We start from the raw sequence: 288,358 nt of genomic DNA, 5'->3' as shown, positions 1-288,358 counted from the left end.
ATGAAGCTAAAGGCTCTGCCAAGTGTCTTCAGGCTATCTTCAGCATATTTTTAAAAGCAGTTTCTGAAGTAATGTATGTGGAAGAAATGCTCTTGAGATACAAAAGCATAAAGAAAGAGAAAGGCCCCTCTTTACCCCAGCTCAACACTGAGGCAGAACACTCAGACCTTTGGGCTCAGCATGCTCTCAGAAGCCAGGAGGTGCTGATTTGAGAACCTTTTCTGGGTACAAGAGCCAAGGGCCCCTCACTCTGGAACACAGCTTTAATCCCAAATGCGCTCCTCTTCCTCTATCCATGTCTTCTTCAAAAGCAAGGTTCAACACCACCTACTTTGGAAGAAAGGAGATGAGCCTTCAAGTAAGGGAGTCTTGCCAGAGGTGGGGGTTATTTTCTTGCTGCTGGGGTGGAGGTGAAACCTCAGCGGGGCTCTGACTTCCAAACCCCTCTGAACCCTCACAGAGGGAGCTCCTTGGGGCAGGAACCTGACCCTAGGGATCCTATCCTGGGGTGCTGTGCTCTCCACTGGCACTATGCAAGAAATGGGTGGAAGGGACAGTGTTAAGGAGACTTCTTACTCATCCCATTTCATTAAGGTCACTTTTGTACACTGAAAAATTATCATTCTGTAATTTAGATGCATTAACTTTTGGCTCTAGCTTCAATGTGTCTGAGATGGAATAGCTACTGTGCTATATAGGAAGGGGTTATTAACTCAGATTAAAGAGTGAACTTGGCAGGTACAGCACACATACACAGGATGAATTTTTATTTTGAGGCTTGAGCAACAGAGCAAATTCTCACTTGGCCAAAGGTGATCCTGTCGGATGACATCATGTCAGATAGCACTAAACAGCAATTGAGCATTCTGTGACAATGTTTAGCCACACTTGCAAAGCAGCAAAAAATCATCACACAAATGGGAAGGTGCAGAAGTTGTCTGAGTGTGAGCAGGTGTCCTGGAGTGTAATTAGCACTTCACAGCCCTTTTGTACCTTCAGACTAATCTGCCTGGAATTAGCAACTTGTACTGACACACTGCAGCTGATGGGTCCCCCTGCATCTGCCACGCCTATCAACCTCGGATCATTCTCAGCTTTGGGAACCAGCTTCCCTTCTGTCTAACAGACTAGCTGACAAGTTAGGCTGAATTTTCTAATGGTTTCTGCTTTTCACATTTTAAAATAATTTGCAACACACATCACATCCCATTTCCCCCAACATTCTTTTTAACCTATTTTGAAAGAGAGCAATCAAAGACTCTTGTAGCAAATGCAGTTGAACATTCAAGATCTTGAACAGAGGGAGAGGAACAAAAAATAAATCTGAATTTACGGTCTAAATCAAGTTTTCCATCTAGACTCAATTCTTTTTCCATTTCACCCTTTATGTGAAAAGAAATAGGACTCATTTTGACACATTTAAAGAGAGAGACATGGACCTCTAGATATTTTTTTCCTGGATTCAACTCTGATAACCCTATTACATATTGCCAAGATGAGAGTCAAAGCACAATTTCAATACACCTTTTAAAGCTACAGACTATGTGCTTTGATTTAAATCTGCAGGTTAAAGTGCCTTTAGAGATAGTTAAGCTTTTGTTAACATCCTGCTAACCAAACTCCCGAGAAAAAAAATAAGACACAGACCAAAGAAGAATAGATTTGTAAATTTGCTTTAATAAACATCAATCTATTTTTCAAGAAGAAAAAAGATGTCTAAGTTCTACTACAAGAGATCTGTCAAGGAAGAAAGTTTTTCTCTATCACAGGAGGAGTTAGCAATGAGATTAAATTTAGAAATACAGGGCCACATTTTACAACTAATATTACATAGGAAAATAAAAGATTCAAAGTGTTACACAGAAGAGATACCAGAATTACCAAAAATAAACATGACAACAAAAATCACCAAGAACACCTGGCAAATGAGTTCATCAGATTTCTGTCAATAAGACTAGCACTCAAAATAGAAATATTGTTTCAATTTTTTCCTGCCAAAATGTCTTGGTGTGATTTTCTAACTTCTGAAGCAACTGAAATCCATCTCATAAAAGAGAAAGCGAATAATCTACTATCAAGCAGCTATAAACCAGTGTGTATTAGCAACTCAGTAAGCCATTAAATAAACTTGTTCCCAGGCCTGAATTCCTCAAGGCTCCATTTAAAAGAAATTAGAAGCTTTTTATATGCAGAAAACTCTAAAGTGCATACTGAAATAACGTCTCAAAAATGATATAAATTCAGAAGCAGTTGGTTGACTAAAACAGCTTTGCCAACAATGTGTTTATAAATGTATTGGTTGTTATTAGAAAATAATAGAACTATTACAAAAGTACACAAATGCATTAATAAATCATAGCAATTACACAGCATTTTACATCTTTACAGTGCCGTGCAGAAATGTGGCACATAAATACATTTCATTATTAGACTTGGATTGTTTAGTTAAATGCTTTTCCTCCCACTTTTGTGGCAAGCCTCACAACTGGATAGTCCCTCAGACTCGTCCTCCTTTTTCCAGTTCACATTAAGCCACTAAATTAAATAAAATTAAATAAGACACATTTTCAGGCCAGGGCAGAAGTTTCTTTGTGATATAGGGGTCTTCAAAAAAATACTAAAAACTAGAAATCAATTTCAAGTTGAAAGTTATTAGGTTTCCATTTGAGAAACAAACAAACAAACAGTCTCCCAAACCTTTTCTACTAATGCCTAGACTGAATTCCTTCAAAATTTTTTTCAAGTAAATCTTTGCACTCATGACACGAAGAGCAGGTTTTTTTACTATAACTCTCCTGAAGTATTCCATTTAACACAAAGGATTGAAAAATATGAGAAGGTGTCTATTGACAAGAAAGAAAAAATTGCACTGTTTAGCCTTTATTTACAATACCTATTCTCCCAGAGAGATGAATAATAGGGGTTACATTCACTCAAGAAATATTTTTTCTGTGCATGGAATTTTCAAAGACTCTTAGGTCTATAAAATCACATCCTGGAAAAGATGAGCATTGTCTTGTCCATGTTCTTAACCACATAAACAAAACTTCTTTTGAAATCATTTTACATGAAAAATCATCAGTTTTCAGAAACTATATAGGAATCAAGGAACCCTTGACTCCGACTACACGAGACGTTTGGGTCAGACTCCACATAGGATTGTTCAATGGCATCAAAGAAGAGACAGCACAAACCTGGAGGAAAGCTCACTGAAGTTCTCAACCAGCTCGAGACAGAACAGGGTCAGTGCAGAGACCTCTGACGAAAGGAGTCTGACTAAGAAAGTAGGAAACCTCCTAAGGGATCAGCAGGAATAAGCCTAACCAAATAAGGTGTTATCTTCACAACTCTTTTGCTCCTTCCAATGCAAATTCTTGGCAAACAAAACAATATAAATCCAAATGAAAAGCATTCAAGAATAGCTGTGACATGTTTCTTTACCTAGAGTCCAAGCTGAAATAGAAAGAAAGGTTCTTTAGTATAAAGAATAACCAATATAAGATGAAATGCTGACAACAGAGATTTTCATAGTCAAGGGGGAAAAAACATACATATTCTATAAGTCTCGCTGCAATTTAAGTAGTTTGACTGTAGCCCCTGGATTTGTAGCTGTGATTGTGGAAGTAGCTCCAAATTTCACAACTAGCTGCCTTGGAATCAAAGAATTAAAGCATTTGAGTTGGTGGGGTTTTTTTGTTGTTGTTTGTGTGGTGTGGTTGTGTTTTTGTTTTTTTAAACACCAGAACTTCCTTGTGCACAGCTCACACAGGCCCATCAACATATGAAATGTAAAATAACCCTCCACAAACGAACACTCTGGGATAACCTTAATTATATATCACCACCTCCCCTCTTTTTCTCAGAAAACTCTGAGAGGTACAGACATATTGGACAAAACAGCTACAAGCTTGAACTTGATACAAATTTCATCAGAACTGAGAATTCATTCTGTTCCATGAAACAGGAAGATTCTTGTCGAGTGTAACGGGATCATTGCAAAGAACATGAGAAAATAGGTTTCCATATCCCATTTATTGTAAATTACCCACATGTAAAACCACATTATATTCTCAAAGACACCTATCTAGATCAATCTTCTTTGAATTTATGAGAAGTAGACTGGAGGATTGGAGGATTCTCAGTTATACAGAACTCCCTCAAAACCTCTCCTGAGGTTCCAGACATAGACTACAGGTGCTCTCAACTTTTTTTTTTTTAATACATGTTTGATCAGTTCAGCTTTGATGACCCAAATGCTACAAAGCTTCCTGCCATGTACTGGTAACACCTGAAGTGGTTTTAGTGGTTTAGTGGAACAGAGAAAGATATCTTTGCACAGCCACAGCAGCACCCAAGGCTTTTAAAATGGTTGTAGATGATTTCCCCCTAAAGGCAGTAGGAGCTTATGGGTAATATAATTATTATTACCCATATTAATAATTATGGGCAATATAAATAATTATGATGGGTAATATTCCTTACCTTCCCCATCTCTGACCCAACAGCAAACATTTGCAGTACATCCCTGATATGAGTTCAAATATGAAGAAAACAAACCAATTCCCTTCAGTTAGTAAATGCTAATATAGTCAATCCCATCATCCTTTTATCTCATGGAAAAATGCACGGAATAAGCCTTATGCCATTATCACAAAGTGCCCGAGTTCATAATTGTCATATAACAAATTCCCTTTCCTACTTCTAGCTATGAGGTATCTACTTATTGCAATTTAAGTGAACTAACTCTGCCTGTCTGCTGCTACATCAACTTCTAACTAAGCTGTATTTTTGCCTAATTTGAAGAACGCCACTGATACCAGGAGCTAGGGTAAGGAAGGCTTATTCATCCCAGAGGGACAATACTGCCCAAGAAATTTTAAAAGACACTAGAAAAGGTTAAATGCAATCAAAAGAGTACAGTTGAGGGTGGGGTAGGAGGACACTAAAAAAAAAGTATGATAGAAAACCACATGAGGACTGAAAAAGAGACCCCAAAGTCCTTACAGCAATGCTTAGCCTGTGAGAAAGCAACTCGATGCTTCTCTAAATGTTTTGTTTCTCAGTTCCTGGCCAGGCACCTGTGCAGTGTGTTTTCTGACATTTTTCCATGCAGTCTTTCCCTTCCAAATGCCAGCTGCCCAATATTGTCACATTTCCAAGCCTCTACTTAGGTGCACACATTTGAGAAGGGTTGAGGGGAGAAGAAATCACTATCAAATAATTAAAATACAAAGCCTACATCTCTCAGGTGACAGGTCATGCTTTGCTGAACACCAGAATATGCTTAAATAGCAGATGCTTTCAGCTCATACTAGAATCTACTCGCTTTAGTTTTAGCCATACCAGACCACAGCTACTAAATACTGGAGTGCTTGGGCAGATAATGTGGATGACAAGCTGAATATTAATCTAGACAATTAAATGACAAATACAATGGGAACATGCAAGTCTGAGTTGATATGTCTCAGGCTGTATTTCTCTGGTTTTAGAATGAATGCCGCAAGCTGAATAAACAATTTATATCTGCAATATCAGAGACATCAAAACTCATTAATCTTTTTAAAGTAAAAAGAACCCTCCCCATCAATTCCTTGCTTTTGTTGGAAAGCAAATTCAGCAACAGCATTATTGAGCATCCATGCACCTGTGCAGTAGATGACAACAGGAATTCTACTGCCACTTACAAAAGGCAATGACTTACGGGACAGCTGAGGTCAAGGAAAAAGCATGCAGAGCAAAACATTAAAAGGTCATTTGGAAGATATTGGATATTTTTTCCTGCTTAGATTTTAATACAGTCTTATCTTGTTTGTATTATCTTGATAATTGATAACCTGCATACTATTCTTGATTCATACAGTAGTGCTTATTTAAACTCAAGCACACGCAACAAACATGTTTTACATGACAAACTCTATGCTGAATAATGGGACTGATGTTGGCCTCAATCCAGTGCTTTTCCTTGATTTTCCTGAATCCTGCTTATTTTATTTTTACTTTAACATAAAGTCTAGCACTGCATCTCAGCTGTCAGCAAGTAAGAAAAAGGCAAGCCCTTCATTTGCCTATGTGACAACTCCTGGTTGCCAAGCTAAAGCAGCTTTTCCAGTGCTGTCTGACAATGCAGGGAGAGCTTAGGTGGAACAAACTGTTCAGCTGTGAGCTGGCATGGGAGAGTATTGACAGCCCATACAAAACAAGGAGCAGGCTTAGTGTCTCAGTGCAGACATTAAACAGGGCTCCGTGGGTGCTGTGTCAGCACTCCTGCACAAAGCACCCACACAACCGCTCACGGCCAAATCACTTCACTTGGAATTAAAGAAGGAAGAGACTCAGGAGATCAGTAATATTTAATAATGAAAGCAATGGCTTTCAGAAGCCAGCATTTAGGGGTTTTTTTTAGCCTGAATTTCTGATTAATTTTATTTTATTCCATCACCTCCTTTGACCTCATTTTTGACCATAGCAAAGTGCAAAATATTCCAATTTATAAATTACGTAGGAAAGTAACACTGGCTAATATTTGGATGTGGATTTAATTGAACATAAAGACAACAGAATTACACATTCTTTTCACTAGAATACTATTTTATCTGAGAAAGCAGGGAAAAGAAGCTTTCCTTGATATGACAAGGGATTCCAGGAAGCCAACAGAAACAGTAGAGCTCCTTCAGCCCAAAAGAACATTTAAGAGACCTGCCAACCTGACATACAAGTGCTTTGGTTACAAGCACATCAGGAAATGAGAAAGAAATGCCAAAGGGTCAATCAATTTTACTTTGAAATTACAAGCTTTTCTACTGCTCTTTCAACTAATTTGTTTTCTGTTGCAGGAGCCCTCTTGTTAGAGGGTAGAAACGAGTGTCTTGAGACACAGACTTCTTATTTACCACAGCATGAAAAGGGCCCTGGTTTATTCCTCTTTACAGCTCAGCCATCCTGACTCCAACCATTCACTGACCCTGGCTGCAGCAAGCTCCTACTGCAGGGTTCCCAGGTAGCCTCTGACTGCTGGGTATTTCCTGCTAAACTCTGACTGCAGGGATCAGTTTGCAGCCTCTGACTGCAGGCTTTTACCCAGCTAGACTGTGGCTGCAGGTTCCAACAACAGGCTCTGACTGCACACCCAGACTGAGCCCACAGCAGCGATTCTCCCTGCCCAGGATCCTTCTTCTCCTTCTTCATGGTCCTCTCAGTCCCTCTTCCTCAAGGTTCCTCCTCCATGGTGGTTCTCCCCTCACCAGCTAACCCATTCCCTTTTCTCACACTGGTCTTTATTGGATACACCTCTGACTCATCAGGGACGAGGCTGTATTGGGTAATTAACCCAGGTGTTACTTATCAGGGACAGGGTCACCTGTATTCCTTTCTCCTACATTTTTCCATAGCAAAAACCACATCTGATGAAAGCTGTCTTGAAAAGCACATCCATGGAAACAGCGAGTAGAGCAGCACACTTGACTGCAGCAAGGCAGCCCCAGGAGCAGCAGGGATCTGTCACTGAGCAGGCTCGGTTTGCTTGCAGGGAGAGCTGAAAGCCTCTTGGTGACAGATGGTAGTGCCCAAAGAGAGCAGCACTGCTCTTGTCACCTCTGGGAGCAGCCCAAAGTGTGCCTGTGCTCGCTGCCAGCAGCTCGGCTGGCAGGTAAACTCTCCAGTTCATTTGTGGCTGTAAAATGCAGGTATTCAATCCTAAATTGAGAATAATTGGATTAAAGCTAAATTAAATTTGGAATGTATCTATAATCCTTCTATTGCCAGGAGGAATTACCAAGGCACTCACACAAACTGCTGCTCTACTAATTGCTGACATTGTCCGATAACTGAAGGTAAAAACATTAGTAATGCTGATAAGCATACAAACCTCTTGAGATTTAACTCATAGTAAAGAATGGCAGTCTAAACCATATAATTTCTTTTTGTTTAGACTTTTTCTTTCAATACAATATGCTCATTAATGTCCACAAAGTTTACAGTCAAGGTTTATAAAACTCATTTTTCTCAATTTCAACTTCTTATTTTTATTGCTTGGTTTCATTAAAAATGCTGACCTTTTTTCCATCACAAAAGATAAGAACTGGGAAATACAGGAAAATGTATAGAGAATAAAAAGGGTTATTTCAACCTGTCATGAGCAATGTCTGGTAAAAGCCTAAATTTTACTGTAAAAAATTTTTAAAGCACTCTAATGTGTTTAAGTGGCTAATGGATACAGAGGTGAACAACCAGTGCTGTGCTTCTCAAGCGAAATGAGGCACTTACACGGAAAGAATTTTTCCAATAGAAAGACAATTACTTTTTTTATATCCTCCTTGGAGCAATAAGGTTACTCTAACAATGTTGAACACAGAAACCACTTGTTTTATCCTTTATTCCCTATTGAATTTTATTTGCTACATTCTGGCTTAAAGTAACTGAAGAGGAAAGAGTTTCGCATACAAGTTTTCAAGCAAATGACTTGTTCTGTGAAAAGACATTTTCATAATGTCAATAGTAAACATCTTGGCTCATAAAAGCTTTCCGGCTTTCTACTTTTCAGTAAAAAGCAGCTAGAATTATAGGAAACTCCTGAAAATGTACGTTTTCCATAGCACTTTGCAGTGAAGTGAATGCATTACTATCCAATATGCATTTGTGCTGCATACATCTTTGATATAAAACCAAATCACATGTATATATATATATATATATATATATATGTTCCTTCTCTCCCTGCATTTATATTTTTGACAGAAGATAAATGACCTCTTTCTTTCCAGTTCCATCTTTTGTTTTTAATGTTAAAAAAATACATTAAAAAGTGTTGCATCTATTATTGGCTGTTTTTCTCCCTGCAAGATAGAAAATCATTGGCACTCACATTTGGAGTGTCAGGACAAAATGAAAGCTTCATAATGAAAAAAACTCAGGGAATGCACTTTTCCAGGCACCCAGCTGAAAAGATTTTTCAATGCAATCAGCTATTAGAAATAGAGAGTTTGGAATATGGATGATGTCTAGTCAATTTCTAGCAAGAAATAGGAAACATGAGTATAGGATATTGAGAAAAAACTGTGGCTTTAGCTAACTGATATTTAATTCTCTGAATTTTCATACGTGGTCCAACAATTGCAACAACAATTGCATTTTTCTGATATTTTGTGGACTCTGTTCCCTAAGAGCATTAGAAAATTGAGATAAAATGACAGAAGAGTTGCCAAATTCTTTGCAATATTACAGCAGAGGTTTTGTCTTGTGACATGAATGACTCTGACCAAGTGAAGGATAAAGTTAGGTATTAACAGCAGGTTTAGCAGGTTTGCAGGTATATTTCTACCTGATCCACCAGCCAGTTTTTTGGGAAAATAGCCTGTTTGTTTGCAGAACCTTGAGTTTGTGCTTGTATTCTTTTGTATTGTCAAAGAAATCTTTAAGCTTTTATTTATTTACACTTCTGTGAAGGAAACTCTGGAGAATTAAAGTTCTTTTCATTGTTCTTATTTGTTGTAGTTTTGATTTGTCTCTTTTTTTTTTTTTTTTTTTTTTTTTTTTTTTTTTTTTTTTTTTTTTTTTTTTTTTTTTGAGAAGAGAAGAGAAGAGAAATACAAAGGAACATCAAAAGGTATTTCTCACCCACATCTGATATGAGCTCAGATCAGTGCAAGTGATTGAGGTTTGGCTTTAGAAGCCTGGAACTAAATAGGAGCAGCTGAATCATAGCTGAGAATCGTTATTTGCAAGGTATTAAAAGGTCTGACCAGTTTCTGCAGCTGGGCTGACCACAACACTTTACCCCTTTTGCTCAAGCCCTAAAATATTCAGCAGTGTCCCAAGGTAATTTTCATGGCACCTATAAAAGAAGACTGGAATGAGAAGCTCCTGTTGGCTTTTAGACCATAAAGAGCTCCATGGAATAAAGTCATCTCATACTTGTGTATTTAAGAGTTCAGACTGCATGTACAAAGTCTCCAGTTTGTTATAGATTATAAGCCTGCTATAGAAACACAATGCATATATTTGTACATGGATATACAATTAAAAAATTAAAAGGGTATACTCCCTTTGGCAGTCTCTTAAAAAGGATGAAAAATTGATATTCTGTAATATTGTTGTCCTGCAGTCATACACAAAGACACAGAGAGCAACTGTAGCCCCTTTTTTAAAACTGATTTTGTTTTGCTGTTTTCCATTTTGTATTTTAGATGGTCAACTTAGAAAAAAAGCCCAAACAGATAGTTGGTGGTCGCTGCCCAGACAGCAGGGGATGGAAAAGAGCTTTTTGCTGAGTTGTTCCCCTTTTAGCGTTTCAAGTTTTCAGTATGTAAATCTGCCCCCTCCAGTTCAGCATGGAAATCTACTCACTGCAGAAAACGTTTCTTTGGGAATACAAAATCAATTCCTGTCCAAAGTAAACCAGGCAAAATGTTAGTGGAGGCCATAAGAATACTTTTGATTGAAGGAGCCCTATTAAGATTCAAGGCGAGCAATATTTTTTTTATCAGGTCTCCCAGTCTGATGGACCGTATCCACTGATTTTAGGAGGTAATGAAGGTGCCAAAGGCCGCACTGCCATGATTTGTGGAGATGGCATTCAAAACCACTGGGCATTCATGAGTAAGTCCCCTCCTGATTTTCTCATTCCTTTGAACATATAAAACTACTCAGAAGTCACTTTCACTTTTTTATTAACTCAGATTCCTTTTATGTCTTTAATTGCTGTTTAACTGACAAAAAGGGGGATTCTGCTCTTTGTGGGCTACCAAAAACTGAAACATTCTGACTTGTTTAAAGATTTCCCTGTTTAGCCAAGGTATTTTGCCCAGCTGAAATGCAGATTTCCCTCCTCAAGAATAAGAACATGGCAAGTTTTTCTGCTTTTCTGAAAAGTATAACAAAGTAAGAGCCAACAAAAGTTATTATTTTATGACAGACATTGAAAAGACATAGGAATTGACAAGGGAATTATTTCACAATCTCTGCTTTTGTTGGCAATTTTAACAATAGTATCTGCTTTCCTGAAAATCCATTTTTTGAATAAAAGCAAGTTAAATTACTAAAATTACTTTGTTAAGTTGTGTAAGTATATATAACAACTTGTTTTCTGAAACAATTTCCTAAAATTTAAAAAAAACACCACCAACCTATGGACTTATAACCTACAATAGTTCACTAATGAAAAATTGTGTTGAGTAGGGAAAAAAAATGAAATGCTCAGAAACCTTCAGGGTATTCCGGGTTTTCTGAAGTCAGTGACAGTCATAAACATCTGAAAGGAGACACATGACACCACCTCAGCAGCACTGTCTTCAATAAACCAGCATGGAAACATGAGCCTGCCTTCCAAAACAGCCACACTCGGGGTGACCATAAGACACGCTAAGGCTGCTCTGTCTGGAGATTTTAGTAATCTTTTTTACAGTTTTGAATGACAAAGAAAGTTATTCCAGGGCTATAACTGAGGACAAACCCCTGTCCTCTAAACATTTGTGCTTATAAATATGCTAATCTCGCTATCATTTTGCCTTGAAAGGCAGAAGCCATTCCTCTACAGCTCCTGACGTGCTTTGATGTGCTGCCCACTTAACTGGTTTAGATGGTATTTTAAAGCAGAATTTAAGAGCATCAGACACCACTGTCACTGTCTTCAAAAAGAAGCTGTTGTTGCTGTAACCAAAGTTTAATAACCGTGTGGGAGGGAGACAAGTTCAAAGCAGAGATGGGAAACTTGGGACCTCGGTAACATCTGGCGCCTTTTTCACAGGTTAGGAGAGTTAAATTGCACAGCGCTCAGGAGAAACGATTCTATTTGCTTCAATATCCAAAGATAATGCAAGCCACGGAAGGTGACAGGAGGGTCGGGCATCCTGATAAATCAAGTATTTAGAACAGTCTATCTCGTTCCGCAGTACCCATCAAAAACTCACCAGAGCTCTTGGGGAGAAAAAGACGAGATGTTTTTTCAAGTGCAAGGATCATTTGCACTAAATACCCCCGACAAGCAAATTTATTCCAGCATGAATATTTAAAATACCTGGCTGTCTGAAAGCTACCAGGTTAAAGAAGAGGTAAATAAATCTCCAACTTAGCAAATTATATGGCTGGGAAATTTTATATTTCCTCATTGAGAATCAAATCTGATCCAGGGACTGATGGGGAGAATGAGATCCCTTCCTTTGACTCCAGAGAATTTTGGATTATGTTCTTGGTTTAAGTTATTATTTTTTTATTTTTAAATAATATCTAGTACTTAGAATTTTCTGTGATGCTTAGGAAGTATGATTCAAATGTATCACAGGAAAAACGTCCCTTTCCTTCAGAGATAATGGCTAAAAATCTCCAAACACTTTTTTTCAAGCTACACCTCTATTGCCAAAAACAATGGAAAATACAGTTTACTCAAACCCATCTTTGCACCTTTATCTTCGTTTCTAAAGAGAGAAAATTAATAACACTTTCTGCTTTCTCTTTCTCCTATTGTGCCTACTCTCCCACTAAAGCAAGTCAGAGTTGATAAGAAAAACAGATAATACAAAGAAAAGCGAGAAGTTTTCTGTATTCCTCTCACTCTCAGGCTGAAGGGTTTATTATTTTCATACAGCCTCTTCCCCCATTTATGGGCCTCTCATACAGGAACAAACATTCAGCCACAGGCTCTCAACAGGCCTGAGAAGGAGTGTGGGTGAGTCTCAGATTTGTTCCCTTCTCCCAACAGACAAAAGCCTTTTTAGTTTTCTGATCATTCTTTACAGTACTTACATAACATTGCATTTTTGTCTCACTGACTGTCAGCTAGCACAAAGAAGCATCCTTCTTTCTCCTGGCCACTTCTAAAGCCAAAGGGATTATGCTCAGCCGCTCCAAATTAGCCGTTCAATTCTTATTGGTTGATTGCTTTGTGTCTAAGCTGTCATCTACAGAGAAAATTCACTTTTGGGAATTTATTGTAGCTGACTGAGCCATGACTCTTTGTCATTAATTTACATTTCTGTTTCTGATTATTAAACCACCACAGAAATCAGGTTTTCATAGGATGAATCCTCCCTTAAGCCCCGGACCACTGAATGCCATGTGTTTTTATCACATCCTGACATTAACAGTCCTTTGAGGTGCATTTTACTGGGGAACTAAAACCTGGTGAATTGCCTAGGTCTGGTCACAACTCTGGACTGAGACCTTCACTTATGAAAGACTTGTCTAGAGGGAAACCCTTTTAGAATTGAAAATCTGGTGAAAAAAAAAAGAATTTTAACAATTTTCTAAAAACCTTAAAACTACATTTTCATAAATAATGTTGTTACAATATATGAGCTACAGCATGAAGAGCTTGAGAAATAGATCCTTCCCAATTCCTCTTTTCTTTTTTTTTTTTTTTCCCTTCATTTTCAGTCACCTGGAACTCCCAAACTGTTTGAAAATAAATTTCATAATTTCTTTATTGCCCAAAATGCTATCTGAAATTAGAAAAAAAAAATTTTTGCCACATAAGAATAAATCTAGATCTGATTTCTCCCATTTCATAAACATTTAATAGCAAAAGCTCATGGAGAAGAAAACCTTCTGTGGCTTCCCTACATGAGGGAGGTTCAGGCTGGTTATTGGAAAAGTTTCTTCACCCGGAGGGTGGTTGGGCACTGGACAGGCTGACCAGGGAAGTGGTCACCAAGAATGCCAGAGTTCCACAAAATTTTGGGCAGTACTATCAGGCACAGGGTGTCGTCCCTGGGATGTCCTGTGCAGGGCCAGCAGTTGGACCCCATGACCCTTGTGGGTTCCTTCTAACCCCGGATGTTCCATGATACACAATAAATAAATTTTAAACAAAACAAAATAAAATGAAACCATCACATTAAATTTTTCAGGATGCTATCGTGGTTTCAAATACCCAGAAGTTTTGAAAAAAACAACAGCATTTTTCTCATTATAATAGCACCAATACCACATAAAAGTTTATATTAGTCCTCCGGTGCAGGTTTGGGAATGCAAGCACTTTATTATAGACCTGGTTCTTACTGCTCCCAAAGCCCACATTCCATGCCAGGGCTGGGAACTGCATGGCATGGCAGTCAAGGATTTATTCTCACACATATAACAGTTTGCACACAACATGGATAATAAGGTACAAGGAGGACTGTTGTAGATCCAAATGGGTATTTATTTTATGGTTCTTCTTATTTTCACAAACTAAAAAAGTACCACATGTTTAAAGTAATTTTAATCATTGAAGACTTTTGTTCATTAAAAAGTGAAATGAATTAGAATTCAGGTTTCTTTCACTTTTCTTTACAGTTCCGGTTCACGAGCAGCATTGCCACTTGGAATTCCTGCAGTAATCCATGAAGACTGTAGCAGAAAGGGCAAAATAGGAGCTAAGAGAAATTGGCTGTAACCCTAATTGAATCAATGGCTCATTCAATGAAACACCACCAAGACACATCCAGCTCAGTTGGAAAAAATGTTCACAAAACAGAGCTAGCCTGGGGAATTCCTCACTACAGAAAAAGGGTTATAGAAATATGTGGTGAGCTAGATACATTTTTTAATGAAAAGCCTGAAACACAGTTTTCAGACTAAGCCAGGTTTTATTCATATATTTTAAGTATGGGACTGTAGAAGAACAGCTGCAGCTTTTCTGTCCTTATTGTGTTCCTGTTATTATCCTTAAATTTGTTGTTGCATTGATCAATGTAAGGCATGACAGTGACCAAAGGCATCTGGATGCTTCAAGGACAGACTTTATGGAAATGCAGGGAGATAACTTTTAATAAATTTCATTCACATCATGGTATATGCTTTACATCTTTTTCAGTCAACAATTTCCAGTCAGACACACCCCTGGCTGTAGGGAGAAGCAGAATCCTGTGACCCCAACTCCTTCTTTTCTAAATATGATTGGCACTTTGTCATGGACTTGTAAAATCACAACTCTGACTAGTTTCTCTACTTTCTTTTGCTTATTGTGCAGAAATACATTTGATTCCTGACACATAAGAATGTCACATTTTATCCATTTTGTGTCACATCCCATGAGCCAACTCCTTCAAGGATGAATCACCGTGTTCACTGCAGTTCAAACCCTGCACAGCACTTTTATCAAAACTGTTCAAAGCGTGGCAGTTTTCCTTTTACGTTAACCAGAAGCAAACATGCTCAGGGTAGGTATGTATCGGACTTCCTTTAGGCCATGAGTTTTAATCCTTTGAAAATGTATTCACTGTCTTTTGCAAGCATTCACAGCCAGCTGATGTTACGCTGGCATTTTGCCTTCTCGTGATGCCATGTGCCAGTTTCTGGAGATGATCATGCAAACAAAAGGGATTTAAATTATTTGTTACATCCTAAATGCTGTAAGTCCCTTCTCTATGGCACTGTTATACAACTGCATGGCTTCCAGCTCGTTCTTGTTGATTTAGGAAGTTAGAAAAAGAAGGAAACTGTAGAAGCTAAAGGATCAGAATGATAGCAAGTAAAATGAGATTATTACCATGAGTGAAATTGAAAGGTAATACAACTTTTTGTCCATCACAGGCAGAGAGGGATTTAACCTTGAAAAATAAGCAAACACTTGAAGAGAAAGCAAAGGTTTCAATATTTACAAAGGCTGAAACCCTACCACAGGCAAATAAAAGACAAAATTAATTTTCACAAAATCTCACAAGCCCATCCACTATCTTATTCTGACAGTCCAAACTATTACCAAAACTTTTAAGAAAGCACAGTTTCAGGAGTTTCTCTCCCCTACCTCTTTCCAATATTAGAAAACTAAGGGGTTTTTTTTGTTTGGTGCTTAAAAAAAAAAAAAAAAAAAAAAAAAAAAAAAAAAAAAAAAAAGTAAATTAAATATCTATGTAACTAAACACTAAAATTAAGATCCATTCACAGTTCTTGTCCTGACTGTCAAATAGCTACACATGAGGAAAAAATTTGTGTAGCTACACAAATTTAGCTACACATGAGGAAAAAAAATCCAGCTTGTATGTCAATGAATATCATAAGAGAAATCATTTATAGAACAAAAGAAGGGGGAAAGAAAAAAAAAAGTCATGAAATAAAGAAAATCCAAATCTCAGCACAGCCAATCCTGCAATGAACAGCAACAGAGGAAACCATCAGGAATTTTATGCTAGAGCAGCAAGCAAAGCATGGCATATATCAGTTGATCATAACTAGAGCAGCAAACTCAGAGTAGCGGCTCTGCCCTATTCTCCACACCAGTATCTCCTGCAGAATGCATATTATCCACTTTTAAAATAGTAACAGTATGAATATATCAAATCATTCACCAAAGGCCTCTTTGAACACTCTGGGACCATTTCCTAGGGGAAAAAACCAAAACCCTCTAAGCAGCCTAAGCCACAGTTCACTGCTCCCATGCATCCAGCACAAAGGTGAAATGGATTGCATGCATTTGTTAAGTAATATCCCAAGCACACAAGGCAGGAATGTCAGGGAGGTAAGATTATTTCTTAAAGAAAGTTTCATAGTGAGCCCAAGACCTTTATAAAATGGAGTTTTAAGCTCCTTCTGAAAATGTGTCTGCCATCCGAAAACCAAGACAACATAAATGGAGAAATTCCTGTGGGCTGTTTACTGATCCCAGATTTGTTCTGACAGTAAATCTCCCTGAAAGGCTCTTAGAGCAGCAGTAAGGACAAAGCAGCTCTTCCTACATATTAACTCTGGGATAATGATACGAATTCAGCTGATAAATGGTAACACTTAACTTGCTATTGTCTGCATCCACGGGAGACTCAGTTACATCTCTGAATATCTGCAGTAAATCACCATTTTAACTGGGGCATTGCTTCAGATTCATGTTGGTGGTTACTTTTGGGTTTTCATTTCTCAATAAGCCCCTCATTTTGTAGCTAAACAGACAAATTGTTCACTGATACCAAGAAGCAGGTCACTGTAACTGATCTGACATGAAAATAGGAGTGAAATACCCTGACTTCATTTGAAATTACACCGTTGATCCTGAGATGCTGTTCACTCCCTGTCCTTGTGAAGTTCATGTCACGCATTCTTGAGAGCAGCCAGCATTATTTCTTAGTTAATTACTTTATTAGGTGCTTTCAAGCATCAGTTGGTGAAGACATAGGTACAACCACACAATTCTGCCAACTCTTTAAAAATCATTTTCTTAATAAATAAGAAAAATCAGGAGTGTGTGACCTCACCCTTTTCAAAGCACGTAAGCAGAAAGAGACTAATAAGAAACACTTGAGTTATATGGCAATAGGGATAGGATGCCCTGTGGCATTGATTGGCTAGAAAGCTAATCAAAGTTTGCAGCCATGTGTATAAGCATTAAACTCAGTTATCTTGATGCTCTGATATCAGCACTTATCAAAGAACTCAGATTACTCACCCTGCTGAATTCTGTAAGGGTTACTTCTTGTCTGGCTAACACGTATCAGCAAAATAGATAAAGCAAGATTTGTATCAGACTCAAATATTTCTAAATTCTAATCGTTCTAATCATTGAGGTGTTAAGGACAACTCCAATGAGTCAGTGTCTTTTCATTCCATAAGTGTCATTGTATAGACTGCATGGCAACCGTTCAATCCTAAATTGCCACTGAAGCAATGACAGTATAAAATTCATTTATGACTGAACAATAGTAGAGATGCCAAGTGCCCATTTAGCACATTTATTATCTAAAAAATCTGTGGTGTCAGTTCCATGATTGAATACATTTCCTTAAGTGGCCTGACTATTTGAGGGAATTGAATTTTAATTACTTTCTGATAGGAGATTATGAAATATATTTAGGCACAGAACTTAAGTTATATGGTTTAATATTTCCCTTTCACTGAGTAAATCACTAAAAGAGTACTGAACGAATACTCTCCAAACTGTTCACCAACTCCAGGAATCCCAATTTGAGTTACCAGAATAGTGTATCCTGAGGGAACTTGAACATTTGTACCAAAATCCAGCAAACATAACCTGAAGCATAAATAGCTTTTGCCTAGATTAGATTAACCAAGGCTAAAGTGAAAAAAGAGCTGTTAGGCACCAACTGATGAGACTTTCTATGATGAAAGGTGCCAGCTGAATTCAGTGTAACTAAACACGGCTGGAAACTATTGCTTAGTTAGGTAAAATAACTCTGCAGCTCATAGGACAGGAGCCCAGTGTGATTCATTAGTCACATTGAAAAATAATTGGTTCCACACAACCCCATTTCTAACAAGGGAACAGTCTGAGGATGAGGCTGTTCACCTTTTGGATCAAACAGAAAACAGTCTGTGATCCAGCATACTAAAAGAGGTTAGAGAGTGAATAATGATTACAGAGAACTGAAAGAGCCTGAAAATATTTTCTCCAAACTGTTTTAGGTGTAAACAGAAAACCAGGGTTGGGTTTCTAAGATGATCAGCAAGGGTAGCAGGTACTTGTTTTTCCCCATTAGCTGAGTAGTTTAAGAGCTCTTTTTGAGATGCAAACCTGTGCAGAGCTCTGCCCCTAGTCCAAGAGAATCAGAGCTGAAATCCTTCATTTGATAGTGTTTTCCTAAACAGTAACTTACAGGACTCAGTACTGAGCACCAGTCCCCACCACTGAGGGCTCTCCATTCCTCATCACAGGCGTGAAATCAAGAAAGAAAATCACTCCACGTGCACCCCCCCTAGCAAAGACATACCCAAGGGATAAAAATCCTGAGTAAAGTGGAATCCTTCAGCAAGAGAATTCACATAACCAGCCAGTCACTTGTCACGTCACACTGAAATTTCACTTAGTAGGGAAAACATCCAATTCTATGAAGCAGCACCAAAATCTTTATTGACTGCCAATTATGAATTCCTGGAGCCATTCATGCTTTATTTCTCTCCACCACACTTACTTCAAAAAATACCTGCTTTTGGAACAAAGTCAATCTGGAAATAAAAACATTTTTGCAGACTGTTAAAGGTGCAATCCTTTATGAGTTCCTGTTGGGTTTTCTTGTGGAATCTAAACTGCAGTGAACAGAATTACCTTGGGAATTATGGTTTAATATGTGTGGTTTGCTTCTGACACCTTTATTAAACATGGTAACAGCAGCACATGCTAACATTTCATTTCAACACCTTGTTACAGTAATTCTCCTGATTTATTTTGCTGTGTCTTCAGATGTTGACTCAGAGCATTTTCTCTTTTCATTATCAAATACAACAAGGAAAGACAAATAATTCAAAAATAGGATACCATTCTGTTAAGATATTTCCATCATAGGAAACATTCCTGATGAATTCTTTTCTACCTCACTTCTGTAATCAAAACATAACCAACAACGTAGCTTAATTTCAAAGCTTAGTTTCAAAGGACCAAACCTGATTTCTAGAGTTTCAAAGGCTGAGGGGCTCTTTGCCTCCATGTTTTGCTCTTTGCATTACACAGAGAACAGGAAGTCCTGACCCTGAAGTGCTCAGCTGGACCTACTTACAGATACACTGCAGAATGCAGTATACATTGCAAAATTTAATCACGTATCAGAAAAAGCCAGCCCTATTTCTCATATGGAAATATCTCATTATCTTTGGGCAATGACATCTTCCATATGTGAATTGTGTCTATCCTACAAGACTGAGCTGCCTCAGTGTCAGCATTACACAGAGGCAGAAGTGGATAAAATTCTGGTCCTGCTAAAATAGTCAGTGGAACAGTCGTGCCTCTAGTCTGGCTGCAGCAAAAGCAGGAAAATGCCAAGGGAATATGTCCAGCAGATAAAATTCTATGTGTTTATCAGTGCTTCAAAATGCATAGAATTATTATGTAAACAGATGCATTTCTGGCAAGTTGAAACAGCTGTCACTGAAAAAAACAGTTTTCATCATGTGTACATAACAGAGGGAAAGTAGAAAGTACAAAGTTAAAAACTCACTGTTCAGGTAGGTAAAGTTCATTATGGGTGCGCTGCAGTCATGCAATTACACTTCAGGTGTGTCAGACAAAAAACATTAATTCTGCATGCTAAAGTAAAAAAAAGGTGTGGAGAAAAATTCCTAATGCTCACAGTTTTCCATGGTATTAAAAACGAAAACAATATCAAAAGTTTATTTATGAAAACTAAACCAAATTATTTTTATTGGGTAAAAATACTGAATTCTAAACTTATTCTTAAAAGGTTGTGGGTTTAGAATACAAAGAGAAATGTTGATAGAAGTAAAATCTACCCTAGACAAAGACACTTTTATGGGGGAGGCTGGGGAGAGCTTTCATTCGCAGAATGCCAGGGAGACGTTTGGGAAGGAGTCCACCCTGTGCCCCCCTGTCCTGTGAGCAGCTTTGTGCCCCGAGACAAAGCAATGTGAACTGGACGGGTTTATACAAAACCTGCCACCACCTAAAACAGACATCTGGGTGCTTGGTTATTAAAGAATATAGTTATATTGCTGTCCTGCACCAGGACAGCAGCAGTTCCTGTGGGAACAAGGTCACCATGTAGTTAAATGCCAGATTAAACACCTATCTTTAAATTGGTTCAGTTAAGAATTTTTTATAGTTAACTCCTTGCTGACATTCATAAGAATTCTAAGGACTCAGGAAAGATAAAAATGCGCAGACATACATAAGAGAGTGGGTGTATTTGTTGCAGATGGGAATTTATCATGGCACACTAGGATCATTTCATCTGCAAAGAATATCGACAGAGGCTTCCACAGAATTAATATTTCAAATAATTTCCTTGTTCCATCAGCACTTCTCTGCATTTGCCACTCTTCCACTATTTAATGTAGTAGTGGCAGTCTGTAGGAAAAGCTGCAGCTAATTTGTCTAGTGACCCTAATGAATGAAACAAATTATTCTATTTACTTGAGCAGCATTCTGATTCAACAGCAATTTTCTCAGCACAGCGATTTCACTGCAGTTCCAGTGCAGAGAAGTATTTTCAGCCAATGTTTAGTCATTCTCACAAGTGTTATTAAACACTGTTAGTCATACACCAGCCATCCGTATCTTGAAATGCTCCAATCTTGTATTAAGAAATGAGTATGTTGCAGGGAAAGTCAGGGAAAAAAATAGCAGAAAATATTACTAAAAATTCCAAGTCAGTCTATAAACTGAATAAGATTCCATAGGGTGAGCTTGGATATTATTTGAAATAAAATATTAAGACTATTCATTGCACATTGTTTGTATTTGACATTTGAGTATTTTCTGCAGTCATGTGCAGATAACACTCATCTGTCCAAAATCATATCATTACAAAACAAGATGAAGAATTAATAAATAAAAGCCTTAATATTTCACTCACTTTATCATCATGAAGGCAAAAACAGCATTGCTAGATCAGAAATGATCTATAGGGCAACACGTTTGTGAGATAGATTTAATTTTATAATCACATTAAAGGATAAATTCAAGGTTAACTGCTTGAAAGTCCTCATTAGAAAGAGTTTGTGGTAAATAGGGATCATAGAATCATTGTTTGAATTTTTAGTTGTTGTTTCTGTGCTGAACTAAATTCCTGATATTGTTGGGTACTTCTCATAATTCAGTATTTGATTGTTTTCTCTGTGATCTGATTAAGGGTTAAAAATTTAGGAATGGTTAATGATTTGGATGTAAAATTTATACTCAACAAACCCCATCTCTCAAAAATTGGTTATTTGTATAAAACCTTTATATACATAACTTTGTTCCAATTTTAATGTACAGGCGCTTTTTTTTTTTTTTTTTTTTCCTTTTTTTTTTTTTTTTTTTTTCCCAAAACATTTTCTAAACAAATAATCATTGGCTGAAATAAACATAGCTTAAATGGTGCTTTAAATTCACCTGCGCTTAGGATGAAATAAAATTATCCCCAAATTAAATCAAAACAAAATTCATGTGCAAGTATAGTCATGTGCATGCAACATGAATAAAAACAGAAAAAAAGCCTTTTTCCAAGACATCACTGCTGCTAAGATACAAATCTGATATGAAATCGTGTTCTCTCCCATGCTTCAGCCCTGGTTCTCCCCATCCCTTCAGGCTACACAAAAACACCACCCTAATACAGAGAGATGACACTCTGAAAAACATTGTTGTGATCCCTACTGTTAGTTTGTCACTTTAATCATCTGACACCAAATTCCAGTGCCAACCTAGACACTGAGCACGCATGAATAGCTGAGAATTATTTGTAGGATGGGGAAATATGAGCAATACGTTAGGGGGAAATTCCAATTTCATCTACTTCCAAAGGACAGGTACTTGCAAGGTTGCCCTTGAGGGTATATTCATCTCCTCTTAGACATACTGGCTAGCATCACAGACCTCTGCCAGCATTTGTTACTGAACCAAAAACTATCATCTGAAGCTTTACATACTGCTGAAATCATAGTTTCTGCCTTATCATTGTTTGACAACTCTGACAGAGGTTTTACAGACGGCTTTGAAATCAAGCTTCCAATGGATTGGTCGTGTCATCTGTATAGATGGATCCCTGAGAGGTGGCAAACACACAGCAGTCCCCTAACACATGAACATATCTAAACTCAGAAGCCTCAAAGCATTAGCAGTTGTTTAATACAATCCTCACATTAATTATGAAGCAGTCACAATGGCAAACCAATGCTTTTCTACTAAAATAGCTGTAACAATTACTCTGGACACGCTTGCACAAGCAGAAATCGTTTGTACACACCAATATACTCTTCAGGGTAGTACCTGGATGTGGGAACTGAAAAAGCAGGGGATTTTCACAGCATGCAATAAGCTTACATGGATGGGGTTTGAAACAGTTGAATTTTAGGCCTTGAAATATTTGGAGCATAGAAAGTTTCTGAGCTGCAAAAAATATAGAACATGCAACTATTTATGCTGTAAGGTCTACATGCAGTGCTTAGTGGTTGGCTTAAGTAGATGTTTGTAAGCTTTTAGCATCAGCCTATTGGCCAAAAAATCTTCTAAAAAAGCCTTGTAACAAAGAGAACTTTGGCTTCTGTTGTTATGGCATCAAGATGGTAAAAGTTCTACCATCTTTTATGTCTCTACCTTCCCTGTGACTGATAATGAAATAAACTTGTGGAATGCCCCTTGGTCACCCCATCCCATTATTGGCGATTAAATCCAACACGTGGAGTAACCATAAATTTGCAAGGTGTTTTTAGAGATCACTTTGCTGCTGCTAAGGTCCAGCTTCAGACTCCCTCAGGGTTCGTGACCACTTCAGGGCATCTGGTCACAAGGAGAGATAAGAGGCTCAACATGCAGCTTCTGCAAATCCTTTTGATGCAAAAGACATGCAACAGAAGCCTCCAGACAGATTAACACCCTTTAAACAGCTTTACCCCACTAAGTTGTGGGGCTAGAGACAGATAATGGCATTTTGGGCATTGGGCAGTGAAGACCTCCTTTAGGAGTCTCTGTTTAAGGCAGACATTTGGAGCAAGATCTATTTCTTTTTTCTTGCCATTGTCAAATGGCACTTTGACAAATGGCACAATGACAAAACACTTGCATTTAGGAATTCTGAAAGTTTCTCTTGTTCTACTAATATGCTAGTCTTAAGTCCTTCTAATGAAAGATAATTGAAAATCTATCAACTCACTAACCAATTTCTTCTTACTACTTGGAATCGATGTTAGTTTCGTATTTCTTCAAAGATTTAAGAGTGTGACTAAGTCTGGGGAATAATGCAGCAACACTAATGAAATTCTTCAGTTTGAAAGAGTTATGGAAACTCCATCCAATATTATTGATAGTAATATGGCAATTAATTTGAACAGCAGAGAGTAATCTAATTTGTGCTCTAAAGGAAAACTATTTGCATGATACAGAAATACACGTGCTTAAAAGAACTGATGCCAGGAGAATTTAAAATTAAACTATCCTAACGTATTACTGGTATATCACACCATTTAATGAGATTTAATATCAGATTTTCCTCCCAGAATACGAAGTCAAATATTGGAATAGGCACCTTACTCATATCTTATTTATACATACTATTTGACAATAAGTATTTAATTTCACTTTCTTCACTCAGATACAAACTTCTGAAGATCCTTTGCCAGGAACTTCAGTTATTGCCATTCTCAACAGAGGTGGCTAATATAAGCAAAATTAAATACTTATTTGCATTTTATTTCATTTATTCTATATTTCTATTTTTTTTTGGTAGGTTGTAGTACATAAATAAATATGTCAGACTACGTGAAAAATACAAGAGGTTGATTCATGACAGCTACTGGAAAACACTTTATTGTTTTTTTCCCTTTCTTATTAAAGTATGTTTTATGTAGCACATATCACTAAGCTTCTTATTGGCTTTAGCAAACCTTCAAACACAAAAAAAATTAGAAAATAACATATAAATGGAAAGGTGAAATTGATTACCTTATATATTTGAGACTAAAGTATTGCAACCCTGGTGCAACTCTACAGTACACAAGAAGTCATGCAAGCTCCTCGTCTAGAAAGCACAGGACAAAATGACAAAAATAAATAAGATTTTAAATAAGATTTTGTAGTTCCATTTTACAGTTTTAGCTTAAGTCGCTACATTTAAATAGTTCCAAAGTCCTGTCACGGCATTGCTGTCTGCTGTGCCTCAATCATAAAGAGCTGTGACCCACATTAGGGCCCCAAGTGAAGGAAATGTTGGAGAGTTTCTTTTAAAAACACCTTAGAGACTAAGGACTGTTATCAGATGCAACAGCCAACATCACTACCTGCTATCAACTATTCATAGGAAAGAATAAAAATCAGATCTTTTCAATCAAGTGCCTGTTAACCATTTTAGAAAACGTTTCTGTGGTAATCATGGCAAATACTCAGATTTTTTTCTCTTAGTCTGATATCAATTTCTCTACCAGAATGTTCAGGACAGGAACAGGTGTGAACTTCCTGCTATGCTATATATTAAAAAGTCAGCAAACCTGGTAAAAAGAACACAATGCACTGAAAGGCGTGGTTTTGGTCCATGGGCAATCATTTCCTTCACCTGTTGACTCACAATTAAAGGAAATAATTTTGAGGGGTTTTCCCCCTAAAGGGAGAACCATTTTATTGCAATTACTCACATAGATAGAGGGGGAAAATATTTTTTTCAACCAAAGAACCTATTTTTAGTTCAAGGGCTTGCAGAGCTGACTCACAATATACTTTTAAGTTGCCCATGTGACATTTTCCACTTTGGACATTTAGATCTAGTGAAACTTTCATATTTTTTCTTTTTAATCATACCCATCATAGACTGTGTCTGTAGCTTTTAATTATTTTAAGAATTATGGAAAAAACTTTGCTTTTCTAATTTATTTCTATTACCTAAAACAGTCTAATTGGAGAATTTTTTCATTTGGTATCCAGTTTGCCCCAGATGGAGTCTCTCATTTTACCCATCGTTGTTTCCTCATCATGTTCTCCTCTGCATCAGTGGGCTGCTCAGGCTGACCACCGACTCTGTGAAAGCTGCTGACTGCAAACTCCTGAAGGTCCCTGACACTTAGAAAAGGGTCCAGGCTTCCAACCCTGTAAAAGTTTCTTAGGTAATCACAAGAAGACATGCCAGCAATGTACTTCCCCACTTTGCAGATGCAAAAACTGAAACAAAATTTGAAATGCTTGATCTAGTCACAACAAGAGACTTTAAAAATTATTGACATCCAAACTTGCTTTTTAGATCTAGTCAACTGACTGGATTTCATAATGTCAAACGTTGAATTTATAGGTAGCAAATATGTTCTGTCTTTCAAGCAAGATGAGAAATAATGGGCACTGAGTCCTTGGGAGTTTCCCCCCTGATTCGTCCAGTTCTTCACAATCCAGCAGCTGAAGATTCTAATGTATATCTGACTGTTTTTTCATTATTTCATCTCCCCTCTTTATGATCCCAATCTGGAGCCCACTGAAATCAAAAAGAACCAGATCAATGGCTTCCCAGGGCTCTCAGTCAGCTGCAGAACTGAGATAAGGCTCGTTTCACAGTGCAGGCAAATGCCGGAGCAGGGATGAGGCAGCAGCACCCCAGCCCTGGCACTCCTGCAGGGGAGGAGCTGAGGATGGGCTGTCTGAGGGGTCCTGCTGCCCTCAGCCCTTCCCAAGCTGAGCCAAATGCAATTGCTCTCCTGCCCATCCCTAAGTGTCCTCCAGCAGGGCTTTTCCAGGCCCTGTCCGGCTCCAGAGGAAGAAACATTGCTCTGTATTCTCTACACAGCCCTACCCTCAGCAGAGGATTTTGCACCATTTAATACTCCTCACTGCACTTTTCAGAACTGCTCTTCAGTGCCTACTATAATCTTACTCGTAAGAGTACCACATATCAAATAGTGTCCTTTGCACAGCAGCCTTATATCATAGCTCAGAAAAAATATAGCTAGACAGTGATATTAATAACCCTAAACCCAAAATATTAGATTGAAAGAGCTGTTTCATTCACCCAGGAATAACATGAGTATCAAATGAGTATTTTATCTAATCTATTTAATCATCAAAGTGCAGATTTTACATATAAAGCAAAATCACAGCTCGATACCTTCTCCCCAAGAGTGCTAAGCAAAAGAGCAGTTGTTACATATATTCATGCAGTTGAGAATAGGCAATTCTTCCAGTTCAAAATTGGAAACTTCCCTTTCTCACACATTGTGCTTGCAGCTGAGATAAATAATCGGCATGGAAACAGAAATAACCGTTTCCAGTCTTGAAAGATCTATCCATTTCAAAAAGGAAATGTTGGTGGCAAAACAGCAAAGAAACACAATCACCCCCTAATGCTGTTCCTTAGGATAAAGCACAGATTTTGAAAAGGATTTTGATAGTTAAGGTTAAAATCTCAGGCTTGATTCCAAAAATATAGACATTTATTGAATAGATTTATAAATAGCACTAGAATTTATAACCCTAAAGAAAATGAGCTTTTTGAATTATCAAAAGAAATATAATTCAGTATGTGTTTGACAGAGCTAGTCTTTCAATAGAAATCACTGGGGTTCAGTTTGGAAGCATACATGCTAACTGCACAATATTCATGTTTGAAACTCCTTTTAAAAATGGGGAATCTTGTACATTTTCATGCTTTACAGCATGATTTAAATTCGATTTTATCTTAACACTGTTCTTTATTGGTTTAAAATGTTTCCTGGAGAAGTCTGACTGTTGCTATTAATTAAACATTTAAAGAAATGTAAACTCTTATTAAAATTTAGTCAAAATTGAAGCCTCAATTCACATTTCTTTCACAGTCACTTAGCTGATCTCAGTGGAGCTCCCTAAATTTACACTGTTTAATTAAGATTAATTCTGGACTCCAACTGGTGCAAAACATACAGTCTGGAGAGAAGTAAAAAGTTTCTATTTGTCTAACAGAGAGAGCATAGAAAACCACTCACTCTGCTTGATCTTGGATTTGATCCTTGCTCCTCACTCCCACCAAAGAGAGACTTCCTCTAAAGGCAGGGGATAAAACTCCTTCCTCACTGAGGTCACTGAAGCCAGGGTTTTCCATAAAATGCTTTGCTCTCAACTCACGAAGTCCCCAGGCAGCGCAAAGCTACAAAGAAATAATCAGTTTAACTGCATCCTTACTACTTTTGGTGCACAACTAAATACAAAAGCATTTTGCAAAAGCAGTAGGTTACGCTGTAAAATTAAGCAGTAACGTTATTCCGCCCTAAGTGAAAAGCAGAATAAGTTGCTCAGTGTGGACAGGCCTGTAACACTGTTTATTCTGGAACCTTCAGAACATCCACAGCCTTCAACATGAGCCGGTGCTTTTCACTGATCACACACAACTGGGTTAATTTTTTTTTTTTCAATTCCCCTTGACAAAAAGCCTCTGGTGACATAAGAGTTATCCCATAGTCTCTTTGGATTTAATTGAAGGCATTTCTTGGAGTAATCTAGCACGTTCCATCTCTTAGCAACTGAATTAACAATTACTTAAGTAACATAAGAGACTGTCCCATACAGCTATAACTGGGCCAGGGGGAAGCATTGGTATTCTGCAGTGCCACCCAGGAACTCTTGGTCCTTTCCCTGCTGGTGACACTCCTGCAAAGGCAGGAATGACTTCCTGGCACACTTGCAGTGCCGGAAATAACGTGACAGGATTGCTCTGCACTCGCTCCTTTACTGCAGCTATGACAAAGGCGCTGCCACTGTGGATGCAAATGAGGCCACAAGGACAAACAGCACTACTTAACCTCGCTGAAAAACTTCTCATGCTCCCCTGCATAATGTCCTGTTTGCCTCAGCGGTGAATCAGGCTGTTTGGGAAGCACAGCAGCACTGAGTACCGCTGAACGATTTGTTGACTTGGGAAGGAACAGCTGTGGTTGTGACTGCACAGATACACCCAGGCAAACAGAACAAGAGAACCAAAGGCTGGAAAATCTCAAAGTGTAGCCTGTGCTACACTGATAGTGTCATTGAAACAGCAGTACAGGAAACTGAGGGACAAACTGCGTGAGTCCCGTGAACGGCCTGTCACATTAGATACTCCAGAGAAGAAACTTGATAAAGCTCAAGGACATAAAAGAGTATATTCTACAAAGACCCCCTAAACCTCATGGACAGAATATCCCATTACATGTACTGCACGAAGAAACAAAGCATCAATAATCTCTAATCCACATAAAGGACTTGGTGAGAGAACACTTCTGGGCAGACTCGTTTGACAAAACTAGGCTGCATAGTCACCTTTTTACAAGCCATGCAGGATTTATGGATTTTCAGATAAATGTACTGTAGTCGTTAAAGTTTTGCTTAGCTGGAAAAAAATAATTATCACATCCACCTGCTACAAGATGGAACATAATGTGGTCAGACAACAGAAGGGCAATAAAAAGGAGGAGACAGACAAGATCCGGGTGACAAAACACCATTTACACAGTATTTCTTCCCTCAGACCATGCTATAACTACTCTATACATCCTAAATCAGGCAATAAGATGTTTGACCTTGACAAGAATTAGCTGGAGCATAAAGCAACGTTTCATGGAATAAAAATTTACAGCAACAGCCCGAGACATGGTTCAGGAAGGAGACTCTGGCAGGCAGTCCCAAGGAACAGCACTGCTCAGGGCCAGTAGGAAAGTGATGTGGCAGAGACCGGGAAATATCACAGCAGAAAACGTAAAAGTTAACAGGTTGGATTACTCTGCCAATACACCAAATCCATGCCTGGTCTCATGAAGTAGTCTTTATAGTGAACTCCAGCCTGGGCCGGAAGATCTGGTAGATATCAGGCTCTCTGTGCAAGAAGCAACAAATAGTGCTGCAAAATGAGATAACGGTAGTGCAAAGAGATGAAAACCCAGCTTCCCAGCCTACCCCTCAGGGCTACCAAAATTCAGCAGCTTCATAGGCCCATCACTCAGAGTTACTCTCCCCTGAAACTCCAAAATCAGTAGGGGCCAAGATAAGACTTGGAGTGATGCAAACTCCACAACCAGACTATTTAGAGCCCAAATGAAATAGGCTCAGGGAGCTCTTGGAGGAAGCCCTTCTGCACTGAAGATTTTAAAGGGATGAACAAATAGTACTCTCAGGCTGCCTCTGCTTTGGATGCTGAGCGAAGAGAGGCATGCATAAATTTGTGATGTATTTGCCCTGGCTTTGCCCTTGTTTCTTATTGAAGTTGCTTAATGATCACAGTATATTTCAGTCTTCATCTGATAGAAAAATGCTGATCATTTCTGTATTTATTTCCTAAATTGAATCCAGAATTTGTGAAAGATGCAAGATTGATTTCACTGTGTTTGCCAGCTGCTGAGAAGACAGCAGGACTTCAGCCAACCCAGAGTACTAATTCCACTGCTTATTACTGCAGATAAACACCCAGAGCAGAGCCCTCTGCTCTCCCAGCCATAAGTCAATCACAAGAATCAGAAGGCAGTTTGCTCTTTGCTGGACTAATAGCCTGGCAATTATAAGCATACTTCATTTCTTGCTAGCAATCCCATTTTTTCCATGAATGCACCTTGTACAGAGTGCAGCCCAGCAGCTTTCATGTCTTCATTTCCATTCCTAGGAAGGCAAAGAGGAATCCTTGGAGAGGTCTTTTATTTCAAAGTGTTTTTTCCACAGGGACAACCTGCCCATCACTGCCTGTGTGCACACCTTTTTATCTTCATTTTAATGGGCTGCATCCACTCTACCTGCTTCTCTGCACCGGATTAACTGCTTTACAGGCTATGAAACCTTAATAGCAACCACAGACAAAGAAATGCAACCAGTGCATAGCCATGATGGAATGTACAGCTTGAAATTTTAGGGACATGGATGTTCTCCGTGCGAAATTTTTAAAAATGCAAAGACTTTAGGATAGTGTCTCCCAGATACATTCACCTAAGAAGGTAGAAAAGAGCAATTTTGTCTCACCAAGGGCTTTCCAGGGCATCACTGGTATCTATGGGGCAGTCCATGACCCGAACAGGTTGTTCCTGAATAAGTCACATCAAAACTATAATGAATTTAGATGGTAAAATCTGGCAACCAGGCAAGATTTCTTCAAAAATCTTATTGGTGTCTTTAAACCTCAGCTGCCTGCAAAGTTCAGCTGTATTTCAATGGAGTCTGTGAAAAACCTTTGCAGATTCAACAAAGCTGGAAATAAAATATACTTTAGATGAGTGGGAGATATAGAATGACCAAAGAGACATAAAAGTCAAATAAATCACTATAAAAAACATGTTATAAGAAATGTAGACATAATAATCTGAAATTATATAAATAATGCAAAGGTATTTCTATATTTTAAGCATATAGATGGTATAAATAGGATGTAATGAACAGTCCAAAAAAACACCAATAGATTGTTTTGACAGATAAAAACTTAAATTGCTCTACTTACACTTTGAGGGTGGGGGGTGTTTTTATGTGTTTAATATTCAAACTTTTGTTAATTTGAGCTTTGTAGCCAGACTTCTCCGTTTTTTCTTTCTTCAAGACTTTTTCATTTCAGTGAACCAGCTAACCTGATATTTCATGCACTGTGGGCTGTCTGGCAAGAACATATTTGTCTACTTCAGTCACATAATCTAGGTCAGTGGCTCAAAATCCAAAGAAATGTTACAGGTGCTCTATTATTTCCATCTCACTCCACTATATAAAACCGAAAACACAGTAAATTCTGGTTTCTGAGCTCAGAAATGGCACGTACCAATTATCAATCCAAACACAGAGAGCAAAAGACCAATGGTCCTAAATAAGATCTCAGCCATCCATGAGAGGTGAAAAGCACAAAGCATAGCTTTGGCAGGTGACAGGAGGCACTAGAAACGCAGCCTAACAGCCACAATTAACAAACTTTATTTGGTTCTGCCACCCTGAAAACGCTTGTTTCCAAGGGGTTTCTTCTCTCTGTTAACTAGCAGGGCTTCACACACCTGCAGATACATATCCATTGATGCTCTCCCCCAGCCAATTTATTTCTGCATTTCAGTGAACAAAACAAGCTGAACTCTTTTACTCCTATGGTAGCAAAGAGATTTAATACTTCAACCAGAAGTTCAACATTGTGAAGGAAAAAATTGTCAAAGCAGATTCTGATGTCATTTGAGAGCGTCAACTGAACTATTGACTTTACAGTTGTAAAAATTATGCCATCTAGTTTTGTTCCACCCAGAGTGCTCCCAAAAGCATTGTGAGAACTCAGCCTTGCAGAACGAATGAAGAGAAGGAAACTCCAGGTCTCAGCCCTTTAGGATACTGCAATCACTAAGAGACAAACTCAGTGCTCAGGTCTGACAGCTCAAAGGTTCAGATGACTTCTGTAAAGGACAGGTGGGGTATTACAGGTAAGTATTTTGGCTAAAATGAGGCTAAGCTAAGCAGGTTTGCTCCTGGTGTAATGCCTCCCAACACCGACCATAACTGGCACTGCACTCATGAATCCTGGATGCAAAGAGCCTTGAAATAACAGAACACAGAGGAACTCCCTAACACAGAAACTTAAATAGCTCAGGAACAACAAAAAAGCTAATAAAGCTATGCTAGCAGTGTGAAATGTTATAAATAACTTCTGCTCTTTAGACAGGAATACTGCTTGCCTACAGCAGTAGCCCAAGGAACTGCTGCAGTTTCAGCTGCAGACGTCTTTATAGTCTTTTATTGATTTTAAAATTGCCTGCCACATGCCGTAGAAAAAAACAATTTGTAGACTACAGTACCATGGATAAACAAGTATGAGTAGTCCTATGGATAAAAAAATGCATTTGTACCCAACCTCTCTCCTTCCCTTTGCCTCCTGTTTTCCTGCTTGGCAGTAATGTGATAATGATGGTGCCACACAGCACCTGGATATCTTGTTCAGACACTGCTTTAATCTGTCTCCCTGGCTAAATTCAAAACCAAGTGAAGTAATTTGCTCCTTCATTTTGCTGAGCAACAGGGAAAGGGCGAACCTTCTCCAAGCAGAAATTAAACTTTGCAATTCATAATTAAATTGCTGCAGAGAGAGTAACACAAAGATTCAGTTTATAAAAAAGCTTTATGTTTGTAGGTATCACAAGAGTCTGGTTGGAAAGATTATACTCCTTTCTCTTTATTCTAAAGTAGTAAGTTTTAATTAACAATTATTTCTTGGCTTAGAGCAGCCTGTACAAGCTGTGGCAAAATATCATTCTCCCATTTTGTTTTACAAACCTTTCCTTACCCTTCAAATAACACCTGTCTGAAAGTGCATCTTCAAAACTGAACTTTATTTTCCAATACTGAAAGGGAACACAGTTCTATTAAAGAAAATTAACAAGCAAGCATGCTGTTACTGTGTGAATGCCAACAGGTCTTCGTTTGAATTCCTGCCTCAACTTTAATTACTTATATGTGCATTGAGTATTTATATATACATAAACACAAGATTTTCCTGGTATCCCATTCCCCACTCCAGCTGGGTTTCAACTGAAAATTCATCTCTCAGATCAACTTGAAGTTAGTAAAATATTTAAGCTAACCAAATCTGCTAGAAATCTCATTAATCCCACAGAAATGAAAAGCATCCTCCTGAATTAGCACCCAGCTCTCCAGTCTACAAGCACAATCTAATGCAAGGCTGATTTTCAAAGGATGGATGTTTACCAAGACATCTTTGCAGTGGGTTACTAACTAGGTTTTTGCCACCTTTCATATAAAAATGTTATTTTAACTATGAATTATCTTCTGATTTAACATTTTCCTTTAATGGGCAAATATTTGTAGCAATTAACTCCTCCAGATTGACTCAGACAGCATGAGTCACGCCTTCCCCTGGGGATTTAACAATTACATAACTCTGCTCATCCATACCACCACATATAACACCTGGATGCCAAGTTGCTGGGAGTGTTTCTATCCTTATAAATAATGCAAGACCCTGAAGCTGCTAATTATGGCATGTACATAATTTGCTGCTCCCTAGAGGCAACAGAGATTTCTCACTCCTACCGAATGCATAGTATGAGATTTTCTAGTGATAATTTTGAGGAAAATGATATCAGAGCGGGAAGGTGGCTGGAATTCTGCTCGTCCTGCTTATGTTACACTTCCACATATAGAGTGGGATTTTTCAGTAAGTGGGCAATGTCTGATGTAGAACAATACTCAAAACCCCCACTCCTTTGTAAGTATGCATTTGCACTTTCCAGTGCATCAGTTTGCAAAGAATTTCCAAGGTTATGTTTTGCAGTCTCTGTGTTTGACATCCCAAATTCGCCAAGAGAATTTTAGTAAAATAAAACACAATGGTTATATTCAGGTTTTTTGACACAAAAAAGACAAAAGACTTCAAGTCCTTACTCCCTCCTGTAAATCCTGACTGTATATGGACTATGTGCTCCTTATGAAGAGGACTCATCTTGTTTCCTTTGTTTACTGGGGGTGTGAGAGGTTTCATGGGTAATCAGTGTGACTGCAAAGCTGAATTGCTATTTCCACTTTAAAACTGAGCTGTGGAAAACCACACTGCATCAGAAAATCTGCTCTCACAAGATTCATCACAGCCTATTTGTTGGGCTTTTCTCCTTCCAGCATCAAATCACATTTGGGCATGTGGACAGCATTTACCTCATCTGATGTTTTGGGGGGAATTTAGCATTCACTAGGAAAAAATTCCATGCAGAAGTGTCTGAACTCAGTATCAAGTGACCAGCAGAGTCCTCAAGCATGAAGCTGGGTTTGCTTCTTCTGCTTCATCCTGCTGAACACAGAGTTCTTGTTTAATTTGAGCAATGCGTGTACAAGTTGTTTCAAAAACTTGACCTTTACCCTCTTATTATAGCATGATATAATATTTAGTGTTGGCAGTTAAATCCTAAAATAATCTCTAAATTTTTTAATTTTATAGTAATGTATAAATGATAATATAATGTTTTTCTAGACTCCAAGTAGGCGCATTTCCAGTAAGCAAACATGACAATCTAGCACTTCCTTGGTAAGAAGATCCACTGCAGTAAAAAATTCTGAACGTGTTACACACCAGCTTTTCTTCACAGAAAGGTGAGAAACCATGACAAAGAACTGTTTTTAATTAAATTATTTTTATAAAAAAATCAAGGTTTACAAAATAGTCATTTTTTTTCCCCAGCAAATTTCTGTGACCTTCTCTGAACCCTGAGAAGCTCTTTGAATATATGCTTCATTTCAGAAAATGTCACTGCTATTGAATTTCTGCTGCAGCTAAATGGTAATATTTTCAACAACTAAGAATAATTTTCTCATTTTTACCAGAAAAATCTGCCTTTCCCCCTTTATTTCCTGAGAATGTAATCAATTTAGTCTTTTAGGTGTGGGGTTGGGGAGGTAAGACAGGTAGAGTGATGATGAGACAAAGATAGTCACCAAAGCTTTTTAAACAAAGCTTCAGTCCTTATAAAATTTACTGAAAAAGAAATGGCTTTAAAAAAGCTTTCATAGCATGACTCTCACAATATTGGCATCCAAACATCCAAAAAAAGATGGTGTTTCATCATAGCTAAGCTGTTTTATATGTGCAATTACGTTTTTTCTGAAGGTTGATGGGCATAGCAGCCTGTTGTTTCTCATCAACAATTATTAGAAAATATTTGTTTGCTGTTTTCAGGGCATATGAAGCTTTCTTCCAAGCTCAATTTTGAAAGAAATCTCAGAAATCTCAGTTTTACCCAAATTTTCTGTATAAAAAAATAGTGAAAGCACTCTTACCACACCCTGTCCATATTTAAGCTTTCTGTATTTCCCAAACCACAGAGTAGGGGTTTATAAGACCCAAAGATGGTGTGTTTCTCCTGTGTGAAATCCACAGGTGGATCCTCACTCTTCGGCCAGTTTTTGCTACTGATTTCTACAAGAGAATTACATTTCAAACACCAAGTAAGCTCTTCAGGCAGCATTCAAACTGAAAGTATATAAAGGGCTTAAACATATATAAAAATTCCTTCTGCCTTTTGCTCACAAGATCTATAGGACACTCAGCTTATTTCTGACAGTATCATTGTAATGTCACTAGGCACAAAATACAGCAAAAATGGGAGGGAGCTCACCTACGGTCGAACAAAATTGTCTCACAATGTTTAAAATCAAAATTATTCCACCAATAATTATTGGCTCATAGGTATAAAGACCTGGAAATAACCTAAAAAAATAAATGTTTCAGGATGAAATGCATCAAGAAGAAATTTTAGGAGCAATAAGAAAGGTCAAGACAATTGATTTTATTGGATTTTTCCCACTGATTAATATTAGATAGAAATAAAGCGATTGAGCGCATCAATATTGCTGTTTATACATCCTTTCATACACCAAGAGATCAAAAGTTGCTCGCAAAAAGGAATCTTTAGAGCCCTTCATTTAGAATTATCATCTACCACAACATAACTGTCCTCCTGGACAGGTTTTACCATTGCTTCAATTAAATTTCTTTTCCCACTGCGAAACGCAGTCGCCAATCAATTCTCATGTCAGCAGAGTCAGGAGACCGAGGGCAGAGCTGGCCCGGGCTAAGGGGGCTGCTTCTGCATTTCTGGGATTTGTACAGCACCACTCCAAGTCCTCTCCTGACAGATCACTTCTAAGTATTTCTCTTTGCAATTATATTCCCAGCTTGCTCAGTGAAATTGATTTTAGGCTAAATAATTACTTTAGACAAAGTCACGGATTTCTCTGCTATGACTGATACAGAGAGGCAGCTGAACAGGAGGCATCAATAAATTTGTGAGCTGCTTCGAACAAATTACACATATTGTTACAAGGAAGATTTACAGCAATAGCAGATCTAATTAAGTGCTTCATAAAGCAAAACACGGGGCAGATGTCAAACTGATAAATCAGGTTTTACATTGTTATTCTGATGAGTTTTTACTACTGTTAAGAGGTATTTTCACCCTACACGACAATATTGAGCTATCCAATGGTTTCTAACATTTGAGCAAGACGAAACCTGTAAATTGGTCATTTTGTAATTTTGTGTTGAGTGAAGCTCAGTTCAGTTAAATGTAATTCTTAACTCGAAACTAATGTCAGATAATGGTGTTGTTTATGTTTCTGTGCCATTATAGCTGTCTTTTTTAAAAGTAGAATAGCATCTATGGAATATAATTACAGGCAAAATTTTTTTTTACCTAGAAGTACAGAGAAAAGTTAGAGAATGCATCAATGGCTAGAAATGCATTTTTATAATGATTTTATGAGTGAGCAGGTCAGCATTTTCACGTCTCTGGGATTTACTATATTCTAAGAGTGTATAATCTTATATATTTATAAAACATTCCTATGTGCATTCATGTACCGTGGAGAGGATCAAAAAGGAATCTCAAACTTATTTTCAAAGCTGAATGTCTCTTTGCCATTTGAGCAAACCTCAGGACACAGATCAGACCCAGTCAAAATAAATGAAGGAAAGCATCTGCAGCTAGTGTGAGCCTTCAGCTCTTAGGCTGCTTTGTAATCTTTGCACACCACTGAAAGGATAGAGGCAGACTGGACTTGGATAATAAAACAAAGAAAATTATGGAAAGGCTAATTAAGGTCTTCACTGAAGTAAGATTGTTCATTTACGTGACAGCAAAACTGTGACTTGATAGCCATTCATAAAAGCCTGCAGCATGTAAATATATATTAGGAGAAGATTACAAAAAGTGCCTTAGGAGGGAATAAATTAATGAAGCAAGAAAATAGAAAATATATGTTATCAGAATAAGAAAAAATATGACTACAAATCCTACAGAATAACTTTCTCACCTGGAAATACTAAATTTGTCAGTGCTGGAGAGCTAATACTATTCCTTTCTAGCTCAATGGCAAACCTAAGGAATATATTTTTCTGAGGTTTCTTACTGGTAAAGTCACCATTACACTTGCTTTGGTATTACCTTTAAAATGTGCCTCCCAGTGAGAGCCTGTGACTTTCCATTCAGGAAAACCTTCAAAGAGAGTACCTGAGAAAACGACAGCTGGCTCAAAGACAAGAAAAAAATTAAAAGGATTTCATGATCCAAATTATATTGTAGGAACAAAAATTTGTATTCAGAGTAAAGGTATCTTGTAAAAGAACATAGCCTATAGGACTATAAATAGGAGTATAAACCCATTTCAGCACTGATTTGGTGCAGCCACAGAGAGAAAAGGAAGATTCTGAAAGCATCACAAAAGCAGAAGTCAGCAGATCTTACAAAGGCAAATATAAGTTTTAAGTAGAACACCGCTGAACTGTATCATTGATTTTTCTGCCAGCATTTGCATATCCCAAAGGGCAGTCCAAGACATGAAAGGAAAAATTCTGCTAAATAAAGGAAGGGATGAGTTGGGTGTTGAACCTCTGCCTTGTAATGGGGAAATTAAGCCCAGACACCTTGTTCTATCAAACATGAGTAAGGAAAGGTAGGGTTTGAAGTTTTCATCTCTAAAATGTTCACTCATGTCCCCTGCACTCTGTAGAACAGCACAGCAGCCCCCCTGGGCTGTGGGACAACACTCCAGCCATGCTAGAAACACTTCAGCAATGTCAGTGAGGCTGGAGTCACCTTTCTGTGCCAAGAGCAACACCGAGGCTTGCCAGGCTTGTCCCGCTGGATCATCCCTCCTGCTGCTGGTTTCCCTTTCAGTGCAAAGTGCAGCTACCTGCACTGGGAGCCTGCTGCGGGCAACCGAGGGACCCTGACTTTCTACAGAGCCTGCATAATGCATGCAAACCAGTACCTGCACTAATCAAAAGTAATTACCTGGTGTCAATGAAACGCCAGGCTCTGGCAGCTGAACGGCCGCGTGGGTGACAGTCGTGTCAGGCTCTCTGTCACCTGTGCCCGTCACATTGGGCTGTGTGGGCAGAGCACCCACTCACACCTTCGAACGGGGCACAGACAGCAGATGGAAATTCAGCATCATGATTCCATTCTGCTGCCTACACTGAAGCTTTGATAATCGTTTCCCCTTATTTGCAGCCCTAAGTAAGACTTGAATCAGAAAGCGCAATAAATAAAGCCGTGTTTCATATGCCAGTTTCCTCTGGATCTCCTCTCACTGTTTTGCTTTCAGGTTGTGGTAGAGTATCTGTCTTTTCTGCCCCGTTTCATCTTTACTCTAAAGGCACTGAAGAGGAAGCAGTTCTGCATATTTCTTACCTGGGCAAACTTTGGGATTTTTCACCTTCCAGTGTGTACTCAGCTGGGCTGGAGTGGAAAAGCTGGCGCTGGATGCATCACAGCTGCAGTGGGGCCCTGTTCAGGAGGGTTTCAGCTGGGTTTTGTGTTACTCAATGGCATTTTGGGTTTTAAAAACTAAAAGGCTGTTTATCTTACGCAGTTATGCTTCCTTTTGCCTCGTGTCTGCTCCCGTCTACATGAAGGTGAATGAATGGAAGATTTTGGGGCTGGGCGTAATCTACAGGCACCCTGGAGCTCTGCCACTAGAAATCTGAAGGTCACACAAAGATCCACACATGCTCCATTATTTGTGCTTATCAAGTTATTTAATCAAGAAAAGGACATATCCCCTAATTTTAAAACAGAGAATTTTTTTTTTTTTTTAATATATATTCCAAGTTGGTTCAAGCTAAAAATATTTTTATTGAAAGTGATTTATTGGACAAAAATTATAATTCCAGCCAGATAAAGACATAAAACATGAAATTTACTGTAAAGGTAATAAGCCATTTCAGATTATTTCTCCATAGAATTCAGTTACATTCAGAAGGATTGAAAAAATTTAGGTTCATTCACTACTTTGACTTCTAGCCTACGTAATTCTGACTCCATTGTTAAACAAATTAGGTCAATGAAAAGTAATTCCAATGAGTTTTGACAAAAATCTATTAAAACAGAAGACACTAAAAGTCCTGAAAAAAACCTCCAAAATACCATATGAATGGCATAGGAATTTTAAGCAAAGAGAAGTAGTATGACCTAATATTGAAAGCCACAGCCCAGGACATGGTCCCTAAAAAAAAAAAAAAAAAAAAAAAAAATCCAACACCTTTACTCATTAAAAAAACAGAAAGAGACCACAAACTTCAAACTTCTCCTCTAAACATCAGGATATTTTGATTTTCATTTTTTACCACATATCATGAAATAAAAGGAAATAGATTTCTCTAATTTTTGACCAGGATGCAAAATAATTCTTAAAGTTATTAATTACTTTCCAACAGTCTTTTACCTCATGACCTTGCAAGATTCAGTCTTCTACAGGTAAACAACTATAAAAATAACTTATTCCTCTGATACTTCCACACCTTCTACAAACACACAGAAGGCAGCAAAAAACCCAGCTCCTTGTGCTGGCTTCTCAAAAAGCGTCCCAGGTTATTTCTGTACATTGTGCAGTTATAGTTCCTATTTTACTCTGAAGAATAAGAGAAAGTCTTTTAATTTCACCTCAGAAAGCAATAGAGCCGTTTGTTCTAAATCTGTAAGATTTTGCTGTCACTGGTAAAGAGTTATGAGGCTTCAATAGTATCACTCCTCCCCTGATTCTGAACCTGTCAGATCTGCTGTGCCTTACAAAATCAAGTGAAAGAAAATCTGGAAGTGACAGTTTGCACTGAAACCAGATGATAACTCTTGGCAGCACATATTCCCTTCTCAAAAGGCATTTTGCAGGGCTCACCATAATGATCTTCAGAAGACTTTGATGTTGTTGATGCTCATTTGGAAACCAGGACTGAATTCTAGAGAGGGACTTTATAGCACAGCACCTCCAGGTTCCCTGGAATCAAACGTTCACTGGATTCCCAGACCCTTTTGGGTTTGTGGAAGGGGCAGCTGACATTAAGTGACTTGTGAAGGGGCAAATGTTAATCTCATTTTACCCATCTTTTCACTCAGGAAATTATTTCTCTTTTGGCAGTCGGCAGTGCCAAACAGATACGGATGACTAATGATGAAGGTCATTTGCTCAACGATGTTCCTTTCTGAAGGAGACATTCATTTCTCTGCTGCCACGGACAAAATTTGGAAATTTTGTACAGCAGGCAGAATTTTAAGAAATAATAGATTTTTCTTTTTATAAAGGCAGTTTCTTATCTTTAGTCTGTAACTGCAAATGTACAGTCACAAACATTTTCACAGACTTAAATACAAGCACAGGTAATTAATTAACACTTAATAGCCTAACTGCTATTGATTTAATCCTTCAGATATATTGATTTATTTGGTGAAAACACCTCAGTCTCTTTTACTTCTTTTTTGACAAGAAATGAAGTTTTATATAAGTGTCAAATGGTCATTAATAACATTATTTTAGGGAATTTTTTACAGCTGTATCCTCATATAAAACTGCAGTTGTAGTTCAGTTCAGAACTCTAATCATTCTAATTACCTCACTTGGAAGCTGGCTGGAAAATACAATTTGCCTACAAAGAAGCAAGTATGACAATTCTAAGGCAGAATTAGTAATTCCAAGTGTTGTGGTTTATTCCCATCCAGCAACTAAGCCCCACACAGCTGCTCACTCACTGCCCTGGCAGGGTGGAGGAGAGAATCAGAAGGGTAAAAGCAAGAAAACTCATGGGTTGCGATAAGAACAGTTTAATAATTGAAACAATATTTAAGGGAAAACAAAACAAAACAAAACAAAACAAACCCAAAAAACCAAAACAAAATCACAAGACAATAAATTGTAACAAAAAGGAAAAAAAATAGAGACAGAAATAAAGTCCTAGAGAGGCAAGCGATGCAAATAAAAACATTTGCTCAGCACCAGCTGAGCAATGCCCAGGCAGGCCCCAGGCAGCAGCCCACGTTCCCACCAACCTCCCAACAGCTCCTACACTGAGATGAAGGCCCATGGTCTGGGATACCCCTCAGGTCAGCTCCCCAGCCGTGTCCCCTCCCTGCTCCTTGTGCACTTCCAGCCGTCTTGCTGGCAGCGTGGGGTGAGGAGCAGCAAGGGTCCTGACTGTGCCATCCCTGCTCGGCAATGACCAAAACATTGCTGCATTACCCAACTGTTTCCTGCAAGCCACAGCCCCACACCAGCTACTGTGAAGAAAAGTAACTCTATTTCAGCCAAAATCAGCACAGCACATCTGTTTATTCTCTACTAAGAGGTGATGCAACTTTTAAAAGGTAGCACCGTGCTTTTACACCCAGTCCCAGAGACTCAGAGGAGGAAAGGCTTAGCCATTCTATTTAATTGTAACCTTCATTTTTGTTAATGGCACGCTCTTCCGAGATGCTTAATAGGAAGTTTCTTTTGCAAATTGCAAAGTGTACAGTACACACACGAAAAGAAAAGATACTTCCACTGTAACCATGCAACAGTCTTACACACAGTTAAAACTATTTTTTTCCCAATCAGAATGCTGTGGCAGACGCTTCTAAGCAGTCTATTACAGCTGCTAGATGCAGTGTGTCACAGGCTGTCACCTCCCCAGTGTCGGGGACTCCTTTTTAGGAGCTTAAATTCCCCGGCATTCAGGTGGTTTTAGAGTCCTGGCCCTCTGCAAAGCTCTGTGCCAAACGCAGGAAAAGACGGAGTCTTCAAGGTTACATGCTTCGTTTATTAGTTCTTATCTTACAATTTTCTCAGTGTCCAAAAGATGTTTGCCGCGGCTCGGACATCTGGTGACTCCTCCTGTCTCTGGGCTGTCCTTATCTTTTATACTAATTGCTACGTATTTGTTATTTACTATTTATTACCAATGTCTATCACTATTACTAAAAAGGTCATCTTTACTCTGACCCAATCCTCACTAACTACTTTGTCACTGCAGAAATGGAGTGAGGGAACAAGAAGGAAGAAGAAAGAGACAACGCCCCAAATTCTCCATCTTGCCCCATTCACTTCAATGCCAAGAATCCCAAACCCACTGTTTTTTCACCCTGTGATATACTGAACTACTATTTTTTACACTCTTGTGGCCTGCAATGCTTCCTGCAGTGCAAGAAGCCTCTCCCATGGACTGAAATCAAATCCAGTGTCTCTCTGGGCCGGGGTCCCAGACCCCCCTGCCCAGGTCCCTGACCCTCCAGGGCAACCAAAGGAACGCCCTGGACTCCAACACCCCAGCTCAGAGCGAGAGACTGACGCAGCACTTTGGGACTCTGACCCAGCTTGGGGCTGATCCAGGCTCCACACGGCAGAGCAGCCCCAGAGCCCTGTGACCGCAGCTCTGCCGGGCACCGGGATGTGCTCACAGCCCCAGGGATTCCTTGGCCCCAGCTTCCACACACGATTCTGTTCGCCATGCACAGACACAGTGCTGGCTCTGCCTGGCTCTGTGCACACAGTTTGCACGTGGCTGGGACCTCTGTCCCAAACAGGCCACAGCTGTTTCTTCTCTGCCTCATCCAATGCAAAATGAAAAAAAAAAAAAAAAAGTCAGACTAAAGTGGTTTTGATCATAAAGCAAATGTATTTCACAGTTATGATGAAAACAATCTGGGTTTTCACTTGTTTCAGTATTTACTCAGAAAATAAAGCACAACAGAAAAGAGCTGTGGATTAATTCTCGATTTATAGTCACACACTGTCCTTTGCCCAGAATGGATTGCATTGCTATAAGCTAACCCGCAAGCACATAAAATAATCACAGAGCTCTATTTGCCATGGCTTATACTCCTGTGGAACCATTGAAGTAGCAACACATTATCCCACAGGAAAGACATTATCAAAGATTAGAAAAATGCCTCAGAAGGAAGCAGATTTCTATGTAAAGCTGCTGTGATTTACCAGGAACCATTCAGTGAGGAGATTCCTCATATTTTATCACTGTGAAACAGAAAAATGCCTTTTGAGCCTGTGTAACACCTTTAAATTTCCCTAAATACTAAAACAAAACCACCAACCACCAAAATTTTCCAAGAACTGCATGCAAAAAAAAAAAAAATTTAGAAGGATTGACTGATTTTTTTGAGAAAAACAATTTTATGTTTTCCTGACACAGTTCATTCAACCGATCATACCTAAGATGGTTAAAATTGAATATTAAATGCAATAAAGATTCAATATTATAATATTTATTATAATACATTTACATTTTTCTATAAATATACTCTTAAACATCTGTTTAACGATGTAATATCATCAATGTTCATGAAATAAGCTTCAGAGTGAAAAAGAAAGCATTTTGGATATTTGAAAAACCCCATTATTTCTGCATGTCCAGTGATTCAGAAAGAAATCCTGTGTGTGTAGATAACCATCAGCTGACTCTACAAGTGCTGGGATTTTAGGCTGAGAGAATAAAGGAAACAAAGAAAAATATGTAACATGGAGTCTCCCAACTGGTATTTGGTATCTATTTCTGGATTCCTGTTTCTTAAATACAGAACATTTACTTGGAACCTTCTAGCTTCCACCTGAATTTTAAGTATAATTTTCTCTTTCATCATCGTCTACTGGAGTTCACAAATCCTGACAACTCATCCTGTAATTAACAATTGGATCTAGCTTGCCTTGTGCTTTTTTGCTTTGCTGAATTGACAGCTTTTGAACCAGCTCCGCAAGGTAGCTCGAGGCTCTAGGGCAGAGAACACAGACAAAGAAAAAGTAACAGAATTAGCAAAAACAAGGACTGGCGTGGGAGAAATACAGTAATGGTAATAAGAGCATGGGAGAAAAAAAAATGAGCTGTTCAATCAAATCAGGTGGTTCCACCGTGTTTCACAGGAGAGAACAAAGCACTTCTTGGTGCTGATGTCCATAAGTGAATTTAAGATGAGTGATGAAACATCCTCGTCCACAGAAGTTATAAATTCTGCTCATCCCTGAAATAGCTACATTGCTATTCATGTAAATGCTCTAAGTAGTAAAGTGCAAGTTTGAAAGAAGCAGCTTGGTGAATATTTTGATGAGGCGGGGACTAGGAAAATTGAATGCTATGAACTACAGCAGCTAATTCCAATTTCAACTAGATCCTAGCTCTCATTAAAATACAAACTGACAAAATAATTCGGTGCTGCTGTGACACATTGAGATTGAGGTTGAGAGTGTAAAAATGGCTGAATACGCCAGCAGTAGGATTTACAATTAAATCTAAAGCAAGATTTTGGGGGGGAGGAGGAGGGGAAGTGCCTTTTTCTTTGAAAGAAGACAGAAAAACAGCTCAGAGGGGGAAAAGTTTCAGTGATAACTCCTCAAATGAGCAAGAAAGGAGCTGATAATGCTCTTAACTCCCCGTTTCACTCTGTGGTGACCCACCACCGTCCCTGCCTTCTACCAGGGAATTTTAATTGCCACCCAAGGCCAGTGTACTGCCTGGAGCAAGTCACCACAAAATGTCTCATTTCATAACTCTTAATATCATCTTATTAGGCAAAAATGGTTGAATTTTTTTTTGATAAATAATCACTGTTCAGACATACACTGTCTGAAAAAACATTTTATGTTTACACTTCCTTTCCTGGGTATAAACATTGGTGGAAATATTACCAATCAAAGCAGCAGAGGGGGTCACTGGTGGTGTCCAGCCAGATACTGAGGTGTGGCACAGGAGCCCCATCTGAGGCAGAGAACAAACCACTTTCAGCTCTTGCTGAAGGTCACTGGTCTATGCTCACAGCCAAATATTCTCTTTGCATTTACACTGTCTCTGTTGACAGCATACTCATATCATAACTCAGTTTTAAACCAAATCTTTCACATTACAGACAGAACAAAGCTCTTCCTCTTTAAGAAGTATTTATATTTAAAGAAAGCTCTTGCCTATTTTGTTCAAATTCTGCTTACTTGCAAGCATTCCAGTATCCCTTCTTTCATAAAACAAGACAACATCTGAAACAGACTTTTTTTTGATTGTTTGCAGAGATTTGTAGATCATAGTAGACCATATGTTAAAGCACAACTTTTATTTGGTGAAAGTATGACAAAACTGACATGTAACTCTCAACTGCAGATTTATTAAAACATTCCCTTTAGTTGTGCTCCATCCAGACTAATAATTATCTTTAGCTGAACCATTAAAGGCAGAAGATGGACATGAAGGACGCATCAGCACAGTTTTTTTGGAGGGGCTGTGAAAGCAAAGCACAGATCTTACTGTGTCAGTGTCACACAGAGCAGCTCTGTCACTGATTTATGGCCTGTGTTTAGGTCCTGGGACGGTCTCATCCACATGCCTTGAGTGATGGAGTGTCACTGCAGGTAAACTTGGAAACTTCCAAACGAACAGTAGAAAGACAGTAAGGAGTACAAAAAGGGAAACTGCAAACAGGCAAAACCTTGCTGCGATTCAGAGCAGTCTCTGAGAGTTTTTCACTTTATTTGTTAAAATATGTCTAGTTCTGTTGTTATTATACTTAATATAATACTCTACCAACTTAAATTTATCTCTGTCAGATTTTAAACAGCACCTGGAATGCAATTATATGCCTCATGATATGCTAGCAGCAAGAAGGGAATTCATTTGACATTTTTTACTTGTCCTTATGGGATATTACAAGGGCAGGGTGCTACAAGGAAAAGTGAACAAAAACAAACAAGGAGTACTCAAAATTCCAAATTCTCATGTTAAAGTTCAAGAAATTAACATAGTTCACCATTAATACATAATCATAAAGCAAGCACATCATGACATATAATAAAGAATATTGTATTGTGTAGCCTGAACTCTAGGTAAAAAAGTTTAGTTAAAAATGAATATTTTACTCTACTTGTGCCAGACATCTTGTTCATATGAGGAAAGGCATGGAAAGGAAGACAACCTACCCAGGTTCAAGAAATCAAATGGACTATCACACCCTTTGTGATCTTTGAGAGAAAAATAAAAGCATATCAACGAAAATCACTGTTTTCAAAACCCAGCATATAACCAATGAAGTTTTGGGCACTGGTTTGGTTTTTTTCATTGTTACCCCTCTCCCTCTGAGCTACAGGATATCTTTCCAATTCCAAAAATGCACAAGCAAACAAATCATCCTGGCTGCTGTAGTCAAAGCCAGACAAAGAACAGATTCAGAAAGTCTTTAGATTAGCAAGAAAAAAACTACAGAACACCTTTATTGATCAAAAGAGGGCCAGTGTAACAAAGGTGTACCCAATGTCTAGTTAATAACAGGACAACTGGTAACTATAAAAGAATGAACACTGGCCCCAAAATCCCAGCTGCTGAAAAGGCTTTGTCATGGCACAGCTCATGCCATGGAAATCAGGCTAAAAAAATGAAAACTTCTGGTCTAAATTCCAATATTATTCAGTGACAATACCAACAAAAGCTTAACTGTTCCTCTCGTGCCTGGTGGTGGTTTGAGTTCTGCAGAGACTTTGAGGAGGTGATGTAACAGCACAAGCTAAGCAAAAAGCTTTGGTGGCACATTTCAACACATGCTGAACTTCAGGCAGAATCCCAGAAATTGACCTCTTTAATGAAGAGTTCTGCAAGGTTCACAAGTGACACAAGAACCTCCAGGGCACAGACCTAGGGCTCCAATAGCCTTGAAGCTCAGTGTGGAAACATCCATTTATATCTGTTTAAAAAACCCTCCACAATACTGACGGCCTCCACTGCCAGTATGCCAGAGCCCTTAATATGCAATTACGGATGGAGGTCAAAATACAGGATAAGAACCCATCTGCTGGAATGACACATACAGAGTTTGTCATATCAGAATAATTAGGTACTGTATTTGTATCATCTCACAGTTTCAAACCATGCAAGGAGTAGGATTAATCATCTACCTTCATTTGTCTTTGAAAGGAGAGGAAAAAGGACTTTTTTCCTCCCAAAGACCACAGCGCCTGAAGGAGGACTGCAGCTGAGGCAGTCTCAGGCAAAGAGCTGGAGATGAATGATTCTGTGGGGTGCTGGGTTACCTCCACAGTTATATTAACAATGCCAAGCTGACAAACCCACACTGACACTTGCATCAGGTATTTACTGCCCGTTCAAGCGAGAGCCCAGCTCCCGCACAAAACAACCCAGAAATGTTACAAACACCGAGTGTTCAGACAAATTACATCAATTCCCCTTGTGGGGAACACAATACTTTTAGCCATCAATACCGAATGCAGCGCTGGAAGCTTTGTAAATCTTCTCTGCCCTTCCTTATCCCTCGCACTAATTAATCTCAGTGGGATTTTGTGAAATGGTGAGAACAGTAACTGTAAAATCGCATTCAACAACCATTGCTAAACTGGCACGAGTTACTCCCCCAGCCACAGCAATTTAAGAAATCCCAGTTGCATTAAGAAACCTTCAATGCAAACTGAGATGGCATCAGGATGTCACACCATGGAAACCAAGCCTCTTCAAAGCACAAAGGATGATCTAGTGGATCTAGGAGATCCAAGTAACGGGGATGGGGGTAAGGGGAATTGTTTGGGGTTTTTTTTTTTGGTTGTTGAGTTTTTTATCTTGACAGATCTCCTTTCAAGCAGGTGTTTTATGTTTCCTTTCAAAATAGGGCCAGAGGCAGAGTATTACACCCATAACTGTGGAAAACAAGAGGAAGAGTGATGATAGATGGGCACATAACTCCCAGGATTTGGGGGGTTTTAACTGACATAATTTTAAAATTATCTTCATTTTTTAAATAAAATTTGTCTCCCATTACTGTCATGAGAGGCATTAGCTCATTTTAGGGAGATTTCTCATGACCACAGCTAGAGAACGTGTTAGTTAGACAACCACTCTACAGTATTTAAGTAATAGCACAAACAGCATCAATACATAAGCAAATATATATAATTTCTATATTTGTACAGGAAAAGAAAAATAAAATTATATTCCAGCTGGTTTTTTAGAGCACACTTAAACAAATATGTTACCTTTTGATTGAAATTCCTCTTGATAAATTAAGAGACTTTTTTCAGCATCCTTATTACTTCAGAACAGGTGTTGTATCATGCAAGTTCATCACCATAAAATATGGTATAACCACATCTACAGCAGGAAAATTATGGAGAAGAAAAAATTCTAAAATTCTGAAAGAACTAAGTGCAAAACCACAGGGGGATGAATTGCAAAAAATTACCTTTTCCAGTCTCCTCACCTTAAAATTTGACATTGGAGAACACTGTACAGTTGCAAATCATACATAAAGGTAAACACAGAGACAGGAGTCTCAGGAGTCTGTAAATTAGTAGCAGTGAACAAAAAAGCAGACTACAGTGGGATTCCCCTCAGGCATAATCTCAATATTGCTAGCATTTTAAATGACAGTTTGAATTATCACTTCAGAGGTTCAGCTTTAGCTATAATAAAGGCTAATTGTGTTTTTTTCATCCTGATACACGTGCCATAACTTCAGTATCTCTGCATAGATTAACAAATAAATATTGGCAGAACCTGAACATAAAATGTATTGACAAAACCCTGCAGAGTCAGTTTTAAATAATGAAACAAAAAAAATCTTCTAATAGATTTTAAAAAGAGGTCAAAATGGGCACTGTTTGTAAATATTAACGATATATGGAATGACCTTGATTTCATTTCAATCCAAGTTGTCTCAAAGAAAATTGAGAAAACACTTTAGTCAATTGGCAAATATTTAAGTAATATCAACTATTTGCTTGCATTTCTAACTTGTAATATATTTGGGTAGAGTCAAACATATGTATATTTAAATCAGAGCTTCTGAAATACTGCAAGACTGAACTTTTTATTTAAGGTGCTTTACAAGCACTTTGCCAGCCCCAGCTCTGCCTGAGTAGTTTTGCCAGTGTTGACAAGCAGCGTGGAGGGCACCTCTCCAAAACCTAAGCACCAGTTCTGGAATTTTGTGTAATTAAAATGGCATTATTTATGAAAACATGAATACTGAACTTTACAGTTAAGTGTCTTCTCTTTCCTTCTGTTATTTACAGTGGTCCAGAAGAGTAAGGTGGTCTTTGTTTAGGAGGAATGTCAGATTTGGTATTGCAATATGGGCCTTCAAACATTTGTACCTCAATTTATACTTGCAACAGAAGCCTATCAAAGATTGTGATACCCACACACCCCTAGATCCCTATCATTATGGTTGTTGTTCTGCAAGGTTATCACATTCCTGCAGCATTTTTGTTTCCAGAGAGGCCAAGCCTCCCCTTACTCAGGTTTGTAGCGGCGTGGCAAAAAATTCTTGTAATATGGGTCTTTGCAGTAAGACAAAGATCCCCTCCTGTGCTTCATATCATAATTCTCTTACACTACATAGAGCTCTCAGTGCCTTATCTACTTCAATTAAAATGTCAGAATCCAATTTTATTAAGTCTTGTGATTATATTAGTGTAATTTAAATTAGCATCTGCTTGCAGTTACCCCAGACTGAAATTACCAAGTGACAATAGTATTTTTGCTTTCTTTGTATAAGAAACAAGAATGATTGGCGGGGCTGTTTCGCCATTACGAGTTTTACTGCTTTTCTGTGTTGCAAACATCATACCCATGATACAGTGGGCAGGATAAACCCAAACCGATTTAAATTCATGCATGGTATAAAGACACAGTTCTCTGTCCATAGAGCCTTATTCCAAGTGAAGCAGCATGAATAAAAGCCCATACAAGCAGTATTTGAATAAATAATGCAGCATGGTTTTATGGAGGGATTTCTATGGATTTTTTTCCCACCCACCTCTTCTATGTCTTCTGTGAAAGTCACAACCCTGGGTTTTGGGCAGTACAATTCAATGCAAAAGTCAGAACAATGCACAAATCTTCTCTCCATCACACAGCCTGACCCTAGCAATAAAGCCAGCTAATTGCTCCCTGGTACAGTATTTGAGGGAGAGAGCTGCACATTTATTGTCCCCTAGAACAACACTGGTAATTAGCTGAGTCACAGTGCTACGCACTATGAAAACCCATCCACTTCATCATCTAAATTTACCAGGCTACAGTCAATAGTGATGCACACGAGTTATAAAGTGTGTAATTAATTTTTTCTTCATGGGTATAAATCTTCTGGTTTTGAATAATTGATTCTTGTCAATGGGACAAATGGCAGATATGCTCATGACAAAAAACTGTAAGTTAAAGATGCAAAACCTCCACCAGCAACGCAAACATTCTTTCAAACTTGTCCAGCTTTATACATGTCCAAAAGCCATTCAAGATAATTTTGTAATCAATGGTATTTGTCCAAACTCTCCTATAGACAAAGCTACGCTGTAAAAGTATTTCTTCTGCACTTCATCTTCCCAGGCCATCGCATATCGTTTATACTGCTCTCCCGAGTCCCCTTACAGTGTCTTCACCAGTATAAAACAAATGGAAATAAGCCACATCAAAATCTATACTTAGTCCACTGAAGTAATAAATAGTCTTTACATTCTTCTGGATGTTTTTTCATTATACCTGCTGTTGGGGACAATTTTTGTCACGCAAATTTATGGGCACATTAGGTATAATAATTCTGGTTTGTATTTTATTTCTGCAGAAACACTATTAGGAGCTGTTCTAGTCACCTGAGTGCAATAAACAGTTATGCTTTTAACACATCTTATTTGCCTATAAATAGCTTTTAGCAAGATAACTGCAGGCTCCTTTTTATCAGTATATTAACATTTAATGTGTGTTTGGACTCAGGGCCCATGTGTTTGTTTTAAAGCAAGATTATGACATTAAGATTTGTGAAGAACTCCCCATTGGTGTCAGTATGGAGTAGTTGAAACATGACTGACGTGAGATTATGTCAGTCACAGCCTTACCTAAATTTCCTTTTTCTGCAAGACATTCACTGGAAGACTTAAAACAGGCGGTGCTTGCTCCCACTTGCTCTGAAGAAAGTAAATTCCAAAGTTCAAAGGGAAATAAATCCATGTGCAAGCAGCACTAATAGTATCCTAAAAGTGTTCTTTTATTTCAGTCAAGATGTAATGGGAGCTAAGACCTGCTGTTTACAACTTAAAACTAGGTTAACTTTCAGCTGGGTTCTTTTGCCTGGAGGAAGGAGGTGAAGAGCCCAAGCTGGCAGATGTAGGTTAGCAGTCTTCTGCAGGGGAGTGCCTGTTAAAACAGGAGCAGAGCGTGTTCTCCCACTGACACCACTGCTGGTAGAGTGCGTGTGCTCACAGGGGAAGCAGATTTAGCAAAAACAAGTATGCAGCAGGTTAAATACTAAAATAAATATATGCAGTAGTACCCAGCTCTAGAGAGACACCAGCAGCCAATGTATTCTCAAGACAGCAAAGCATTTACAAGCTGAGATTTACTGACAGCGCTAAGCATTTCCAGGAAATGCAAGCTGACTTCAGGCACATAGCTCAGCTCCCTTTCAGAGGGAGGCAGAACAGCTGGGAAATTGCAAGTGGTTGTCTAAATCGACTTAAATCCAAATATTTTGCAAATATGGACTGCATTTCTTTTTCAAGGGCGATCACACTTGCTACCAATGGATTGTGCAGAGTATACATACACATGGAGCTAATTTTTGCTGAGAATAGTCCTTAATCAAAATACTATATAAAATATGGGATGTATATTAGTAAATAGTATAAACTTTGGGAAGATTAAGTTAGGCCTAAGCAGTCTCCCAACAGAATTTCTGACAGGCTAGCTTTTTTTCTGTACCTGAGATAGTGCTACAACATCAGCTGAAAAGAACATTTCAGCTGTATAAACGAGACTTGAAAATAAATTCAGCCATAACCAAACTCATTTTGTCTAATGTTTCCTTTCAAAGATTTAACATGCTCTGCCTGTTCCAGTCATAAAAATTAGAAAGTTTAACTTCATTAAGGTAAAGCTACAACTGTTTGCAAACAGACAGTAATTATGGACCTGTCAAACCAAACTGATTTGAATAGAAGGGAACTACTCAGCCTTTCTAATCCTAATTTTGGTAGGCAAGTACAACATATCATTACAAAACACCACGTCAGTAAACTTATGACCACAGAACAGCTGAATACATTTGGTCAATTGAAAACAATTTCATTCAAATAAAATTTTAAGTGCAAATCTGGACCTGCAGACATAAGAATGAAAATATGTGTGACCTGCAGTCCCATTCATTTCCACAATTTTTTCTTTTATTTTCATATGTCTACACTGATTAAAATTAGTATTTTCTGAAATTTCTGTACTGGAGCAATAACCACCAGCAATGGAAGAAGCACAAAATGCCATTCTGATTTATCACATCTTTAAAAGTCAAATTTTCCTATGAAGTTACTGTAGAGAATTAAAAAACTGTAAAGGAAAGGCAGTGGAAAACATTTGTTTTCACAAGTAATGGATTTAATGTTTTTTTTCCTTCTATTTTAAAAAGACCTTTAGTTCTTCACCAATGACAGTTGCATTTAAGAAAGTGTAGTCATTCCTCAAACGTGCATTTCTAGTCTAACAGCAGAAGCTAATATCCTGATTCATATTACGTGAACACTTCCATTATCAGCTCAAGCTGACTGAAAAAAACAATGCCTTCATAATGCCTATTTTCAAGTTCAGTGTGCTCCCCTTATTTTCCTGGGACCACTTTTTCTGTAACCCAGAGAGTTCAGTGTTTACTATGCAGACATGAAGGTATTTCCCCATTCCTTCGCTTGCTGGACACCTCTGATCACCTGAAGGAACAAGACACCTGAGATTCCCAGAGCCTGAGTGCTGCAGCAGCCAGAGCTCCTCTGCATGAAGCTGGAAAAGGATATTTGCTTCAGTCTGACCCCTATGATCAGCCCTTAGTACCCTGATACTTTTTCTCCAATTTTATTAGATCTCAGATAAAGGATTCTATGGATGAATGACTCCTCTATTTATTTGACTACTAACCTCTTAGTCACACCGAGCTCAAGTTCAGAAGTGAAAACTCCCAGTTCAAGTTGTAAAGTATCTCCAAAGACATTCTATATATTGCAGAAAAACATTAAGTTTCTCATAGGAGTAAGGTCTGAATATATTTTGACTTATACAGCTGAAATGAGTAACAAAACTCCACATAGAAGTACAGATATGTGCTGCACTTCTGACATGAAAGTGTTTTCTACTGAATAGTCTACAGCAGTTATATGAATTACAACTTTTATGAATTCATCTTTTCAACTAATTTTTCATTTACATCAAAGAAATCCTGTCTTTCTCTCTTTTTTTTTTTTTTTTTTTTTTTTTTTTTAATTGTTCCCAGAAATGGGAGAAAATGTGATAATCAGTCTTGAAATAGTGGTAAAATTAATATCTTCCTTGCACATATATTTCCCAATAGCATTTTTATTCTGCCATGATGTAACGTAGTTTACTTTCACTGCACTTCTCGATTGTATTACTGATACCTTAAAAAGCTGGATTTTTTCAGTGAAAAGACAACTTCTATGCAAGTAATAAAAAAAATCTACCAATATGCCTATGCTATTTGCTGACCCCATCTTTTCTCTTTCAGCCATGCAAATTGAGCAAAATGTTTTCATTAAGTTTGTTTTAACCTGTTTCTAAAGACTCTAATTTTGCTTTTCCCATCTTTATGATGGGAAAAGTCTGATAATGCCCATTCCCAAACTATGAAGTGATGTTTTATGTGGTGAACTTGCCAAATTAACAAATTGTTATCTTAAATCAGGAAGTACAAATGTTTCAGCTTTCATGTGCCATGTGCCAGGCACTTTACATGCAGCAGATAGCAAGACACCTGACTTGTTATTATTTTTCATGTTCTTTGTTTCTTTGGAAATTGGGACAAAAATTTTGTCCATCTTTTACTTCCTCTGGTAGCTTTGGATACACCAAGGATCTGGAGAGCTTTCTGACAGTGACTGATGGAAGTGCTGAGCACCTCTGACAGTCAGACTGTGCCCCTATTACTTTTCTGTTGTTTTTCCTGCCACAGAACGCTTTTATGGCTTTCATCTTTGCACAGCTCATCTCTTCATAGCTTAATGATGCATTTCCTGCATTTCTCATGAGAGTTAAAGTTCCGCATTCAATTTCTTCCCATTTTGTCTTCAAACTTCTCTGACTAGAGGTTCTTCCTTATGGATTTTCTTACAAAACAGAGCTTCTATAGAAAATACTTTTAATGTTTAGAGCTATGAATTGCAGCAGTACCTTCCAATACAATGAGTTAAACAAGAGCTTAAAAACTCTGCCTTTGAGTATTCAAAGTTTCCTACAAAAAATAAAATCACACTTTCAGCCATTATGAACACAGATAGAGAAATCAACCCTCTTTATATGCCAAGGGCCTCATCACTAAGGGATAAAAAGAGAAAGCATTATAAAAATGGCATGAACAGTTTCAGAGATTGGGGAATCACACAGATGAAGGCTGAAATGGAGTAAAGATGACACAAAACAAGCCACTTTCAACAGGTCCATTCCAATCACATCATGTCCTGAAAACATCAAACTGAATGCAACTGAGAAGTGAGAAAATGACAGCAGCATTTTCAGAGTTTAAATCCAATTTTTCCACATGAGGTGAAATTAAACCAGGAATAAAATGAAGTCATGGCTGAAAGAGGTAATTTGTAAAGCAACATTACTGCTGGTACATTTGAAGTTGATTTTTTTCCGTAAAAAGAATAAAATACGCTAAACTGTTAAGGAACAAGTTAAATACATCTGAATACACCTGAAGTAATCTTTTCATTAGCATTTTGACAATAGGTGTTGCAACATGAAAGAATTATGACAGAGCCAGGTACCTCCTGCATCTCTGTACTTGCTGCAGGCCTCTGTTGAACACCTGCCACATGATCTTCCTGCAGTGCAGAAACCAGAAGGATTAAAAACAATGCAGCACCAATAGTAACTCTAGAGCAAATTTCCTTCAGGCTGAGGATGACAGCTTGATCACAGCAAGCTTCCCAGAGTAGTGGAAATGAGTCCAGCACTGTTACCTGCTGACTCCACACGTGCCATGCTGGCAACAAGGCACACAACTCTTAGGTTGGAGGTGTGATTTCATGAAGGTAACTGGGAAGGTGTTGGGTTACATTGAAAGAAAAGTCAATAAAATGCTTCTCAGTAGAGAGATTACAGAAATCAACAACCCCGTTATGGGTATCAATCGGGAAACAACCTGGGGATCCTACAAACAATTTCTGCTATTAACCCTTGCAGTAGCCAAACAAAACAACACATGGTGAAATTCATTGAAGCAGTGCTGACATACTTCATTTTCCGAGCCATTCCTTAATGTTTTACTTGGCTTTTTCAAATTAAAAATATGCTTATTGAGGTCAGCCAGCAGAAATTTAAAGTTACCCAGCGCACTGTCCTAATGCCATAGAGGACATATGTATGATGTAGTGTTGTGTATTAATTGGGTTTATACTTCTCCCTGCCCATCCTCCCACGCTGGAATGTAATCCAACTCTGTTCCACTCCCACCTTGTCCTTGACTGGGTAGTTGCTTGTCCCTGCCTCTAGCCCCTTCCCCCTGGGTAATAGCCATGGGACCAGGTGGAAAAATCTGTCTCACTCTTGGGTCCAGGACAATGGGGACAGGGACTGGAGTGAGCTCCGGACTCTGCAGCAGCAGGACGCCAGAATAAAGCCATGATTCCCCCTGGACCAAGGGCAGACCCTTTCCTTTTGCCATCGACGGATGCCTGCTCTCTCTAAAGAAAAAGGTTTGCAGCCTCTCTGGGATCTTTAAGGCCCTGAAGGGAAAATCCCTTCTGGCATGGTTTCTCTCTCAAGCTAGTCAAGGCAAAAACAGAGCACAGGGTCTGGAAGAGAGAGAGCCACTTCAATGTATGAGGCCTTTTTTGCCCATAATTTAAATAAAAGACCTATACCTTTAGCATCCTATTTGTGCATTTGAAGAAATTACAAGCTCCACACTTATTTGGGATGGAAAAGCCAAATAACTCAGAAGAATCAGTTTCATTTTATACTCTTGTCACGTGTTCAGTATTTTACAGCACATAATGTATTACTGACTATATCATTAAAGCTCATGGAATAATCAATATCAGAGTGATAAAGCCAAATCACCCTGTATTGTTCATGGAATAATCAATATTAGAGTGATAAAGCCAAATCACCCTGTGTTGCTAGAAAAAAATTTGTAATAAAAACGAAACACACAAAACAAATTGTTCTCTGAGGCTGAACACAAAGCTGTGTCACAGAACACAGAACCCAAAAGACTAAACAATCAAATTTTGACTATGTAACAAAAGTTATCCAAAATTTGCTAGATTCTTGCAGAAAAAAAGTACCTAGGAAATGGCCTGGAAGCTGGGAAGGACGGACAAAACTAGAACAGGAAAAAGAAAACAAAAGGACAGCAAACTTCTCACTGAAAAGTTAAAGTGCTTCCTCCTGTACCCTATTTTTGGAAGGGGCAAAGATGAGAAGATCAGCATCACATCAAAGTGAATAATCACGTATCCTACATCGAGACAAAGTGCCTGATCTTAAGAGCACTTGTGCTGATTAGCTCCTGTGTACAAGTGAAACCAAATGACAGCATTCTCCAGTCAGTGTCAATGAAATTGGGAAGGGAAAACTGCTAGCAATTGAGGTAATTAATCCTGGAGTACATCTGTTCATAGGCAATCCAAACTGAGCAACTTTCCAGCTCTATTTTACCCTGGTTCTCATGCGAGTAAATGGAAAAGTAATAGACATGAATTAAACATTTTCATTTCACAGCACTAAGCATTCACCCATCACCCATGAAGCTCATTCCTCATCCCTTGGGCATCAATTGCAGCAGTGCCTGCTTAATAAATGAGCACCAATTATTCAGAATTATTAAGAAATGTACTCAGCACATACTCCCCTCCTTCACGTACATCCAAGAGTGCAGAGCAACAGTCTGGCATACAAAATATCATGCCATAGGGCAATTACAACAAAAAATAAACTTAACAAAGAAACGATAGTGCTAAGTAACTGTCTTTAGGACTGATTACATGTTTGGGTTCTTTAAGAAAGACTGTCTCAGAGCTGGAAATATATCCTCAGAAGTTGTGTGTAAAAAAAAATAAATAAAATTATTGCTGCTCCAAAGTGTAGCTTTTCCATAAAACATGCAAATATACATACAGTATCTCTTTTTCAGGCAATTGTTATATGGAACCACAAATTCAATATTTGGAATTATTAGTTGTTATACCTTTTATACTATTTATTTGCATTGTTTAAAATGGAAACAATTTCAATACTAACACCTAACTAATAAGACAATTATACTAAACACCATCTGGTAAGTATCACAATACCCCCAACACCACTGAACACCCTCAGCATGTTCTGCACAGCAAAAAGATGTTGAAAAGATAATAAAATGCTGGCTCAGAAATGTTTTTTAGCAAGGAAAACCTCTTGGCTTCTACTAGTTTTTAATGGTGTTCAAGCTTCTCCTCCATTGTTTTATTTCTGGATAATTTCACACAATGAGCTAAAAGTGTTCATAATTTAAATATTTAATATTTGCTGATTATTTGGCTAATCTACACCAATACTGAATAAAATTTCAGTTTTCAAACAGTCTACTTTGAATCAAGTCAACTCAACCAGACATCATCTTTCTAAGCAGTAAATATAGATCACATTCATCTGCTAAGCTGTTCATCTTTCCTGTAAGGAATACTTTTGTCTAAAGGAATTCTGAAAGGAGTGTTAGTTCTGGGGACAGAAAGGTAATTCAAATTCTCTCTCCTGTTTTTCTCTCTGTGTGCCATTTTGCAAATGGAAAGGTTAATTCACACATATGCTTGTGCAGTGAGCCTTCACTGGGCAGGAATTGATCTAACAAAACCCATCTGAACCAATTTGCAGTAATTTACAAACTCAGATTCCAGAGCATCTAGTCATTACTCCCTTATAAAGCAGTGACTGACGCTAAAGCAGGAAGTTCCTGAACCACAAATCTCTGGAATCTGCCAATGTTCCCTCTAAACAGACTGGAAATTATTCCATGCTTTTCTCCTCCTGCCTGTTCTCCAAATGTCTGTTGCTGGCCCTTGTCAGAGAATGGATACTGAGTAAAACAGACCCAGTAGGACTCTTGTTGTGTTATTTATCATTCAGCTTGATTTTCTCTTCACTTCTTCAATATTAATTCTGATTTAATTTTAAATTTCTACACATAACCAAAGTTGTGAAAGACAATTTTCATTTTTACAATGAAAATATTTTTGCTTTTGATGTCTTTTTCTGCTAATGCAATATATTTGCACATGCATAGAAATCTAAGTTCAAAATAAAAACTAGTCAAAATGTCTCATTAAAGACAATATCACTTTTCAAATTTTAACGTATTTACCTCTGAAGAGACACTGATCTCACAACTAATGAAAGGTGTTGGCACAGTTTCATGAATTGAATTATATTATCTCTAGAATTTGGTCAGTCACAGAGGAATTTTAAAATTTTTAAACAGGTCTTTATTTTCAATCATTCTATCCTTCCTGAATTCATTCATCTTTTTTCTCACTATTTCATTTTTTTGTTTCTCAGCTGTCCCTGCTCCTAATAAACATTTTCTGATCAGCCTTTCCTGGGCAGAGCTCCAGAAGATTTCTGGGTATTTAAACCACACAGCCCTTACCTGAAAACCCACAGAGTGTTATACACCCGTTACTCAAAGAGCTGACAACACAGCACCATCTCTTTTGAGCTCTGAACTGTAACATTTCTATAGCATAAGAATAGTGCAGTTAGACTGCTACCAAGGCCTGCAGGGGATTGGTCAAAATTAATTTGACCATGACTATAGATGCTGACATTATTTTGTAATGCTAATTTAAGAAACCTTTTGTAGATTGGAAGAAAGGATAAAGAGTACCACTTTGTTTATTTTATTTCTGGGCACTTTTACACTTTTCCTGCTTGAGAATACACAGAAAAGGGGAAAAAAAAAAAAAAAAAAAAAAAAAAAAAAAAAGGATATCATTTAGATCAGAGTGATATTTGCTCAGGTAATAAATAAATCCATGCAGGCAGCTGACAACAATAAAAGGTGATGGCACATGAAGGGAAAGCTTTCTTCACATGTCACAGCAAACAATGCCATTAGCTGCTCTCCTGCAGCTCGCTGCTGTCTCCCATATGGTGTAATGGCACACAACTCTTCTCTTGATTTCCTTACACTCCTTTCTTACTCCCACTCCCAGGTTTTCTTACTTCTGTCTGACCTGCATTAGTGCCCTGAACACAGAGTGCCACAAGCAAACAAGGATTTCTCTAGCAGCAAGTGCCCAGATGTAAAGAAACTTACAGTTTTTAGTATTTTAAATTCAGAGAAACAGCTGGCAACATTTTTCAATGTCACGAGCTGCCAAAATACAATACTTTCTCATTTAAGCATCTCTTCATATGACTGCTGAAGAGGCTCATCAAACAACAGGCTACGCTGTAAATCCTATTGCTCTCGAGGGGACTGCAGTTCCATGACTAGTTTAGATGGCTCTTACACTGATTAAAATTAGCATTTAAAATATACACACAGGGAGTGTTTTCTGAAAACTAATAGTCAGATTAAGGCTTTGTCTTGATCTGCTTTTCCAAGTTGCACTGATGAGGCTGCACCTGTTCGATTCAAATCACATATACTGCTCAGCAGGTTTTGACTTCATCAGAATTTCTGATATAGACAATTTCCCTACAGAAGTGTTATTTTGCCTGATTAGTATTTGGGATGCTCTGATGGCATTTGCTCCATCTACACCGGAGGGATAACAGGGTTTGGTTCCAATTGCATCTCCAGCCATAGCTGCCTACATAAGATGGTCCAGCCTGTGCTCATCATTGGTCTGGCTCATAAAAGGTAATTAAATGAATCATGAGTCCTTCCCAACCCATCTAGAATTTGTGCTGAGTTCCAGACAGGTAAACACAGTGTCAGGCAATTTAAATTTAAGAAAAAAGCAGTGGGAGTGCTATGGCATCCTTCAAAACCTGCCACTGGAGCTTGCCAGCAGATATCCTGCCTTGCGTCCACATGTCTACAGCACACTGCAGCTGCACTTTCACTTTTGGGTGATTTTCTTGACTTGTGGATTTGTATTCCTGTGACAATATTGGTCTAAGTGGCAACTTAATGTTTATATTCATTTTTATCTTTCTTAATATTAGAATTACTTCCTTCTTTCCATCATGTCTCTTTTGGCCAGTGCAAAACCAGAAATTAGCAGGGGGTAGGGAGCGCAGCGGGAGGTTGAGTGAAATGCAGCAACATGAAGCATTCTGCAAAATTCTTAGAAGTGCGAATCGATTCATACAAGGCCCTGACAAGCCAGAGACATGTTATCCTGTTCTATGAGAATCTGAGATGCAGTTTAAGTGACTTGCCTAAAGCCAGAACTGTCAGGTTGGGGATTAGAGGTCCTGTCTCCCATTCACTATTCTGACTTAGAGCTGCAAAAGGGAGGCATAGCCTGACTCAAGAAACGGTATTAAAGAAAAACCCAAAGAAATTCTAGTGCCAGACTATAATATGTGTTTTGCCTTGCAGAAGATGATCAAAAACATTTAAGCACTAACTCAGATTTTGACAGTAGAAACTTTTTGTAAATTTTGAAAATTTCCTTGCAAAATGATGCAAAACAAAACTTCTGTCAAATACCTAAGTTCAGTGTAAAATACAGATGTAAATTTTTATATATTGATCTGAGACAACATAAAGGATCATTGAAAGACCAGAAAATTGTGTGTAAAATGGAAATTTGGTTAGATTTTACAAATTCTGAGAAAACAGTGTTGGATATTTCTTGAAGATGGTACTCCCTGCATCACTCAGAATTTGTTGTTTGCTACCAGCAATGTAAATCTTACCTGATATTAGGAGAGAAAGCAAACATCCAAGTACCCTGAAAAGACTGTATCTGAGTTTCTTTGAAACGTGTTCAGGAAGAGAAGTTAAAGGGAACAGGACATCTATTTTTCACCTATGCTATTTTGTAGTAACTTTTTATAAATTCTGAGTAACCTTTAAACAAGCAAATAATTCAGTCTCACAGTATAGCAGTGCTAAATAATTTTCCCAAGCTCCCATAAGACACTTTTTATGGATTTGAGAAAGCAAATCAAAGATAAAACTTCACCATCCCAGAATAAGGTACATTAGTACAGAATGCTGTATGCTGAGCTAACATTGATCTGCATCTGTTCCCATTTTACTGCCCCCTTTTTTCCACTGCCCCCAGATCCCTCTAGATTTTGTCTGACAAACTAGAGAACAACTCCTAAGAGAAGCCACAGCCTTACAGAAACCTAGAAATTTTGCTGATAGAGTTAAATGAAAACAAAGCAAATAAAATTAAATTTTTCTGCTAAGTTTACCAATATATACAAGCCCCAGAACACTCCTTATTTCCTTATTTTCACTACATCCCAAGTCTCACCTTCTGGAGGCTTCTCTTTGACTTGTTCCTAGACTCAGAACTTATTCTGGCATGGTCAGACCTCAGAAAAGAGGAGGATGTGCCCAAATTAGGAACACAAACATTCTCACAGAATTTTTACATTTACAGAGAGAAAGAAAGCAGTACACAGCTAAGAGGAAGAAGAGCCAGAAGGGAAGATAAAGAGTCACTAGGGAAGAGCAAAACTAGAAATCAAACAAATGTGTTGTTCCTTCCCAGTATCCATGTCTGGAAGCGAAAAGTATTTTCTAAATAACTTCATTAAACTAAAAGCATATGTGTTCTGCAACACTTGTCCTTAAAACCCCCGTTATTTTGTCAAGCACTTCAAACTTATCTTTGGCAGCTTTCTCGACATCTCTTTGTCCTACCCAGCACTACTACAGCTAGAGAGGTCCTTCTCCAGCTGACCAGCCAGGTGCTGGTGACCACAGCAAGGACCCACAGGGGGACTGCAGCCTGTTACAAGTGACAGGAAAGAAGTCCAAATCCCTATCATAAAGAATGGAAGATACAAAGATCCCTTTCTTCAAAATCCTGCAAGTTTTTCTTTAAATAAAGAACTAAACGAAGCTGGAGTGTTTGAGTATTTTTGTAGCTGCTGAGCCTCTAACTCAACCCTCTTCCCAAAAGAAAGGAAGAAACATAACAACTAATATAAGTTATGGGTCTTAACTGCCTCGGGAACAGTTTTATCTGCAAAGAAAATGGCCTGTAATAAACCCAGAACCCACTGGGGACAGAACAGCATTCCAAGGAGAGGAAATGAGCGATCCATTTTGCATTTACAAGGTACATCCTGAAGTAATCATTAGAAGCAATTTTTTTGCATCTTTTGAACAAACCAGTCATTGATATAAACAGCTCTGCAGGAAAAAAATGTTAAGTGCCTGCTTAAGTTCAAGAGACAGGCGAAGGAAAAGGGGATTTTCTCCATGAAATTAAATATTCCTTTGCTCCCCAAAGATGGGAGAGCTTCCAAGAGACCGGGTGTTACACAGACTATTTCCAACTGAGTTGCACTCTTGTCATAACAGCAAAATCACTTGAAATTAACTCTTCATGTAAGAACTCCTTGAAGCCGGATTCCCCTCGCTTCACAGAAAGCCAGATTCCAGTTGTTCCATGAGAACTTAAGCATTTCGCAATAAACACACAATCTGCTCCAAAAATTGGCAGGCAGTGCATTTTGTGTTTAAGGAACACCACCAAATATTATGAAAGCAGCATCTGCCAACACTTTGTGTGGTGCAGTTTGTGTTCCAATACCTACATCACTCATACACAGTGTTTAGTGTTAAGCTTCACCATCACTTGGAAAACAACTATTTCCAAATTAATTCTGTCTTTCAAGTATGGTTTTCCTGGAACTTCTAAGCGTGTTTGGTAAAAGAAAGACTTCTATTCTTTCTTCTATAAACAAAAAAAGCATTTTAAGTAGAGTCAGTGATATGAAGGCAAGTAAATACTCCACAGAGCTACAGAACACATCACACAGGAATATAGTCCTGGACTAATAAGCCTAGCACACTTTTTAACTGAAAGCAGTAAAAGAAACCAAACTATTCAATGAAAACCTCCTGAAATCATCACAGAAACTAAAATGAAAATATTTTCATCTGATTTTTTTAGTTTTATGATGTTTCTAATTCATTTTTTTTTTTACACAGAATAGAGGTTGGGAAATGTGAAATTGAATGTACTTCTTCTCATTAAAGAAAAATTGAGATACAGACCCACAAGGTCAGCTAAGCACAGAAATTAAGACAGTGAGTGTGAGGTTTTTTATACCTCACAGTAAAAACACATGGCCTAGACACATACAATATGATTAGACAGAAGTCCCCTAATGCTCAAATTAGTGTGTTCACGCTGCCTGTGTGAGTTTGCACTAACAGCACTGACTGAAAACGCTTCTGCTCTGATGAAATATTATTTCTGCCTTGTTGAGATTAAAAATATCTTAAGCAATTTTTCCACTTATCGCAACAGTTATTAGTGCTGCATTAAGGCAAAAGACAGGGCACAAAGTGAGACAGAACATCAGATCAATTCAGAGATCACTGTCCATGACAGAGCAATCAATTTACAACATGCCAAAGAAGCTGCTTTTTATTTCCATCGCATCTGACGTGTCTCCCTACAGGGAAATGTGCTCAAGCACAGACAGAAACCACCCCCTCCCTTTCGTGCATTTATATATTGCTTTGAAAGTGACAGTCAAGTCATTCCTATCGTACTTCATCATCCTCAGCTTCATCTTTAAACTGTGCGCTGCTTGTATCACAAACCACTCAGGGAATAGAATCACAAGGAATTAATTTTTTGGTGAATTAACATCTGTTCTTCCCTTCTTTAGTTTGATCCTAGCTCCAAACTACAGATTTCAGTGTCATTGCTGCAGTGGTTTTATGAGTCCTAAGTTAAAAGTCTTCACATTTCATGCTGAAAATAAAATTTATACAGGTTCTGTAATATTCCCATATATCAAGTAAAGAGTTCACAAATATTTTCAAGTGAGCAAGTTTTCAATAAATATTGTACAGGTTTTAAGCTGGAGGAATCCTCTTTATTCTCTCAAATTCTTAAACTAGGAGTTCAGGAACCCAGAAATATTCTGGAAGACTTTTTTTATTTACTGTTTTGTTAACAAAATAAACTAACAAAAAATTTTGTTAGTAAAATAAACTAAAAATTAACTGTGGCTGCAAAATTGCATCAGTCACTGTTATGAGGCATTTAAATCTCTTTGCTAAGACTGGAATAGCAAACCAGCTTCTTTTATTTCATACCAGTGCCTAGAAATACAGTTGTTGTAGGTCTACTGTGCTTGTGCCTGCAGAACAGCAGTCCAACAACGCCAAATACTTCAAACCTAGCTGGGTCAAGTCGGTGGAAAAAGGCATCAGAAAGCCAAAACAGGAGATAAACTTTTGAAAACACTGTCCAAAATTCATTTAATGCTGAGAAAGGGAAACTGATAAAAAGGAGCAGCTTGATAAGATCCACCTGCAATATAACTTTCGGGGTTTGGAGTTTTTTTAAGCTCTCACTAATCCAGTCAGTGACCCAACATCAGGTTAGGTTCCTTTAGTTTACTCATCACAGAGGTGTTATAGTTCAGCAGTCAGCAGCAATGATCACACACAGACTGAGGAGAGGAGGAAAAGGGAAAATAGAAAAAATTAAAAGTAAAAATGTAGGGTGAATATCAGCTTTCTATATCAATATTTCCCCACTAAAGAATAGGCAGTTTTAAAAATAAATGCATAAAGAGACAATATGTATTAAGCTGCTTTTTTTGACTTCAAAACGTCCACACCTATACGCTATGAAGTCTACATTTCACGGTCTGTTTCTGTAACCTAGCAAAGGCTACACTTCAAGAGACTCAAACAGCACTAATCAAGGAGGTTTCTCTAGCAGAAAACTACTAGATGCTCTTGGAGCCTAAAAGATCTAACTCAAAAGTATACGTGCCTTCTCAACACCGTTCCTCCTGTCCATTTTATCCCACAGGCCCTCTGTTCGTGTTAGTCACCTTAAAGGATGAATTGTTGAGTAAAGAATAAACTGAACACTGAGTAAGGAATTGTACAGCAAAGAGAGAAGAAACAACACAAGTATGCACAGAGCCACCCTTCACTGAGGCAGAATTACGTCCTGTGCTGACCCAGTGTGCCGGGTGCAGACGGTGTCATTAACATCAAAACAAGGACACTGCCTTGCTTTTCCAGTTATTCCAGTGGTTCTGTACTGACACGTGCTTTTTCTGTTAGGAATTCACCAATCTAACTAGCTTTCACCAAGCAGTCATATCTAATATTCATATATATATTTACTGCTAACCAGACTTACAACCATTGATCTTACATAAGGCAACTTTTGCTCAGAAAAATCAAATCTTAATGAAATTTGCAGATCACGCACCACAAGATCAACCACTCAGCACAATACTGTTACAACCAGTGCTTGTGATTTAACCATCCTGATGTACGTGTCCACAATTTCTGTCCCTTTCTATTTCTTCTAGATTTATTCACACAAGAGCCTTAAGCATCTTTATTAGTATACTCTATACGAACAGATGCATATTCATGCAAATGATTAAAATATAGGAAACTGAACTCTCTTCTTGCACTAAAGCATAAACCAGAAACTCAAACATAAATAGCGCATTCCTGTGTGAAATATTTAAGTAGAACGTCGGACATCAATGATGAAAACACTTCCAAAAAACTCCTTTGATTATTCACAGAAGACTCAAGTCTTTGATCTGAAAAAGACGCACTTGCCCTGAGAAATGATTCACACATTGAACCATGTATGCAACACAACTATTTGCTTCTCAATACAAAAACATAATCAGTACTATGCTTCCTTTAAGAGTAGCTGTTGAGAAAATCTTTGAGGGAGTTTCCTTAAAATAAAATAGGCATGGAGGTAAATGGAATTAGCAAATGGCTTTGCTTTGGGGAAGTTAAACCACAGCTGGAAGAAGTTCCCTACAAAACCTCACATGTAGAGAGGGTTGCTAGACAATGGTTTGTTCTTTAGTGTAGTCATTGTCCAAATATTTGTGAAGGTTTTGACCCCCCATGTCTCTTACTGCACATGAGGAGTACCCTATTACGATGGCACTTCCCTGCAAGTGTCAGAGATCAAAATTTCACACAGGACTGCTGGAACAGCACCTGCATATTTCCCCCTCTTTATTTAAATTTCAGGGAAATGTAGACATAAATATATCACACAGCACACAAAAAACCTATAGCATCCATTTCATAGCATCACCATTCCTGTTTCAACCACTTCAGCTGAGACTGTAATTTAGCTTTTTTAAACACCTGCAATTCTGTCCATGACCTTTTGACTACACCATATCAATCTAGTCCTAAATAATGCTTTTTATTTATCAAATATCCAAACTGACACAATATTTGAGACAGAAAGTTTGCATTTCTGATCAAGAGAAGAAAATGGTTAGGACAAAGAAAACACCATGTAACCATAACATATAAATGAAATTTTATGGCTTAGACACTGCCAAAATTGTCAAAACAAAAAAATTGAATGCTAGCTGGAGACATCTAAATTCTTCCAGATTTCACAATAGTCATCTATATTGAGAACAACTTTCTGTTAACTGTACACAGTAACAGTAAAAGCAGTATTTAAAAATGCATTCCTGATGTACAACAATTTTAGACCAAAATGAGAACTTGCTATTTTTATTGATCACCCTTATTGAAGGAAAAAGAAAAAATAAAATCTCAACAACTGTGTTATGCAGCCAGCATTATTCAATTCCTAGAAATGCTTGTGAGAATCCGAGACACTCAAGGGTCTAGTCTCTCCTAGAGCTCCAACATTCTCACAAATTTTATTTTTTACAGTGCATATTTTGACAGGATATCTGTTGGATTAAATCTTTCCATGGAGCAAAAATCAAAAATAATTTCTATTAAGCTGCTCAATTCTACAAACTGCAGAATTTAGCACAGTAGCTGCATTCCATTTTCCACCTAACATTCACAGGGGTTTATGAACACATCAGGGTCAAGTGCACTCATTAGTGCAATATAATTACTTACATTTCAATATCCACACAAAAGTCATAGGGGATTCCAAATTTTAATTGTCCTTATCAGCTAACTAAGAAAAGGAAAGAATAAGCAGTAGCTTGAGGTAACAACGGGGATATAATTGTCAAATACAAATGGAAAAATAAATGCTTATACTATTTGTCTCTCTAACCAGCGGCACTGGAAATCAGTTCCTCTGTCCACAAGTTTCAGATGTAATTTTCTTCAACGCACCCTCAAAAAAAGGACTTTCACCAGACATGCATGATGCCTCCAAAGCAGTTCAAAGATACATATACCATCCTTGCCACAGGGACACATCCAAGGTGCTGCAGGAATTTACATCCCACTGCAATCACAAGAGTTTTGTGCCACAGAGCTTGCAGGGTTTATTCCCTCCTCGTGTTTCCCAGGATGAGCACGGCTGCTCCAAGGCTATTCACCAGCACTCCAAAGCTACCTCAGGGCTGAAGACAGGCCACAGCAATCAGAAACATTATGTTTTACAATCACACACAATTTAGTGGTACTAAGCACATAGTCCCATTTTTAAATTCAAGCTGTAGATGACCTATGTTAAGTCAACTTCTCCAAAATCTAAGACTGTACTTTGGAACTGCATCTCCCCTCATCTGAACGAGAAAAATACCAAACCTGCAACAAAAATAACCTCTCAGTTAACTGATCTCTGCCCTAGGCTTTCTAAAGACCTTAATTTTTACAACGTGACATTGCCCAAAGGTGACAAGGGTCCGAATCGTACGTGGTGATAATCAGTTTTTGTTGAAGTTGTGAAGCAGAGTGTGAAACAAGGCTGGCCACGAACTACAGATTAACCCCAAAGCAATTCACACACCCTGTGCACAAAGCAGAGATGTCAGCGCTCTCTGCTAAATCCTGACCAAATTAGACCATCAGACAGCTAAAACTTTAGTTGCAGCACTATAAGCTTATTCTAAGGGTTTATTTAAATGTTCAGTTTGTGGTTGTTGTTTTTTTTTTTTGTTGGTTTTTTTTTGTGTGTTTTTTTTTTAATTCTGAAATCAGAGGCAATGACTTTAATCTGTAAAACAGGAAAATAAGCTTAAAAAAGCTCCACCTGAGTGTGCAGGAGGTTGCATTGAAAGAAATGAAAATCATCCTGTTCAAATCTGATTTAGAGATCTGCCCTTTCCAGAGCTTTTAGAGCTTTCTCATGGTTTACACAGAATAGGATCCAAATAGTGTTCATGACAATTTATCATTCACCTAGAACTGTGTCGTAGGACTTACAAAAGTTTTTTTTTGCCTAAGTCCACTTTTATTATAATCAACAATGAGAAAATCTGGAATATCAGTGCAAAATATTCAAGTTTCTACTGAGATTTAACTGGCTGAACTGTTTGCTTCAGAAGTTATTGCAGCTACAACTTCAGTTGTGACCTGCTCTTGGGGAAAATGTAAAACATGGAAAAATTTCTGCTGAGTCAGCAAGATTCTTCGACTGTCAACATCACGTTTTAATTGCTGAGCAAGACACCATGTAAGAAAGGAAAAAAAATAATGACAAATAATTGCCTTGTGTTGATTTCACAGGCAGATGGGAGGTTGGCATAATGATTTACTCAGATTTGGTCAGACTCGAGGCCCATTTTCCACCCACAGAGAACATCAGCTCTCTCTATACCACTGAACACACCTGACAGCTTGTTTTCACTTTCTCTATTAACAACAGCCTTGAAATTTGCTTCTTAAGATGGGATTATACTTCAAAAAGACTTTTCAATAATATTAAGAAGACAAGGAAAATTACTTTCAGCTAAATAAGTACTTGATAAAATACGTAGTTATGCTGAAATGAATAAGAATTAAGTCAAAGTATATTTAGACCAGCAGTGATCTCATTGAGTTCAATATTTTAATAGGTTTTTATTAGAGTAAAACATGCTGAGGTGATAAATTTGAATGGTTAATATAATTTTTCACCTTGTGGGTAGTTAGACATTTATTCTTCACTATGATGCTTTACAAGTATGTATCTTGTATTTAATGTGGCTTTTTAATGTATTTGATGCTACTACTGTAAGCAGTGATTTAAGTAGGCAAACTCAGATAAAAAACTTTTGCCACAAACAGAAAATAATTAGTATTAGACACCAAAAATGTTAAAACTCACAGGTCCTACTGGTTAGTAGCCATATGAAAGCCTGTCTAAATTAAACGAAATGTGGCCTTGTTAAACTAAAGAGTTCACTCCAATTTTTCTGTGTTATGGGGTTTTTTGTGCAGTGGTACCATGGAAATTCACATTCATAACCTTCCCTTATCTGCCTGTCCGCAAAGCTTCCAATAAATGCAACCATTAGAGACATGGTAAGATCTGAACCTGCTCCAGGCAAATTTTCAAATACTTCAGGAGGCTGTCTGATGATTATCCACCAAGTAGACTGAAAGCAACAGAAAACAGAATGGTAGTACACTCAGTGAAGTAGATTTCTAGTTTAAGAAGAAAAGCCTCCCAGAATCCATGGAAATCCATTGTTTACAGGAAGATGTAGATCTTCCCCTGTAGATAGAAGTAATTACCATCTGTACAGTGCCAGCCCCTGTCACTCAGAGATGGCTTAGATGGAAGCTGTCTGCTTGCTGTTGTGTCCCTGCAGGTCAGAGAGGAGCTGCAGGATGGCTGTGGAGGATGAGACCATCCAGGTACAAATGATTATTTCCAACCTGGATAATTCCCCACGGTGTCTCTGGTGACTGTAACCCGGGTCAGGTCACACCAATGGCCAACTCCTAACAGGGCTGTCTGTCTGCTTTTATAGACACAGCCATGACTGATGGAGACAGTGTTCTGAAATGCACTGCATTTTAGGGCATTTTCCTGTGATTCTTAAGGGAACACAATTACAAGGTTAATTATTTAAGAGTTAACAGGAGAGAACTAGCTCTGTGTCCTTATTCCTCTACACTATGATTGCCACAGTTGGCAGCATTAAAGGAATACTGTGTTTACAAGGGTACACCAGGTGGTGAATACAGACTTCAAAAAAATTTAAATATCAAACTAGAGATCAGAGGTTTATTTTAATCAGCTAACAAGACAATCTAAAGAGGAAAAAAAGCCTTTTTCTTCCCCCACAGTAACCATCACATTCCTCATTTGGAATATCTACCTCTGTAAATGTACGCGTTGTTAAGCAAAGCAGTAGTTGGTCTGAAAATTGTCAGCGAGGCAGAAGATTTGGCATTATGTGTCTGAACCAAGGCTCATTGTTATATGCTTATCTAGTAATCAGTAATTCCTTTTATCTACAGTACCAAAATATTCATAACATTAACTGTTATTTGCTGTCATTTATAGCACAGTTAGCAGTATAGAAGTATTTCCCAATCAAGCCAGCTTACTCCAATCTTACCCATATTAGTAGCCATAGGGAAAAGAAGGTGGACTTGCCGCTTAATATTGTTATTATTAAGAAAAATATACAAAAAACAAGAAATAAAATCTTATAAACATGCAAAGAAAATTAGGGCTCTTCTTTAGACAACCGCTTAATCCCTTTTAATGGCAATTGCCTAAAAATAACCCTGAGCCTTAACTCTTTCAGCCCCACATGGCATTTACAACTGGTCCAGGGAATTAGCTTAAATCTCCCACCCAGAAACTGTCTTGAAGACAGGTGTGTACAGCTTTGCCATTACGAACAAAGTCTCCTTAAGCAAGGATTGTGCCAGTGTTAATTATATAAAATCTGTACACTCATCTCTTCAGCACACAGGAGCACTTCGTGACACTACTTGACACAATCAATACTAACAGGAAAGACAGCAAAAGTCCCTGAGTTAAGTTGTTCATAGTAGTCACAAAAGCAGTGTTGACAGTTATTATTTATTTTCCCCCATCAAATTTACACCTTTTACTTGGAGCTGCATATTTGCTAGTCTAAAGACTGACCCTTGTCATCAGAACAACTTTGATTATCAGCACTGCTGTTGTTTTGTTTCAAATCTAAAAGAATTATTCAGAATCTGCAAAGGTTAAGAGGCTTGTAGCATTCTCAATGAGGCCATCACAGCTAAAAATTCCCAAGTTTGTTGGATTATTCTAACATATATAGTGTTACATGGTACTTCTGGGCACCACCAGAGGATCAAGTGCTAAGAAGGATTTTGAAGGTAAATATTGAGGAGGATTTCTGATTACACCACAAAGAAACACAAGAGAAAGAAAGGAAAACCCACAGAAATAAAAGAATCCCAAAAAAGTAGTTAAACATATGGCAAAACAAGACTGGGAAACTGGCTTTAAAGCCATCACAGAGAAGTAACATCATAAAGTAGAATAATGGTACAGAGAGGTTAGGGTGCACAAAACACCAACAAAATAAAAATACCTAACAGCGTGAAACTTTAAATTACTGGGGTTTTTAGCAATAATTCATTATGGTAATTTGATGATAAGAATATTTTTTACCATTTATTAGATTTAATTTCAACATTTAATGCAGATGAAATAGCATATCTTCAACAACCATCTTTTAGAACCCAAAATTCAGGATTATTTCTATTTATTCTGATTTATTACATATTTATGCTAAGTTTAAAAAATCAGCTTAAATACAAGTATATATTAAAAGAGGAAAAATAATAAATAAAATCATGCTCTCTTGACAAAGAACAGTTTCTTGGACCCAGTGTATAATTATTGATAGAAATTAAAGAGGTGAGTCTGAAAGAGACTTTACTAAACTTGTTAAAAACAGATTTGTTAGCTTACAAAAATATTTTCAGCTGTTCCTCACAGGAAGATATAACAGGTGTATTTAATTGGTTTCCTTTTTGAAAAAGTCTACAGGAAACACTGACTTCTACAGAACTGCCATTCTTTCTTAATTACATATTTACTTCAATTCCAGACATTTGGTTTAGCGAGGCTGAGGAAAGATTCCACTGTTTCTGCAAAGGAAATGAGCACAGATTTTGCACCTTGCAAAAATTTAACTGATGTAGTTTTACCAAGAGAAACTCCTATTTATTCATCACCAAGAAAAAGAAATTGTACCGAAGTTTAAGAAAAATAATTGGGGGATGGATGTGAGGGGTGGGCATATCAAGTAAAGGAACCCTTCACTACTCTGCTTTAGAGCACATATTTACAGATTATCAAGTGTTCAAAGTTTTTTGCATATCTTGGCTCTGCTTTCAGTCATGCCCTTTAAGAAAAATAATATCTACCTCTTTATCAGTTTTCTAGACATTCTTCACCTATTCGCATCCTTATCTGAGCATTACAGTTGGTTCCTCAAATAGAGGCAGAACACCATTAATAAGTAAGTATATACTTAAAACATCAAATAAACCAGGATTTATAGGCTCAGACCCCCATTAATCTTCACAAAATCTCTGTGGATTAAGTTTTAAACCACATTAGAATCTCGGGATAGCATCTAGGAGATTGTGTATAAGACTGCACAGTAAAGTGTCTAAATAAGAGAACTTATTTCTCAGAGAAAAACAAAACAAAACAAACAGGCAGCCCAATTTATGTTGAGATTAAAAAAAAAAAAAAAAAAAAAAAGGCTTAGTCATAATAGGAGGGGAAAGGGGACACTGCTACATCTGAAACCCTCCTCTAATTCAGCAACAATATTAACAAGTAGTTCTTAAGGGCATATAATTCATTGTAATCAGAGAGAATTACCTTCAAAAATTAAATGAGTGCTGTGTTGTGTGTGTGTGTGTGCATTTTATAAGGGGCCAATGCCAACTAGAGCCTTCATTCAGCTGGCAAAACAACCACCCCAAATTCCTTAAAGTACTTCTAAAACCATTAAACCTCTTCTTGCCACATCTGTAAAGTTACAATCACCCTCAAGTAACTTTCCAGAAGAAAAAGGAACGTCTTTGAAAACATACCAAAGTAAACTTGCCCATACTAACTGATACAATAATCCATGGATGTAGCCAATCTGCAAACCTATTAAATGCTTAGCAGCAGAAAATTATAATTTTGCACATTTTTCCATAAAAATTCTTCATTATTCCTACGAAAATTGCCAACTTTATCATCAAAATTAAATGGCTTTTATTTCATTAATAAAACAAAATTTCCTGTCAGGAAAAGACCCTTAGTTCTTGTTTACTTTAATTTTTATTATAAGTATTGAATTACTCTATCAATTGCCTACATTGATGTCTCTCTGCAGCAACTGCAATTTGAGATCTAATACGGTGCCAAAAATTTAACTCACTTATAAAATGCCTGACAGATAAATCAGGGCTTGAGCCATTTTAACTGTGATCACAGAAATTTATGATCATGAAGTCTTGAAGCAAAATATAATTTATTCAATCGGGAATAAATTCATTCAAATAATTGTCATAATGATGAGCCCCTGAAGAGAAACCGAAGCTGAGGTTCAGTATTGGCTGATATTATATGAAGACTTAAACAGAGAAAAGCTGTTAGAATATCAACACCATACAGAGTAATTTTACCTATCCCTTAGTTAAGACAGAATAGATTCACATATGAGTAATAAGGGCTTGAACTCCGGTAAAATATATCTAAATAAGTGCTAAAAATGGCAGGAGGCTTAGCTGTTCCTATCCAAGCTGCCTCTGAAAGCTCCACTTGAGACTCTGCAAAATATCCAGGGTTTAAAATCAAGGGGAAAAAAAAAAAAAAAAAAAAAAAATGTATCTTAGTTTTCCTAATATTTTCCTGCAAGAACATTCTTGCGGTAATGTAAATGCTTTACTTTGTTTTGCTAGATAAGGTGACTTGTTAAATATGGGTATTGATCTAGTATCGATACCCAACTGTGACGGACACAAACTCTCTAACAGTTTAAAGTTAGAAAGTGTATGTTTATTACGGCCGAGCAGCACGGCGGGATATTTCCCTAATTCGAACTCCGAAACTCACAGGTAATTACAAAGCCTTTTATTTACAAAAGTGTTGAATATCCAAAATACAAATGCATATTCATACCCCTGTCACCTCCCATCCCTTGCTTTGTATGCTAATTGGCAAAAAGGCTATTAAGCATGCGTAGTTTGTTTCCTAAAATGAGTTGGGGGTCTATTTTGGGGAGAGGTCACCCAAAATGAGGAAGTAAGTTGAGTCTTCCTTGTCCTGACCTTTCTACCTTTTCAATGCTTTCATGACAAATGAATCCTTGGTAGAACTTACAGTTTCCTGTGTTCAATGGGTTCTTTAAGCAGGAAATCTGCAGCTATCTTATATCTTATTTACGGCATTTTGGTTTTTTGTTACAAGCACAGCTACATAAACATAAAGCTGACAAGCAACACGTTACTAATCCAGGATATCTTATCTAAGATCCGGCTTCTGTTGACTGTGAACAAAGCTCAGCTATCTACTTCAGCTAATTCAGCAACTTATAATTATCTTAACTTTCCTAAAAATCCTTAGTTCTTCAAAATTAATGTCTCAAAGGCACAAGTGAGTCCTCCTTTCTGGAAGAAAAGTAGCATGCTGCCATGTGTGAAACAGGCTGAACATGAAGAGCAGCCTCCTCTGGCACCCAGCTGCAAAGATGCATCAGATCCATTCTAGTCCACAGTAAATCTAGGCCATGTTTCACTTTCAGTGCCACCTGGTATGGTGTTTACTTCATGGCAGACTCTTGCTACGTTTAATCCTTAAATTACCTCACCCCGGAGTGGCTGTAAATAGGGTTCAGCCTCAGGAAGTTATTTCCCATTTCTGCCACGCTCACAAAGCAATGCTGTGGGAAAAGGGATTATTGTTTGCTATTTCTGTGGGGAGGAGGAAAACAGAAAGAAAAAGAGAGAGGGAAAGCAAGTAGAGCTTAGATGAAAAACCAATTCCAGACCTCTGAGGGTCCAGCCCTGTCAGAGAAATGTCTTAAATCAGAGTAGGGAGACAACTTCTCTGGACATGCTTTGTAAAAGAAAAGGGTTTAATAAGCAAAGAAAATAATAAACAAAGAAAAGTAAGTTGAACACAGTGTAGAGAGCATTCTGGCACTGGTAAGGCAGTCCAAAAAAGCCCTTGAGTTCTTTTGTGTAGTCCCTTCAGTACTTAATGGTCTAGGTGGGCTGTTTGGCACTGAGCCCAATGAGACTGGCAACAGCTTTTGAGGTACACTCTCAGAGCCCAGTCACTGCTCCTGGGCTGGCACTGATGAAAAGGGCACAGAACATTCTAGTTAAACTTTCTAAAATGCTCAAAGGTAAACTGAAACCCTTTTCCTTATACAGAAAAGCTCACTTGGGGGTGGGGATTGCATTACAACACCAGACAGAGTAGATAATCAAGCAAATAATTTAGAGGAAAAACAGGAAATTTTTTTTTTTTTTTTTTTTTCCCTGTGTCGATGTTGGATGATTCAGGACCAAGAGAACACAAGCCTATGCCGTGCTCTTTCCTTTTCCAGTTTCAGTGCAGTCACAAATCCTCACGGGCTACCCCAGCAAGGGGAAAGAGGCATTATTTAAGCAGGTGCCAGCATGCAGCGCTGCTGGGAGGAGCACAGGAGCTTGCACATGACAGGGGTTCCCTTCACGCTGCCACAGCAGAGCAAACCCTTCTCGGATCTGCTGCATCCCCTCTGCCTTTCCCTGCCTATCCCATGCCAGCACGGCAAAGCTGTGGCTGGTGCTTCAGTCCAGGATCCTGGAGCCCCCAGCTGAGCCAGCAGAGCTGGTGCCAGGCAGCCACGTCCTTGCCAGGGACCTGAATTTGGGCAGCCCCTCCCCAGGGCATCACAGAGATGGGCACTGCTGTCACACTGGAGTATGGTCGGTCAGAAAATGAGAAGCCTGCTTCACATGCAGGACAGACACATCTTTAAAGGAGGAAAAAAAAAAAATCATGAAATGTGCATGCATACAATTAAAATTCAATTTTTTTTTTTAATTTAGCGGTAAATATTACAAAATATTAATAACAAATCAGCTATAAACAGAAAAGATATGAGGTTGCTCTAATCCTTGACATGCATCTTCTACCAGCCACCAGCAGCTATGTTCCCTTTTCTCCTATAAACATTCTAAAGGCATTTGAATTACCTTGCACCATCAAGGTTATGAAGGCACCAAAATAAACTAGTTGCTTCAATTAGTGCAGGTCTCAGCACTAGCATTACTTTGCTATCCTTTGCGTGCTTGAAAAATTAAATCCATTATTTTCCTTAACATGCCTAATGGATGAGTAAGATCCTTTCAGCAAATTTCAGTAATATTTTATAACCTTTTCGTATCTTTAAGATATTGGCTGCTGGCAAAGCTTCCAGCTGGACAGATAGGCAATTCCCAATCCTGTAAGGACATTCTTAACTACAAACACATTTTGGAAGCGTTCTTGCCGAAGGACTTACTATGCAGGGGGCCGAGCAACGGGGAGCTTTAGAAAGCAATGCTGGGTCTCAGTTCTCCAAGTGTGTATTGGTCTGGTGGACAAGCCCTGAAGTCAGTCGGGAATCAGAGCAATGCAGAGAAGTGTTTCCTGAGTCTGGAAAATGCTGGCAAGAGGAGCTACATCTTAAAGCAGGAAGCTAAAAGGTTTTTTTCTAAATTTACTTTTTATTACACGCACAAATTTTTATTTTTTTGATTTAATAAACATTAAAATCAGCCTCAGAGGAGGTTTTTGATGTGAGCAACTCATGCTGTGTATGTTTTACATGACAAATATTAAGCTAAGAAAATAACACGCTGTAGAAAAATTATTCTAGTATTCTACAAATGTCATTGCACAGCAGTAAGAAAGGTATTGTGAAACTCTAAACAGAGGCATTCTGGTAGTTTATTTAATAGCACTTATTTAAATTGTTCACAAGTGTGCCAAATTAGTTTAAAGTATTCATACATTGAGTTTGTTGAACATCACCAGCATACAGCTGCTCATGGCTCACAGGCTGCAAAATTGGAAGGGAGCTATTAATGAAGTGGAGAGATCGCATACAAGAGCCACATTAGAGGAATGTGGCTGTACAGGCAATCTTGTAACTCAATTTAATGCTTCCCAGAGAAAGTTTAGGCAGAACTGACAGAGCAGTTACTGCCGATCGTCAAACTCTTTTTCTATTATATTTTTCCATTCTAATTGGCACGGCACCCCATGGTACCGTACCACCAGTGGCACAAGAACTGCCTCTGCTGTTAAAGCCTCCCCAGCTGTGAATCACCCAGTTTTTGCTACATGCACCAAGTCTGTTATTTGAATGACACAGAAATAACATTACCATGGCAGGGATTACAGTTGGGGAGACAGGCTGGCAGTGTGTAACCAGCAGTCAGACATTTTAAGATGTTTAAGTAATTCATTGATTATTATGAATTTTTTGAAAAGTATGTTGTGATATACATCAAAAAAGGGGTTTAGGGTTAATGCCACAAGCTCTTGGGTGCCTCAAGTAAACTTTGTTGCTTGTGAGGTGCTTAATATCTGTTAGCTGTAGGAGAAATTTGTTTTTCCTACTGCCTCATGCATAATGCCAGTTTGAATATTAAGAACCCAGGAATTTTTAAGTTAATTCAGAGTAAAATAAGCTCTTGTGGCATTGATAAAATAACGAATCTATAGTGCTTTGAATGCATTGCCAAAGCTCTATCCTGTATTTGTGAATAGCTGGTATTTAAAGTGACCCACAGCCATGAGAAAACCTTCCAGTGTCCAATAGAGACACATGGGGTGTCTCATGTGTTCCCTGCTTTATGAAGGCATCAACACAGAACTCTGTAAAAAAATTACACTGTGGAATTGGAAATAATACTTGAATTTTCTCTAACAGAGGATGCTTATAATGCTGCATCACATTGATTGTCACTGAAGTACTATTTTAAAAGCTTTTAGAAAGCGTTTATGGCAAATTCTTCAGGTATGTATTCTAGCTCCAAAGTGCATTCCACACTTTTGCAAAGACAGTGTAATGTATTGAACAAAGTGTAGCACAGAGGTATAACGGGAGAAATCACAGTGAATCTCAGTCTTTGTGAGTGTCTCGGAGAAAAGGTTGATAATAAAATAAATAAAAAATAATATAGAATTTAAAATATAAAAGTCGGTGGGAAAATTAAAAAATAAAATTGTGGAAAATTTAAAAAATAACATGGTGGACAGTAGCAAAAACCTCACAACTTCTGATACTGAATATGAACCTAGTACCCCCTTTTCCTTTTTTTATTTACCCTCTCTTACAAATTTTGTTTGTTTGTTTAGAGATGCAGTTAACTTTTTTCAGGACACCAAGAACCAGTTTAAGAGCTTTAGAAGTGTATTCTCAAAAAACAAAACAAAACAAAACAACCCACAACATACAAACAAACAAACAAAAAACACCAAGTAAAAAGTAGCCAGAGAACAGCTGCTTCCCTCTTCTCCAAGATCCACATGGGAGCACATCCTGGGAATCAGGAATGTTGATATAGAAGGTACATCAAGGGTAATCAGGTCTGGCACAGTGCTGTTATTAATTATTGACTACCTCACAGTGACCTTCAAGCAGCACTTCAGAAAGATAAGACAGTATGGGCCAGACCAAATCTATGCCACCTCCTCCCAGAGAGAGTTTTCTGCTCCTGCACAGATATCTGTAGGGTATAGCTACAGTAATGAAATAAAGTGGTTACATAGAGTTTGGAGTGCACACTCAACCTGAAGACAGCAGCTCATCTTTTCTTAACATCACTCTCAAGTGAATTAAGAATTACAATTTTTGAGTAAGTCATCCCATGAGAAGCAATTTAAGAACTCTCACCTTTGAAAGTTATGAACATTTAGATAAACAAGAGTTACAGATAAAAGTGTTTCAAAATAGAAAAGAAATTGTGATTTTTTTTGAGAGTCAATTAGAGGACATTAAATGCCCAAGGAGTAGAAAATAGGAAGTCTGAAAAGTTCAAAAAGCACTGGAAATTATTCTGTAGAGTTGCAGCAAAAAGAATGCTATAGGCTATTCAATAAAAACACACAGGGAGCAATTCACCTCAGTTCCACAGTTCTTCATAAATTACCTTAGCACTCCCTTAGAAACCCTAACACAGAGCTACATGAAACAAGGACAGCATAATTCAGCAAACCTTCACCTATGCTTAAACTGGAAATATTTCATGCCTTACAAGAATAAAGTCATTCAAGCAGATTTCTCAAAGAGCTAACTTGGCTTCTCCAGCAAATTTTTTGAAAAGGAGAAAAAAACCCCACATCACCCACCCAGCCAATGCCACCTATCTTACAGGGCAGCATAACACAAAACAGGGCTCATTGAACTTTTCTGTATGCTGAGCTAATTAAAGGAATAGATGTGATATTAAAAGCTGATAATTAAGCTGATATCAAAGCCCATAAAGCTACCAGCCCTGTTCTAATCTGTTAAAGCAGCTCAAACCACAGCAAGGAAAGAAAATAAAGAACAGGTTCCTTGATACAAAAACCTGTATATTTAAATATGGCACACCATGTTGTAGAAAAGCCTCCTACACGACTGAAGTTTTTAGCTTCTAAAACTGCTTATAAATATTAATACAATATCATAATACATTTAATTCTCAACATCTTTCTAAATTTGTAACAAGGATTTTGCAAGTCAACTCTTTCGTCTTCAAACATATGTTAAGATGTGAAGACAAGAACTGTCACTTTAAACACACCTGCAGTCTTTGAAAAAAGACAGGGTGAAACCTGCTGGTGGAGTTACAGTTAATTCCTCAGAAAGGTTCTTAGCAAAACCCTAGAGAATCAAGAATCAGGTTTACTCACACTAGCCTTGAAATCACTGGTTAAATAGGGCTAATCTTGGATGGCTTTCCTTCTACGAATACAAAAATAATACCTGAACTTGGAGATCTTCAGGCAGAGTTTCCACAGCCTCGTTATTAACAAAGCTAACTTGAATACATGTCCCAGTAACAAGGGCTGCCTCCTAATTTACTGCCAGAATCTTTGTGACAGAGCAGGAACTTGCTCCGTTACTTTGAAAAGAATGCTCTCCTACTCAGAAAGGATCAGGAAACGTAGCAAGTGCTGAGAACTTCAGAAAGAAACTGCAAATTAGGACCAAGGGTTAACAGTGTTATTATCAACTAGATCTTGGTCTGCTATGTGACGTTATCATGTTAAAATAAGGCCAGTGCTAATTAGAACAATAATGAATTTCCTTGCATTTCAATGGAACAAATCAGCAGATGAACAATTAATTTAATTTATTCTTTTACTTGGCTAAGGAATGCCTCAGCAATTTAGAAGAGATATCATTCCAAGCTCTAGTCAGTAGTGTTTGCCTCCTTTAATAATTGAACAGTGAATTATTTGAATTATATACCTTTCTATATTAAAACCCAAGAGGTCTTTAACTCCCAAAGACTTGGTTAATTATCTTTAGAGCTCTGGCACTCCTATTAGAACGTGAAGTACACATTAAAATGCTGTTTTGCATGGGGATTATGGTGCTCTCTTCACACATAGAAGACCCTAGCATAATCCTATATTTAAATGTATATTAGTTAATAGGGGGAAGCAAGGGAAGTGCAGCGCAACATTTTCTTTCTTGGCAAATACCAACACAATAATTTCCACATCTTATATAGAGTCCTAACTTGCAGCACAAGTCTTCCTATGTTCTATCAGTGTAAAAGTCATGAGTAATATGGTGATAAGAACAAAGTTGTTAAAATGTTACAGATAAAATATTTATGCCCAAAGTAATTTTCTGCCATGCTACCCTAGTATTTTAGTTTGTAGGGGATTCATCTGAACAGATGCAGGTTTGGGCCAACAAGACAGCCCTGAATGTCAATGCAAATTAGCTGTATATCTTCAACGAGCATCACTGACTTTTCCATCTCAAACACAGGCTCCCCATTTCATTCTGAACAGTGACAGTATTTCTAAAATACCTGTTTAAATTCCAGAGGCTAGAAGGTTATTTTTCAAAGCTGGAAATTCACTGATCCCTCAGTGAATCCCTCAAACAATGAAAAAAAGTTCAGAATTTTTCATTGAAAACTTCATTGAAAAGTCTGTAAATATGACAATGTAATGTAATCCTGGTTTAAATTCATCAAACATTGTAAAATAACAATGTAATGGCTAATACAGAGATTAAGCACTCCAACATCTTTTGTTTGGTCTCGATGAGGGTTTTTTTATTTGTTGTTTTTCTTTTAGTTTGGTGCAGTTTTGTTCCTTTTTTTTTTTTTCCCCCCTTAAAGTGCCACCATAATATTACTGTCTGCTCTAAGGTTTCTTGACACGGGTAGGTTGTGAGTAGTTCATTGCTTTGATTTCTGTTTTTTTTTTTACTCTGGTATATCAACATTCCTCTCCAGAGGAAATTTGAGACATTTGCCTTGAACACTGAGAATTCAAATGCAGAGTAGGAAAGAGAGACACACAGGGTCCTCAGGGTAGAAAGAAAGAAATTAGAACGCAATCAATAAGGTAGAACTAAACGTCTTTGCTTACATACGTTACTAAGAACTCACACCAGTTCTTCCACTCAATGGTTTGATACCCCCAGACATTTCAATTAATCACATTGATTGAAACAAACTGCACACAGCTTTCATAAAGCATACTAACTCTGGAATCTCTATGGCTGGAAAGGCATAAACAGAAATAAGAGGAGACATGCCTCAGATAACCTAAATACAGAGCCAGATGTTTGATACCATCCATTTTGGATAACTTACCTATTTCTGTGTTACAGACACACACAGAGTACAAAGCAAAAGAAACAAATGACAAGATTAAGAAAAAAACAAAACAACCCCCAAACCTACAATTCCCTCATCCTTACAGACTGTATTTAGAGTATCACAGCAAGTCCTTCAGCCGTGCAGCTCTGTGGCTGTGGCTGGAACACATGGAGCAGAAATAGATGCAGCAGATTTCTGTTTCTCACTGAAGCACTTTGTGCTACAAACACAGCTGCACTACAGCTACCACTGCACTCCAATAAGTGCACAGCCACAGTAAATAGAGGTGATATTTCTAAAATCCTATTGACTTTCTGAGGGATGCTGTTTAGTATTGACCCCTGAGGCTTCAGCACAGAACTACACATTTCAATACTCATTATACTAAATCATCAGCATTGCTTCTGAGGAGACAGTTAAGTCCACCTAAAATCAGAGGCTCATTGTTATATATGTTGGAAAAATTATATCTTGTGCCTGTAAGACAACCAAGTATCAAAACCAAATAGGACTATTACATTAATACATCATTATATTTGAGCTATTTCTTCATATTTTGTGGGGTTTTTTTTTTTTTTTCATTTTTGTTTTTTTTTATTAACTCAGATTGCAAGACTAATGGTCACATTATTCTATTTTCTGGGGAAAAAAGAAAACAGGGAACATAGAAATGTAAGAACACTCCCTGGCATTCATCCATCCCCAAAGCATGACAGAAATTTCAGAACTTTAAGGAAATGTCTTTTGATCCACAGAGCACCAGTGAAAATCCTTTCTTTATTGGCACATTTATCAGAACAAAGTTCTGGCTCTTCACATTCCTTGCTTTGTGCATTTACCAGTAGAAAGAACAAAATCCTTTAGAATGGCTTCAGCCAGATGCTTTGTTTAGACATCTGCAGTGTCCTGTGAAATCAATCCCACCAGGAACACATCTATATTTAGACCCCTGAAGTGCACAAGTGTTTCCCTGCAGAGGTTCAGTTGCACAGGAATACAGACCAAAGTCTTGCCCAGAACATGCTCTGACAACACGGCCTCATTTCTTTTCACCACCTCTCTACCTCCACTGCCCAATCTTGCTGTAAATAAATGTATTTTGGCATTCTTGTTGCCTGCTCCCTGCAGCACCTCTAACGGGGTCGCTCTTTACCACCCTGCAGCTCATCAGATCACTGTCATTTCACTACTGCTTTAAGTGCTGCATACGTCACATTTTTCATTTGCTGGCAGGAAGTCTGAGCAATGTGTCCTCAGCAAGGATTCACTTATTTCCCCTCATTGCTTCCTGAAGAAGTTGCAAGAGATGTATAATCATTCACAGGATTTCTTGCTGAGTGCTTTGGGCAAACGTGTCACATTGAGTTATTCTGCTCTATGATAGATATTTGAGCCTTAAAAAAAAATTTAAGCCAAGATAGACAGTTTGAAAGTAATAGATCCTTGGAGGAGAGAAGCCTTGAAAAAGAATTACAGCCTGAAGAAGATACATTAAAAGCCCAGGCAAATCTTGCAGCAACACTGTCAACATACGCAGAACAGTCATGAAAGAGATATCTAGCAGTAATTTCATAGAAAAGGGCATATTTTCCCACTCAAAGTTCCTATCCAGTACCAACTACCACAGAAGATTCCATTATAATTCTTCAGAATTCTCACCACAGATGCTGTCACGTTCCTACAACTCGGGGCAGATGATGGGTTTAAGTGTGCTGCTCTTACAGGGAAGGGTGTAGTGCCTGACCATTTCTAGGGTTGGGAAAGCAATGGCTTGTCATAAAAACATCAGATAGAAGGCTCTGCTCACTTCCTTTCCACAGGATAGTCATGTTGTTGGTTCTACTTTTAATCCTTAATAATTTATTAAGGACAAAGGAAATCAGACTCAGATGATGAGTTTTGAGCCAACGTTTACACTACAGAAAGTACTAAAATATTGTGCATATTGTAATTCTTACAATCTATTAGTTCAATTCCCCATTCTGCCCTTCATAAATAAATGCTCACAACTAGTTTCTTTCTCTTTAATATAAGAAGAATTTGTAGAACATTAGAGCAATGAAAGTTAACCCTTACACACCTCTGTCAGCATAAGCCTTTTTAATCTCCCTCGATGATGTCATTTAAACATTAAGTACAAAAGGTGAAAGTATAGATTTTTTTTCAAGATTGCTTTACTAACAAAGACCAGATTCAGCGCTTTTCACTGAAGAAAGTGAGCTGAGACATCAAAGTGAGCAGGACCTCATTCACCACCAGGAGACTGTATTCACCCACAGCTAGAGAAACGCCACGAGGACACCTTGATTTAACCACTCTGTTCTAGTCACACTAACTCTATTTTGTTCACATAAATTTATAAGTAATTGCTCTGTTACAATTTCTTGCTGTTATGACTTCAGTCAGTATTGTCTTGTTTATGCTGTTGATTTCAAATTTAAGAGCCATAGTGCCCAAAGCAAACAGAAGCTTCAGAAGAGGCTGTTAAGCACATCCTTTAGTAGGTCACCTAATAATGACACCTTTATCACTAATGCAAATGCATCAAAAATGGTTTAAGACCAAAATCCTTAGAAATAGCCCCAAAAAACCCATCTGGATAGGTTATTAGTGAACAGCCATTTGAATCATAAAATATGATGATAAATGAACCAGACAGATTCTCCAGTCTCCATTGCAGAACTCCACTATTTCAAGGAGTAGTGTTCTAATAATCTAAAGTCATCTGCAAGAAATTGTCAGCCTAGAAAATGCGAATTCAGATGTAAAAGTGGAACTCAGACTGGTAAAACTGAGTGGAGTTCAAAAGTAAATTAATTAAATGAAAGTTTAGAACACATTATTTCAAAAAAGCTTTAATTCAGTCCTATATTATCTACAACTGCAACTTCATTGCTTCTCTTCCCTCTTTTTGGTATTAGCTCACATCCTTTGTGCTATATTAAGTTTGCTGCTGACATCTCAGGTGAGGACAGCTGCTCCCTAAAGGTGATGCAGCACTGAACACCCTGGGTACTTCAATGCATTTTGGGCTTTTGCCTTTATCAACACAAACTTTGCATATTTATACATGTCTGAGCATGTATTCTTTCAGATCCAAGTTTTTGCAAAAACCACCAGTATTGGGCAATTATCTCCACCCTTAATTTATTCAAGTTGACATGAAATCCATCAGGAGTCTCACACACAGGCTAAAACCATGGCTTCTAGAACTTTACGGCTGCAGAGCTCAATCCAATTCCTACAGTTTGAAACCGCTTGAATGAACTTCCAAGTTGTGCTAAGTAATAATGCCTTGGATCATTAACTTTAACACTGCCAGCTTGCCCTCATGATTGCATTTACTTTAATTAATGTAACTTAGTAATTAATGGCACACTCTACAGAAAGGACTGCTTTAGCACATTGCCAGCTTTTAACAAATAAAGCAATCTTAAAGTGCCTCAGGCAAGACTGAAAATAATCTGTTTCAGGAGGCAAGTGGAGAGACACAAAGGCTAAGCCAGAGTGGGTTTTTTCTCAATTTAGGTATAACAGGTTTACTTGCCATGCTAAACACTTGGCCCATATTTTATTACATCTCATCACATTCCTTTTGATTTTTGCAATACTAAATTTGATTCATAATAAAAAAAAACTTCAGCATGCATCCACTGATTCTGTGTAAAATTAGAAACTGTTGGAGTGAGAAGTGTTGGTTGTTCTACCATGGCAATGAGGACATCAAAACAGAACCCATTGAATAACTGCATAGCAACCTCCGACTACCCTGGTATTCAGAGCACATTCTCCCCTCACGCATCTTTTGCGAGGTTTCAACTTCTGGTGAAGCTTTCACCAAGCCAAGCTTTATTCAAGAGATGAACGTCTTCAAAACCACTTTACACAATCTTTCATAAGTCTTTGAGAGGCACAAAAAAAATCTAAAAGAGAAAATACTTGCACTAGCAGAAATAAACTTACACATAAGAACCGCAATATGATAGAAAACTCATTTCCTAAATATTTTGCTCCATAAAAATACTAATCCACATGGTGACTTCCAGCTTGAAGACTGCTTACTACGTTTTCCAAACCCAAGAGAAGTTTACTCTGTCAGCACAGCATTTAAACAAAGTATTTGAAGAGAGTAGTCCTTGACAGACCTGTATGAATTATCTGAGCTGGCAGACTGTACAACACCACATTGACATGAGACACAATGTGATGCTAGAATGAGGTATCAAGGATAGCTGGTGTACAAAATAGTAACACAAAAGGAAACTCTCAAAGGGAAAAGCTCATTTTTTTGACTTTTCCTTCTTCATCCTGAAAGAAAAAATGAGAGCATAGGCCTACTCAGGTGTGTATGACATTATCACAATAATCATTATCCCAAATGTTTTCACTGGCAGGGGATGAGACACTAAATACCTAGGAAGAAGGAAAAATAATTCCAGATATAAGATTTCTTTTGGATGATTCAGAAAGCCATCTGTCTGCCAGCATTGAGAACAATTTACTTTGAGAGCCATCTGTGGGAGACAACTGCACCTGAAATCTGGCAAAAAGCACATTTTTCTTGTAATAACTCATTAGCTCACTTTCTCCTCTGAGAAGGATAAAGCTTCCATTACTGTTTTCAGAGAGGAGGTTAAAACATTGGGAGAAAGTGAGAGAAAAATGGCAAAAACCAAAGGGACAGCAAAGAACATTAAAAAAATGTTGGAGAGGGAGGTGCACTACATGCCCCCAAACCTTTGATTTTCGTATTTCCCTCCATCACACCAATGGCGAAGGATTCATCTGGAGATGTAAAACATCATGAACAGGTGGGTGGGAGTCCTTTCAGTCACGCATAACCAGGGAGGAATCTCAGAAGCCCCTCAATAATTCCCTGTCTGCTGGTCCATGTACCATCCCCAGGTCTGCATGCAGATTCTGACAGCACACAAGAATAAAGTCTACTCTCATTTATGAGCATGATTTTTTCTTTACAGCCTCAAGTACTAACAAGGAAAGCATCTGTTTAGATTAAATGCAGAAATATAAAAATGTCAGTGTACTCCAAAGCAAAGTCTAAACATATGTTTGGGAGTTATAGAATAATTATAAAATCATAAATAACAATAGACACTTTACTGGCTTGATGTTAGAAATCAAATCACTGCAGATACTCAAGACCTCTAAATCCAAAATCCAGATCATGTAAGTACAAGCTGGAGCTGGAAAATTAGTTTAAGCAGGTACTTAAGGACAGGAGAACTCTGATAAAGTTATGAATTATAGCAGTCACCACAGGGCAGCCTGCAGAAGTGACAAACAGTTACAATATTTTGATTCAGCTATCAGTGCCAAGAGATATCACAGCAGGGGGACCCTCTATTGTCACTCTACTGTCATCATATTCTGGCCACTTTACTTGGTTATTGTCACCCTATATCCTGACTACCCAGAACAGGGTAAACTAACAAAGAGATTGCTGACCATAGCATACAAGTTATCTAGTGTCAAAATCATTCATCACTCTCACATTTGAATGCGGTATTGGATGATGCACTCCTGAAGGAACAGAGCCAAACAAGTCAGACTAAATTAAAGGACAACTGAAGATTACCTTGTTAATATGCAGACAAGATACCTAAATAAGAAAAAGCAGAATACAAATGATTATCTGTGTTCATCTATATGTATAGAATTACAAGAAAATACTTAAGAGGAAAACTAACAATATGCAATGATTTAGAATACTTTAAGCTGGACCAAAATAATACCAAGATGTAGCTTACTATCACATAAGCAGATCAGAAAGAGTCTGAGCAACTCAATTACTTAAGAGGTTTTATCTCTCTTCTAGAAATCCTGCCACAATTCCCACTTAAGAGATGCACTTTCCGAACTGTTCCTTCAGACATAATAGCAGCTGGAGTTACCAGTAAATAATGAACAATATCTGAGGTCACTCAGCCAAGGGACATGATCTGTTTGCTGCACCACTGGTATTTCTATGATGCTATTTCACCTTGGTTTCTCACGTACCTTTTACAGCTTTCATAGATCACTGTCAACCCAGCACTTTGAAAAGTGGTTTGTTTAAAACTGCATGTTGGACAGCCCCACCCATCACATTGGTGTTATTTCAGAGGATTCTTCTGGGGACAGATATGGATGCACATGGCGTCAAGCTCTGAACTGATGCTTCAGAACAGCTTTGTCAAACCTCATCAAAAATGACCAATTTTTTTCCTTTCCTTTGCACACAGACCTCCTACACAGAGCTGAAAAGCCCAGAGCTTCTGGCTAAGTCATCTGGAAATCACTTCACAGTTAGAACCACAGCATAATCCTTCCCCTTGACAAGATGTATTTCAGGCAAAGTCTGAGAATACACAAGGGCTCTCAATCCAGCAAATTCCAGGAAACTGTCCGTGATGGAGTTTCTAATTCTCTGTAGATAATGTATTTTAAAATTCAGTGTAACATAACTTAAATAGAAATTAATTAAAAAAAAAAAAAAAACAAACCAACAAATTAAACTAGCTTCGTACTTGTGCTCCGCAGACACTGGACTAGATTCGAGGATGTAGTACAATACATGATCCGTGCAGAGTGACAGGAGTCACCCAATTCCAGCACCCCCACATGTACAGCCTCCACTGATGCCCACAGAGGCTACTTCTTATGCCCAATCACACTGAACAGCAATGAACAGAGTCAGCTGTAATTAGTTCTTCACTGGCTTTGCAGCGAGGCTCGCAGAGGTTTGTGTTTGGGGCCGCACATTTGTGGGTTGAGGCTTTCAAGACTGAGCAGAATTGGAAATTGTTGGCGAGCTCACAAAAATAATAAAGATGAAGTCTGACAGGAGTCAGAGTGCTAAGCTAAGGCTTGCTGTAATTGAAACATCAGGCAACGGAGAGGCTGATTAAAATCAACATTTTCATCTGACTGTTTTGGCCCTCCAGGACATGGTCCAGAGACCAAATTGCTAAAAATTAGTCATGCCTTGCTCATTACCCCAAAGGCACAGACTTGCATACAAGAATTTGAAAACATAACTTGAAAAACTCACTGTCGTCCAAATGGGATATTTTTGAAGAAAAGGGGCATAAAACCCAAAAAACACAGAAAAACCCAAACCCACCAAAGCCTACACAAAAAACCTCAGATTTAGACAGATTCGTAGTATTTCCTTTGTCCCTTTCAAAAATGTTTTTATTGAACATCTCTTGATTTAATACATATCCTACCCACATAAGGATAAAAATGTGTGAACAATCATGTTTTACCATCGCTATACACAGAAACAGCACAGTCAGTAACTAAATTTTGGAAAGTCATGAAGAAATTCCAATTCAGATTAAAGTACTGGAAACCAGGCACACAGCTTTTATCTCCATTGCATTATTCATATATATCTTTGAGTAAATTAAGTATACACAATATACACAAGAGGTTACATCATATGCATGAAATATATATATATATATCAGAGCAGTAGTAGGAGGAAGAATAAGTCTCTAGAACCAGCCAAAGATGGCATTATTTTACTTGAACAGTTTTCTTGAATTTTTTAATTTTAAGCTCTGCATACATCAAATCCTAAATTAAGCATAACCAAAGATCCTTTTCTGATCACTAGATTATCAAGGTACAAAGTTAGAAGTATTATTAAATCCAAAAGTTTATGTTCTTAGAGAAAGAACTAAAATTCCTAAAATTTTTGGAAAAAAATAAAGGCAATAACGATTAACATAGTTTTTGAAATTCCTAACACGAGGTTATGTGTTAAATGCAATATGAAACTACCAAACAGCACTCAAGTTACACATAATGGTAGATGATTATTTAGCCTCTTTCAAAGCCAAGGAAATGTTATGTTTCCTAGACATTTTCTTCCCCCTCTTTGAGTCAGTAAAAATCTAATAAGGCCTCAAGTCTAGAGAGGCTTCACTTGTTTCCAGACTCATTATTTGTAGAGGCACTAACTTCCTGCAAGAACCTTTCCTTTAAAACAAACATTAATTTGTCAAGGGCAGACTAAAATAAACTTGCTCTGCGATGCTCACAATAAAAAATTTCCTTTGTGACTACAAACTAGTATCCTCAAAGCATGTCTCAACTGAAAACAAACACTGAGTGCTTAGATTTCCTGTCCTTCCTTATAAATATTGAAAATGGTACATTAAAAAAGGTTTATTGAGAGTGTTTTTCCTAGGCTTGCCTCTGGTATCCAAGATGTACATGCACCAAGATCAACTGAAATGCAGCAATATCACATTAACACTAAATAAACAAAGCCAGACAGTTAAAAATTAGTTTTGACACTTCCCCCCCCAATTTCTAATTACTCTAGCAAGCCCTCGAGGAAGATTGGTATTCAGTTGTTAAAGGCAGAGCTGTTGCATGACAAACAGTGCATTACTCATGACAAACAAGGCAGCCTCTACTACTCCTGTCTCATGAATAAATATCATAACCAACCTGAGAGGTGGCCTACCATCAATATAATATGTTTATTATATATAATTCAAATGAGAAAAAATTATGTTTCAATGATCCATGATATTTAAAATCATGGTGCTTGACTGCAACTATCAGCACCACAGCAGGATACATAGTATGAAGAAAGAAAGTAATTTCATTTCCAAAGGGCTCTCTTGAAACCAATTTTGAAGTGCCTAAACACAAAAAAACCCCAAAAAAACACAAACAAAAAAAAAGAACCACTAAGGACTGCTGTAATAGCATTTTGAGCCTATACTACCCATGTGCATATTATAACTTCAAATCTTATTATTCTGCAAAAGTAATACAATTATGATCCTAAATTGGGAAGGGTAGATTTTGTTGTTTGTGTTGGTGGATTTTTTTTTTTTTTTTTTTTTTTTAATTTCCTGAGCTGGGAGGGTTCCATAAGATTTTCAGAAACCTGCATCTAAACAGAGATCAGAAATTTCCTTTCTCTCATGGTTAGTTTGGACTCACCAGTTAGGAGGGACCTAGAAACAGGCTGCTGATCAGGACAGAGCATGCTGCAGTTTTTCATCTAAAACATTAAGAAAAGAGCTTTTTAGAGTGCTGGTCACTTCGTCATCACTCAGAGGGTCCACCCTGCATCACAAATTATGTTTCTGAAGAAATAAAATTTGAACAGACACGCACTCCACTTAAAAAAAAAAAAAAAAAAAAAAAAAACAAAAAAAAAAAAAAAAACCACACAAAAACAACACCACCCCACATTGTGTCTGTTGCCGAAAGAAAAAAAGCATCATGTCTATACCAAAAGTTTATTGTAAAATGTTTTTAGTATACCTAATTGCAGAGATGGGTCAACATTCCAGCTACTGATTTATATTTTATTAAGCTAGGGGACACCACCCACTCTGGTGACCTGCCATAGAGCACAGATTTAATGACTGAATTGCACCTTCTGAGAATCCTTGATTACAAGGTTCCTTCTGATCTCCAGTCAGATTGAGATGGTTTTTTGTCAAAGGTGTGATTCCATAACACACAAAAACTGCTATTAGAGAGGGTAGCAGGTTTCTGTTCAATGAAGGTACATAATTTACATTTTAATTATTGAATCTGGAAAGAACATGTCTGAAGGGGAATTTACGACACCATTTAAGACACTTTTTGCAATATCACTGAACTGCTAAGTTTATGAAACCACTCTGATTAAGTGATAAGCATTTTCTTCTTGAACAGCATGATGCCAACTGAGCAGGAAATTGTGGGTCAAATTCATTGTCTTTCTCATTCCAGTAAGGAAATCTAAACCAATCCTGATTGCAAAGATTCTACAATTAAACAGAAATTACTTCACAGAGGATTCTTTATAAACATCATGATGTATTCAAAGTCACTTATTGCAATAACTTAGGAAGCAACAAGCTCAAAATGAGGCGAGTTTGATAACTTCTAATCAGAACCAATCTAGAAAAAAAAAAAAGGAAGGCTTATTTATAGCTTATTTTTTGAAAGAGATGTGGAATTTGTAAGGACAGTGCATTTCTTATATAAAACACCAGATTCTGAGTTTTCAAGTATTCCTGTCTAACACAAAAAAAAAAAAAAAGGCACCACAAAATCCCTACAAACAAACGAAGAAATACTTAGCTAAAATTTTGATACAATCACAGAAGCTGAAGACTGAATAGGTAATGTGACACACTGAATCACGAAGCGTCTAAAAGCTCTTTTATGGATCAAGCCATTAAATCAGAGGCTAAAACAAGACCAGCCAGCAGTTTCCAAGTCTCTCAAGAACTGGGAGAATCCAAGGAAGAAGCAAGCAGGCCCCCTCCTCTCTCCAGCAGCAGGTTTATTTCCATGATGTCTCTTAATGCTAAAGAAATAAAGATAGTGCACATGTAGCTAGAGTTAAGACACTACAGCTTTTAGGAAATCAAGCAGTGTGTTTTACAGGGTGTATTTAAAGACAGAAATAATTAATCATCACTGATGACACAGGGTTTATTTCACGCTTTGGTGTTCTGTTGTTCTGAGTTGAGGCAGTCATCTGATGAACAATGGAGGGGAGGAGAGGAAAGATGTGAAAAAATATAACCTTTCTTCTTCTTTTGAAAACTGGGCACTTCTGACCTCACCTGTGCTTTGTGCCTGACTCAAGCCACTCCTTTCTCAACAACCAACAGATCAGGATTACAGCCAATGTTACTTGCCATAAATGTGGGCCAGCATCTGATGCCCAAAGACAGCTCTTCAAAATTAAAACATTTTTCCCCATACACACTGTATCGTTTTTTCTAACTTATAATATAAGTGCCATCCTGTTTTCAGCAGGATGACCATGGCGTCAATCCTAATAAAAATTTTGGTTTCATTTACAAGAGTTATTTACACTGAAAAGAAATTTCAGACTCTCTAGCCTCTAGGTTTAAAGCCAAAAGGTAACTTTCACTCAATATATTCCCTTAAAATCATGTCTTTTTTTTCCCCCAAGAGCGTTTCTTTTATACTTCTTGTTCATCTTAATGAGATTTGAACAAAGTATTTAAGAAGCTATAAATCACAATTGAAGATTGGACTGATTTTTAAGCAACCTAAAACACCTTATTGTAGAGCCTGTAGTCTTAAATAATCATTTTCTACATAGTAATAACCTGTTGCAAAATGTGATCTTTATTAGTTAAACCCCCAGAATACAGCCATAAAATTAGTTTGGGACTAACAGAACAGATAATATTACATTTCTTTCATGTTGCAAGGCTTCCTCTTTTGCACATTGAGTGATTACATCTTATTACTATATACAAGCGCACCACAAGTTAAATTTGTGTAGCACGTGTATTACAAACATTTATCTTCCACACTATTCCCTTCACTTAATGCTCTCCTGGTCTTTTCCTCAAAGATCTGACTGTAGACAGCGAGGAAAGGAAGAATTACCATCTCTGTGCAGGAAGAAAACAGGATCAGAGAAGCTTATCTACCTATTGGAATTGATACAAGAGCCAAGCCTTCCTCCAAAGCAATCTCTGCCGCCATTGCTTTTAAAGCAATCTAGGTAGTTCCTAACACACACCTTGAAATAACATTGCAATCCACACCTTGATTCAGGCTGTAATGGGTGTTTCTCCAGAAGTTAATTTATTTAATAAATCTAAACCCAATCCAAATTCATTCACTCTGGATGTTAGCCAATAGTTAGACCTGATTATGAACATTGATTGAGTATAAGGATGAAAAAGTTACCACTGAAAAGGTTCAAGTTTTATGTTTAAAACTGTTCTCTTGATTTTGGTAAAAGAAAATTAATTGGAAATCTTCTAAAACAAGTATCTTTGAGAAGTTCAAGATATCACAAATACTACAGTACAGAAGAACTCATGTTTTCACTGGTATCACAACAATGTTCCATCGCCTTCTGAATCCCAAAATAAAGAAATAAATCACACATTAAGCAATCAAAAGCTAATCTCAGTCAGTAATTAGACTATTTTTGCTTATCAGACTGTTTCCTGTTCCACAGATTAAATATGGTTTTCCTGCTTTTAGGAGTCTCAGTCTGGAAAGATGGCATGAGATCAAGGTAACAGATTGAGCAAATGCAAATTGTTTAGACAGATTATTTTCTAGATCAGATTATTAATAAATAAATAAATAAATGGGAAAAAGGCAGAAAATTGCACACCCCTGTTCTTCCATTTACCACCATGGAATTAAAAACAAAACACAACAAAAACACCCCAATCCACTCTCCCCCTACAAAAATGGGACTTTCTAATGCATACCAATTCTTTAGATGTACATGTAGATAAAGAATTAAGAACAGAACAAACCTCTCATGGCTCAGAATCAACAGCCCCACATTCCAGGTCTAACATTTATACTTGCTTTGAGTGCTCACACATAGCAGCTTCTACTTTTGCAAAACTTAGTTCCAGAGATCCTGTAACATTTTGGGATTTAAAAAACCCAAAAAAACTGCCCCCTACTGTGTAAGATTTTAACTTTCCAATTTTCACACTGAAAGAAACTGGTAAATGTTCACTGATTTACTGCACTGTTACAGAAAGCTTATTTTGAGTATATATATATATAACAATAAGCTTCACCAAAAATTTGGTGCTTGGCCTGTTTTGAAGTTATGTCATTTACTTTTGGTAAGGCTTAATTGCCTTAATACTCCACTTCTTGGAAGAGTAAATAGTGTAAAACAAGTTTACAAGCAGACTGTAAATAACTGGGGTTAATCAAGCTATTTATTATTAGCAAATTCTACATCACCTATGCCAACACATCTTGCGTAAGCGTGACATGAATTTCTCGCAGCTCTTGACACATTTTTCTTAAATATGTTAGCAAATTTTTCTGCTGGCAGGACTGGTTGTCCAAAACATCAGTCAAAACTTTCTTTAAAGAAGCAAATGAATGTGAAGGTAAAATTGAATTATACTAGATGTTTGCACCAGATCATAAAAACACCCTCTCATTTTACAGTGGAAAAATTACACATTTTGAGTGTTGGCTCTACAAATGGAATTGAAAATAGAGGGCTCTGTATGATCATTTTGCATTTTACCAACTGTGCAATAGAGATACTAATTCAGCAAAACAAAATCCTAACACACTCCACAGAATTAGCTCATAACTCAATTTGGGGAAACGCGAAATCAAACAAACTGAGCCACATTCAGATCCCATTAAGTTTTTACTAAATATCTACCTCTGCATTTACTGTAGATTCTTTAGTTCTATTGAAAATACATTACTGGGAAACCTTGTTTTATTCTCCCAGCCCCTTTTAAAAGGGAGGAAAAATTCATGGCTTAAAGTGTTGTCTCTCTTTCCAAGATGTTAAAGGTGGGCACCCATTGCACACAGCTTAACTTGGACAACTAAAATACCTACTCCAGAAGGCTGACCTGGAATTTATACTGACCTACATGCTGCTCTTCACCATCAACTCAGCTTATATTAGAAAGCACAAGATTAAATACACTCAGGTGGAAATCCCCTTCTCCAAACTCCCCAACAGAGCCTCCTTGTGCCCAAGCCACAGCCAGAGCATTTCTTTGGAAGTGCTTCAAGGTTCTCACCCTGTCAGATGCTCACCTGGCACCCAGGACACGTGAGACTGATCAAAGGTCTCTTACAAACACTTATTTGTTGAACCACTTTCATTACTTATACATTTTTTATTACTTTTCACCCATTGCTTTTAATATTCGTCCATATCTTGCATGGTATTGTTTCTTATGCCATTAAGAACAAGAGCTCTAAGAATCAGCTTCAAAACACTTGTAATAATTTCTAGTTTCAGCCTGTGGGGTTGTTTTGAGAAAGGAAAGCTTTTGGATCTATTTTATATCCTATGCAATAGTCTGAAAGTCTCTAACTTTGTAAATTGGATGCAAAATAAAAAGAATAAAATGATTTTTTTCATTTAGCAAAAGTACAAGTATGAACTCTAAAAATGTGAGCTATATCATAAACCATCCCAAAAGTCTCATTCCAAAAGAATATTATTCAGATGCATTTAATTCCAAAAACTATTTTTCCTGAATTTTCAGCATCTCTGCAGAACTTTGGTTCTTCTGCACATTTTCAAACACTAAATTCATAATACTCATCTTGACAGTGCACAAACCTTTTGTGAACCATTCATGTCATTTGGTGCAATAAATGAGCTACTAATGAGTTTCTTTAATCACATTACAAGGCAGCTTTGTTGTGTAGGGCTTTTTTTAAAGAAAAAGTGTACTTTTCCCACAACACACAGCTTGTGTTCCTTTGCAACGGCTCCAGGAAAGGAAAAGAATGAGGAGCTGAACTTATTGCAGCCAATCAAATGAGTTAAGATTGGAAAATCCTTATCAAGGAAATTTTCAGGAAGTAAACTCAAAGAACACTAAGTGGCTTACTTTCTCACTGGCACATTGGGAAGGAGAAGGAGCAGGATGCAGCAACCCCTTCTCTCACACAAGAATCATTAGCATTTACAAAGTCTAAGCTTTGAAGGGAAGAAAAGCTTCCAGACCCATTCTGCAAAGGAAACCTTTCAAACATCAGCTGAGGGCAAATAAATGATGTGCCAAGTCTGCTGCAGAGAAAAAACTAGATGCCAGAAAGTTTCTCACCCCCTTCCTTGGAGGGCAGAAAGAGACAGACAGATTGTTTATGCCTACTCCAACCCTGAAGCTCCCAGAGAGCTCTTAACTCTTGATGGACAAACTCCAGGGTGCAATTCACCCTGATCTGGACTGTTCCATCCAGCAAGCCCCAAGGCAAGGAACAGGCAAAGCCACATTACTCTGATTCCCAGTCCAAATGTAATATGAAAGAAAGCTTTTAATGCTGAAAATGACAAAACAAGGCCTTGGAAAAGGAATTTAAGCCAACACTAACCTCAGGACAATCAAGAAAGTAGGTAAATTTAGGACTCACTGAAATCCTGTAGACATATCTAAACGTACAAACACTGTAGCAGTCCATATCAAATTAGATACTACTTTTAGGTTTGATTTTACTCTGCTATGAAGATCCAATTTCAAGGACAAAGCAGTGGGTATAAGAAGGAAAACACCCTCCAAGTCTATTTAAAAAATAAGAATACAACTCTAGTTTATATTCCACTCTTCTGTTGGAAAAAAATCCACGGAAATTGGGCAGAATTACTTTGGAAGAGGTGGAATCAGTTTCAGACTAAACTGATTTTTGAGGATTCCTGAAGTTTGACAGACACACTTACGATAGAGTCATGTCTGATGTTAGTTTCCACATAATTTGCTTACTCTCTTGAAATAATAGAACCTGTTAGCAGACTTCACTTTGGAGCACATTTAACAGTTCCCAGCCCCACACTTCATTTTTTCATACTCTTGGTTCTGTTTTCTATGCCTCTGTCTGCAAAGTCCAGTAAACACAAACTTAAAAGTCAGACGACAAATAATTGTTATCTGAACCCTTTTGAGTAGAATCATGGCATTTACGAAGCACTTGGAGTCATCTCAAGGTCACATTTCAGATCTTTTATGCAGTTAACCAAGGCCACAGGAATCTGGGTCTAAATATTTGAATACCACAGTCCCACATATTCAGCATTTCACTGCTCCTATCAGTCTTAAAAATGTATCATCTAACTGAGCAAACAGCTCCATTTCAACTCATTTCTGCATTCACAGCCAACAAACTAAACTTGTTGCTATATTTGGGGCAGAATACAGGGGTAAATATTTTCTAGGCTTGCAGCCTTGAGTTTGGAGGCAAGGATATGTCTGATTGTTTTTGTGTGTGCCCAGAGAAGTTAATGACCTTGATGCATATTACTTAAAACCCAATTCTCTGTCATTAACTTTCCATTTACACAAACCTGGAATTGGCAGGAGTCTACAACCTCTAGTGAATATCTTACCCATCACTCAGCTTAATAACTAATGCAAAAGTTCAAAAGAACACTTTTGCTCATCTGTTCTACTCATAATTTGACTAGAAGATTAAGACATCCCTTAATTTGCAGCTTTACAAGAAGATATTTCTTCAAAACTGACCAGGCAGTTCACTGAAATAATTTTGAAGCATGTGGCTATATATTAAATCCAGTAATTAAGCTTTCAGATAGTCCTTACCAGTAACTTTCTTCCAGACTCTGAGCTTTCGCCTTGCATAATAATCCTTGGCTTTCTTGAAAGCATTGAACCTTTGTTGCCAGCTAGCACGAGTTACAGTAGTTAACATCACACTTAATTGAGTAATTAATTTCTTGTGACTACGTTTCCAGCTGAAAACCCTGTGAGTCACACAGACCCTGCTCCACAGGTCTTTCCTCCAATTCCAGCTGAAGCAAAACACGCATTAAGCAGATTTGGTTTCAAAGCTCAGCATAACACCAACATAGAGCTACTCTACCAGCTTCTCCAACAGCTTGTAAGCCCTTCTGTGCTATTTCTGTAGCTCAATGTGCAAGGACTGGTCTGGCACCAACTTCCAAGTTGAAATTTTTTCATGGCTTAATTTTTTGGCCCCATGTCCACAAAACAAGGGTCTTCTGTTCAAGACTGTTCAGATTGCAAGTTTTTTACCCAACAGCCTTTATTCCTCATAGTGTTTTACCATCCATTATCAGCAGTTCCCTCTTGCTCTGTAAGAGCACCAGCCCCTGCTCCCCACCTGCCTGTCCTGAGGCTCGTGATGCACTTTCAGTGTGCTCAGCTCCTGAGGTGCTTCACTCTTGCCATCACAGACCCTGCTGCACACAGCAGGTAGGACAGACTGACTGGATGTCCCTGCAGTGCTCATGTGTCACTCAGCCTTCACATGACAGCCAACTCAGCTGTCTCCAGTGAGCACAACGCAAAAGGTGTGTCTCGCTTCAGCCACACGGAAATAAGAGTCCACAAACACAGAATCTAAGGCCATTTAAACAAAGCTCTAGCTGTAAATTCTGTTTCTCTTTTGGACTAACTACTAGCAAGACAGTACCTAGTCCTCTGAGATTTTAATTGTTTAATTCAATTAATTCAGTAATTCTGCTGAAGCAAGGACCAAATCCTTCTGCTTGCACTTACTCCCCCCTCCCTGAATTAGAATACAGCAACACTGAGTATTAGCAGCCATATATACACCCCTTCACAGCTCCTTGCCCCTAAACCTTTATCCTTCACTAATCATTCAGTATTCAGTACAAAAGCAATTGTACCTGCTTTAATGAAAACAGCTCCTAGCAAAACAATTTCAAGGAAGCAAGAAAAACCACAAGAACAAAGAAAGGACTGCTGGGGTTGCTGTCTAACAGGGTTATTGATGAACTATTTTCTTCATATATGCCATACACACAATAGTCCATGGCCCTAATTTTGTCATTCAGCCATCACCCTTCCTTTACTTGTCCTCCCCAAATGGGTCAGAAATTCTGTCTCTGCTGCTGATGGCATGTTCTTTTAAACCAGCTCAGATTATTCAGCAAGATACAGAGCTAATTCTTTGGTGTTTTCTTACTTGCTATCCATAACACTCTAGAAGGAGCCTTAGCAGGTTTCTTTCTAGCCATAAGAAAAAGCAGACATTGTCTAAAGACAAACCTTATTCACATGTAAATTTAATTTCAGCAAAATTTAGTTCTGCTTTGCTTCCAGACATTATTAAATGTTCCATAACACAGCTGCAGCATCTACCCTTCCCACAACTATAGTCTCTCCATTGCTAAGGCCTTTTTTTTCAGAGCTAGACCGCAGCTTTGAATCTTTCAAAGTTTACCAAGTGCTCAGCCATAATTTTCATTGTGCTCCCTCAGAGGAAAACATTATCTACATGCACTGAACCCATGAAAGGTTAACATTAGACCAGAGGCTTATCATAATTCATTTTGACTCCCATTTGGAAAAATAAAGCATTAAACTACCTCCAAACCCTTACATGTTGGTGACGCTGCCTGTGGATTAGCAGCATGCACCAAAATGGATGTGTTTCTAATGTGTTTTAAGTGACAATTCCTGCAAAACATACAGCACCCAGTAAAACCCAAATAGAGCCTGAGAGCTTCCCCTCAAAGGGGGGCTGAACTTCTACCTGAAAATACCTAAGTCTCCTCATAAAATATTGTAAGAAGGCACACAACCATGAATATCTGAAAGCAGATATTTCCTGTAACTCAACTGATTATTCCTCCCTTAATTTTAACACCACCGATAAGCAATAGTGACTACTTTAGACACTCCAGTCAGTTGCATTTCTGACCATCTTAAACCCCAGTTTAACCTTCACTGGAGGAATTTATATGTTGAAAAAAAATTACTAGATTTTCACATTGAAATAGTAGAAAAAAGGTTTTTAAAAAAAATTTACCCAAACTACAAGATCTTTACCTACATAATTATTTACAGATTTCTTCTACAGCAGTAAAAAACATGTTCACCATGAACAGAAAAAGGATACAGCTGTACTTGCTGTACCCTTCTGTCCTGAACCAAAATTAAACAGGAATAAAAATCCCTTCCCCCTTATCAAACATATGTTCATGTGCAAGACTATTAATTTAAAGAAATAATTACCCCACAGATAAGCACAATTCCAATGAGAAACCCCTTAGCAATCAGAGTGTTGAGACATTGTTATAGATGTTTTCATCTGCAATACCAATGATTAGAAGTATTGCAAGTTCAATACTCCTCTCAAACTGTTTCCACATCACATAAGTATCATTTGTCTTTGGTGTTTTCATTAATACTTTATTCATTGTATCCGGTACAGATTAACCCCACAGATGAGTCTTTTGTATGATATTGTATAAAACTCTTAGCTATGGCTAAGCACAGTTACATCCAGTCTTCCATCAGCCCCCTTTGTTCCAGGGTTGTGACGATTCTCTTTTATGCTGACTCTTAGCTACCAAACCCTGCATCACTGCAGGAGATCCAATTTTTACTCAGTTTTACTGGCTGAGTTATACTGCTGAATCTCTTCTTCTAATTTACATAATTCATTAAGATGGGCATAAATGGATCATTTGGGATCCAAGACTCCTCATCATAGACATCTTTCATTCCTATATTTTATAACTTTAAAAAAAAACTTTTCTGCAAGTCTTTAATTTTTCACATTTCACAGCTGGACTTCCTTCCTTTATTATTGAATGCTACCTTCCTGTCAAGAGCAAGGCCTAGATCCTAGAAATATTTATACACATGCTTAGGTTACAACACTTTGCCTCTCAAGTACAATTCAGATGTACATAAACCAGAAACAATTACCTCTGAAAACAATATGAAAGCATAATACAAAATAATTCAGAGAAAACAAGACCAAATCAAGCTTTACTCATTGTATTACTCTGCATTGCCTGTGTTTGCTTTTAAAAAGTGCTTTACACCTCGGTCTTAGCTTTCATGCCCTTTTCCAATTGCTTTTCTTCAGCCAGGTCAGCCTTCGTTAACGATTCCCTTGTAAAATGAAACAAATGAAAACATCACACATCACCTAAATGGTTCAGGATTGATCAGAAGTATGCTTTTCTTGTTGTACAAGTTATTTCTTTTGCAACACAGGTTGCTCCAGGATACTTATAAACAAAATCTTGAAGTATGGTACTAACAATACTCAATTCTCCCAAAATGTTTTGTTTCTACAGTACTTTATAATACGGTGGATAGGAGAAGTAGGACACAGAGCTAAACCTGAAATATAAGACCATCCTTTCTTTCCCTACCTTAAATGTTTGTCAATAATCCACAGATCAGCAGCAACCACAGTATGGTCCAGAGAAATTCAAAAGTTCATAGGAAGCCAAAGAGGAGAGCCAATCACTCAAACTCACCTCTTCCCTGCAGGCATCCTCAGAGCAACAGCTCTGTCCTCATCAAGGCTGATACTTCAGCACTCCACAGCTACTTGATGAAAGTTATATGTACAAATAAATAATGAATAAGCAGAATTTCTCAGGTTGGGGAAGTTTAAAGCTACAAACAGATAAAGCTGACAGCTAAAACCATAATGTATTACTCATAAGTTATAATATAGATAACGTAGAGTTCAAAACTGTGTTTGGTCAGCAGCTTTAGCAGCAACCCAGAGAACAGTAATAATGGAAAGAGACCAATTTTCCAATCACAAATTCACGAGGCAAGACCTTGCATGAAGAAAGAGCAGACTAAGATTGGCAAAGGGCACTATTCCAGCCTGGTTCCCTTGAAAAGTGTAACAGCAAGGAAATGTGATTCCCCAGTGGGAATTTGAACTGTCAGCATGGAAAACAAGTATGGTTGTGGGGTTTTATTTTCTTTCTAATTTTTTGACTTTTCTCTTGCTACAAAGCCAGCAGCTGAACCTAAAAAGAAGTCAAATGAAGTTATTTAATGCAACTCTCATGAGCTCCTAGGACTTCAAGTATTCTAATTTATAATCCAAGCACAGCAAAGTTTAAGTCATCTTAGTTCAGAGATGAATAACCAAGATACACCAGCAAGCTTTTACATGGTAAGGCTGGAGAATCCTCAATTAGTTTCAAAACTCCTTAATGAAGCAAATCAATGCATGAGTCTGCTCACTGGGTCCTTATCTGCACACAACTTAAAATACTAAGCAATTCCATCACTTTATACATACAGTTTCTGAGATTTTAAACATTTAACAGCATGAAGACTTTTCTGTTCATGTGAGAGATTGTGTTCCTGACCAAAGCTTTAATTCTACTGTAATAATCAATAAAAATTATATATTGTACACTCTGTAGCTCTACTTTACCTTTTAACAAAGTAATAATACTTTATGTAGGGATAAATCCGAGGGATTTTTGGGGAAAAGACCATGCAAGTTTGGGAAAAGCCCATGAAGTTTATACAGAAAGACATGGAAAGACTATTGAATATTCTACTTGTGTTTGGGTAAGGCTAATTAAGTTGTAGAATCACTATCACAGGTAGAACCCCTCCTGCACCATATACCTTTATGATATTTATACAGTAAGAATAATTATTTGGGTAGCACAAGGAGTCTTAAAAGGTCTAAAAGTCTGTCATAAATCTAGTAATTAAATAAATCATTGTGCCTGTGGGCACGTATTTTTCTGCACCTTTTGCCTCCTTAGAAAGAAGCTGTTCACAATTGCAACTTCATTCTCAGATATTTGCTTAGGTTATATAATGCCAAGGAACGTGTTTTTCCTGAGCTAAATCTTTAATTATAAGAAGCATTTAATTTTCTTCCTTGTCAAAGACAGAAGGAACGATAGTAGTATAAAAAGGGCTCGCAGCTTTCCCGGTAAAACATAACAGCCAGACATTCACCATTTTTGTAAAGTGTAAATTTTACCTCTTTTTCACCAGTGTTTCCCATGGTTTTAACAGCATCACCTCAGCCATTCGTGAATTATTCTATCATTTGTTACTGCTATATCCAAGACCTCCAACCACCACCCCACCCTCCAGCCCTCTCAGCTGAAGTTGATGTGATCCTTTACAGCTGAGAATCATTATCTAACCTGCACATTTTAACACAGCTAGATAATGTCTTACCTGGGCACTAATTACTTTCACTGTAGCTATCACCACATTTTCTCTAGCTAGCAAGAATATAACATTTTGAAAGGTTTTCTCCAAGGGATTTTGCCAAACTCCTGAGTGGATGAACGGGGAGCGATTTGTCAGGGCAGGTGACATATTTTATGCCTTCTGCACTGATATTTCCCACTGGATTTGATAAATCCAGGTTTAGTCAGAGAAATCAGAGAACTGCTCAAAGCAAACACGATGTAGCTTAAGCTGAGAGTTTGAGAGGAACCAAGCTGTCTCCGTGTCTGTTCAGAACAAGATTAGGTTTAGGCCTGTGTAAATCACCTGAAGTACAAGGCTGCAGGACTTTGGACAGGGAATTTTGGCCAGTGCTTACACATCGCCCCATTCCTTCCCAATGGGACTCTGGTAGTGAAGCCTTTGATTCAAGTCTGTTTGATAAAACCAAAACACAAAGCCGTGTCAGACAGGTTTGTAACAATGCTCCATCCCTGATCACCACAAGGGGAACATCTGCTTTTCCCCACCGCTCTGAGAGGAGCGTGCTCCTCCAAAGAGATGCGTCTGCACAGCCAGATGAAGTGTAACTGCAGCCCATGTGAGCACATTTGCACTAGTATTCAAATAGCAGTAAAGCCCTAGACATTGCTGAAGGAATCAAGCTGCAGACCAGCGAGTCACCTGCTAAGCACTTTAGCTGCTAATCCAGCTCCAACTCCGTGGTCACAGCTGTGGGTGTAGATGTGGCTTTAATTCCCAGCAGTCAGCACAGAAATGCCAGAGCTAAACTATGCTGTTGTGTTAGTCCTTACTTGGGTGTAAAACTCTCTGCATGGGCTTGTCTCCCAGTCCTGCTCAAAGCTTTTTAGCATGTCTCCAATCTGTTTCTGAACCTTAATCAGAAACCAAGCCTGAGATCTCCATGTGATTTTACTCCCAGGGGCACAAAAGCATTAATCCTTGTCATTGCTTCTTCAACATTTTTGATAATTCAGCTTTCAAAACCATTGAAAAGAAAGAACATACTATTTGTCTAATAGAGCAGGTGAATATATTTGTTAAATAATACACACATTTTCTAGCTACAAAGTAACGTAGGCATATTACTTCAAAGGCTATATATATAGTATTATGCATGATCTGCTGGTGAATTTTTGTGATTATTTTATGAACTAAAAAATATTTCTGCTGGTTGTTTTTACTATAATCAACCGTCAACTTCCTAATGATAGCAGTAGCCTCATCAGAAGTGAAACAATATGTTCCAATGACCAAATTCCTCTAGAGAAATTAAGTGGCAAGGGAGAATTAAAAAACAACAACAACCTAAACAAATCAACCCACAAACAAGCAAACCGACACCACCAAAAAATCCAAAGGAAAAAAAAAAAAGATGAAACAAAACCCAAAAAATCCTCCCCCTAATTTTAAAAAATGTAACTTAACTTTGACTGAAAATGAGCTCAAGTGGAAAACATCAACCTTAAGTTATTCAAAATGCAGAAAGCCCTATAAAGCTAGTGAATTTTAGTTGCCAGAAAACATATTTAATACCAGGAATTTACCTTTGTCACAAGAACTAAGCAGGCACCTCATGTAGAAGCAATCAACCATACTTCAGGCACTGCAAAAAACACATTCAAAATTATACTTTTATAAGTACTTTTCACATACCCACAGAATTATGGACTAATATACTGAAAATATACTCACAATGAGAAGAGACATTACAAAAATATATTCAAAGAGAGATAGTAGATAATAAAGCAGCATGCAGACCAAAATCACCCCGTTCTAAAGCCACCCATCTCTACCAAAACATGCCTGCCTCCACACTGAAGGGGTGCAGCAGCATCTGCAGTATTATAGCAAAGTACCCACAGAAACAATGCAAAAGAACTAACTCCCAGCACCTGGGAAGGAACAGGGGCTTGGGAAAAAATTCCCAAAGTGCCTTGAGGGCCATGAGCAGCCTCACCTGTGGTTTTCAGCACCAAGGCTCCCTTTAAACCCAGGCTGGGGACAGAACGTGCTCTGCTTCTGAGGATTACCTTTGTAGGGTTATGTCTATGGGGTCATGTCCTCGAGGTGTTCCTGGCTGGGTGGTGGTCTCGGTGCTGCCTTGTTGCCCTGGGTGTCCCCCAAAGGCTGGTGAGGTCTGCTTTTCCCCCTGCCCACTGTGGGGAATGGCTGTGGTGGGTTAGGTGGATACCCATGCTTAGTTTTCTTCAGAGGTCATCTTGTGCTCTTACTGCTCATTTATGCATTACTGCTTTTTATCTTGAGGTTTCTAACTAAGTATATGTGGGGAACAGCTTTTTTTGACCCAGTATCTGAAGGTTCCATAAACCACGTGGAAAAAGCAATTGCTGCCTTTCACTAGCGGGCTGTTTTCCCCACATCAAGTCCACAGGTAACAACAGAGGTTATGGCAGCTTTCCATTGGGAAATCTAGTCTCCTGAAGGTGAGGCTTTAGATATCTCCTGGAGAGGGTGGAAAAATAATTCAGTACAGATCAGAAAAGACAGTAATATTTGATATAAAGTTAAATATAATTTGTAGAGGGTAAGTTTTACATTTTTTTGTTGTGGGTTATTAGGCACAGGGAGTGTGCCCATGAGAAGACTGGACAAGCAGTTTTAAGGAATAAACAAAACAGCCTTTTCTAGGCTGGTGGGGGACACAGGGACTCAGTGCTGCTAATACTTCCAATATATTGAAAGATGATCTTATGCTATGTAAAGCATTGAAATTAGTATAATCTTATCTGACGTACACTAAAGCTTAAATTAGTTGAATGGTAGATTACAATAAAGAACTTTGATACATGTAGTTCTTATCTAATTGTATTCCAGGGAAAAGAAGGAAAAACTGACAACTTACTTCACTGCCCCATCTTGGATCTCAAATACGTGGGTATTGTCTTATTTTCCATAGCTACTTTATCAAGCCAATTTCTCTGTAAAAGGTTCACTACTGTAGGAACTTCAAGTACTCTTCTGAATGCTAAATGATAGCAGGAGGGGAGTGGTGGGTTATTTTGGCTAGAACTCTGCATTCTGAGATACTCCAGGGTGTATTTGACATTAGAAATTAGACAAGTTCTTTGATACTTCTGTTTGTTAAAGCTTCAGGCATGTCATGCCTATCTAATCTCATAGGTGGAGCAGGGAAACCACAATGAGCCGTTCATTATTGACTGTGGAATCTAAGCTTCGTGTTTAAAGCGCTTTTGATGGTACATGAAGGAAGCCTTTTAGACTAGAGATATGCAAAGTAAATAATTTTTGTCAAATAGTGACAAATAGATAATAGCTGATGAGTTGTTGGTCACAGCTCTGCCTTCAAATTGATTTTATATGAAAATTAGCAGGTTACAGGAAATTAGTTATTTTCAAAGGGTTTGTTAAAAGAAAATAACATCCATGTTTTTTAACAGGGCTTTTTATTTTCAGTTTGGTTTTGAGTTAGGAAATTTGATCTTACCTTCTTTATTTAACTTTAAGGTCTTAATAGGCCCATCTATTTTCAGCAATGCAAAAATTAAAAGGCTGTTGTATGGCCTGGTTAAAGATGGAAAAGGATCTGTGACAAAGGATTTTGATACAGTATTTAATGATAAAATCTCCTTTGATGTGACATTCTTGTGGGTGACTCATTCTGGAAGTGCTGTGTCTTTCTACCTTGTGCCTGCTGTACCTCTCCAATCCCCCTGCAGATTGCTGCAGCAGGGAGCTCAGGAACTGCAGTCTCTGTCAGGCAAGCCCTACCTGGATTCTACTACCCCACTTTCAGTTTGGTCAGGCATCACAATATGAATGCAGATTAAGATTCCAAAGTTATTTCTTTGCCAAATGGCACCTCACACCTTTACTTTTCCAAGCTTGTATCAGCGAGGTGTTACAGCGCTTGATAACTTTTGTGGTGCTGACAGTAGCAACAATACTCCTCCTGTAGCACCCATATCCCCTCCAAGAACACCTCTAACAGTTGTCTTTACACTGTTGTGATAGAGGAAAATAGCTGTGTGTTCTCTCAGATAGGTACCAGGTAAATCCCTGGGGCAGGAGGGGTGGAAAGAGCGTTTGACTGGGGAGCTGAAGCTCAGGCAGAGGATCAGCTGCTGGGCAGGACTCTAAAAACCAGGGTGAACCTGAGGGCACTTAGCTGGTGTTTGCTGCGGCTCAGGTAATTGAAACAAAAGCTGGCAGCAAGGAGCTACACGGGAATGACAATGGCTGAAAAGGGGTTCTCTGTTAATACTTATTTCTAGCTATCTTCCATGGATCGCGAAATGTTTTTCTGCTTAGCAAGCTAATTGTTCTTGACTATACAGAACTATATAGTCCAGCCTTTCGGACATTCAAGGGGAAGTAGCCTGACCCTCACCGTGTCTGAGGCTGCAGTGTGCAAGGAATGTTACCTCAGTTAGTCTGTGGCAGTTTTATGTTATGAATATCTTTTTTTCTGATGGCTATTTTATCTGACGTGAACAAAAGGAATGAGGCAAAATGCCAGGAATGTTATGTTGAACTCACAAGAGCAAGGACTTACTCAGGACAGCTGTGTCTCACTATATATCTCAGTGGAGAGGAATATTTTGCATTTAGCAATGTTACCCCGTCATTTGGGGATCTTTGGAGATGGTCATTGTCCTTGTATAAAGTCTACTGAGGTGTTTGATTCGGGTGTTCATGGTTCAAGAGTCTGAAACTTTCTGTTTGAATTTCCTTGACTTTGTCATATGCCATTCAGAATGCTATTTAAGCACTTTTGTTTGCAAGGATTTTTCTTCTTTCAGAGGCTAGGGGTTTATGCCTTAGAAACTGAAGGTAAAATAATAAGGTGATTACATCCAAAGCTGATTTCTTAAGCTAATTTTTAAACTTAATTGCTTTGCATTCTTTGGCTTCTTTGCAATGATCTGTAGCAGTCACCAAAGCAGATTGAAGTTGAAAAGGGTTGCAGTGCAACCTTGCACTAATTAATAAAAAACCTAATTGAAAACTGAATTCTATAGAAGTTGCCATGCAGTTAATATTTTGCATTTAAAATGCTGATGATTTATATATTTTATAGAAGTATTAAAGACTATTCTGAGAATTTTGGGGGTTTTTTTAGGGTAAATTCTATGGTCTTTTAACAAGAAAGATGAAAATTCATACACTTACCCTGAAACAGAGTATGGTAACGTTTTAAGAAGGAAAAAGAACTTTTATTTCTTTAGGAACAAAAAAAATGTAGGAAAGAGCTTCGTATTCTTACTTCCATGTAAGAGCTGCACATACAGCTGAAAAATAGTGGAATAGAGGACATTGTAGTTAGGTGTTCAAGAATTGGATCGACTTGAGGTTGTGAAAAACTTTTCTTATTGCTTTGTGGAAAGACACTGCTCTATATTTCTCATGCTTTGTCTTCCTCTCAACAGTGCCAATTGCTATCCCAGCTACTATGATCATTAATTGAAATTCAGATGAAAAACACACTTTTTTTTTTTTTTTTTTTTTCCAGATTCAGCTATAGGTCTAAAGAAAAATATTTCTATAAAGAAAGATGAAAAAGTCCAAGTAGCTTGCAGATGGTTCCAATCCATAAATGTTTATACCTATTTGTCATACATCACCCTGCTGACAGAATGCAAGGTCCATTGACCTTTAGGATGGAAGTTTTTCATTTCAGCTTTCTTGATTTTGTAATATTTGCCTCCGTCTGATTGTTAATGATGAATAATAATTCTAATGCATTTGGAACTGGCAAGAAACAAGTTTAATGCAGATATCCTCTAACACCTATTGCCTAAGTGTTGTAAAGGAAAAGAATCTTCATTTTTTTCTTGGCATCAGGTGGAATCTGTAGCTGAATAATCTATGACAAAGGATTGCCATCCACCCTAACCAGGAAAGCAGTTATTTATTGGTTTGTCTTTTATGTTTCTCCAGAAGTTTCATCTCATCTGAGACATTTAGTAAAGGTATGATAGCCTACAAATAAAGTTCCTGTAACATTTTCATTTTCATAGTAAAACTAGCATACAAAAAACAACCCCCTCAATGATTTCATGGTTTAATTTTTTGGTTACTTCAAAGGTTGTGTTTTTATTCCCTAGTATAGGATATATGCAGCAGAATTAAACTTTGTAGATTTTCCAGTTTTCTAAAACAATAAAACCACTGGCCCATGGCACATACAAATTGCAAGTGCAGCCTGACAAACTAAGCTAAAAAATTTGGTTTATAGAATTCATTCTGGGGCTAATGTACTGAAATCAATATGAAATATTTGCAAAGTATTTATTTGGCAAGGAGGAGTGGATGTGACTTTTCTCCCTGTGTAAATAAAAATGTGAGTCCCATGTAATGGCAAAATGTTACAGTATTTTCATGGCAGTTTGATCAATCTTCTCAAGGCTTTACCCGACATCTTGAATGGATTCTTATCACTGTAAAATACCAATGGTTTATGCTGTACAAGATTATATTACTGCACTAGAAATAATTTCTATAGGGCTATATCATGCATGTTTCTAGAGATGCTGCTTTAAAGTGTTTACACTCCCAAACTAAATAGAAACCTTCTTTTAAAGAAGTTTTTGAGACCTTTGCCAGTGATAATGAGGAGTGGATTATAGGGAGTAGTCCAGAAGAGCAAACATGAGTGATGTTTATCATCTAGATTCTAAAGGAGAAAGAATAAGCTCTTTGAGGAGACATTTTGCTTCAGGATGGACAACACCAGTTTCCAAAATCTCCATACTTTTCTCTTGTCCTTAAAAGAAATCTGTACCATGAAGTGTCCTAGGAGGACTATGCAACCATACAACTAAACTGTCTCTTTTGAATGGAATAACTAGCATATTTCATGGCCAGAAAAATTTGGGCTAAAGTGAATTCAGAAATTTCTGAATCCATTATGATGCTGGTAGCAGATCTTTTCTCTTGAAATTGAAATTCTGTCATTTCCTTTGACCAAAGGATTATCAAAGACAGGTGTCCTTTATTTATATCATATGCATGACTTTTTTCAAGAAACAAAAGGAAAAGTGATTATTTCTGTAAGAAACATCTGCTTTAGGGAAGAGACATATTTTTCTCTGTCATTTGCAATGCTTCCTTTCTTTCCCCCAGACCATTAGGTTCTCATGATCTGATTGTTGTTTGTGATATTTTGGATGTACTCTGATACTCTGAAAAATCACAGGATTCTGTTAAAATCACAACACAATGGCAGTTTGATTAATATTTTACAATTCTTAGTACTTTCCCCTAGTCTCTTGATTCTCTTGATTGGATTATAGCTGTCAATAAAATAACCTGGAGAGCAGAGGAGAGTTTGGGGTTGTTTTTTTGTGAATTTAAAGTTAAGAAAACAATAAAAAATACTGGCATCTTCCTAGGTACTTCACATAACTCATTTAAAAACCCAAAAATAATTAATCTCATCTCATCTCTGTTTTCTTCAAGTTATAAAGAACCAATTTCAGAAATCTGAGTGGGGCTCTTGCCAGAAGAGCAAGACCCAGAAAGAATTGTCTGTATTTAGTTTGGTTTTGCACTGAAGCAGAGCTATTCCATCTCTGGTCTCCAGTAACCCCTACTTTTTAGAGTCCAATTTAGTAAAATATGCCAAAAAAAGTAGGGTTAAGGAATCAAACCACAATTTAATATATCACAGAATGCTATAGGGCATGATTTTTTTCTTGGAACTTATTAATGAAAATCAATAAATTGTGCTGCTTTTTCCAGCAGTCTTCTTTAAAGGAGACATTTCTTGTTTGCTTTCTTTTCCTGTGCTGTTGGACATTGGCTTTCTCTTTGTCCTGGGACACAGAGATTTGAACTAGCCTAATACTTATTTTAAAAGGTGCAAGTCCACAATGTTTGAGGGGAAAAATAATTTTTCTGGCTCCAAATCTTGTTTGTAACAACAGGATGCAGTATTATAAGCGACGGTTCCAGCCATGAATAACAAACATAATTTAGATTACTCCATGACAGCACAACATACATCAATTGTTAAAATGTTTAAAAATGCATAGAATCAGTCTATGTGTCTAACTACCGTGTTCTGTTTTCCCCACTTGTGGGCTGGCGGAAGGTTTTTCTCCCCATTTAGGACTTAGTGATGTAGAAAAATCACATTAGCCAGACACCAGTTACTTATTGCTGTATCATGCCTGATTGATGGGGGTTATTTTACTATCATCAGATTAGAGATGAGGGGAGATAAATTGAAGAGGCAGGGGAACTCTCTTGTTGTGGTGTCATGTGCCTAAATCTACCCCTAAGAGGATAACGAGGTTAATGCACAGCAAAGTACAAGGGTAACTTAGCAATTGCTTTAAAAAACCCTTTACTTCTTTGTTGTGAATTTGCAATGGAATTATTGTGCCAACACCCGGAGACAGGTAAGCAACTTTTAATTGATTAGCAGCTGGGAGATTGTATCTCCTCGAACAAACGTGTGAACGTGTTTCATTTGAGCAAGTGGCTATCCAGAGCAACTATCATCCTGCAGGCCTGAGGGAGACTGCCAGCACAAAAGAAAACATGAACTTTGCCTGCTGAAAGCTCATCAAACAGCTCAGGGAAGGCTGTGAAGTACATCCACAGGCAGGTTCACTGAGCACATGATCTAATTTGCTTATTTTCTGCTTGCTTTGTACCACCCCATCATCTTGTTGAACTGCTGCTGGAGTTCCTCTCAAGTTCTTCTCAAGTACATCAATGTACTTGATTTTTTCTGAGGATTTCCTGTAGTGGAAGGGTTGTAACAACTGCCTCTGGCTTCAAAACCTACTATATGGGCTTGGAAAGGGTTCTGATAAAAGAGGACTCTGTATTTTAACTCCTGATAACATTTTCTGTGTACATTTATGAAGTGACTTGCCGAAGGACTTTGATTTTTTTGGAGTTCATTTGGTTGACAGATGTTGATCTAAGGAATTATTAAGAATTATCAGACTCGTTAGGCATCATCATACTAAGATTAATGAGGGACATATTTTTCCATGATAAAAGTAGTGTGTAATTCTACATTTCTGAAAGATACTCAATTTTTTGACTGAATATTGGAATGAGCAAACTTTCCCACTCCTTCTATATTTCTTGACATTTGGAAGCTGTGCAAACACTGTGGCTGGTAAATGTAATTCAAGCTGTAGGAGAGAAGTAATCTATTTTAAGACTAGGACACTAGGAAGTAAATAATTAAAATGATAAAATATTAAGACAATTTTTGCAGCCAGTGCAACAAAGATGCATAGAGTTTTGCTTGCATGGAATTTAGGGAACAAATGAGGACATCTAAGAAATTCCTACTAGTGAATGTAGTTTATGTGTAAAATCACAGCACACAGCTCTGTTCAAGTTAAATGTGACTTTAATCAGTTTCAGCGGTGGAGGTGTAATTCAAATTAGAGTTTATATGTGGTACAATTGGCTCATAAAGAATATCCAGTCTGTTCTGCAATCATGTAATGAAAAGGGTCACAACCTCATCTGTGCTTTGGGGTTTTGATGTATTTTAAGGCGTTTTGCGCTCTGAGGTGATATAATAGATTTTAGCATGAGTAAAGGCACTGACTTTCTCCTGTTCCTGAGAGGGAGAGACCTTTTTCTGAGGACATGTTTTGCCCAGGACCAGCCCTCAGGCACGCTTTTGCCTGATTTCCATTTTGTAACGTAATTTATCTGCTCTGATAGTCAAGCCACTCAAATGCAATCACATAAAGTGAAAAGTGCAGTTTAAGAAACATTTAGTAATAAAATATCACAAAATGATCACTCATGCTGTGCAAATACTGTATTAATATTTCTTTCTGATGAGATTTTTTATTTTCACAAAAAAATTGCTTAACTAGGTAATAGTTGAATCTCCCTGTAAACAGTCAACAGTGTTTACTTGAGATTATTTTTAGTCCTAACTGTTTTTTAGAAGAGTGTTTTTTATAATCTTTACCTTTTATAGGACTGGGAAGAGCAGAGATATTTTGTTTTCAGTCTGCAGACACACATAGAATGAGGAATTAAGTCCAATCAGTATCTTTAAAATATTAATTTTAGTATTCAGTGCTGCTGCCAACAAAATTAAGGGCCAAAGTTCTTATGCATTAACCTAATCTTGCAGTATTTGAACTGGGAGTAATTTATGCAATTTTTTGAATGCTGTTTTCTTGATGGTTTTTTGAATGCCAAAAAACCCTTTTCCATTAGCATATAACGATCACCAGATTTTATTAAAAGGTAAAATTCACAATTTTGTTCCACCGATGCACTTGGTTTTTTTTTACCTTGTTTGAGATGTCACTGGGCTCTTTTAGCTGTAATCTTAAATGAAATGCAATAAAGTTACAGAGCAATTTTCCCTTAGACAACCACACACAAGTTTAGAGAGAATTTCCAGATGTTTTTAGCTTGCTATTATCTAATCTGTTATGCTTTCAATACATACAACTGAAGATCCAAAGAGCTTTACTCCTCGGTGTGCTCACATTTTATTTTCCTAAGGATTTTTCTCCCGCTTGTTCTGCTGCCCCATGGTTGGGCATTGCTCTGGACGACAGTCTCAGTACCTCAAGTTTGTTGCAGAACACGAAATCAAATTCAGAGTTGTGGTGAAAATACACATCCAGGAGTACACTTTGCACTAGCTAATAACAAATTCCTAACATAATGTGATAGAATAATATTAGTCAATTTACTGCAACCTGTACTCTTAAATCAGATTTGGTCTGAAAGGTCAACTTTCTATAGCACGGAACTCTCCCAGCTCTTGGAAGTAATTAGTGTTACACAGCAAGTTTAATTAAAAACCCAATGCAATTGAGCCTATCAACTTCCAAACACTTCAAATTATTTCAATTATATTAAAGCTGTTTTTTTTTTTTTTTTTTTTTTTTTCTTCTATCAAGTGTCTCTTACTCCCTTTTCCCATGATTTTGTAGGTATGAATTTAAGGAGAAAATAATGCCTTCTTGCCATTGAAGTTTTTCCTGATCAGGAGTATCCTTGCATAGAAGATAACACATTACTGGGTCTGTCGGTTTAACGCAAGCCAAGATATAAAGGGAAAAATAGAACAATGATAATATATTTTCATATAATAATTTAGAGATACCTATCTTATTTTCTGTTCTAAATATACACCTTACAGTTCGAGGATGGAATAGATATTTTTTCAGACTCCTGTTTTTAACACAAGTCTGAGATTTTGGGGCTTTTTTTTAGCAGAATGTTCCTGCTTTTGCTCCTATCACATTCCTTCAATAGAGCTGGCTGAAAGATCGGCTTTGATAGAACAAGGTACAAAGTAGTTTGGAAAGGTCTTATCCATCCATGGGTATCAATACAAGCTACTTATTTCCTTCTAGATATTTTTATTAATGTTTCCTAACCAAGGACATCAAAGTAATTGTAATTTAAACTGCTGACTTGCAACTGTGATCTTTTTTATTCTGGAATTTTTCCTTTTCTAAAACAACAATATTTTTGTAGCCACGTAAATCTCCTTTTTCTGAAAACAGCTGTTTAAACTTGTGATTCTGGACAGTTTGTGACTGCTTTGCTATTCTTCAGTTAAACGTGAAAAGTTTTTTTTGGAAATGAATACACAGATTTAAGCAGTATTTTTTGACTGCTGTTGATTTTACTTTGTTCAAACTTGAAACTTTAAAGCCGCTCTGATTCTCATGTTCCCTTTTTCACTTATTATTGTTTTTATAATGCTTTTTTCTCTTTGCCACATAAGAAAAATAAATAGAAACCAGAACCACTGTGTTCTACTCAAATTCAGAACACATACAATCTTTATGCATTGCAAGTAGGACACGAAACCCAGCTGGTGTTGATTTCAAAAAGATGCTCATCAACCATCCTCTTTAATAAAATGGCACAAGAACCCTCCCAGTTTTATTGACACTGAAGATGTCCCCAAAACAATAAAACTGCAATAAGATGGCAAAAATAGCTGTGCCTTTATGAATGAGTACTTTAAATACATAATCTTTGAACAATTGCATCTTCTTTGGCATTGTGTAATATAGCAAGATCCATGATGAAGCAACAGATGCGGTGATATGTGATGTTAGTGCCTAGATTCAGGTTCACAAACACTGCTATTGTTTTTTTATGAACATCACACTAACCTGCAAGGTTCCTTCTCTTGCTCTCCTTTATTATATTTTAAGGCCATGATTTCAGAAACTCATACTGTATGAGAAACAAGAGTGGGAAACAATAATGACATTGCAGGGTGGATGTTAAGTGGTGTTCACTACGCAAAGCAAGAACTTGGCTTAGGACGGGGTTGGGTATGACATAAAAGGCAGGATTAGTATGAGGAAAATTGTGAAGGTAGGCTGATACCCTCATCTCAAATACACTGCTCTTTTAAATGAGATAGTTTAACAATTGTCAGAGAGGGGAGCATCAACTTATTTTGCTGCTGAAGTTGAGCTCTTTCCTCTAGTGACCTCTGATAGCAAAGAGTCAATGCATAAAAGTGTGTCTTTGTAACCCAAATCTCTTTTATTGTCTCTTCTCTTTGGGTTGTCTGCTACTTCCGTTGTCACTCTTTGCTTTTTTCAGAGTTCCCTCTACCCTCTATTTTTATAAACATACTTTCATAAAATTCCTTTATATCCACCCTAAGCTTGTGGATGTGTCTGTTTGCTAGACTCCATTTATTGCTGGCAGTGTCAGCCTTTTGCTGTCAGCTGTGCAAGAGGCTTCCTTTACCCGATTTGCTGGCATATGGCACAACCAGATTTCAGACTGCAAGAGCGCAGCCAGACGTGGCAACAAGTGGCTGAAAGAAAAGGATATTTCTGCTCCAATTTCAGCAAGAGCAAGGATTTTGATTTTTGTTGCCTTTTTTCCCTCATTGCTTACTCTGTTCTGGATGCATTTTTACAGTTTCAGTTTGAGTTTAGAAATCCCAAAATACCTACATGAGTTAACTCTTGGATTAACCTGGCTAGTTTACTCTTCTGTACTTCTACAGAACTGTGAAGTTATATACAAAAATTGCTATGCTAATTTGCATTTGAGAAAGAGATTTATTATTGAAGTCTCAAAATTTTCTTTGGACCATTCTCTTTGGAGATGTTGAATCATTCTTTTGAAGTAAGAGCATGCTTGCTAGATTCCAAAGAAGATAATAAAGAATGTTAAAATTTACCTTTAAAATATAATTTATATGCTATCAGCTCTCTAAAATAAGTATGAATGACTGTGGGTGTGCATTGAGAAACAGTATTTCTAAGGAGAAAAGAACTAATTAAATCCTCCAAAATGTCACATCAATGATTAGAAAGGATTTTTGTTTGAAAAGAACAAAGGCAAAAAAGTGGTGGAAAGTGAGCGGTTCATAGCTGAATTTATGGTTTTAAACCTAAAAATAATAACTTAAGAAAACCTTGTCCCTCTCATTTGAATAGGTAACTTATATCATTGACTTTGCAGCTCATACCAAGAAATTTGTTCATTTGCATTTCGTGTAGAGGAGCCAACCCTGCATTCCTTAGACATCTGTTTAAACAAAGGGTGATATCAGATCAAGGGCAAAGCTAAAACTGGAGTAATTTGCTTTACATGGAAGAAGTAAATAAATATCCTACTGTACAGTGTGATTACAACATATGACTTCTGTCAACCTACAACTGATTTAAACAGCTCCTGAAATCTTAATCTGTTTCTTGTCTCTCCCAGTTGCAGTTTGCTCTCTCTAGTTGTCCTAATCAGTCATTTTTAAGACCCTGCTCTCCAACAGGCAAGTTGAAAAAGGAAAAATGAACCCTCGTACTTCTAAGGTGCTCGTTTTAATGTACAAAATGTGTATCTAAACTTGTCAAGAGGCCACACAAACAGCTTAGGAGAAGAAAAGGTGAGAAAGCAAGTTTTTAAGGGTGAATAACAGTCATCCTATAAAATGCTTTTTGCAATCAGGAATTATCCTAGGAATTTAATAATTTTCTTTGATCCTTTGTGCATATCTTAAATTTCAGCCAAGCAGCTTTTAATGGGAGAGTTTTTCTGGTTTTTGTTTCCTTCCAGTTCTCACATTAATACAGGGAAAATGTATCCATGTTGAATGTGTTTCAGTATTATTTACAATAACTAATCCCAAGCATGAAATACTTCCAGCTAATGAGCAATATAGATTAAAGGCAGATGTTTGCTGAAACTATGAATTTGGCATTCATCTCACAGCAATATTTAATCTGTGCTGTATGTTTACATCTTGGTATGTTGGTTTCCAAGTGGCTGTGGTTTTCTTCTGTTGTAGTTTAAATTTAAAAAAAGGCCTCCATCTTGGAATTGCAGACGCATAGAATACCCTGGGTTGGAACAGACCCACAAGGATCATCAAAGTCCAGTTTCTGTCCCTGCACAGGGCACCCCAAAAATCCCACCATTTACCTGAGAGCATTGCCCAAAAGTTTCAGGAACTCTGTCAGGCATGGTGCTGTGACCACCTCCCTGGAAAACCTGTCCAGTGCCCAACCACCCTGTGGGTGAAGAGCTTTTTCCTAATATTCAATCTAAAACTCCCCTGAAATCTTGTGCCCTTCAGATACATAGAGAAGCAAAACTGACCAGTGTTTCATGCATTTAGCAGAGGACACAAGAAGGTCTGATATCCAGAAGCTGCTTGAGGATGAAACTCAGCAGGAATTTGATTCTGGATAAACTTGGACACTTGTAAAACAACAGGAGTGAGCTGGCAATTTTAACTTTGGAACCAGTTGAGCTCTTCTTGCTGACACTTTAATGATGCTGAGCATGTGTTAGGCTTCTCCAGCAAACAGAAAAGCAGGTGCATGTGTCTCTACTTGGAATAAAGAGATCCTGGGGAAGAGTCAGCAATTGGTCCGGTTACTTATTGTCATCTGACCATGCACGGGATGCTCTGGTGCTGTGATCTCTCCGAGCTCAGGTCTAATCAGTGTCAGATGCTGAGAAGCTGGTTTGTGTTGTGCTGTGCAAACACAGAATGGAGGGGATTCCCCAAGCAAACAAGATATCAGAAAGTACTACCTAAAGATCAATATTTACTGATTTCTAATAGAAGAATTTAAAAAAAAAAAAAAAAAAAGGTAAGAAAACCCCTTGTGCCTGGAAACAAACTGAAGCAGAAATAACCAGCACTGGTTTCAGCTGAACAATAAGAAAAATTATATGAAAAGAAAAAAATATGAAAAACAACTTAGAGGCATTGACACTACAGGAATTATTTGGAATTATTTTAAGTTAGAAGCAGAGAGATAAATGGTTACAGGAAGCTAGGAGAAAATATATTTTTGGGGAAGCTTGTTTTGTCTGATGACGTTGGTGAACAGAATTGTATTGTCCTAGCAGACATCTTTTAGCTTTGTTAAGGCAGAGAGAAGAGATTGTAGTGGGATGGTAGGAGGTATTTGAGGGGCGTTGCTACTTTTGTGTACATGGCTAAGATTGGTCATATACCAATCTAAAATTACTTGCCATATGGGTACATTAGTTTTTCTTCAATATCAAAAGCTGAAAGACTCTGAAAAGAGATCAAAGGAAGATAAAATATCACGTTGTATTGTCTGCTTTGTTTCTACAGCAAAGGCATTCTTTAGAAAAGTTGAGTGAAAGAGAGGAAAGGAGATTGATGGACATTTTACTGCTTTGATGTTTTCTTTGGGAACTTTATTCCTAGTCTTGCGGAATTTTGAGGCTATCTTTTGCCTGGCGGAACAAATATGTTTTTTACTTGCTTATTGGGATGGGTGGTATTGGCTACCCAGGGGCAGGTATTGAAATGAGCAGTGGAGAACAGAGAGCCACTCCACCCACCTGTGTGGGAGTGGGAAAGCACGTTTGTTACTCAGCTCTAGGGATCAACTGCTGAGCTGATAGCGGGAACCATTAGCGCACAAAGATTAATTCATTCCCTATGCTTTACCTAGCAAGAAGTGAGTGGTTGGAAAAATACTTCACCACTGCAGAAGGTTAATGACTGATCACTGATGTCATTATAAAATCAAAGTTACAGACAGATTTTTTTCCCTTCGTGTCTTTAGGTGAGGGGAGGCTACAAGGCGCAGCACCCAGAACAGCACACCCCTGTTGCCTTTTGGATGGTTAAAACAGACAGCTCTGTTTTGCCCAGCCACATGTTGCACTGCCATAGCTCTGTGAACTGCTCTTTGTTTAACAGATAAGCACCCATGACTTTTTTGAAAGTAATACAGTAATAACATCAACCTTTACAAATTAGAACCGTTATTGCTTTCAAAGGGACGCTTAGACTCCACTCTGAGGTGTGCTGAGTGTTAAATAGTCACTAGGGGGATGTAGGAGCTCTGGATGGAATTTGGGTTCACATTGAATGAGTTTTTATCACAGCATTAAAATGCTGCTTCATCAACAGCAATTTTTGAACTTTACCTGAAGATAGTGCACTCAGTGTAATACAAACTCAAATGCACTCTCCTCGGCATTTCTTTTGAAAGCTCAGCTGGGCTTTTTGCCTGAGCAGTTTCAGACTAGTTTTAAGCAGTAGATCTTTCAGATAGAGTCTCACATATGGCCCAAATTCTGGGAAATGTTTACTCCTTTAACTTATCATTCTTTGTTTTAATGAAAAGCATCTGAAGATCATTGTCAACAGCAGACCTTGAACTAAAGTGCTAACTGCATTTAGTAAAGAGAAGGCAGTTTTTAACCTCCACTTGTGGCACATGGACAGTACTGACCAAGGGATTGCCTCGTCTATTACAGAAGGCAGGGCCAAGAAAGACAGCAGTGTAGTTCTGCAAGAGTAACAATTCCAAGACAATAGAGAGAGTTCAGCTCAGTGCCAGTCAGAGATGGATTTGCAGGTATGTTTTAGTGTTCTCTGGATTGCACAAGTTCTTCACACCTGTTACTCTGTTTTATAGAACGCACTATTACCTTTTAGACAAGAGCTGAATTTTGCCTGCAACATTAAAGTCCATTTACAAGCTGTCTACAGGCTCTGCTGCTTTTCATTTAAAGCATAAAAAAGAAGGATTACTATTAAAGGATAAACCCAGGAAAAATTATGTGAGATACCTACCAAGAAAATGGAGAGAAAGTATGGGTTTGAAATGTTTAGCAGAGAATTGCACAAAGCTTTTTGGTCTGATAGCTATGGAAATGTGTGAATTTGTGCCTGGTGAAAGCAATGAAGTCTTATGAATGTGTTCATAAAACACACATATCAGTTACAACCTAAGGAATAATTCTGTTCTTTTCTCACTCCTGTAATTCAAGAGTACCTAAGAAGCCTAGAGGAAAACATGGAAGGTGATTCAAGTATCTGAGCAAACCTATTCCAAGTCCCTATTTGCAGATGCTAGCCCAGGGGGTTGCTTTCCCCTAAAAGGTTTGATATTCTGTTCTCCTTGCTTGAAGGCACCTGTTTATGCTGGGAAGTCTACACCAGAATCTGGGAGTTAGCAATCCCAAACTCCAAAGTGATGCTTCCTCTTGTTGTTTTACCTAAAAAGAAAAAAATCATTGTCTGAAATTTACTGAGAATTCTTAGATGGTACCACAACTGAAAGAGATTTATGGTACTCTCTCTTTCTAGACAGTTATATTCCAGAACAGAGAGTGCACATACAAATATTTACAGTGTTAAAATTTTGTGAAAAACATGTTTTCTGCGAAAAATAAGGAAGAAACACCAGAACTTTGGCTAGTATTTATGACCAATGAAGAGAGCAGCGGGCTTTAAAGTCATGGTACACCTGACTGCAAAGGAAGCAGGTTCATTTCTGCAGCACACAAATAATGCTGGTAATTCATTACACTCCAAACCGTCAGCTACAAGGTAGTTCTATTTGGATGTTTATTCTTTCTCCTACAGATCACGAAAGTGTGGTGTATATCAGGGCTTTATTTCTTTTTGCAGTGTTAGGTTATTTGTTGCAGTATTAAACCAATGCTGCCTTCAGCTTTCATATACTTCCCCATGACTTTTAAAAGTATTATCAAATTTCATTTCTTCTAACTTTTCAACTATGCATGAAAAGTAATCCGAGGGTTTTTAACGTCCATATTAAATACATTAAGGTTGTGATTTGTATGTAATGTGAATAAGTAAACTCAGCCTTGAACTTCAAATGCATCCAGTCTTCAGTAAAGAAGGTTGAAGTATTACATAAGGAAAATAAAGGGAAGTTTGGATTACGACACACATATATAAAATATTGATTTGGTCTTGATTAAAAGTCTCAAATAATGCTTATGTTTTGTGAGGCCTTGCCTAGGCTATTTTAGTAAACTTTGAAGATTTCACTTTCCAATTTACATGTTGATAGGTGCTGTAGTGTTTATGTCGGGCTTGGAGATTCTTCCAGATCTCCTTCCAGCATTCTGCTAATTAGAAGGCCTGAAAGCAAAGGCTTTCTATAGTAGAAGGGAATACAGGTGACCTTGGCCCTGATCAGTAACAGCTGTGTTAATTACCCAATACAGCCTGGCCCCTGATGAGTCACAGCTGTAGCCAATAAAGATCAGTGTGATAAGAGGGAGTGGGTTAGGTAGTGAGGGGAGGTCATAAAGGAGGAGGAGGAGAAACCTTGAGGAAGAGGGAACCATGAAGAAGGATCCTGGGGGGAGAGAATCCCTGCTGTGAGGTCAGTCTGGGTGTGCAGTTAGAGCCTGTTGTTGGAACCTGCAGTCACAGTCTGGCTGGGTAAAAGCCTGCAGTCAGAGGCTGCAAACTGATCCCTGCAGTCAGAGTTTAGCAGGAAATAACCAGCAGTCAGAGGCTGCCAGGGAAACCTACAGCAGGAGCTTGCTGCAGCCAGGGTCAGTGAATGGTTGGAGTCAGGATGGCTGAGCTGTACAGAGGAATGAACCAGGGCCCTTTTCATGCTGTGATAAAGCAAGAAGTCTGTCTTGGCTCATTTCTGCTCCCTAACAAAAGGGTTGCTGCACTAGCTTTCTATTTTGAGGTGGTTTTTTTCTTGTACAAATATTTTATTAATATGTTGTTCTCTTTGAAGTCCACAGTAAAAAATCCTTGTGGGTACTGTGAGCGTTAACTTGAAGTTTTTCTTTGGTTTGTGTGCCATTGACTAAATTTTTGTTGTAGTTTTATTTTTTTAACTACTATAAATATTTTTTAAAACTTAGGTCTATGTGCAGTGTAGAGAAGAGTAATAGTTTCTTTGAGTCTTTCAGTTGTAAGCTAGTGGCATGGTGAGTTTTTTAGGCCTTCTTGGTGTTCTAAGTTTTTGTCATAGATTAAGTAACTTAGGCTATTCAGATATTTTCAGAAGTACATGTTCTACCACACTTCAAAGGATGACTGGCTCAGGAAAAAAACCAAATTAAATAAGCATTTCATGCTCTTGTTCTTTGCAAGGAATACTGTAAGTTAGCCTTTAGTTTTTAATGAAAATTCTCTAGTGCTTCTTCCTTTTCTCTAAACTTCAGAATGAAGTGCCCAATGTCCCTTTATTTCTCTTGACTTTTTGATGGGAGGTTTATCACCAGCATTAGTCTGTGAGAAGTTCTACATAGGATATTGCTTTTCTATTTTGGAAATGCCTTGTAGGGGTGACTACAATAGTTTTAATGTCACATACTCCCAGAAAAAAGCTTCAGGGCTACAGAGTCTGACAGCCTTTGGGATGAAAACTCTAATAGCTATGACATAAAGGACCTTCTTTATATATCTTGTTATTACACAGTGGTAACCAGCTCAGGTTTGCAATGAGCAACAGTAAATCAGTCACAACCATCCACTCCCGAGCATTGTCAGCAGCTTGATTTTTCTCATACATTTAGTACTGGTTTCTTCAGGCCCTGAATGTTCTCTAACAACTCAATAGTTAAGACATCTGAGTAAAATTGTGTAGCCTATGGCACCTAGCAAATCAAAGTAATGTAATAGTTCTTTCTGCTCCCAAAGTTTTACAAAAATGGGAGAAAAGAGTAACAGCATAACAAGCAGAAAAAATATCTGGCAAGAATCTTTTATAAACGGGAGCATAAGAGAAACACAGGAAATTCTGTGTTTTTGGGTGAATAACTCATCATGTCTTTGAAACATGGTTACATTTCCAGTTAATAAAGCTAGAAAAGATATCTACTCATGTTTTCTCTCTTTCCTGTCTCCATATTATATCTTCTAATGTATATAAGCCACTGTCATAAAACCTTTCCCAAAGGAGGTTTTTATTTTGTTGAATCAAAGTGAAAATTCAGGTAATATGTTGCTATACAGCTCCCTTAAAGAGACTAGCATCTGCTCTGATGATCTGACCAACCTTGTTATGTGCTTGGTTAAGACCAGAGATAAGACAAATAATTGGCAGGATACTTGGGTCCTTCTGGCCTTTGCCAGCTGTGGAGCCTAAAATGATCACAGTGCTAATGATGTCCTTCCCTTTGCTGAAATAGAGGCTTGTTGTTTTTATAGTCTAAGATCAATTTTGGGTTGTGATAGCTGTTTACAATGTAGCAATTTTCAGCTCTTTTGACAAGATGAGAAAAAATTTAAATGGGGATGTACATGTAATGTTGTACTACCATAACAACATTAAAGGAGCTATAAGTTAAATAGAAAATTGGGAATAACTTCTCTGGCGTTGTTTTTTCATTAGAAGGACAGAACAGGGGCTGTTTTGGATTCTTGTTCTGTGGCCTTGTAGAGTAATGTGATGTAGCTTTTGGTCTGTGAGAGGTGAGACAGCGCTCAGAAGGGTGGGGAAGCTTCTCAGATTTTGTAATTGGTGCAATTCTTTAATCTGTATTTTCTAGCAAATCAGTCCAAGTGATTGGTATTTATTCTTTGATATCAGCATAGCTAACAGTCTAAAGGACTTCTGATTCTACTGCTTTTGCTTGTCCTCTATGATCTCTATCCAGTCATCGCCATCATGTGTTTGCACGACTGATATTTACAGCCTCAAAAGAACAACAAAACCCGACCATTCACATAGGAGCCAGGGTGCAAGCCTGAAAGTGCCTCCGTAAGGGCACGTGGTGATAGGGGATGGCTCCCAGCTGGAAGGGGCAGGTGTTGATTAGATACTGGGAGGAAATTCTGAGACTTGTGAGATGCTGGAATAGATTGCCCAGAGAAACTGTGGGTGCTGCAACCCTGGGTGTTAAAGGCCAGTCAGGATGGGGCATTGAGCATCCTGGCCTAGTGAAAGGTCCCTGCTTATGGCAGGGGATTGGAACTGGATGGATGATCTTTAGGGTCCTCTCCAACCCAAATTGGCAGACATGTGTTTCTGAAAGATTTTTTTTGTTTGTTTGAATGTCCTCTTTTCATTTCTCATGTGCCCAGGTTCTTTGCTCAACTTCTCTGCAACACACAAGTATGATAGTCTTGGTAATGGCCTGAATTTGTCCACCTGGATTGTGGGGATCTAGACTACTGAGCAAGGCAGGATTTGGTTCTTTTTGCTCTCAGTCTTTTGCTTTATGGACCGCACCAAATAAAGAGGAGAGAGTTCAAATATTTTTTGCTCTACTTTTCCTCTCAAATAACGTCCTCATTCTACCCTGGGGTTACCGCTGTTGATGGAAACAAAACTGACCATAGAGAAAAGATGTCAAGTTTTCTTCTCTGCCCTTCCAATACTATGCAGCAAATTTAAGCTGAAAATAGGTTTGCTCTACATTCCTTTTATTTAAGCATTTCAGTACAGGTTATGTTGAAAGTATATCACAGAGGAACTAGAAAGCTTCCTATGTACTGAGTATTTTTCTCTTCTGTTATAAAATGTCAACTTCCTTTAAGAAAAAAAAAAAATTGCGTGCAGAAGGGAGTTTGAAAAATGTCCTTTCCTGACTAATATATGCATGTAATTTTACTGCATTTAAAATGGCATAACTTGAATTTAGAAAAAATCTACCCTGACTTCATCAAGCATACTTCACTTCAGAATACCAAGTAAATTTTAAAAAAAAATCCTACATAATTTATTTTTATCTTTCTCTGGTATAGAACCTGCTATGGTACTGCAAAAAAAAAAAAAAAAAAAAAAAAAAAAATTAAAGTGTCCTTAATTTTACTTGCTTTCTGCATCATCTTTGTAAAACTCATAGCATGTATTTCAATAGCTAAAGTGTTTTCTCTGTCTAGGGTGTGCGCTGCTTTGCAGATGACAGCTGAGCTTGTCTAATCAAACTAAAATTGGTAGACCTACTAAACAAGGCTGAGCACTTGTTTACGGTCTGAACCAAGAACAACTTTGGATGTATGTTGTGGAATGCCAAATAGATAAGGATGCTTCCTGACACTGAAATGAGCTGCAGTTTTGCCTAAGGAAGCACCACATGAACTGCCTTGTTGCTTTAAAAACCAGCCACGCAAACATGAAAAACAAGCTATTGAAGCCTAATAGCTTTATCACAATTTTAAGTTTGAAATTTGTGCTAGGTGAGCTCGTGTCTGTGTCTTTGAGGAACTCTAAAAAATAAGGTTCTGGATGGCAGTTTGCTTTTACTTTTCTTCAATGATTTCATACAATTCCTAGATTATCTCTCTTCCCATCCTTCCTGTCACTGTTTTTGACAGGGACAAATGGCTGAGGAGATGCATTCAATGCAGTTGTCAGCTCCAACAAGATGCTGCAGAAAGGTGTATGGGAATAGCTGTCAGTAACAACAACAGTCAAAAAAAGAGTTTATTTCTGTTGGCCACTCAGGCAACATCTGTGAATGAAATGTATTTTGCTCAGATTCCTCAGATTTTCCTTCAACAGTCTTAATGTTGCAGCAGGGTATTAAGGTTTAGTAGGGGTATTTTTTTTCTTGTGTGGGGTTTTTTTTTCCCCACCTGAAGTATTGAAGATTTAGTATATGAAAACAGTAGCTGAAAACAATTCCTGGATTTGATATTATTTAGAATATGAAGTTCATACAATTTCCCAAAATGTTTTCCATTTTTCTTTTTTCTCAGAGTTCATTTTCTATTCATATTTTGGAATTTAGCTGGTTATTTTCCTAGTAAAGTTTACAAATAACTCTGAAGTCTTGTGGAAAGTTAGCATTTGTTTCCTTTACTTGAGAGACAAAATTGATGGAAAATTTCAATAATTTTGTGGTGTCTAGAGCAGACAAACTTCTAATTTACCTGGGTTTTGTGTATCTGTTTTGGAGTTTGATTGGTTTTGGTTTTTATTTTAGCCATGAATGGAAAAGGCAGCCATACTAATTAAATTTTTACACATTTCATATTTATGCGTATAATTATCTAGTGCACAGTGATTTAAAAAGCTGCCTGCTTCTGACTTCTACCCTTCATGATTTTTTATTGTCATGATTTTTCCACTCTGGGCCATAAATTGCCACCCTGAACTGTTTCCCATCTTGTCTTTAAAACAAGAATACACCTGCTGCAGACAAAACGCCTTTGCTTTGATTTCAGTGGCATGTTTTGTTCTGCACTCTAAATGACCATTCTCGAGGTTTGTCTATGATTAACGCAAAATGAAAGGCATCTTTCATGCGCTGTTAAGAAAAAATAATCAGTGAGGAATAATAGATGAGTTTCCCGTCTTTCCAAAGACACTACATACCCTATTATTGGCAGTATTGTGGCAGAAGCCCACCAGGAATAAAAGGAATATGGCAAACATGAATTCCATGCCTTTCAACAGGAAATGCTTTGTACCTAACTTGCACTTACCATGACTGACAAATATACTGGATTACACTGATCTAGTGTTTCTAAAGCGTATTTTAATGGGATGTCCATGCTACAGACATTCTCCGATGTCACCGTGATGTTGTACATCTGTGCCCTACAAAATCCACTGCAGCTTTAACCGAGACCAGTGCCAGCGCGTCTACTCTCTTTCCTTTAGGAGATGCTTCCTTGAGGGATGCGGAGTTGCTAACTGGCGCTCCTCACTTTCTCAGCTGCCGCCTGCCCTTCACGCCCTCTCTCCCCCGCTCGCCGCCGCGCTGCCCGGTGCCGGCGGGAGGCAGGGGGAGCCCGGGAGCGGCGGCGGCGGCCCGGCAGCAGGCGGGGTCCGCGCCGCCCGCCCGCGCTGACGTCAGGAAACTTTCGGGGCTGCCGCGGCCGGAGCGGGCGCCGGGAGAGGCGGCGGGACGGGGCCGCTCCATCCCCGGCGGGTCGGCGGCGGGACGGGGCCGCTCCATCCCCGGCGGGTCGGCGGCGGGACGGGCCGCTCCATCCCCGGCGGGTCGGCGGCGGGACGGGGCCGCTCCATCCCCGGCAGGTACGCGGCGGCTCCGCGCCGGGCAGCCCTGCCCCGAGGGGCGGCCGCCGAGGCACGCAGGGAGGGACGGGGCTCCGAGCGCCTGTTGATCGCCGCGGAGGCGGCGCTGCCCCGGGCTCTGCCGCCGGCGGGGGGCTCGGCGCCGGGACCGCGGCTCGTTCTCGGGGCCGGCCCGGGGCAGCCCCCGGCCGGCCGCCGCCGTCCCGCCCCACCTGCGCGGCGGTGCCGCTCCCGCGGGGACCGCGCTCCGGCAGCGGCTGCTCCCGGCCCGGCGCCCGCACGGACACGGGGGTCTCGGGCGCCCGGGCAGGGCTTTTTGAATTTCAAGTAGCTGCGGATAATGAGATGCCTTTCATTCGGGGTTGGGTTTTTTTTGCCCGTTGTAAGTACAGTAAAGCCTTTATCCGAGACGAGGTTTTGTTTTCCTCGTGAGGCTCCGCCGTGGCAGCCCGGCGATGCTGGGCGGCTGCCGAGCGCTCAGTTGTTGTACGAGGGAGGATCTTCGGCTCGTAACCAAACCCGAACCACCGAGTTAATTTTAACTCCGCGTGTGTCGGGAGGGTGGAGTGCTGGAGGAGTTTGCTGGATCATCGTGCGAGTAAGGGAGAAATCTGAGCAAGGAGTGCAGCTCTGCCCCGGAGTCGGGGAGAGAGATTCAGGGAGAAATTCTCAGTTTGAGAGCGTCTGAAAGTTGTCTGACACTTAAAGGAACATGTAAAAGTGTGTTGCTCATTCAATTTCACTGTCCTTCTCATTTATTAGGGGGCACTGAGAGTCAATATAAGGCCCGTAAAGGTTAATTGTGTTCTTCATACAAAGAAATTGGCTCCCTTCCGGAGAAACAGATTTCTGGAGTCTTTTTTTGAACTCAAGATACTTATTAATGATTTCTAATTTAAATAGCATGCAGCTTTTAAACTTTTCAGTTCCTACAGTTCCATTGCAGTTGTAAGTTCTTAAAAAGTCTTCTTCATGACAAGAAAAAGTTATCATAACTAAAAAGATGTTAAACCCCCCTAATAAACAGGAAAGTAAGGCGTAAATGAAGGTGATTAGGAAGGTGCTTTGAACGTGCAGAGATCCACATAAAATGTCATAGCAATATATTTGGTTTATTCAGGATAAATATAAATAAGCATCTATATTTGTGTATTGTGTGAATGCTTCTCCTTTTAGAAACTATTTTCTGTGATTTGCTTCCCCTGTATGTTGGATGAACGTGTAACTTGAGTGGTACCTTTCAGTTTTTGTTGGGCTAAGCAGTGCTTCAGAGACACTCAGGGTGTCAGTGAAGATAAGACAATTCAGCAGAAATGACAAAAATATCTTTTTGAAGGTCGAGCTTCTATTTTTATGCTTTTAAGCTTTTATTTTATATCTTATGTCCATTTCAGAATGGACAGTAAGTTTTGCTTCATAGTTGTAGATTTACTTGGCAGATTGATGATGCAGTAGTGTGTCAGGTACAACTTCAAGTATTTGGAGATTATCCGCATGAACTTAAAGAAAGAAACATCAAAATGGGGGAAATAATTTCATGATTATTAGCCATACACTTTTCTGGGGTGCATTTCAAGTGTATGAATGCATTAGTGATTATAGATCTCATCCAAGGCTTATGTTTACATGAATGGCTTGAATAAAGAGAGTGGTTTAGGGATTAAAAGCCCGGCGTTATGGCACAGTGTTCAATGATGCAAGGGAGAACTTTGGTTTATACTTTCAGCAGAGTTGCAGGAATATCAACAAAAGGGGACTGGAAATTCCCAGAAATAAGTACAACTCTGGTTGCCTGAGAAATTAGGATGACATGATTGGGTGTGTCTTGTGAGTGATGAGTATGGAAATTAAAATTATTGCAACAGTAAACTATGCTACAATGTTCTGTGTAAAGCAATTTAAATCTCATAGGAAATCTCCTGCTACTGGAGGACCAGCAGGAGGAAGATGTAGTTAACGAGAGGGGGTACTATACAAACTACTGGCTTGTGCTGTCTCCTTAGTGTTTAGAGATAACTTTGTAACCTTTTTGAGGGTTTTTCTGGAGTTCAAAGATTGTGCATCTACTGTTCTGCAAAACACTCACCTGCCGTGCCCTTTCAGAATTTCCTTTAGAAGCTCGTTACAATTTGCTCATCTATTGCCTGTGGACAAGGTTACCTTTGTGGTTAAGTATCAGTTTGTAGACATTGTTTGTAATGTACGATGTTTGTAAACATTGCTGGGTGCTCTAAAAGTCATAATCAGGAAACTTACGTGAAGCACTTGGGAGGTCAAACGCAACAAACTGGAATTTGTATTACAATTATAGAATTAGTTTTTCTCTTGAGATAATCCCTCAAGAGTGTATTATTGCTTGTGCATGTCATAAGAACATAATTAGAACTACCAGCTGAATTAATTAGAGGGCAGCTTCAGCTTGAACTGGGGAACTGACACAGCTTGAAAGAGAACAGGGGGAAACTACCTTAATGCTGAATTTTGGCCATACCTAGTATGGCTTTTGCCAGGGTTCTAATCTGATCATTTTATTCATGAGACTAGGTGTAGCACTGAGAGCTGAAGTCTGCCTGGTTCTGTTCAAAAGAGCTGCAGGCCCCTTAGAATTTTCAGTTATTATCAATGGGGGAATGCATGGCAGAAGATGAGTCTGTGTTCCAAGTACATCAGCTCTTGAGATGAGGCAAAAAGAAATCATTAGTTGATGACTTGATAGAGTTGTTGCATAAGAATATGCTAATTGGGCACAAATAAGCATTTTCCCCATCGCCTTTTTTGCCTTACTGTAATCTGATTTTTGAAGGGATAAGCTCCTTCAGAGACTCAGGTTGCAATCCAGGAAAGAGCAAACAATACTGCCCCTGTGAGAACACACAGCTATGCCTCTGCAAAGCTACCTACACAGTGTTCTCTCTGGTTCTCTTACCTCCAGAATGTAACTGTGCATGCAGATATATCTGTCAATATCTTTGGAATTAATTTCCTTCCTAGTATCTCCTGAATCCCTGAGATCAGAATGTTGGCTTTGTTCACACAGAGAGCTTTGCTACCTCACTGCCAGTGCTCCCTTGGACATTCTCTGTGATTTAGAAGCTCAATCAAGCTGTTGTGTGGATTTGCCATTTCTGTGGCCAACTGCTGCCATTGGACGTGTAGCTTTGTTCTGAGTTTGTGTTGGTTAAGGCTGGCAGGAAGAAGGGGTTAGGTTTACTCAATTATCTTCATTTTGTGGTCTGTCCTCAGGGCACAGACCTGAATGCAGTAGTGGCATCAATGCCCACCCTTTCAGTCTCAGGTATGTAGCTGTGGACCTTGTCTGTGCCACTCTGTTTGCCCAGGGGCACTGGAAAGACTCCTGGCATGGTTGGTAATAGCTCTTAAGTCTTAATTTGGTTTTTTTTCCAGCATTTTAACACACTTAAAATGCCTTTTTATACCTAGGCTGCAGCTCCACTGCATGTAATAAGCAGACTGTCCTCCCTTAAGGCCCCCTCTCGCTGTGTGGTTTCAAAGAACGTTTGTTACACTAAACTGAACATCAAGAGTCCGAAGCGATGTTACCAGGGATTTTATCCAGGATTCCAATAGAGAATTTATCCAGCTGAAAGCACATCATGAATTCCCAGGGAAGAATTTCCACTTTCATTCCTCCTCTCCTCTGCCAGTTTGAGCAGATGCTCTTATCACCATGCTAAGAGGGTGCTCCAAATTGAAATATGGTTGTTTTGTCAGGCTGGAGTGACTTACGTTTCTGATGTGTAATTACATATCAGGCAAAGACAAAGAGAATGTAGAATTTTGTAGCTGAAGGAAACAAACATATTTGTAGAGCAGACAGCACCTGGGTTTCTGACAGCCATCTGAGTAGTTTTCACTGAAGCAAGAAGCAGAACTCAGTCTGTAACACCTACAGTTTCACACAGGCTGCTTGATAATTTGGCAAAAAGTACTGGAAAGCCTCTTATATTAAGGGACTGGATTTCTTTAACTTCTGCCATATTTTCTGTTTTGAAGGGCAGCCCTTAAGGAATACTGTCGTTTTAATTCTGGAGTCTGACATATTCATCTTATTAGTATGTAATCCCGTGGTTACTACTGCATTTATTTTATGTTGCACCCTAAGCTTGCGTATTCTGGTTTTATTCTGAGAACTGAGCTGTGTTGTCTCCATTTACTCTATCACTTGGAGTTATAAAGTTTCAGCAACATCTGTGCAGCCAAATGTTTTTCTGTGTATTCTGTCAGCAATACCTGATCAACACCCTTGCTTTGCAATGGTGTGCACCAGTGTGACTTGGTAAACAATTCTCTTAATAATGCGCTGGTTGGAGACTGCAGCTGGCTCCATTGATAGAATTAAGGTGAGGTTTTGTTTTTGGGTTTTTTTTGTCAGGAATTAGAACTATAATCTGTAGAAATTTTTAGGTTTTCTGGTTATTCCTGTGCTGTGGAGATATCCTGAGCAATGCAAGTAAATAACACTTTTATGTTGAAAAAAAATGGGACTTCTTAGGCAAATCTTTTGGCATTCAAAAGTGTGTGATGGCTGTTTCCAGCTTGCATTATTGTTTTGTGGAGAGGGGTGTGCAGGTACTTGATTATTTGGGAATAGATATGGATACAGAAGCCTAATCTCTTCAATTGTCTCATAATTCCCAAAATAACGTGAAAGCTGTAAAACAGCATGCAAATTCCTCCTCATTCTTTTCACATGGAATGGAATACTGCTTTGTGGACTGTTGGGTTCTCTGGAACATTTCAAGACCTCTAATGTGAGATATATATATATATATATTCTTTTTTTAACAATTCTTCTAATCTCTCCATCCCCTTAGTTTTAATGAGGAAAATTCTGACCAAAGGCAAAATGCAGCAGTACCACAGTGTGCAAAGCAGAATCCTGACCAGTACTGGTTGTGACATCTAATATTCTATTCTGTTTCCATTTTTGTTCTTTTACATGTAGATGTCAGATCTCCAGCTCCTTCTAGGCAGAATGGGACATTAGGCACTTAAACATTGTGCTTAAACTTTCCAAGTGATCTACTCTAAATCCTTGTAGCCCCTAAAGGCTTTTTCAGAGATCTCAGCAGTCTAGGCAAAATCAAAATTCTTTTCCATTAGACAAAAGGCTGGGATGAGGTTTCTCCTGCTGTGGGGGAAGATGTCTGGAAGGGAGGTGGTTCCCCATTCTCCCCTCGCTCTGGTAGCTCTCCTTGTGGCAGGGGAGCCTGGGGGGAGCTGGTTTCTTCCCAGCTGCAGGCTGGGCTGGCTCAGCTTTGGTAGGTCTCTTCTGTGCTAGTGCTGGCAATTTATATCTGCTCCTCAGAGTAATTATTGGTTTTCCTGCACACTCCTGATATTAATGAATATATTTTCTCTTTTGTCAGACTGAGAGCTTTTATTTTAGGGGGTGTGTCTGCGTTTGTGCATCTTTTAAAGAAGGTGTCTCTTGAAACAGCAGCATTTTTTTCTTAATCTGTTGTGAAATCTTCTGGAACATATCAATGAAGTGAAGTCATGAGCCTAGATAAAGGACTGTGTTCCCAGTAAAACAGATTATTTTTCCTGCAGTCACATTTCAAAATGTTGTTTGGAACAGCAATCATCTTTGCATGCCAGTTACATTAGGAGTTGTTTAAGAAAGTTTTTTGTGTCCTCGAACCTATTTTTTTAACGTTTGTCCAGGCCATCTTTCCAAATGCCTTGCTGTGCAGATATGTGCACTCTCTAGTGCTTCTTTCTTCCTACACGCTGTGTTGGCAGCTGTGTGCATTCAAAGATCATGAGTCAGGTTTCCCTTAAAAAAAAAAAAAAATTAAAAAAAAATATTTAAAATACTATAGGCTCCTTGTAAACATTTAGTATCGTTTTCCTTCTTTAAAGCTTTCTTCTTTACATGGGTATGTAGATCGGAACTTTATTTTGTGTTAAAAACAATTTTTTTTTTTTTGGCACAAACTCCAAATTTTCACACTTGGGTCTTTGGGAAAAAGTCTCTTGTGAGGCTTGCCCCACAGCTGAAAATTGTAGCTGATAGCTTTTCTGTCTGCTTCCTAATTGATAAAGTGGCAGAACCATCGTTTCCAAAGCAGTGGACACTTGGGATTAAAGCTAAGCAGTGATTTCATGTTGCAGGGTATTGTATGCCCAAGTCATGCCTGTTTTAGAGTAACTGCAGTTAAGATTGATGTGTGAAGACTTGATAAAGCAAAAAGGGAGAAGGTGGCGTGTGTATGGTAAACGATGCTGGATCTTTACTCAGGATAGAAAATAGCAGCAGGGGACTGACGATGTAGCCAGCAGAAAGTTTGAGACATTAACCCCCACCATGGTGCCCCTTAATCTGTTTCACATGTGTAAGCTCTAAAGCAGAGCCTACTGTGGATTTGTAAACACAATGGTCTTTAATGTCTGAGATAAGGACTGTCTTTTTCTTGACTTAAGCAGCCTAAAAATGGCATTACTAATTTTGTAAGTTACATGTTGCATTAATATTCAATTTATCATGTTGTGCAAATGGGCTTAGGATGGAAGAAATACTTTTCCAACAAATTGTGCAGCTGGAGCTGTTACTAATTCCCTAATCTTTCTGTGCATATAGTAATTGCACTTAATTGTTTGCTTTTCCTATGTTTTATGGTGAGAAATGCAGTATGTCAACACTGCTGAACAGGTTCCACTGTGTGTGTAATGCTAATACTCTTGAGAGAGATGATTTCTGGTTGTCACCTGACTGGATGAAAGGGCTCATGTGTAGCTACCAATGCAATACATTTTCTTGTAATCAGAGTTTGTAGTTGTGGGGTTTTGGGGTTTTTTTTTGGTGATGGGTTGGTTTTGTCTTTGCACAGTTTTTTGGGCAGGGTGGTAAAATAAGAGAGGGGCTGTGCTAATGCCTGTGGCTGGGAAACGAGCATGTAAAGTTACATTTTCTTACACAACCACTTAAAACTGTTCGTATCCTAGTGATTACAATTCTTGTTAAAGTGCTCTTGGCCCTTTTACTTCTGTGGGGCTCTCTACTGCTAATTCTAGTTTTTATTCTTTAAAAAGCATATTAGGTTTCTTTGGAGATCATAGGAGCTCACCTAGAAGCATTCCAGCTTGTAAAAATGAGTCTCCATCTTCCCTTCCATCCCGTTCTGTGAGGAGAGCTCTGTTTCTGGTTTAGTCCCCACAGGTTTGAAAGTGTACCTGAGAAACCATCCAGTCTTGGAGAGGGCTCTTGGGAACTTTAGTTCCCAGCCTGAGTGCTCTCAGGGTCTATTGCTTCTGGACAGAAGGACGGCAGAATCTGCAAGCTGTGCTTTCACCTGGCCATCCTGACCGACAGTGCCACGGGTTTGTCACAAGCACTCTTGTCACTGACAGCAAACGTGACAATCTAGAGCATATCAGCTATTTATTGTTTTCTCTTTCAAAATTAGGGGTCTTGGTTCCAGTCCCTGTGTTTTATGGCTGAGGATATTGAATGCAGCTATTAAGCTGTTAGACTGTTTTTGTATGAGTAACTTTCTCTGATGTGAAGAGTAATTCCTGAATCCGAATCATTAGCTGGCATTTCAGCCGTGCTGCACTGAATGATGTGCTTGCATGGGTAGTACGCCCAGCTGTCAGTAGAGCTACATGGCTCTTTTTTTACTGGTTTTGACTGGGATGGCGTGAGACAGCCGGTGGCTACAGCCACTGCGCATCTGCCGGTGTGGAAAGCTCAGAGCGGGCAGAGCCTACACGGGTGTTGCAGTGATCTGTCAGGAAGCTGAAGTGCAGTTGACAGCGCTGTTGATTAGTTCTCTTAGAAACAGGCAGGTGTTTGCTTGGCTTTGGTGCTGATTGGCAACCAAAAAAATGATTTAACTGCACGAGTGACAGTGCTGCCGGGAGGAAGAGGATTTGTGTCATGGCAGGCAAGGATAGCGTGCCGTACTTTGGAGGAACTGCTTTAATGTCTGGTGTTCTGTATGGTGTTTACTTCTCCAGTTTTACATTAAAGTGGAAATGCTGGTCATTATCCACAGCAGTAGACGTAAAATTGTCACTCTGCTTAGATTTTTGCTTCTCTTGTTGGCTTTCTGAGAAGGAGAAGGTGTGACTGCTTAGCAATAATACGATGTCATGGTACCCTGCTTCATGTAGCTAGCTAATTAAAATAGATAATTAAGAAATAAGATTATTCTACATGGGCATTTAGTAGGAGATGGCAAGCCTAGCATGTACATGCTAATACACATACTTGTTTCCTGTATAACTGGGAGCTTGCAGTCTTCTCTGTTTTCAGAGAATTTGCACTTTGAATTCTAAACCCAGACTCAGAAAAGAGTGACGTGCTTTAGTGAGCAGTTTGCAGTCTGTCTTAGCCTTGTTTTTCCCAAGGTTGAATCTAATAGGATAAAGGATATCCTAAGAACAAATGTTATTTCGTTGAACTAGAATGCATTTACAAAATATCTTTATCTGACTTTTATTCTCATATTAGTCTGTTTTGTCTTTTACACTCTTAGATTTCATAAATAAAGCAGTGGCATAGTCTTTATTTTTAAATCTCCAAAGACAGAAAGAAATGTAGTCACTAGAAAAATAGATGCAAAGTCATCTGATTGCATATTTTATTTGAAGCCAGATAAGAAAATGAGGTAGAGATAATACAATCGAGAGGTGGTATTGTGTGACTGAAGTGAATAATTTTCAAATGCTCAGAGATGAGGCTTTTGATGAAGGGCATCACGTGTAGCCTGGTGTTGGTCAAGGTGATGATTTAAAATGGAGTAGAAAGCTGCTTCTTCTGGAGGCTGACCACAGTGGCTTTTTGGGGAGACTCTGTATGATTCATATACTTTGTGTGTCCAGATCTCTCTGCTGTCCCCTGATCCATTTCAGGATTTCCTCATCTGTGATACTTTTGGCTTGAATCTGAAATTCATGTCAAACTCCACGCCTGGAAGAATCTGGGAAACTTCAAACAGAAGTGCAATATAAGAATGAACAATCATCATCTAAGCTCTTGACATCCAGAATGCAGAGCCAAGTTGTGTTTTGATGACTTAAGGATATTGTACTTTATTATGTAGCATTTTTCTTACCGTTCCTGGAGGATATCCTGAGTTTTTATAATTTAATGGCTTATGAAGGATTCCTAAATAAGACTTTCTCCCCCTTCCCATTTTGGAGTTGTGTTTCCTCTGAAGCATTGTTAAACTTGATTAGGATCTAGGAAATTTTTGAGTAATGAGTCAGAAAAAATAAACAAAATCTGAGCAAGCAAAAGGTGGGGAATGGAAAAGACTTCTGGTTTAGATTGAGTTTAAATCCTTTCAGCTCTAAACTAGAGGTACAGTTTCCCTCTCCTGCATGCACACCTTTTCCTTCCTTTTTCCTTGTCCCTTTCCTCCTCTTGCCCTTGTACTCTCAAAAAACCCCAGGAGAACAGTTGTGTTGTGCCTTGCTGAGACAACTTCATGGGTTTTGGCATATCTGTGGGATATATGCTCTTCTCTAAAAGGCCCTGAAGGGAAAGCTTTCAGCTGTAACAAATCTGTCCTGTAAAGGATGGAAAGCAGGAAATATGCTTATGGTTGTAAACACTAATGATTCCACTGCAGTCCCTTATGTACCTCTTAATCAGAAAATTATCTTTGTCGTGACTCTGTGTGCTTTTAGTTTGGGATTTCAGGTTTTTTGACATTGTAACTGAGGCGTGATTAGAAGGTACGAAGAAATGGACCATAAAATAGATGTTTAGTGAAAGATAAGTAAAAGCATACTTGATAGGATTAGTGGAATATATTTGAGATGTGTTATGTTGCTGGCATACCCGTGACTGCTTAACTACTGAAATAATCTGTTGCTGGTTAATCCAAATCAATTCCATTTGCTAGGTCGTCTGGAAGTTACTGAATAAGTTACTTAGTTGCTTAGCCAAATGGCAGGGGGGGAAAAAAAAAAAGTCAAACCACTGAAGAAATATGCCTTGACAGTAAAGAACATAATAAAATGCTAAGGATCTGAGTTCTGAAAGAAGTAAGTGGTTGGCTGGAAACAATTGCTTGAATATTTTGAATTCATTATGGTGAATTTTGCCAGATGCTTTTTGAAGAATATTTATGTATGTTATTTGCTGTGGTGTTTCTTGGGCTTGCTGTGGGGCATGTGTACTTCTGGGTAATCTGATCCTGTTTGTTTATGGTCTAAATGCTTCTTTTTCCCCCAGACAGCAGTATTCAGTTGTGTGTTATTTCAGCTGCCTTTTGGAAAACGTGACACAAATATAAGTCCCAGGCAATGTTTGTCTAAGGTAGAATCATGTGTATTTTTTCTTAGCTGGCAAACTTGGTGGAATCCTGACATATCTTGACAGATTCCTGGAATTTGTGTTTCACAATATACCTGGGAACATTTTTACTTCAAAGAGATTTTGAAGCTCAAATACATTTGTAGCACGCCTGGAGTAAGCAAGTTGTTAACTCTGCTCCGAACCTCTGACACTGTGGAAGGGTGAGGAGGGTGTTACCTGCTCACTCCTATCTTGTCACTTATCTGGAAATGTGTCAATTATTTGAGTCTGCCCTGGCATGCGGATATTAGGAAAACCGGTGTACATGGCGAAGTACTGGCTAGTGCGAGAGCTGAAATGTGAAAAATTGCATTATGAATGACAACTGTATGGTTATTAGTTCTGTTTTGTATGGATGAGGGAATCCTGCTCATGTCTATCTGACTTCTCAGAGTGTCAAGATACTCACCCTGTAGTTCTGGAAGTCATTTAGAGTGAAATGATGCTCCTGAGGTGGTGGTTGAAGCATTTCTCCACATGCTGCCACCCTTTTCATGTCGAGGCACCTTTCTTTGGGTAGTGCCTCAGGTACTTTTGGTATGGCATTGGGGACTGGATCAAGTGTGACCAAGAACTGGGAAGTGGGAGGAATAAGTTAATTTAGACATGTTCAGTCTGACTGTGGAGCAACAGAGTAAGATGCAATACAGTTGTTTTTCCAAGCAGGTATAAAACCCGGGCACTGGTTCGTCATACACCGATTTCCTCGGTGCTGCCAGCGTGGTTCATTGATGCCCTGACCAGAGCAGATTTATCCACATGGACACAGGCTCTATCTGGCCTTCACCCATGTACTTCTCTGCTCTTCAAGGCACCCAGCTTTAATAAGGGAGGATGAACAGTGCTGCAGTGCAGAAAGCTTGTTGTCGCTATATCCGGTTTATTTAGTTTTGTCATGAGTTCAGGTTCCTGTGTTTGTGTATTAGGAAGGTTTGCTTTGTTTTCCTGCTGAGCTCTATCAGAAAAAAACAAAACAAACAAACAACAACAAAAAAAAAAAAAACCAGAAAAGCTTTTTTCTTAGTTCTGGCCTCTTTTAAAATGAGGAATGTATTGACTTTTGAATGCACATTATCTATTACCTCATCTTCTATATTAATATAATAATTAATAGAATTATGATGATATAATCAACACAAATAATAATATTAATAACAGGAAAATTAACAAATTGCAGCAAACAATGTGGTGGCTCTGTCTTGACCAGTCCTGTTGTCCCCTGCTCACCCTCATTTAAAATATGCTAAAGATAGAATTTTGCCTTTGAATCTCCACTTCTGTAAGGTTTATTATAGCATGGAACAACATGCCAGAACTTAATTACCTTTTGGCAGATCTTTTTACAGTTAATGGTGGTGGTGGTGCTGGAAGAGAGGAGGATTCAGGTGTTCAAGGGACTGATCTTTAAAAAGAAGGCAGACCATTTAAACTGTTTGCTTTTTGTGGTTTTTTTTTTTTTTTTTCCTTTGAGCTAGTCTCTAGTGGGCTAGGGCTGCAGCAGAGTAGTCTTGTTTTTGCCTTCGCCTCTCTCCCCAGCAATGGTTTTGGAACTTGTTGGAGTCCTCCAATAAAATTTTCACGCATTTCACAAAGTCCAGTGAATTGTTAGAAAAAGAGATTGATGTCAGTGTCCCTGTAGGAGACGTGCAGCTGGCTGGAGGATGATGTGGTTGGAGCAGTGAATTCTTGCTCATCCCCTAAGTCTGCCGAGTTTTAGTGACAGTTACCTGTAATAAAACCTCTGATAAAAAGTATTTTTTTTCTTGGTCATGAAAATTAATCCATTAAGCTCTGTCATGATGGATGCAACCTTTCCAGCACTTTGTTTTGGAGTGGCCTTACAGGTGCACAGCAGTGTGAATTTTATCGGGAATTCTTTATCATTCTCATGCAGTTCAGTGATCTCTTTTATTTATCTTCTATTTTATCATGTTTTTTCACATTCTATTTTCTTGAAACTTTTGTCTTAGCCTTCTTCAGTTTGCTTTTTCAGTAGACAGTCCTTTACTCAGCTGTGCTTCAGCAGAACTGGCATGTCACGTCTATGTACAGTACACATACGTTTCTTTGTTTTGCCCATGTCTCTTCAGTGTTCAGATTTTTTGGGAGTGGGCTATCAATCAAGTAACTTACCTGTTTTTCTGTGGAATTCTAAGTTTGCTGTAGGTGGCCTCTATGCATTCCATGTGCTCCCAGGATCTGCAGTCAATTTTTCTTACAAATATTCCTTCAGAAGTCTGGACAGCTTTAAAACAGCATAGTTTGGTGGTGTTCAGATGTCATTTCAATATCCTTGGTTCAGTAATGTTCTAAGTGACCTTTTCCTTTATCTGCACAAGATTCAGACTTGCCAGGGGGTTTTTTGTGTTTGTTTTTGGGGTTTTTTATTGCTTGGCTTGCTTTGATGCTCTCAAATGAAACCAAAAACTAAAGGAGAAAATCTTGTGTGCTGCCTCTGTCTGTTCTCTCCTTGCAAGCAGCTATGTAGTAATTGAAGGTTACTCTTATTACATGAAAGAATTTTAGGATCTTGTCATTCACTGGGTTGCTTCATCATCTCTGCCTGTTTGATTGGTACCTTCTCTATATAATAATTCTGATGCCTTTTGTTTATTAGTTTTGTCCATGCTCACAGGGATTTTTTTCTTCTTACAATTCATTTAAATTGGATAAAACTTTAAAACACTAAACTTTTATACCTCTATTTCTCCACCACGTTTTTGAAACTGAATGTGTGCATCCATCTGCATCTCCCAGTTCATTCACAGAAGTTAGTGATAACTTAATTGATGAAAGCAAGAACTGGAAAGTCTAAGAAAATATCTCCACATTTAATCCTTTGCTCAGGAGAAAACAAAGAATAGTCCAACTCAAACACTGAGGATGCAATTTCCATCTCTTTGGTGTTCCACAAATAGTCTTTTCCTCTGACCACTTTGTGATTCTCCACATACTCAGGTTTCCATTTATGATGTAGAGGATAGGTGATAAGGATGTACCAAGACCTCATGGGTTTAAATATGATCTGGTGTTCTCCTCTGGATGAAGAGATGAGTCCTGTCCAAAATTCTTTTCCTTTCATCTGCTGCATTGCAATGATGTCATGGATGGGACATTTTTAGCCTCTTGTGTTTTTTTTTTTTTTTTTTTTTTTCCCTTGCTACTTAATATATTTTACAAAGGATGCTTTTCCTATTATTGTTCTCTTCTGTGATGAGAAATACAAATGTTCTGAAGAAAACATTATGTATAATTTTAGATGAAATATACTGCTGATTTAAAAACCAAGTAGGATTGTAAGATGTGATGATATCAGAAGTCTGAGCAGGACTTTTTAGAGATTTATAGTAACTATTAGGGCCAATATTCTTAAAATAAGTTTTTCTCCATTTTTCAAGTAGGAGGAAACAACCATCCAACTATAAAGAAAAAAAAAATCTATCACTTCTGTCATAGCAATAATCAGTTGTGGGGGAGGTTTTTAGTTGGTTGGTCTGTTTGTATTATGTGCAGCGTGAGTGAATGGAATACATTAATCCTGACATCCTGGGCTTTGAAATAACAGTGTTATCAGTGTCCTGCTTCTTTTCCAGTCCTAAAATGCACATTGAATGTGGTAATATCTGTGAAAGGAGAATGTATGGGATTGTATAGAGCTCTGGATTGAAAACGCAAGGAATGTGATAGAAGATTTCCTTGTGGTGAAACAGGGATTTGAAGGCAGCTCCTGGCTCAAACTGCACAAGTGAACAAATGAGATGTTTCTGTGATGCAAACTGGGACATTTGTGGCAGAGAAGTAAAGGTTTTTCCTTTAAGCTTAATGCATCTACATCTGTTTAGTCCATTGGTTATATTGTTGACACAGCTTGAATTTATATTTATTGCTTGAAAACAGAAAATATTGTTAAGTCTCTCTGCGTATTATAACTTACATGAGCACGCATGTTTGGGCTCTAGATAACTTTTCTCAGTGTGCCTAGCTGAATTGTGTATTACAGTAAAAAATTTTATGTAAAATGTCTGTTCTTACTTATATTTCAATATTTCTACTTGATATTGTCTGAATACTTGATCGCCTAGATCCTGGCTCCTTTAAAAAAATATTTGTTAGTTATAAGAAGTAGTCTGTTTTACTTGTCATTTTTGTAATCTTCAGTAAAAAAACATTGAGCCACCCCAAAAGGAGACTTGGTTTTAATAAATCCAGAATTTGCAGTCCTATTTAATCCAGGTGTAACAGAAATATTGTTCCATGCTGCCTAGCAAGTATGTCAGTATGTCCAGTCACAATCACAGAGTAACAGTCCTTGGGGTGATTGCGATTCATTTCATTTAAGGACCTGCTTTTGTTAAGATAAATCTGAGTAGTTTGGTGGTTTTGTAAGTGTTGGATGGCTGTCCGTGGGGTCTAATCAAGATTTTGATTTGTGAAGTAGCAAAGCCAATGTAATTCTGGTTTTTTTTTAAATTGTTTCTTGAATTGGTTGTTGGAGAATATATCGTTACACTCTACAAAAGTCTTCTGCTGAAATTAGTATCTGCAAGTCACTGCAAGATCTTTCAATATTGTATGTGATGCTTTTTTTTTTTATGTGCTTATATTTAGTTCTGTTTGTTGAACCCTGACACTCAATGCAGCAACATCATATGGTTATGAACATACTCCCTAACAGGAGTAAAGAAGTGGGGAAAAATAAAAATCCACATAATGACAACTTTTGTGAATCTATGAAGAGTATTCTAAATGAAGAACAAATGTCCAGTCCCATACTTGAGGTTATGAGCTTGCGCACCAGGGTGCAGACAGAGCTGAACACATCAGCTTCTGATGTGTTAAAGCAAACCAGGAGCAGCTCCATCCCAGAAATGCTGTGTGTTTACCTCCAGAGTCATGTCAGCCTGCCTTGCTCTTGGGGCAGTTCAGGAGTGCGAGGGTGTGTGGGACATGCTGTAAACAGTGTGAGGTTTCAGAGGTCAAGTGTGTTTCATGGCATCAGTCCCAAAAGGCAGCCCACGGAAATACCCAGTTTCCATGCTCTGCCCCTGCATTGCTGCCTCTCTGCTTATTCCATGGATATTTCTGTATTTCTTGGTGCAATGTCTGGCTGTCCCTACATCAGTTGTTAGTACATGAGCATGGTCAGAATCTTTTTGTAGCTTTTTGACACTTATTTTTGCTGGAGTTTTACTAGTCTTTCTAGCACTTGTGTCATAGCGTATTTGATGTGTTGTAAGATATCTGGAGCGAGTTAGTCATAAGTTATTTGGAGAAGTATGTTGAGAGTGGCCTTTAGGTTAATTTTCATATCGGCTAGGCTGTAATTTTAATGAGGAAAATGAGGGTTATGCCTGTATGTTAGGCTGAGGAAAGCTGTGGCTTGATATAAAACTTCTGTCTGCACTGCCTGCTTTGCTTTGGGCTGCCCCTGTGTGAGGAGTAGCCTAAAGATTTGACGTGGCTTCTCTGTGGGGTGGCATTTTTTTTCTTCCCAAGGTCTGTGTGCATGTGTAAGTCAGTGTGCTCCCAGACATAAACACAAAAATGTTTATTTTGCATGCAATAGAAAGACAGAACTTCTTCCTTGAAAACTTACTGCCTTCTCCAGAGCCTGAAATGGAACTTAACCAGTCAAATATCATTCTGGGGAATGTGATTCCCAACCCCACCCTGTTTTTCCTAATAGGTAGGGGTCAAGGTGCCGTAGGAAGCTTTTTGCTGATGTTAGGAATACCTGCCTCTAGTCTTGGCTGCGATTTGAGCAAGTGCTGACTCTCATACCTGAAATCAAGGGCAGCCTGCTTTGATAATAAAATACTCCACATTTTATAGCTCTTTAGGAAATAACACCTGAGGGCTTGCACATGTTTCCTTGGCAGGTTGTTTCTGTAGTTTCTTCCAGGTTTTACTGCACCTGCAGCAAATCAGTTTGAGTGTAGCTGAGTTTAATCTCTCACTAGAGGAGACAGCAAAGTGCTTGATGAGCATTTCAGATTGGGACCCCCCAATTCTGTTGTGTTGAGTAGCCACACTGACTAAATGTAAAATAAGGACAGTGCTATTTTTGAAATACACTCATTTGTGGACCATGAAGTGCTCTGGTGAGAGCTGTCTCTTGTGAGCATCCTCTGGCTTCAGGCTGCACTTTGAGGAGTTTGTGGTAAATAATGCACCAGGCTTTGCAAAGGACCATCAGACAAGATGTTCATTTGGTGAACTGCCTCTGTTTTGTGTACAGAACAAGGCAATAGCCTACAGAAAAGTGTCATTGCACAGCCACATACTGTCATACTGGCTACACGTAAAGGAGTCCCAATTACGATCCTAGAGACAACATTTTGCCATTTTGAAACTGAGGACTTCAGTTTTCAGAAAATCAAACTACTTTTCTTCTCCTGGACTGTGCTGGTGTCTGAGCTAGTCTTTTTGTGACAGGAATTTTCAACTGAGGCACCCACTTTCTGTCCTCTGTTCCTTTGGGAAGAGGCAAGTTCACTATATTATGGGGGAATTCCTTCTTTCTTCCTGTTGTGCAATCGCTGCAGATTCATCTCATATTTGATTAACGGCACGGCTTCTGCCAAAGGAAATATTGGTAAATCCATGATTTGTAAGAACTTTATAGAAGTTGATCGTGCTTTAAATACTTCATATGTTCTTGTTCATAATTTAGGTTGTTATTGTTAACATGGTTGAAGGAGTTGACAGTCACAGATATAACTCCTACAGGAAAGCTGGGGTTATTGCCCATATGGGGTTTGACAACACACACTTTTGCAGAATCGTTATTTTTTTGGATCATCTGTTTCTTGTTCAGAGTCCATGACTAATTAGCTTATAAAAAAGTTATTGAGCTAATATCTTATAGAGAAACCTGTGATGTCAGATTTGATCCCCTAATTGCTCTTATAATTGGCATTTATTGGAGCTCTTTCACAAGTCAGGGCAACAGACCTCATTTGTTCCATGCAGAATGTTGTAAAAACAATCGAGCTGGCAGCTGATTACGGCTTTCTATTCAGTAAGCAATTCTGGAAGACTGTGGGCTAGACAGTTGTCTGATTTGCCTAGGTTGTAGAAGTTAAACGTAAAGAGAGATGAATTTTCAGCATATGGCTCCGTGATAGCAATTACATGCATTAGTGGTTTAGCTGGTGCGTTGTGTCTGCTTTATAAATGTTTATATTGCAGCCTTCTGCTAACAGATATTGATGACAGGCAGTGTTGTGGAGGCCCAGTGAACGGCAGTGATCATTAATTATGGCCCAGTAATGATCCATCTCCATGCATTTGGGTGTATATCCAGTTCTAACCCGTGCTCGTGGAAACATCAGCTATTCTGTTGTTCCGTAATAATTTAACACAAGGTCTTTGTCAACTGAGATGTAAATGTTTAACATTTTACATTGAGCATATTCAAGTTTCAGAACTCGTTAAGCATAAGTGAGCCTGGAAATAAAATTATGCTGATGCCTACATAAATCTTGTCTTATTAATTCTGAAATAATTTGGAGTGTTTTCTGATTGCCTAACTGTGTGTATAAAGGACATAGGCAGACTCTTTGTCTGTTCTGAAACTGCAGAGAGCTCTGCTAATAAGGCAGCTTTGAAATGTCACATTCTTGTCAAGGAGAAATAATTCATTGACCCTTGTCCATAAAAATTGGTGGAAAAATTTTACAGTTCTGGCCACTCTCTGGATCCCATGTCTCAAGTGTCAAGAACATGATAAGTTTGAATTAAGCTATGATGGGTATTTTGACACCAAAATATTTAACATTTTGCCATACGGCTTCTCTCAAATTCCATACGTCTTTCTCAGTTGCACATCAGCTCTGAACAGCATGGGGTTTGTGGAATGATCTCTCCAAGCTGCAGACACAAAAATGAGCTTTTTTTCCAAGTATTTGTCAGTTAGAGACAGTCTTCTGAATTGTCTGCATTAAATTTTTTGTAATTGTAACAATGAATGTCTCCTATCAATGAAAAGTACTTCTGGTGGCATTCATCCTGAAACCAAAGCATGATTAGCGAGTAATTAACTGTCGCTGTTATGCCTTTGCATGACTTCACTGGCTGGATCCCAGAAATACTGATTATTCCTAGCGGTGAAAAAGATCAAGGGCTTCTCTTGGATGTTGAGTTTGGGTGGCAGAGTACAAATTGCTGTGACAAATGTGAAAAGTGACCTGTGGACCTTATCCCAGGTGCATTAAGTTTGCAGGGCAAGGGCTGCTGAGATCTTCTGTGCCCACAGTGCTGCAGGGAACATGTCACTTTTTGCACTGGAAAGCTTTTAGCTCCTCTGGGGATTTTGACACTTTTTTTTAAGATGGACCCCTTCAGGCCACTACAAATTGTCTTTTCTGTTTTATTTCTCTACATTTAATAACTTCAGAGGAAATGCATCTGTTTATGAAAACTTGCATTTTAATCTGTAATATCTGGGGGAAAGTGCATTTGATGAGATTATTCAACATTTTGTGCCTTTTTTATATACAAAGCCTCTATACTAGACATGGCAAAATTGCCCAAAGAAGGCATTTAAGTGATTAGTCATAAGACCTCATAGTAGCCTTGGAAATTCTTGGGCCAGTTGTAGTGGATATGTGTCCCGGAGAACACATCCCCAGAATCCTTACATGTGTTCAACCCTTGGGAATTAATTAGTTCTTGGCACTGGCAAATTTTCCCTCTGTGTGTTTAAAAAGGTTCAGCTGTACCTCAAATCATCTCTCAGTTTGTGTCTGATGAATTATTAGGCCAGATAAACTTGATGTCCAAAGTATTAGCACAGATTGAAGATTTAAAAATCATTTTATGAGTTACTAAGAGTTTGAGCTAATTAATGGTTGTGATTTCTGAACTTTCTGACAGATACCTTCGAGCTGAGATGCAAGACACGTGGAGAGGAGGCAACCACTAGATCAGGTTCAGTAATAATCTTTTTGATTTGCTCTGTATCTACATTTGATCATATAAATGTGGTTACTAACATGAACAGCTAATCCCTTATATTGGTGATATGTTGTAAATAGAGTTAATTTCTATTTGTTGTTGAAACAGAAATGTTACAGGAGGTTTTAGCGTGCTGTTTACACTGGGGAAAACCTGTCAACACCTATGGTCCTTTTGCCATCTGAATGCTTCTGCTGTCACTGCAGGGCACATGAAACCATAATAATTGTGGAACAGGGAAAGCTAATCCTTGTCCTAGATGAGTGATTAAAATCTTTCTATCCAGCACATATCTTCAGACTTATGTCAACTTTTACTGCTGATTCGTGGTTCTTTGATGTGCCTTTTCTTGACCATTATTTATCTCTCTTTTACAGGCTGATTCTTTTATCTTTTGCTTTGCTTTTATTTCAGTGCTAGACTGGGTTAGATCACAGAACGTGCAGATGTAGTCAGTGCTTTAGGTGGTGTGTCTTCAGTGTGAGGTTGTCAACACTGCTTTGAGAGAGCACAAATCTGCTTTTTTACTGGGTCGGTTTCTTGGGGAAGTGTAGTAATTTAAAAGTTACGCCTGTGACCTTCTATCAAATTTGTTCTGTTGGTTTCATTTCCATTGAAGTTGTTGCATTCTGGTACAAGGAGCCGGTATCACTGGCCAGGACAGGTGGATTTTGAAATTAGTAGGACTCAGTGGTTAAGATTTGCTGTAGGATTTGGGTTACTGGTGTAAATTGCAGGCTGTGTTCTGGGGAGTTGAGAAGATCAGATCCCTTCTAGAACTTGACAAGTTTGTGCTGAAGATACACAAGTGGCTGGGTAGAGTTTTCTTCCTGATGAAGCCACAGCAAGACTTACCATAAAACTGATATTTATATTACCTGACTTCCTTATAATAGTTTTAAATTATTTTCCCTCAAAAGGAAGCAGAAGTTCAATCTGTATGGTTTATGTTAGAAGAATATAATTGCATTTTTGATCCAAGGCATGTGATTAAATAAAGGAGCGTGGGGTGAGAGGATGATGTACTCACATGCTCTGTCCTGAGCAGTGTTAAATGGCATGAGCTGTGCTCTGAGTGGGGAGTTACACTGTGTAACAAGCAATGGTGTTCTGGCACCCATAAAGCATCACAGCTGATTCTGCAGTTTCTGGATTAAAATATTTCTGAGAAATACATCAGAAACAGCTAGATGGTCTGATATTCTGCCACAAACTATGAGCTTTGGCCTCTTAGCTTAATGGAAGTCTTACGGAAACAGGTTCCTGGGGTTTTGTAAGTAATTTTGGATTTGTTTGGGGTTTTAGGGGTTTTTTTTGTTTGTTTTTTGGGGCTCATTTTTAACATGGATACATCTTGTCTATAAAGAGGTGATGTTTCAAGGCAGAATTTGGTTTCTCTGCCACCCTCGCCCTGGTGTTCCCAGGCATCAGATTATGTTGGTCTACGGCACAAATTGGGAGACATGAGAAAGAACGCAGAAATATGAGTTCTGCAGCATCAGCAGCATACTGAAAGTCTTCTAAACTTCAGATCAGGCTCCTAAAGATACATTTCAGCTGTGATTGTTGCAGACAGAGAAATATAAATGGGCTCTTTCTGCTGGTGTTTGTCACATGGGACAGTCACTCTTTGTGTAAGAGTCTGAGTGAGCTTCACTTACTTGCCTTTTTTTTTCTGGCTTCTGCCTTTCTGCCTAAGAATAAAGCCTCAAATTTAGTACTTGCACTGTGAAAATTGTTAGATACATTTAGTTACAGTGAGCACTCTTCCAGGGTCTTATTTATTGGGTCAGAATGAATAGAAAGCTGTTGTTTGCATCTATATTCCCTGATTGTTCTTACTAGCATGCCAAAGATCTAATGAAAAAGTGCCTTGTGAATTGTTGGTTTATTTATTTATTTCTTGAACAAAGCCTGGTGTGCTGATGTGATCTTATGCTTCCATAGGGGTAGGCTAATATACTGTAAGTGGCATTAATCTGGAGCTCTGTCTCGGTATCCCTAACCCCATCTGTGGGATTAATGCAAGACTTTGTTGTCTCCCCCACTTCCCATCTGTCTTTACTGTTAATTTACACAGTAATCTTGGATGCTTAGTGGGTTGAAATCGGAAAGGAAAAAACGTTACTTAAATTTATAAAAAGGCGAGCTCTGTGGTTTTTCTTTTTACCTTTTACGAAGTGATGCTTGTATTTATCTAAGGTGAGAGAAGGAACAGTGGAGCCTATAAGGAAAGAAAAAGGAAGTTTCCAGTCCTTTCTACAGGTCCAGATGTTCCCACCATAAGAGAGATGTAGTTTTGGATGAGTTATGTTCATCCTTTGGGATGTTTAGGTGGATAAAGCGTCTTCAAGGACAAGGTGTAAACCTCTGACCAGCTTATAGAATGCCAGCTCCTGATGGTTTTTGGGTTGTACTAATGTGTGGAGAGGGCAGTATTCCTTGGCACAGGGAGGGTGAGTGTCGATAAACCTGTGTTCAGAACCTAAATGTTCCTTTCAATGTCAACATGGGGATGTCCTTACTTTAGATGTAGAGGCAATTTAGTTTCATTTTCGCAAGGGAAAACCACAAATTACTAACAATGCACTGAAGTCATTAGCTAACAGCCTCAATTAGCATAACAAACAAAATGCAGAATAAACGCAGGAAGAACAAGACTGACTTAGACTTGAATTTTCTGCTGTGTCCTTATTACTGTGCTACAAGGCTTCATTCATTAGACCTGACAGACAACTGGAGACTCAAAATGTTAAAGAATAAATTTCATTTTAATCTCTTTTGGGGAAAAAAAGCCACCAACTTTTGGGACTGAGATAGTAATTAGGCTGAAGCAGCATAGATTAGCCCCACTTAATGTGGAATTTAATTATTTGAAAGCAATTAAATTCACATAGAGTCTACTCAGCTCGGGGAAAGGTTTGAGTACAGGGATTTTTTGTGGAAGATGTTAATTCCGTCTCTGTGCTAAAACTTGTTAATTTAACATAATTTTCTTCTTGCAGTTTGTCATCAGTTCAAAGAAAACTATTTTTCTCTAAATGAAATAAATGAAATGTATTCCATTTATTTGGAAAATAAATGTAATTTATTTTATTTAGCTTTCTCTAAATGAAATAAGTGACATTCTCTAGTTTTTTGGGTGGTTTTTTTTTTTTTTCCCTTGGTAAAAAAAAAATTGTCAAAACTGGCTGGATTTGAACCTTGGTTCCTAGTTAGCAACAGCCAGGCAGGTAAGACATCATCTCCTCCTTTATCACGTTTGAGATTTCCAGCCCTTTGCTTCCCCTCAGCTTGTTTACTTCCTCTTTACCACCCAGGAATTGCCAATAACTGCAGCACAGCTACCAGGGAAGCAGTTTTTCTGGAATTATGGAAGAGATTGAGTCTTTTTTCTCGCTGTGATTCGAGTCAAGATTCACAAGATGCACAGGATTCACAAGGACATCCACGTGTTGTGGGGAGGGGGAAGCTCCTTGTGGTGTTCTGATCAATCTTTCAAGGCTGCTGCTGGTGGAGCCTCACAGGTGTCAGGAAGGCACTGGGCAAGGGGAACTTCACTTTGTGTGGGAGCTGCTGAAATTTTCATTTTAAGAAGGGATAGGAATGAAGGAATCCCGGATGTAGTGGTCTGGTGCTACCATCCCTTGTGCTGTGGAAAAGAGGATGTTATTGGTCACAAAGTGGCTCTAGTTGTAGACAAGGTGAAGGTTTGGGGTCGGATCTGGGGACTCTTGTGAGAAAGAGCCAGTCCAATGCTGCCTGTTTGCCCTGGCTGCAGCTTTTTGGTGCTGACTGCACCTGCTGCTTGGAGAAAAGGTTCTTCAGTGCCTTGATTCCAAGCCCAGCCTTGGCAGAGGCTGCTGCTGATGCAGGGCTGGTAGGGTGTGGGGTGTTCCCTCTCGTTTATCAGTGAGCAGGGGAGGCTGATGGGCCGTGCTGGGATGTATACCAGCTGATTTCTTGTCAACTGCCTGACTTTCAGATGAGAAATTTGGTGCTGAAAACACCTTGCTTTGGTGTTTGTGCTCCCTTTATTAGGAGGGATTCAGTGCCATCCCTTCCTCCCTCGAGAAACCCAAACCCACAGTGCTGCTTTGGTTGCTTTTTTCTATTTGTGAAGTAGAGGACATGGTATTTTTAGTGGCAGCTTTAGGTTTCAAAACATGTTGTGTCAAGGTCTTGAGAATCCTTTGAACTTGTGCCTTCTCTGTTTTCTGCTGGCACAGTAGGTTTAGATGTGGCAGTAAAGAGTAGTAACATTCTAAGTTGGAAATTACTTTGGAATGTGGTTTGGGCTTATATTTTTCAAAGGAGGAATACAAGTTCAGATTTGTGTTTCCGCTGATAGACCATTTTGAAAGATTGTTCAGTTTATGGATAATATTTAAGTTTCTCTTGCCGAGTTTGTACTAAGCAGGTTAATGGTATGTGTCACTCAGACTGATTGCAGTGAAACTACAGAGACCCAAAGAGATCTCATCATCCTTATCTTCCTGTGAAACCTTTTGCATGCTGCTGGCTACAAGAATGGAGCTGGAATGTAAAGGACAGGAGAGGAGAACTGAGCCCAGCTGGCTGTGCCTCTCCTCAGGAGGTGACCATGAACAGAGAAGTGGTGACTGTAATCTTCCTCCTTAGCCTCTTACATGTCCAGGTAGGAAAGGCAAAGGCTACTCCTAAAGTCAGATTTTCTGGCCTGGATTTGGACAATGGGCTGATAGTCCCGACCTCACTCTTGTTCTCCCTTTTTCTTGGAGGGGCAGGAACTAGAAGCCTTGGGTTGCATCTGTGTTTTAGTGCCTGTTTGGGGTGCAAGAGCCTGCTGTGTTGGGGCTTTTGTAGCTCTGCAGTGGACTGTGCTCCCAGGACACTGTGGGTGAAGGCTTAACCTGGCACAGCCTTTTGCAGAGTCTTTAGGGCGTAACAGGCAGGGAAAGGCCACTTTGGAGGCGTTTGGGGTTTGTTTTACCATTGCAGGTAGATCCGTTCTGCAATGCATTCATTGTACTGTGAATGGAAGAGCAGATGTTTTGATTTGAAAGGGAAATCTTGTTTATTGTTTTTGAGTATAAACAAACCAGGGGGAGGAAGCCTTACTGGAAAGCAAAGAGCCTTCCTGGACCATCTTCTGGTTCAGCAAGTAATAACCCTCATGGTGTTTTGCATCAGTGGCAATGTGTACATGTATTTTTAGAAGGGCTTCCAGAGGGCCTCCTGCTGCATGTGGGTTTGTTTACGGCTCTGCTATGTGAACCATGGGATATTCCCAGCTCTGCCCCCCTCCAGTCTGAGTTCCCAGCTTGACTCTGTGTGCTCCTGGGAGCTGCTGGCCGCTGCAGGGAGCGGGGCTGGTGAGCGATAGAGCTGTCTTTCCGCCTCAGTTTCCTCATAAATGGCATCAAATGCTAATTGCTTTTCATTCTGCACTTCAGCAAGAGCAGAGTGATCCAGAGCTGGGGTTTGCTTTTCCCCAGGGTGCCGTGGGTGTGACTGATGGAACAGAGCCAGAAGAATTTGGCAAAGTAGCCGACTGTAAAGGGAATAATCTCTTTTTTCTGATGATGGATGGCACTTAGAAAGCTGCTGAGCCTAAAAGCCATTTCTCATGCTAAGGCTCTGCAATGCACAGGTCAGCCATTGAGCAAATGCAGGCCTTCAAAATGAGAGCTAATAGCTTGGCAGGTTATGCCTGACAAGCAGCAAGTGTGATTTGCTTTCAGTTCTTTAGTGTGTGGGGTTTAGTAGTGTTTATTTGTTTTGTTTTTTCTTTGGTGTTTTGGGTGTGGTTTTTTTTTTTCCTTTTTTTTTTTTTTTTTTTTGCCTGTGGACTGTAACATTTAGGAATTGTATTATTTCTCTAATATTACATGACCATCTGTTTCTAAGTTTAGAAATATCTTAAAGAAAACACAGTTATATAAGGAAATATATTTTCATACTCAAATGTGGTATATTTCTCATATCTCTAGAACATTATTTGTATTTAACTGCTGCACGTGCCGTTCAGAATGTAGGATTAAAAAAAAATACATTTCAGCTGAGCAGTCATTAAAATACTGGCCCCTCACCTGTCTGTGTAGCAAATTGGACAGCTACCTGGGACAGAGAATCATGTCTTGCTCCCAGATAAATGGTCAGGGAGTTGTGGAGGTGAGATTTGAGAGGAAAATCCATAGTGGAGTGCAGGTAGATTCACATAGGATAACAGTTGGAAAAGACACTTGTGTAATTTGACATGCAACATTCACAGCTCTGGGAGAGCTTGTTGACATATTTACTGCTGATCTGGTAAAAGAATGCTGTCTGGAGTACTGCTGGAGGAAAGGCTTCCTGGGAAATGCCCAAATACTGAGTTTACCCCTGCAAGTTTCAGAGCTGTCTCTTGAAGAAATCTGAACTTTGAACAGCTGCTTCTGTCTGATGCTGGACTTTGAGAAGATGAATGACAGAATTTTTACGTGGAAAGCCCAATAATGATAAAGTTTCTCCATGTGCAACCAAGTCCTAAACCATTGTAAAATGCGTATTTTTCTCCTGGGATCTAGGGCTGTGAGACTCAGTCACTAGCACACGTTCGTGTTGCTCTGTGAATACAGGCTTTAAAGGGTTTTGAGAACTGTTCTCTCTGCAACCAGATACTGCATTATTCAAAACACATACTTCACAAATAGGTTTTGTGAGATTGTATTCACTAAGCAGCAGCATCTTGACAATAAGTACTTCTGGTATGTCTCAAACTCCTTGTGTTTACCAAGTATCATCTGTGATGCTTGAATTGATTTGTTAATCACAGAGCTGGAGTTCTGTTTTACAGGAATGTATTGACACGGTAATTATAAATGCAAAGTTTTCATCCTTATTGTAATAAAAGCTTTATTATCCAATATTTGAAAAATTACTTTTCACAAGAGACATATTTGTATCTTGATACACACGTGCACTCTGTGCCGTTTTCCTAAGAATGTTTCAGCTTGGCAGTGGCTTTATAAAGTATTCAGGTGAAGTGGGAGCCTCATTCAGACTCCCAGACCAGCCAGGAAGGTGAATTGTATTCTTGTAGAATGAACCTCCCTTGCAGTTTGAATTCAATGAATACAGTTTGAATGCAGTTCTTAACTTCTTGTACATTTGTTCAGTACAGGGTGGGAATCTGCTTCAAATTCCTTGTTCTACTTTATGAAGTTAAGTATAGAGTTTAGGAGTTAAATACTTTTATGGTCCTAGGAAGTAGGGGTTTTTTAGATCTTATTCTGAATTTCCAAATGCATTCCTGCTGGTTTTTTTGCTCTATATCTTGATGTTATGAGAGCAGCTAAAACCCTGTTGCAGGTTATTTGTATCCTGTTGTAATTGTGGCCTGGTAAAATCCTGTGTAAGACTAGGCTGTTTGCATCCAGAAGGGATTTTTCCCTTCTCATATAGTTGTGGTCAGCAGACTTTGGAGAGCAGTGGCTTTCATCTCTTAGCCTCAAAGGGCCAGTTTTTACCATAGTGCCAGGTACAGTGTAAGATGCTGCCTGTGCAGCTTGTCAGAACATCCAGTTAGTGATGGAATATGCTGGTGTGATTTAATTGAAATTACGTTAAACCCGTATATTCCTAATCAGGAGCTGGCAACCTTATTTACTGGGACCTTGGCTGTTGTTACCATTTAGAAATATGGTAAACAGAAGGAGACATTAGAAATTTTAAATTGACTAAATAAGCAGTCTTTTTGTGGAGATCAGGAGGAAAATGTGGCTATGAAATACATTCTGTGGTAGATCCTGGTGTGCCTGTGATGGGAGGTTATCAAATCAAAACTTTTAACTTATGGGAAATAAACTGTGGAACAAACAAATTGCTTGCAGCATGGATGTCAGCTCCCTCAGACTGTAGAAATAATGAATATATTAGTGGTTTATATGCAAAATATTACATTCTCTCATAAAATTTAAAAAATAGAAATATAAAATTGTCAGGGTGATGCTTTAGCTAAAATTTATCCATGCAGTTTAGAGTTTTGGGAAAATCTTGCTTCTTTCTTGCTCTGTGTGAAAGAAAGACACAGTCATACTACTAAATTTTGAGGTAGAGCAACAGATGGATGATGGAATATGTAATTTCTGCTTGATTTAAGTTTACAAGACTCTTTAGAATTTCTCTCTGATTTTTGAAGAGGTAACAAACCCAATGCATGGAGAGAAGAATATGGAATGTTCCTACTGCATTTTCATAACTGTACCTTTTGGTAGATCGATGCTCCAGACTTTGACTGACTTTGTGCTAAATATTGTGTTACAATTTTTAATCAAGCAGTTAACATTTTTATTACTCAGTGAAACAATGGAGTGGCATAAGGCATGCAGTTTGCTAGTGCACATGGCATTGATATAACATTGTTTAGAGTGCTGTGGTTTACCAATATGTCCTCGTTTTTATAAATTCAGGGAATGCTGGCCACTAATATCTGCCAAGTAGTGACTTAGCCAAAAATTAGCTAAGGATTATGAGAATAACTCTTTTCATTCTGCCTTTGTTTGTACCCGATGCTTTCTGCAGATGTTTCTGTTGTTTCAGATGTTAGATCTGACTCAAGTAAGAAGCATGAATATTGTTTGGAAATACTCCTTAGTTGTTCTCTGTGGTGTCTCGGTATGGCTGGCATCCTTCCTGGTTGTGACTGTGTCTGCATTTGGAATGTGACAGCCCCAAGCTGCTTTTCCTGCAAGTTCTAAGAGTTTTTTGATTTTTTTTTTTCATGGCAAAGTGCCAATTTTTTAAATCAGTCTTCATTGTGAATCTTCTTACACAGTTATGAGGAAAGAATAAGATGGCTTTTAACAGATTTCTTTTCTGAGAGTTTAAAAAGTTGCCTTGCTTACAAAGAGTTGGGTGATTGGTCATCCCTTGCCTCTTGTGGAAGAGGGGCACTTGTCCTGCTGAGCAATAAGAAGCGTGGCAAAAACATGCTGATATGTAACAGAAAAGGGCAATAGTGCTTTATTCAGACTTTTTCTTAACAAGAATGCCCCTTTCTTTCTACTTCTATGGAAAAAAAGTTAATACCTGACAAGGTTCATACGTATCCTGGGTACCAAAGGTGTAGGTTTGGGCGAGATGAGGTAACAGGAGACTGTTGCTGCACAACATAGACCTGATCACCCACCCACAGTGATGCCTGGAACAATTTTGGTGAGGGTGGCATTAAAAATGGTAGCTCGTATTGTTTTCCTTCTAAGTGTATAAAGAAGACTCAGGAGAAGCTGAAAAAGTACATATCTTCCAAATAACAATGCTAACTTGTTATCTATATTGTATTGCTGATACATTTTCTGGGGCTTGGCCACACCTGGAGGAAACACCACTTAGAGCCTTATTTCTTATCACAGATGTCTCCTCATGTAGTTGTAGGAATGATAACAGGAACGTGAATGAATCTGTTTATTTTGCTGATCTTCTCTTACCAGAGTAATTGCTAAATAAGTGTTGCTGTAACTGCAGTAGTTAAGGTCACTTAAATTTGACCTCTGAGTCTCCCAAACTTCTTGTCTTCCCTTTCACAGCTGCTGGAGATAGTCAAATTATGGAAATAAAGGATGAGCTTTTCCTTTTTATTGTAGTAAAGGGTAATTAATTAGTAGTAATTAAAATTTCAAAAGTACCTTACTATACAAATTTTGTGGACGTGTTTTTTCAGGAACTGAAGTGTACAAAAAGGGCTTGCCCAACATGCGCTTAGAAACCCCAGGCTGCTGTATTGGGAAATACTCCTATGAGAGGCAACTAAGAGTAACTGTTTTGCACATGTAAAACACTTCCTTTCTTAAGGCTGTGTACTCAGCATCATAAGAACTCCATGCATTATGAAACATTATGAAATTTCAGAGGTGGTAATAATAATAATAATAATAAAAAAGGCTGCTAATCTAGTTTGTCTCTTCTTGAATTTCTTTATGGGTTAAAGGTTTAGTCGAAGGTTGTCTTGTGTGGTCAGAGTTGCTAGAGGACAAGTTGGAGCTGAAAATCTGCAGGGTGTTGATACAAAGTGGAAGAGCTCCATGTGACACAAAGTTTATTTTAAGAGCCCTGTATCACAACTCTTTGGGCTCACTGGTTATTCTTCCCCTTGATGTACACTGAGACTTCAATAACAGCCATGGAAATACCCTTCTGAGACTTTTACAGTCTGAGAAACGGTGTGCTTCCAAACCTAGGAGCTTTTATCTCTTTCAAGATGTTCTGGGGAAGAACTGGGAATAGCAGGAAGAGCAGAGGAGTGCTGCTACAGGCTTAATGCACTTCCACGGCTCACTAGGCTTAGCACTATCCCTGCTGTTCAAAGAAAGCAGCAGCCCGAGGGTTGCAGTCACAGTATTTGTGGTTTTGTTTTGATAAAAGATGCATGATCTTCTGAGATCTGCTTGAATGAAGTTTAATAGGGCCCAGCATCATCCAAGTGAATGAATCCTGCAGCTGCTTCCGTTAAGGAAATTTTTATTTGTAGCCTCCTAGGTGGCATGTTTCATGCTGTTTAGTTGCAAGATCTTCGTGTTCTGCCAAAAAAAAAAAAAAAAAATATATATATATATATGGGAAGTATGTATTCCAAAATTTCCTCTTCCTTTTTAGCCAGAGAAGTAAAAGTGGTTTTCTGATATAAAGGAATGAAAAATTTCTGCTAAGCAGGTACTACAACCATGTTGTGTCTGACAGCGCATTATGGCATATTTGACAATGGTGGAAGCCAAGGAATTTGACTTATATTAAATGCACAGCTTGTTTCTCTCAAAATACATTTTCTGTCAACCTTATGTAAGAGGTGTTAAATGAAGCAGGTGAGGTAGAGCAGATGGTACCCCTGACTGTGATGACATGCAGCAGATACCTGCTCCTGTTCCAGAAGTCTCAGGCCAGCTATTTTTTAACCTGTGTTTGTGAGCAGTTGTGTTGTTTACTGTCCTCCAGGAGACTTGGGGCTTTTTCAGGCCCCTGTAAGTGAATGTGAGATACTCTGATATGTCTGGCTATGTTGGTGTTCCTCCGAATTACAGTTTTGATGTCTTGTCAGTCACTGCTGTCTGAAATAATGGGTCTGTGAGGAGACTGCTCTCTGTGACACCTGAGAGTCTCAGCTGGAGGTGCATCCTTGTTCTCTGTTAGCAGGACATGGTGAAGGATGGGAAAGAAAATGAGGTGAAATGGAGTAGGTGATTTTTGCTTTGCCTCCGTCTTAAAGTTTGATTTTAAAGTACAGCCATCACCATGATGCCTGCTTACAAAAAGTTCTTAAGAACATAACAGTTGTTTGACTGTAGAAAAGAGCCATAAAAATGTGTAGAAGATAGGAAATTAGAGATTTAATGCTTTTCAGAAAGAGCAATTCCAAATGCCTTTACTATATAGGAAACCAGCAGGTAGTAATGCTTGTGTTCGTATGGAGGGAGACACATAACTAGTATCAATCACTAAAACAGATGCTGGATAACTGACTTTGGAGGTGAGGCATATGTTTTTGACATTGAAGATGATTCATCTTTTGGACAAGCTACCATTTGGGAAAACATTGTAGCCATCCGTTGAGACGTCGAAATTGAAAATGTAAATTTCTGCTATAGCTTTTCAAAGGTAGAAATCCTTCCTAGATGAAATTTAATGGCCTGTGACAGGTGCAGCAGGTAATTCTGGTGATGAAATTTAGAAGTGCTCTTGCTTCCTAGCTTAGCATTCTGATGTGATGTTGGCTGTTTCATCTGGAACAGTCTCCTTTGCTTATTGTGTTGTTTTTGGTTTTTTTTTCTTCTGAATTGTGGTGTTGATCTAAGGGTCCAGAGATAAGCTCCCAGAACACTTTTTAAACTGGTCACTTATTGGTCTTGCAGAAGCTTCTTCCTCCTTCAGAAATCTCTTTAATTGGCAGCTTCTCTTTGATTTGTGCTTCTTGATTTTCTTCATGTTGTTCATGAAGAACTCAGTTACTTCCAGTGGTAGTGTTTTAGAAAAGAGCCATTTCTTTGGCTTGTGACAGGTGTCAATTTAGTTTGTTCTCTTGGTGTAATAAGCCATATTGGAAACAAGGTTTGGCCTTTAACTTACTGATATTTTAGCTGTTTATTATTTATGGTTTCAGGCTGTACTGCAGTAGTGAATATTTTGGTGCCTTCACCGATGCACTGAGTTGGACTCCTAGCACAACGCTCTGTGGCATTGAGTTTGTCGTGTTGTGGACTCTTCTCGTTATTATAAGGTTGACAACTCAGCTATGATGCTTAGAAAGGACCTCGGTGATTGAGGGGCTGGAACATCTTACCAGTTTTTTGTGTAGTGGTCCATGTCATTCCTCACGTGTGGATTTTGATGTAGTATCAGAGGTAGTGGTTAAATTCCTGTAGCTGAAATTTAGCAGCAGAACCGAGAAGGCTGGCGCGGTGGCTGTGGGCTTTACGGGACGCCTTCTTTCCGTTTTGCGTTGTTGCATGCCTGCAATCCTTGGCAAGAGAGTGTGGATCACAGGTACCGAGTGGGAGATGGGAGGCAGCTCCTTTCCTTGGGGCACAGGAGTTCCCCGAGACAACAGGACACCTGGCAAGTGCTGCAGAAGGGCACAGCTCCCATGAAGTGACAGGAGGAGCAGAGAAAAGAAATGCCCCAGAGACTCCACGCTCCATAAGGAAGAGAGGCAGCTAAATTAACCTACAGACTGACAAACCTGCTGAGCCCAAAAGGATTCACTGGCAGGGAACCAGGGGGCGGGAAAAAGGCTGTCTTTTCTTGGATCACTCACAGTGGAGTCTCTCTTCTCAGCTGACTTGTTATAACACATGCTTTGATGAAATTTAGGTTTTTGGGTTTAGCAAGCCTGGGATTGTTTTTGGTAACTTGTTGTAGGACAAATTGAGTTCTTGGAGAGCATCACACAGCAGCTAAGTAGGAGCAGTGGACTCAAGTGTTGGAGAATTTGGGCAACAAAGGCAGTAGTTGGTGTGGAATATACCCATGTCAAGAGATAGAAATTTTAGGAATAGTTTTGTGGAATCAGATTAATAATCTTTGTACTCTCTTGTGTGTGGACTAATTTTCTTTATTGAGGAAGTAGGTAAGAATGAAATAGTACACAGTAACTTAGTTATGTGTAAGTCAAGGACAGCTTGGATCAAACAAGATTTATTTTAAGGAACTTAAAGGAACTGGATGGACATTTTACCCCTATGAGTTTGTTCAGACACTTTTTGAATTCTTGAAAATTTGGAACACACAGAAACCATGAGCTTTTATCAGGGTCCAAGTTAGAAAGTGTATGTGCATACATATTTAATAATTGAGGGGAGTTGTTGTTGTAATGGTATTGATACAGTTGCGAAACATCAGTACTGTTTGATTTGGAATCAGTTTGGATTTAAATTGACTCCTTAAGGGGTTAATGGACATCTGCTCAACATAGTGCTGACTTTGGAAAAAAAAAAAAAAAAAAAAGGCATAATATGACTTTTTTTGTTGTTCTTGTTAAATCATTGGTGTAGACTGGGGGAAGCGGCTCTGAAGTTTTGCTAGTTCCATACATAGTTAAATGGTGTGCTGCTTCCAGGGAAATGAGAGGCCAACGTAGGAAGGAACATTTCTAAAGGAAATTGAGCACAATAATGCAGATTGAATGTAATTCCATTGGGTAGGAAATCTAGTGAATAGCTGAATTGTGAAAGAATAGAGGTACTGTAGTGGCAGTTCAGCTTTTAATTAAAAATCAAAGCAGTCATATTTTTTTTCCAGTTCTGTGCACTGTGAAAAATGAAGTTTGTACTTGATTTGCAATATACATACCGTGTCTTTGTAGGAGAACGCAGGGGGAAGCATGCAACATTTTAGAATTGACTTAGAAACTTTGTGGGATTTTTGAAACCAATGGTTGCTAGAAATCAAAATTGAGAGGGTCATACCTGACTTAGCTTTTGGAATATTGGAATTTATTTTATTTATTTACTACTTGACTTGTCATTTTCAGTCAATTTAATTATCCTTCCAATGAGGCTTCAAAAATTCTATCACTCTAAAAAGATGAAGTATGTGCACTCCAGGAAAAAACTCCAAAACTTGGGGTTTTCTGGTTTGTACAGGGAGATTTTTTTCTAAAATGAGAGAGGAGAGAAATAGGCTTGCAGCAGATTTAGAAGTTATTTGATATGTGAGCAGGGGTATCTAGAAACCTTAGAGAACGAATACCTAACCAAAAAGGGAAGCTTGGAAAAGAATTTATTGCAAGATTAGATGTCGCCCTCCTGGCAGATGTTGAGAAAGAAGGCAAAAAAAATATTTAAGGAGTTTGTGCTATTGCCACATGTCTTTTTCAGTTTCTGTAGCAGGCACGGGAAGGGAGAGGCAGTTGGATCACATCAGCAGTAGGAGAAAGAAGCTAACTAAAACCCCTAGATCTTAAAAACCCTGCTGAGAGAGAACTTCATGTATAATACAGGAGGGTTGCCTTCAGAAGCTTGCCATGCAGAACAGCTTTATTCTGTAATTCCAGCTTTTCCAGCACTATACAAATAAGTGCTTGATCTAACTGGTATCACTTATGGAAATTGAATGTTCACAGCAACAGTTCTCACATCTCTTTGAATTTTCATTGGATTGCAAAGTCAATGTTTCTCACCAAAAATCTGTTTAGTTTTGTTTGTTTTCATGCACAACAAATAGCCTATTTTATTGTGATTATTCGTGGTAGTGGTGTAGATTTGATACACAAGGGTGTCCTTGGGATTCTGTTCTGTTTACAAGTCTGGTTATAGAAAGCCCATTGAGACATGTGGCCACTAACTGGTAGAGCTGTGATCATTTCACCCTATAGACAAACCAAATGAAAAGTGTTTTTCAAATTAAGGTAACGTTTTGATTATTATCAACATGTGTATGCCAGTCACTTTGAGAGTTGTTAATATGAAAAAAAGTATCTCTTGGGCTGCAGTGCATTAGAAACAGGATTCAAATGATACTTGACTAGAGGGAAAGACTTCTATCACCCTCCTCCCACACCCCAGTTACCTGTCAGGGGAGCTTAAAACCTGTGGGTTTTTTAATGATTTCAGGTGACATCCAGGGCATTTCTCACTTAGGAAAGCTGATAACCTGCAGAGGCTTTGATGAGCTGGTGAGAGCTTTCATGTCCCGTTCCACGCTGGTGTGGCACATCAGAATCTTTCCTTTGTTCACCCAACAGCCTTGCTTAGGGCTGGTTCTCTGTTAGGAGCTCTCTAGGAAGTTATCTTGGCTGTAACAGGCTTGGGTGTGGGTGGTTGTGCTTTTAAATTTTAAAAGCTACGTTAGTGTTTTCCTATAGAAAGTAGCCTGGTGAAATGAGGTCAGGGGAGCTTTATTTAGGGTCCCATATTGGTCTCATGAATGTTGAGGTTTCGCTTTTGCAGTTTTTGCAGTTCTGTCTCTGCTGGCCTACCCTCTTCCCTGCTGTGGGAAGTGTGACTTAAGAGCCGGTAAAGGAAGTAAAACAAGTGAAAAATGTGCCGTGGGACTCTGAAGTTTTCTTCGTCAAAGACTTCACTGTTAAAAAAATGCTGATTCCATATTTTCCTAGTCTTTACTAAGTATCTTGTATGCTGGTTTTTCTCCAAGGGTTCGTATCTTAGTGTTTTTGCAGTTGGGCTCCATTTCTCTTGGCTGTGACTGCATGGTCATTGCTGTGCCCTAAGAGAAGGTCAGCTGCATTCCTTCAGCAGTTTTGGTTTTTCATACATTTGTAGTCCAGGCTTCTGTGGAGAAACATCTGTTTACTGTCGGACTATGAATACACGCAGTCACCTCACAACGCATTTAAAAATGCTATCCATGTCTTTCCTCACCATGGCAAGAATGAATTATGGTTTTATTCCTGCCTGTTTTGAGCATGTAAAGGTTTGCCCTGTCCACTGCAGATTTAGCTTGCTTCTAATCTGAAATGGTCAAACACAGAGATTTTGTGGTTTGGTTTGGGTTTTTTATTTTTGGTTGGTGCATTTTTTATTTTTTTTTTTTTTTTAAATGTGGTTATTTCCTGCAGAACTGCATACAGCCAGAGAAGATAGAAGTGAGATCAGGTGGAATTTTTGCAGGCTTATTGGAGGGAGCTTGTGCTGGGTCTGAAGTTGGTTTCCTTGTTATACCCTGGAGCTGGGCTTGTATGGGAAAGTGAATGGTTACAGGGTTGAACCTGTATTTGAAGTAGACACCCCTATAACATGCACACGAAAAGGGCTGTCCTTTAACTCTCTTTGCTAGATGGAAAACGTTTAGTAATAAAATTTACCAAATAAAAGAATTCCTGATAAACTTTTCATCTCATTGGGAAAGGAGGGATTGAGTCAAACCCTAACGTGGCAAGAAGAAGTTGATGGGCTGAAGTTATTATTAACATTACTCCACAGAAAGCTCTGGGGTGGCAGTGCAGGTGTTGAGTCTATTTGTCCCTCTACAGCCAATACAACATTTGGACCTTTTTTATAACAGAACTGTGTTTGGACAACATTTAGCAGGAATGTTCCCTAGTTTAGTGAAGCGTTTGCCGAGCATGACGTCACCAGAGCTCCACCATAGTGGTGTTGAACTGGAATAATATACTCTCCAAAGTCAGCAATGGCAAGCTGGTGCAGAGCACATAATGCAAGGTCCCCTCCAGAAGCTGAGGATTGTTGTATGTATTGATCTCCCATCATCAGTTTGTACAAGTTGGCTGCTGCTATCTCAACAGACAGAGGTTTTACCCAAGAAAACAAAGGAGGGAAAAGTTAAAGGTGATTAAAATGGTTTTGAGTAGGAGATCACTTAATGGCTGCAAAATGAGCTCTAGAATCAGCATGGTATTTCAGGAAGATAAATTTACTGAAGAATATAAACAGTAAAAACTCCTAATTTCTGTGAAGATAGTTTTCATCCATTTTAAAAGATCAAAACAAGCTTTAGTGTGGAAGGAAGGTGCTTAATGTGTACTTTATTTTCTCTCCTAATTAACTTAGTGTGCATCTTCCTGCCTCTAGGACGGGTGAGACTGAATGCATTTACAGTGATGAATGACCTTGGCCTGTTCAGCCATTGCAGGGGTCACTGCATCTAAATATTGGCAAAGCCAGATACTGTGTTTCAATGGGATACATTAGGTATTCACTTGGAACTAGGGTAAGATAAAGTGTATTGCCTGTCTGGGGATGGCTTGTCTTGGTGCGAGTGAGTTTACTCAAAACTAGAGAATGTTCATGGGAAATGCAGCTGTGGCGGCAGGAGAGCTGTGCTGCTTTCTTAGAGGTCATCACTGCAGTGGAGTTAGAGAGAGGGAGAGATTTTTATGTAATCTGTGTGGAATCTGAAAACAGTCTCCCAGATACACATAAATACTACAGGATGCGTTTTTCTTCACAGGAACTCACGGGCATTGCTTACTCTCGTGGTGAGTCCTCGGGGAAGAGCGATGTATGGCATTGACTGAAGCTGTCCTTTAGTCTGCGTGGCCGAGTATCTGCACTCAGGCTGCCCGTGGCATCCTCACTAAAATGTGTGCAAGGTTGGAAGAATGTTATACAGAGCTTCCTGTGTGTAGCAGCTACACTTGACTTTGCTTGAAACTTTTGTTTGTGGGAGATGTTTAAATTTAATCCAATTAATCATTTGGTTCAAGGATAATTTTTGAGCTTCTTATCTGAAATTGTTTTATCCATCTAATATATTTTTTTCACTACGACTTAGTCTTATCTTTGCTTTATGTAATGTGATTTGCAAAACAGAGTTGGAGCATATCTGGCTTTTAGGTCACTGATTAGAGTTCTTGTGGTGGAATGTATTTGGCAAATAAAAATCTGAGAGAGCTTTTAAAAATTCAGATAAAAATTGAACTTATCCACCTTAAATATATTACGCTTGTTAAAAATCTCTGGTGATATGGTTGAGAAACCTATCCGAAATACTTCAAAAAGGTATTTGTTTTACATTCTTTGTAGAGGGGTATTTCCATTCTGTTAGTATCTATGAACTACCTCTATTTTAGTTTAAAATATGCAGTGAAGCACACATTATTTCCATATAGCGTATTTTAGTGATTGATCGTTAATTGTAGGTTTGTCATTGGGCAGTCTTGTTTTTTGTACTGCCTCCCCTGCCTCTTCCAATACTTATTGACATTTAAAACATATCTCAAGATAGAAATTTCAATAGATAACCTTCTCTGCCATATTACCTCATACAAATGAATGCCAAAATTATTTTAGTTGAAACAGTAGGTGTTTGGATTGTTTGTCAGGTAACTTATTCACCACCTGCGTCTAAAGGCAATTGGATTTTTTTCTCAAAAGAGAATGTCTCTATGGATAGGGCAGTTTGAGATGTTGCCATGGCTGCCCAAGATGTTGCAGCTCCAGTGTTCCATGTGTTGTGCTGTCAAACCCGTAGTTTTGCACTTTTCTTTTCTTTCCTGGATTATTCCTGAAGAACAGGATGAATTACCCAGGATGAGGCTGGGTGATGCTTCTAAAGTCTTAGTCCTGCCTTGACCAAGGCAATCTTCCTCAAGATGTGGATCAAGTTCTCTGTGATGCTTTTGAGATATTGGCATAACCCCGAGATTTTAAGTGAAGCCCATGACCCTCGATCCTTGCATTGCTTCCATCTTCAAGGGCTGTTGAGGTTCACGTCCTACTGCTAGTTGGGTTCTCCATGCCTGTAATTAAGGGCAGTGAGGGTAGCCCCGGGCAAATAATATAGTGTCCCTATGCATGAAGTGGAGCCAAGAGAGGAGCAACCGCGAGTCTTTAAAAGCCATGATTGTGATAGAGAAAATACCATTGTTTTTCCAGAGTAATTTATTGTTTTCTAGATACCTGATGCTTTTTGTCCCTGTTACTTGAGTTTTGTTTTCTTTGTGATTCAGCTTCGTTACTTGTGGAATATTTTTTTTCCTTCTCTTACCTATCAAATTTGTGTTATTACATGGTCATAACGTGGAATAATATAAAAGAGGTTGAGAAATTAGATGCTGCCTGCTGTGTCTTGATCCACAGGAGCAGTTCAGAAGTGTGGGAGAGGAGTCCTATGTGATTTCAATCTCAACTGAGGTACTGTAAAGTATTAGGGAAATTTAGGCTGTGACTGAAGAGCTGTGCAAAGGTGTGCTTTAGACCTTTACAGGATGGCAAGAATAAAATAACCAAGTGTTTTCAAGTATAGTGAAATAGCAATAAACCTAGTGTTTCAGAAAAATCTAAAAGGATGCAGTATTACAGCCCAGCAGGGACTTGGCTGTGGGAAGAACTTGATGTGTGAGACAGTCTGAAAGCTCAGGTGAAGGCTTTCCATGAGGAGTACATGGCAACAGCATTCGCGATATCATCTCAAATTACTAAGAGAGAGAATTGTTTGCCAGTTTAAGTCATGTAAATTCAGATTTTAGGGAAAGATCGTAGATCGGATTATAATTTGGGTGGATTTTTTTACCTTCAGACAGATGCTCTGTTGTTAGTCTTCCGTATTAGCAACTGCTTGTCTCAGCCTGTCCATCCTGATTTGATTTTTTATTTGTTTGAAGGCTTGGTTAGAAGTGATGTGCTGCTGGAGTGTCTGTGCTTGTTCTGCAGGTGTCAGTGTATCTCATGCAGGAACCCTGTAGGCTGAAATAACTGCCTTAGTCCTTCTGTACATGGTGCTCTTTGTGGTTGTTGTAGTGCCTGTAAGTCGTTTGTTACTAATCAAATGAACCCTTGATACATATTCATGTGCAGATGGCAGCGGCTCATCTCTGAGCCCTGCCAATCCTTTGCAGTTGGTTGAGTGTCAATGTGAAAAACTCTTTAGTTTTTTAATAAGGCATTTTTGATCAATAATCATGACTGAGTGTTGACTTAGCTTTTATTCATGAGTTTTGATAGCAGCAGCAATTAAAGTAGTGGCATCTAATGTATCATAAGAGATAAATTTTATGCTTGGAATGATTTCTGTACTGAGTGCATTTTCTCCTGTGAAGTGGTGGCACTATGTATTCACTGTCAATACTGTGATAAGAGATATCAGTTAGCTGGGGTTGAGTTATGTGTGATTTAGAGATCTTAATCTTTTATTTACTGATTGGAAAACTTCAAATTGTTTGGGTTCTTTTCCTAAGTAAATCCTAGACTGAGGAGTTAAACAAAGTTATATTTTGATGTTAAATGCATTTGCTTACTACTTTCTGTCTGGGTATAGAACAAGTATATTTTATTACTGGGAAGTAACATGTCCATTTAGAAAGTGACTAAGGCCACAATATTTTTGTTGGCAAATTTATTTTCCAGGCATAACGATTCTGGTTTTTTTCCATACCCATTTGTGGAAAGATGAAATCATTAATCATTTTTCAAATGCTGTGATGCTGAAGCTACTCTATTTTATGCAGCTGTGGGCTGTAGGATGTAGGCAGGCTGTCATCTGCAACCTGGCCTTTTAAAAATAATTTCTTATAAATCACAAACATAATCAAACTTTAATCACCAGATAAAAACAATGCTTTTCTTTAAAACTGGCCCTGAATGAGTAACCTGTCAGAACAGTTAAATCAAAATTGTCATCTAAACAGGAGGAAAAAAGGCTTAAATCAACTCAAGGCAAGCAGGTGGCAGGCTATCAAAGAGAGGCTTGAATTCCAGTTTTGGTTTCATGGGACTGCTACGTTTAGGGGACCTGTACTGAAAAATTAGTGTGTCCAGTTGCTTAAATGTACTCATGTAGCTGTTCCTCTGGGGGTGAGGAGCAGGGGTCACTCGCTCCTTCCCCTAGCTTTTCAAAGGTTTTAAGTAATGAAACTGTTGTAAGTCATAGCACTAAGGTTTTGTTTCCTGAAATGCTCAGGTTGAGTGTGTGTGAAGCCTTGAAATATGTTTTCAGGCCTGAGGAGGTCTGTGAGGTTGGACGTGGGATTGCCTCTGATGTGCACATGTTTTGAAGTCCAATCAGAAAGAAGTTAGGATACATGATGAGGCTTGTGTTGGCCATTTCAAAGCAGTCTTAATTTATGTGACTTGGGCTTCAGTAAAGCCTGAAAACCATGGAGGAGTGAATAGTGTGAGACTTGACCACAGCCTTGTATTTCTATTTGCATGTCAGTTTTACAAGCTGGTAATTTTTGGACGTTCCTCACTTAACTCTCAGCTTTGTTTACTTAAGATTATTAGCACAAAATTGTCCTTTTTGAAATCTGGAAGAATATTTCTCAATGCTTTGTGTGGGGTAGGAGGGAATCAATTTGGGAAAGTCATTGCTTGAGATTCCCTCCCCACACATTCTTGCATTGTTTGTGTCTATTCTTCACCTTCCCTATCTCCACTAGCTCCATTTCCAGCTCTACATGTGTCTTCAGACCATGTTTATATCACTGTCTTCTTTACTTACTGATGTAACAAATGATGTCTGGAGTGCACACTGAAATCTCACTTAGTACAGCTAGACTGTTGCTTGGGGCTTTTTTTTTTTTTTTGGTGATTTTTCATCTCCAAATGAAATTTGTAAGCGGTGTTTCATGAAATTCCCATTAAATATGTAACAGCTCCTCTTAAATGTTTCATTCCTGGTTTTGCACTTACGTGACTTTGCTACCACTACCCCACATGTCCTGGTCAGAGGGGTGGGTTGGTGGTGTGTCCTCACGGCACCGCTGGTGTTTCCGCCGCTGGCACGGCGAGCGTGGCGCGTTCCGGGCTGACCTCCGCTGCCTGCGCGAGTTCTGCAGTCCGTGTGCATGAGGAGCATCTCAGGGGAATGCAGGCAGCGCTAGGAACTTGCCAGGCTACAGCAGCTGTGTGAGGAAAGCATCCTTGCCGAATGGTAAATCCTGCAGCGCCCAGGGTCACAACATAAACCTTATTTTACAACGAGGAGGTGCCCTGTGGGAATCGATTCAGAGCAGTGCACAACATTTTTGGAGGGAAAAGCTGCTCTGGGAGACAGAGGTATTTTTCCAAAATGCTCCTGGATGAGTCATTTGGAGCTGCAAGCAATACTATAATTACATTATAAATTGTACAGAGGAAGGAGTTCTGAATCCCAACTTCTAAATTGAGAAGTTTCTGTTTCTTGACTGCATAACAGCAGCTGCTGAGCCTTGCATTGTTTCCCCTGTCTCAGTCCCTGTCCAGCTTGGAGTCAGGAACGGACTAGCTGAAGGAAAGATTGCTTGCCTGCTTTTGTGGCTCTCCTGGAAACAGCGCTGCTAAGGTCCAGACTGAGGTACACCACAGAGAAATTGTGCATTGGTGCACTCTGCATGGATACAGACACAAATGTATGTTTGCACGTGCACACACTCCATTCCTAAAAACATAAGGGGAGTAATTCACTGCCTTATGCATTTTTTTAGAGTGGTGTTGTGTGCAGATTTATCACTCTTCCTTCAGTCTCACAAGGCTGTCGTGATCTGCTCGAAATTATTTCATCTCACAGATGTTTTGGAGCTGGCATGTTGGGTGGGCATAGATCAGAAAAGCTTTTTAAAACCTCCTTATGGATTAAAATGTTCCAACAGTCCAAGGTTTTGGGTTTTTTGGGTGGGTTTTTGTTTTTTTTTACTGATACCATAGACATCTTAAGATTTCTCATACTGCTGTGTTCCAGCAGAATATAAATATTAGCTGGTCAGGCGATTTTTCTTGGTTTTGTGGCATCTTTTGTTAATACCCATTAAAATGCACTGAGACAAGCTTTTACCTTTGTTTGTAAACAACTATCTCAAGTGGATGTGTATCTGCAGATTGGTTTGCATGAGGATAAGGGCTCTGTATATGTGCCAAGACTGGTTGTGGAGGGAGAACTCGTGTGATCGTTTCTTAGATGATGAGCTCTGGGACTGCTGGCCATTGTAAGGCCAGGAGCTGTCTTGGTTGTCCTGGCAGAACTCTGTGAAGCTCTTTTTTGATAGCTGGTTTCATTCAATTCCTTGTAAACATTTTTTGAGAAGATTAATAAATAAGGTATAGTAATGAGATGTATGTAGTACTTACATGTCAGACAGCTGAACATAATCCAGTTTCTGTCAGTTTCCCTATTTAATTTGCACTCTGAATTAAATGCCAATTACCAATAGCTGAAAACTCCTTTGAGTCTCTTTCCAACATTTCCAGGAGTGTTTTGCTTATTGATTACACTTGATATGCTCATAGCCTCTCTATTCTTTGTGTCTCAGGCACAGATGACATGTAATGGTCAAATAAGGAGTGTAGCACTTTATCTTAACTCTCAAATCTGCATTTTGCACTTCGTTGTTCTTTCACGTTTTTACGAAAAATTCCGTTTTCCAGCACTCTTACAGCATGTAATTTGTCTACATTGTTGTTTTTTAGTGAGATTAAGAATAGAACAAGCAGAAAATAAAATGTAATGATGTTACCAAGAGGAACAAAATATGAAATGTATTGTTTGGCAATAAGTTGGGCTCACCGAGTGTTCTGTTCATTGAGGCAGTTAATGCAGCCCTGGTTGCAGCAGTGGGGGCTCCTCAGTGAATCACACAGAGCTGGGCTGTCTGTGCTGAGCAGAGTCATTCCCAATAACCAGAGACTTGTGCAAGCTGACTAAAGTGCCCTGTGCTCCTTCCCAGTGTGACAAGGGGAGTGCAGAGGAACGATCTCGGGAGTCCCACAGCTGCTGAGCTGGCAGTGGTGATGCACTGCCCCAATACCTGGGGAGACAACCCAAAATGTGTGTAACTGCAGGAGTAAAACAGAGTGGCAGCATCCTGGGGTGGGTCTGTGTGTATTGCTTGTTTCTCTAGTCCTAGAGACTAGAATGTCTAGTCTAGAGACTAGAGACTTCAGAATGCCCCTGGCAGAAATGTCTCTCATGCAGGGGAGTTAAGCAATATTCTGCTCGGATGTTTCTTCCCTGTGGAAGGGTGACTGCATCTTTAGTCTCAGCTTTGCAAATACTTCATTACCGAAAGTGAGAAATTACTATGTCTAATTTGGGAACTTTATTTTCTTTCCCCCTTAGACTTTTTCTTTTTATAGAGGACAATGTGGTTTTGAACTGTAAAAAGTCATAGCTGGTTTCCCTTGAGAAGCACTCTGACTTCCTGCTCCCTGAATTAACCTTAAGAAAATAGTTTGGCTTAGTGGATTTTTTTTTTTTGACCCGTTGGTCTACTCCCTTTTATTTCATTGAAAGCTCTTACCACCACCTTGCATACAGTATTTAAAGCCTGTGTGGGCAACACGTTGTTTAGACAACTCTCAGACTTGCCATGAGATTTCTTTTGGACTTGGATACACTTTCTGATATCTAACTCATGTTCTGCCTGCTTCCTTCCATAATATGCTCTAGCTCATTGTTTCATGGGGCTACTCTAACATTTATACTGCAGGGTGGTTTCATTTCTTTAAATACAGCTTTGATTTCTGTCTTCTATCACTCACTGTAGAATTTAGTTTATGTCTTTACATACTATCTTTATTAATTTTCCAGGATTATTTCACATTACACCACAGATGATTTTTTTTTTCTTTTTTGAGGGATGTGTGTGTTGCCAGCAATACTCTGTGGGTATGTAAGTAAATCCAGTTGTAATGTAGCATACATAGATACCACATTCCTGAGACGTATAAGACTTTTATTCTCATCTCTAGAAAAGCAGAGTCTCTTAGGTCTGTTCAACCAGAGTATTTATAACAATTATTTTTATCACTTTACAAAAGAGTACTTTGTACTTTGCAGAACAAAGAGGAGATTATTAATCACATTAAAATTCTGTAAGATTTCAATTGGGAATTAATCTGTGACCTGAAGAAGATAGACAGGGATGGAGTGAACAAATTTGGAAAGGAGAGTTTAGGAAAGGCTGCTAGCTGTGGAGGACTGTGGAAACTTTCCTGTGGATTTAAGGTTTAGAATTATTTTTTTTTAATGGCATAATCAAGGCAAGTGTATTTGCCCCAGATGGGCTATATGAGTACATTAGGACAGGTGTGGCAGAGTTTTAATATAAATTAAATAAAATAAATTAATTAATATATTAAATATATAAATAAAAAAAGACAAGTTGAAATGGTTTGGAATGTTCTGCTCTGAGATGATGTCAAGCATACTGTATCTCACAGATTTTATAGCCTTCAGTAAATACTGTTTGTCATCTTCTAAAACTGACATAGCTTCTGCAAAACTCCAATTGTAAAGAGCCATCCTCCCTCTCTTTAAGGAAGAGGAAAAATGGAGCATTTAGGAAGAAGTTATACTACATCCTGGGACATGCACGGTTTGAAATGTATTATGAAAGCTGAGTTTCTCATGTGTTATTTTGTGATGTAGGTATCACTGAACCCGTGCAGGATTGCTTTGGAGATGTTTCACTTAGGTGAGAAAATGGTGCTTTCAATAAAGACAGATTTTTTGGCAACTGTATGAGAACAGAAGAAAGGCCAAGGTACTTCGATGTCTTTCTCTGGTCATTCAGTTGAAGAACCTCTCTGTGTATGGTTTCTGCAATATCTGTGCCTTGAATGTAAACGGTGAATTGCCAAAACTTCTGCTGCACATCCAAGTCCTTTTGCTGACACCTGCTCTATAAATATAATTCCTGAAATATTGGTTACGGTGACTGTGAACAGTACGATATGAAGGAGTTTCTAAATAAATTTTACTGGCAGGCAGCTGTGTCAACAGCTTCAGGCACTGTGGGGTGAACAGCAAATAAGCAAAAAGGAGTAGAGCCATTTGAGTCAGTGTAATCCCAGTTCCACTGCTCCTTTTGATCTAACCTTGAACGCTGCATTAATGACTGTTGCCTTCCAGAGTGTCCTGTGACCTTTTCTCTTGTTCTGCTTTAATATGAAAAACACAGTTCGAAATGTTGTTGCCATATAGTTGCAAAAAACAAACAAACAAAACCTGGGAGAACCAAGAAAAAATGTTTACACTTTTTTTTTTTAAATTAAACAGCGTTTGAACCTCATGAATGAGGTGTCAATCTAGGTGTGAATGACACTTAAATATGTGTTTCCGACTTGTCTTCTGGGTTAGATCCTGTGTCGGTTGACAAGAAAATGTTAGAGTGGATGCTGTCTTTAAAACCCAAATTTGCAGAGAGGGAGGCTGAGAATTTAGAGCTTCTGCTGTCTCCAGGGGAACAGGGGGTGCTCAGCTGTACAGTCTCAAGTAGAGTCACAAAGTCATTATGTGTGAAATAGTTAATGGTTTTATTTTCTGCCTGGAATATAAAACTCTCAAAAAGCACAGACATAGCTTAGAAACAAAAGTACATCAGAGGAAAAGCTGAAATTGCCACTCCTCTGCCTTTTTCACTTTTTTTAGTAGAAAACTTTGACTGGTAGAGGATCAGAAGGGAGAGTGCAGCATTTGTGCGCTGAGTTCAGGGCTGTCATGATGATGAAATGGTACAGGATATATTTCACATCAGCTCAAGGGAAAAAGTATCTCGTAGCTGCAGAACACATTCTCTTAGACAAATGACCTTCAGCATTTATTATCTTGCTATCCCAGTGCAGGCATGATAGAAGCAAGTGAAAGAGGCGAGCGCGATGCACTGGATAATTACTAAAACTGACGCGCGTTTTGTTTGGCAGGATAACAAGGCAGTGGAATGACAACATTGTGCGGCAGTGTACAGCCTGTTAGGGAAGTTTTCTGATGTTTCAGCACTTGGTTACTGTTCTAACAGTAAACTGTATCACTAGTTATTGTTTTGGGGTCTTGACCACTGGGTTGGTGAGGCCAGTGCCTAGATAACACACTATCGGTAACTTGCTAGGTGAAATTATTTGGGATATTAGGATTCAAGGATAGTAAATTGTGTTTGGTAGCTCTGACTTTTGTCCCTGGTAGCATAAACAGAATCATTAAGCACCTAGTACAATGTCCTGAAGCTTTTTTGCCTCCTATGCTCTTCTGCTTCTTGAATCAACAAAAAGTACCTTTGCCTCAGATAAATTTTAGGCAAGAATATAGGTCTGGATTTGAGTAATACTTGATCAATGGGGCTTCAGAGGTTAAACTTTACTGTGATCTTTGCTTTCTTACTGAACTGTGAGACCACAATGAAAACCAGAATTTCCCTTTCATAGATATCAAGTGCATGTGGGATGATAAAGTCTTAGAGATGACAAAAATAAAATGATAGTTCGGACTATGATGTAATAATAAAGTTAGTCATTTGTTTTGTTACTGTTTCTTCTTGTTTTTCTATGAAGATGAGAAGGTGATCTCATGGTAAGAATTACACCTTTGATAAGGAGTTGGGCACTTGCAAATTTTATCACCTGTTCATTGATTGTACTGGAGAAGGTATCATGTTTTAATTATTTTTGGTGGGCTCTGTGCTGTAGCTGAAAAGCCTTGGATATTTGTGCTTCTCCAGTTTGTGGTCAAAAAATGATTTTGAAATCCTTGAATGCAAGAACTTTGTCTTCTTGGTAACAACTGACTGCAAAAAAAAGAAAAAAAAATCATAGAAAAAAACCTGTATATCATATTGTAGGAAATTGTTAAATGTGCTAGAGGCATTGGTGTCACCTGGCTTTACTTGCCAGCTTGACTAATGATATAGGAAAAAGGGAAAACATAATTAATTGAATTGATTTTGGTAAAACTCAGTTGAGAACTAACAAAAAAACAAACACACACCCCCCCCAAAAAAAACCAAAAAAAAAAAAAAAAAAAAAAAAAAAAAAAAAAAAACCACAAAAAAAAAACCACAAACCCACCTCTGGCAATTAATAGAGAAAATGGTACAAGGTAAGGAAGAACTGCATAATATCAGTTTCTGGTGTTTTCCTTAAAGTGAAGGGGGGGAAAAAGCAGCCATGTCAGGGGAAGAGGAATGAAGTATAAAAACAAAAAAATGAAGGAATAGAAATAACATGAATCCATATTCCTCACAAAGGTAGTTTTTGCACTAAGGCAGCAAAAGATAAATCAGTGAAAGGAGTATATAGAGGATGTAGTCATTTATTCATTTCATGGATCAGGGAAATTATATTTCCTTGCTGATTAGGTAAAATTCTAGGTCTTGATGTCTTGATACTTAAAAGTTAAGAGATCCGGAAGGGTTGAAGGAAATAGTAGAACTAAATAGCTCAGAGTGAATCAACAAAAATATCAAGATTCAAACTAGGATGGCTTATTCAAACATTCAGTAAAGAGCATATTTTCAAGTCCTCAGTTCTGCACTAAAGGGGATTGGACTTCCTTATGCTGAAACAAAATGTGGTACCATTTCTACAGACACATTTCCTACAAGCTGTGGGAGTGCAGTATTCTCTGTTTTATTTTTTCCTTTTAATGATTATGAGACTTCCAGTCAGCTTTTTCCTTAAAGGATCAGGAGTTCTTGTCTAATTCTGTGTGTCTTTTGCACTTCCTATTTAATGGAATTAATTTAAAAAATGGTCAAGCTACTGCTCCGTGTGTTAGGTGGTTATTTTGTTGGTGTAGGGCAGATGTGGATGAGGAAATGATGGAAATATATGTATCAGAATTCCTATTTGAAAATACAGATCTATTGCTCACAGCATTTTAGTTTGATTTACACCTTTCTAGCAGACCTGTGTTAGGTTACGTGAAATTTATTTCCACTGAGCTGTTGGTGTTACATTTCTTAAAATGAGAAAACAATAACCATGCTTTGATAATACTCTAGTTCAGCGCTTTTGTCTGTCATTGCTTCTTTTTATTCTGCTACATCAGAAACTATAAAGCAGCAGTAACAAAAGTTCAAAAATGTTGGCAAATGAGTGATCTTATTCCGCATGAGAATTAGTGTCTGCTCTGTACCTTGGCAAGGAATTGGAATGCAGAAGGGTAAGCTGGTGGAATTGTTGCTGTGCATTGTTTTGCAGAAAAGGATTAAGCAAATATTTTTTGTTGTTGAGTAGAGGAAGGGAGTTCCTGTAGGGTTCCAACAGGGAGTGAATGACTCAAGTTTGGTTTTTGGTTTTCTTTTGCATATGAAATGCCTGTAAGAAAACGAAAGGTTTATATACTTTGGGGATTAGAGAGATGCTCATTTCCCCCCCCCTTTAAACTGCACCCCTGACACAAGGCCCACTGAGCGTACATCAGAACTGAGATGCTGACCCAGAGCTCTCCCAGTCTAGGCATCTGTTCAGCATACTGAATGAGAGAATAATGCTTGCAGGCATGACACGTACAAACTGGCTTTTGCTTTTTTCCCCACTTTTTTGTGTCCCTCTCTAGTTCACAGCTGAAAACTCAGGGCTCAGGTTGCAGACACTGCTACTGCCCACTGGAGCTGCAGTCTCTTTGCTTCACTTCTCTGTAGTCTGGAGAGAAAGGCTTGCCTAGACAAAGGAAAGGCAGCAGCTGTGAGTTTCCATTGATTTACTGGGGGGAAAAAGGCAAAATTTGGGGTTCTATGGTGTATAAGAGTTCATTTATAAAAGTGGTTGTAATATACTTGTGAAAAACATTAAATACTTTAAATTATTTCTAAGTGTGGGTAGGGAAACTAGGAGGCTCTGGAGAACTGAATGTTTGTTTGGCTTTTGGAAAGGAAGGTGAGCTAAAACAGTGTATCAAACTTTTTTTGATCTTCAGCTGGGATAAGCAAAAGCATTTGCTTAGCAATCTAGTTAGTGGTTAACAAAAACTTTCTCTTGGCTGGCTTATTTCAGTTACTGCAATGTGCTCTAGAGCAAGCAAGCAATTCATTTGAATAAAAATCCCCCCCAAATCCATTGAACCTTCCATGCTTCTCCAAACAGATCACTCAGGTGCAGGTCCTTCCTGACCTCCTTGGTGCACCGTGCTCTAGGGAGTATGCAAATACTACATTTCAAGTGACATTTCCTTGGATTTTTGGATTATTGCTATGGCATTGTCTTTGTAGGTTGACTTCAGTTGCTGCTGGTTTTCAGGAAGTCAGTGTGTAAATGTTTATGACGTGTTTGTTCACTCTTTCTGACAATAGCAACTCGAAATCTCTCCCAAGGATGTTCTGGGAGAGATCGTTTTGTAAATATGGACTTATTTGAAACAGATTTGTGTAAGATTCTTAAATACAAATTCTTTTCCTGATTTGCAGCAGGCTTATGTATTGTGTGGAATTCTGGATTTTAAAGACAAATCTGGCGTTATGAATAAAAGCTTTATTTCAAAAAAATCGAGTCTTTGGGCTTTTAATGGTGTATGTACTTCTGGTGTCCGTGAGTTATTGAGTGAATGAAGCATGCGTCATTGTAAAATTAGAGCAGAAATTACATTAAAATGTACAGACCGACACCACAGAAACTTTTAGGGCCAGAGTTAACCCCTGACATTTTCAAAATCAGGTGTTGACCAGTGATGGGATCTAAAAACTCCAAAATAGCAAACACGTTCTGACTTCACTGTAGTGGAATAAAAAGACATCTTTCAATAGCTCTGTGATTTTTGCAGAGGGTTAGGGTTTATTTTTGCTGTAGGAGTCATGTACTGCAGCAGTAAATAGTAGGAGGTTCTGGCATGCATGACCTGGTTCAGCTGGGTACCCCTATTGATTTGGGTTTTTTTCAGTGCCTCTGCTTTAGTTAATTGTAACTTTGTTTTCTGATCCTTGATTAGCTCAGTGGTAAGTTGTCATTACAGCGTTCAACTCCCTGAGGACATGATCTATAAGGCAGACTTTTCCAGTGGAGGGTCATGATTCAGCTAGTTTACACATAATTTAAACAGCAGTTGGCCTGATACCCTGAAGTGGAATTTGAGGTACTTGTAGTCCAAGAGTGTAATACCATAAATTACTGTTTGTGTTAAGCACTCTTTAGAGACCTGCAGGAGAGGCCAGTGGGACAGAGAATGTCCCTTGGGTTCTTTTTTCAGCAGGCAAGTGAAGTTAAAATCTCAAGGAAGATTAAGAAAGCAGTTTCAAGTAGAGCAAAACTGCCATTTTAACGTTTCATTGGGAAAGCTTTGTTTCATCAGAGCTGCCATAATATTTGTTTGCCCAGACTCTGTGTTTGGATTTGTTTTAATGGCCCATTCCAATAATAATGGGCATAATAAAAATGTCTTCATGTGGTTAGAGCAAGCTAATGAACTCTGACTTTTGCACATGCTCGTGTTCTACATTTTGTATAAGTTCAGTGTAGGGCTGCCTTCAGTCACTTTAAACAATTTTTAAGATACAGGGAATTTGTGTCTGCTGTAGCATCTAAATGGCTTTGTCAAGCAGAGCTGATGCCTCACAATGCTTCTAGAGGCAGCAAATTGAGCATAAATGAGTTGAATTCGCATTTTTTCTGACTATTTTGGCACAACCTGTCTGTGGACTGAAGTGTGACTGTCGCCACACCTAAGAAGAGATCATTATTTACTGACAGATTTCTGATGTACACAGAGGCTGGGATTTCCAGTTCAGTACCCCAGCACACGGCAGGGTGGAAGGTGGCAGAGGCAGTCCTGCTGCTCTTCTGCTTTCCAGTGGCTATTGTCAAACACTACTTTCTGTAGTGTGTGACTGGAGAAAACTTCAGTACTGTTTTTTGCAGGGCTTTTTTTATTTTTTTTTCCTACAGTTTCCTCTGAGGAACTCTTTGTGCCAGTGCAGAAGGGGGCAGTATGAGTAGGAGTAAAATGTTTGGACAGAGGGCAGCGAGGAGCACAACCACTCCAAGAGCATGTGAAAACAAATGCAAAACTATTAGGTGACTAATGGCAGAGTAACATCAGATCTGCAGCATTTGGATGGCAGGGTTTCAGCCTGGGAGGTGGTGAGTAATTGAAGAGCATTAGCAAAGTTTTTAAAGAAACAGAAGCTACCATCTAATTGTTGAGTTTTTTGTTTGTTTGAGTAGCTGTACGTTAATGTGATTGAGTCAAAACTGTACAAAGCCTTCTCTCTCCTAGGGTGATAACTAAAATGATGGGTCGTGGTTGGATACGGTTTTCCCCCAGAGGGTGGTTGGGCACTGGAACAGGCTCACCAGGGAAGTGGCCACAGCACCAAGCCTGAGTTCAAAAAGTGCTTTTAAACAATTATCTCAAACACATGGGGAAATTCTTGGGGCTGTTCCATGCAGAGCCAGAAGTTGGACTAAATGTTCCCTGTGGATCTCTTCCAACTCAGGAAAAACATGAAGTATTATGTTTTAAAAAGCAATGTTAAGCATGTATAAGTAGTAAGTGTGTACATTCAGAAGATATTTTTCCCTTAAAGCACTTAAAAATGTTTGTATAGGGAATGTGAATGATGTTCTGAATTTGAGCAAATATATGAAGATGGTGTTCAAGTAGATGGGCGGAGTTGTTATTTACACAGTTTGGATGCTGAAAATCTTTCCTATAGATATTTAAGCCTACAAAAAACATAGTGAAATCCAGCCTTAACTGCAAGGTGCTTGCATGTCTCAATTTTAGTTTTCTGGTTTTGATGTGTGTATTTGATTTTTTTGATTTGAAAGTGGATTCTGTTAATAGGGGACAGGAATCTCAGTGCACCCATAAAAATCTGTGTGCTCCATCCTGTTAACCACAATCTGCTTGTGTAAAGCCCAGTTTCTCTGCTCTGCTGTGTGTGCCGGGCTGCCCCCATCCCTGCTGTCTGTCTGCTGCTGCATCTCTGCCTCCCCAGCCGCCAGACTGGTTTTAGCACGGCTTTGTCTCGGTTCCTTCGCTGCCTGTGGTGCAGGCAAGGAGCCAGGCGAGGCTGCAGCCAAATGATTCAGGATGTAAAATGTCTTCCAGGTCTGCTTCGGTGCTTTACCTTGAGCTTCTGGCAGTCACCTTCCCTACAGGCACCCTGCCATTTGGGAGAGTCACTCCTTTTCACAGGGCCATTAAACTTCTGAAAGTTTGCAGGAGGTGAAGATTTTGCCACATCTCTAATTTCTTCTTTATAGGCAATTTTTTTTTTTTTTTTTACCTGCATCTAGGTTGCATTATTGTTATTTTTAGTTCAGCATTAGTCTTTAGCATCTCTTTAAGTCGGGCAGTTATATAATTTTAAACCATTCTTATATCTGACTTTCTGGTGTATTATTAAAATAAATATGTGCATTGCAGTGCCTTTTGGCATAATATGTAAGGTCAAACTATAACTACTCTTTAGTTAAGGTCTGTTTGAGATGTAATTCTAGCTACTCTATGCCTTTTAACTTAAATAACCATAAAAACAGAGATCTCTCCTATGGCAAGAAAGGGCTTCACCAATATCTAGATGTCCTCTGTCATTCAGAAGTGTCAGCAGCCAGAATCTCTGTGCTGTAGTTGATAAAGCTTTTGGATGCCCTGCTGCATCTTTACAATTTGCTGTAATCAAGCGGAATAGCCCAGCTGATGTGGAGCAAGACACAAGGAATGAAATGATGTCCCAGCCCGTGACCATTTCCAGGTGGAGATAAGTGTGTCTGAAGTGGTTGTCAAAAATGGTTGTCAGTGGCCTGAACACAGGTAATCAGTGATTAAAAAAGAAAAAAATCTGATGGATTTTGTTCCCATATTTGTCTTTCTTCCTGGTTCCCCTCCCCAAACCACAAATACTGCTGGAAGGGTGTTTGGAAGAAATCCCATCATGTGCCTGTTCTCTCTTTCAGTGCTTGCTTGGGTCAATTCCATTCTGCTGTTGGTACTGCTCCTCAAAACTACTTGTTTTAGTCTTTGCTCATTAGAAATAGATGGTGGCTTGCACCTCCTGCATTTATTGAGCTGTGCTTTTCTCTAGGAGTAAACAGGTGGCTCAAAGTATCAGGGGCCACCTCCAATGGGTTTGTGAGACAGCTCTGTAGTGTGTTACTCTTTGTAGTAGTGGAGTTATACAGCTGCCCTCTAGCTAACCCTCAGTCTGGTTTTTAACTGCAAGTCTCTTCCATATTTCTGAGTCATGTCCAAGCCAACCCACCTGTGGTCAGCAGCTCAGTGGCTTTGCACTGCAGATATTGTTTGTCAGGTTTTGTTTTTTTGTCTGACACTGGTTAAATGATATGTGAAATTGAGAAATTCATTCTCAACTTCCAAATGCAGTCTGTGGCCACTTGTTATTTTCATATATAAATTACTTTTTTTTTTTTTTTTTGAGATCTCTCTCCCCGCAGTTAACATTTCTAACAAGTAGGGAAGGGGTTGTAACTTTTCCTGTTATCCTGGAGAAAAAGATGAACTGTGGTCTTTTATTTGCTCCTCTTGAGAGAGGGAAATAATTACATTTCTCTGTTTGGTATGAAAACACAAAATATTTGTGTTAAGACTGAAGGTGCTGTCTTGTAATCTGTATTTTATTTATTCTCCCATTGTTTATGTGTTTGGTTTTATATTTATAAATCACTGCATGTCATTTGCTCCCAGAACTGGAAAATTTGCAGCTTTGTTTATGATGTCAGTCCAGGTTTCGAGGCTGTTTTATTCCTTTACAGACAGGAGTATCCTAACTAAATTTTACAAAAGGTTGCTATTAGGATAAGTACTGAAGCAATACAGGGCCCTTGCTCTCCTTTGGGTGACTTCCTTCTTGCAGGAAGTTGCTTCTTCGTGCTCAGCTTTAACAGCGTTGCACTGCAGGAGTGGGAGGGCTGCAGCTCCTCAAAGTGTGTTCAATCTATTAGGACTGATGTTTCTGCAGTTCTGGAACATTATTTTCTGATTTTTATGAACTTTTTTTGGTACTTGGGATGCTTTCACTTGCTCTTGGAGTGGAAACGCAAAGGCCAGCTAGCCTTACAACTGTTTGACAACCAGTGTGAGCCAACATGCGGGTGTTTCGAGAGTAAGTCTCTGCTTTGACAACTCAAAAACTGGATAAGTGATTTAGCGATGAATAAAAATTTACTTAACTGCCTCTCTAAACATATATACTCTTTAAAACATCTATATTTTGCATTTTTAAGTCAGTATGGGATTTGAGATGAAGATGAAAAACCCTACCAAAGGAGAATTCTAAATAAATGTGTTTTTAATATTTCTAAATGTAACCCAAAATCTACTTTGATGGGAACATTAAAGTTTTGGTCTGTTAAAAAAAAAAAAAAAACAAACCCACAACCAAAAAACCTAAATTAAAGATATCAGACCTGAATACCTAAATAGGTCATGATTCAATGATGCAGAATAACAGAAAATAAAGGATTACTGTATTAACAGTGACACTAGGACATTTTTTGGAAAAAATATTGAAGTCTCTCGCTGAAGTTTGTTACACCTATAATAAAAGCATTTTGAAAGATTAAAAAATCAGGAACATGAAGAGTAACGGTATTTAAAATTAACTTTTTAGCTTCTGCTGTGAGGCTCATGGCGCTGTGGCGGTGAGTAGGGATGCTGCCACAGGCCCTCTTCCTCAGTCTGCCAGCATCCCTTGCTCTTTGAGAAGGTTTTATTTTCCTGGGTGAATTTAATGTTTTTTGCAGATTTATTGCTCTGACAGTAACTCTCTAGCATGTCCATTATCATGTGTTTGCTCTGCCACACTGGACATTAATATGCAAGACTTTTTAAAAAGGCATTTATGCTGGGTGCTCCTGCGGCTCAGGCAGCAGTGTCAGCAGCTGGGGTGAGGTGACAGCCCGAGGGGTGACTGTTCTGTTCCAGACATCTGTGGAGCGTTCTCTGCCACCTTTAAATAAATGGCACGGCTCGGTGCTTTTGCAATTTTCCCTCACGAAGGCACTGTGTGTTTGAATTGTCATTCACACGATGTTCCAACAGATCCCTGAACAAGTGTTCATCTAAAACTGCCAGTCTTAAAACTCCATTTATTCCTCCCCTCTGCCGAGGAGTTAAAATTTGAAACATGCCTCTGAATATTCTTCTGCACCTCTTGGTTGTTTTACTTTGTGGGTGCTCACTCAAAACACCGAGTGTTGTTTCCAGGTGTTGGCTTCCCAGCAGCTGATTCTGCATTTTTATACACGTTGTATAAATATATGTATAAATATACATGTTTATACCATAAATATGGTCTTTCCATGGTTTCATCCTTGAATGCTAAATGGTGGCAGGAGTGTCTTCTCCTGAACTTTGTCAGGCTTCGTGTCTCTGCCCTCCTGTCTGTAAAACGAAATGAAGGTGGCAAGTCTTTATTATGTGATTAAAGAAGGTGTCAAATACTGTGATAATGGCAGCTCTACAGATATTTCAGAACTGATAGCTAAGCCAGGTGATTTTCTAGTAAGTCAATTGCTGTTCACCTTAGAGAAATGATTTACTGCCGTTTAGAGAATTTCTGTTAATCAGATAAGCCATCTTAATTGCACAGATAATGGCTTACTGACAAGTACGAGATAAAACGTGGAATTTTAACCTTGAGTCAAAGTAGCAATTTGTTACAAATTTAAGGGCGAGTCTATAATTTCTTATTTCTTTGCTTTGGAGAGTGGGTTTTTTTACACTGCCTGTAAAAATATCCCTGACTGATAACGTGATAAGACTGACTTTCTATTTGCCAGTATCACCAGACTGGGTTTTTTATGCAGCTTGGACTGCACTCATGGTCATCCTTTGTGCTCAGATTTGGATGCTGCTGGGTAGGTTATCTTTTCAACAGCAGAAATGGAGTTGATTAACTCTTGCTGATGAAGATGCACAGATCTCTGGATAGCAGTCTATTGAATGAAGAGTTCTCAAAATTACCTTTTTCGACAAGGGGAGGTATCAGTGTGTGCCAGCAACTTTCCATTTATTTACTTTCCGAGGAAATTTTATAGGATTTGGTTACTGACTTTTTGAGCCTTGAAAATGTACCAAATTGAAATTATCACAGTACAGAGAAGTAAAAACAAGTATCAAAGGGGTGACTCTTTGTATTAGTAAAAAAAAGAACCTGAACATTTTGACTTGGAGATGAAAAGTGCAGATATTCTAATGCAATGAAATATCAATTTATGATTTCGATCTACATATTGTAAGGGAGTATTCACGAAACAGGCAGATCAATAGATGTAAATGTCACAAGTGAGGTCGTTCATGACCCTGAGCAAAGCAAAGGTTTGCTTTCATGTCAATGAATATTCAGTGCTGGGAACCTTGCACATAGTTCTGGAACACAGCTGTGTACAAAAAAGACCCCCAAACGCCCCCTATTTAATTTGAGTTGTGAGATAGAGTTGAAGGTGATATGTGGATGAGAATTCAGGGCAGAACTGTGCATCTCATGAAGAGTAACCTAAGAGAGGATACCCAGCTAACATTTAATGGGTTTGTCCACGTGTTTGCTCTTTTGCCTTAGCCAGAAAAGAAAACTTCCAAAGCTGCCATCCTTTTGCCAGCAAGCTTTGTAACAGAGCAAGCCTGGACTTGTATCACGTATTCAGACCAGTCTACAAGATCCTTATCTTGCTACTATTTAAAATAATTCAGTGGCAGGCAAGATATTGACTTAATATCATAAAATAGTAATAAAACTGCAATTCATCCAAAGTTTCACAATAGCCGCCAATAGATGAAGAAAGTGTAATAGTAAATGCTTGTTTCCTAAAGTAGATAGTTGAGCAGATTTAAAGGTAGGGTGGTGAATTGCTCCTCCTATTATTCCAGGCATTTGGAGGAGAACCTCTTGGTTTTAAATTTTTTAAATGAAAAATGAGAGTATCACTTATCCAGGGCCTTGCATGAGTGAACTCTCCCCTGTTCTCAGAGCTGTAGCAGGGGATATGAGCTGCCCTCAATATCAAAGAGATTAATTTCAGCTTGGATGGTCAGCTAGGACCATTTGAAAGATGGAATACCTGCTTCTGTCAAGGAAGGCATAGCATGGCACAGTCATAAACAAAGTGAAGAAAAAGGAACAGAGGTTTGGCAGAGAGATGGGGAATTCCTGTCCACAAATACACGGTAGTACCTCATGGCTCCAGTCCTCTCAGCTTCCAACATTGCTTCCTCTTCAGTTTCTTTTCAGTTTATCGAGGCATGTACTTTCACATGTAATTTTCTTTCCTAGCTTAAATAATGATTTATGCTTTCAGTTTGCAAGGAAACTGCTCATTAGCCACTTCTATTTCCATCTCTTCCCTCCCCTTATTTCTTCTTCATTTTTTTTTCTTTATATATAGAAATTTATGTTGCAGTTTACGTTGGTATTTACCTTGAGGTTTCTTTCTTCAAGAAAGAGGGTTTTTTTCCTCAGGTGATCTCGATGCTGCTGTTCTTTGGCTGCCTCCTTTTTTGTTTGAAAAGCCAAGTCCAAGATGCAAGAATTCAGTAGCAGTCCTTTTTGTCCACCTGCAGGAGACAGTGGAGAGTGCACATCTATGTATGTGCTTATGTAGTAAAGCAATTTCCAGAGCAGAATGAGCTTTGCTTTTGTTTTCTTGTATACATTTTCTATTAAAACAGAATGGGTTTCGGACAAGTGTGGAAAACTATAGCTAAAGATGGGATGTGTTTGAGCAGGATATTTATAATGCTGGCCTGTAATGACTATTCCCTGTTAAAGAAGTCCTTATATGTTTCTGCGTTTCTCAATTATTAGCTTTGTGCTCATTTTTTACCAAAAAATATTGCAACTGCACTGGAAGCAAGCTGTTTAGGTTGGTAATTTCACAGAATCTTAAGTTTTTTTCAGTACTCCTAGCTATTACTTCTGAAATGAACTGTGAAATACATAAATACCAGTAGAAATAGACAGCTTGCTGTCTTGAATTGGCATTCTTTGACTGTATAGCGACATTAGGGGCTTTTGGAAAGGCAGTAATGACACAATGTTCATGGAGTTGTGTTTGTATACCAATCCAAAACATCAAGTAATTTAATTTTCTTTGGTGACCACCACCATTTGCATGTGATTGTCCTGGAAGAAACGTAAGGAATTGGAACAGTTACTTGTGGTTCATAGAATGAGCAATGCCAATGTATGTTGTTGGGGGAAGGAGCAGGGGAGATGAGCACATGGTTCAGTGTAATTGTGGGCTGCAGGCTGCAGGTTCACCCTGATGGTCCTGCTTTTGTTTCATCAGCTGGTTCCTAGGTTTGCCTTTTGAAAAAAACCATTTTCTCGAGTGCATGAGTGCACCGCACTTTGTGGTCTGTGGTTAGCCCTAAAAGGGTGTTGGTAACTGTGCAGGAGGAGATTGTCTGGCTGTGTGTGTGTTACCGGGGTATCACGAAGGAGTCAGTGAGTGCTGGAGGAGCTGTGCTGATAATGCGGGAGGACAGCTCTTAGCCCCAGGAGCTGTGCTTTCCAAGGAACTCAGGCCCCTCTGGGTGCTCAGGTGCCTCGTGCCAGCTGGTAGGGACGGATGTTAAAGATGTACGAGCTGAGTTTAAGTTCCGTTAGCCTGCAGTCTTCACCTGCACAAATAGATTTGAAAATCTCTCTCCACAGGGGTCACAGTTGATACACTGTGAATTCATTCGTACGCTGAGTCCTTGAAATCTTGATAGTGAAGCTTAAGTTTATTAGAAGACTGAGGTGCTGTGAGACTGTCAGAGTTTTGCTTCAGAGTTTGCAAATCTAGTCACTGTGTCCAGAGCCATAGACCAGACTTGGTATCTCAGATCTGTAGACAAGAAAAAAAAGGGAGGGAAAGAAATGCCTGGCACAGGCGTTTAAGCTGTTCAGTATGAAACTCCGGCAAGGGTTCATTTCCATTTTTTTAAACATTGTACTTCCAAACTTTGAGGTTTTGTGTTGTTTTGGGGTTTTTCTCCCTTTTCTTCCTGTGCTCGCACTCCCCCCCAGGTTTCAAGTGGGCAGCTTAAAAATTTCTTTCTTTGAAAACATGACAAATGTTAGTACCTACTTTTCACATCCTTCACATTCCTCTTCTTTTACATCCAGCCATCAAGTTATGGAATCAACCACCGAATGTAATGTTAGCTGTTGCCTAAATTACCTCCCAGTACTTTGGAGGATGATTCTCTACTTCTTTCTCTCCTCTGGTTCTGGAGGTTCAGCCCAGGCTTGTGTCTGTGTGGGGATGGAGTTGCTGTGTGTAGTGGTTTAATATGATGGATGATTGTGAAGGGTGGGACAAAGCAGTCTTTCATTAGCAGGTATTGAAGTTTCCTCGCTGAGGGTTTGAACTGTGAAGCTGAACGCTCTGTGAACAGGACTTGCAGCACATTTCAATGGGTGTTAATTGGAGCAGGGACTGGAACTGTCCCAGTCCTCAGCAGCCAGCACCATTCTGTGTGTGATATGATCAGCCTTTCAGTCTAAACCTGAGGAGCTCTCATGTTTTTAAAAACTTACATGTTCTCCTTGGTCCCAACTGTACTAGAAGATACAGCTAGCCCTTGGTAGCTTAGAAACTCTCCTAGTTATTAGTCTGTGTTTCAGTACTTTCCACTAAATTACTCTAGGATGGATCACTTGCCAAAATCTTGAAATAAGATTAGTAATGAACTGTAATGGTGTGCAAAACTTGAATGTTTCTCCTGAGTAGACACTATAATGAACTATTTGAATATCCACTGGATCTGAAAGACAGAGATGAGGAGATCAATTTGTCATAAATATGATTTTGGTTCCCGTGATTTTGTGTCACTTTCACATCTGTGCTTTTAACTTCATGCCACAACCTTACCAAAATGGTTGGGTTCTTCAGACTGTATTCAGATAAGCTAAAGGAGCGTAATGTGATAAAGCCTAAAAGCCAATATAATCTTGTTTTCAAGATACTCCCTCTGAGATTCATTTAGTACAAGTGAGAAAGTGGATATTGCCAACTTCTCAATTTTGAGAACTGTTGAAGTCACTTAATAAAGCCCATCTGATCTGTATAAATAGAACTTAATGCTGTCCTTGAGGCTAACCAGGTAAAGCGAGGAATATGAATGCATTAATATTTATGAGAAATGTATTGATTTTAATAGTAAGGGATTGTGTTCAGTATCATGGATTTTAAGCCTTTGTGAAGTGAATGACACTTTTTAAACCCTTGTTAAGTGAATGACACTTTTGTACATCATTGTTTCAGATGTATTAATAAATAGATTATGAGAAACAAAATTATTAGACTTTTTTATGATAGTGCTTTTTTTCATCATAAATCCTTTAGCATTGGAGCTAAATGCTGGTAGGAATTGGACTGTACAAGCTCATACAGCCTGCATAGCAATCTGTATGCTTAGAGTTTATACAGGGTTCTCCTTTGAGGGACAGTTGTGGGACAAAGGACCCCTAATTAAAGTATAAAAGTATGGACTTTAAGTCCTGCAGATAAATTAGGTTTAAATAATGACATTGTATTGTACGCCTTATTTCTGTAGGAGAACAATCTCTGCTAATTTTGTATTGATCTTTTACTTTAAAAAGCATACCCTAATGAAAACAAAAAGCCCAAAAGCTTTTGCAGTTAGACGAAAAAACCAAACTGATTCCAGAGACTCAGGAAACTGTTTGGAATGTCATAGTTCAGATCCCTTGAGGAAAAGGTGATTACATTTTTCATTTTGCATTTACAATAAATTAGGATGAGCCTGTTGAGAGGACTGTAGCAACAAAAATATCTAGCATGTGCTGTACAGGAGTAATGAAAATACAGGAGCATGTGTGGGGAGATGAAGGCACACCTCTTCTCATTCTTCTCTTGCATGTTGTTCCCTGGTATCTACCCAGAATTTTCTTTGGTTGCTTTTGTCTAAACGACATCTGGGGTTTTCACTTCATCTTAATCATCTTTGGGACATCGGTAATCAGCTTTAAAACTTCAATTAAGGTTAATGCACGTTGAGGGAAGTACATGAATTGGTCTTCTGGGACCTGTTGAGCATATGTGCACAATGATATGTCTGATGCACTTTGCAGGATTGGCCAAGTGTACTTTGGTAGAGGAGAAAAATGATGGCTTTTGTTAAACTCTTGTGCCTCTCTAACAGATCTGCTGAATATGATGAGTTTTTACTCTAAGTGGATCTAAACCTATTTCTAAAATTGGTGTGCTTTGTTTGGAGATTTACCTTCAGAATACCTAATGAATCTTTTGGTCTCTGCCTTTTCTGTCAGCAGCACTTTTTACAATGTGCTTATGAAAATGCAATGAATGCAGTAACTGTAACTGGAAAAAGTATGGTTAACAAAAATTTTCTGCTGTTTTGAGACCTGAAAGCTTCAAATACATTCCCCCCTCCCTTAAAGAAAATACAAGGGAGGGTTTGAAAATCATCTGCCAGTAATTAAATAGGTTCCCCAGATTACTGTGGAGCAATCAGCTCTTCCAGAGGAGGAACTGTGATGCCAGCATAGAAGTAACCACACTCCATGTCAGGGAATACCTTTCTTTTGACCGAATCTATCCATTCAAGCAAGGACTGTGTGTGAAATTCTGAAAAATTCCTCCTCCTGTGAGTCAAAAGCTCAGGTGTCTGGTTACCCCTTCCACTAGAACTGGTTTATTTTTAAGAGCTGCTCTGTGTTTACCTCTCTGTGGTAGACCCCAGGGATGAACTCTGTTGCTGTTAAAAACAGAGCACTCACAGAGCTCCCCAGGTGCTGCATCATCCATCTGAAAGTAGTGGGACAGGCAGAAATCTTGTTCTGCTTCCATCTAGTTGATCAAATGGCTAATGGGATGGGAAATACAGAATACGCCTGTCTGCAAGATGTTTGCCATCTGTCTGTCCTTTGGAAGCAGACGAACGTGTCTGAGTTCCTTGGGAGAGAACGTGCATAAAGCCTTTCTGCTGGCTCGGAGCATCTGATATTTTTAAGTTCTTGTACAATGGAGTAAGAATTAGGCTGACAAGACTGAAATCCTTCGTGTTGGACTCACTGGTGCTTGTGGACTGGAGGAAAAAGAAAACTCCTCTTATATCTTACAAATATTTTTGTCATAATGAACCAAGTAATAGAACCAGTTTCTGCAGAAGAGGACGCTCTTGTGTTTGAAATGTTTCCTTTTGTTTGGGCAGTATAAACTTCAGTTTGTTCAATGAGTCGTGTAATCTGCTAATATGTATCAGCATAATTAAGCATAACAAAAAATAATTGCTTACAAGTAAATATGCTGAGAAGTGCAATATTGTTTAAAATTACATTGTTCCTAATGCTTTAAAAGACATCTAGAAAACTGTTTTTGTAGAACGAGTACATTTTCTATTTGTCTGGGGCTTTTAAAGGTTGTTCCATTATCAACTTGTCAGAGGATTTATTGGTGCTTGCAACAAAATTAAACACATTTCCTTCATAGCTCTATTTCAATACTGAAGTTTATTCTTGTTATACTTATTGACGTTGACATTTCTTCTTGCTGTAAAACGAGAGTTAGTGATAACCTTGCCTAAGGAATTGTTTTTTGCTGTCAGCTGTCTGAGTGATATCCCTTTGTCGCCTGTTTACTCATCTCTATTTTCATTTCTTTCCTATTGAAAGGAACAGATTATTTTAGGAAATAGAAGAGTAAAAAATCACCTAGAAAAGTTCAGTGAAAGTTGCTATGAAATGCACGAGTTTCATATAGATTTTCTTCTTCCTGGCTGCTCTTTGATATTGATATTTGCAGCAAACCACTACTGTCTGCTTGTCCTTGGTTTCTGTGAATACTTTTTTGGCAGATACACTGCATGAGAAATGCTTTAGCTGTAGTCTGAAAGACTTCTTGCTGTGGGCTGGAAAGCACTTGTCACAACAGTACTAGGCTTATACTGCTTGAGAGAGGGGGAGAAAAATACAGGGCATGTGTGACTCTTGTACTTTTCCTGGTGGTTTCAGGAGTTTGGGCAGAGCAGGGTGATCTCAGTCAGACCACAGGAAGGTCTTTAGGCTTCACGTTGGGGTGTTCCTGCCCATTCCATTCACAGAAGGAAAATCGGTGTGTTGGAAGGTGAGCTCCTTTTTGAGGCTGTGGCTTCCAGCTGTTTAGTGTTTGCCCAGATCGTATCTGTCTTCTCTTCACTCACACCAGGTGAGCCCCAGTGGCCCCTCGGAGCACTTCTTCTCTCCCACAGTGCCCTAGCTGCAGGCTCGAGGGCCAGCAGAGCTGTTTGGGCTCCATCCCGTTGGGAAAGCGCCTGCTTTGGTGGTGAGAAGATGGGAATTTTAGATAGAAGACTAGCTCTTTACCAGTTTGCCGTGCCCCATCCTCTGCAAAGCCGAAAAACTGCAAGAAGTAATTTTGTATTTCTGCGGATTCACCCTCAGGAGGAAAGTATGGCTGCCACTTGGCTCTGGCTAATGAATGTTTTTGCAAATGTGGTGATGGATAAAACCTTAAAAGTAAAGTTTTCCAGTGACTGAATGTTTTCCTTTTTTACTCCATTTGTGCTTCTGTGAATTGTAAAGCACAAGTGTAGGCAAACAACTTCAGTTGACGGAAAGTTTTTCAATTTTGGTGAAGCCCATGGAGCTGTGTTGGTTTTGAGTTATTTTTCCTGCAAGTTTTTGTAGTGCTAAATTTTGTTTAAATGCTGTTGTGGTTTACAGCCCCACAGGCTGTTCTATTATTGTTTATAAACATAAAGGCCATATGTGTTTTCATAACCATGACAGAAAGTGCTGGCTGCTTTCCTAGCATGACAGTGCAAGTTTGGGTCTGCACCAAAATATGTTCATTGATGTGTCATTTTTTAATGAGTTTACCATTTCAGAGGAAAAAGGCTTGTGGCAACATAGTGTTTTAGTTATCTTCATACAAAAGGAAGGGAAAGTGCCACCTGATATTAAGATGTTTACTTGGGGTTGTGTATTACTTAATGCAGTTTCGTATTACCTTTTTTTTTTTTCTTTGTTATGCCCTGTGTCATATTAGGGCAATATTTTCATGGAGTTTTGGTCTAAATCAGAAAAATGCGTACAAAGCTGTTACTATATTCCAGTTTCTCATCTTTCCTTCAGAAATAACTTTATAAGCTTAAGTTTCATTTCAAGTCAGTGAATCACACATTCCTGTGTGCTGCAGCCCTTTCGAAACGAGCTTGAAGACATTTTGTGCTTCATTCTTTAAGGAATGTTTCCCAGTATGCTTTAAAGGCTGAGAGGGGGAAGAGTCTGAATCTCCATGTCTCCTGAAGCTAAATTTGCCTTTGTAAGGAAACTCTGTGTGTGTGCAAGGGAAGGGACAGACTGGACTTGTGTTTTCTAGAACAGGGAGTGGATGTGGTGCAAGTTGGACTTTTTAGGGAGGTTTTGTTGTAATTATTTGTGGAATGAAAAAGAAGTATAAAATCAAAGGTTCAGTCCAGGTAATTGTTATAGCCCATGTCGTTCAAAGGGACAGACTGGGGGGAAACCCCAAATAAGTCTTCAGGAATATTTCTAAGAGAAAATAAGAGACAAAGGAGATGAGTTACATTCACAGCTTGTTTCTTTCCCTTCCTAAGCGTGTTTTCTTGGCTCATCTGAGACAGCTCCAAATTTAGAAAGCACATCAAGCCCTGGCACTCTGAAGGAGCCTGCAGGCGTGTGAAGGCGCCTGTGTGGAAGGGCAGGGTTGTTTCAGCGGGCAGGGAGGGCTGCAGCTTGTGCTGGCAGCTGGAATTCTGCCACTGCGCTTCATTGTTCACTCCTTTGCGGCATCAGGCGGAGGAGACAGCGACCAACACGACTGTCAGTGTTAAAAAGTAATTACTCAGTAATCTCAGCTTCAGATCTTGCCACCCTTGCGCTCCCCAGCCCAACACTGCCACTGCCCCAACCACCACAGCCGCCAAGGCCGCCTGTTTCATTGCACCCCTCGCCGTCCTGCGGTTCCCTCCTTGCTGTGACGGGAGCCCGCCGTGCGAACCAAGGGGTTAATGACAGTGAAGAGAAAAGGAGATGGTGTTTGCTTTCTCTGTGACTGCCTAAAGTTTGGGACGACAGCTTAAATACTCACCTGCCCAGGGCAAATGCCCATGTCAGTGCTCAGACGGTGGGTGTCATGTCTCCTGCTTAGGGTGTTTTTCTGATATTGAAATATTTTGGTGTAATAAAATTATTTCCTAAGCCTTTTCTCTTTTTTGTTTCTTTTACCTCTGTCCTGAAGGAAATAACTTGATATTACCCAGATTTTCCCTAGTTTGTACCTGTCAGAACTCTTCACATTTTTTTTAGTTAACTGTTTTGTGAAATCCTATGCAGGTTTTCTCTTTCCCAGTGGGGTTTGGTTTCTGGACAAAGCTGAAGAAAACTCTTCAGAGTAAGGTGGAGAAGCATTTTTTAGCTAGGTGTGTCTTCCTGAGTGATGAGTAATGGAATGGCTTGGTCCACATTCCTATTCCCTAATGCCTCTGATTGTTACAGCCGCCTTACCCTTGAAAGCCAGGTGGTTTATAGGGAGGTCTCTCCCCTTGTGCACAGGGCTCCCTGCACCAGAAGGGGATTCTTTGACTTGCCTTCCTTTTGGCTCTTTACAATTTTTTAACAGACTGGTCTGTTCCAGTGGTTTTGTGTTCTGAGATTAGTCAGAAACTCAATTGTTTTCTGCCAAAAAAACCTGTCTACCTTCCATTACCAGAGAACAGCTTGCTTGCTCTTAAGGGTTTTGCTCTTTGTCGTTGGAATATTGTGAACAAAAGTATTGCAGGATATGTCTAAACATAACTTTGCTTTTCTGATTGAAAACTTATCAGTGCTGTGTACCACAATCTGAAAACAACCCTTGTGCCCCAAGCCCCACTGAGGAGATTGAAATGAACCTTGTGGTGTTTGGATTGGTCTTTTGTCAACAGCAAAATTTTGTGGAGGATTTAATCATCTGCTTTTTCAGCATCTGAGAGGTTGATGATGATGTTCATATCAGAGTTTGAGGGGAATTTTAAATGTGGTTATATGTAGCTAATTGTGTTTCCCATTTTAATTTAATTACATTTTCTGTGTGAAGTGGAAGTACACTGATTAAGAGTTTTGATACTGTTTGTAGCCTAAACCACATCTGTGTTTTGTTCTACTGATGTTTTGTTGGAATTGAGATTATGAGTGTAGTTTTGGCAGTACTGCCCATTTTTAGCTAAGTAGTCAATAAAATTTGCGTTTTATTAGCATAGGTTACCTCAGTGGTAATATATCCCTGCTCATGAGGAAGAGACATACACTTAGTTACACTGTGTTTTAAACAAAATACTTGAATGGTGATCTCCAGAAGTGTGTCCAGCCAGCTGCCCTGTGATGTGCCTGCGGAGTTTCTATTTAGAAGATGCTCTATGCAGTAACCATCTCAAATATGTTCCTTAACAGCCTCTTGGATGAGGACAGGAATACACAGGGAAAAAAGGCACTCCGAAAAAGGAGATGCTGTGATCCTGTCATGGAGGAGAACTAAAGTGTTTGGTCTAGTGCTGTGTGCAAGGCAACTGCCAGAGGTATCTCAGAGGGGAAAGGAAGTTTTTTACTCAAAACTTGACCTGATAATCCATGAGGGTGAACACCCTGAACAAAGTTGTGCTACTGCTTGTATATCCTAAGCATGTCTAATAGGGTTCCTGTGTTAAACCTGTAAGCTAAACACACTTGTACTTGCTTAAAAAAGCTGAAATTCTAAGATTTTTCCTCATTACTTTATTTCAACCGAGTTGGTTGTCCTCACTTACCCTGGTGAAAGCCCCACACTATGCCTGCCCTGCCAGGAGAGCTTCTCGTGCACTCTCAGCTTTTGGGGACACTGATTTGTGTTGGAATTCCCCCAGCAAAGCCATTACCCTTTCCAGGGATGCTGCTGAAACCATTCCTAGGGCTTGAGAGCCCCCACGGGTGTTTTTTGGTTTCACTGTCCCCTGTGGGTGCTATGTGAGTTGAAGCAAACAGGGATTGCTCCTCTGTTCTCACAGGATTGTGCGGAGAAGTAGTCCTGCTGCATCAGTGATTAGTGGAAAATAAAACTGAGGTTTTGTTGTTTTGTGAGGGATTTTTTTGTTTTGGTTTGTTGTTTTTTTTTCCCTAATCTCCCATGTGTTCCAGTAAGAAAAACAGCAAATGTTTACATGGAAATGTGGATAAAATTGCTTGAATTGGTATTGAACTTACTTGGAAAAGAGGGGTAAGCATCACAATAAGCATTCATGAGCTGCACGAAGTATCTTAAATGAATTTGTTGTCTTAATGCTGACATTTTAAATACTTGCCTAAGTTTTCTTTTTATTCAAAGTAAAAGTGCTGTTCTTGATTAAAAAATCATCTGATAGCAAAGTGTTTTGATTTGCTTTTTTTTTACCATTTTTTTTTTTTTCCTTTAACTGGACTGCTTGGAGGGCAGAGAAAGAGAAAGGGCACTGGTGCAACTTTTGCTTGGAATATCTGAACAGAATGAAAACTAGTAAATGGGAATTACGTGTGTTTGTAAAATTAAAAGCTGTGTATTGCAGAATGGGATGGTGTTGAATAGCTTTGAATGTAGTGGATTTTATTTTTTTATTATGTTGGTAAACGGTAACATTGAAAAACAGCATTGTGAATCAAAATTAAGAATTTAAGACTGGATCCATGTTTTTAAGGGAACAAAACACAGAAATTACTTTACAATCTGAGGAAAATGAAGCAAGGATGTAGTAGCACTGATAGAAGGCAATTTTATCAGTATTAAGTCCCTGAGTGAAGAAGAGTCTATATATTGTGATTTTTGTCCCCCCACTCCCAGTGTCAAGCCCATGTGAAGACGAAAGCCCAGCTTGAGATAATCTGACAGCCTATAAATGGCACAAAAGCGAGCAGTGCAAATGTGAACTGAGTGTTTTGATGGAGTCTTGCAGTCAGCATTCATTTTAAAGCTTTCTTTCCAACCTGTTTGTGTGTGGTATTTGCCTTCATGTATGTGTTTAGTGCCACCTGCTCTGTGCCTCTGAAGAGAGCAGCGTGGAGGAACCTCACAATGTCCTTCCGTATGAAGCACCGCTGGGTGTTTTGAGCATAGATCTTCTCAATGCTGAAATTTCTTCCTTGACAAAGTTACATCCCCACTTTCTCAGAATTATTTCAGAATTCTTAAGATCATTCGGTGTCTTTAGTACGAAGATAAATAGAACTTCAGCTTGTAATAATGGAAGTTTCTGTTTTCTTATGTGTGTTGTTCTGCAGGTTCAAGTGGGTAAGAAAAAACCAAACCCAGAAGCATCGTCTGGGTAGATTTTTCAACATGAATCGTGCTTTTAGCAGGAAGAAAGGTAAGTAATTTAGCTTATATTTCATGGAGACATAAATGCCCCATAAAAATCCTTTAGAAAATTAAGAATTATATAAGGATAAACTTAATCATTGTACTGAATTATATGATAAAAGTGAGCAGCCTTCTAGAAGATGTACAGAGCAAAGCATTCTTGGTTGGTAGTTACAGAGCTTTCTGCATTCTAAGGCTGAAGTTGAATTTGATGTATTTTTTAATTGCGGGATGTGTACACATGCACATATATATAAATACATGAACATAAAACACACATTCTGTTTTCTGTTTTTGCCTGCACACACCAAAGGAGGTGCTGGAGGGTTTTAGAACTTCGAAGAGTCAGTGGCTTTTCTTTATCTATATTCATTGGATTCTTATTCTTGGAGAAGCTGTGTTTTCAAACTGTGTTTAATATATGTGAAATATCTCATGCAGCAGGATATTTTTAGCCGCAAGGAGCTATTCTGGATTTGTAGCAATCTGAAATGGCGTGCTTTCCAAGAGGATATCAAAGCACTAAATATTCAGAGTTATATATGTTGCTTCTCTGGCTTGCTTAGTCTCTTTTCTTGCAGTGTTTAATCATAAACATAAGTCTTTAGAAGGAGCATTAGGGATGCCGCTGTTTTTACTGACAGCTTTGGTACTTTCCCCTGTTTGTAAGGTGAAGGATACTCAGTAGGTCTCATTTCTTTATTTTCTATGTGTTCTTCTAAAGGTCCTTTCAGTGTGGCACACATTGAGATGGAGCCCTTGCATGAATAAGTAGGTGTAACCTCAGCTGAAGTGACTGTAAATATTTTGTTTATATAACAAACGTTTCTGCTTTGGTATCAATATCCAAGCTGGAAATAAAAAGAATCTGGGTACTTAGGCCAACCTGAAATGACAGCATCACTGCACCCTCGTGTGTCCAGTGCATTTGTTTGTTAAAGCCAGATGAATCAAGGCAAGAGCAGCAGTCCAGAACATCAGCACGTGATCACTGCAGGAAGATATGTTTACAAAGGCTGCAAAATAGGATGGAAGATCTTTTAATACCCCGACAGCAGGAGGAAATGAGCTTAAACCCATAGGGTGTGCTCTTCTCAAGCACTGATGTATTTCCTTTTGTAGGTAATTATAACATCTCTGTCAGCAGATCTGTACTTTCCTGGAGATTGACAGTGTTGCCAGGTTTCTTCCAGATCATATGAGAGACCATTTCATTATGCTTTAATTGTGGATTGATTTACCACAACTGAGAAAGAAACTTGGGGATTGGAGATTGTTTTGTGTAGGAGACCATGTAATTATTTTCCTTTTTTTTTTTTTTTTTTTTACTAATGACTTCTGATAATGTCTGAAGCTCAGCCTGCCATGTTTCAGAAACAGACCAGTTATGTTTCTCTAGATATTTTCTCAGAGTTTTGACTTGGACCCAGAATGCTAAAATGCTCTGTCACTGCTTCATATTGCCCTTGGCAGTTTCTGCATCTTGCCTTTATCATCAGGTTGTGAAGTTGTATCCTCCATTTTCTGGGATCTTTTGAGGGGTCTCAATTAACTTCCCTTTGTTTTCATTTCTTCATAAGAAAATTGTTACTAATTTCTTACTAAGTCCGTACCGGAATTTTTGGAATTTCATTTTATTTAAAGACACTTGCTTTGTTGTTCAGTTAATTTTTTGTGCAGTTTTCTTTCCCCCAGCAAGAAAAAAGTATCATATAAAAGCTGTCAGGAGCAATGAAATGCAATTTGTGTGGATTCCTAACAGTGATTCAGAACCTGAGTAGACAGAGGAATTAATGCTGTCATCCATTTATTTTACTCATAGTAACACTCATGACATTTCTATTCTCATACCCTAGGAAAAAAAAACCCAACAAGTTTCTGTTAAGCAATTGGCAAGAATAAGTGAAAATCACATATTTTTAATGCAAATTGCATTTCAGAAGAACTCAGTCCTATCAGTGTTCATACATAATAACTGCATTTAAAAACAGTTTCAATAGCTGAACTTCCTTTATAGTACTTGATTTCTCTCCCCCCAGATCTCATGGGTACAGTTATTTCCATTTCTTGATGGGTTATTTGGGGATTTCCTCTGTCCACAGGAGTGTGGGTAGTTTGAGGTTGTTAACTGTGTGACTGCTGTGGCTTCCCAAGCAGCTCTTGCTAAACCCAAACCAGTTTCCAGCTGGCTGTGCTGGCAGGATTTGTGTGCATTACAAGTTTGCACCCCTCTGTTACCTTCAAGCTACAAAAACAATAGCCTTAAATCCATAGGATTGTGAGGGGAATTCAAATAGATGTAGGTGATACCTTGCTAATAGCCAGAGATTGTCTTAATTGGGCATATTTACAGAATAAACGCTCCCTGATGTTCACTGTGATGATCATTCCTTTAACAGGATGCATTTAGAGAAGATTGCTACTCGTGCCATAGCTCCCATCTTTCTGAACTGGGCAAACTGGGCACAAGGATGGCTGGGACTGTGCTGTTCTTGCTGATGAGCTCTGTTCTCATGCCATCACCTGATTCAAGCAGCAAAATTTTTCTTCTAAATGCTCAGGAAATTATTAAATTTACAGACAATGAAAGAAAAGAGGCATTTAAAAGCAAGCTTTCTTTATATTTTTTCCCCCTTTTTGTCTTCTGTTGGAGGCTGGATAGCAACCTGTGCTTTCACAAAAGAGTTGCCATGAAATGTGAGTTGCTAAGACAGCAAGTGAGCTCTTTTTGAAATTAATCCTGATCCTTTACAGGCAAAAATTTCCTATATATGAGATGTTGTGGCAAGAGTGTTTATGAAGGGAATCTGTTATGGGAACAGCAGCTTTGTCATAAATCAGAGCAGTGCTCTTGGGAGCACACATCTCCACTTTCAGCATTACCAGTCCTTCATTTTAAGGCTCAATTTTTACTACAGGTATCATATCTGCAGCCAGTACTCAGTGTAAGTTTATTTTTGATGGTGAAGGTTTGGGCACGAAATAGCCACTTCAGCTGACAAGGTGTGCTGAGTGCTCTGGCCTTAAAAAAGTGGAGCAGCCATTGCCTGTCTGACTGCCCCAGGTTTAGTACAAACCAGAGCTGGTGAGTTTGCCTGTATGCCAGTTGGAATTATTTTTACTTCTCTGGTAATCATTTTGGTTGAAGCCCTAACTGATATGCTTAAATCTCAAATTGAAAAAAATCGAGCTGTTCATCTTTCATCCTAATAGTGACAATGAAAATATAAGAAAATGTGAAGTAACACAAATTCAAACAACTTTAACAAAATCAGTTTGTTTCAGAAAGTACTTACACGGGTAAAGATAAATAAACGGAGTCTTTCAGCAGTCCAGGTTGCGACATCTGGTCTCTTCTGTTACCCATGAGCTTCTATAACAGGGTAACCAACTGTAGGCACTAATGTTGACAAAAAGGTTCTTTTTGAGTTTAAAGCTGGTATCAGCACTTGGTATTTTAAGTTGTATGTTGAAATACGGAAAAAACCCCCAAACATTCAAAGCAACATAGCCTCTCTCTTGACTTCAATAGAGTTTGGTTGGACTAACAAATAGGTGTGTCATGGAGAAAATTCTCTGTTGCAGAAATGCTGTATGACTCTACAAACTGTACAAAAGCAAGCATTCTGTTTTCTGTTCATTGGTCAACAAGTGCAGAAAATTACAGTGAAAAGATAATTACATTGTCTTTAAGGATCTCTTTCCCTCTCCCACCAAAACAAGCTGATGAACAATACGTATGTTCATGTTGTTCTGACAAAACTTGTGGAAACTTTTGTGTATCTATCACCCTATTGGAGGCTCGCTTTTGTACGTGATCCAGTTTTGGGGAAGGGGTTTTGAAGAGTCCTGTATACTTTAAATTTTCAATTTTTCCTTTAAAGTCACATGTGGTAGCATGCGCACTTTGAAATGCTGTGGGTGCAGATGGAAGTCTGCTCAATTTGAAATATGTTTGCATCTTGCTAAATTCAGTCACTCTTTTAAGTAGCTTAGGGATATTAATGTAATTCTCCTGTGAGAGATCTCTCAAAATGCTTTACTGTTATGTAAATTTTTCTCAATTCTTGGTATATTTGTATGTAAACTGAATTACTTACTTGTTCTTAATTTAGACTGGATTTTGTGATGTGATTTATTTGCATAAACAAAATAGAAAACACTAACTATGGGGGTTTTATTTTGCTTATTGTTTTAGTGAATGGAGTTGCCACGCATAAATGAATTTGGCACGTTTTACTGATCCTGCATCCTTCTCTTAAAAGATGCTAGTGTAACTGGTGCATATAAATAGGCAAAAATAACTAGTATTTCCTGGCTTTTGCCTCATCAGAAATGTGAGGGAAAACTACTGTTCCTTCCAGAGATGGAAATATTTCCTGAATAAGGAATGACTGTAATCCAAACGCTCTGCAAGCAAAAGATTGAAACTTTTTGAGTGACAACAAATCCATGCTAAAAATGTAGATCTACATATCTGAATTGCAGTGGCTGAAATGGGTGATGTTGTGCAGGATGTAGCAGTTGAATTAAGATTTTTGTTTACTGTACCTCCTTCATCTCATAAAGAATGTCAGCCTTAGTTTTCTTATGACGTGAAGTTCAATGTATGCAGAAATCTAAATTTTCTGGGTTTTTTTCTTCCATAAGATAGCAGTTAATAAGGTGGATAATTGCCGCCGATTACCAGCTCCTGAGATATACAGATGGTCTTTACAATGCTAAATGGAATATATCAAAACAATGGCCTGTTTTAAATCATAAGTTTCAGCAGTAACATTTCTGTGCAATGGCATTTCATGAGTCTTATCTATAAAAGTGTAGACAGGTGCATTTGATGGGCAGGGGCTAACATATAAAAAACTAAAATCAGAGGTTACAAGATGCTTTTTTATGTGAATGGACTGGCTGTAGTATGATCTTTATTTTTATTATAAACATATACTACATTCCAGAGATGAAAGATATTTTGTTTTATATTTTACCTCTTAATGAGAATAGGTGAAAGCCCAAAAGAGTGATGGGGATAAGTGTAGTCCTAAAGTAAATTCTTTCCTTCTGTCAAGTCTATTTCACATCAGTGGTTTAAACAAATTGGCCTATTGTGTGCTGGACTTCCACATTAAGAGTAATGATAAAAAACATAAAGAGGATATATTCACAGAGTTTTAAAGGTATGTAAGCAGCCACAAGCTCCCCTGCTGTGGTCTTCAGATATTCTTGGGGTTGCACTTTGCTCTTTCTTAAGAGTTAACCTTACAGGAGAGAGAGGGGAAAAAAACAAAACACAAAAACAAAACAAAACAAAAAAAAAAAAAAAAAAACACACCACCACCCCACCCTGCTTCTTGATCTTTATAGGATTTTCCTGAACTAATTTTTTTTCAGGAGTGAAGAGTGGGAGGAAAAGATGGTGCTTGTTTGGTATAACAAATATTTCTGTATTCAGCTATTCAGCTGGTCTTGACACAAAAATCATTTAATAGTTTTATAACACCTCCACAAAGAAGTCATGTGCATTCCAATTACTGTTTCATGTCTTTCTCAATGTGGGGTCGTGTGGAAAACCAATACTCAGTGGCCAAGTCCCTTTTTTGTATTGATTTCTGACTCTGTTTTTTGAACTTTTGTTTGTACTATTGTTCTCCTTAGGCTGTGGCAGCACCCATTCGAGGAGGACCTGCAGGGTTTCCACCTTTGTTTGGCAAAGACCCGGTGGTCAGTCTTCTCTTGGTGGGACAGGGACGTGCTCAGCCTGACACTTTGGGTGTGTTTGTAAACATTTGTATGCAGCTGGACACATATTTGTGGTAGTGTATTCAGAGTGGAAAAGCAGAAGGGACAGCTCTAACTGTTTAGGCAAAAAGGAGGTTACATACAGTATGTCCTCAGAGGAGGCATACAGATGAGGAGTGTGCTTTGGAAACCTTTTCTGAAGGATTCTTGGCTCTGTGCAGCTGAGCCTGATTTTTCTTTTCTTTCTGGTCCCATAAGAATAGGAGGATAACTTCCTTTTGCTTATTTTATCTGCCTTATCTTCAAAAAGGTGTTGCAGAACTTATCTCTTGCCTGCTGTAAGGAATATTCTAAGCAGGTTAACAGTGATATTTACAATAATAACTATTTGTTACTTTTCCAAAACCTCAGGAGCTCCTTTCCAGATAATGTGTGTGCTGCTGAACCGTAGGCACAAACACTGGCTTTGTAATGAGAGAGCAGCATGGAAGGAGTCTGAAGCTTTTTGGCTTCTACCCATTAAAATTTATACAGCCACCACCTAAATACTTGAGTTACACAGGTACACTGTGAGATAACCGGATGAGTGTCTAGTTAAAGGCAAAATAACTTATCCGGTGTGAAATAAATTAGGGGTGTAACAACCAGACCTTGGTAGGAATCACAATGGCTACTTGATTTCATAAGGTTTTGTCTTAACAAAGCTGCAAAGCTGTTGGGAAATTGCAGAGAACATCCAAAACAGATGACTCAGGAAAACACTGTTTTGTGAAATCAAATCCTTCTGGCACGTACAAGGATGTACCTTAGGTACTTAAGCAAGAGGAAGCTATAGATATGCATATTTTAGTTGCTTTCATTGGTTGCTCAAACTCCTTTCTTCTCCTTCCAGTTTGAATTTTAAAGAAAGCTCCATTTAAACTTTTATATGACATTATTTCAGTGTTCTGGATTCAGAAAATTAAAATTCTATTTTAATTGTATATTGAGATTGTAATTTATGCTCCTTTTCCCTTGTTTTGACCTATTTACATAATATTCTTTAACAGGAAAAAATTCTTCTGAAGCTTGCTTTTTTTAACATTTTTTACAAGTGATACTCCTCCAAATTTATTTGCAGTAATACTGGAATAGTTCACTGAACTCTTTTTCTACAACAAGACTACAAAAGTGAAATATGGAGCTGGAGGTTTGATCTCTACGTATATCAGTGAAAACTTGCAAAAATGTGATCACTTAAATTATGTTATGACTGTAATCTCCTCTTTGACTTCAAATCAAAGCCTTTATCAAAGACAGTGGAGCTCTTGTTGTAACTAGAAGACACATGAGGTATGGGCTAAATAGTTCAGTTTTATTTTTCTTGGGTTTTTTTCCCCTCTGCTTTAGGAATATGTACTTGTTAAAAGTTCTTAACATCAACAAATCAAAAGTGCAAAAGCTAAGATTTGCTAATCACTGGTCGGTTGCACTAACACTTTCATCCTAGTTTCCTTTATTGTCAAAACTTACATATTAGCATCCATAGCTCAAAAACATAGAGTACAAAATGTGTAGGCTATGCAGTGAATGGTACTGTTGAAGGAAATGCAAATACCAGGCTTATTTTCATTTTGTAACTATGCCAACCCAGCATTCTGTGACACCATTTTGCAATTATAGCAATCAGCTGTTAAAAACCGTTTACAAGGTCCTAAACATTAGGGGAGAAGGACACAGGCAAAGCATTCTGCCAAGCTCACTGTGTTCTAGGGAGATACAGCTCTTTTCGTGGCAAAGAACAAATGTGCATCCAAAGCATATCTTATATTTTGGGGGAAAAAAGAAAAAATTAACAAAAGTAACTCTATTTGAGCTATGTGTATTGATGGGCATTTTCCTCTATATGTTTCTAGGGAAGGCTCTGAGTCATCATTTCATTTGCTTAGTGGTAGTAACCTGTTAATAACTCTAATAAATTACTGCTGTCAGACACCCAGACTTTACTCAGTCATTGCTCTCTAGAAGGTGGCTGGAACAAATGCTGCAGCTGAACAATGCCATAACATGGGTAGATTTGTTTGTTAGCAATATTTTGGTATTAGATTCTTGGCACCCAAAACTCGGGTGCCAAGCGTTAAATCTCAGACCTCAGCCTATCATTTCATGTGTTACCTGTAATGAGGACAGATTCTACCTTGCTGTCTGACCAGCATAAGGGAGGCTTTGTGAGCACCTGCCTCTTTCTACTGCAGTCAGAATAAAGGAAATGGTTTAGCAGGGCGGCAGTTTTTTCATGTCCTGCTATGAAGGTTTTCTTTCTTTACAAAAAAAAATATATAATCTAGGAATAATGAAAGAGAGTACTTATGTACATACACTGAAGCAAGTAAGCTGTTTGTTCCTGAGGCAGTAATACCTAGATGTATTACGGATCTCTTGGGATATCTTCTTCAGGAGACTCTTATTAGGCTGCTTTTCATAAAAAAATATTTTTTTCATAACAGATTTTGTAAAACAGGAAGAAAAGACAGTTCTAAGATTTCTTCTGTTAGCAATCAAACCATCCATCAATGTGAAAAGATACTGATCCAGTAAAGAATAAAGGCTTTAGTTTCTTCTGTTTAGAAATGACTGTATTTTCACCGTGGCACTAAAAAGAGAAAGTTAAAATCAGAGTCATTCTCTGTTTATCATGTTAAATGAATGGCCACTAGGTCTAATATGCTTTCATAAACACTTTAGAAACATTAATTACTTAATGTTACTGAATGTTAATGAATTAATAATGACAGTGGGGCTTAGGGAGGCAGTTAACTAAAGCTGCACTGTGAATGTGCCATTCTACAATCTCTTTGGGCAGCAATACAGAGAGAAATTAATCTCAAAGGGAGAACAATTTCTTGGCACTGCCAGTGTTTTCCTTTTGGTTAGATAAATGATCAGCTGTGCTGTTATCTAACCTCATGTCACCCTCCCCTGCGTGCAGCACACTTGTTCGGGGTCCTTGAGGAAGCCCCCGAGTCGATGGCTGTCGGTGTGTGATTTGTCATCTCACACTTGTCCCTCTGTCCCGACTCTGCTGGGGGCTCTGCCGTGCCTCACACACCTGACCCAGGTGTGTGGGACTGAGCAGCTGGTGAGAAATGCAGGCTGGAAAGCAACCTCCCCTTTTCCATGGTAGGGAGCTGGCACAGCTCAGCCGGGTTAGAAAGGAGAGGAGGCTCCATTCCGAGCAGCATTAATCCTCTGCCCATGGAAGTGCCCAGCTCCCACCTCCACCCCTGCAATTCAGTCTCTCAGACCCTTGGGTCTCCCAGCGTTAACTTGATGTAGTTTTCTCTTAGCAGACTGGTGTGTGCTGGCAGGGAACAAGCCTGAGGCGCTCTCACCCAAGTTAAATTCTAAAAACTAAATTCTAATTACTAAATAAATTCTAAAAACTAATTCTAAAAACTGTCTGGGCTGCTGTGCTCTCTGTGCCTGTGCCACACCCTGAGCGCGCCGTTCATGTGCTGAGCTGGAGAGGCTCCGCACAGGATGGCCAATCCTGCTGGATCAGGGCTGTGGTTGAAATCAGTGGTGACCCTTTTTTGCACCTCTTGTGCCAGTGAGTGTGGCAAAACCACCACATGCTCAGACTTCTTTGAATTTCTTATAACTGGGTTAAGTGTAGGTTTTTATTGGCCTCTGAATGGCTCAAAATCATAATGCTTGGGACCTCATAATTCTCAAGAAAAAACTGAGCACTTTTTAATTAATGTAAACTCTAAGGCAACCTGGATGAAGAACCTCAGACTAAAATAAGTGTGGTTTTCACCCAGTGTAACAGCATGAGTCCTTTCTCTTTCTATTACTGTTTAACATTCGATGCAGGTTGTCAGGTTTGATTTTATCTGGGCTTTCAGCCCTTTTTTTGGGACTTACTGTTTATTTAGCTGGGAAATATCTAGAACTCTTTTCTGTGTAACTAATAAAATAATAATATGAGCTGTGATTTTCATTGTAGGGTTTCATATTTTGCTTGTTGCTTCAGAATGAATAATTAAGTTTCAAGCCATGAAAACTCTTCATAAATTAAATTAGGTGAGGGATCATGCAAACCACAAGCCATATCTACATCAGATATTTGACCAAGGCTTCTTTTACAGGTTTTCCTTTTTCACGTTTTTCTCATTTATTGCGTGCAAAATGTCTGAAATTTGGTCTTTTTCAACTGCTGTGAAATCAAACTAATTCTGAGCAGTATTTCAAATAACTGCTGAGGGTGGTGTAAGTCCAAAATCAGACCTTTGGATTCAGAAGGAGATGCTGGTAACAAAACTACCCCACAGTAGCTTGCATGATTTTTTGAGTGTCTTTGCTATCAGCCTGAGGTCTTGTATTGATTTAGTTTAGCATTAAGAGTTCTTTCCAAAGTGCCAGCACTCTGTAATTATTACTTGCCTCTGAGTAATGGACTTCCATTGTCGGTGGAAATCTTGAGTAGCTTTGTCACAGTATCTGTGGATCTACATCTGAGTGTGGGACTATTTTAGCCAATAGCACAAGACCCCTGGAACGAGGTGTCCTTTGGTACCCTGCCAAGTCACCGATTTCATTTTGAGCTGAGAGCACCTGCCCATATTTCCTGATCTTCCTCCCAATTTGGGGTGCCAACAGTTACAGCAGCATTTGCCTAGCAGTGTTATTCCTCTCTGGAATCTGTAACATTACTGTTGGTGGCTCGTAGGCAACTTGATTTCATTGAAACATTTTAAGTAAAGCTTTGTCCATGATAATGAAATTGGAAAGATTACCGGATGCTGAGTTAAGACCAGCATTTCACACTTGACTCCCAAATGAAATAACTTTTTTTTCAGATTTGAATTTGCCCTGATGGGCTGAAGGGAGGAAGAAACATTTGCAAGGAATTGTTAGTTTTGATGGTACCTGTCCAGCCGCTTGTCTGCTGGTAAAGTTGCTTTAGAAGCTACAGCTCTGTCACTTGTGTGTTGTGGTGGTACTAGGCATGAGTTGGAGAACTATGGCGATTTCCTTAAGAGGTGTCGGGGGCTCCTTTTTAGGAGCTTAAATTCCCCAGCATTCAGGTGGTTTTAGAGTTCTGGCCCTCTGTAAAGCTCTGTGCCAAACGCAGGAAAAGACGGAGTCTTCAAGGTTACATGCTTCGTTTATTAGTTCTTATCTTACAATTTTCTCAGTGTCCAAAAGATGTTTGCCGCGGCTCGGACATCTGGTGACTCCCCCTGTCTCTGGGCTGTCCTTATCTTTTATACTAATTGCTACGTATTCTTTATTTACTATTTCTTACCAATGTCTATCACTATTACTAAAAAGGTCATCTTCACTCTGACCCAATCCTCACTAACTACTTTGTGCCAACGTCAATGCAGAAATGGAGTGAGGGAACAAGAAGGAAGAAGAAAGGGACAACACCCTAAATTCTCCATCTTGCCCCATTCACTTCAATGCCAAGAATCCCAAACTCACTGTTTTTTCACCCTGTGATATACTAAACTACAATCTTTCACACTCTTGTGGCCTGCAATGCTTCCTGCAGTGCAAGAAGCCTCTCCCATGGACTGAAATCAAATCCAGTGTCTCTCTGAGCTCTGGGCTCTGGGCTGGGGTCCCAGACCCCCCTGCCCAGGTCCCTGACCCTCCAGGGCAACCAAAGGAATGCCCTGGACTCCAACAAAGAGGTTCAGTGCTGTGTTTTTACTAGCTTTTCCTTTATAAATATGATAGTATCCCTAGTGAAGCTAGTGAAGAGCGATGTGGAGGAAATGGGTGAATTAGCCCTCGGTATTACCAACGTGACTGCACCTGGAGGAGTTGAAGCTGGCCCTGTGCAGGTGTTGAGGGAGCAGGCTGGGGCAGTGAGCGCTCCTGTCCTCAGTGCCAGCTCCCCGTGCCCGCTCTTGCCAGCCAGCCCGGTGCCCAGCTGCGTGGCTGCAGGTTTTCTCCTGGGCTGGCAGGCTTTGTTCTACCAGGCCTAACTCACAAATTCACCCAGATGGTTGTTTTCCACTTTGGGATAACATCAGCCTTTGATGTTACGTTGAAGTAGAGATCAGGTTTCAGGTGTTAAAATATTCCGGGAAATGATTTCTTGGTTCCAGCAGTCCAACCACAAGCCGCAGTTAAAAGGAAGAGCCACTTTAATCATCCTCCTCTGGGTGCTGCTGAATGGACAAATCATTCTTCCTTAATTAAGAAGTGATAATATCATTCTTCAGTAATGGAGCTGAGCATCACCGCCATCTAGTATGAAATTTGCTTAGGGAGAAAAGAATTCTCCCAGCTTTGTAGTTCCGATCCTGTTACTGTGCAGACTGGTGAATATCTTGTTTAATGGTTTTCTTGCTTCTGCATAATCTAAAATATTTAATTAGTGCTTCCGTGTCAATGTCACAGCTTTTGTTCTTCAACAGCTTGAAGTGAACAGAATTTTATTGTTCCAAAGTGTAACTAACAAAGAAACTTAGTAATTACTATAACTGCAAGTCCCCATAAAGGCAAAGGGAATTGTGATTATCCAAGGGTAGAATTTTGCTTTAAGCTGTTACTTAACTCGATGAAGTTCCAGATTTGTGACTTTAATTCATGCTCATTTAAACCAGTGTAGTCTCAAGTAGAAAATGTTACTAAATGTTCACTATATGTCATATAGAATATTAATTATAGTTATAAATTCTCCCAGATGTGTGGTAATGCAAATTAGTATTTTGGAACGTTTTTGTTTTCTTAAATGCTCTCAAATGAGAACCTTGAAAATTTGATCTTAAGATTGTAATAAGAAGAAGGGTTTTTTTAACATTTGGAATTCCATCTTAAATTGTGTAGAACATTCAAAAAGGCCATCAGAATAGAAGTGGGAGATGTATTTTACAAATAACTACAGAATTATGTGCATGCAGCAGGAAATGTAAGAGAATAACACAATCTTGTAATGGGAAAGTTAAAGGTGAACATGCAAATTTGTTTAGCATATGTATGGGAAAATTACAGATGATCTGAATTTATAAATCAGTTCTAAAACTTATGAATCTGATGCACATCCTTTTTCTTTTATAAAGATTAGGGCTTTTTTCTATCAGTTACAGCTTGGATACATTTTGGGTTGTCTTGATAAGTCATGAGAAAAAGCACATAATGCATCAAAAAAGCATCGTGAGATGCAGTCAGTGCTTGGAACAGCAGGATGCAGAAAATTCTGATCTGAGGCAGAAACAGCAAACAACCTCAGACCAATTAACATATTTGGGAGGAGGAGTTGTAGCTCTTATGGAAAACCAAGGGGGTTAAAATAGGAAGTGTGCCCGACAGGAGGAAGCAGGTCCTTTCTTCTAAGTGTTTGGGAAGGTGTGAGATGTTTCCCTCCAGCCCCTCTAACTACTTCACTCAGCTGGTTTTTTGAGTAAGAGGATGATTGTTGAACTTTTCCACAGAGATGCTGTTATACTTAAGTTAACAATTGAACAATTGAATTCAGTGCTTCTTTTATTTTGCTTTTCTGTAGACAAAACATGGATGCACACTCCTGAAGCCTTATCAAAGCATTATATTCCCTATAATGCAAAGGTAAGAAAATATGAAGTTATTTTCTCCTCATACCTTTAGAATGCAGCACATTCTATCTTGTTTTTAACTTGAAAACTGCAAGGACATAGATTTGCCAGATGAAATAATGAAGACAAACTTAGTAAATGTCTGATTTGCAGGTGAAAATGTTCTGGGTTTAATGGCCAGTTGATTCTTGTTCTGAATTATGGTTTAATAAAAAGCAAGTCTATGTTCCTTCTCTGCTTGATGATGTTCTTTTTAAAGTGCTGCATGCTTACAATATTATTAAAATTAATGGCACAAACTTCTTTTGAACAGTGTCAAAGGCAATGAGTAACAACCCTTTCTGCTGGGTATATTGAAATGTCAAATACTCAGGAAATGTGGTAGAGCAATAATTGCATTTTTTGCACAGTAAAGCCAGAAGCCTCACTTTTATTTTCTTATCCCAATTACAGTGAGATAAGTGTATATGAGTAATGCTTTGATTTGTCTAATGACATCCCTTGACAAGAAATGCATCTTACCTAAATACCTTAGAACCTAAAGGTTCCTAAATATTTAGCTTAATACCAGCTTAGAAGATAGTTTGCTAAAAAGAGGAGAGAATCTGCAGCCATCAGCATAACTCAGAGTTGACTGACTAATCTGCAATTATCTGCTCAAACTGAGAGTATAATTCAATGAAATTCTATGGTGGGCTGTTCTGGATGGCGTTCTCTTATGATTGGTATTTCTTAATATAAAAACCTTTCTTAAAATAGTCTTAATAAAAATCAATGTGAAAATTCTTAATATCAAAAATTTATATATATATTTTAATATATATACTTATATATAAATATTTGCTTCACAGGCCAGGACTCTAGGTCTCTATATGAGCGTTCCCTGCTTTTGTAGTTGCAATTTTCTTTTGCTTAGCTTTGCCACACAGTGAGCAAGGGTTTGTAGCGGAAAGTGGAGTCTCTTTCTCCAGGTTTGCCAGGTTTTGAACATGTTTTTTTCTCTGTGTTCTCCAACTGAATTCTTGTCCAAAGGATGTGTTAGCTGAATGGCTTTACCAGACACCTTGGCTTTATATTGCACTTCTTGAGAGGGAGGATTACTTGCTCTGGTGACTGTGCCATCTGTTTTGAGAGCAAGCTGAAGCTGAGTTTTTTCAAAACTCTGAACAATGTCTGTCCATTTCTGGTCTTTGAGAGAAAAAAGAAACCTCCTTCATCTTTCATGTTTCATTGTCTTGCTTTAGAGCTGATATGGTGAGTAGGTGTCAGTGCAGCTGTGCAGAAAAAGAATTAGAATGAAGAAAATGGTCCTGATATGATGGTAACTCTAGAAACAACAGCATCAGCTACTTCTGGAGCAGAAGGAAAGAATGGAGAATTCCAGTCTAAAGGAACTGTGCTCTCAGCCTGGTTAAGAAGAGTTTTGGTCCAAAATGTCTTTGAATTATGTTAAGCTGATATGTGCTTTTCCAGTTCTGCTCCTGTTGGTTGTTTATTCCAGGGCCGCCTCCACCTTTGTGCTGGTGGCCTCCCAGAACACTTGCAGGAAACTGAAATTTTAATGCCACATATGTTGGGTTTTAGTTTTGTTTCATTTATTTTTTTTAAAGAAAGTTAGCCCATCTTTTCATTTGGATCTCAGTAGAAAATTCTTATTTAGAACTATCAGTTATTTGATTCAAAGCGAGCAAAAAATTGCTCTGCTCTGTAACTGGAGTGTAAAGGGTATGGGATTCCCTACCCTGTTTATTTATTGACACCTGGGATAAATTCACACAGTTTTTATGAAGTTAGCTGGCATATGCATGCATAACATTAATAAATCTAGATGATATTTCCACCTTAGTTTTTAAGAATCATTCTCATTAGGTTTTGCAATATTTTTCACCTTAAGAGGAAAGTACGTATCTATCAGTACCTAATTTGGGGTTTGCAGCATTTTGGTTTTTAAGTGAAATCTAACTGATTTTAGTAACTTGTGACTATGTTGTAAAATAAGTTGTTCCACTTTCAATTCTCTACCATTCAGTTTGTGTATCTTCCAAGTTTGTTGGGAAGAAAAGACAGTGCTTTATCTGGTTTATTTCAAAAAAGTAATCATGTGAGTGAAGAATGACATGTTCAGAAAATCAAATCAGTTTGATGGAAAGTAATACCAGAGAGGTGTTATTTGTCCATGAGCAAGTGAGCTGTGTTCTGCTCTGTAGTTTTTTGGATGCAGATTACTGCGGATGGAAAAGTGGTTTCTGTTGTTTATATGATACAAAAATAATTTCTCTGACACTAACCTGAGATGATCAGAACACAGGGAGAGCTTACTGGGGAAGATGAGATTTTTTTTGATTCCTGAGACAGCTTGTTGGTAAAATGCAGTTCATGAGTTGACTGTTACTAAAAAAAAAATCCTAGTAAAGTTAACTGGAAACTAGAAGAACCCTGCGATATTGACAATTGGCATTTTTTCTCTACCAGTTGGAGAGCAGTTTTTCATAGAGTTAGTAATGTCATGTTATCTCTTAGAACATGCACCGTCAGGGTGATTTATGGCCATAATCCTCTTTTCAAGAAAACATGAGCTGAGTTGTTTCTTCTGGAAGTAAAATCCAGGAGCCATGAGTTTCACAAGGAAGCCCTTAAATATAAAAGTATCTTGAATTTCTCACTCTTTTCCAACCCACCCACTCCTAATTTGCTGTTTCGAAATTTGTTGATTTTGGCATGGTTTGCATGGTGTAAATCAGTGAGGATTTGGGCTTTGGGGTTTTTTATTTGTGGGGAGGGCAGGGGACAGGACAAGGGTGTTTATTTTCCCTCTTTGATTTTGTTTTCTCTGCTTTGTTCTGTTACTGCCATTTCTTTGTGTTTGTGTAGTGTTTATTCTTGTGTCTTTTTTTCTTTTTTCTTCTTATCTTACTGATGTCTTGGTCAACCAGAAGGTGCTGATAATAAGATTCCTCACACTTCAGCATGCTCTGGATATGCAACCTTGGTTTAGTGAAGGCAAAATTTTGACATCAGTTCATGGTCCTGTATTTTTTTAACTGTGTCATTACAGATGAAAGCATACTGGTCACACGATATTTGTTTCCCCCAGACAGATAATTCAGAATTTTTATAATACAGTATCAAGTATAGGCTCATTTTGATGTGATGGTATGACAGCTTTAATATCACCTGGATATAATATTCTAAGGCAACCCCAAAATTCTCCTCTGTGTTAACTTTTTCTGTAATGGTCCTTAATAAAGAAGAGATATTTTTGTTATTTTCTGTACCGTAAAAAAAAGTTCTCTTTTGCCTTTAAGGTAATGCTCTTGATTTGAGGCCAGCTTCCTTTCTGCAAAACAAAAGCGATCAAAGCGTGACTTTATAGTGGAATAAGACTGATAGGACTGCAGCCTTTAAAAAAGGGCTGGTGGCTGTCCTCACCGGAGTGGTGCCGTTCTGGCAATCACACTCTGCCCCAACTCACCACGTTTACTATGTCTCTCTGCAGTAACCGTGCCTGGAACCCCCTTTGGAGTCACTTACTTATTTTTTGGCGTTTATCAAGCTTGCACGCGCACAGCTTTCTGTTTGGCAGACGAGAGGCTGTGCCTCGCCAGCCTGGTGTTTGTGTTGGCTGCTGGCAAGGCAGGGGGTCGGTGCCTGTGACCTGGCACGAGGCAAAAGGGGCTGCTCTTTTCCACGTCAAGCGATTGCACGTTAAACCTTTGGGAGGATGTTTCACCAAGAGCTGTCGCGGCTCCCTGGCGCTCACACAGCCACTGCTTGCTTAAGTCTCACTGTCACAGTTTTGATAGTGTCAGCTGCAGATTTGATTCTTGATGTAGTAGGTTCAATTTGAAAGCTTAGAGTTCAATGAGCAGTGCAAAAAAGGAATTTAGTAATGGTCCCACTTTATGATCTGGAAGGGCTTTTCCAACCCAAATGATTTTGTGAGTCTGTGATAAAAGACCTCCCTTGGCAGTACCTAAAACTATTTGTCTTCACTAATAAACAGGAGGAGGATAACCAGTTTTAGACTATATGCCATTTCTTGTTCCATGGATTTTTTTTTTTTGTCATCGAGGAATGGCAAATAATACTCTTGTGCAGCAGGCATTTTGGACAGGGGTCAGAGGTCAGATGATGTCACTACGGTAGCAGGGCTCTAGGTGCAGTTCTGTCCTTTGAATATCTGCATTTTGCTATCTTTAGTGTCCAGTATTTACAAGGCCACATTTTTGTGGCATAAACTGCACTTCTACAATTTTTTTTTTTTTTTTGCTATTGCTGTAGAAATTCTTTTTCTGTCCAGTCAGCGTTTCAGCAGGATGATCATGACTGTGTCATTAAAAGTAATGAAAAAATGGCAAATGGCAAATTGTACGTAGCTTTCCCAAGTCAGCAGAGTTACAAGGCACGCTATTAAAAAACGTATTTAAGATATGTGGTGAAGCTAGATATAACAAGATATTTCAAGCAGAGCACAAAAATGTTGAAAATTAGAAACTACTGCAGTAGAAGAGAAATTACGAGAAATAATGAATTTTCCTACTTTAAATTTATTGTAATTAGAATTAATAGCTTAATACAAATTAACTTTCATTAGAGTACTGAAATGTCTTGCATGGGATCATAATTAATTTAGTGTTTAAGCACAGGAAAAATCAGTATTGTGAAAATACCCAAACGAGATAGGAAAGCAGAAAAATGTAATTTTACAAGGGAATGCAAATTTGAACTTCTTAGTTATTTCTGATACATTATAGTCATTAAATGTGGTGCTCATTATACCAAAGATGAATAAACATGTAAATGAAATATAAAATATTTAAGCTCTGCAACAGGTACTCTCAACAGACTTGGTTTGATTGTTCTTACTCTCCAGAAGAGGATCCCCTTCAAGAAATGAATCAAATTTATGAGCAATTGCAGTGTTTCTTCCTTAAAGTCCATTTGTGTATAGTAATGCAAGGCAGTTTAGTACAATGGATAATGTTTCTTTTCTTTCCTTTTTCAGGAAAAGGGACCAATAGGGCCTATGTGTTTCAGTGAAATATTTGTGGTAGGTTCCAGTTAAAAAAACCAAAAATGTTACAAGAGTTAATTTAATTGGGGAAGTGAGATAAACAACAGTGGTCATGTTTGTCAGTACTCTATTAACTCCAACTGAAGGACAAACCAGCAACTCTTGATCTGTTCTCCAGGGCTGTCATCTTCTTTAAGGTTCTGCTTGTGATCCTTTGGGCTTTTCATAAGCTCCATTTTCCTTGAAATTTCTGAGTCCTGCGTGACGTACCTTCAGTCACAACTATGAAACATTTGCTACACAAGCAAATGATGGGAGTTTCTTGGCAGGAATCACAAATTGTACCAATTAATGGCATTCAGCATAGGACCTGAGGAGTAACTGGAATCCCTCTCTCAGTAATGCAGTAAGATGTTAAAAATGTCATAAAACAGGATGGACACAGAGCCCCTTGTCTACATTGAAGCTGATGTGTAATCTACCACAGCCCTAAAATATTCCTGTCCTGAGCAAGTTTTAGGTTTCCTTTGTATCCAAGCAGTTTGTTTCTCACACATAAATTACCATCACATCCATCCTCTGACTTCGAGCAGTCTAATTTTCACTTCTCTCATCAGAGAAAAATTATTTTTAAACAGTTTAAGAGCTTCTGATGTTTTTTGTTGTTGTTAGAAAGTTCTAAAATCAGTTATTTTGCACATTGATATAATTTCTAACAACTATAATCTGGATTTAAAATGCAAACCTGCAAAAGATTTCTCTCACTGTTGGACTTTGAACACCCTCAGTTTTAGGAAGAGGGAATGTCCTATGCGTCCTTGAATGTTGGAGTTGCCCCTTGGCTGTCCTGCATTTGGATTGGGATTTGCTTTGGGAATTGAAATGAAAGAATCTAGTGTAATATAGGTTGGAATGGTCCCCCAGAGATGATCCAGTTGATTCCCATCTGAGAAATTATTTCAAAGCCAGGTGGTACAAAACAGCCTTATGCAATTGAGCTTTAAATGCCATTAAGGGCAGAGGCCAGAGCCCCTCAGCAGCCAGTTCCAGGACATATTCCCTACCATTCTGACTTCTTTTTTCCTTATTTCTAGTTGTGATTTTTTGCAGCTTGTGACTCTCAGCCATGCATACACTTCCACGTGTGTACACCAGACTCGTCTCCTTCAGGCTGAACGAGTGCAGCTCCATTTTTCCTGACCATCACCTTCTCTGTCACATTCCTCACCACTTTCAACCCCAGCGGAGGTTTGGCTTTTCTAAATTCATCCCTGCATGCCTGGAAAATAGACCTGTGTTCCTCCTATGTTGCCTGTCCCGTGTTCTCCTCCCACGCCCTCCCCTCTGAACCTCTGCCAGCTGTAGCTGGATGCTCAGTCAGCTGTTCAGGGATGCAGGAGTGCTTTTGGGAATTCTGCAGTCTCACTGGTTGCTGCCTGGTCTGTGGCTTTAGGAGGAAAAGTGATGTTGGTGTCTAAGAGGCTTCAACTACCACAGCAGCTGGTCTAGCAACCTTTCACATGGAAGTCAGGCTTAGTTAAGCTTCCAAGTGTGACGGTAGCTTAAGAGAAACAATGGAACTACAAGGCTTTATTTACCCTGCAGGTCCTGAAGCGTTTCCCTGTTGGGGTGCCCTTACAGGGAATTCTGAATGTTGCTGCTCATGCAGAGCTGCTCTCTGGGTGATAGAGGGCTGTGCTCAGCGTTAGGAACCAGGATTCCAAAGTTTCTGGAACATGAGTATTGCCAGGTTTCTCACTCTGCTTAGGCACGGGGAAGAATTGGGCCTAGGTGTAATTTTAAGCCTTGTGTCTTATTTTACTTCAAGAATGTGTTATTGTTGTTCTATTTTGTCGTAGAATCAATTGCAGAAGGGCTGGAACATGAAACCCCTGGAATTTTTATGACTTCTGGATTGTGGGGCACATAGTTCATGCATGCATGGTAAACTTCTTCCTGGCTCAAAGCTTTTCGCAACCTTTTACTACAAGATTTGGTTTCCTAAGTATGTATGTTGTTTTGGTTGAGTTTGAAAATCCACAGCAGAGGATTCTGTGGTGTTGATTTCTTCTCTGGCGTGGAAGACTTGTGTGAGTGATGGGATTAACAGAGCACATTGGTGAACAACACAGCAGCTGAGACCTAACTTATGCTAGGTACATTCTTTAGATTATTTTTGTTGTAGAAATTATTATCCTTCATGTAGCTTATGTTTATTATCTAAGTTGTGATTCTTGGTGTAGAAGAGCTGTCTGTTGGAATGAAGAACAGCCATGTGTTCGAGTGTCAATCCAAAAAGTTCTGAAAGTAGAATAATATATATTTTTTTAATAGAAAAGGCAGTTTTTCTGTTGTAGCAATAGCAACTCTCAACAGCAATTCTTCATAATATTGTATTTAGAGCACAAGTCCTATGAGGAGCTGCTGAGGGAGCCCCAGATGCTCCCCAGCTTTAGCCCGGACAAAATGAGGCTGAGGGAAGACCTTATTGCTCTCTACACGCACCTGGAAAGAAGCTTTAGGTGGGGGTTGGTGTCTTCTCTAAGGTAACAAGTGACAGGACAAGGGGAATTTGCCTCAAATTGTGCCAGGGGAGGTTTAGGTTATTAGGGAAACTTTCTTCCCTGAAAGGGTGGTCAAGCATTGGAACACGCTGTCCAGGGAAGTGGTGGAATCACCAGCCCTGGAAGTGTTCAAAAAAAGTGTGGGTGTGGCCCTTAGGACATGGGTTAGCACTGAACATGGTAGTGCTGGGTTAACAGTTGTGTGCAATGATCTTAGAGGCCCCTTTCAACCTAAATGATTCTGTGCTTTAGTACTGAATGCAGTGTCTGAGGCATGTTTCTAAAGATACCGTGCTAATCAGAAGTTTAAAAGTATGTTTTGAACAGTTGCACCACTGGCCTTCCCTGGTATTGTCTCAAAAGCAATGAGCAATGAGATTGTTGAGACAAAAGTCACAAAATCATTAGAAGCTTCATAGCAGCTTTTCAGAGAAAAAGACTAAGTCAGTATTTGAGTATTAATCTTCTCAAGTCTGTGATACTCAGAGTCATGAGTTCCTCAGCCCTGGGTAAGAGCAGGCACTCTGGCTAAGGAGCTGTGAGTGATCTGCCTGTTCAAGACAAACAAATAAAACTCAGAGGTCTGTCCAGTGAGCATTAACAAAGCAAGAAAGAGTGTGCAAAGACCTGAGGGTCACCAAAGATGTACTCAACCCTCCACATCCCTCACTGTTCCTGCTTTGTTGCTCATATTTATTCCCTTGCCTCTCCCCAAGTCAGCTTGAAACTCCCAATTAGCCTCATTAGCATGTCCTTGGGGATTCCCTCTGCGGCTCTATTTCCATGAGAGCTGTCAGCTGTGGGAGCATGAGGTTGGTTTCTGTAAGAAGGCCTTTCAGCCTCTGCTCTGTCAAGGATCAAGTGAGTTGCATGTCTGACGCTGGAATTAATTGGCTGTAAGGTTCGAACATCTGGATTGCTGTCCTTGTGGGCTAGGTGGCCCCCAGCTGTTTGTAGATTGGTTTGCTTTAAATTAAATCAAATCAGGCTTGCAGACGAATTACTCCTTCTCATCTCCCATATTTAATCTCAGCCCTTCTGTAAACTAGAAACAGAGGCCTGAAATAATTATTAATAATAATTATAATATAATTATATAATAAGTTATTTTCTATAGAAAATAAGAGAGTGGCGCAAGATTTTTAACAGGAAATTCTACAAGGGGGTATGATTTTGAAAACAAAACCAAGACTACAGGAGCGTGTCCCCAACAGCCAGGCTGTTTGCCATTCAGTAAAAGTTTCACATATGCTGATCTCCATGAGGATTCATCCTCAATAAAGCATCACACAAACCACCAGCTGCAGCCTCTGACTTTATTAACTTTAATAAAATAGTAATGTACACTAGTCAGCTGTGGATCCTGGATTGCAATGAATATTTCTCTCAGAAATGCCTCCAGATTACTCTGGCTCAGAAAGACTAAAACCAGTCTTGGCCTGTTTTAAATAACATTTTGAACTTTGAACATGAGAATGTTAGGTATAACTTAATAGAGGAATTAATAATTTCTGGTTTGGAATATAACAGAGGAAAATTATTTGCCTTAAGTAATTTGTAAAGCTTTGTTGTAATGTTTTGCATTTTCACTAGCAATTATTATGTGCCACTAAAAGGGAATGATGGGTTGCATTGGTCTAAATTTTCATTTGTTTTCTTCCATATTTTCATAATTAATATTCTCTTCATTCAAGTCCTGTTGTTTTACAAAGTTTTTTTAATGTGTTGCTGTAGCATTACTGAAAATAGGGAAAATGTAGAAACAAGGATGTCCATTAAATCTTTGAAATGTGTGGAACCAAGGGCTGCATTTGAAGGAAAAGATACCTTGAAGCACGAACTAGAAAGGTCCTTAATCCCTGTCTTGTCCTCTTGCTGTAGCTCTCAATGCTTCTGGGTAGGGAGAAACTGGGAGGACAGATAAGTGACTCAACAAATCATGTTAATTAGAGCTAAAAGATTAGGTGGGAGGGAAATCTTGTTTACTCATGAATACAGGTTTATTGTGGAAAAATCCATTCAAATCAGGAATGTATAGGTCCTTTAAAGGCAGAATTCAGAGGCCATATCCCAGCTTGCACTTTATGAGGCACTGAGGACCTGAAACTCTTAAAGGCAAGCACATTCTCAAAATGAAAAAGCATTCCTCAAGATTGTGTGTGCATACTTAATGTTCAAATTAATCTTACAATTTTTAAAACTAGGTATGGGCTTGAGAATTAAATTTTGGATTTTCAAGAGAGGCAGGTAAGAAGGTGGGACCTCATCACGTGTTTGGTTTTTTTTTTGTATCTTTGAAATCTGCTGGAGCACTCTGAGTGTCTGCTATATAGCAGAGCACTCTCTTAAATTTGTTGCAGTTATAGCTTTTTATTTGTGTTGGTGTTTGCTGTTTGATGTGTACAAGGAAGAATAGGGTCGATGTTTTATATTGATTTTAATCAGTAACACTCAGAGGTACTGTGCTGTGCATTTCCAAGGGGCTACTGCAATTTATCACAGTTCATTAGATCATAAATTCTTTGAAGCTAAGGGCTATCTTTTTGATGTTTGTACAGCCTCCAGAATAATGAGAGAGAGACTGTAGGTTCTACCCTGATTCAAATAGTCATAGATCAAAGCTCAGAATAAGTCTGCAACAGAAGACCTTGGACTTCTCCCATGAGCTTTCTTCTCAGCTGGGATAATTAAATGATAATGCAGATAAGAAATGGGTGACTTCTTATCCTCAGCTTAAAGATTAGGAACTGAGGTAATACTGAAGGTTTTCCACATATCTGCCCCAAATCTCTGTTCTCAAATCAGACCCCAAATTTTGAACTCTGCTTTCATGCCTTGAGCTCAAGATTAAATGTCTTCTCAATACCTGCTCTCTTGGTGAAAAGGATTAGGTTGCTATTTAGGGAAGACTCCAAATCCTTATGTGAAGGATTTTTAAATACAGAATCAGAATTTTCTGATTCTATGTTCACCTAATGATATGAGTATTGTTATAATGATCTAGACTAGATTAATTTTACCACTTCAGCACCAGATTGAGGTTTTTTATTGGAAAACATAGTATTTTTATGAAGTAAGAAGTGCAAGCCAATATTATTGTTGGATTAATTGCCATTGTAAAATAATTTATGAATTACTTTCCATCTCATTTATGTTCTCTTAGTTCATCCAAGATGTTCGTCTCATCTGCTGGTGGATCTTAGGCCATGATAATGGTGGTTTCATTTCATATCTCATGTTGTCAGGTTGAAATAGTTTTGCTTTTTGCTAGACTTATTAGTCTAGTAAGAAAACTCAGTTTTCTAGTTTGTAGTGTTCAGCTGGAAGAATATCTCCTGTGTTTCAGTAATGCTCTGCACATTAGCTAAATTATAACATAAAGAGATAGTTGTTTCTGTTCCAAATATTTTTTTAAAACAAATTACTCTCATCCTAGCCAGATTTTGAAAAAAAAACCTGTTATGAATATTCTTCAAGTGCCTGAAGGCCAGGTGTTAAGTTATGGTGATCACATCTGTTTTATAGCTGTCTTTCATGAGCGATTATGTGTAAAGAAGGGAGTTTCTTCTAAAAACCAGATTAACAAGAGAGAATACAGACAGGCTCATAGAACAGAAATCATCACAGAGAAGACACTTCTAATGCCCTGGAGGAAAATTGAAAGATCCAGTACAGCTAAATCAATGTAAAAAGTACTTTTCTTGTTGAGGCCCATTGCCCGAGTTGTACTTTCTTCCAGAATCTGTGATGGAATTGAAGAGCAGGGGTTTAGAGTAGGGTTTGTGTTCTGTGCAGCAGCACATTCACAGACAGTGAGGCAGAGGGTCAAGGGTTAATTGTTAAGGGTAATTCCCAGCCTTGCAAAGGAAGATTTCCAACATGTTTATGTTTTCCCATAAAAATCTTGAATGCAATTCCCAAAAATCCTTGAACAGCTTGCTTTGTGCTGTGGTCATGAACCCGTAGTGGATGAAAATGCTGTTGAACTGCTGTGGCCAAAGAGCCATTTCCTCTCCAGACCCTGATCTTCATTTGCTTTTTCAGTTTGCCTCCCAGCTGTGCTGTCTTGTTGCTATTGCCCCTTTTCAGTCCAAATAATCAAAGCACCCAGAACCAGTGCAGGGTGCCCTGTCCTTTTTCTTTGCATTCCGAGATACCCACTTAAAGATATTTTGTCAGAATTCCAAACGTGTTGCAGCTTTGACATCATGGCTACTGCTCTGCTTTTGTCCCCTGGGTATTTATCTGCTGGGTGGACTATCTCTCCCTGCAGAATTAGTTCCTTCCACAAGTAACTAATTTGATTTTGACTTGGCTATCCCAGATAAGTATTCTCTGAAAATTTCTCAGGGTGTTCTGTTAATATAACTGCTGAGAAAGATGTCTGTATGCATCATTTGTGTAAAATTACCAGCACATTTAAGTAAGTAAATGGAGCTTAGGAGGTAGTATCTAGGAGCAAGGAAAAACAATTCCTTTTTAGTTGAACACAGACATCTTCTTGTCCACTTTCATCAAAATGCTGATACTAATTTCTGTGAATATAGTATTTACCATATTCATGTAGCTTATCCATGTGATTGTGGATTACACTTTGCATACTGAGTCAACATATTTTCCAATTGAAGTTATTTTACTAATAAAACATTAGGCTCATTCCTTATTTAAAAATTAAGTGATTCTCAGTATAGGAAACACACAGTTTAGGAAAAGAAACAACCAACCAATAAAAAAAACCTACACATTTCATGTTCCTGTCCTTTGATACTCCTCAGCAGCTGTGTTTGGCCAGTGGTGTCTATTATCTTGCCCACAGAATGTACGTATAAATTATTTACCACGCACAAAGTAGTTCTGATATTAGATTTTAAAGAGCAGATGATCCTTTCTGGTAATGATAGCTTAAAAAAAAAGAAACTGAGACTCTGTTCAAAATGCAGGTTCCTTGAAAAGCCTATCAGAATTTATATTTCCAAGCTGTTAAAGCATTGGCTGCACCCATTCATGGCTCTTTCTTCAGAATAGCTCTTTTCTGGTGTGCTGCTTGTCCTCTGTTTGACAGCACACTGATTCTCTGAATCAAGAATTAAATCAGGAGTCATTTATTCTAATTATGGTGCAGGAAGCCTCGCAGTATTAAAAGTCTTGATTCAGAAGCAAGGCAGTGTCCTTAAAATAAGCCATTTCTTATTTCACATTAAACTGGAAAAGGTCTTTAATAAACTGAGAGTCAGGGACAATAGTTATTTGTTCCTATTACTGAGGCTATTTGTGTTGGAATGAGGATTTTGTTCCTAACTGTGACTTCTGTTTTTTGTCCCACAGGGAATTCCTGTTTCTGTGTTTGTAATGTCGTTGCATGTTGCCATGGCAAAAGTGTGATAGTACAAGTTCAGTATTGTGTTAGTCAAGGACAAGGGAGGTAGAAATTAGATCAAAATAAACTTTAACCTCAAAATGGGAAATGTCCTTGGAATTTATTCTCTGCTTTTTTAATATATTGTTAGTGTTTTCTAGTACAAAATAACAACTTCAATACTTTTTGATTTGTATTCATTAACATATATATACTATATATACATGTATAAAAATCCATCACAATTTCCTCCAGAGCTCGTAGACTTTATTTACATTGAGCAGAGGAAGGCTGTGAGAATTCTGTGTCCAGCTTCATTTGCTGAAAGCTGAATGCTCAGAATTGGACAATCCCACCTTGAACTGGCACACGGAAACTCCTGGCTGGTCTTGTACGTGTTTGTTATGAAAGAAAGAATCTGAAGCCTGTGCTCAGAGCCCTTCCTAACAATGAACTCATCTGGGAAGCATCTCTTGGAAGGAGCAGCTGCCCTCAGTGGCGTCACGGCCTGTTTGCTCCCCTGGCTCAGGGGTGCACCCCAAGAGCTCTGAGAGCACCAAAATGCTCCCAGTTTTAGAAAGCTTCACCTTATTGGTAGAGCAGAGTGGTTTTGTCAGTTTTCTGAATTAAGATTGCTTTTGTTATCAAATACTTGACAGCGTATCTTGGTTCTTCATAAGGGCTTTTCGTCTCAGCTCAATTTCTACTCTTTTTTGGGGAGATAGGCCTAATATTTTTAACAGGAAAAAAAGTCAGCAGGACTTTAGGGAGCTTAACAGAGTTCAAGCTTCAACTTGCTGTATTTTGTAAAAAAAGAAAGTAGATAGTTTGGGGATGCTAATATGGAGCTGACCAGTCGGTGCTGCATTCAGAGGAGCAGCGGGGTTATGAAAACCAGGGTGTTAACTCAGCAGGGCCAAGTTGTCAAACCAGGACAGCAGCTTTGGATGGCTCATGCTGGGTGCTCAAGTTGCTGTGAGAATACCAGCACCTGAGATCTTTGCCTTGCTGCTCCTTTAATTGTAGTGTTTTACTGGAGAGGTGTGTGTGTTTCGAGGGGCCGGTGGGTGTGGAAATCTGTCCTTTCCACTGGGGAGTGCTGAAGAAGATGATCTTTAACCTCAGCTCAGGTGGGGCCGTGGCTTTCCCCAGGCTGTAACAATTAAAGGTTTTCTCATCCAGCAGTGCTGGGAAGCTCCTGCAGCACGGCCAGGGCTGCTGGCTGGCCCCTGCAGAGGTTGAGGGGGAAGTGAAGCAAAGTGGCCTCTGCGTTCTGAAGTTTCTAACGCTACATTTCACATCTGTACAAAGAACGTAGGAGTTGCTGCAGGTTTTGGGTCTTATGTTTAAGGTAAATTAAATCACTGCATTGGCATCTGGTTCGTGGAAACAAAAGGAAAAAAAGCAGCAAATGGTATCAAATTTGTTATATTAAGTTATTTGAAAGTATCTAGGACTTAGTGGAAAGCAGTGGTTTAGTACATTTAATGGCCTACTTTGACTTTACAATTTTTATGAAGAAATGATTCTTGAGTTAAATTGAGTTGCTGTGTTGCAGAACTAAGTTGAAGTATAAAATTATAAAGCTGAAAAATCCGTCCGCTCTGTTATTTTTTACCGTCTAAAGCTGAAAATTTGATGTATAAAATAGTGAATATGAATTTTTTTAGGCGGCTTTCTTCAGAGAAGGTGGGTTTTTTTGTTGTTGTTGTGGGGTGTGGGTTTGTTTTTTGGTTTTTTTTGGTTTTTGTTTTGTTTTGTTTTTTTTACTGGAAACAATCCAGTCAGGAATAGAGATCATCTAAATTGAGGCATTCAAGCGGTGTGATGTGTCATCAGTGAGGCTTTTCACGTTTGAATATCCTTTTTAAAGAAATTGTTTGATAATTAGGTCTGGTTTTCCTGTCTTGATACAGAATGGTTCTTGTATACACCTTCACTGAATATTGGTTTAGCAGTGAAGATTCCTGCAGAACTGAAGATGTGCTGTATTTTAAGGCTGACCAGTCAGTTCAGAGCTGCCAGTTCTTAATTCTTGGAATTTAACTAAACAGAATTAAACTAAACGGAATTTAAAATAATGTGAGAGTAGCAACTGAGGGTTGCCAGAGCTGGCAAGGATGTTATTGAGCTGCTGTGGTTGGATAGCTCAGTCATTTTCTACACAAGTCAGAGGCAATTCAGGCCACTTGTAGGGTCAAGGTAGATCACATTAGTCAATACTATGCTCATTTGATGGGTTTTCTCCTGGTAGTTACCCTCAAACTTTCAGGCAGTGCCCAGCTTTGCTGCAGGAGGCTGTGCAGAGTTAATGAGGAGTGGCGGAGAAACAGAAGACAGTGTTTGGCTGCCATTGTTTGGTGTAAGTGTCAAAAGTGTGTGGGTTGAAGGGAAAGAGCTGTAATAACTTGAGGATGATGCCTCTGGGTTAGTCACAGCCATCTCTGCTGCAGCAAAAGGATCTGACAGTTCCTCCTACTGAAAAAAAAAAAACAAAACCTTTTCACATGTGTAAAAAGCCCAAACTGGAAACACAGAGTATGTCCAAATTTAAGCACAATAGATAAATTTTGGAAATGTGTCATTCTTTAATTTGCTTCTTCATTTTGTCCAGCCTCTGAGCACAGGATTCTTGCAAGTGAAGGCTAAAGAACATTTCAATACACATGAGGAAAGAATGCTATCAGAAGAACCCTTGTGACCCAAGCACAGGCAGGGAATATATGATGAGAAATTGTGTTTTCCAGTGATAAATTTGTTCTCGCTGCCATTTTTTCCTGCCCTTGTTTATTACCTGCCAGATGTTACCCTTGGTTTTATTTATCAGCTGTGGGAAGTGCACCTGGGATTAAAAGGAAAACAGGCCTTCAGCGTGATATACTACCAGTGTTAGCATCACTGCCATTTATGCACTGGCAGAGTGTTCCCTTTTTGAGCCCTTTTCCCATACATCAAAGTTTTTTAACAATTTTCTGAAAGTGACTAGAGCTTGCTGGCCTTTTTTGCTCCAAGCTGGACTGTCCCTCAGACTTATCCCTATTACCCTCCTGCTGCTGCCTCCTGGCTCGGAGCTGGAGTGAAGAGTCAGCTCCAGCTAACGAGTGTGTGGAGCAGAGCCAGGGAAATGCTCTCTCCTGGTCGGTGCCCGCGGTGGAGCCGGTCTGGGCTGGCTGTGCTGCTCTCAGCCGGTGCCTGCCATCTGTAGGGTAGCTACAGGGTGCCTGGTGGGGTGTGCGCAGTGGGAGGCCAGTGTACACCACCCCCAGTGCCTGCCTAATCTTCAGGTTCAGTCTGACAGCTCTTCAGGGCTTGGTGCAGTTGGAGATGTTCTTCTGAAGGCCTGGGGAGATCGATGGGCTGGAGAAAAGCTGGATGTTTTCTCTTGTACAGCCAGTGTTTTCTGTAGTGACAGTCTTGACAGGATACATGTGTTACCTTTCCTACTCGCTTTCCGTACTCCAGCCTGCTCTTACCTCCCTTGTCCTGGTCCCAGCTGTATTAGCATTATTTTATCTTTAGAATTAGATGGTTTAATGCCGAGCACAGCTTTGATCGCTGTGTTGCAACTGGATTTGTTTTTTTTATTTCATCCTTGTTGATAGCCCCCATAGACCATACTGGAGAAGGTTTAAGTTTCAATCATTTACCAAGAGTGTCCTGAAGTCTTCTGAAGTTCTGCTCGCAAACAAGCTGGGCTTGGTAATACGAACATATATTCCTGTTGTATCTTTCTTTTTGAGTGCCACGTTCCCTTCTGGATGCAGTGGGACTTGAGGAGCAACGTGACCTTGTGTAATTATTCCATTCTTTGCCCTTTAGGGTCACACCAAGCTGGATTCAGCTGACCACATGTCAGATTTCTACCAGTCAGTGGCTCAATAATTTCTCTTCTTGCCATATCTGAACAAGAGTTAGAAGACAGGTAGGTGTAGGCAGGATTAGGGCTCCCACATATCCTCAGTTTCTCAGGTATCCTTCCCAGAATATTTCTGAGGATTCCTGTTTCCGGACATTTGGGCAGGACCCACATCCAGGTGAGGTGCACTACTCCAGGGAAATGTCTGTTGTCTCTCCCTGCCAGCTGTTCAAAGATATGTTGAGCTTTAGTTATCAAATAATGTTCTTTATTACTGAGCAATAGATACAGACTAAAAGACTGAGATGACTGCTTGTACATTTGATGGTGGAGAGCTCATAATTACTGCACTTGTAGGGAATAGAAGAAAGTACAAATTAAGCCAATGGTGCTTTTTGAAGCTAATTATTTTATGATCCTTTCTGTAACACTCTCTTTTTTTCTCTCCCCAAGTATTTCAATAATTTTTAAATAGATTTTTATTTCTTTATATCTTAATTGCTGTAAATATTTTCAATTTAGGGATCAAATACCTGGTAAGATTTGATTTCCATTAGATAATCTTTTTTTGTTATGTTTTTAGTCGTGCATTCGTCTTTCTTCTTTGCCAGTAGCACTTGAACACTCCCTCAGAAAATACCTAGAATTTCTTTCCTGTGTCAGGGCCACCATTTGTGCAGAGTCAGACAAGCAAAGGATATCCAGGGAATGTGCTGATGTCTGTGGCACTTTTCTGCCTCATACTCCCATGTGGTAAGTTGGATTTCTGCTCTCATTTGAGTGGCAATCATGCCTAGGAGTTGTTTTTAAGGTAGTACTAGGAAAGTACTCTCCAAAAGGGAAAAATCCAAACATTTATGTGGTCTGGCAAAAACCGAGAAAGCTGCTGCAGGTGAGGAGCTGGACTGTGGTGTGGGGAAAGAGAAGGAACCCAAAATACCAAGTGCTGTTTGTTTTATGGTCCCTGTTGTCTTTCTGCTGTTTGAGTGATGGAGAAGGCTCACGTGTGCAAGGCTGAGACAAAAGTGTGCCTGGGCTTTTGGAGTGGTTACAGCCTAGACATTTGTTCACAACTGGAGTGGTTAACAGCTTAGACATTTGTTCACAACTGGTCCCACTTCTCCTTTGTTCTTGTTTTATGCGCCGTTGTTCTGGTGCTCTCACAGTGTGGATACATTCATCTTCCTTTCATCAGTAAATCAACATCCCTGTAAGAGCTGAGGAGATAGAAGGGGCTAATTTGTCAAAATCTGGCAGCAGGTATCCAGTAATTTTGCCTTTTTTTTTTTTCTTTATTGTATGAGTTTGGTAAGTATTGTTTTCATGTAATTGCATTTAAGTCTGCATAAGGACTGGGAGATTTTTTAAGATTGAAATGTGATGACAAAGGAAAACAGATGTTTTGTTATTCAAGTATCCTACACTGCTCTCTACTGGAAGAATGGAAGTCTACATTAAATATTCAGAAGTGTGCCTAAAATGGTTTCTTAATCAAGAGTCAAGTTATTAATTTTTTTTAGTCTGGTAAGGCTAACTTTTCCTCAGCATGGATAAAGTTGGGTTTGTTTTGTTTTGTTTTTTTCCTCTAATCTTTGAAGAAAAGCTCCTGGATGACTTGCATGTAAAGACAATAAAATACTGAGTGTCAAAATCTAAGCTGCCAGGGGAAGAGTTACTGGAGAGTTTCCTGCTAATGTCAAACTGCTAACCTTAACAATTCACCTGGCCTTGCTAAGACCTGCTGGGCACATCAGAACAGCAGCAGGCTTGTCAGAAATGTAAGGGATTCTGGATGCCTGAAATTGTCTTACATTTGAATTGACTTTGAGTTGTGCCAGCAAAGTAAAAGATTATTTACCTTGTATTTTAATAGTTTCTCCAACCAAAGTACAACTCTAAAAGCAATTATAATAATTTCACAATGGAATTGGACGAAAAAAAGTCTTGTTCATGTTAATGCTTAGGGAAATGTCACCGACATTCTGACAAAGATATTCCCCACAAAGGGGATAGATAGCTTGTTGTATAAAACAGCCATTACAGGGCTGAATTTTCTCTCAGTTGCTGTCAGTGATAAAAGCTCTGTTGATTTAATGTGTTGAAATAGTGCCTGTTAATTCTTTGCAGCTGCATTATCTTGCAAATCTTTGCATGTGGAGTGAGCACATCTGGTTGTCTGCTAATATTAGATTAGAAACAGTTTGATGTGAGGTGTTTGTCTTGTACATGGCTGGCCAACAGCTCACTTTCTTCATGGCAAACATCACTGTACATTAAAGGAACACTTAAATGGTTCTGATAGGATCTCTTGGCCTCGTAAGAGTAATTTCTGATTACAGACAGCTGCAAGTGAAATGAGAATTAGCAATATATTAGGAAAACAACTGCTCATCAGTTTTTGTAGGGAGTGTGTTTGGAAGAATGGCAGACTGCAGTGGAGCATTTGTGGTAAAGAAAATTGCTTTAGATTGCTTTATGTTATACAAACTATTAAATGTCATCTTCCAACTTTTTAAAGTATCCAATGAAAATTCAGTATGATCATGATGAACTTATTCTTCATACTAAACAACACATAAATGTTTGAGTCTAGTGGCATGCCTAAATTATGTATCATGTTTGTTTGAATAGGCACATTACGCATGGAGTACACCAACCTCAAGAATAATCTTCTTGCTAGTTGCAAACAGTAAATAGATGTAGCAGTCATATGTAAACATTTTTCAGCTGTATTATGTATTTGAACATATTACTTATGTAAAGAACACTCGAGCATTTAATGCATTTATTAGTTTGAATTTAGGATTAATAGTGAATGACCTGAAGGGAAACTGCTATTTTCTGTTAGCCTCTTCTGCAGTGAGGTGCAGGAGTGCTGTTAGCTTGACTCTCAGGAACCACTTAGGTTTCATATGTTGGTTGTTTTGCATGAGTCGAGTTGCAGAAGGGAACCTCAAATGCCGAAAGCAAACACTGATTTGCCAAATTCCCTTCTAAAACTCTGGATCAGTACTGCTCCCTAAAGGAACCTGGGCTTGAAAAGGGAGGTTTCACTTTCACCCCTTTTGCTTTAAAGTTTTTGTTGCAGAAACTCTTCCGTGCTGAATAATTGTATTATTCATGCCACGGCCGGACCAACTTCCTGATATAACAATTATTTGTTCTCTGTGTTTGCGCGAGATTTGATGAGGAAAAATCTGCTGAGAAGACCGTGATGAAATAGCCAACTTCCCATTTCATGGGATTGGTGAGTTAGTTGTTAGAGGCTCCTGCAGAAACGCCGGTGGCAGCGTGTCTGCTGTGCCAGGGACTGCACAAATGGCACGGTGACCTTGGCAGCTGGAGCCCCAGCTTTGCAAATACGCCTGTTTGCTTAGCTTAACTATCATGAGGAATGCCACAGTAATTGGCACCTAATATGAAACACAAAACTATGATAGATGAGATGGAAAAGGTACAGAACAGATGAAAAAGCAAGCAATAAAAAGCCTCCCATTAAAACATTTGCTCTTTGTTGAGCCTTTATTGCATAGTCATTCTGTTACAAACCTCTCTTGGTCTGACATTCTGTCTATATTTTTCCCCAAACAGAACAGTCCGGTTAATACAAATATTCAAAGTATCTCCCCTTAATTGCTGGTTTTCTTTTTATTACTCTTACCAAGAAATTAAGAAAGGAGGTCAAGCATGAAATGTGTAAGCAATTTGAACACACCCGAATTAAAAAAAAAAAAAAGTACAATTGCAATTAAAAGAGTTAGAAATAGATACAAGCAGTCCAATCCATAGTATAGCCTTGTAATTTTTCTTGGTATTAGCACTTAAGCTAAAAATCTTCTTTGTATATCTGGATTAAATGTGCCTTACTATATTTTACGGTGCTTAATAGTTTATTATATACACACTTTAATTCTACATCCAGTTCAAAACTGCTGAGAGCAATAGAAATTTCGGTGGTGATGCTTAATGTCAAAACCAACACTCATCTGGAAGAGAGTGAATGACTTACGGAATTGTGGTGGGTTATGTTCCATAAATGCTGATATAACACTCAGGGTGTTTCTATATTCTCTGAGTCTCGGTTGTTTGTTCCTTTTGTAACTTACTGAGCAAACACAAAGTTTTTCTTCAGGTTTTGCCAGTCTTTTAAAGTGCTTTCAGCAGTTTATCTTTCTGTTTAGAAGTCTACTTCTTCCTCTCCTCCATGATCATAAATGGTAATTTCTGGTTTGGGGAACATTACTATAAGCTTTAAAATTCAGTGACATTTAACAGATTCCCCGGCTGTGGCAGAAGCTTAATTTGATGCTTACATTTTCTGAGGCAGTAATGTGAATTAGCATGAGGTACAAGCCTCTGGGAAAACTGTATTTGTGGAAGGTACTGTTTGTGGAAAGATTGGTCTGCTGTTGGGATTTACTGAATACAGCAAAGATACCTTCATCCCTCTTGGACTGTGAAGCAGAGGAGAGAGCTGGGAGGAGAGTTATGGGGAAATGACTGTTTCTTTCTTAGCTTTATCAGAGCCCAGTCATCTGGATGGAAGAAGTAAATAAAAAAAATGCAGGGCAGCTCTGTGCCCTTCTGCAGAAGCAGCTGCAGGTGAGGCAGCATGACCTGAGGCATCTCTTTGTGTTAGTGACCCAGTTCCACCCATGGCCTGGCCCCAAATCTGTACTGAGCAGTCCTGGGCTGCTGACCCTGATACTGGTACTGCCAGTTTGAAAACAGCACGAGGATTAGGAACAGCCATGGATGAAGCATCTGGCTCAGCTGGCAGCTTCTCCATGGGCAGCAGTGACCTGTGCTCTGCTCATTGAGCCTTGTGCACACCTGCAGCTCTTGTTTCCTGTGTTTCTGCAGGGTTCCTGCTCTGTGTACCATGTACCTTGAGCTGCTCACAGACTTACAGCAATTATACTTCTGCCTCTTGTGTTCTGCCAGGTTTGATGGATATAAGTGTGCTTATGTGCAGATACCCAGTAATGTTGGTGTTTCAACCTTCCTCTTAGACTCTCATCTGATCTTGCCTACTGCTCGGGGGTTTTTTTACTTACACATATTTACTCATTTTTCCCTTTATGTCTCTGCCACGTGCAGCATCCGTCATGTCCAAGAATCATTCTTCCTTCTCTACATGCATTTTGTGCAGCTATCACTTTTCCAGGCAAGATCACCCCCTCGGTCTAAAGTCATTGGAGATGTTGTGTGAAAGACATCAAATCAATAGCAGAGCCTTCGACTCTTATTCCAAACCGTCGGTCTCCTGGCTGGGGAACTGCAACAGTAGGGAATGCTGGCAGCAGATGTGCGTGGTGTTTTGATGTACACACCGTTGTTTTCAAGGTGGCACGTTGTATACGTCGTGTGTCTCAGAGTCAGTAGCAAATGCCTAACGAGGCTTCATGGTTGGTGGAGCTGCACAGCTTCTTTGCAGGAGTACCTTGGGAACACTGTCCGCACTAAGTGTGTTTGGAAGGTTTAATAGAATTAAAAACTCCAGAGTTACTCTGTTTAAATTGTCTGTGTCTTGGCACATTTAAATTCCTTTCAAAATGGCTAGGACTCCAAAATTTTACATGCCTCTGTGTGTCATGGTACACAGAAATCTGTACTTTGGGGGAAAAAAGGGAGGGTTTTCTTTTCCTAGTGTAATTTTAGCTTATACATCTATGTGGTGTGACTTAACTGTACTTTGGTGTGAAAATTGCACAAGAGAAAATCAATTTGTGTATTACACAGATGGGTTTCAGGCAGGATTATCATACCTTTTGTAACACTGCAGTAGAAGGTAAGTGTGACTGGACAGAAAATAAAAGCATTTCGGTGTACAAATAAAGAAATAAGGTTCCTTTGCAATATTATGCTTTATACGTGAATATATGTGTTTGGTTTTCATTAAAACCTTATTTGGTGAAAATATGAACTGTAATAGAAACTACTTGAATATGACTCTTGCTTTACATAAGCTGGAGCCTAGCTCCTGTAAATCTATGAGGTTACTCTACCAAGCAGCTCTGAGAGGAAAATCAGTTCTCTTAATTTATATTACATCTTGTATGAATGTTTTAGTGACATAGTCCAAATGACTGGCTCGTGTTGATGAATGGGAAGTATCTTCCATCTGTATCTTACATGCATTTTTTTCATTATTTTCTAAAAAAGATTTATTACCAAAGTGGTAATTTCCCTGTGGAAAAAGGTACTTGAACCTCTAATTTACAGATTTGTATAGGATGTTTGTTCAAAGTCAATTTTGATAATGCTAATATTAGTATAGAATTTAATTCTTGTTATTTTCTTGATTAGAAATAGTTGTGTGAAGGTTTTTTATCAGCTACTTGAAACAATTGCCTCTCCAAAATGCTATTTGAAAATAATTGGAAAATAAGATTACTCAGGTTGATTAGGCCTTTAAATGCATAACTTACTGCTCACAAATCACAATCTTTTCAGTTTCTAGGCAGCACAGAAGTGGAGCAGCCCAAAGGCACAGAAGTTGTAAGAGATGCTGTTAGAAAATTAAAGGTAAGAATTAATAAAACACAAGTGGAATGTACTGTAAACCAACTAAGACACTTTCTAGGTTTTCTAGGTGACTTCACTGGCTCTAGAAGTAGTTGATTTTACTAATATCTTAAGTCTGTAGGTTCTTCCTTATCATGACTGTATAGTCAGGTGTTCTGCTGTGTACAGTATTAAGTTGTCTTACAGATTATGCAATTATTCAGAAATATTTATAGTGTACTTCAATGGGTAATGCTTCTTCTTTGGGCTTGTTTAGGGCTTCATTAATACAAACCAAGCAACAAGGATTGTTTTAGCTGCCATCCCCAGCTATGGCTGAGAAAATCAGATTTTTGCACTTTCCTCTTGGTTACACATGCTTGGGCACCAAGGGACTTGGTGGACAACTAAAAATATCTGAGTGCAATGACTTGTGGAGGGTTGTTTTCAGTTACCGTGGCTTTGCCTCGACTGCTGAGTGAGAGCTGGAGAGCTCAGAACTCTTCAGACTCTGCGAGCTGGGGCAGGGAATGCTGATTGTTCCAGGTCACTTCACTGCCTTGTTCCTGTGGAATTGCACTGCTTCATGCTTAGCTGCTCTGAGCTATTGGTCCTTCAGTTTACTTAGATGTAGAAATCTTTCTCCCTACTATTGCATTTTTCATAACATTTTTTTTGCAGGCTATTCATTATTTGTTTAAACAAGTTCCTTGGAAATGTGCAGGAAACACAGGGAGTCAATATTGAAAAAATTGATTGTGCTATTACCGTACCAAAGAAATGCAGAAAGGAAACATGAATCTACTCATGTAGCTCAGCTTTTTAGGCTCAATTTTCTCTTGGGAATGCCATCTTTACAAGATGGATCAGTAATCTTCTTAAGGTATTGAAACACATTCTTTGCTGTTTTTTTCACTCTACCAAAATAGTATAGCTGCCTTTAAGGATTTATTTAGTTGGCTCTTAGAGTGTTTTGTGCCAAAAAGACTTTATTGTGCTGCAGTTAGTTGGAGTCATTATTGACTAGTTGTTTTCAAGCATTTTAGGCTGTTTGATCATTTTTTTTTAAGCATTGCAGCATTCTATCAGTGGAAACAAAATGTGTGGGTTTGTGTGCACTTGTGTAGTTTGTCTTTATAAAATTCCAATACCCCTAGCGAAATTAGATCTGTGCAGAAATCTGTCACAGTGATATCTTGCTATGGAGCAGCTTTGCTTCTGTTTCACTGGTGTTTTATTGAACTCCTGAATAAACCTGAATGTCTTTGTCTCATTGCTGGAACCTCAGGCTGGCCTGGGCTCTCACTGACCACAGGAGGCTTTGAGTGGGTTGAATTCTGTGATTCCATAAAAAAGGATTTCAAATAACTGCTGATGTTTATGGTGTCACTGGAGTATGTAGATCCCTTCTCTAACTTTCTACACACATTCTCTAAGCCAACCACCTTGGAGATAGAAGTCTGAGTGGTTGCTGCCAGAATTACATTATTTTCTTCAAGTCTGGAATTTTGGAGCTTAGATATCAAGTATTGCATGTGATCTTACATAATCAAAAGTTTAATAGAGAACTTCCAAAGTAAATAAATATGACTTTCGGAAGGACTTCAAAAATCTTGGAACAGAATTCAGAGAGCAATGGAAAGGCTTTTATGTTTGAAATCATCCTCAATTAATTGAATACTCATTTGAAGACTGACATTGTGCATCTGTAGTCTTTGAAGGGAAACCTAGAGGTACTGGACTTTTTATTAAGCACACAAATGTAGCTTGTTTTTAGAAAATGCTAATTGAAAATTTTTAAGCAGTTAAAACAGCTTGAAAAACTAATGTCATACTGAAAGAAATATTGAAGAAATATAAAGTAGTTTGGGGGTTGGAGGGTTTTTAGAAGACATGTAGCTTCTGATGCCATAGTTATAGTTTTTAATCATCTGGAATTTCCTTTATTTGAACTGTGATTAATCATAATTTTTTTTTAACTAAAATTAATAGCTAGCAGAAAAACGACTGACACTTTCCTAATGTTTGGAGCTATTTTTACAGGTTACATGCATCACTCTAATAAGCTTTTGAAGTCACGTGCTTCCAGTGATATGCAGAGCATGAAACACGGCCACCAGAAAGCATTTTTCTTAAGCCCTCGTGTCACCAAACTGTCAGAGTCAAGATTTGATATACAACTGTTTACTTCTCTAAATCAAAAGCCCTTAGCTCAGCACAGAGATTTGGGTTGCCCAGCACAGGAACTGCAGCTGCCGTTCCACAAACTGATGTTTCCCAGCAGATGGAGCTGATGTTCTATAGAAATGTAAAATATCTTGGACGAACATCTTCTTTGATGTTTCATTGTACTTTTATCCCAAATATGACTTTTATATTTTCTTGACAATTTTTCTGGGACAGTTGCAATTAGAAAATAGCTTTTTTCCAAGCAAGTATGTTTAATTTTTCTAGAGGATCCTCCAGTGGGGATGGGATGGGATTTCCCCTTATGTTTTCCAAGTGCTTGGAGCTGTACTGCAGGAGGAAGAAGAAAGTCGAACACTAATGTTTTACAACGTGTTTTTTTATTTATTTGTAAGATAAGGTCAACTATTATCATAATTTATTACAAACCATGTTTTCCTTCAAGTTTTCTAGTCAAACCTATCTCTAGAATGGAACAAAAACTAAAGCACATGGTGCCCAGGTGCTGTATCCAAACATGCCTGTGGTACTCAAATGTCTACATGTTGTCAAATCACACTTTATTTTATTGAGTGAAGTAATTGTTTTCCTTGATTACTGAAGTTTGAAACTTCTTCATCAGAGTGCAGGAATGAATTTGATCCTTCTTATAAAGTGTTAGAAGGGTTGCCAGAGGTGAGAACAGCTAGAAAGAACAGTGTGACAAATGGAAGGAGCAGCATAACCAGAGCAGTGGTAAGAAAGCTTCCTGGAGGAGTGTTAGGGAGAAACCAGAATAAACAACTGAGTTTGGGGCTGATTCTTCTAGAGTCTTCCGAGGGATGTTTTTGTGAGGGCCAAACTTAAGGCTGTTCATTTTCCCAGCTTTCAATTCATTATCCTTCTTTTCTTCCACTTTTCTTCTGTAAGTGGAGATGACCAGACAAAATGCAAATAGAATGAATCACTCTGAAACCACTTGAAATATTTTTCATCGTGTCCTTGACCTCTAAGGATACACAAAGTGGAGAGTGCTCGTTCACACACTTCCACACAGGCAGAGATGCTGTCCTGCTGCTGCCCTTAAAGGACCATCCGTGGATATTGTTCTGACCTCCCTTCTGTGTTAAAGCTCAGTTTCATTTGTTGTTGAAAAGAAAGCGGAGGGTGGAGTACAGAGAAGCTTTTAATATTGGGATAAAGAGATTTGCAGCCAAGCCTTCCAGCCATGACTGCTCTCTTTGAAGTACTGCAGAAAGCAGAATTTGTGGTTCAGATTCAGTTGAGGACATCCTGAAGACCAAAGCAAGTCAGATGAGTAGAGCTGAATAAGAAAATGCCTGTTTACCCTGCTTCTCAAAAAACTAAAAATTAAACCCTGCCCTTCCCCCCACAGAAAAAAAAAAGTCAACCAAAATGAACCAGCCAAACAGGAAAAAAAAATCAAAACCCCACCACCAAAAAACCTCAACAAACCCCCAAAACTCCGTGCCACCAGACAAATAACCAAAAGATCTCAAAACAGCAGCAACAAACCAGGCCACCCCCAAATAAAACAAAACACAAAAAATCTGTTGGGAAGTGAGAGATGGAATAAAAGACTGCACAGTCTTCTGCACTGTGGGCAATAGATGGATAGCCTTCCTCTCAGTTCAGTGTGTGTCTGGAGAATACAATACAACCTATTCCATAGATATACACTTCTGGATGGCATTATTCCCTGCCCAGATCATTATTGAGAGATTGAATTTTGCATATCAGCATCCTTTACACTCTTGACAGCTATTTTTCAGAGGCTGTCATTTCATTATGCCCACATCAAATGTCCATGAGAGTTTGGACCATAGCGTGACCAACTGGATGGGTGACATGAAGGCACTGCAAAGAAAATGGAGCCTGTTGGGTTTTTTCAGACATGTTTCCTTATAATGAATGTTGTAATGGAAAAAAAGGTGGAAAATCATCTTCCCCAAGACAGGTTACAAAGCTGTTTCCCAGCTTATCCAGCAACACTGCCCTAAACCAGGGCTCTTTGAAGATGTGATGTACTATGTCAGGTTTGTCACTGGTTTGTCTGCATTATATGAAGGAGTTGAACCTCTCTTCCCTGGGACGAAGCTTAGCACCCAAATTGCAGGAACATCTCCCTTTTGATGTCTCAACTGTTCTCAATTAAATCTTGAATTGTGCAGGGAGGTGTAAGTAGTAAAGAGAAGCACATAGTTTCAATTGCATGGCTGAAATTGATTTATAGATATATAGAGATAATTAGTCTTAGCAATTAATTCTATAGCTCCAGTTCCTGGCTGTCTTGAAAGCATAATTTTTTTTTTTTTGTTTTAAACTCGTGGCATTTTTTCTGGTTGTGGTTTACTAAGACTTGAGGCATAAACACATCAAATTTAATTTTAATAAGACTCTTAGAGTGTGCATTTTCCCCTGCTGCTGTGATAAATTACAAAATATATGTGTGGTTTTTTCTTTTTTTAAAGCTAAATTAAACCACAGAAAATAGATTTCTTTGTATCTGTTCCTTTCCCTAAAAATGCCATGAAAATATAATGTTAATCCTGAAGCATTTGAACACAAAGTAGCCCATCCCACTGAGCTGGACCAAACCTGGTGTTCGTGTCTGAGAACATTATATGTATAAACTAACAGTTTAAGAATTTGGCCCTTCGTGTCTCTTCCCAAGCCATGCTGTGATTCATTATAATTTTATATCATTTTCAATTTTGATGCCAATGGGAGGCTGCGGATTTTTACCCTCTTAAATAATCTTGTTACTCTGCGAGATACAAATATTACTCGGTTTCAAATGTGTGCTGATAGGAAAATATAATGTTTGTACATCTCCCAGGTCTGGAGGTCCCTTGGGGCCCTCCTTAGGTAGAAGGAATGATTAGATATAAATAAAAGAGAAAATTCCTGATACCTGACTCAGCGATGGGATGTGCTGTTCAAACCCCGCACAAGTTTGGGAGGTAGCTGGATGTGGCATTCTGGAGAATGTCAGATATAAAAAAATTGCTGATCAGTATCTGTGTGTTATCTGTTACTGCACAGGACAGGGAGCAGGAAAAATGCTAAGAAAGGAACTGGCAGGTATTTGCTGAATTAATCTTTGTGTGCCGTTCAGTGTACCCAGTAAATCTTTGATTAAAAACTCATTTGTTTGGATATCTGCATGGAAGGGGTTATTTTGTGATTGGTTTCTTTCACCATTGCCCTGGTTTTGATTTTAGAGACTGTCTTAAAGTGGGTTTTCCAGCCCTCTGCTAACTTTGGTAAATCTCCTGTGAGTTTTTTCTCAGTTTTTGTCGACATCCTCCTGCCTTTGAAACCCGCAGCAGACAACATTTCCGTGTTTTCTCACAAGCGGCTGATGCAGTGCGGCCATTGCTGTCATCTTAAGGATGTCTTGGAAATACCTTCTCAGTTTTGGTTTCATGAGAAGGCCCTCAGTTAGTGGAAGTCCTGCCACGTTATCAAGACTTCATTCTTCCCTCCTCACGGGGGAGTCTTCCAAGAACCAAAGTTTGTTGCCACGTGTGGGATTTGCAGGGTTGCTTGTATGAAAACAGCGGGCTCTGTTGGGATGCCAATCTGTGGTGTTCTGCTTGATGAGAGATCTCTCTATTATTTGCCCCTTCATCAGTCTTTGTGGTCTGCAAGCCTCCTCTGTAATGATTTTAGATTTCAGGGTTATTAGTTCTCTCCCCTTTTTTTCCACTCTTATTTTCTTCTGCCTGCAGATTTTATCGGTAATTATTCTTCTCCTGGTCATTGTTCAGTTAATGTCATGCTTAAGAAATAAACCCTGCTGGAATACATTAGAAACATATCTTCCCAATGACAATTTCCTGTTTATAACTACATCTGGAGACTAATGTAACTAACTTAACTCACACTTTCTTTCTATTGCTTCACTTTCTTAAATATAATGGCATACAAAATGCAGATGCTTTGTCTACTTGGACGAGCTGCCTTTTTTGTAAAATATTGATCATCATTAATTTCATCTCACTTGAATTCTGTAATTCTTGAACTGGATTTCTGCTTTTTGAGAGTGGAGACGTGGTAGGGTCAGTTTGTTCATCCTTTTTTTTTTTAGAATTGGCACAGAACTGCCTTCTGGAACTTCCTCAGTGTTCTAAGTGTTGACTACTTGGAGCACGCTTTGGCCAGCTGTTCTAAAACTTGTGCAAGTTATTCGCATCACTTACTTTAAAACTTCTTTTCTTTAAAACTTCTTTTCTTTAAAAACTACAACTGTTTTCATGTTGTAGCTGTTGCTTGAGACTGAGATGATTGCTGTTGGAAAATTAGGCATTCCATCATCACTCTCAATACATACCATGAGTTTAATGCAGTAAAATCAAATGTTATTTGTGCTTTCTCTTCACTACTGCACAGAAATACTCGTGCATGGCTTGTCTGCATGGGGACATTTCCAAAAGGTCAGGATTTGCTCAAGTTGCAGGCTCTTTCCGGCTGAGTTGTGCCCCAGGATTATCTGTTCCATGGGCATTTTTCTGCGCACCGCCGAGAACATTGGGAATCGAGATGTCCAAGCTGTACAGGTGTTCTCTGGATTTTGTAGTCATCCCATTTAACCTGGCCAAGAGCAGAGTACCGAGAAAAGGGATGACACATCATCAAAGTCCCACCCAACGAAGGGACATCGGGAAATTACAAATAGGAGAGGAAAGCTGGTGGAGTGCAGCTAATGAATAAATGCATGATCTGAAAATTATCTAAAGACACTTTAGGTTTTATATTCATCTTGGAAAAAAAAAATAATCCATGCTAATAAAGCAATTATTGCCCTCTCTTTTTCCTCTTTAAGCACAGACTTAAAAGGCTAAATTTGCAGTATAAAATTTAGGACAGATTTTTGTGTGATTTAATGAGTGATTTTTATCAAATAAAACATTTTTTTCTCTGTAGTGAATTTTAATTGCCCTTTAAAGTCAACAGATGTTGGCCAAAATGCTGTAAAACAGCAATTAAGATTTTTAAAATTTTATTTTCTATAAAATGTCTTTTAAGAAAATTAATAGATGCCTATGGAATGGGTCACCTTAATAAAAATACAGAGATTAATGTGTATTAAAAGTATATATAGCAAGACACAGGCTTGGAGTTAAGCGGGTGGATGGGAAAAGGACACGTTGCAAGAGGTATATACATGATGCTGAAGAGGGAGAACTAGAAATTATATTTTCCCGACTCTCAACTAATTCATTTGCACTAGTAAGTTCTCCTGTATGAACTTTATAAAATATTTGGCCAGTGCCTGCAGCAGTTCTAGATGTTGAAATGCAAAAGAGGCATTTCTATTTAAGAACTGGTTTTGAGGATGGCACAGAGTGGTTTAGATGGGGGATAGTTTGGGTTTTTTGGGGGGTGGAGATTGCTGCTTGTTTTACCAAGTGTGTGATACTTATCAGCTATTGGGATGCATTAATCAGCAATGAAGTGTCTGGATAAGTCCTGTTGCTGTGTGAAATTGATAGGATTAGTGATAAAATAATGTTTAGCTGTTGAAAGTCCAATAAGTGCGCCTTCAAAATGAGGAATAAAATTGTGAGGAAGGGAAAAACAGGTTCATTCTGTGCTTTTAGGGTGGTTCTCCAAACCAGTTAACAATTTTCCATGAATGAAGGTGCCCATAAGCAAAATGAAATAAGAGTTTGACAGTCATATTGTGTAAAGCACTTGTGTTATGGGAAGATTTTCCAAGTACTAGTTGGAAAAGGATCAGAGCAAAAAATGCAAACCCTGAGCTATCACTTAAATGGATAATTAACTGCAATCAGAGTTTTTAAGAATCTGTGGGAGAGATGTCAGTTGGCCACAGCCAAGCACTTCGCAGTCACAAGGCAATTCAGGCTTGTGTCTTCCAGGTCTGATAGGACAGCACCCTTGGTGACACCCTAGATTCTTGATGGCACTAAAAGCCGTTGTCCACACTGACTTCTGACACAGAGAATTTGTCTTGATGGGGAATTACACACCCAGTTTATTCTTGAATGGGAATGTTGAGAAAAACATGTTCAAACATAGAGCCCTGAAGCAGAGAGTCCAACTTCTGGCCTTTAGTGGATCGTCATCCTTATTTCCGCATTTGAAAATGCCATTCCAGGCTGTCAGAGTCTTGGTACTACAAGGGCAACATTTTGCTCTGGTAACAGAGTAAAGTACAGAGCAATCATATACATTTGCTAAGAAAGTTACCCAAATTTAGGGCACTTCTTAATTTGATGCAGGAACAAATTTGAGTCACTGTGCTGATTTTATAGGCAGTGTTCATGAGAAAGAGATAAAGGTAAGTATAGAAAAGAAGATGGAAAAGGATGGAAAATATATTGGATAGGACATATTACCCAACCCAGTCATATAAAGTGCTGTCTAACCATCATCTAGTGTGCTCCAGGCAGATAAATTCTGGGAATAAAACAGATCAAGTACTTCTTAGGTGTTGACAACTGTAGTGCTTTCAAATTGACCCTGTTTAAAATGACTGATGGGATATCCTAAAGGAGTATCTGGAAGTACCTTCCATACACAAGTATGGAAGTGATTTTAGAAATAGTGGGATGTGGAAAACACACTGATGCTCCCTGCTCAACAACCAGGCAGCTGCTAAACTGGAAGTATTCATGTTTCTGCTGCTCTCAGAGAAATGTCACGCAAAATCTTCGATTAAGTGCATAAAAAGCAGATAAAATTTCAGGGGGACATGCTAAGTAATTTTAAAATACTTCTTCCTGAATTTTAGGAGTGTTCTATAGTGCAGAGTTGGAAATGCTGGTCTGTGCCCAGCTGAGACTCTTGGAATAGTTAGTGTTGTTAATGGGAAGCTTATTGAAAAAGGAAGGAAACAACTTCAGGTGGAGGGAGTTGAGAAAAAATGAGAATTCATAAAAAACAAATAAACTTACTTTTAATGTGATTGCTGTTGTGCTTTTTGTGTTTCAGTTTGCGAGGCATATCAAGAAATCTGAAGGCCAAAAGACGCCCAAAGTTGAGTTACAAATCTCAATCTATGGCGTGAAAATTCTGGATCCAAAAACAAAGGTAAGAAACTTACATGGGGTTTTTTCATGATGAACTAGTAAATATTTGTTTCACTGGTTTTAAGGCTTTCATTGTTTTGTATTTTTTAAAGTATTATAACAAAAGCCATTCTATTGATGGAAAAAAACCTTCTAAAATATCACATTCTGTTACAACACCTGGGTGACATCCTCCCAGGAAGGTACATGATGGTGCTGAAGACACTCTAGCTAATGTGGCATTCAATCTTTTTAATCCTTTCACAGCAGGACTTTTAAAGTTTGAGGAATATGAAAACAATGAGCTAAATAAATGTTGCTACTGCATATGATAAAAACCGTTCCGTATATATGTTAAATATTGAATTTGAAAGGTCCTTTTGTTTCTGCTTCTTAATTGAGGAGTAACTGCTGCATTCAGGCAGTGGTAGTGCCTTTTCTCAAATGGTAGCTGTAGTTCAAAGCTACAGAGGCTTGCAGCCCATTTTTACTTCAGGCTCCTTACACAACCAGAACTCAACAGTTCATACATAAGCAGAGGGGACACGGAATATCCCATGTCAACTTTAACTGGAGTTTTTACATCTTCCTTTTGCCATAGGGCAGATGGGGATGCTAAACACCATATCCTGGCAAAAACTGTTTTAAAATAACAGTTCGAAATGCCGAAAGATCTTAGTCTTCCTGCAGGGATTAACAGAAAGCTGTGGGATATGTGTCTGGGGGAGTAGGAACATTCTAATCTCTTAGCAATGTTATTACAACTCAAGCAGCAATCAACTGTGAGCAGTCTTTTTGTCTTACCCCACTTAGTTTCTTGTAGCTGCATGTAAATTTCGATCGAGTTTTCCTTCTTCTTGCACCATTTATAAAATGCTTTAGGAAATTCAATTTCACATTATCAGCACTAATTAGTCTTTTCTGCAGTGTGTTTTAGAAACAAAGCACTTCAGTATGTTGCAGAGGAATATTGGGTTTTAGGCACGTAGTGACTATTAATGGCAGTAGGCACAGGAGGCCAGCTCATATATCAGGACCTTGGCAGTCCAAAAAAAGGATTATAGAAAAGTCGTTCTGTCCTTAAACGATATAACATAATTATATGGCTCTGTAAACCTCCTAGTGCCAGGGTAAGCACACATTATTATTTCTGTGTGTTAAAGAGCTACCACAGGACAGAGATTTGGGGCATGGGAGAAATAGAATACTCAAAACAGCTGTAAAGACTGAGAAAATGCACTCACTTGGGGCAAGGGGAGAAGGTTGCCCATAGAGTGCATTTTTTTGGCTGTGTGGTTGTGTGCAGAGAGGGCATGGCCTTGTTGATGGGCTTATAGCAAACTGGGAACCCCAGCGCTGCACCAGATTCTTTTTTTTTTTTTTTTTTAATAGATAATAGTTCAAATCTGAAGGACATATTTTCCTTTAAAGCAAATAGTGTTTTCCCATGTAATAAGCCAAATAAAATAAAATACCAAGAGGAGACTTGTTGAAGAAAAACAACAAAAAAAATAGTTGAGATAGTTCATTTCAGTCTTGTCCAGCTCTCACAGCTGAAGAGCATTGCCATTGCAACTTTTTAAATGGCTGGAACTTGCTTGTTAATGGAAAATTAAATACAGTAGCAAAAATATACAAATAATAATGCTTAAAAGCTGCTTTTGTGGTGTCTCAAGTAAACAAGTATTTGTATGTCAGATTTATTTTTCTTTATTTGGTTAGGAAAATAATTTTATTTCTATTTTCTATATTTAATGTAGCAAAGAAAGGACTCATTTTAGTAAATCCATTTTAACAAACCTTGGGAGGTGATGAGGTTTAAAGATGTTGTACCTCTGGAAAAAGAACAGATTATTTCATGTAATCAGGCCCTAAATAAATTGCAGAGGGATGCAAGGCAACAGTAAAAATCAATTTTCTAGAGCAGAAATTACTGTCCAAATAAACACTTCCAGATAAATGCTGACCAAATAAAAACTTCCTATTTACATTCAGTAAAAGCAAGAGTATTTTTAGGGGATGAGTTTGCTAACTTCTGCTACACTTTAAATCCATTTTTGGGTGCTCTCATGTACAGTAAGGGAGATTCAAAAACATTTCTGCAGCTTGCCCGCTCTTATGAGGAAATCCAGAGCTTTCCTCTGTGCATCTTTATCCTAAGAGAGTGCAGTAATTTCTTAACAATTGCCTTTCTCTTTGTGTGCAGGAGGTCCAGCACAACTGTCAGCTCCACAGGATATCCTTTTGTGCTGATGACAAAACTGACAAGAGAATATTTACTTTCATCTGCAAAGACTCAGAATCTAATAAGCACCTGTGCTATGTGTTTGACAGTGAGAAGTGTGTAAGTACTCGGGGCACTCTGCAGGGCTCGAGGTCACTGAGCTGCTGATGGCTCTGCCTTGAAACGAGGTGGGGATGGTTCATAGGAGACAGCCCGCCTCTTAACTGGGGCTCCATATTGCATGCCACTAGGGTGTCTTGCAACTTAGATGCGTTGAACGGAGGGACAGTCTTTTTCTTCAGTGATTGGAGGTGGTTTTCTGGGATAGTTTCTCTTGCTGCCCAGCTCAACATCCTGGGGGAAGCATCTGCAATACTCGGAGAACAGGCTCCATCCCACCAGGCTTGAGATGTTTGCACAGCTGTTTGCAAAGATTACTGCAACTCTGGGGCTGAGATAACCCTGCAGGCTTTTCTGCTGATGTGTCTGTCTCTGGTTTTAGGGTTGGGGATTTTGTGTGTTGCTTGTTTTTTGGGGTTTTTAATTATTTTATCACAGCAAGGTTCTCCCTTCTTTGTCTGCCCCTTTCCCTGCCACATCTCTGAGGTTTAACACCACAAAGCACTCCCAGACAACTCATTGCACCAAGCACTGACATTCTCTGCTGAGACAGAACAGTTATTCCTTTCTGTATTTACTTTCTCTGCTAAAGTTCTAAGCGAGTGGTGTATCCGTATGTTCAGCTTTTATTGGTCCTCTGGCATCACTTGTTTCTGAAACCTTGGTGTCCTCCATCAGCTTCCTGTAGGCTTATTTTACTCCCGTCATTTTTGACACAGGTATTCTGCATTGACTGTATAAATACATCATACCATAGCATATGAATCAGCGTAGAAACAGTAAATTATTATACTTTACACACACAAATGCAAAAGCTGCCGATTTTTTTTTTTCTGGATATATGTAGTTGAAAATAATAGGGCAGATAAATACTTGCCTGCACTATTCTGAGTGAGCTTTTATAGTACTCACTAAAATAAGTGTTGAAATCCAGATTTAAACTCAATAGGGGTCAAAATAACCATTGGCATGAAAACATTATTTTATTAAATCTAAGAGAGTTTATTTAATGATTGAGCAGGCTGTATTTGCTTCAGAAATCATCAGGAAAAGCCATTGTGCAGTATGGTGTCTGTGTTTATGGAAATTGAAGACATAATTTATACTGTCTGGTCCCCTTTCTTTATCCAAATTATTTTTTCATTCTTTCTAAGTGTTTTGCCAAGGTATTTTGCTGGGGGGTGCTTGTTGTGCTTTTTTGTCGTGTTGGCTTTATGGTGTTTGGGGCAAAGCCTTTGGATGTGATACACAGTATAAAGTACTTTGTGATCTTCTGAAATGAAAGGAGCTCCAGCAGATATTCCTAATTTACTAATTTCAATCTTATGTTTTATGTTAAGGCGGAAGAGATAACTTTAACAATTGGTCAAGCATTTGACTTAGCTTACAGGAAATTTCTGGAATCCGGAGGAAAAGATGTTGAAACAAGGAAACAAATTGCAGGTTTACAAAAAAGAGTAAGTTCTGAACTATGTTGTTCTTTTTAAGAGATAAAAGTGCATGCTGCTGTATTTGTATTACCTGCTTTTCATGGAAGCATAATTTCCAGCATTATTCTCAGATTGTGAAGGTTAAAAAAAAAAAAAAAAATTGTGTTAAAGAATATTTTATGTTTTGCTGTCCTGCAAGGACACTTAGAAGCAAGGTTGAAATATGGAGGATACTGAAATTTAATTATGTTTTAATGCGTTAAACCTTGATTCTAAATCACCAGATCTCTGATGAAACTTATGCTCAGTGAATGCTGCTGTTGAAATCTGTGACTGTCCCAATAGCTGTTGAATGACCACTTGCTTTGTAGATCCAAGAATTAGAAACTGAAAATGCAGAACTGAAAAATAAAGTTCAAGATTTGGAAAACCAGTTAAGAATAACACAAGTACACGCATCTCCAGTAAGTACACGACATAACTCTCGTGTCTGAAGCCACTCTGTGTTTATAATCACTTTATGATCATTATGTTCATAATCATGTTTATAATCACGTTATGATCATCATTTATCTGCTGTTCCCAGAGATTGCCATTAACATGCAGTGATCAAGTACCACATCTGCTGAAGGGCAGTGTGGAACTGACAGTGATGTGACGAGCCAGCAGAAGTGCAAATTGCACTCTCTCCAGCTGTGGCCCTTCCATACCTATTTGTTGCTGCCTAAGGACAGTAAATGCTCACTCGAGTAGGGAACTGAATGTGCCAGCTGAGGGTGAAAAACAGTTCTGCACTGGAAGGATCTGGTTCCTAAACGCTGCCTGGGGGCTTCTCACAACCTGCAGTCTGCCTGCCGAGGAGTCCTTAGGTCTTGGGAACTGACGCTGGGTGCTAGGAAGAGAGGAGCAAAGGTGGGCTCCTCGCTGGAAATTCCAACTGCTCTGCAGTTCCTACAGATGATCAGGACAGAAGCTTGTTTGAATTGCTGGCTGGCACTTCCTGACACCCGGGCAGGACCTCCAAAAATGCAGGTTGCACTGCAGTCTGGTCCTAATGACTCCCCTCTTCTTACAAGTGTGTTCCGTCTGCACAGCTTTAGGCAGCAGTGAAAGTAAATCCAATCTCTTAATATATCTGTGGCAAAACCTTAGAACAAGAGGAACTGCTTTTTAGCTGTGCATTTTGGACTGCCTTGTTTCTGCCCCGAATGTTCACCAGTTCCCCTTAAATGGATGCTCAAAAATGTGGGCAGTGTAAAAGCATATTTGCAGTGGTGCTGACTGTTTCTCAGGAGTGTCTGTACACTCTTTATGTTGTTTAGATGGTTGTCCCCATGAGAGACTGCCATTTCATTTCACTGAAATCTGCTTAGAGGAGAGAGCATCATAAATTATAAATACTCTGTAACCACCGCAGTGAACATTTTAAATTATGAATAACTTCTCACTTATAAAGCATTCAGTGATAGGTAATCAATTTTAATGCTAGATTTAATATCAGGCTAGTCAGTTCTTTCATCTTTTATTTTTCCTCAATTGGAATGGCAGTTTATTTTTATTTATGAATATGATAACTAAATGCATAATTGAATGTAAGTAAATAGGCTCTTAAATCCATTGCAATCAATTATTTTCTTTCATTTAAATTAAACATCTTTGTCATTTCATTAAGCAAAAAAAATTAAAGAAAATTATTAACGATGCCCCAAAAATATCCGGTAGTTTGTGATTTATTGTGTCCTTTAAGACAATGATGTTGCATTCCATATTAAAGAGTTCAGATCCAAAGTTCAGCCACTTGTAAACTCGCCCTCTAGATGGTTGTATTGTTAATTACTATTGATACAGTGGATAAGCATATTGCTTAAATAGCACTATATTGATAATTATTGATATTAATTAATTAATTTCAATAATCACTGATGGCTATTAATTTGCAGTTTTATTTTATTGCTTTATGTACTCTTTAATCTTTAAAATGAAAACCCCAAACATTTCCTGTCACAAACGTTTAAGATTGCAGTAAGAGCCACCTAAGAGCCTGTTCAATATCTGTATCAATTCTGACGCAAAAGATTTCTGTAAATGGATGAGTGTTGGAACAGAATGCCCAGAGGCTGGAGCTCTCTGTACCCCTGGAGATGCTGGATCTTCCCTGAGCATGGTCCTCAACAGCCTCAGCTAATTGGATCCTGCTTCAAGCAGGGGTTTGGATTAAGCTCCTTTCCTTTCACAGGATTCTTCCATCAGTTGTGCAGCCAAAAATTAAAATGAAACAAAACCAAGCACATTTTTTGGAAAACCTCTTTCTCAACTCCGGGCCCACAGCAGTTCCCACCAAGCACTATCGACTTTGGCCCCTCACTAAGGGACAGTTTTCAGACAGGTCCTTTCTAAACCAGATCTTGTGGAGATGGTAAATCAGAGCTCTCAAGTGTGCTGCTGTAGGAGTAACTCCATGTCAGTGCAACTGTTAGGTTGGGAGTGAATGAAGGAATGGACTGGTGAGGTTTCTGTAGTAAATTCAAAAAAAGAAGCATAAATATTTTTAGGGCAGTTTGAGTCTGTTAAAAGGATTCATTCATATCAGTGAATGTGGTGACACCTATCTCCTTTTTTACTACGTGAGCAACAAATATGTATGAAGGAACAAAATTGCAAACAATTCATAAGACAATTAACAACCTGTTATAGTTCACAAGTACTTTTTTCACTTTTCATTCAAATCAACTATAATTTCAAGTATGATTCTGCAAAGTCTCAATTCCTGTCAGAAAAAAATAAGTGGTACAAAAATTTCTTTCTCCCTATTTCCACATAATTTCTGTAATGAAAAAGGTCCCTTTAGTTTTTAAACTAAGTAATTGGAGATTTTTTCTGAATTTAAACTAAAAATACCTGTCCTGCTGCTGCTCTGTCTTCAAAATTAAATAACAGATCTATATTGTGATTATTTTGTCAGAGTAAATTTTTCAGATCTGCTGATAGTATTTTCTGAAATAAAATAGCTGAAATGAAGCTGAATATCCAGCATGGGGGTTAACACCTTGTTTGAGCCCCTTTCTAAGCACTTTTGGATGGATGGGGGAAAGTTTCCTTCCATGCAGATAATCTTGGCATTATAACATGCTGTCAACATAAGATAGTCGTTCTTGTGATTTAGAATAGATTTATTAAACTATGAGTTTTACATTTTCTTGCATATTTTGTATCACACTGTTGAATTATGCAGAGATGCCAGTGCCATGGAACAGCTTTCTGATGCTTTTCTTAGACATAATAAGCATTTGGTTTTTTTTCTTTTTTTTTTTTTTTTTTTTTTTTTTTTTTTAAATCTTTTACGGCTGGAGCCCCTCATCTGGGAGTCTGGCTCTCAGGTCTAGGGAAGGGATTGTTCAGTGGTCAATGAAAAGTTTAAGCCTTGACCCTTGACACCTAGTGTGATAAAAGAACACAAGCCTTTAACTGGCATCACAGCGGTTTGGAAAGAAACGTTCAGTTTCAGAAGCCAACTACAGATGGTTAAAAGTTGCTTCTGTTTGTGCTTAAACAGCACCTTGGATTTTCATACCTTGTGCTTTCCCTTTTGTATTTGGTTGTTTGCATGCTGTTTGTGCTCTCTCAACGTTTGCAGATGTGCTCAAGTGGGAAGCCATGGTACCATTTGCATGCAGTGCCAGCCTAGAATTTCTTTATTCCTGCTTCTGAAGTGCATTGATTCTGGTGTCTTTAATCATTCTAGACACATTAGTCTTCCCGTTAGTTTTCATTGAAATGAAGAAGGGAGAAAACACTTTGGGAAATTTGAAGTGCAGCAGGGTTGTTTTTTTTTTTTTTAATTATATCACTGACCCTTGACGTTGCTGTTTGTGTGGTTGGCGGGGGGTGGGGTTTTTTTTTTTGGGTTTTTTTTTAAGACAAGCCAATTCTGCTCTTTCTGACAGCTCAGTCTCCTGATTCCCAGATCATTGTTCCACAAGCAGGACCCAATTACATTTCCTGTTTTCATTTCAGTATCAAAACAAAATAGAATGTGAGAGCATCTTTAAACTATGGAGGGATAACTTAATAAAAAAAAAAGTTTCAACATGTTTCATTTCTAACTAGATACATCCAGGCTGTTATTTGAAATAAACTTTTCTAACTTCCTGTTGTCACTGCAAATAAGTTTGTAGCTAAATATGAGATAAAACCATTTGCTCAGGATAAAATGCAATACTATCAAGACTTAAAATTCAGATCCTATTTTACTTCCAAAATGTTTCAGAAACATTTTGTCTGTAGTTTCACAAGTGCCAGGCTAGACTGCAATATGTGGCTTTGCTGACAGATTTACTTCTCTAAAAGGAGTTGGCCCTGTGTTCACATATTCAGTTCTTGGGTAGTAGTTGTGAATGTATTCTTTGAAGACCATACTACTAAAAACACCTTTAATTTGCTGATCCTTCACATCAAAATGGGTACAAATTGATGACTTACCCAAAAATCCATGCATGATCTAAGAGAAGAAAATGCAAACAGTGAGTTGTAAGCTTAAAGCCTCATTTTAAGCACAGAATCAAAAATATTTTGAGTAGATAATTTCATGAGGGAGAACATTTTTCCACCTGAAATATCTGTTACTAATTGTTTTAATTAAATTATGTTTTTTAAGTAATAATAGTGAGTTGGAGTATTAGGGAGTTTATTGTGAGTCATCAGTTATCTATTAATAATAACAATAAAAACTTGAATATGAAAATTGAAAGTAGTAATAATTTTAAAATTTAGGGATGACTTTTCTCTCTGCAGTTCATAAGCAGTGCAAGTTAAAGGCTTGTTTGGGATGTAGAAAGGGAAATTCGGTCTAAAACTGCTTCTCCAGTGATTCTTGCTTATATTGCTGGTTTTTTGCAGGCCAACTAAGGGCTTATTTGAGGACATATTTTAAAATAATACTGACAGAGTGAAATGGGGGCAAAATACGTGGTAAAATAATGCAATTACTTACCCTTTGCATTTTTGCAAATGGGTGAAAAGCATTGACAGCAATCAAGTTCTGCTTTTGAGGGATACAACTGCCATCAGGATTCTCTCCTTGCTTGGTTATTAGCATCACTATGAAAATTTTTCTGTAGCTGTTCTGAATCTAGCCATATGGCCAAATCAACATCAATATAATTTAGGTGCTTTTTCTGTCAGTTCATAAACTCTAAGGGAAAAATAAAATTTCTTTCTGAACCTATAAAAGAAGCCATTAAGGCAATGAGATCATAGTTGGAAATGAAAGAGAGAAAACTGGATTGTATAATGAAATACTTTTTGCATAAAATATATTGTGAAAGTTGAACATCAAATTATCAATCTTCACGCTTTTTCTCTCAGGATGTTGTAGCTAATTAGATTTATGTTTGCTCAGCACATTCAGTAAATAATAAACTGCTGATCATTTTTTCTGCATTCGGGTCGATGGTTTTGAGCAGTGCTCCTAGAACTCTGAACAGCTATTCCCTCAGCTGGCTGTGTTTGCCAGTGCACAAGTGTTATGCAACAGGAACTATCACTTTTTGCTGTCCTGAGTGGCTCTGTCGAGGACATGCAGTCCCAAACTAAGAGTTTCCTTCGTTTGCCTCTCGAGCTGCGCTTCCATGTGCCCTGGGAAACATTGGCATGGAATGTTTCCTTTGTCTCCCTCCTTTGCATGCACTGCCGAGGTTTCTGTGACTTGCGTATCTGTTGTTTACTTCTCATCTCTTTTAGTGGTTTGGCAATGCTTCAATTGCTGGTCTTTTTTGCATTTGGTCTTCATTGTGCGAGGACCATTGGATTCTCATCTCGTTGTTTGCCTGTGGGGACACTGCTCCAGTTGTACCACAGGGAGCCTTTGGATGCTGCTGCAGTGTGGAACTGCAGCCTGCAGGGCTGAGTGCAGCCCTGGCTCCACATCGTGTCCTGCTTGCTGCTGTCTCTGTTGCCAGCGCTGCCCAAAGCTGCCGGGGTTCCCTGGGAACGCTGAAATGCGGGGGAAGCAGAACTGGAGGGCAGCAGGAAGAGGTGTTGGGAGAAGCAGCCCCAGAAGGATCAGTGTTCTTCCATGCACCATAAGTATCACCAGAGAAGCCACGTGGAGTACCTATTCCTACACGGAGGTGGTGCAAAACCCCTCCAGTTTTAGGCAGAGCATTAAAGATACTGATTTAGACCTTTCCTGCAAGGTTTTATTGTGACCTAGAAGCACAGGCCACCTGCCCCAGTGACCCTCACTGGGAAGCTTTACCACACTCACGGGAAAACCCCAAGAGAGACGTTGGAACTGTATGCAGATTTCAAAAACCATTTTGGAATGTGTTTATGCATATCACTTGATTCCTGCTTCCACCAAGATTGCCAAGTGGGAAAATGCACATGTTTTTGGTGGGGGTTTTGGTTTGGTTTTTTTTTTTTTTCTTATCTTCAGCTTTTTTAGATTTATAATATTCTGTGTTCAGTTGTTTGAGCACTTCTTCATGAGTATAAAATTCTGTTATGCTTATGATGTGAAAGAAAATTAATTTGAAATTGCCGATGGCATATTTCATGTCACTGAAAATACTAAATGAACTGAAGACATAGCAGTTAATTAATGAAGCTTCTAATGCTTACACAGTATATTTTGAATTAGTAAATTATGGATTAGTGAGTGTTCTTAGTAGTCCCAAATCTCAGGAAATGCATAATTTTCCATTCAAAGTCACTCACCATTTGCTGGAACATCACTGCAGTTACCCACTGTGGTGGTTGTATATATTACCAATTTGAATGTTCTAAGGAACAAAACCATCTTCTAATTTATTCTAATTCACACTTAAGCGGTTGCTATGTGGGTATGACACAGAGATTGCATTCAGTGTCTAGAGACACCTTGTAAAAAGAAATTATTCTGGAGTGATTTCCCAATTAATAAAATCTCAATCACATTACATTTTCTAGTATGATGCAGCACAAGAGTGCATCTTCAGCACCATTCTCAGTAGACTGAGTCAAAAATAAATCCTTTGCTGGCACACAGTTATATCTAACTCTAAAAGAGACCAAGTCCACTGAACTAGTATGATAATTTCATGAAGTATAATGTCTTGTTTTCTTATGTTGATGGAATGAGGCCCCCATTGGAACATACTGTATCAACTCCGCTGTTACTACAGGTCTGAGTGGGAACCTCAGACAAAACACAGTTGCTGCATAAAATGACACTTCAGTTATTTTTACTACATTTTCTTCCTTTATAGTTTGGCATAAGAGTATTAATTTTCAGAAGCTCCACCCTTTTCAGGTTGTTTTCTTTAGAGTAAGGGTCAATTCCTTTCTCCCCCTGCACTTTACGCCTCTGGTGATATTTTCCTGTTTTCCATTGTTGAATGCCCTTCCCTGCTGCCCCTGTGGTGTCTGTGGGCTGCTTGGATCCCTTGGGCTGTGAGCAGAAAGCCCATCAGCCTTGCAGGTCCGTCTAGGCCATGGGATGAGACCCTGATGGGTTCTGTGCTGCTCTGCAAATGAACACTTCCTAGGGAAAATTCATTTCCTGAGTAGGTGCATTCCCAAAACTGTTGTGGGAAGCTCACCACCCCATATGGTGTGTGGTGTCCTAAGTGTCACTGATGGCACCTGTGACTGCTCCAGGTCAGGGCTCAGGTGACTCCAGGGCTGTATGTTCTGGTTTGGTATTAAATTTATTTGATAGATGTTCATCATCCTCATGGCTTTGCTTGGTGTCCTATATGCATTTTGCTGCTTTCTGTGTGATTTTTCATGTGACACCCATGCCTTCTTATGAAAACTACTTATCCTTTGCTGTTTTGCATTTCAGGAGAGTATTTGGCTTTCCTAATTACACTAAATTTAGTCTTTTTGTGTGTTTATTATTCCGAGGGCTGCTTTTTTTCCATAGTTATGTATAGCAGCAAGGATTCCATGGCAGTAATGCACAGTAGCACTGCAACTCTTCTATCTGTAGTCTGGTTACGCTCTTGAAATAATAATCAAAATTCTCTCCTGTAGGTTTTTTGATTTCTTTTTTATTGATTACTATTCCAAACCATCCATTTCATAATTCCAGAAATTCTGAAAGTTGGGATGAAAACCTTTTGTCCTTTTTTTTTTAATGCTGTATTGCAAGTTTTGAGTAGGGAATTTTGTGGGCTACTTTGATATTCTCAAGTATGGCATTGTTACTACATTTAGTCACCTGTACCCTTAGCCAGGTTAATCTGTAAAGAAAGTGAAGAAAAGCTGAGACTCATTTTAAAAGGATACGAAATGTTTTGTTTTCTACATAACACTGAAAAAAATGGTTTAAAATGATTGAGTTATGCACTGAGATATGCAAACTTCTAATGCAATAACGATGGCATACCCATTGTGTAACACTGCAAAGGGAGCAAGGGCAAGCTGCACAATTCTTGCTGCACTCCTCTGCCTCAGCCTGGGCCAGTCACAGGGGTTTGGGCAGGGCACCTCCAGCCCAGGTGCCGTTCCTGCCTTCTCCGTGTGGAACCCTTGGCTGTGGCCAAGAGGAACTTTCTGCACAGGTGTGCAATCCCTTCTGCTAAGATCCAAAGATTAGTGTGTCCTCTGAAGATTTTAGTTCAATAATGAGCTGCTCTTTCAGCATTGGTGGGATATAAATTGTAGGTTTTTCCTCAGTTAGTTACAGAAAAGTCTGACCTGTGCATTAACCAGCACAGTAACTCTTCTCCCCACACTTGTGCCTACCTGCTAATTTACAAGTGCAGATGTGAGGGATTGCTGATGCCTTGTTGGATTTATACCTTTCTTAGCATCCCCCACACACACACTATTGGAAAGATGTCTGACTTCATTTTATTTGGTGTAATGATCAAGGATCAAGTTGTCTTTGTTCCAGCTGGTACTTGGTTACCTCTTAATGTGGCATATTCTTATATTTTGTTCTGAAGTATTTTCAAGTTCTGAATCTATAGCACTGAACAGCAAGTTGCTGACAAGCTTTTTTGAAATATGAAATGTGTTTCTTTTTTTCTTCTTTCCCTGATGTTACCACGTCCTGTTCCTCAGAATGTTTTCTCTTTCTGTGATTCCTTTTCAGCTGCTGCACATAAAGTGTGATAATGATGAACATATGTTTCAAAGACCCTCTACTTTTTTCTGGTGTAACAATGAGGATTCACCTCCTTGTTTAGATATCTCTTCCATTACGCTTACTCCTAGGAGTTCTCCTGACTCTAGACTACCACCTGGATTGTTAATACCACCACCTTCAAAAAGTGGTCTTCCAAAGCCTGCCAGTGAATACAGCTGCCCAAGACCTCGTGTAATCTTGCTGTGCAAAAGCTTTTTCCATTTTGGTTTTTTATTTTTTTGGCTTTCTTTTGTTCTCTGTTGTGTATTAACTTGTATTAAAAATGTGCATTTTGTACAGTGGCTAAAGGATAGGGCAGATGAATCTTAGATTCTCTAAGGGTACTCTTAAAATATGGAATTTGTGATGAATTACTCTTATTTTTACAGAGGTCTCCCATCCCCCAAAAAAATAGATTCTTATTTTTCCAACATGTTTAAATTAGTCCATTAAGTAATGACCTGTTATCTTCAGATATCTGCCAATCTTTTGTTAATTTTTTTATATAAACTATAGTGATTCAAAAAAACTCTAAAGGTCCAACTTCAAGGGCTTCTCCTCCCCTCCTCCCATGAATTAATACAAAAGCAATGAGCCATTAAATAATTTCTAGCATACTTTATAAAAACTGTGCAAAATGAAGGTTGAAAATTATTATCAAGTATGAAATGGGCATACTGCCTGCTTTTTCATATTCATGTGCTTATACTATCAATTTTTCTTCCATTTGCAAGTAATCTTTGGCTTTATTTGGTGACCATCCTGGCTTTCTGCATGTGTTCACTAAATAAAAATGCTTCTTGTGCTCCTACATATTCAAAATACACATTTCTTAATTTGCTTATAGGTTTAATTAAATTATATCAGTAGAATCAAAATGGCCAGTTAGTGACTTCAACAAAATGCAGTGTAGCTGGAAAATCATTCTGAAGTTTGGGTTTTCTTTTTTTTTGCCTGAAAGGCAACGTTTATAACTGAATGTAAGTGCAGTTTATCTGTTTTCTAGATAGCCATAAACATTTAGCAAATAATAAGATTCTCCATTAGCACATATGATCTCGAAGACATTCTAGGATTACCCATGGGAGTTGGTGGAAATGGAGGTTGATGTGAGCATTTATTTATGCCCTAAACCTGATCCCACCTTCGTGATGCTGACAAAAACCCGTCTACAATCACAGCAAGGCTAGGATGAAGGAAGGGGCGTTCTTTGTAATGTTTATTTTGGGTTCAGCACATCCATTGCTCTGCCTTGGGTGGGAGCAGATGACGCCAAGCCAGGTCTGCCAGGATTATCCTGGTTCTCTGCAGGGTTAAGGCAAGGTCCATGGACACTCACAGGAGCCTGTGGTGTCTAAACTCCGCACTGAAATCTTTTCACAACATGTGATCTTTGAAATTCCAATACTACCTCAAGTTGAGGATGGTAAGAATTCTGGATGTGTTAAAATCTTGAAAACTGGCTCTTTTATGAAGTTAATTCACCTATAGCGTGTGAATTGCAATGACTGAGTTTTTTTTTTTTTTTTTTAAAGGTCAGAAAATAAAAGCAGCATGTTAAATGTAGATTTTTATTATTATTATTATTATTATTATTATTGCTATGCTTCTGTATATCTGGGAAGAAAATACCCCAGGTTCTTTTAGATATTGAACAGTTATGGATCTCTCTTAATCCAATTTTAAAATATTAATCCAAATTAAAAAATATGAATTCAAAAAACTCTTAAGAATCACAGAACCTCCAAGAAATAGGAAATGTTGGACTTGAGAGTCCCACATTTTTTCCTCTTTTAGCAGTGCATTCAGAGGCTGTGGATCAATATTGTCTCTCAGCAGCCACTGCAGAGAACCTCCAGAGGGAAATAGGGATAGTTCAGGGCTGCCTGTACACTTGGCTTAGGAATCTGTGACAGGCAGGTCTGCAGCACAGGCACTCAAGAAAGGAGCATTCCAAAATAAGGGTTTATCCATGGACAAGCAGTGCTAAGGACTGCCTGCTTGCCAGGTTATCGTATTTGTGTATTCTGAATAAAAGGATCCACGTGACTAATTTAACTTGTGCTTCAGAATTTCTGTGTGGATAGTTTGGGCAAACTGAATCTTGTTTCAAAGCTGCAGGCTTTTGCTGTGCCTGGCTGGCCTTTCTAATACACAGGGTATATTGTCTCAGCAATAACATGAACACGCAAACTAGTTTTGCCTTCAGCTTGTCAGTCTCAGTTTTAATCTATTTCATCCTCTGTCTTTAGCGTTCAGTATATTTTGACTTTTGGCTGTGCCTCGCTTGTGCCCTGAAGCAGTGGACTGGTGGCAGGAGAAATGAGCTATTCAACACCAAATATGGCTGTAGAACTGTAGTAATTGGTGGGTTTGGGGTTTCTTGCTTGCCCAGTATTTTTTTGAACCCTTGCCAGATTTCTGGGCCTTTTGAATTAAATCTCTTCAGTTGTACCTTTGAGGACAACAGGTTTATTTTGGATGTTAATATTCAGTATGTCACATCTAAATTTTCACTTGTGTAATAACACGTTTAAAGCTTTGATCGTACCAGTTTCTCTAAGCTGCCAAATAAGAGATCACGTAAAGAAGAATTAGTAAACCAAAAATACTGGGATTGTGTCTTTTAATTTGGTTCTGTGCTCTCCAGAGCAGAGCACATTGTTGTTGCCCTATTACCTCGACTGGGTCTTGTGAAGGTGTCTGTGCTCATATGTTTGCAAGAGAGAACTGCTTGTCACAGCTTTGGCAGGTGCAACTGTGATAAATTTTCAACTGAAAATGGAAAAATTACAATGCTGCTTTTGGACTGGGGAGTGTTAGCATGTCAGAGTCTGTACTGCAAATGCCATTTGCTTGGTGTCAGGAGCTGGGGTTTGCATGCTGATGGTTGTTTTTTACTTTTTTTTCAAAATGTGACATTATCTGCATGCTGAAGAATTCGGTAATGTGATCTTTTTCATGTGAAACCTTGCCCTAATATTTATTGTCCTTATTGTAGGCAGGCAGTGTGACACCTAAATCACCCTCCACTGACATCTTTGATATGGTTCCCTTTTCTCCCATATCCCCTCAGTCATCAACACCTACTCGCAATGGTACACAGCCTCCTCCAGTACCCAGTAGATCTACAGAGATCAGTAAGTTTTGTAACAACTGACCTACTTTTTGCTTACATTTTTTTTTTTTTTTTTTTTTTTTTTAATAAAGCATCTTTAAAGTTTTACGTAAGTTTTGCATGAAAAGCCAAATGCAGTTTTGGTAAATCGCATTCACTAATGCCGTTTCGTCTTTCCACCGTCTTCCCAAAGTCCTTGATGTTGCTGCCAAGTTGCATTATAAACAAACTTAGTGTGAAACTGTGACATATACACTTGGAAGGAGTTGGGTTGGGGATTTTAACTTGGCTTTTCTTTTCCAGTCTCTTTTCTGTACTTCAAGTAATACTTTTACTTCCTGTTAGTTCTTTCCTTGTCAAGCCACGGTTCTAGCACCTGGAGCCTGCATTTCTGAGGAGGGCAGCAGGTGGAGTAAGTATGGTGATGGTCAAGGGAGAACCAAAGAAACCCCTCAAGGAGACTTGGAATGCTGTTTTCAATACTGCTTTTCATATCATGCCCAGATTTCTTTAGCTGCAGTTGTTGAACCTCTCCAGATCTGTCAGCTACTCCCAAAAGGTTTTCAAAAGGTTATTAACAACATCAATTTTAGTTTGCAAAGTATCTAGGGAAAGGTTCTTGACTTCACTAGAAATCTTTTTGGAGTCCAGAAAGCCTTTTTAAAGCTTTGGGATTCCCTTGATGGAGAGGAGAGTGGGGCATGTGCAAGTGATGTCAGAGGCTGTGGAAAAACTGGTCAGTGTTTATATTTTAGGGTGGATAAGGGACATTAATGTTACTGCCTGCCACCATATGGAGCACATTTAAGATGATTGTGCTGGTTTTGGATGCCTCTAGGATGCAGAATTTTCAGCTGTGGATGAGAGCTGTGCACAAAAAAATAAATGCATTTCATGACTTCAGTCAGTGAATGTCTTGGCTCTCCAAGCCCATATCTAATGCACTGTTTGGTTCAGGATGTCTGTCACCTTCTAAAGAGAAAGTAAATGTTGAGACTCTTAATTCAGTGAAGAACCCTGGTTTTTTTAAAGAGACTATTTTAACATAATTAATGGATTTCTGCAGGATTCTCAAAAGCTATGTAACATCATTTTACATCTATCTACGTAGTCAGTATTAACTATTTTCATATAATTCAAAAGAATATTAGAATTGAAAGATCGCTTCTCTGAAACAACAGGCAATGCAATAAAATAGATCTAGAAGTACATATACAGCTTCAAGAATGGCAACTTAACTTGAATTGATTTATAGGTCAAGATTTTATTTTTTTTACCTGTTTTCCTTCCTCAGTTCCATTGAAATTGTGGCTGAGTTTCATAGAAATCTTGGGGGAGTCAGCACTCAGTCTTGAGGCATCTTGAAAATTCCAGCTATATGGGATTTGTTTAGGCCATGGGTTTTGTAATATAATAATAAAAAAAAGTTGCTTATTAATAGTGATATCTATTGTTTATAGCAATTACTGCTTCTGCACTTCACTGATTTGCCTTCAATTGAGATGATGTAGTTCAGAGATGCCACTGCAGGGAGAGGTTACAAAGCCCATCATGGCCTTTATACTTTTGATCCCTGCTCTTTCAGTCTGTCATGGTACTTTCTATGTTGAAAATTACTATGTTCATCATCTATTAATGCTTTTTGGCATATTTCAGAGTGTCATTGAAACAGGAGAGGAATATTTTGTCGTCAAACAAGGGGTTTACTGTCCCAGATGCGAAAGTTCAGCTCCAATAAGCTCCTTCAGGCTGTGCACCGTCCCATTACTGTAGCAATGTGCAATAATGCATTGCTTTGTGGTGTCACTGCTGGCAGTACCAGCAAGCTGGCATTTCTTTCTCCAGTACAAGTCAGAGGGCTGGCAGCCAAGAGGAGCCAAAGTTTGGAGTCTCTGTTTTCCCAGATCATCTTTTCCTGTTCCTATCTCTGCTTGCTTTGTCACTTCACCCAAGCAGAGTTGGTTTGGTGAAATTACAGGGTGATTTTGTTGGATTTTACAATTTTGTAACTTTCGTCTTTCTCACATTCAGTAGTAAAGGAGGAGAAAGTTGAGGGTTTGCTGTCTATTTGTTAGTATCACCTCATTTACTCCTTTTGCCTTAGTGGGACCTGTTACCCAGGGAGGGCAACAAGCAAAATGCTGAAGCAAAATGTGCTTTTAAAAGCCAGAGTTCATCTTACTCATCCACTGGCCAGTTTGAGAGTCCAGCCGAAAACAGCAGTGCCCCAGAGAGGCATGGACACTTACAAAAACCTGAAACAATACCAAGCACTTTGCATTCCTCCAGGACCGAGTTCCATAGGTAATTACTGGCACCAGGATAAATATTCCGATTCCCATAAAGAGAAATGCCCAGAGTTAGAATTTTGCTTACCAGTTCTTCCTTTGGTAATTTCCCAGAAAAAAAAAAAAAAAAAAAAAAAAAATTGTGGGGTGATAAATAGTACCTCTTGCTTTGCAGAGCTCACAGCATGTAGTTAAAGAAACCCAGCCTTTTAATACTAGAGGAGAGCAACAGTAACATTTTTTTTTTTTTTTTGACAGCTGAACTCTTTTTGACAGACAGCTCTTTCTAAGCATTTAAGCTTTAAAATAATTCATTAAATATTGAGATTTTGAGTTCATATTCAGCAGTGTTCCAGCAGGGCTACTCAGTAAATGTCTGTTCACCACTGGCTATATCAGCAATAGCAAATAGATGGGGTTTACCTGTTTAAAGGAGAAAATGGCATAATTTTCGTACAGGAGGTTGCAGATTGGACAAATGCATGCTGACTCTTTAGGTAATCATTGCGGCATAGTGAAATGCAACCAAAAATGCAATGCTAGAGATTGCATGCTGCTTCTTCCTCATGGAATCAGGGGTTGTAAATGTTCTTGTGAGTTATCTGAATGGTCAGAATTAATTTAATAATTGCATTTCATTAAAGGAGGAATTAACTTATGGTTCTTGTTGGCACAGCATTTTTTTCATATCTTAGACAAGAACTGGAGAAGAATATTCTCTATTGAGTTGTTCAATATTTATTTCACACAAATGCATCATGAACAATCCAAGGTGACAGATGGCAGATGCAGAAATCTCCTCTGAGGTGCTCTTTTTCTGCAGATATTTAAGAGCATTTTGTCAAAATAATGGCTGTAATAAGTTCTAAAGAAAAAAAATATGGAGTAGCCTGCAGCTAAAAGGAAAGGTTTTCTGGATTTCCTTGTCTCAGTTTATTCCAAATATTTCTTTGGGTGCTTGTCATTTTTGTCATCACAGCTGCTCCATCTGGGCAAATTGTATATCAGCGTAGCCTGATGTATATCAGTGTGCCTGGATGAGAGCTGAGGTAGAGATTGGGATGTCAAGTACAGCAGAAAAGCCAAATATTTGTATTTTTGCTTAGTAATTGCTAATTTTGAATTTATCGCAGAGTGCAGGTTGCTGTTCTCCAGTATTGTGTTTGTTCTCCTGAATGTCAGGTCCCAGGGTTGATTACTTGTTCATGTTATCGTGTGGTTTGAGCTGAGGATCTAAAACATCAGCATTTCATGGCTTTTGAATTTGTGGGTCAGTTTTGCAGCCTGTGCATTTATTTCCATCCAGAAAGGAATGAGAAAGGGAAAGGGAGTTATTTGTGCCCTTTGAAAGGATCATTTTCAAAGGTTTCCTGGTTGCTGTTTATTGGAGGAAGAAATGCCTGTCTATGCTGCAGCAATTCTCTGGAGTATGCCAGGCAAGATATTCTTGTTATATCTAATTTTCATGCAAATACTCTGGCCTGAAATAAAAAGCTACCAATTTATCCCATCTGCGCTAAAAAATACCCTCCCCTCCATCATGAGTGGAGTGAACCCTGCTGGACAAGCTTATGGATATCCCATGCAATAGTGCAGCTCTGCAGGGATGAAATCTTCATATTTCTCCACATGTTCTTCAGCTTTTATTCCCAAGGCAAACACTGACAGTGCTACTGAAAATATTCCATGGAACTTTGTCCCTCCCTGAGTCTTAGCAGTGCAGTCTCTCTTATAATATTCAAACTTTAAATGCACAAAGGCAGTTGTTCTCTAGACTTGTTCAGCTCAAGTGGACAGCACATTATGATATAGTTCCCTAAAGTAATAGCTTTCCCCAGAAACCCAGCTAGGTAAGGCTGCTTTGTTTTGAATTTGATTCTGTGCAGGGTTTACTAGGCTCTGTCACTTGGAATAAGTCACGCTCTGGTTGGTTTTAAATTCTGCCTTGCATACAGTATAAATTCAGAAATCTTTCACATTAAAGGAAGGAGTGGCATTAAAGGAGTTAAGACTTCTGCTGTTCTCCTGCTAATGAGCTCAAAATGCTTTCATTAATAAAAGCTCAGTCATAAGGCATGAATGAGATGATAGCCATAATATTGTACAAAATACTTTCTTTTAAAAATGGTCAAAAGTCATAATTCAGTACAAATTAAATGCAGTTTTGCCCTTCACCGTTTTTTCCTAAATACATTCATAGAACATTTGCTAAGCCTTGGTGTTGGAGCTGTCTGCTTTCAATTGTCTGACCACAGAGAAAGCTGTCAGCTCCTTTTAAAGGTAAAAAGAGAGAAAATGGATATACATAATGAACCATACACTGTTGAGGGTTATAAAGTAGAATCACTTTTTTTGCCCAGTAGAGGTTAGATTGCAAGTCAAAGCTGCTACACATCTGAAGGTTATTTGCTAGGAGCATCAGAGCATTTCAGGACACTGGTTATACTGGAGCAGACCCATTTTGGCTGTGAAAGAGGCAAAGGATGAGGGAGAAACTAATTTTTACATTAGATTATCCGAGTTAATGTCTCTATTGCATGCAGGTGGTCTGCCTTTGCCAGGAAAGACTGGATTTCTTCTTGGCTCCAGTGGACTCTTGGAATAAGGCTCTCTTATCTGGGCCATCTCCTGGTCCCATGTGACAGTTTGTAGCTGTTTAGCCACAGTTTTTGAAATATGTAATCAATCAAGTTCTGCTCAGGTTTCTGTACTTTATGATAGGAATTTTTGTACTTTAGTGTGGGAGCACTTGATGGTAGTGGCCAGTTATTTAAAATGCTTGGTGTGCAGCCTGATAACACCATTGATAAGGGCAAAGCCCTGACAGACTGATATGCACAATAGCTGTTGGGGAGCCTAGAGAGCACACGTATAAAATTCTGCCTCTAAGGATGCCAAAATCAAGCCATCTGTGCAGCTGTTATCAGTGCTGCACCACTGATAACAGGACTGGGAGCACTGCAACGTGGGGGAGTTGAGTCCAGCAGTTGTCACCCACACCTCAGGTGTTAAGGGTGAATTTTGTGCTTAACTGGCCAATCACTTCAAGGTTACTATTGCCCCCATTCTTACTGTAATGCTCTAAAACTAAAATGCTTTTGAGGCAGGTTTTGCTTGTCAGGTCTCTTGCTGGGCAGCTGTGAAAGGTAGGAGAGAGGGTATCTCCTAATGGTTCTGGTCTTCTCTCCACCAGTGACAAGGCTGTAGAAACTTGGTTCTGAAAATTCGGCAATCAGTGGGGTTGGGTTAGCAAAATTATTTTTTTCACTGCTATAGTTTAATCCAATGTGAGATAGGAAGAGTGTCTAGAGATGGAACCTTTAACTGTAGGAAAGAAAAATCTATTACTAAGAAGGAGGGAAAAACACCCAAAATGCAAAGAATCAAAAAAATATTTGAACAGGCAGATACGAAGAACTATACTGGTCTAATATGAAAAAAGAACCCAATTGTATTGGAGGTGTTTCTTTTTGCCCAGAGGAAAAAAAAGAGAAATGAACACACACACCGCCTTTGGCCACTAGAATGCAAAACTGCAGTTAAGAAAAAGTGAGAAACCTTTGGTCTTGAGAAAGGGAAATTTGCAATCATTCTATTTATGTACCCAAATTTACTGGAATTTTAGCATTAAGTGAAAAGTCATGGTCCTGTTATGTTTTTTGTTGCCTTTGTTTGTTTGTTTACTTTTTCTTTCTTGATGTGATCTTATCCAAGATTTTAAAACTCAGATGATTTTTAGTTTTAATTACTGCCAGTTCACTGAGGAGGTGTATCAAATGAAGACCTTGCCTTGCCTGAGTATTTTCTTGTCTCACAAAACATCCTTAACCTGAGGAGTGGTAGACAGGGGACACGAAGTTTAGTTGGTTGGTAATTTGTTGTTGACATAATGTAGAGATGAAATTTGGCAGCTCATGTCCAGTTGCTTCCTCTTCATTTTTGGAACTCCTTATGCACGCAGACTCCAGAGCACACGTCAGCGCATGATGCCCTCTTCAAACAGCAAAGACTTCTCATCGGATCTCTAGAAGGCACAAGCATTAAATGAAGATAAAGAGAGGCTTAAACAGAAGTTCGGTAGTGTTCTTGGAAAAATACTCGAGTATTAAAGTTTGGAAAACTACCCAAGACCTGGCTTGCAGATTGGGGTGTTAAAAGCTGTGGTTGATGAGTGGTGTATCTGGTGGTGCTGTTACTCAGCTCAGGAGATGTAAGGTGGCTTTTTCAGAGCGCTGTTGTTGTAGCCCATACCTGTTCTCCCAGTGACTCACTTTTCTGTTGTTGCAGAGAGAGACCTTTTTGGAGCAGAACCTTTTGACCCTTTTAGCTGTGGAGCAGGAGATTTCCCTCCAGACATTCAGTCCAAACTAGATGAGATGCAGGTAACTACTGACTTATTTGGGTTTTGATGGCGGCATGCCTATTCTTGAAATGCGTGCTTACCATTTTCTGAAAATGTGTTCCACAATGCACACGCTAATGCACAGACAGACCCCCATTTTTGACCATTCCTTTTGTAAGTTCATCCCCTGGTCTTTGAGCTGGAGTTTGGGATTGCTTTAGGAGCCCCACCTGGAGCCAATACAGTCTGCTACACTAATGAAGGGTTTCTCAGCAGTGTAACCAAAATGGTTTGGGAACCATTACCTGGGAAAGGACTGAGAGAGCTGAAAAAGAGAGCTGGGCCAAGAGCCCTGCAGATCCCGTGATCTTTAGCTGCAGCAATCTCCACCATCCCAATTTACCCACCACCCTCCCTCCTCTTTCCCTCAGTGGCATGGCTTTGGCTTCCCAGAGCATCAGGCAGACTTAGGTGTTTCCAGGGCCATTGCAATTTTCTGCTGCCTTTAAAAGCAATTCTCTAGAACCCTGGGGCAATTAAACTCTTGAGAAATGATTCAAGAATTCTGAACTGTTGTGTTTTTATCTGAAAATGTTTGTTGATAATGAAGCACTCAACATTGTCCATTCAGTTCTTGACCCAGTTGTGAAACAATTCTAGGAGAAAGTCCTCAAGTTTTGGAACAAATGATGCTCTGCAGTCAGGCTTTCAAAACTTACAAGCCCTTGCCAGCTTGCTTATCTCTATTTTTACTTAAGCAGCCTGCCAGCAAAAGAAAAGGCTGGAAATAATGGAAACTTGAATTTTTAGGATCCTGGCCCCTCAGCAGAAAGCATTCCCAGGGCTTCCAGCCCTCTTGTCTGTTAGGAGCCCGCAAAGTCCAAGAGCATTTGGTCTTGGGCTCCTTCTCTTCCTCTCTCCCACCTAGGAACAGCAGAGGCTTTTTTAAATGGCTTAAATAAGATTTAAATACCATTTCATTTTCCTGAGTATGTTTTCTTTTCCATGTCAGTTCGGGATGGTTCCACTGACAAACCCTACGAATAGCGAAGTAAGAAATTTAGCTTCTTGGTCCCCCCACATAATTTCAAAGAGCAGCTAAAAGCCAAAACTGTCACCTTTGCAAATCCAACAACATGCTTGTGTTTTGTCAATGCTATAATGTTGTTACCAAGCCTTTGAACACAAACCCCAAACCCTACAGCACCTCCCATTGATATATTACCAACATTTCCATTGTTTTAGGGAAAAATAAATTGTAGCAACTGTGGTTACCACTAATAGTGGTATGTTAACATTTAAATGTCACATATTAAGAGTTTCTATTACAGGTAATGTTTTGACAATATTTGGAATTACACTACAGAGTGCCATCCCCTCATAAACACCAGGGAATGGAGTAGTAAATGTCTTTATCAAAGATTGTTTCAAGTCATGAAATGAAAATCTCCCATCATTGTTTGTACTCTGTTGATCTAAAAAAAGGAGACAAACATAACAAAACCTCCAAGCATTAGGGCATTATTGTGTTCTGTTGCGAAGAAAGGCACTTTTCCCTAGCACATCAGCTCTTCACCAAAAATTAATTAGTGGGCCTTTATGTAGGCACAGAACTTGTCATGTATGATCCAACTGAGAACAAGTGTACAGCTGAAAGGATATGAAAAGCCCTCGTATTCTAACTTGAGCCAAAGCAAAGACTGTGTGCAATTATTTTACTGTGTGGTTGGTGCAAAATACAGGTTGAAATGTCTTTTTCCTAATGTCTCTTTTATCTTCTTGTGCTTTCCTGGGTGCACAGCGTCAGCGATGGTTGGTATATCATATTTTAATAATGGTATTTAAAGCATTTACAATTGAAATGTGCACGTTTGTCTTGTGTTTCTATTTTTATGTACATTTGCCTAGGTATAATAATGTTAAGATTTATGTTTTGTGTATAGAACTCTGAGTGAGGGCCATTTTCATTTTTAGGGGCCTACAATCTCTAAGTTAGGGACAGCTGATGGTCCTTTGCTTTACCCTGTCTTGCCAGGTGCTAATACTAAGCCTTTTTTTTCACTGCTGTTTGTTTTCCATGTGTACTTGTGAAACCTCCAGTTGTCATTATCAGATTGTCACTAGTGAAATGGTTTAAGCAAAACCTTTAGTACAGAGACTGTGTTAGTGCAATCATATTTGTTTGCACGTAATGATTTAAAACTTTTCAATGAGCAGAAGCAGCTGTGCTCATCTCAACCGCTATTAGACACAGTTTATGAGGAAGGTTAGAACACAGAATGTGTAACATGCTCCGGAAATCCAACAGCGAGGAATGTGGAAGAGAAATGTGGGCCTCTCATCTTTTCTGAAATTCAAAGTGAATTGAATCTGTCACCTTTGCGTTATGGAAATACAGCCTGGGTTTCAGTAATAATGTGTTCCATTAAATGTGGAAAGGTAAGTTTTGTACAGACACCTGGCAGATAGTTCCAAGCATAAACTTCCTCCACGGCGATGTTGGATACAGCTCACACTGCAGTGTGGATGGCAAGCAAAGCTGTGACTGGGGCAGCCCAGGCCAGACTCTCTTACCCTGTTTGTTGTGTGGAACATGTGAGGTGCCTCAGCACACACGCCCCGCGTGCAGAAAAGCTGCCCTGATCTAGCCCTGTGCTGGGGGTGATTTGGGAACAAGGTGGGAGAGGAGAGCACGGCACAGAAGAGGCACTGGACAATAAACTCTGGAGTAGTGGGTGCTTTTCCTTTGCATCCTGCATTCTGAACTTGAGGAGATCAGATAAAGTTCCTTGGCCTCTTGGGGAATACTCTTATTTTTAAACTCCAGCGAGGATCCAAATTTCACAGTTAAACTTTCTATTCTATTTCTCACTCCAATCTCTGTTGATCTTTTTGGAGAGCTTAAAACTCAAACATGTGCCGAGATGTGACTTTTACAGCTCAGGCCACACTCTGATGACTGTCCAACCTCCTGTTTCCCTGCACCCTTATGCTGAAACATGTTTTCATCTTTATTTTGACTGTATCCAGACATTAATAAAATTAATGTCTACTTTCCCAGAAATCTTGCAGTGAGGAGAAGTTTCCCTGGATCATGAATCACAGCAGCAGCAGCTGCTATAATTTATTAAAATCTCAAGCTAGTTAATATCAGAAAGCTTCCAGGAGCTGCAAGCCATTCTTCCTGCATGCTCTGAAGCAGTCAGTAGGCTTGACATCTTTCCATCTGAAATAAGTTATGCTCAGCCCTCTAAATACTCTTCTTAGAGATATGTAAATTTGTCATTCTTCATTGGTTTTGTGCTGACTTAAGCTCATTGAGTGAAGAATTGATAAGTGAGATAACTTCTGAGCCATAAGGTTGACTTTGGCAAATTTACCTCCTGAAAAAAGTGCAAGGTCTTTGTCTGGTACTGCTTACTGGTTTTAACCAGAATAGCCCACATCTTTTTATCCTTGGCACCAAAAAAGGCTGGGTTTAGAAGAGGGGTTGTTTCTGAGCTGTTTCTAGTGAAAACAAGCTTTGCTCCTCACTTTAAGGCGTCGATCACATCCCTTAGTACAACACCATTGCTTAGCAGGTAACTAAACTGTTTAGTCCTTGTGTTTAAATGGCTCTAAAGTAAAAAAGCTCCTTGAGGAGGATGTGAACACAGACAAACAAGGCACAATATAGATGCACACTCATAGCCCTTCTTGTTCCCTCTCCTGGCCAGTGCCATGGGGTGGCCTTTTTCAGCATTCCCTGAAAATCAGCAAATCAGAAAAATTTTTTTGACTGCATGAAGAGTTTGTTTCCTGAACCTCTAAAGTACAGGGAGCCGTAGCACACATGGGTTTTAATGAGCATGAAGAGTTGCACTAAGAACACACATTGTTAGAAGCTGATGGGTCTGAATTTCACAGGGCAAAATATTTTAAGTACTGTGCATTAAGATTAGTGATGCATTTTATATAGATAGATATAAACTATAATGTTTACCAAGAAGCTGACTCTGTATGTCATTAAAAAGAATTGCTTAACACATTAGTCAAGTTTATTAGGGGGGGAAAAAAAATCATCATTGTAATCTGCGTCACTGCAACTGATTTCATTACTATTACAGCTGTGGATGCTGAGAGTTAAAAGCTGGTATGTGCTGTTCTGTAATGACCAGAGAGCAGCTTCCCCTGGGAGCCAGAGCACTGGAGAGCCCTGTGCAGCTCCAGTGTAGATATGAACTGCAGTCCTGAAAGCACACGTGGCACTCAGTGTTCTGCACCCCTGTGAGAACTGATATCTGCATCAGCAACAGTTGTACCCTGCATGGAAAGGAGAAGCTACTCCTAAAGCCCTCCCATGGCTTGCTTGGCTGCAGCTGCTTGGATTTTATTTTTTTTAATTATGTGTTTGCCAAAGTATAGTTTTGGAGATTCCAAAAATCAGCTAAGAATTTGGAGTTCTGTTGCTGAACCTGAGGGGTTAGGAATAGTGAATAGTGATGGCTGTGGGAGATCTGAGGTGTGTGCCTTCCTCATCTTTGGAAATTGCAATCACTTTGCCAAGGAGTCTTCTGGATGGAGATACTGATTCATTTATTTCCCTTTTGAGGGTTACAATTATTTTTTAGGAATATTGATTTAGAAAATGCAGCTTTCCTTTTTTTATACTCCTATTCACTTCATGTCCTCCACTTAAATATCCAAGAGGAAAAAAAATCTAGATTTTACATTCCTTTAATGAAAGGAATGCCCAGTTAGCCTCCTGGATTGCTTTGATGTCCTCCTCTCTGCTGTTGGGCTTTTTGGCCTTGTGGTTGTCATGGAAGTTTGAGCCTGTTTGGAACTGCAGAATCTGACATTGATGGTCATGGTTTGGTGTGGCTCAGAAGTGACCGTGGAAATGCCATGTCCCTGTTACAGACAGGAACATCCATGAGCCACTGCTCTCAGGAGTGCAGCTGGTAATGGCACAAGGCACCACAGCACCGATTACCTTTAGGGCAAACAATAGTTCATTTTGTTAATAAGGTTGAAAAGCTTTTTTAATAATTATGATCCATAAAAGGCAGCAATCTCCAAATGGATTAGCACTGATCGCATTGCCAATATGTGGAAATGTAACTGTTTTAAATGCATAATATCACACCTTGAGGACTAAACCAGGGGTGAGTGGAAGTGGCTGGAGTGAAGCTGCAGAAGGAAAGGTCAAGGAGGCCACAGCTCTTCAAGAAAGTGGAAATAGTTCTAAGTCAAGTCATAGCAAACACAGGCAAAGTGCTAAGTGACAGAATATCAGTTTGTGTGGAAAAAACTTGACACGGTCAACATAAGAGCAGTGAGATGAGTGTACTTCCAAAATGCATCATCTGATACGCTCTTCGCTTGCTGGAAAGAGGGCATAGGAAGTGAAGCTACTTAAGACATCAGCAAACTGTGCTTAGCTGTAAAAGTGGGATAAAAATAAGATTAAGCAGTAGAGGAATGGGATGGATGTTCATTTTAGTGAAGGCTCAGGATGAAGATCTCTAGGTTAAGTGATGTTCTTCTATTGGAGCTCATCAAGCACCCTCAGGCTGAAGCACCAACAGCAATCACTTGTTGCTGTATCCCTTTACAAGCTCAAAACTGGAAGCAGCTTTCAGAAACTTCACAAGTTGAGCATCCTAGGCACATTGTAACTGCAGGTTTTGAAATGTAACAGATTAGACCATAAGGCTGATTCTGTGAATTCTCCTTCTGGGTAAGCAGTCCTCCTTTGACCGCAGTTACATCAATTACTTTTCCCTTTGGGTGAATGAACACTGTCTGTAACAGGATATGTTTCACTTGGAATTTCAGCTACTGTTCACTGGAAATATCTTCTGCATTGAACGTTCTTCCTTTTAATCCTTTGGAAAATTCAGATTAGGAAAAAAAAAAAAAAGAAGAGGGAAGAATCTTAAATACACTAGTGAGCCTTGGCAGCACTGAGTCACCCAGGTAGAGAAAACTGGGTAGCACAGTTGGGGAATGCTGTCACCACAGTGCTGCTACTTGCTCAGCATCTCATGCTGTGGATCTGCCTTTAGGAAAGGAAATTCTTTTTACTTGGAAATTCTCAGGCCATTTAGTAGCTCTTGCCAGGAGGTTTGTTCTGTTACTCCACGTTATTCTCCTGATATCAGTAGCTGGCAGGGTTATTAGATATTCATACACTTTTCAAATGTTAGCCTGTGCTTTGAATTTGTTTGAAATTAAGCTGGTTTGACGTGGGATTATCTTCTAAACCCAAAAGGTATGGTCTTGAGTTGCTGCTGTGCACGAGGGAAAGACTTGAGTTTGTGCCTAATCCCCATGCAGACGGTTTTACAAAAAGATTTATCTTGTTTACAAGATATTTTCTTGATGAAAGGACCCGTTACTGATTTCATAGCGCACAATCAACACTCTCACTGAACAGAGCACTGCAACAGCTGCTCCTGCAGTTGATGTTCTCGTGACATTTCTAGTCAGAGCCTCACTTTTAGTTGCTTAAACCTTCAAAGTACTTTAACCCAAAAGAATGAAATTTTCTTGACTCCAAGGTGACTTTTGAAGGTCAAGCCGTAATTATTCAGCTTCTTTTAATGCAAAAGGAGAAATGAAAATAAGAGTTTTTCCTGTATTAAAAGTGCAGCTGTTACTTTAGGACTGGTGTAAGCTAAGTACCTTTAGCAAGCCAAGCATACAAAAAAAGGTATTTGCAAAATTAATTTCTTTTCCAAAGAGGAGGTAGCAGCATGCAGCTTACAATATTTTTGTGTTTCTACTAATAAAATGAATGTGATTAAACTCAGGAATTTTGGTCTGAACTTTTAAAGCGGCTCATTGCACTTTCAAAATACCACTGTGTTTTTTTACTGAGTTACGTGCCTTTAAAATGCACGGGGTTTTGGGGTTTTTTTATTTGCAGTAGAGCAAGTGTGGTTTTATTTGCCCTTTTCATGAAGCTCAGATGGCAGTGGGCAGCAAATCCCTGTCGATTTAACTGCACTGGGAGCAATTCAGAGCAGCCTCTCGAGGTGGGGTGCTCAGCACTTGTAGTTGGACTGCTCTTAAGGCACCACAGAATGTAGGAGACACCTTGTATCAGTAACTATGTCCGTGTCATACCTGTATTTGTTCAGTGTAAATCTCCTTGAGTTTTACTCAGGACCGACGTGGTGCAAGTCAAACTTGTTTGGATTTCTGCCAACCTATGTACAAGAATGTTCAATATTGTTATTCTATAGTATTTTCTTCACTTTATGTACGTACTGTAAGCTATGCTGTTGTTATGGTGTACGTCCTTTACGATTTAACCACTAAGGCTTATTATTAAAGAGTGGCTGGCCAGATAATGCAAATGTTTGTGAATTCAGGTTGAAGTTCTATTGCAGTTTGTTAGCCTAAAAATATGCTTGGATTTAAATGTTTGTATAAGGAGAGTATAATCCTCCAGAACTCACTTGGCTCTTTACTAATGATGTCTTGTTTCATTGCAGGAGGGGTTCAAAATGGGATTAACTCTTGAAGGCACAGTGTTTTGTCTTGACCCACTAGACAGCAGGTGCTGATGCCAAGAAAGTCAATGTGAAATTCCTCTGCAGTGGGATTTTTTTTAAATTTCCGAATACATACTCCACAGATACTATCCATGTGCCAAAAATTGCTTTTTTCAACATGTAAACTGTTATGAGGCTTGCTTCTGTAAAAATCCAACTTACAACTTCCAGTCTTTCCCTGTACAAATGTAAAAAGTTGTATTTGTTTATGAATTGTGGATTAAATTACGCTGTTGTGTTTCTTTCTGTCACATTTTGGCCTGAGTTTACTATGCTTTGACTATTAGCTTGGCGAAGTTCTTCAGAAAGGTCACACATACCTCTCTGTGTCTCTCTCTCTGCAAATGTCCAGGCATGAATTCTACATAATACTTTACCTGGCAGCATTTTGAAATTATGCTTTTAAGGCATTGTTGAATATTCAAGCAGTAAAGTTATTAATATTTACTGCAAAAATTTCAATTTGCAGTGAAAAAAGCATAAAATGCTAACCATAACTACATGCTTCGAAAGTAAATCTGGTTGCAGTGATAGATTTCCATCACTGTGTGTGGTTGCTATCCTGTACAAATGTTGTCATTGGTTTATACAACCCAGATTTTAGGTCCTTCATTCATGTTTTAGAAACTAGCAAGTTGTTAGTCTGCTAATTAGTGCTTAATGAGCCTAGAAGAACTGCTAAATTGCAGAATGGCAAAGCAACTGCCCATTGTTTTGGTATTTTATAGCTGAAGTGTAAAATATGTAACTTGGAATCCATTATATGCTAGCCATAACTTAAAAGAAAGATTATGGCCTTGCATTTATTTAGGAACTTATGTAATTTTGTGCATAAGCAGGCGCTGGGCTCAGTTCTGTGATTACTTTCAACATCTGAGTGTTTAGAGCCAGGCTCTGTTGAGTATAATTCTTTTACTCTCTTCTTTAGTGTTCCATGTCTTTAATTTTGAGGCTTTATGCAAAGAATCAACTGTAAGTAAGTCCTTTGTACCCACTGGTTGTTCACATTACAGAAATACCTGCACACCAAAATTCTCAGCTGATGGTGAGATGAATGCTGACATGTCTATGCATACTCTTCATTAATCCTTTTCATAAGCAATAAAATGCCATTTTTAACCTAGCTCAGAAAATTATTATCATGAGTTCAATTCAAAAACTTTGGAACCTCTAGTATTGTTCCTTCAAAGCATAAAAATGTGGAAACTGGCCCCACACCAAAATTGTCAGGATTTTTTTTATGAGAGGTTTTTTTTTGGTGACACTTATGGTTTTGTCCTTAACAGTCACAGTTTACACCAAAACCACATTTTTCAATTTTATCACGTGTATTTTTATGCCTTGTTCAACAAAGTACTTGTGCACGTACCTTTGGAGTCCACTAAAAGAATGGGATTATGCCTTTGCTGGGTTTGACGCATCCTCAGGTACCTTGCTGAACTGGGGCCTTAACATCCTACATTACATTTGTCTTCCTCTCTCTTATTCTGAGTTCATCATTCATATAGAGTATTATAGAGAAATATATATATAAAAATATATGAAATCACTAACAAATAGAATAGTATATGTTTCATAAAGAAAAGTCTTTATAATTTTGTTTGTCATATAGTATTTTCGAATTTGTATAATGAGGATGTTTAGTAGCCATAGTAATGGCCTTTTTTAACAAATAGAATTTGTATTTTTATTGTACTTTAAAAAGCTTTACATAATAAGCATCTATTTAGTGGTCATTTATTATCAATGGTAACACTAAGATAATATTTGCACATTTTAAGAAATCTTTTTCGTTACTGATTTTTATGATAGTTGACTGCAAATGGCATGGTTAAATCTTATATACCTGGTCAATACATACAAAAAAATACTTAAATCAACACAACAGTGCATTTTTAATTTTTATGTGATCCAATTGGAAACTGTATTTCTATGTAATCTCAAATGTCTGTTTAATTTTGCCTAAAATAAACGTTTTTAAATAAATCCTAGAACACAGTGTTCATTGACTAAAATACCCAGTTAGAAGGTAGAGTGGGGAGGTGCTTAAACACTGGGCTGGACCTGCCACAAAGGATGGTTTAGTGCTGGAGTGGGTCAAAAGTCACCTTTGGAAAGGATGTGAACTCAGACAGGGTAGAATGACTCCAATCCCTTTTATTACTGAGTTTGGGCTAATCTGCAATCAGCAGAGGAAAATGTTGTTCTATATGCAGCTGGATAATACTGACAATTAGGGAGTAACTCTCTCTGCAGTGCTTCCTGGATTTAATTGACTTTTCTTTTTGCCTTTTTTCTCCCCATACTTCTCTGCTCAATATAGTCTGCTGCTGACTGACTGGTTAAGCAGGGAAGGATATAACTGAAGTTTTCCTGAGCCTTAGAGCACAGTCTCTATTACCCATGTGTGTTAATGGGAGAGGCTGCTGCAGATGGTGTCGGTGCTTTTGAGAAGGGTGATCTGAAACCATCTACTCATTTCTTCCCTTGTAAAACTTCCCTCCAAGCTAATGCTGAAAGCCCATCTATGCACTTGGATTTGTGGGAATGGGGCTTGAACATCCATGGGAATGGGTGCTGGCAGGTAAGGAGCGCCCATCATCATCTCCTGTGAGCTGTAAACACGAGCTGTCCCTCCCTGCTGCTGTCAGTGTTCTCTCACAGGCAGAGCAAGAGCACCTTGTGCCGCATCTTCACACTGTGCTTTGAACGTGCCTGGTTGGGAGCAGCCAGAGGAGCCCCGGGCAATTGCTCTAGCTCTGGTCAGAGGGAGTGGGATGCTGCTGCTGCTCACAACACAGTGCTGGTGGTAGAAGTTGTCTTGTTACAGAGAGAAACATCTAGGTTAGAGATATGGTGCTAATGAGTCAGGAACAAGATTTATTTTTATTTGTAAATTTGCCTTGCAGCAAAAATGAAGCACCAGTGCAGCCTCATGCTACCTATTTTGTCAATGTTTTTTTCTTCCTTTTGGATGCCTTTTCTTTCCACTTCTATTTTTTTCTTCTTTAAACTATGATCACTCTGCTGCCCATGCTAACTGTGGCTGTATCAATTCTGGATATGTAATACTAGATTTTGACTGCTTGGCAACTGTCCTGGCCTGTCTTACTAAGCTATTTTAACACCTAGAAGCAGGATTCCTTGCTTTATGTTCCTTTTTTCCAATAGTATGGACTATTTTTCCATCCTACCTACCTGTTGTGGTACACCTGAGTAAATGAGCTGCTAAGGTTACAATTCTGAAGTCAAACAGCTGAAATACGGTGACTTTGTGTTTTCTTTTTTTAACCTTTGATAAATCACTGAGCATCATTGCAGGATATTCTTGGCTTAACTCATTTTTACTTCCTTTGGGTCTGCAAGTGGCTCTTGCCCTTCCATTTGACAGATGGGATTTATGCTAAACATAAAATTGATCAAATTGCTCAAATTGGTAAAGACCAAATCCTTCATGTGGTGAAAGGAATTATATTCCATTCTGGCTTCAGAGATGGAAAGGAAGAAAAGAAGGAGAAATTCTCACGCTTGCAGAAGCGTGGTTGCATAATCCCAGAGGTGATTGAATGTGCCAAGGAACGGGGCTGGCTCTGAGACTTCATTATGATGATTAATTTTCAATTTGTGGAATTAAGCATGGTCTCACTCTCACCCAGCAACTCTGCTTCACAAAAAGAGTTCCTTCTGCAAAGGAGGAGACTGTCACTGCCTGAGAAATCTCTGCTTAAACACACAGATCCCTATCTGCACTGTATTTGTCACCCTTTGGACATCCTCTTAAGACAGGAGATGTGTTAAGAACTGCAGGCAAGCTCTCAGTTTCCTTATGTTCACACTCCGGAGTTTTCCTGTTGCTTTTTAAAAGTAGAGGATGCAGAAGTCCCACCTTAAAGAAAACCCTTAGAGTAACTGGCCATATGTTTTAAAATGCAACTGAAAATGCCTGCTGGTAGGTGTTTGGTGAGCTTCAGCTAAAAGGCAGCGAGTGACCTTTGGTGCTTCATTAGCCTGCTTCTCCCCCCCTTTCTTTTTTAGACAAAGTCTTGATGAGAGAGTGAGGCATGAGTTGCATTGTGAGCTGGTGAAAAGTACTGGTGAGTAGTTGTCATAAATGAAATCGAGACCGGGATTTCAAATATCTGGGTTTGTTCAGTTATTTCAGAAGGGTAAGGCAGTGTTTTGTCTGAGGGAAAGCCTGACATTTGTAATAAATGCTGCCTTCCTGGGATGTTTCAGCATTCAGCCAGTGGTTACATAGATTAGAGAAACTGCACATTTATTTATTCATCGGACCAAAACACTTTCTGGAAGTACAGGACACAGTGGGATTCGTGGAGTGAGTATGTAATTTGTGTGTGTGATGGGGTAGAGCTTTCCAAACATGAATATGTAATTTAACTTTTGAGTTTAAGAAATTTGCCACAAGTCTAATTTCTACGGAGTTGGGGATAACAAACCCTGCAGGTTAAGTCTCCTAAAGTGGATTCTGGAATGGGCTGAACTTACTTTAAATCTTGGATGAATGACAGTAACCAAAGTCAGCAGATTTCAGCCTTTAGACTCCTTTTTTCTTTTTTTCCTCTCACATTTTCCTGTTTATTTCAGCAGAGCTTATGCCTAGCAATAAAGATTAAGAAGGAGCAGAAACAGGTTAGGAAGGAAGTATAGAAGAAAATCAAAAGGGAACAAAATATCATCTTGTGCCACCATTAAGCAGTTCAGTCGCACTGCATTTTTTTGCGAAACTTAACTGATGCGAGAACTTCTCTCATTCTGCCCCATCACTTTTTATGCCTGTGCCAGGGTTGCACGAGGGCTGCCAAGAAGCAGATTTGCCATGTCTGCAGTCCCCAAGAACTGCTCTTGCAGCTGTTGGAAGGTGCTGGAAGCAAGGAGTATTGCCTCACACAGAGTAGGTGATCACGCTGAGCCTTGTCCACAAGGCTGCTTGCTGCAAGCTCGTTTCCATGCATTTATCCTAATTTCTAGTAGTTAGTTCCATGTTAAAAACCTGGCGAAGTTGCATATCTGACAAAGGCTTCCAGAAGGAAGCTGTACTAAGCCATCACAAAAGTTCTTTAGCTAATTACCTTTATTCTAATACTGATTGGAAGGCATGACAGTCATCCATATTTTCTAAATGCCTCTTAATAAAACCTTTATATGAATTAATCTCCTTATAAGAATTTTCCCAAAAGAGGATCTTAGAATAGACCCTTTAGAATCTTCATCAGTTCAGTTTCCTTTGCAGTTTCGTGCTACACACAAGCTTTTGTGACCAAAAAGAAACTCAGAAATCCTGTTCAGCTTGAGCACTTCTAAAAGCTACCTCCAGTTTTAGCATGTGTGACATTTAAATTGTGGCAAGTTTTATTTCTTTTCTGATTCTGTTCTGCAAGCATTTTATTCAGTAAAAACAAGATGCTTTTTGAAGTTTTTGCGCCATATTAGAATTGGAATACTTTGAGCATGTTTCACTGAAAGTAACCAAATGAGTTCTCTATGGACCTAAACTGGTTAGCTTTGGAAAATTATTGTGCATTTTGAATATTTTGGTGTTCTTGTATTTGTTTTTTTTTTTTTTAAAGGAACTTCATTGATTTCAGAGTAAGCAATCTTTGACACTGTGAAAAGACAAAATCCTTAGTCTGTGCACTGCAATAGGATAAAGCTCTAAAGATAGAATTGTTCTTGGGGAGGGGGGGGAAGCAACAAAACCTATTTGAAGGGCCTGGATAGATTAAAAATCTGAGGTTTTTTTCTCCTCTTCATAAATATTTAGAGTCTGTTAGAACATTATCACTCATGTACACTTTGCAATTGTCTTTGTGGTGGAAGAGAGCCACCATAATGGCAGATTAAAGTCACCTACAGTGTAGAGAATGCAGGAATAGGTTTCCCCTGTTTTCGCAACATTATATGCTATGAAAAAGCCAGAATAAATCTAAGTTTTTGGAACGCTTCAGCCCAGTAAAATAGTGACATGATCACACATAATTTGCAATTGATAAGCCTAGGATGGAAAATAAGCACCTACACTTGGCAATAAAGGTAAGAGTTTTCAAGGTAAGTGAGAGTGAGTGAGAAACCATACAGGAGCATCGAAATGTTCTGTGGGATTGCCTGTGTGACTGGGCTCAGCTGTGCTGCATTCATGAGTCAGGCTGTATTCATGTAGCTCAGCTGATGATCTGCTGTACTGCTGCTGAGAAACAAACAAAAAAAGTTAACCAAAAAAAAAAAAAAGGCAATACTTGATGTTGTTTCCAGATTTTGAGCCAGAGGGTCTCCTGATGAAAAGTGTTAATGTTGACTTTACAAGCTGCTTGTCTGTTTTCACATCTCTAAGGTTTTAGTGAGTCTATCCCTCAGGGTGTTAAGGATTTTTAGCACTCACTGTGTATTTTGATCAAACCTGTAGATTGTAAGATTCCATGTAAAAAGAGTGAACAAGGCTGTGATCTGTGTCGTCACAGTCACACGCTGCGCTAGCATGGCAAAGGCTTGATGCATGAAACTTGGAGTAATATAATCTCATAGAAGATTCCAGTATTTAATAGCCCTTTTAAAAGTAGGTATTTTAAAAAAATGGAATCTTATTAAAAAAGTCTGAAACATGTGACTCGAGAGCTAAGTAAACAAGATAAATTGCCTCTTGGCACCCTAATAAATAAACCAGTAAGGCCATTAAAGCCACATGAGTCATAGAGCCCTAATGAATTTAGTTGAAACTTAGGAAAACAGCAATTTGTTTTCTCAGGACCACTGATTCAGTCTCTCACAGACCTCCCTGGCTAAAAGGTTGAATGCCAAAGGGGAAGAAATCCCACACGATATTCTAAGCAATATTTGATTCTGGTGCAGGGGTCATCCTGAATCTTGGTGTGTGCTCATGAGCAAACTGTTATAGTGGGAAAGGGTACAGGGAAGCAGTGAGAAAGGTGATATAAAATTAGAAAGTTCGTGTGAGGTTATCAGCAAAAAAACCCTGAATCTGCACGACCACACAGCCCACAGAAAACACTCACGTGATGCTTAACTGCTCTGAAAAGACATTTAGAGCATCTGAGAATGTGTAGCTGATGCAGAAAATGCTACTGAGCCATATCTATCGAGGGTCTAAAACTACTGTGTTGCAGATGGCTTTAATTTCCTGGAAAAATGTGTGGACAAACTGTTTACAACATTTCAAGTGGTAGTTGGTCATTGATCTCCTCACCCTGGAATGGGAATGCTGCACTCGGGCAAAACGGGGGTGCTGGAAGCTTTCCTTCCAGAGGCTCGTGCTTCCAGAGGTACCTCTGGAGTCAGGAGGGGGCAGTTTGGGGTGGTGCTTCAGACCCTGCGGCTGCTGATGAACAGGAATACACATTACCAGAGCTGACAGTCTGTGGAAATGTCAAGTCAATCTCCGTCAGGATTTCAAGCACAAGGCAAATAGGTGCAGACAGACGCTGAATGTGCTCCAGACGCTGGCCCCTCTCTCAGCGGTTACAAAACAGGGAACATTTAAAACTTGCTTTTTCTCAGCCTGAGGGGAAAGCCATGGGAAAAGATACCTTCGAATACACTCTGGCAGAATTTGGATTAAAGAGGGACACATTCTGACTCCCCAAATTTCATTAAAAAGGAACAAAACCACGAGCAAGGGAGAGTTTAATGAAATGTATAAAAAATGCATCATCCCTATGTTTTATAAATGCAAGCCCTGATTTGCAAGCCTGTAGAGTATTCTGGCTTCTATTTGTTTGAACACTACTTATTTTACTACTTATAATTGCTTAGGTTTTATGAATTCATTTTTATTTTTCCACAATTTTAGTCTTCCTAGAGAACTATCTGGAAAGCTGTGAAATATGTAGTGTCTGTATATCTCAACATTCTGACATTTCAGCTTAGAAATAGTGGCAAGACTGTTTTTTTTCTAAAAACCTAACATCCAGCCTTCTTCCTGGGAATCACAAATTGCATGTTGGTGTTTCAAAGGGCAAAAAAGCCTCCAAGAAAAATTGAAAAAAACCTCCTGTGGTTGGCCCCAAGAAGCCTGCTGTTTTCCAGGAATGCTGGATTAGTTTGTGATCCACAGCTCCCTGTTTCCTTGCAGTTGTGCTTTCCCCCACCTTATGCAACAGCATCACACGACTTGAGCTCTGACTGGAGCTGATTTAAGGTCACACTCCTGGAAAGCAGCACTCAAGAACAGGTCCAGGAGAGCACAGCAGGAGTTTGTGGCGTGTTTGTTCCTGTGGGCACCCAGGGAAGAAAGTTCTGTGCATACTGAGACCTGAGCAAAGGCAGGCGAAATTCAAGATGTGGTAATGCCTCAAACTCTGCTTTAAGGGTAATGTTGGTACAACCTTGTAGTCAATTTTTTTTTTTTTTTTTATCCAACCAGCTAGTGACTGCTGGTTTATTCTGGTGTTACAGTTTTTGTCCCAGCAGTGCATAAGTACATGGTAGAAAAACCTTGCCAAATTTGGAAAGCAGGTAAACAGCGCCGCACCTTTATTTTATAAAAATAATTTCTTAGCAAAATTCTTGTGTGCTGCTCTGGAATTGTCTTCTACAAACTGCCTTTTCAGATCTGTTTTGTTAGGGGAAACTGCTTACCTTTCAATTGCACTGCTATATCGGATATTTCCCAATTTTTTTTTCTGGATGTTTCCCAAATTTTTTTCCCCCTGTAGGTATGGTGAGATAGAAACAGAAAAATGTTTCCATATCTTTTTCATTGGATGTCAGGCCATTCCTTTATCTTCCTATTGAATTCAGGTGTAAATAAGATTTTATGTATCAATTGTATCTTTTTCTATTGTTCCACTGCAGTGATCGTTATTCCTTTGAACTGTCAGAAGTGCAAGGTTAAGGCATTCAAGGCCCACTGTTGTGGAGCCAAATTCCAGCAGGCCCCAGGGTCAAGGGGGTTCATTCTGGGCTTTGGAACCCCAGCATACACCTTGAGGGCAGCTGGGGGGCTATGACCTCCAGATGTGTCCATTCAGGTGACCCCCTGGTGCTCAGCACGCGGGTGTCCAGCTCTGGGAAAGAGGACAGGGAAGCTCAGAAATGCCTGCCTTGATCGAGGATCTGACACCCTTACGTGCTAGGGTGCCCTGCATAAACTGGTGGGATGTCTGTTCCCCACTCTGAACTGAAATGAGCCTTTGGTGTTTCAGCTCGGCATTCCTCTCTTCTCTTTCAGCTCTCCTCTCCCTCACCCCAACAGTGCCCACACCAGAATCATATTTACACAGCCACAGCCACATTCATTAATCTGGGCTCTTGAACAGTTTACAGGACTTGCTTTTCTGCTCTAGAAAAGAAATCCTGTCCTGAATCTCACTTGATAGGCCTTAGTTGTGTTGTTTTGGGTTTTTTTTTCCCCCAAGCTTTAATTGGTTCCTGTGGAGTGTCTGCTGAGAGGGAAACCAGGCTTCCAAGCTGCATTGCTGTAGGACTTGTTTGAAGTGAGAGCATTTAAACCTCATGAAAGGGAGACTAGATACTTCTGGTGAGTCAGTCCCAGCTGCCCATTAAAGTCTGTCTGGAAGGACTTCCTTTGTGTGGCTGCCATCATGGTCCTCAGCAGTTCATTTGCTGAGGAGACGCTGCTTGAGGCCAAGCCAAATGTACTCCTGCTCTCCACAGGGCTGTCTCAGGACCAGTCTGTGGCTATGGCAGATTGAACGCACATGGAAAAGTGAATTGCTGCCCCACAGACTTGGCTGTGTCCGCTCTCCCAACTCTGCCACCCACACAATTCTCTGTGACCAATATTCCTGTTAATACTTTCATCCTCCTGGTGATTGCTGAAGGCCCATATGCCATGTCCTAGGAATGCCAGAAAAATGACCAACAGCGGTGCCTCCTCCAAATTTATGTATTAACTCAGGGTAAGACCACCCATCCAAGCAAGTCTGTAAAACTTCCAATTTCATCTCCAGCACTGATTGATGAATTAATTAAATTCCATATGGGCCAGTGCCTCTGTTGTAGCAGTCTCAATTCCTGGTAACTCCAGGACATTCAGGATCCAGTTCAAGTAGTTCTTAGAAGGTTTTTGTGGTCCAGGCCTTTGCACAATCTTCTTTCCTCTTCAGCTGCATTAGGTATAAGTAGCTTTTCTTCTGAGTCTTTGCCGGCGTGGCCAGGGGCTCTCCTGACCTCTGCTGAGGGTAAAGCACTCTTTAGTCAGAGGTGTCTCTGTGCAGAAAAGGGCTGTGTGTGCCGCAGGGGTGCCACCTGTCTATGCACGGACTGCCAGGCCTTGGGCTGGGCCAGGTCAGGTTCTCACAGCTTTGTCAGCTCCTTTTGAAGTTGTGGCTGGAGCTGGTGTCTGGACAGTGTGGCTGGGCTAACAAGTGTAAGCACAGGGGTTGTCTGGAGAGAAGGTTGGGTTGGGGACAAAAATGACGAGCTCTCACATTAGCAAGCTGTTAGTGTCATTAAAAGGGAATGGCACAGGAAAGGCTTCTGGCTGAGGACAGTGCAGGGAGAGGCAGGAGGGAAAGCTGCACAATTCTGTTGTTCGATCACTTTCCACCTTGTGTCAGCATTTTCAGCAGCTGCCAGAGAAGCAAAGAACCGTGTTCTGTGTGAGGTTATATGCACATAGCACAGCTGGATTTCTGCGGCACTGTGGCATCCATCCTCTCTGCTTTCCCAGTTCTCCTGCCTGACTTCATATCCAGTGATTGATGTGTTCAGAGCCCATGACGAGGCACGGGGAAAGCACTCCTTTTCCACTCAGTCTGTGCATCCAAATCAGGGAAATTTTAACTGCAAGGAACCCCTTGCTCAGAGGGATGTAGATTTCTGGTGGTGAACGAGAGTATGTTTTTATGTGACTCTCATGGATTGTTATGAATTTAATTTAATTGGTATTGTTTCATAGTAGCCTTTATTGACAGAGTATAATAAATTTCAGTGTGACAGTGGTTCTCTGTGTGATTGTCCCACAGGTACCCTTAGGTACTTCATGGATAATGTAGACACTTAGGTCCCCCAGGCTTGGCAGACAACTCCTCCCTAGAATAATTAGCAAAACATGTTTCTAATCCCATCTCCAGGAAATTTAGTTAGTTCTTGTTTTCCCTTTATGAAAGAAAGAAAAAATAAGTATACATTCCATGATTATATAACTATCTCTGCCTGTGTGAAATCAACCTGCAATTTGAACAAGAACCTTTTCCCTTTCTAAGAGTATGGCAAGACTGGTTATCAATGCAGTCAACTCCAGCTCCTGCCTTTAATCATGCAAATATGCATGTGTTCAAATGGAGATGCTTATATATGGGTTTATATATGTACCTTCAAACAAAAAAAAAAAACCCACAAAAATCTTTTGGAGAAGCCACAATAGCCCAGCTACTAACTACATGAAACAGATGTGAGAGCTGTGGCCTTCCTTGCTGCCACATTTGTGATGCTGCAATCCACCAGCTTAAAAACCCTAAAGACTCGATTTATATAGATATACACGTTTCTGCATTTCTTATATACATTTGATACATAGCTCATGCCAACTTTGCTTTGTGCATATGGACACAGTAGGAGAAAATTGAAGTATTTTTATTTACTCTAGCATTTTCATTGAAGAACAAAGGGGAATTTGAGACAAAGGGGTCAAGGGTGCAAAGTTCTTGCTACAGGCTGAAACGTGTTTTGATAGATGTGTGACATATGCTGTTATTCTGAACTGGCTAATGCAGCCTTACATAGAAACAAAAAACATATTACACATCAGGGAGTTACAGTGAAAGGGCAGTTATGTCAAAATTAACACCACATTTTGGAAAGGTTTTGTTGGAAGGCAAGTCAGTGCATTATGTGACTGAAGCAAAGCTAGCTCTATGTGCAGGATGCATTCTCTCTTCCCTATATCTGTTTTCAGATATGTACGTCCTAGTACTTAGGTTTTATTAGACAAATTGTTAGCATTAGACAGAGTTATTCACTGATTTCTCACTCAAATTATCCAGAGAGTCTCGTGTTCCAAGTGGCCTGTGTTGTGGTAAAGCAGGGTGTGCCCCAGAGAAGTGAGCACACTCCTCAGTGTGGCTGACCCGAGAATTTGCCAGAACAAGCTCCTAAGTCTACCATGTTGTAAGTCCTAGCCCTCCTTAACTAAGGTTGCTCTTTCTGTTTCGCTAGAAGGACAGAGTAATGGAGCAAAGAAAAGGGGGGAAGGAGTGTTTTAGGAAAATAGGAAAATAACATAATTAATATGTTATTCTTTATTCAGATATACCCAGAACAAAGAGTTAAAAATTGCTCAGAAGGCTTTTTTATAATCTAATGATGTGAACATAATTTTAATTTTCTCTTTTACCGATAACATTTGATCTAGCCACGAAAGTATGCCGGTCATTTGCAGCCAGCATTTTCAAGGCAAAACAGCCCAAACCATCAAAAATGATGGAAGCGTTCCTCGGTGTTTTTTCTGTTGAGCTGAGTTTCTTTTGCTCTGAGTTGATATTTTAGCTGTCTTGAAAGATCTACTTAGCAAACTTTAACCAAAGTTAATTTCATTAATACTTCCAGGCTGCAATGTTTTCCAGTCAGATATTAGAGAGCTTTTTTACTTCTCATGATATCTGAACTCAGCTATGAGTAAAGCTGTCAGTGTGGTCACTGGTGATCTGACCTCCTTTCACATGACATGACCACAAACTGAACTCTGCAATGAAGATTTTACTTCTTTGTTTCATCTGCGATCTGAAGTGATACCAAGTTTCCGCTGTTTCTGGAAAAGCTCAAATCCAAGCTAAACTCCAACGTGCTCTGTGGTTTTGATCTAAGTCAGAACATGCAGTTTGCAAATCTCAGGCTGCTCTGCTAGGAAAACCTTGACAGGAGTCTGCTTCATTTTACTTACCAAAATCCTAGATTATTTTAGTCACTGTCCAAGCTTTTGTCACACCGGGGGAGTCAAATCAGGCCTGTCCCATTTCTGTACTCTTTTGGCAGCTTGGCGGAGAGAGAGGCTCACACTGAATTGGACATCATTCTCTCCATGGCCATGCCACAACAGCGGTGTTTTGTTATTTTTAGGGGTGTCCCACCCTATCTAAGCACACAGCAGGAGGCTGAAGAGGGCTGAGATACCTCCACGTGAAAGCAGACCGCAGAAACCCTTCCAGAGCACACAGGTGCCACAGACCCTCCTATAACCACGAACAGAAATGACCCTGTCAGCCGAGCAGGAAGGGTTTCACGCCCTCTCTGTGGCATTGCCAGGCTGGGGCAGGGTGGGAGGCCTTGCAGGACCTGGCCGTGGCACATACAGAAAACCTGGGCGGCTTTGTGGTAGTGAAGAGCGCAGCAGCCGTGCTCAGAGGCACGGGGGAATTCAGGGGAAGCAAAGAAGGGTGAGGAAAGACGTCAGCTTCTCTGGCTCCTGACCTTTGCAGGGTAGCATGGATGTGTCCCCTGGGGAGGGAGAGTGACATCCCGTGGCTCGGCCCGACTGTGCTGGGGATGCATCAGGAGATGTTGGGAAGCCGCAATGTCCTTTCTCATCCAGGTTTGCTAAGGCTGCAGTGATGGGGTTTGATGGTTTTTGTTTTAGCAGATGAGGAAGGGATCTTTGCATGGGATTAGGAGTGAAGCAGACTGAAGGGAGGAGAGTTGGGCAGGAGTGTTTCCTTTACAGGAAGGGAGGACAGAAATGAAGAAAGATGAGAGTTGTAGAAGATAGCTAGGAAGAGCTCTGGGAAAAACAGCATTGCCTCTAATCTGTAGATCCCACTAGAACTGTAAACAAAATAATTCAAACCACTTGCTAGTAAACAAGGAAATTAAAATCATTTTAAAGACAACAGCCTTTGGAGCTAGGAAAAAAAAGCCAAAATGAAAGAAAAATGTGTCATAATAAGATATCTTATGACTTTATGCTGTTTTAAAATAACTTGTGCTTCCTGTCATTATTTTATTGCAGATTGAACAGGAATTAGTTAGAAATACTCCTATCAGAAGAGTCCAGTATGTAATTCTGGTTCTTTCAAGACACTGAAATATCTGTAGGCCACTTTGTCCTATGTCTTTAAAGCGTGGGTATAGAACCCCTGTAATGTGTGAGCAGAGTGCAGCTTATTTTGCCACTGAAACGCTCTTGCTGGCTCAGTAAGAGGCTGCGCAGTGGTGAACAACATCAGGGAAAGGAGCAGAAGGAGCAGGTACCAACTCTGCTTGCTGAAATCCTAATCTGACCAAGGATCTTCAGTCCAGGTGTTTCTGTTTCTCTGGATGGATTGCCCGTTTAATCCCACTGTTGCACATCTCTGCACCAAAGCACCGCACACAGCTGCAGTCTTGAACAACTACATTTACAGACCCCCAATCCCAGCAGGAGCCTGCTGTGTTCCACAGCAGCCTTTCCAAAGGATTGCCTGGTGAAATGCTAACCATGGGGTAGTCAGTTTGATTGCTGTCACATGGCTCTTGTTGTGTGGGTCCCTTTGCTGCAGCAGCACTCTGTGTTTGAGGTGACACTGCACCAAACTGCCACAGGAAAAAATGTACCGGGGTGCTGATTAGCTTATTCTGTTTGGGTGTTGGTTGATTTTTATTTTATTGATGTCCTTGGGGAAAATCCAATGTGTTTTGTTTTGTTTTTTTTTCCTCAGACTGTTTTGGATCTAAAACTAATATTGCCACAGATTATTAAATTATCTGGGCACATCTGCTCTTTCCATTGTTAAGAAAAAGTGCATCTTCCTGCTTTTATTCTTTATAAGTACCGTTATGTGGCTCACGCTGAAAATTTTGTATCTGAAAGAGTCCTTGTGTTACAAACCTGAGACTTTTGAAAATTTACTATCATCAATACTGCACTAAAAGATACCCCTTTAAGCTGTGACCTCACTCAGATATCCTTACTGTGTAGATTGATTTTTTTCCTACGTTTTTCCCATTGTTTTCTCAGGATACTCAGTGGGAATTTAGTATCCAAATTCCACAGAAATTCAGTGGAAAATTCCAGATTGTCCAGCCAAGTTTAGGTGGAGCAGTGGAGAAGCAAAGGTGCAACTCAGAGGTCTGCAGGAAGAACCTGAGTATTTGTGGGTACTTTGAGCCATTTGAACCCTTTCAGTCCTTGCCTGACCCCTGGATTTAATCTGACTGCCTCAAGGACTGGCTTGTGCATCCTCCTGCTTTTCCCTGGGTGCTCTGGGCTGGGGATTGAACCCCATCCTCTCCACTGACTGCAGGCACACAGCCCATGCTAGGCAAGGAAATGCTTGAATGAGGTGTTTGGGCCATCTTCTGCCATGCCTGGAACAGAGGGAATTGAGGCCTGAACAGAATCCTTTGATTTGTGCAAAAGCTTTGAGGGTCACTCTCGACGATTCAGGATTTGTGTGCTCCCCTAAACCTGCTGGAGGGGGTGTCACCTCTTCTGTATCTGGTAATGCTTTCCCACTAGGGAAACAAAAATAACAACAAAGAGTTCCAGCTGTAAAGAATACAGCTGGAAGTAGACAGAGCTGGAAGCTTGGGTTTTTGATTTTGAGGGAAAGCTTCAGAAAAAAAGGCATCTGCAATAAAGGAGTATTTTAAAACCCAGCCTTACTGGGTGTCGTGGTTCCCAGTGTTGGGTTTTCCTGATGGTACCAAAGGAGGAATTAGTTACTTATTTGTTTGCTTTTAATCCATGCTGAGTAAAGGGTTCTTTTCCATCTATCTTGGTGAATAGTGGATTTCCTCACTGTTGTGAGGTGGAGATGGAATATTATGCCACATATCAAATTACTGAAGTGTGATTGAAAGACCAGCACTGCTACTCATCTATACCTCCCACTAGAACTGTAAACAAGATAATTAAGAACACCTTGCTATTAAACAAAAATTAAAAAAAAAAAAAAAAAATTGGCAACAGCTTGTGGGGTTAAAAAGTAAAAAGAATGATAAAATACTTATGCTTAGAGATACTTTCCCAGGGTTTTCTTGATTTGGAGACCTGCAGAAGAAAACTCCCTCATGATAATTTCCAATTTCTTGTCTCAAGTAATCACTATCTGAGGCTTCAAGGAATTCTGTCTTCCCTATATATTGTGAAACTCACAGTGTAAACTATTGTTGTAATGAACCTGTCATACTGTTTTATATTAATATATCACTCACATCTGTGGTTCTACCAATACCTGATAGAGCCATTAAATACTAATTTTGCTCAGGTTCTTTCATTATTTTCCCTGTCTTTTGTTTCCCACTTAGCTTCAATCAAAATACTTCACCTGAACTGTCCCATTAATCCACTTTCAGGTTGCTGTCACTGCAATACTGCATGCGAGTCAGAGAACACATTCTGGGAGAAACCCGAGCAGGAAACACGGGCAGTGATGGGTAACATCCAGAGAGTACCAAAAAATAGATCATGTAAAATAAGGTAAGCAAAGATAATGATTGCAGTCTTACAGTTGAATCTGCTTTCAACTTAAGCACTGTAAATAAATACAATAAGTATATAAAATCACAAGTGAGATAATAAATATAGTTAAAAGAACATAAGAATATTTACATTTCCATGCTTCTAGGAAAATAGTCTGTGCTTCCTCTGCTGTGACAATTTGATGAAGTATCTTGTAACTAAAACAGGAACTCTGCATAATTGTGTATTCAAATACATCAGTAAAAATATGCAAGAATTAAATCCTCTAGGATTATCTAAATTAAATTTTTTCATTTCTTGTAATATTTCTGTTGAACTTTATTATTCTTTTAATAAAACCACAGAAAGT

The 288,358-nt window shown here is 38.9% G+C and overlaps 1 protein-coding gene and 1 long non-coding RNA gene across 12 annotated transcripts; one reads left to right on the top strand and one right to left on the bottom strand.

Moving 5' to 3' along the window:
- Positions 1 to 75,069: 75,069 nt before the first annotated feature.
- On the bottom strand, positions 75,070 to 105,061 carry LOC120755140 (uncharacterized). 3 transcript variants are annotated; one of them, XR_005701644.1, is made up of 5 exons: positions 104,931 to 105,061; positions 104,783 to 104,841; positions 90,730 to 92,095; positions 76,443 to 76,586; positions 75,070 to 75,911 (listed from the first exon to the last, which is right to left on the bottom strand). It is a non-coding gene; the product is annotated as an uncharacterized LOC120755140 (long non-coding RNA). The 3 variants fall into 3 exon arrangements; XR_005701643.1 differs by having other exon boundaries at positions 90,730 to 90,790; XR_005701642.1 differs by lacking the exon at positions 90,730 to 92,095.
- A 204-nt stretch (positions 105,062 to 105,265) lies between these two features.
- Positions 105,266 to 273,602, top strand: GULP1 (GULP PTB domain containing engulfment adaptor 1). 9 transcript variants are annotated; one of them, XM_058421266.1, is made up of 16 exons: positions 105,266 to 105,368; positions 105,533 to 105,682; positions 106,074 to 106,134; positions 146,637 to 146,690; positions 195,547 to 195,632; positions 208,863 to 208,924; positions 232,158 to 232,229; positions 241,359 to 241,457; positions 243,642 to 243,779; positions 245,120 to 245,236; positions 245,581 to 245,673; positions 254,292 to 254,516; positions 257,326 to 257,464; positions 264,018 to 264,112; positions 265,874 to 265,884; positions 271,557 to 273,602. In XM_058421266.1, exons 5-16 carry the CDS (start codon positions 195,605 to 195,607, stop codon positions 271,576 to 271,578), a joined length of 1,101 nt encoding a protein of 366 aa, XP_058277249.1. In that variant the 5' UTR covers positions 105,266 to 105,368; positions 105,533 to 105,682; positions 106,074 to 106,134; positions 146,637 to 146,690; positions 195,547 to 195,604; the 3' UTR covers positions 271,579 to 273,602. The 9 variants fall into 9 exon arrangements, with proteins under 9 accessions (XP_058277249.1, XP_039925019.1, XP_039925031.1 ...); XM_040069089.2 differs by lacking the exons at positions 105,266 to 105,368; positions 105,533 to 105,682; positions 106,074 to 106,134; positions 265,874 to 265,884 and adding exons at positions 127,324 to 127,426; positions 175,893 to 176,020; XM_040069092.2 differs by lacking the exons at positions 105,266 to 105,368; positions 105,533 to 105,682; positions 106,074 to 106,134; positions 265,874 to 265,884 and adding exons at positions 127,788 to 127,805; positions 175,893 to 176,020.
- The last annotated feature ends 14,756 nt before the right edge of the window (positions 273,603 to 288,358 follow it).

This window comes from Hirundo rustica, chromosome 7 (assembly GCF_015227805.2).
Source record: "Hirundo rustica isolate bHirRus1 chromosome 7, bHirRus1.pri.v3, whole genome shotgun sequence".
NCBI lineage: Eukaryota > Metazoa > Chordata > Aves > Passeriformes > Hirundinidae > Hirundo > Hirundo rustica.
This window is presented reverse-complemented; position numbering and strand designations above follow the sequence as displayed.

What these genes read in the sequence shown, in the direction of transcription:
- GULP1 (XM_040069085.1), top strand. Translation starts at nt 195,605, where the DNA reads ATGAATCGTGCTTTTAGCAGGAAGAAAG. An exon ending in TGTTTGACAGTGAGAAGTGT is followed by an intron (nt 243,780 to 245,119) that starts GTAAGTACTCGG and finishes TTTTATGTTAAG; the next exon opens with GCGGAAGAGATAACTTTAAC. An exon ending in CAGTAGATCTACAGAGATCA is followed by an intron (nt 257,465 to 264,017) that starts GTAAGTTTTGTA and finishes CTGTTGTTGCAG; the next exon opens with AGAGAGACCTTTTTGGAGCA.